This window comes from Manis pentadactyla, chromosome 6 (assembly GCF_030020395.1).
Source record: "Manis pentadactyla isolate mManPen7 chromosome 6, mManPen7.hap1, whole genome shotgun sequence".
Lineage (NCBI taxonomy): Eukaryota > Metazoa > Chordata > Mammalia > Pholidota > Manidae > Manis > Manis pentadactyla.
The window spans coordinates 20,436,170-20,706,650 of NC_080024.1; the positions used below are offsets into that span (position 1 = coordinate 20,436,170).

Genomic DNA, 270,481 nt, shown 5'->3' on the forward strand with positions numbered 1-270,481 from the left:
TTATAAAATTTGCTAAAGACTAAAAATCTACAGAAAAAGCATATTGGGGATGATTAGACAAAATTAGAGTTATTGGAAACAGTAATCATTAAATAAAACTGGAAAAGCTAAATCTTCACAAGATAAAGTTTATTAATCACTAAAATTTGATACCAGAGTCAACTCATCTTGACAAAATTTAAATATGACAGATTCAACCTGTGGAAACTGGGTTGTTAGAAAAGCTGACAGAGACAATCACAATGGTGAAAGCTATAATCGGGAAAATATAATATTCTCAAGAAATCTGATGGAATAATCAGAGCTTCAGAGTAATATTTAAGTTGGAATCAATTTCAATAAGTCATTTCAGTTACAATGAGTAAAAATGAAAAAAAATCAACTTTTCTGTATAGAAAATAATCAAAGAATCAAAGTGGCTTAGTGGAATAAGCTCCAGAAAATATTTTCTTGATGTAAACTGATCATGTTTATATAATTCTTAAAATACTTTACAGAGGATCAAATTATCTACCGCAGCATAAGGTGGTTTCAAAACAAACTGTACGAGCTTGCCTTGGGCTCCTTTTCTACAAGTTCTGCCCTTGATTTTTTCATCTCTTCTTTTTTTCTGTCTTCTAGAGACTTTGATGTATCATTACAGAACTGCTCAACTATGAATCAATTAATCTTTTCTTTGAAGCATTTCTTTCTCCCTCCCATTTCTCAACAATTCAAAACCTCTTTAGTCTTCAAGCCCTTGACTTCATCAGGCAAGTTGGTCCCTCCTTCCTTCCTTTCATCCCTATCATGAATCACACATGGTCTGTGCTGACATTTGCATATTTCTAAAACTCATTAGCATCTTAAAGAGAGCAACCAGCCTTCCTTGCAGGTGCCTTTACCACCTTCCTTTGAAGTCTATTCTGACCTTTCTGGCTCCCTGCGTCTTCTCTCTCTCCTCAGTTAAAGTTTTGATTCCCCAAAGCACGTTTAGTATAGTTGTGGATGGGACCAGTCTGATTCTTGGTTGGGGGAATCCTACGAACCCTTGGTGAGGAGCTCCAATTACTAAGCATCTCACTCATCCTGCTGCCATTTCCAAGTTGGCAATATGCCCTGACTTGGTAATCATATTTAGGATTGTGTGCCATCTATCTTCCATCATATACCCCAATTCCAGACTCTGTATTCCTGTCTTCTTACTTTCTGCCTGAGTTTCTGTTTTGATAGCATGGTTGGTACTCCTTTCTTAGACTCCATAGTCAACTTTTTAAGTGCCTGGAGTCCTATCCTTGACCTAGAGCTTCCTATTCTGGGGCTTTCTGATATATGTCAGCTGCCTGCCTGATTGACCTCTGAGTATTGCCTGCTCTAGACTACTGATTTCGAAGCTCTTCTTATCTACTGAAACATGTATCCCTTATTTCATGTTGAGCCTTTCAGGCACTCACCACTTGACTATAATCCTCTCCCATCCCCACAATTTTCTCCAGGTAAGTTGTAGGTCAGGTTATGCTTTTTTCAATTCCTGGACACCGACTCTACCCTTTAGTATCTACTCAATTCTAGGAAGGTAGCCCAAATCTCAAGTTAATCATTCATTCCAAATTCCCATTTTCTCAAAATATTTAACATGTTTAAGTACCTAGATTAACATTTTATTATATCATTCTATACCCCCTTTTGGATTACCTCTTAAGGATAATTCTCTTTTGAGAAAGACTTTTTTTGATGTTTTGTTTGCTCTACAATGCTCTTAAATATTCTTAAAATAACAAATATTTTACCTATTACCTCTGTTTATCCAAAGATTTAATATCATCATTGTTCCTATAACTGAAAGGTTATTGATTGATTTGTTGAAATTTTGTTATGTGCCAAAGCACATTGGCAACAAAGATAAATAGGATATAGTCCTTGGCCTTAGGAAGCTCACAGATGACACAATTACAATACAATATGATAAAAGTTCCACCAGATGGGATATGCAAGGAGCTCTGAGAGCACAGAGGTAGGCTTGACTCACCTGCCTTGGAATAAGAGGATCAAGGTCTGGTTGCATCACAATTTATTTGAGCTGGTTCCTGAAAGATGAGTAAGAGTTTGCCATAGAGAGCAAGAATATACCAGGCAGAAGAAACAGGAAGTAGAAAGATTCTCAGGCATGCTAGAGCATGGCCTATTCCACTGAGGAAGCATGAGTAATTTGGGTGGCCCCACTGTAAACTCTGTTGATGGGGGAGGGGCAGGAAATGTGGCTGGAGAGACAGGTTGGGACTGCTGGGGAAAGATCTTACCTGATATGCTAAGGAGTTGGGACCTGGTTCTATTGGTGATAAGGACCTATCCCTGAGAGTTGAGCAATTCTGCAACTGCCTTATGGGGTAATCCAGCCCTTTTTGCCTGCCAAAAAATGTATTTACAACATTTTAAGAAATCAGCCAGACTTCTATGGTCTGGAAGTTTGTAATGCTGGTATGATTCTCCCAAAAGTCAAGTACCATTCTAGATATTATCTGTATAAATATATTTTCTCACATTTTACATACAAATATCTTTCCTTACTTTCTGGATACCTTAGTATCATAGTGTCCTGATAACTAATATTTATTTACTTATATTTGAGTTTTATGGTAAATGTAGAAATTTTCTTATGGAAATAGTAATCTTCTGTGTGTGGTGTGTGTGTGCCTGTGTATGTGTGTGTGTTCATGTTTGTGTGCTAAAGAATGAGAGAGAGAAAGATTGGGATTGGGAGTTTCCTGATATGGAAATGTATGTTTTGTATTTTTCAAAGTTGTTTTGATCATGTATGGTTTTTTCTCTGTCTTACTGTTAGGATAAGCTCTCAAAATTTTCTGGTAAAAGACTTACAACTTTAATTTTATCACAGAATTCTATAAAAGGAATTATCTGTCAAGTATCCATGAACATATTTTCAAAACTCTTCCCTTTCGCAAATATTTTCAACAGCTGTGCTCTAGAGAAGCATGAAAGAGTACTCCTGAGAATAGTTGATCTTCTGCCTTGTTTGTACATGTAACTCTTAGTGAAATGCAAGAATATCAATCAATTATTTGTTCAACATTTATTTAACATTTATTATACACCAGGCACTCAGCTAGGAGCTGGGATGAGGTTTACAAAGATAAAGGGTGATCCCTCCTTACCGGTGCCATCTTGATACCTATTAGTCATTTCCTCCTCTGTCCTCCCAGCCTGAGGCTGCTGCATTTGTACGCGCTTGGCCATGCATTTTTCCTCAGAGGGTTATGTGTGGGCCACTGGAGTCCATTGCCAAGGCCACCCAGGGCAGAAAGTACATGGACATGGACATGTATGTCCTTTTGGGAGATTGTAGTTAATGACAGAGGGCAGAGGCTTCATCTAAAATTGCTTCTGTGCCTGGCTTCCCATTCTGTCTCTTGCTTCCTCTACTCCTTATCAGTTTCTCTTTAGAGCACTGGGGATAATTTATGACCTAAGACAACAGCCATGTGTATAAGTCAGGGTTCTCCAGAGAAAACAGAACCAAGAGGAGATACATGGATAGATGTATATATATGTATACACACACACATATATTTATGTATGTATATATACACACATACACAGACATTGGATTCTTTTTATTGACAATTCATAGTAGTTATGCACCATTAAGTTACTATTAAACTAAATGAGCAAATACTGATCCACTGTTCCTAGGGGAAATACAAGGTCAGGTTCTTGGAGTCCATGGTCACAATATTTTCATCAACTGATCAATACATAACCTTGGTTTATGTGTCTTTCTGTTTAAAAACACCTTATGTAGATATATATGTGATTCATTAATATTGAACTCATGGTCAACAGATCTATCACTTCTGCCTGAACGAAGCTGATCTAACACATGTATTTTCTCTGTAAGATGCGTCACAATCTTCTTGTGCTTATAAACACTAGGTAGCCCTTTAGCACTATGCTGGGAGAGAGGGAACATTTAAACAGCAAAATCAAGAGAGGCACAAAAAAGCAAAAGAAATAGCACTAAATAAACCACGAAAAGGAGACTTGCTTACAGCATGAGATCTGAAAGAAGGCAGAGATTTACCTGTTTGACCTTAGATGGGAACATGTGTGTCAGGTGACTCAAATTTTTCACTACTCCATGCATGTCCATGAAGGACTGCAAAAGTACCATGAAGTATCATTTTTGGGATTACTAATAAGTTTTCACAAGTAGGCAAATTATCATATACAAAATCTATAAATAATGAGAGTTGACTGCATATGTATCTATGTGTGTATATGTATGTTGCATATGTATGTGTTGTACATGTATGTGTTATGTATACATGCAATATACATATATACACAATACAAACATGCATGTGTGCATACACATGTACATACAAGCTTTAATCTTGAGGCACAATTTCTTTTCCAGGAAACCTGTTTTGCCCTTAAGGCTTTCAACTGATTGGATAAAGCCCACTCACATTATTGAAGGTAATCTCCTTTACTTAAAGTCAGCTAATTATAAAATATTATCCATATTTACAAAGGCATTCATAGCAACACCTAGATTAGTGTTTGATTAAATAACTGGGGTATAGCTTAGTCAAGGCGACACACAAAAGTAACTTTTACACCATGTAGGCAATTTAATCTGAGGTTAGTTTCTCCATTCTTAAAATATTTTTGGTCATGTGGTCTCTAGATTTCTCCACTGGCTGTTTGCAAGGTCTCTATTGCATCACCTACTAGAGATCATCATTCTCCTTCTTTTCTTTGCAAGCAGGATAAACACCATTTTGTTTCTTGGGATTAGGCCCCCAGAGCATCGTCCTCATTTCAAGAAATTTAGCCAAGTATTTTCTCATATGGCTGTAAGAAAAATAAAATCCATTTCCATCTTGTTTTATCTAGATGGGGGATCAGAAATAAAGGACAAATGGTAGATTTGAGATGCCTTTTGAAGAATGAATAGGATTGGAGGAGTCTGAGAGAGACTGAATGTGATCTAGGGGGAGGGTCCAATGGGAACAAAGCACAGGGATGAGACAGAGAATCTTCATGGAAGAAAAATTGTTCTGGGCTGGCTGGCCATTGCAATTCATGTCTCTGAGCTGAAAGAGATGGAGATGGAAAGGTGGTTCATACTGCAGATTCTTGAAAGAAACAATAAGTAATGAGGAGATGATTATATGAGAACAGCAAAATTAGGCATTGTGTTTTCATTTTCATTTCCACTTCCTCCTATCACCTATCCCCTTTCTCTTCTCCTTAAAGAACTCCCTTCATGTCCATCCTGAGCTTCTAGTAAAGTCTTTGAATGCTGGTTCTGACTATGGTGCCAGGTTGAAGGTCTGGAAACAGCAGGTGGAAAGGAAGAGACATGTAAAAAAATTGAAAAGGAGGATTTGGGACTGAACATTAGTAGGTCATTAAAGAGTATGATATTTACCCCATTTTCCACTTGCCACATGAGCGAAAAGACAGGGGAAACTCATAAGGCAGTATCACATACCAACCTGGCTGTCAGGGGAAGTGCAGCTGACATTAAAGGAAAAGCTTTGAAAATGTAAGAAACAGCCTCTTCCTCTCCATCCCAGAGAGTGACCCTGGAGAGAGCTGAGTGCATCCTGTATCCTATTCTCCAGGCTCAGAAATCACAAAGCACTGACTGAAAATGGCTGTTTCTTTTGTTCTCCCTCTTAGAGGTAAGGGACTTTGGGAGGCATTTATAGACAGTTAAAGTGCAAATGGATGTTGAGAAGTTCTCACTTTCCAGAAAAAAAAAAAATTTTCAAACAAGTTCCTCCAGGTGCATCCCAAATGGCATGTTGATTGACTTGGTTCAAAAAGAAATTAGGGATGTAAATGTGTTTGAGAAAATTATTATCCAAATCACAACATCCTCTTCAGACAGTTGTTTGAATACTGAAAAGAATGTTAAAAATCTTGCAGCAGAAGCCTTTGCCAAAGTATTAAATGATAAACTGGTATGAATTCTCTTCTTGCCCTCTGAGAAAAAGATCTTTGCTTTTGATATTAATTCAGATTTGTTTGCATGTATAATTCAGACACATTTGTAGGTGGCCTTCTGTCAAAATGTCATGAGATTTCATCTTTAGAATTACTAATACTTGGAGTGATGTAATGAGTATTCAAATTATTGGCCTACACAACTGTCACTAGTGTCTTAAAGCAAATGGGCTGCAGACAATGTTTCTCAAAGTGAATATGCTCAACCTGAAATGACATAATAAAAATATTTTTCATTTGTATATTAGTTAACCTTTTCAAAAAGTGTTTTACTGATTTTTCTTATGAAGACCTAATAATGAACACCTGAAGTTTCCCTTGATCAAAGATTTCTGCCTTCCTTATTAATTGGTCAATTCACTCCTTCTATAAATAAAGGCCAGTTTTTATTAGACCCTGGAGATAATGGCATTGAACAAGATAGTCAAGGATGCTATTTCTGCAGAATTTAAGTGCTACTCTGGGGAGTCAGACAATATGAACAAAAGAAGTGGATAAGAACATTTCAGAACCTGAGCTTCAGCTCCCCCTTCTACCATTAAATCTACCATTGATAATTAATTTCATTGATTGGTTCAAAAAGAATTTCTTTTTGAACAGGTACACAGTTGAACAGGTTGGGGTCAGAGGGCAAATCTTAGGAGCAAGCCAAGCAGTAACCCACTTAAATGAAAATTTCATTGATGATTAAATAACATCATCCATCCTTTTAAATTATTGCTGTTTATTTGATAGAGTTTCAGCAGTAATTTTGTAATATACATATGTGGAGGGAAGGAGGAAGAAAAAGAATGTGAAAACAATTGGGAACAAAAAATTTTTTTAAATCAAAAGATTTTTCTGATGTTGATCTTTATAAGTACTTAACAGATTGGCCTTTCCTGTGCTCACTCAAGAATGGTTAATGGATAATTCTAGAAAGATAATGCTGTTATTTTCCAGGGACTGAATAGCATGTATAAAAGCCCACAAGCAAAAAAAAAATTTGTATCGATTAGCAATGCATTTATTTGGTCAATGAACCAAAATTATATATTGCAAACCTTCCTGAGCAATGTCCTGTAACTAATAACTGTAGTTTTCAGTCCTCAACCAAGTGAAAAAAATCCATTTTCAGTTCTTAGTTGGATTGAGCATCTTCCTCCTTTCTCTGCCTCCCTGTCTCTCCCACTGTCACCTTCATTAGTTCAACAGTCTCTCAAGAACAAAAAGTTGAAAGCAGGAAGGAGGTCAGCATCAAAAGGGTAGGGTCATCTCTAGCTTTAACCTCTTACCCCATTTGGTGGGACCTTGTCTGCTCCTTTTCCAGGAACAAGACACTTCTTCCATTTTGGTAAAGGAATGAATGAATGTATGGCATCCCCAAAATTGAGATTCGGGTACACAGTTGAACAGGTTGGGGTCAGAGGGCAAATCTTAGGAGCAAGCCAAGCAGTAACCCACTTAAATGAAAAGCCTGCTATATATTCCTATATGCAAATATGACACAAAGCACACTCCTCTGGTCTGGTTTAGGTACTGATATAACTTTCTAGCTACAAGATGTGGGAGAGAGAGACTTAGCCTGAGAACTAATAATGGATTTTATTTTTCATTTGGCTGAGTTCTGAAAATCACAAAATTACAGTTATTAATAACAGGACAATATTTAGAAATGATTGCATTTTGCCACTTTAATAAAATTTCCAAGTATACACATTTCCTCCACTGTATCATCAAAATATTTAAATTTTACATTTAGGTCTGCATCCACCCCCTCTTTGGGAAGAACAGCAAATTCTACTTTGTAGAAAACAACAACACGACCTGTAGGCAGAACACTATACAGTTTAATAATTCTGTGACTTCTGGCAAGTTACTTTTAATCTCTGTATGTCTGAGGAGAGGAAATCCCAGGGCAAAATACCTCTAAAACTGAAATCAGTCAAAGGGAGAAATAAAGTTTAAAAACTGTTTATTGCTAACAAACTGCAGTCCAGGGCAGTTTCTCTTACCTGCTCCAGCAGAAGCAAAACCAGCCCTGCTCCTCACCTCTCAGGTACAGATAAGCCCTCAATTGCCCAGATAATTACCCATTGATGTGGAGATGAACTTCTCTCCACCCCTGATGATATGCAAATGCCCTAAAGCCAGGAGAGATATTCTGGAAATATTAAAATTTTACCCATAGGCCACCCCTCCAGAAATCTCACCTTACAATCTACTCATTCCCCCTCTTCTGCAATGGTCCCTGGGTAAGAAAACTGAAGCATTGTGACCAGACTAATAACATGCAATAGCAACAGCAATAAAAATAATGATAATCCTCAAGCCAGAGGATTCAGCTAGATTCAAAGTCTTATGCAGATTAAGTCCATAGCTCATCCATTCCATAGGCAGGCAGTAGCTGAGGGTTCAGAGCAATCATCATGCGGCAGCGGCAGCAGGGGGCACATTCAGGCCACAAGGACTGTAGGAGAAAATAACCTTAAGGGCAATAAAATACACGTTTTAATGACACCAGCATAGGCAAATTTTGTCCTTCAAGTAGGATGCATGCAAGAGAGTGGTGCTGTGATAAAACAGTGGCAGGAATGGGATCTCGTCCTGGTCTAGTATACCAGACTTTCACGCCCCTCCCTGTGGGAGTTACAGATGGGTCAATATATAGGTAGGGCTACGGGAGGTACATGCACTGGCCATAGAGATAAAACAGAACTTCCCCGCAAGGAGCTCTTACCTTCTGGATGTTTTGGGTATGCTACCATGATCTTTGGGGGCCACTCTGCTGTTACTCCAGGAATACACATGAGGCCAGCTTCCAGGCCTTTCCCTCAAGGTGCCAGAAGGGCCAGCCATTGCTGGGCCATGTGTCTGGCAGCAGGATGTTGCTCTGCTGGCCATATCCTGGCTTCCATAACTCTTCTTTGGTTTGGACGTACAATCGTATAGGAGAGGCAGCAAGGTGTGTGAGCATATCCACAGGGCTCAAAGCTCCTTTACGTAGCTTCTCGCTCAAATGCTGCCGCACTGTCCATAGGCGAACTGACCAGCCCCATAGACCACTGGTGTCCAACTTCAGGCCAGATTTCAACAAACTATTGTACCTCTCTATCATGCCTGCCCCTGTAGGATTATATGGTACGTGAAATTTCCACTTTATTTCTAATTGCTGTACTCATTCTTGTAACACATGTCCAGTAAAGTGGGTGCCTTGATCGCTCTCAATCAATTGCAGCCAGCCATAGGCTGCAAAGAGAAGCTCCAGGCCCCTCTTGGTGGTTTGCTGATCTGCACAACTTATAGGGCACTCCTTCCGTGCTCAGCTGACTTCTTCAAAGGTCAATGGCAAACCCCACCAATGAGCTACAGCCCACAGTGTCTTTTGCCCTGTGTGCAACAAACACTGATGTAGCCATTGGGCCACATCATAGGCAGGCTTCCCTTCTAGCCATCACACCTGGGCTAATGTGTCTACTTCACTATTCCCTGGAGATGCCAAAGGCAAATGGTCAGTCACATGATATATGGTAGGTGTCTGTGCCACACCACTCCGTGGCCTTTGGGTCCAGTCTCACACCCACCCTGTGATGGGAGATGTGGTTATTACCTTGGTTAGAGCTGTTCCAGTGATGGGCTCCATAGCCAGCAAGGTGTGGTACACAGCAGCCAGTTGCTTCTCTATCAAGGTGACCTGGACCTCTGCTCCTTTCCATAGTTGTGACAAGGCTCCAGCCAGCAGCAGGAGCAGCAGCAGCGGCAGCAGCAGTGGCCTTAGGCTCGGGTCACAGGCTGGGGTTGGTGCGGCTAGCAGCGGTGGTGGCACCTCCATGACCACACAAGTGTAGACACATGTCCCTTGGTGTGAGCGCCTCTTCTCCCCATCATTTCTAGGGGCGGCCCTCCCAAAAGTCGCACCCATTTTGACAGATTTCCAGGACAGAGGAATCCTGTTGACTAATGCCAGATGTGAGTCTGGGGAGAGGAAATCCCATGGCAAAATACCTCTAAAACCAGTCAAAGGGAGAAATAAAGTTTAAATCCATTTGTTGCTTACAAATTGCAGTCCAGGGCCAGTTCTCTTTCCTGCTCCAGCAGAAGCAAAACCAGCCCTCCCTCTCACCTCTCAGGTGCAGATAAGCCCTCGGTTGCCCAGGTAATTACCCACTGATATGGAGATGAACTTCTCTCCACCCCTGAGGATATGCAAATGCACTAAAGCCAGGCAAGATATTCTGGAAATATTACAATTTGACCCACACTTGGCCCACAGTTTTTCTCATCTGTTAAATGGTGGGCATTCTTAGATGATCTCTAAACTGTCTTTCAAGCTTAATTCTTCACCCACCATGAGCAATCAGTCAACATCAGTCTGGCATTGCTGGACTTCCAGATTCTGTTCCCATAGAAATTCACTTCCTTCTTGTCCTCTCTTACTAGGTATGCCAGTTGTCCACAGTGAATTACAGAACTACTCATACAGTGAGGAGGGAGGAGAAGACATTTTTTATCAATTAGTTGGCCTATTTCTGTGAACATATTATGTTTATATAATATTTTATTAAAATTATGTTTTATGGGACAACTGTAGAGAATGCTGGGGAAAATGCAAAGTTCACTTAAAATACTCTAAGCACACTTTGTTCACTGCCTCCACACATTTGTTACATGGAAAATTCTTTCTGGGCCTGTATTCCAGAGACATAAATCAATGCACAATTCTGAAATGATTAAAAAAAAAGAACAACTTGGAGCTAATTCTCAAGTAAAGAGATGCTTCCATTTTTCATGACTGCACTCATGCCTAGATGGTGTCACATAGAATTCCTTTCTGGCGATCCTTTCCTTGGGCCTAGTCTGCTACCATATTTCTTAGGCCTGCTCATCCTCTGTTTATAATCACTTCTCTCTTTTTACCTAAATTAAGACTGCTGACTTGTTATATGAATCTGCCTGTCTCTTCATTTTAAACAAATCTTTGTAGAGCTCTAAGTATTTTCTTAATTTTTGTTTTTAATTCACCTCTTTTTGGGTGTACAGTTGTATAAGTTCTGACAAATGCATAGTCATGTAACCAGCGCCACAATCAGGATACAGGACAGTGTGCCCTTACACCACAAATTTCCTTCAGCTGCCCTTTTGCATTCAAACCTTTCCCCTGGGTTTTTTCATTTTTCTTTTTAGCTATTCTAATACGAATATAGAGATGCACTTTTTTAACACAAGAACACCTTTTACATTATGAAACAAAATACTTATTCCACTTTAATTGTTTGTACCTGTATTAAGTTGCCAATATCTGGAGCAATCCCAGGGACCCTGAGTAGACATCTGAGTTACATCTGGTTGGCCAAGAGGACGTATAAAGGAAATAAAAATGAAATACATGCCAGAACAAAGACAGGCCCACACAATGAACTGTATATCTTGAACTTACATATAGGAAGCAAATGCATGCTTTTAGATCAGCTCTCTTGCCCCTGTAGCCTACTATTACATGTTGAGAAATGACTGAAGACTCCTCAGATCATGCTACAGCACGATCAGGGAATATTTAAAATAATAAAGAGACATTTCCTATATGATATGAGTTAAAATATAGGACCGCCAAATTTAATCTAAGACACATAACACCTTTAGTCTTAATTTTAATAAGAAACACATCTGAATCTTTTCTTGGAATTGTCTTCTTGCCCTCTACTAATGCCTGGAACTCCTAGTCCTTGAAAGGAGTGAACCTCAGATTTATAGTGTTCTAGGTGTATGTTAGAATAGCTGATATCCTCATCATGATTTTCTCCTCATAGCATCTCAAAATCTTACTGACTTCCTCAGTTACTAGATTAACCTGGTACTCAGGGTTTGCTCTGTCTTGAAGGTGCTTAGATAGCTGGACTGAAATCTGAGTTAGGTTTTCAAGGTAATTAAGAAAGAAAAAACTACATATAGTCAAAGTTACCATCAAAATTCGTTCAGGAAAATGCCAAGTTGGACACTACCACATCATCTCACAGCTAAACTCAGCTCAGCCAGTTTTTTCCTCCAACTTTGGAACAAGTTACTATTTTTTTCCCTTAAGCACCAGATGAAAGAGTTGGCTTCTGTTTTGGGACCATGTTGTAGGAAGACTATCTCCTGTGTCTGAGCACCAGTGCTCAGATTCCATACATCTGATTCTTGCACTATGAGAAGCTCAGAGGAACTGAGATGAACTGAGAACAAATTCACATCCCCCTATTTAACTCATGTCAGGCATACACTCGGCATATTGAGAGATGCCAGGTGGAAGTTCTGCTCCATCTTGTTATTTTCTGCCTTTCCCACTGCCCTTTGCCCACCTTCCCAGGGCATGTAGTTGAATTTCCACAAGATAAATGTTACAAACACTTGTAATGCTACTTTTCTGTACTGGCAGTGGAGTTGTTGGCCTTCTTCACAATGAAATGGAGAAAAAGTTGATGGATTTCTACATACCTTTTAATGTCCAGTGGCAAACTTGGCCAATCCTACTTCTGCCCCAGGCAGTGCCCCCTGCCAGTGGCAGGATTGATGAGCCTGCCCACTGAGCAGAGCAGCCATACCAAACACTGCTCTTGAACTAGTGAGAGACATTCTCTGCTGCTGCTTTTAGCCTGAAGCCTGGAGTTCCCCTCCTGAGGTCTATAAATACTCAGGCAGATCATACAGTTGGGCTCATTAAAATCTGGCTTTAGCAATGGTGGTAACAGAATATCATGTGTTATTACTTCCATTTTCATTTTCTGAAATGACTGTGGCATTACTCATTGGAGATGCATTAGACATTTTGGACATGTTTTTATGCAATTAACTGCAAAGAAGTAAAAATGCCAACAAAATTTCCAAAATATAGCAATGCAGATTTCCAAGTCTGATTTAATAATGCAACATAACCACTGTTTACATGTAATAAACAATGCATGTAGAAATAGGTAAAAACTTATAAATACACTTAATAAACTATTTTAAAAGCAGATAGATAAGAACTGAAAAATTGCTAGCACAGAGCCTTACATAGTAGGTATCCATTAAACGTTAATCTCTCTTGTTTTTGTTTATTTTTAACACGGTATTAGAAGATGGGCTTGTTAGAGGCCTATTCTTGGCAAAAGGAAGAGAAAAACATTTATGCAAGAAGAGTTAGTCCTAGGATCACCCATTTCATTGTTCATTTTGGGAAGGTAGTGTAACACAATAAAAATATTTTGAATGAGACAAACTTCGATTCAAATCCCAGCTAGCTGTGTGACCTCAGGCAAACTATTTAATTTTCTGAGCATCAGTTTCTTATTCTTGGAATAAGGGAATATTCTGAATATTCAGGGCAGTGGATAAGAAGACTGCCTTGCAGAATTGTTAACAGTTTAGGATGAGATTGTTGAATATTCAATTCTCTGAATTTGTTTAGTTTTGGTTTCAAGCAAGTTTCTGGCTGTAGTTTGCTAAGTGTATCTCTCTAGAGAGAGATTTGGTGGTGACAATGTGGGCTTCTGGACCTTCTCATTGTAAACCGGTGATTCTCCTTTACCTGACAACATTGCTTTATTGTACAGAAAGAATACACCATTTTTGCAGACATAGGTGTGCTGGCTACCAGTGTAATGAGACCTCATCCTAATTTATTATATCTCATTTCATGAAGGTGATTTTCCCAGAGATGGACCTGTTTTTTATGTGCAGGTGAAATTAAGTTTTCGAGCCTGTAAAGTTGAGGACTAGAAGCTGAAGGTTACACATTTAGCATGGTGAGGAATGTTCCCCAGTAAAACCTTCCAGACAGAAGGGTAAACCTCTTTCCAGACTACTATACTTCTGCATACCCACTAAAATTTGTATTTAATCATTGTTAATGTAATAGCTTTACATAATTAAAAAAAATACAAAGTAGTACTTGCCTTATAATGAAAAACTCCCAATTACTGCTACTCAGAGGCAACCACTTTCAACTCTTTAAGCTATTTCTTCTTGTCTTCATCTCCAGATTTCTAAATTTTATGCTGCTTGTACTGATTCCTTGATTTTTAAACTTCTAGACATTTTCTATTTATTTCATACTGTAGAAGAGGATTTTACTCTCCTGGACACACCAACCAATGCTCATCCCTGATCCTAACCCTATACACCCACACAGAGACCCTCTAAACAAGTTTTATTTAGAACAGTTGAATTATTATAATGGTTATATCAACATTATTCATAACTGAGACATTGTTCGTTTTATAATTACACATCTCTTGCACAACATTTGCTTTTTTCTAGAATTAACATTGAGGAAGGCTCACTCTATAATATCATGCTGTATGATGAGTATTCAAATCTCAGAAAATGACCTACCCTAAATATTCTATGGTACAAACTCTGAAGTCCTTTTAACTTGTTTTGTCAACCCCTTTCAAATGCCCATTTTGAAGTTTGTTAACTTAGACCTCCAAGGCCTACATTCTGACTCTCCTCTCTCAACTTGGAGATCCTACTGACTACAAGGCAATTCCTGGAAGAGACCTTGAGTTCTATGGCAGAAAAGCACACTGTTGAGCTGCGGGGCTGGGATTGCAGAGTTTCAGCCTCTGGTTGGTGAGCCTCCCTTTCTTTCTTCCTGCAACATGGTTCTTCTTAATGGCAAAAAACACTTATTTCTAAAGTCTGAGTTGGGGCCTTCATTTCCTCAACAGTTGCTGCTTCTCTGCTGCTTCTGTTACATTTTTCACAACTTCCTCTGAATATAAAACACATGAGGATTTTGCCATTTTCATTTCTTCTCGGAGACAGGCCTTTCAAGGCCTGGGTCCTGGTCTAACCAGGACTGGCTGCTCCGAGGCTGGTGGTAAAGCTGTTCTGGGATCCCTCTTCATCAGCCTCCACAGAAGGCTGTCACCTCTCTCCTGTTTGGGCCTCCCTCTTTCCTTCAGTGTGAAACTTTATCTTTCCTGACTTCCTCCTCTATTTTGAGGAAACACATCCTTCAGGAGATTCTTGGGAAAGGGTTCATGGTAGGTACTTTTATTTTATTTTGATGATCTTAAATACTTTTATCCTATTTTCATGGTAGAAATTACCTTTCCTTCAAACTTTGAACTCATTGTTCTGTTGTTTTCAGTTTCCAGTGTTGCAGATGGAAAGTCTGTTGCTATGCCGATTCTTCTTATTAATATTATTAAGAGCTTTATTGAAGGATGATTTTATACTGATTCTTGATCCTTTGTTAAAGATGAGGATTTTCTAATACTCCAGTGACATTTAAGATCTATCCTTGATCCCTGTTATTCATGAATTTGTTTCTATTCATGAATTTTCAGTGGGTCCCCTAAACTTAGAAATATATGTCTTTCAGTTCTGGAAAATATTCTTGTTTTATCCTTTGGTAATTCCCTATGTTCTGTTTTTCCACTTTGCTATTTCTGGAACTATTATTATTTAGATGCTGGACTCCCTGAATTGATACAATAAGTAATAATTTTCCCCAATTTTAATAACTCGGTTTTATTTTTACTCTCTGTTTTATTTTTCAGTGTTTCAATTAGAAAGGGTTCAGAACACACCATGCCAAAATGTGCTTTTTAATTAAAGGCACTAAAAAAAAGTAGGTTCGAGAGAGGCCCTCTGACCTCCTTGTTTCTCAAAACTCCCATGTGAAAGATGTTCTCCCTGAACCTGGAGGAGAAGACCAAAGAGCCTTATAACCAGAGACTGAGAGTGGAGGCTGAGAAGAGTCTATACAAATAAGCCTTGTTAAAATAACTCTTATTTTCCTTGAGCTTCCCTGTATATTTTAGTTACTTTTTTCACAGTAACTACTCTTTGTTCAAGCTAGTGTGTAAGCACTTAGGCCTAGCCACTTTTTAGGTGGTGGTGTTCACTTTCCCATGTAGCTTCCATGTTCATGCAAAAATAAAATTTGTATGCTTTACTCTTACTAATCTGCCTTTTGTCAACTTAATTCTCAGGCCCTATGGGAGATTCTAAGAGGCTAGAGGAAAAGTTTTGCCTCCCCTATGTGTTTATTTCTTCATACATCTAATTTTTTTTTCTTTTTTGGTAGCAAAACACCCTTTGCTTGTTTTATGGATGTTAGAGCTCCTTCTAGACTGTTACAGAACCTGTTCTTACTTTAAAAAAAAAAAAAAATTAGTTTAAATATTGTAGAGTTGCCTTCTGTTTTCTCCCTTATTTTTGCTTTCTTTGTGTTTCCTTTTTTGTTTGTTCCATTCTGCCTTTCATGTTAAAGCCTCCTTTTTCTGCCTGCTCATTTTTAAAGGAAATATTACTGGAAGCTCTGTTTCTGGACACAGTTTGACAATTTATGGATGTTGTTTTTGGGCAGCTGCACCTGGGGAGGTCTCTCCCTGTGCAGTAGGTAAAAACCTCGACCCCAGGCTGGGGAGGGCTCTTGACTCTGACTGAGAAAGACTACTTGGCCAGGTCAGACAAATGTAGATAAGGAAGGAATTCATTAAAGCAAGAGTAGCAGGGAAGGGCAGCAGCCTTGCAGGCAGCAGAGAACAAGGGAAGACCTGAGGGAGGAAAGGGAAGCCCATTGAACTGCTTCTTGGCATAGGGCAGATCTTTTGCCAGCTCCTAAAGCCAGGGTCACCTGGCATCCAGGGTCTGCTTGAATCTGCCCGGCATGGGAACTAAGGCCTGATGATCCCAGGGTTTGGGGGACCCACTGGATGGAGTGAAATTATGTTCTGAGAACTTCCCTAAGCAAATAAAGGAGATTTGGGGGCAGGCTACTAAAGAGCATGATCGTACAGCTGCAGTCCTGTCTGGGTCACCCAAGCGATGGGAACTTGTAAACCCAAATTAGAGATCTTAATAGCCCTTTCCTCCTTGTCTGAAGTAGAACAGAGAGAAAGAAGACTAGTGCTTAAGTCTAGAAAACTGAATGAAATAGCAAAATAACAAAGATACCACTGGAAGAGTACAGAGACAAAATGCAATAAGTTGAATAGTGAGAAGTCTTTATTTAAAGTGAAAAATACACACTTGAAGAAAAGGGAGTGTGGGCAACCTCAGAGGAAGCACACCTAAGGGCCTAGGATTCTTAAGGCTTTCAAGAAGGGGACAAAGGGCGGGGTGGGAGGTGGGGATGCTGTAGGCTTGACATGCGGTCTCATATCTCTCTCTGGTGAGAGACATTATGTCACCATCCACGGCCAGTCCTCTAGATAACTTTAGCACAAGGAATTGATTCATCCTGTTCTCCAAGATAGTGGTTACCCTCAAGCAGTGGGAACATACCATTTAAGCCTTCCCTGCCTAAAGATAGAGTCTGTTATTGTCTGATTACCATAAAATATGTTAGAAATCTTACCTCCGAATGCCCTGATTTTTAAAATGGAATCTTAGCCTTAAGGTGAAGTACCTCCTGTTCTTGCTATTTATATCTCAGCATTTTTAGGAAAATTAGTCATGACGCATGCCCCATGTCTCTGCCCTACGTCATTGGCACAGGGTGGTTGGATGTAGGGCCTGGCTCTCTCACTAGGACCTCCCAAAATAATTTCTGACGTCTTTTATTTTGGGTGGGTCAGTTTCCCCAAAAGAAAGTATCTGATTTCCTCCAACCTGATGATATAAAATCAGACTTAACCATTTTGGGAATCCAGCAAGGAAAAAGAGCTGGCAAAGGAAGTAGGGGCAGAGCTTAGCAGGTTTATCAGCCCCTAAAAGTTAATGGCTCTTTGTAGAAGGAGCCAGATCTTCTTCATTTTAGTATTCTTCGTAACATTGAGCTAGATGTCTTACATACTGTGACATGGGGATGTGTGGACAGTTTGACTGGGATATTTGTCATACTGTTATTTGCAGGCTTGATTTGAGTGGCTGATGCTCCATGTGTATCCCTTTAAAAACAGGATGGATGGCTTTCACCATCACTTTCACCAGTAGAGGAAGCCTGATCTTTGATCACAGTGAACACCTGCTGAGCCTCCAGCGATAAGATAGAAAATAAAGTAGTTAACATGTATGAAGTACTTAAAACAGTTCCTGGTACAGAAACTATTGTTAGATTCAGAAGTATCAATGATTTAAAATAAATTAATTAATTTAGCAAATATGTCTTTTGAGCCTGCAGTTTTGCTAAAGTGGTCCTTATTTAAACAATACTCTACCCTCAAGTAGCTTATATTCTGCAGATACACATAAAAAATTGAATAATTACATACATTAAACAATAGCATAAAAAATAATAAAATATGAACAACCAAGGAGGTAAAAGATCTGTTCACTGAAAATTATAAGACACTGATGAATGAATTGGGATAAAGCAAATAAATGGGAAGATACCCCATGTTTATGGGTTATGTTAAGTTCATTTTAATTAATATTATTAAATATTATTAAATGTTTATACTACCCAAAGCCATCTGTAGATTCAATGCAATCTCTAAAAATTCCAATGACATTTTTAGTCATTGGAAAAATAATCCTAAAATTTATATGGAATCACAAAAGACCCTGAATAGTCACAGCAATCTTGAGAAAGAAGAACAAAGCTGGAAGCATCATACTTCCTGATTTTAAACTTTATTACAAAGTTACAGTAGTAAAACAACATGGCACTGGCATAAAAATAAATGGTATTGGGAAAACTAGGTAACTGCTTGCAGAAAAATGAAATCAGAGCTCTGTATTATACCATTAACAAAAATTAACTTGAAATGGATCAAAGACTTAAATATAAGACCGGAAGCTGTAAAACTACTTGAAGGAAACAGGGGAAAAGTCCCTTGACATTGGCTTGGCAACAAGTCTTTGGATATGACCCCAAAAATATAAGCAACAGAAGCAAAAATAAACAAGTGGGACTATGCCAAACTAAAAGGGTTCAGAACAGCAGAAGAAACAATAAAAAAAAAGAGCAAAATTAAAAGGCAACTTAAGGAATAGCAGAACATATTTGCAAACCATCTATCTAATGAGGGGTTAATGCCCAAAATATATAATATATTCATACAAATGAATAGCCAAAAAAATCTAATTAAAAATGAGCAGAGGAAATGAATAGACAGTTTTTCAAAGAAGACATACAGGTAGCCAACAGACAGATGAAAAGATGCTCAAAGTCACTAATCATAAGGGAAATGCAAATCAAAACCACAGTGAGACATCACCACACATCTGTTACGATGGTTATGATTAAAAGGTAAGACATAAATGTTATCAAGGATGTGGAGAAAAGGAAACCCTTGTGCTCTGCTTGTGGGAAAATAAATTGGTGCAACCGCTATGGAAAACAGTCTGGAAGTTCCTCAGAAAATTAGAAGTATAACTACCATATGATCCATCAGCTCTCCTTCTAGGTCTGTATCTGAAGCAAATGGAATCACCATCTCAAAGAGATGTCTGCACCTGCAGTTTGTTGCAGCATTAGTCACAGTAGCCACGAAATGGAAACAATCTAAGTGTCCATAAATGGATGATGAATAAAGGAAATGTGATATATATGGAATACTTATTATTGGAATGGAATATCATTCACATGATGGAATATTATTCAGCCACAAAAAAGAGGTAAATCCTGCCATATGCAACACGGACGGTCCTTGAGGGCATTATGTTAAGTAACACAAGTCAGACAGAGAAAGACAAATACTGTATGTTCTCACTTACATGTGGAATCTAAAAAAGCTGAACTCAAGGCAATAGAGAATAGAATGTAGGTGCCAGGGCTGGGCGATGGGAGAAATGGGAGGATATTTGTTAAAGGGCGCAAACTTCTGGTATAAGATGAATACATTCTGGTGATTTAATATTCAGCATGGTGACTGTAATGAACAAGACTCTGTTACATCCTTGAAAGTTAAGAGTACGTCTTCAGTGTTCTTACCCCCCCACCGTCACCCCCACACACATGGTAGTTATGTGAGGGAACAGAAATAGTGACTAACCTTATGGTGGCAGTCATTTCACCATACATACATCAAGTCAACATGTCATTCACCTTAAACTTACATATTTTATGTATTAATAATATCTCAATAAATCTGGAAAAAACATAAATGAATAATTAGGGAAAAAAACACATCAGGATGAAACAGAGAATGAAAGAATGAATATCTATACAATTAGAATAGAGACCCGGAGAAGGCACCTTGCTCAGGTGTAGAGCAAATCCTCCATACAGGTGAAGAGAATACAGGGCTCCTTCCTCCCAGTGTGTAGGCTTTAACCTATACACGTCTGCTTGCATTTTTATTCTACTTCAGAGAGCTGCCGTGAAGTCCTTTAATTCATGTAACCTAAATATTTTCCCCAAGAGGTGGGTTCACTCAGATGTTTGTTTCCTCGTCGATAGACTTATACTGTTAGAGATGTGCTAACTTTTAAAGGTATGCCTTATTTTCGTAGAAGTAGGAAGCATGTACCACCCAGGATACTTTTGATAAGAATTTTAGCTGTTTTCTGTTGCCCTTAAGGAAACAAGGTGCCCAGAGAGCTTTAGCAATAGGAAGCTAAAATGATTAACATTATCCCACAAAAGGATTAGAAAGGGTAGAGGAAAGTGTCAGCACATGCCGTATAATCATGGAAACCTAGGTTAGACCTGGACTGTAAGCCTCTGAGGGGCAACTCTGAGACCTACTAATGCATTTCCACAATGGCTGCTGATCTTCAGTGCACTTTTATTCCTCGCTGAGATCAAGGGCAGCTTATGGTCTCAATAAGGATTCCAGGCTTAAAAACAAGCTGGTTTAAAAAAAAAAATTCTTACTGAAAGAAAGATCTTGCATAGCTATTGGCATCGTTACCGGTATATTGCTTCGCTTGTTGCTAATGTGCGCAGAGGTCGTGCACAAAGAAGCTGCTCCCCCACGTGGTGCCACTTGACTGCCTTCAGTTGCAGCAGAAAATCGGAATGATTTAAGCAAGTATGAATTCAACAAAAGTTTACTGAGCGCCTCCTTTGTGTCAGGCCCTGTGTAGGCCCTGGGACACGATGTGATTCCAGTATATCAGGGATGCTGATGTGTCTGCAATCCAGCAAGGGAGACAGACAGCGATGAAATAATCGCACACAAAAATGTGAACTACAACAATAATAAGTACTATCAAGGAGGTAAGCACTGTGGTAAGGATGTTCGATTAGACATTTTAAAGGAAGCAACAAGTAAAAAAGAGTGAGAAAATCATTCCAATTTTCTGTTGTGACTGAAGGCAGTCAAGTGGCACCGCGTGGGGGAGCAGCTTCTTTGTGCACGACCTCTGCGCACATTAGCAACAAGCAAAGCAATAAATATACAGCTATGAACTTGGAGTGGATAGCCAGGAAATATGTACTAGGCCTTTGGCCTGGGATGGGCCAGAGCATGGCAAGGAGTGTGAAAGAAGACGGGTCAAGAGAACTTGGAGGGTGATGGTATGAAGGTAGGTGTCAGACCACAGTAGGTTTTGTAGAATGAAAGGCATTCGAGGGCTTTAGAAAGGGATGTACATGACATCTTTACCCCTGTGCTCTGAAAAGATCATTGTGACTGCAATCTGGAGAATGATTTAGGAAGGCACAAGTGGATGATAGAGTGCCTTTCACTGATCCAACATTATTGAGAGCTGTTACATGAAAGCCACATTTAATTTATAAGAGAATAAAGCAGTGAGGGGTGTCAAGAAATTTAATCTGATATTCTTTCAGACCAGGGGATATTACAAACTTTCAGGACAAATGACTTTATAAAGTCTCCCAGAAGAGAAAAATCCACCATATCTCTTGAGAACAGATACTGACATATGACTTTATTATAGGGGAGCTCTTTTCAGTGTTTTAAAATGCTGTGTCTCTTATTGGATAACCTTCACAAAAACATAAAGAGGCAAGTTGGCGTCATAATTTCAGTTTTATAGATGCGAGGTTTAAGAACTTAGGTGCAGAGAGTAGACAGATCTTAGGTCATGAAAAACTTAGTAGCAGTGCTAATTGGTGACTTTCTTCCCATCCTCCCAGCTCTGAGTTGTCTAGCTGACTTTGCATTGACCAGAAATGTCCTGGAGCACTTAAAGTTGGATAGAAGTTAAGTATAATGTTTTAGACTTGTTGGCCATCTCCCTAAAGTTATCATAAGCATGAGGATACACCCTTGACCTCAATTTTTACTTTTCACTTACACATTATATGCATTTTTCCCACTTAATTACACCAATCCCTCTATGTTATTTATTAACCTTTAAAGGCAGGTTCATACCCAATAGTTTTATGAACTTATATGGAATTTGCTAAGTTCTCAGCCTCACTCCATCCATAAGGACCTTAATAAAAGCTCTGTGTCCAAGCTAGTGTAAGTGGTGGGGTTTTCACAGTGTTTATACACATTAATATCGTGAAAAATGATGTACATAAACTTTGGCTTTCTAATGTAAACTTTCTCTATTTCTTTTGCCTTTGGTGATAAAATATGAAATCTAAAATTTTTTAAAATAAATTTTAACAGTTATATTCTTCCCTAAAGTTAGATTTTAATTAATGTGTCTTGTTTGACCTAGATTTGTAACATTGACTCCCCACTTTCTAGAATTTCTAGGAAGCTTTTAATGTATATTATGTTCTAAAACACTTCCTATAGGATGTCAGTGGGAACACATTTTATTTTCTCCTCCCAATGTAGGCGTACTTCTGGCCTAGAATCTGAACTCAGCATTTTTCATTAGTCTTTTTAAGTTGCATTAGAGAAAGTAGTTTGAATAGTTTGATTATTCACCACAGTAGGTTGTTATCAGAGAAGAAAGTATTCATATCATAAAAAGATATTATAATACTGAAATTCGTCTTTGAATTCTGGCAAAGCATATAATGCTACATCTGGGTCATTCAGCTCTAATTACCTAGATAATTTAGGCATAAACTATTTGTTTTTAACTAAAACACTTTAGTAGGAGAGAAAAGTCTTGGGATTTACTGAAATTATGTGTTTTTACCTAAATCTCAATGCCATATCAGGCTGGTACATTTTCTGTAAGAGGTTTCTAATTTTACCCTATTTAGTCAAGGCATTTTGAATTCTTTGAATCCTGTAATTGGCTAAATAGCAGTCTGGAAGATTGAATTTAGTGGATAAAATTGGTAGATAACAGTTTAAGGAGGAACAGGGTATTAACATAAGTTTTAAATATCTTTCCCCAAAAAGCATAGTGGACTTCTCCTTACGAAGAGCTCAAGACTAATGCCTTGGTGTATACAATGATGGCACTAAGACTGTTTTAGAGAAAAATTCCACTTTGATTATAAGTACTCATGGTGGAATAAAAACCTATGAAAACGGAGGCCTCATAATGCTTATAAAGCAGGGGCATAATCTTTATTCAACATAATTATCTATTTACTTTTAAGGCTTAATAAGTGTTCACTTCTAAGCAATTACTAATTTATTTGGCATTTATTGAGCATGTACAAGCAAGTATAGTATAGAATGCACACAAAGAGAAAACATTTTAAGACAAAATTCTGCTAAGAATTCTATTATATGATTGGGCCTACACTGGGTTCCAGAGATTTAACTTAAGCATTCACATTGAGTCTTCCTGGTCTAATACTGTTAACTAAACTACACACTTTATTCAGATTGCCCTTATTTTTCCATGAATTTTGGGTTCTATAAAACCAGCAAAAATGGGTTCAACATAATTGAAGTTTGTCCAAAGAATGAAAGTCCATATTGATATAAACAAAATTGAGTAAAGGTTAAATGGTAGACAAGGGGCAACAGTACTTTACAGAGGAATTCCCTTTAATAAGAACTGAAGGAAAAGTAGGAAACAGAAATCACCATTATAACACCGCAGTAGTAATTGCTACAAGCAGGATCCACCAATGGGTGCTAAAGTTAGTAGCTGAGTGCATAAGAAGGAACAGAACATTTGTGTCCTCTCAAACTATCTCTTCCAAAGTTGTAACATTGCAGTAGAGAAACCTGGCAGATACCGCCTTGACCAAGAACTCCCGTTGACATCACCTGTAATAAGAGATATCGAAACCATATGACTTCTGATAGGAAGCCCTGAAAAGGGTTCATCACCTCTGCTATTGTTCTCAATAATGCAAACCTCATTCTGATCATAAGTAAGCAGAGATAAGCCAAAGTTGAGGCATATTCTACAAAATAACTAGTTCTCTACAAAATCAAAGTCATAAAGAAAGAGAAACAGGAATTGTAGAAGATTAGAGATGACTAGGGAGGCGTGAAAACTAAGGCGTTGTAGTATCCTGAACTGATTGAATCCTGGAATGAAAAAGGACTTTAATGGAAAAATGGGAGAAATCTGAATAAAGTCTGTAGTTTAATTAGGCAGTATTATGCCTTTGTTAATTTCCTGGTTTTGATAATTGTACTATGGTCGTTGCAACATTGGGGAAGCTGGATGAAGTATATATGGAAACACTGGACTATTTTTGCAGTTCTTCTGTAAGCCTAAAATAGTTTCAAACTAAAAAGTTGTGTTGTTTTCTTATCAAAGAAACAGTGACCATGGAAGCTAACACTATAAATGAGCCCAGTATTCACTGCTGAATGACTGTCTGAAGTGGGGAAGTCTAGATCTCTGAAACCTTCATCCCTCGTCTTCTAACTCCCATCTCCACCACTTGAAACACATTTGTTTTTAAAATACTGAATTTTAGAGATGTGGCAATCGCACAATGCAGCCGTCTTTAAAGATAATGGGATATTCTCTTGTTTTCCCTCTGTATCTCGATTTTCTTTGCATACAAACCAGTTTCAGCATTTTTCCTGGAGAAGAATGATGAGAATACCTTTAGAGAGGTATCATGTGAGAAATACCTAGTCTTAAGATCCCGAAGAGTGCTTGCTTTTTCAGGAAGTTCTAGTCCTCGAAGTGTTTTCTTTGTGAACAGCCAATGGTTTTTAATAAGTCTTTTTATGTGGGCATTGTTGTCTGCTAAGAAGAGTAGTAAGGCTTTTTTGTTGTTGTTCAAGCTTACAATATGCAGTACCTAATAGCGCTGCTCCTTTTGCTAGAATGTCTTATATAAGAACACGACACAGCAGTTCTCAAATCTCTTGTGTGTCATATGGATTAGCTGTGGTAGAAGAATGATAAGTTGGGGCCCTTATCTTTCACTTTATGGTTAGTAATTTTGCAATATTATGCTGTTCCATTACTATGTATCAGTATGTGTATGTTTCTGAATATACATACAACATACTCAATAATTAACATAAAAATAATATGGTATGATATAATTCAGAAAAAAGATGTTCAGCAACATGTATCCCAGAAAGAATTTTTTACTTAGGATTCATATTTTGTCAAATCTCAAAAATTCTTCATCTTCAGCTATGGATTATGTTTAGCAGTCAACAGCTTTTTGTTTGCATTTTTAACTTCTTTTGGACTCTAAGAACTATAAGAAAATTGCTTTTTTTTTAAGTCTTAGTGCAGTCTGCTGTTTTGCAGTGTGATTAATGAGAACACAATGTGTTTGGGGTACCTCATTTTTCTTTAATATTTTCTTTCATTCATAGTTTTCATTGTGACTCGATCAAAGATAATTTATCATGGATGTTTTTATATAGGGTTTTGGAGGTTTTTCTTCTGCTGAAATGCTGAAGGAGCAAAGTTGACATTTTGTTTGCAGTTCTTCTTCTCAGAATATGAAGATTCCAAACAGAGCCTTTTTCTTGAAATACTCAAGGTCTAAAAAAAATTAAATAACTATTCATTAATTGTTAGTCTTAAAAGTTATTTTATTTCATGTTATAAATACTAGTACAGTAAGCAATTCTTATATAAAACAATTATGGTATAATCTAATCTTTATCATTCTATTTTGTATTATTAATCTATAAATTATTGTTATAAAGTATTGTATTTGTATTAATTATATACTGCTGCATCAGAGTTGCCCCAAAACTGAGTGTCTGAGTGGTTAAAAAAGCAATAAACATTTATGGTCTTCAGTTCCTGTGTGTTAGAAACTTGATGTGTCTTATCATGGCAGTTCTGCCTCAGGGTCACTCTTGAGATTTCAATCCAGATATTGGTCGGGCTGCATTAATCTGAAACCTTGAGAGGGGCTGGAGAATCTGCTTCCAAGACAGTTCACACAAATAACTGCCAACATGGTGCTGGTTGTTACCTGGAGGCCTCATTTCCTCTCTACCTGTGCTTTGCCACAGGCTGCTTGAGTGTCCCCCCAGTATGGTGGCTGGCTTTCCCCAAACAGGTGGTTAGAGAGAGAGCAAGGTAGAAGGCTTAATGTCTTTTTTTGCACGGCTCTAGAAATCACACTGTGTGATTATTATTTACAGAGGTCAGTTTTATTCAGTATGAGAAGGTACTACCCAAAGGCATAAATACCAGAAGGTGAGACTTACTGGGCACCATCTTGGAGGCATGTTAATTCAGTAGTCGTTGTAGAAGTATCCAGCCTGTGCATTCTCTCTTAACATTCATATTACCTTTCCTTTCTTAATGACTTTGAGGTTCTTAATAATCGTTTTTGTACACTGAATCAACAGTCTTCAAAGCACACCATTGTAGCCCCAAGCTACTCTTGTTATAGTAAGTATACCTTTATATGTCAGTTGACACAGAATTTCAGTATGACAAGCACATAAACAAATTTTCATTACAAATTATATTCAGAAATTTTACTTATATTTGAAAGGAACAGTTAAGATCATAGTAACAAATCCAAACATGCCTTATTCACATTACCGACTATGAAATTCTGGTTAGGTATAATGGAGACAAAAATGATGGTGTACCCATAAATCACACAGGTTCAGGGACGTCTGAAATGGCATTCGCTTAAGAATTCAGCTTTTCATTTTACAGTGGCTGAGGCAATGATGAAGATTTTGGTCAAATAATGAGGCCAAAGCTAAACCAGCACAGTTCCACTACAAAAGGCCTTGGTGAATTCTGATAGGAAGTTCCGTTTCCTCTTCCCTAGGGGGCTAGTGCGAATTCATACGGGACTCTGGCTATCTTAGGGGGCCAATCTGGATTGGATGGAATCCCCTTTGCCTTTCGGTACAAACAGAATCCCTGTTTGTACTCAGTTTCACTAAATCTTTTGTGAACATTTCCATCAGTTTTTGTCTCTCAACCCTAAAACCTCATTGATTAAAATTTAGTCCAAAGTGTCGGAAGAGGAAGAGATGCCGTGTTTTCCATTCCATCATCTTTCTATTCTAATTCATCATGAACTAAAATTCAGCCCTCTTTTCACAACTATAAAACAAACAAAAATTTCGGTTATATTTCTGACACTAGTTGGGGAGCAGGCTTTAGGGAATCATTCTATACCATTAATTCTCAAATCCCTGTTCTTTCTGTGAAAGGGCCCAGAACACTTACATAACAATGAAGTTGAAAATGTACTCACATTGCCATTAAGTGTGCACATAAAGTGCAACTTCTTTATTTTCTCTAATAGGTTAGATCTTCCTTACAATATTTTAGTCCATTGGGTAACAGGAAAAAAAACAATTCTAAAATACTCTTTGTATTTTACCAAGTTACATAATCTCTTTATGATGGCTCAGTGTGTTTGGGATAAATCCTCAGCCTTCTTTATTTCTTCTCACTCCCTATGATCCTCCTCAAGATGATAGTGGGCTTTAATGAGGGCTGGTTTTATGATCTTGGAGCATCAGGGGCCAAGGTGATGGTGAGGTTTGGGAAATGAGAGGCTTACAAATTCACATTCATTCTGGATCCTCATTGATTTTTGCTAGAGTGACAGGTCTTACTGTTCTCAGGGCTTGTAACCCCTGAGATAGTTCTCTTTGATGGTCTGGGGCCTTGTGCTCGTACCCACCATTAGACTATTTGTCTAGTATTGAAGTTGCCCTACACTGCAGTCTCTGTTGTTCATCCTATACAGTTTAGAACAATTGCTTGAAACTTTCTCAGTTTTATAATCAGCAAAGTTTCTTCATAAGTAGGTACCATTTAAAAAAGTTATTGAAAGCAAATGCCTTTTTCCCTTCAAGTGTTTGTACAGTTTCAGAAACTTGTTAAAAATCAAGAGTTTAGAAAAACGTTTGAGGGGTTAGTTTTCAAATACCTAAAAGTTCTACAAATTTTTATTTTATATCAGTTCCTTTAAGTGGTGAACCCACGCTCATCACCAGGTTACTGGGACCCTGTATCAGTCAGGATTCCACCAGAGAAGCAGAGCCAGCAGGAGATAATATACGAAGAGATTCATCGCAAGACATTGACTTACATGAGGGCTAGCTAGGCAAGTCTGAAATCTGCAGCCCACGATGTCAGGAAAGGCAAGCAGGCTGGTTGAACACTGGGGCGGAAACTGCTGTCCACAAGCTGAATCTCTTTATCAAGCAAGCCTCAGTTCCATTCTTAAAGCCTTTCAACCATTGAATAAGGCTCACCTAGTTTATCTAGGATAATCTCTCTTACTTAAAATGAACTGATTATTGACTTTAATCATATCTACAAAAAGCTTCGTAGCAACACCCAGATTAGTTTTTGACTGAATAACTGGGACTTAGCTTAGCCAAGTGATACACTCACACTGAAAGGCCAGCACAGGACCCAAAGTGTTTGTCCCCGGAGTTTTGGTGTTGCTCGTGATCTAATTTTCTATCCTTCATCCCTTTAATCATAGACGTTCACCGTGCATGTTTACCTGATATTTTTGGGTATTTAAATGGATTGATTCTAACCAACAAAGAAAAGTGAGTATTGTCAACATATTTAAATGTAGGAAATGCATGTTCATATAAGTCATACATAATGATATTATTACTTTAAACCTTTGTTAATTCAGGCTTTATATTTAATTGGAATCTTCCAAAGACCAATCTTCTCTAAATTTAAAGTATAACCAAAAAAATCTTGACTTACGCTCATATAGTCTTTAAAATGTCATGCACAAGTCATTTACTGCTAATTTCCTTCTTCTGTGCTGAAACTGTAAGTTTTTTGAAACATTTTCTATGCATTTGTTCAGTATTACCATGAATGCATCATTTCTGTATTATCTACCTGTTTCTATTTTCAATGGCCCACTGCAGTGAAACTAACATTTGTTTTGCTTCACTGTATCATGTTAATGATGTCAAATCAAAGCCTTAATATGTATTGAAAAATAAGAAAAAGTTCAGTTATGAAATATTGTTGTAGAGAAATATTACTTTCTTAACTTGCAGAGGAATTTAACAATTCTTTTGGACTTGAGTTACAATAGCAGCTATGTAACGATCATCATTTTCATATCAGAATGAGAAGACATAGACAAGTTTATCAGTTCACTGTAAGATTGAGCATTTCTAACCACAGATGATCGCTTGACAGATGTTCACACGTGGTTATCCAGATGAAGCAGAATAGGCTTACTTTAATTTTTCAAAGAGTATCGTAAACATGAGAGCCCCAAAATGTTACACCTTCAGAGAGAATTCCTAGGCCCCTGAGAATATGTTCCAGATCCCCAAAGGAATCTGCATTTCTGCTCAGACTGCCTTGGGTATAGGAAAAATAGAAAGTGACAGTATTTCATATGTCCTGACATGTAATTGAATATTGCTTTGGGTTTGAAATAATTGCTGTGGAATTAATCTCATTAGCTTCCTTGATCGTCATTGTTCCGGAGGTTCCAAGTGATCAAGCTTTATTTTAGCCAGTAATAATAGTAAGTAAGTGTCAGGGGCTGGTGGCATGTTTACTCCCTAGAAGCTGCTACCAGCCCTCTGGAGTCTGGAGGTCAGGAGGCACCTAAGCTTCAGAGAGGGAGGCAAAACTACTCAGCCAGAGAAAAGGAGAGGAATTTAACTATCCTAGAATAGGAGAAGGAAGAACAGAGGGAAGAGAAGGAGGGTGAGAGCAGGGTTGGTAGAGGGGGGCAAATCGATGAGATCCGGAGGTCACACACTCTACAGGTTGTGACCCCAGTCCGGTGCAAGAAGGGCACTGAACTCACAGGATACGTTGTGTGGGTCTTTGTTTTTGTTTTCCTGTACACACCTCCAATGAGCTGAGTTTCTCTCTGGGTGGTTTAGGGTGTGAGCTCAAGTCACATGCATAGACAGGAACTGGGGGGCAGAGAGGCCTTAGCTAATATCTAGGTTGTTTACATCTGGTTTTTCCTTTAATTTGATTCTCCAACAAAGCTGTGGGCTATCACTCCACTTTCTAGATAGAGCATGTGAGCCTCAGAAATCAACCCAGCCAGGAAGAGGCAGAGTGGCCTCAGCTAAACTTCCCCTGTTCTTCTCCCAAAATGCTCTGCTTCCTTGTTAGTCAAAACAAGACTCCTTTAAGTAAATTTATTTAGTGCTCTCTTCCCTTAACAGTAAGTCAGTGCTTTCTTTTTTCAACATGATCTGACATTTCTCACATGGCCCCTAGTTTCGGGAATGAGGTTGCTATATCGAAGTGGCGTCTTGCCAATGACCCCCTGAAGCTGCAAAAGCAGCACATCAACAGAGCTCCCTTTCATGGACCTCTTGTGCTACACAAAATGCTTGTTGTTTGCTCTAAGCAGTGAACTTTCATTATTGAAGAAAGGCTGATGATTTGAGGGTCAAGCTCTAGGAGAGAATGGAGTTAGGTTTCCCATAGGGGCCTTAGTGGTAAGAAAGTTTGTGCAAGTTTCTTGGAGTTTAGAACAAATTTCATCTTTATTATAGCCTATCTATAGATCACAACCAGCTCTCAAAACAATTCCATGGTCCAGAGAGAAAGCCTAACTAGCAGCAGAATGGGCAAGGTTAGCCTTGTTGTGATCATTCAAATTGTTTTAGGTTGAGATATTTTCTCTTTGTTACATGTGTTTCTCCCTAGGAAGAAGTTATGCATTCAATAAAAAACAGTTATCTAATTTAGAATTGTTTTGAATTTGTGTGTGTTTAAAAATATACCGAAAATACATATCTATATGCAGAAGATCTATCTGTCCAGTTCTCTGTAGCAAGACTTCACTGATAGCATGGCCATATGCTTCATTTGTCACATGCTGTCATTAAGCACTCATTAAAATGTATATTTGGAGGGCCAGATGTTTCATTTTTATTATATACCATTTTCTTCACATTTACAATCCATGTGTGCTTATAAAACAGCTAAACTTTTGTGAATCTTTCTTTACATACTTACACATATGCTTTGTATCTCTGGCTATGTATGTGTAAAGAAGCACATATAAGTATATTCTATGTCTGTGTTAACATATGCCAAAAAAGATATTTTCAAGTATGGACCTGTCAATATATTCCTCCTTATTTAAAAAATATATTCTCTGGCATAGAAATAATTCTATGAGAATTAGTTACTCCCTTCCATTTCTTCCTGGTATTTTTCTTTTCCCTTTGTTCCAGAGTATCATGGGGGCCTGTTGAAAGGGAAGTGCTATTAATGGAAAGCATATAAAAGGGTCAGGAAGACAAAGACCATAATTGTCTGCAGATGCCAATTAGTACTTGAACCGTCAATCTTTTCAACTAAAATGTTTTATTATTGACTGGAAATCATTGACCAATCCCTTCTCCCTCAGTCCTATTCTTTCAAAATAATTTAGTAGTAATACACAGAAAATGCACAGAAAAATTGTTGCTCAAGATTGAGGGGACAGATAACTGAGTGACTTATTTTTCCTACTCTGAACATTTGAAATTTTACAATGCTAGGAATGATCATTTTGTAACTTATTCAAGAAAAATCAATTTTTCTAAGATAGTTGTATTTAAGAGAGTTCATACTGCCCCATAAATGTAGAAACTTTTAATATTTTTGATATTATTTAAGAAATTTATCCAGCAACAGGCCAGTCACCAAAGACTAAACACATGCAGAAATCAGTTTGTTGTATTTTTAAAGAAAGAAATGATACTAGATAAAAACATAGATCTGTATTTAAAGTGCCTTAGGTTCTGTGGAGGAAAAAGGAGTTGAAAAAGCAGAAAACAATGCTATTTTTCATTTTCATTTTTTATTCTAAACTGGACAATTGATTAAAACTTCCACTGTAAAGAGTGTGGGACTGATCTTTCTTAATACTATACCTCAAATATTTCCTTAAATTTTAATATATTGCCAGATTATTTCTTATATCTTATCCCTGTAAGATTACAACAACACATGTAGTGAAATTAATTAACTCAACAGACTTTACCAGTTTAACCAAGCAAATTATTACTCATCCTGGATGAGTGGGTGAGTAATTCTTTGCGGGATTGCAAATCACCCTGAAATTCCCAGAGTCACATGGCTCAATGGTGAGATGGTCAGATTATCAACCTGGTCTTGCTGACAACATCATGTTATTTGTGACGAGGCATTCTGTACCACTGTGTCTTCTCAGAGAGAAGCTGCCTTATAACTTAGCTTGGAGTAAGTCTTGTTTAAGCCCCCTGAAGTTATGTCTTCTGGTTTTGTGGATCAGATTTTTACCACTTGCTTCTTGACATAGTTCCTCTATCCACATCATCATTGGACGGTTTCAGTGCTGATAAAGCTCCTGAAAATCCTGATTCTGATACTTTCCTCACACCTACCTGCTTTGTAGCCTTGGCTATCACCACCTTACGTCGAAGTTGGTTCTTAGGTAATGAGGTATTAGCAATTGGTGCTTCATTATTTTAAGCCTTTAGTGGAGCCCCACCCTCCTCATAAAAGAAAGATGCTGTTATTTTTGCCATGAGTTAGCTTCCATTTCCCAATGTATTGCAGATTTACACTTGGGTTAAATGTACATACTTGCCAAATTTTCTTTCTGTGCTTGCTGTATGAGGGCCTACTGGAGATCAGACTGTGTGGACACAGAGATCTGGGTTCAAATCACTATTCTGACACTCACTAGGCATGTGACCCAGAAAAGCTACTTGACCTATGCTTCCTCATCTATTAAGCAGAGAATATAGTATTGACCTCCTAGCTTTATTATAAAGATTAGATCTTATATGTGATGAGCATCTCATAGCATCTTAATGTTTAAGTCAATTAATGGTGACAAAGCAAATAGTCATTGATGCTATGCACAAAAAGCAGTTTGGAGGTGAAGGAATAAAATTATGGATCTGGTTGCCATTAAGATCTTTAATCTCTTTCACTTCGTTATTAACTCAATTCCACATTTTTTTCCCCATCCAATACAGAGGTTTCAGATCTTCACCTGAATCTCTCATTCTACTAACATTTTTACCTTCCCTTGGCATCAAGTTTTATCTCACTCCATCTCTTTAGAAGAGTTGACAGGAACTTCATATTCTGAGCTGTCAATATGGCATCATCTGTCTTCAAACTTTATCTTCTAAAATTTTAAACCAGCTCTTTGATCTAGTCAGGCCAGAGTGGTCACCATCCTCCAGGGATATAGAATTAACCCTCAACTCAGTGTTCCAAAAGACATGGTCCCTGTCTTCAAGGGCCTCCGTGTGCATGGGGAGACTAAGAGGTTAATAAGGACTTGAGGATCTTTATGAAAAGAGATCTACACTAAAACAGGTGAGGGGGTGATTAATTTGGCTGGGAGTGGGGTTGTGGTGGATGGAAAGGCTGGAAAAGCTTCGGAGAGGAAGTAACCCTTGAGTCAGTCAGTTAACAATGAGCATGATTTCATTTTGGGTAAAAGGAACAGCACGATCAAAGCCTGAAGGTGAATAGTCCTCATCCGAGGCATCATAGCAAACGGCAGGAGGGGTGGCTGGGAGTGGAGAGACGCCTGATGAAGTTGGTAAGGGCCAGGCCAGGAAGTTCTCTGAAAAAGCAGCCTTCCTTTTCCTGAATTCCTGGTACAATTATTGTTTGTGCACTCATTTTGGCAACAATTTTTAATTTTTAATGGTTAGGTCTCTAGAGAACCAGGGAAAACCCTGAAGTTCTTTTCTGTCCTTCCCAGCTCTTCCCACCCAGTGCAGTTCATGGGACTGGATACAGCACTGCACAGAGATGGTAGGTATGGAGTTAGGGTTTGAGTTCCCTCTTTGCTGTTGCCAGAATCCATACTTTTAACTGAGTGAACTTAGGCAAGTTACATTATCTCTCTGAGTGTCACTTTCTCCTTCTGAAAATGGGGATAATGCCAATTTCTATATGGTGGGCCTCCTGCAATGACTTAACAAATGTTTGCTACTCAATTATTCAGTAAGGATTAATTCACCACCTCCTATAGGGCAAGACCTGTGTTAGATTCCTGTTACACAGTGATGAGTTAAACGATATTAGATTGTAGTCTAATATTTATTATCATTGATATATATCTTTAATAAATACTATTAAAACAAATTGATGTGTTTTAGCCAATGTGTGGTTGGACTGATTTCCTCTTGCCCTGGTCCCGAGTGTGCTACATGATGCCTGACTGCCAAGAGCTGCCACCTGCAATGCTTATGGGGCCTGCCAATTACACAGTTGTGTAACTGTGGCAGAGGCATCATTCTACTAGGTTCAGTAGGTAAAGTGACCCTGGGGGTGACCCTGGAAGAGACTAATCTATGGAGGATTGCCATGCATGATCGAAACTAAATCTGGGCAAGGCTCAGTCATGTTTGAGCTGGTTGAACTGTTCTCCAAAACTTGAGATCACTAGAGCTCAGGAAAACAGAACGCTGGAATCCTGGGACTAACTGATTTTTGAGCAAACTATTCTCCAAAGAGCTATATTTTTGTTTTTACTGTTGGTGAAGTGAGTGCACAAAAGCAGACACTGCCTAAATTCTGATAGACATGATGACTCCTTGCTCAATAAAGGAATGCATGTGTTGATTGCCAAGGAGTAGAGTAACCAGCAGCAGAGAAAGGGAACAGAGGCAGATATTATGGACTGAGACTTGGAAGTCACCTAAAAGAAAACCGGGTCTGCTGGAGATGTGCTGGAACAGCTAAGCTATGTGGCATTTCACCACAGTCCTGCCAAATAGAGGGATTTAACTTCTCATTACTAGTATAAGAATAAAATCTGTGTAAACTTAATGGTAAATGTATTCTTTCATGGATTTTGTGTTGTCCTAAGCTTGCCTCTATTTATTTGCTGTTCAGTTTAGTTTTTTGCTTTAAAAAAAATTTTCAGCAGCTGTGTGTCCTGGATGCAGGTTATTTCTGGTTGCTGAATTGTTCTGTCTTCCCAAAAGAGGAAATTCTGAGGTATCTGCCAATAGCACCCCAATCTACAATCATGAGTAGAGCACAAAGCTGCATCTTTCTCTGTGCAGAAAAAAAGAAAAATAATTCACTGTCTTTAATCTTCTTCCACATTCTGTCTTCCCTTTCCTTTTGATTGGCCCAATAATTCTTCAAGTTTAGCTGTGATCAGAGGTTGTGGTTCTTGATTTACATAAGCTATAGCTTCCAAAATTAAAAATAAGGCCTTTTTTACAATGGAACTTTAAAAGATGTTTTTAAAATAAAATTTTAAAAGAAATTTGAAAACCTTAGAGAAGATACTAGAAGCAAACATGATCAGTATAGATGCTGAGATACAGATATTCAAGTGGGGAAAAATTTGGAAGTCTAACTGTCTATGTAACCCAACTTAAACTACTTTGAATTATGTTTTGTAAAAGATTACCCCAGTCCTCAAGGAAATGTGTGTGATGTTTGGAGCTATGACACTGTGTGCCTTCAAGCATAAAAGGATATTTTCATATATTAAACACCTAATGTATAGTTTTGAAGTGACTTTGAAGAGATAGATCTCCTGGGAGGTCATAGGTTGTAATAAAAGACATCATCTTCATCAGAAAATTAGAAGTAATAGATGAAGGTCTGGGTAAGAGGACAGCCTGAGAGAGAATTTTTAACCAAAGTTAACCCAAACAATTTCATGATTACCTTGGATAAGTGATGAGCAGCTGCTGGAAGAAACCATTTGGTGCTTTCTGAGGTGACCTCTCACCTGCATCAGTCATGTGGTGAGCCAGTAGTTTTTAACCTGAAGTAACCTGACTGAATTAAAGTGATTGTGCCTGTAATGTCCCTTGATGTGCAGAGTCACCTCCCAAATCCCACCTTGTCTTCATAACTGAATGTTTATTTGTGAACCAAATCATTAGTCAGTTATAGACTGTGATAGATGGCAAAGAAGGAAGAAAGCAGGAGCTCACGTCATCCACAAAGCTTGAGAAAGCCCGAAGAATCTCAAGATACTGAATCCCAGCATTGGTAAAGAGGGGTATTATTCCAAGGCTGTCAACTGTCTGAAGAATACCTTGTCTTTAACCTTATCCAGAAAATAAAAACTAAAGGGCTAAATTCTAGATATTCAGGATTGACTGCCTCATGGGAATCGGGCATGGAGAGACTCATCTCAGTAGGGACAGAGCCAAAGTTGAGGTAATGGGCCTGTGTCGACTTGGCTCCGGTCAGCCCCAGGCTGGCTGCCATCGACACTGGATCGCTGGCCTGGAGAACAGGAAACTGTACCAACATTTGCTCTGGGTTTAAGGGAGAACTCAAACAGTGCTCTGACTGATTTCATGAGGAGTCTGCATCAGTCACAGAAAGGTGTGAGGACCAAATGGGGAGTTTCATTAGCCTTGGTACAAATAGTCTATTCAATATTCAATTAAATTCAGCGATTATTGAGCATTGATCATGTGTAAAATATTGTGATATAGAATAATCCATGCTCGCAAATTATTTACAATCCAGTGGTAAAATAAGACATGTAAAAATAACAATAAGGCCAAATGCAAATTCCTTGAGAGAAATATGAGCTATGCTGGATTCAAAGGCAGGAAAGAGGATATCCTATAGGGTATGTCTAAAAAGGCTCTATGGCAAATGTCAACATGGCGATAATTTAGAGAGGTAGGAGCTTAGAGAGGGAGGACTGTATCCCAGGTAGAGGACAGGCAAGTCAGGGGTCAGAAAGCAGAGGTATGTCTGCACATCGTAATATATAACAGTTTGGCAGTCAGTCAAGCATTTGTAATGGACTCTTGGAAAACTGGCCAGAGCCAGATTGTGGAGGCTTTGGACATCAGAGAGAACAGGTTGTCACTAAGGTGTTTAAGCAAAGTTACTCCTGGAAGTCTTTATGCCAGATTTCTCCATTTTATATACACTGTTGTCACAATTAAAGTCACAACTTAATTATGAAGTACCTTGAATAATTCTAGCATGCAGCCTTTTTCTCTTCCCCTGATTTACAATAGATTTCTTCTGCTGATAAAGACATTCAAGTGTTTTTAGAACTCTGTTATATCATAAACTCAGAAATTTCCTGGGTCAGCCTGTGTCTCCTATAGTCATAAAAGCCTGAAACAACATGATTTTCCTGTAATAGATGCATGAGTCCCTACCCCTAAAATGAGCGAATCCTTTCTATGTCATTTATGTTGCTTACAGCCTATCTTTTATTTTCTGCATTTTGCTCATCCTAGTAAACTGTGACAGATGGTAGGACTTAACCAACACAGGCAACTTCCCCCCAAGTCAAAGAATTCACCACAATTTTAGGCTAAAGATTGAGACTGTATATATCTAATGATGTGCTGGGTTTCAGAGCTTTTCAACTGAGTTCTGGCCTTACTGACTGAAAGCATCTTAATGACCCTATGTATTGTTAAGAGTCACTGGGCCCAAAGTCTGTAAAATGGCTGTCTGCTCCCTGCCTCTGCCAAAGCAGGCATTATGCAGCAAAGAAGGTAAGGGAATGCAGGACAAGTCCTACTGGCCTGGCAAGGGTCCCACCTAATTCCTCATGACGTGTCTAGTGTTGGTGACACCTTCTTGAAGGTGTGGATAGGCAGTTAATTTCATGGAGAGTAGGAGGTGTGGGTTCAGGTTTTTTTTTTTTTCTACAGTGAGGCATTATCTGAATGATACTCATTCTCTCTTTAGTTCAGACTTGATGCAACAAGCAGCAACTGGATGTTTTCTTAAAATAAGCAAAAGCCACCGAAAGAACCTGATCTGGGTTCTTGTTTGGGAGGAAGAGTTGGTTGAGGAGCGCTTCTCGGTCAAAGATTAACTCAAGGGAAAACCCAGCAGGAAGAGGAGAACTGTGGGTTTCTTACCCCAGCTTCTAGGAAAACTATGCCGTGAAAAGGCTTTGATGCACTGACACACAGCAAGTTGGACGGGGTACCAATTCTTTGAAGGGGTGGAAAAAAAGAAGAATTCACCTTGTTTGTGGTTTTGGAAGGATGGCTTCCCAGTTTCATCAGCTCCGGGTCCTGGTCTGGAAAAATTGGCTCGGTGTCAAAAGACAGCCGGTGAGTAAAAAAAGGGGAGGGGGGCAGGGGCTACCCTAACTGTAATACAACCCTTAAATGTGATGTTAATGAAAGGTTGAAAAGAGAAGGGAGTCTACAGTATTTTTCTAAAGCAGGAATAAGATATTTAGAAATCACCCCTCCATCTGTCTTATAGCTAGTGGTACAAGACTAAACATGCCCCCAAAACTGTTTTGATTTCAGTAAATTAAAAGAGTAAACCACGACATTGCCTTGGGCAAAGAAAAGGATGTGCCTTGTTACTGGTTGAACTGGAACTCGTGTTGAATTCTAGGTTTTAGGCCAAAATGCTTTCAGAACTTTTCTTAATGAATTTAGTTAAAAATGAGATAAAGAAAAGAGAAGTATCAGATGAAAGGTACAATCAATGGGGGGAAAACCTGAAAACCAAAAGCAAGAGAAAGCTCAGTTAAAAAGTAAGACATTGCAGGGAAATATTTTGAAGACTGTTGGTAGAGAAATGCTCCTAGAAATTTTAGTATCTAAAACTTGACTAGAAATGCCAAATGAGAGTCAATATATGTGTTGTGCTTCAAGAGTATTATTGAATCACTGAACTTCACTGCTACAGTCTGTCTACTCTGCTCATTGCAACATCTTTTTTTGTGCTCTTGCATTCGTGTTTGCTTTCTAAAATACTAAGCCAGCTATTAGATCCTCACCAGATAGGGTGCAGAGAGATTGAGAAAGGAATTGGCTTCTATGCATTGTCACATAATTAGAAGACTGTCTGAAAATCGGGGCCATCCAAGAAGGCCCTCAGTATGGTTCATTTTAGAGTGGCAATTCCCAGCCTTAAGTGAATAATACAAATATTATGCAACTAATACGTGTTACAGAAACCAACATTTTATCTATACACCTTACCTCACTCAAGGTTTGCCAGCTGTGCCTGACACCTTACTTAAGTGTTCTGATGTATATATTGAGAGATGTAAATATTCACTCACCTTTGTGAATTTGGTGGGTAGGATTTAAAATCATGAAGTGTTATGTAATAGAATGAGTGTGGGGTTTGAACATAAAATTTTAAATCATTATTAGTTTTATTTCATTGTTTTTTAATTGGAAACAACCCAAAAGTAATTATCTTGTGGTAGGTTCTGTATGGGATTCAACAGGCAAAGAATCTGCATAGGTGGATGTGGTCAGAAGACAAGAACTGTGTTCTTGGTTCTGCTGCTCAGTGGCTACATGACTTGAGGAGCACATCACAATTTCCTTGGACACTGGTTTTCCCATTTTTAAAATGGTCATGAGATCTACCTTATCTATCTCAAAGGGTGGTGAGAACCAAATGTGCTAATGTATTTCAAGGGCTTTAAAAATGGTGAAACACTTGGCGAATAGATGATGCAGGGATTTGGAGCAATGTGTGTGTCATATCTTATTCAAAGTAATGGTGAAAGGAATCCAGGAGCAGGGAGTATGGGAGAGGAAGAAATTTATATACAGTAAGGTTCCCAAGTGATGAAAACTCAGTTAAAAATAAAAACATAGAGGCACTGAAAACTTACATCTGTCATTGCTGATAAACTGAATGCAAAGGTTGTGCAGTTTCCTTACAACTCCATTTTACTAAAAAAAAAAAAAAGCATGAACCCTCAAGTGAATACATTTTTTCTTTGAGAAGTTTTATCTTTAGAAATTCTTTTTAAGTTCCTTCATCATCTGTAAAGTAGCTGGTATATCAATTTTCTCCTTTAGAATTTTCCTCCATTTTAGTCCATTTCTGCTGGACGTGGCATTTTTAAAGGAGATGAAAAGCATGATAAAATGTTCTCTCTCTATGAGACCTTGTAGTATTCTTAGTTAGCCAAAATCCCTAAAAAGCCCCGGTAATTTGCTTTTGCCTAGAGAAAGAATACATGAGCTGTTTAGTTCATTTTGGGACCTCAAATGATTCAGATCTCCAGGACCCTTTGAGAGAATGGGACTCAGGATGGATACATGTTGCAGGAAGTGAGATCAGGAAAAAAATTCAGAATTTGGGGCAATAAAAAAGGTCCACCTGATGTGTTAACCAACTAGAGCAACATAAGAGATCTTTAGAAAATGGTGATGCTAAAAAGAGAAGGAAAGAATTCTAAGTGGAGAGCAAGAGGGCAAAGAAAGGTGTATGGTCACCCTCGAACAACATGGGCTCGAAGCACCAGCCTTTGTGCAGCTGAAAATCCACATAAAACTTTTGACCTCCCCAAAACTTTACTAATAGCCTACCATTGACTGGAAGCTTTGTGAGTAACAGAAGCAGTCAATTAACACATATCCTTTATGTTATAGTGTTACATACTGCATTCATACAGTAGAGAAAAGGATTTTTTTCCAATTGTTACAAATATCCACAAATTTTTTCAGTTTATTTATTGAAAAAAAATTTGCATGTAAGTGGACCCTTGCAGTTCAAACCTGTGGTGTTCATGGGCCCTAATATTTCTCTCATAGTAGGTTTGCCCAGGGCCAGCCCTATCTCCTCCTATTGGGTAGAAGACTTGAGGACACATGTGGAAAGGAATGTGTGTGGTAATGTTACTTAAGGGGGAAGAATGAGAAAATCAAAAGGTTGGAAAGTTAGGATTAATTACCAGAAGGAGATGAAATGAAAAAATTGTAAATACAGAAAATATAGACAAATTAGAAGACAGAGAATGTAAAAAGATGTATATAAATTTACAAAGAGGACATAGTCTTTGTGTTGGGACTGGACTTTGTCACTCATCCAGCAATTATTTAAAATGCAAGGATTTTTATTTCTATCTTTGGATTATTTCTGAGTCCAAATATGCTTTGTAAAAAAAAAAACATATATAAATATATTTTATACGGAAAAAAGAAATTAAGTTGTGTGACACTGCAAATGTATCAGGATTACCAAGTGTTAAAAAATTGCCAGCATCACTACATGACATCCTCTTCCACTTGTTTCCAAGAGATTCTGTCAAAGCAAAGTGGCAGGAACAAGAGTCTATAAAGGAAAAGGTTAGGAATCTATTAATGGAGAAATAAATGCTATCCCAGAAAAAAACAACCAAAGTAAAACAAGTAAAGATATAGGAGAAATATTAGAGTGGGGATTACTTTGGAAATGTATTATAAACATGTAGCTAGAATAGAAAATGAGAAAAGAATTTCAAACAGTTATATAGTCTAAGAAATAGAATGATAATGGGATAAGCTCAGTGTTGATTTGACTGCAAAATAGAAAATACAGGATCTCTACTTTTTGAGGTGGTCTCCCTCAAAATTGTTCTTAAGAATAAATGTTTCTCTTTTTTTGTAAAATCAAATATCTGAATTTGGAATATTTGGGATTATCTAACTACCTTAATTTTACAGGGCCCCTGAGATCTCAAGGGGCTTGTCCAAGGTCACACTGTGAACTTAAGGACTTAAAGTCAGATTTTCTCTAAAATGGATTTCTCTTTCCAGTACCTCCTGCTGCTTCTCAATTGCTCCTGGCACGAATTTCCTTTCCCACCATTCTCTGATCCCTGCTCAGGGTTCAGTCATCAGTGAAGAGATCATATTTGCTAAGGAGGCCTTAGATATTGCTGATTTTTAATATTAGTGGTAATATAAATTTTCAATTATATTGCAGAAAATGAATTAAAAAGGGGTGTAAAAAATGTTAAGCACCAACAGGAGTGATAGATGTAGTCACTACCCTGCTGGGCTTGTAATTTAACTCTAAAAATAATGGAAAAATGAAGGTACATTTCACTGGAGATGGTTAACAGTGAGGAAACTCACCTAGTGAGATGCTAGATAGCGACAGGAAACGGAGTCCTGGGACAGCAAAGACTGCAGGATGAAAGAGTAGGTAGGGTGAGGCAGGAGTTTAATCTTTCATTGGCCAGGTGGGCTCTAAATAGACATCTCAAGGAGCCACCTCCAATCTCCATAGAAGTGGAATCTAATTCCAGACTTATGACCTGAAGAAGGAAAATGAACTTCAGCTGTTCATTTTCTGGTGTAACAGTGGCTGGGGGATCACACTGTAGCTCAGTTGATGATAGAACTAGTTTTTATATTATAGACATTCCCCCAACTCGCTAAACTTCAAACCATTTGGATCAAGTCTGACGCCTCCACTCCAGTCTCCACCTTGCTCATGTAATTCACCCTCACACTGGCTAGAGAAAGAGGAAACCTTAACTTCAGATTTTTGGAACAGGTGGGTCTATGCAAAAAATAATTTTTGGTTAAGACCATTTCAGATTAAACTTCAATCCCAGATTTAATTCTAAATTAGATTACAATGAACTAAGTAGTCAAATGTTGCAGGCCCTTTTACCTCTTCTCGATCTGTACCACTTATTCCCTTAAAACCTGTTAATTGTTCAAAACAATTTAGATATACCCATTCATTATGGTGCCTGGCATATAGCAGAAACACACACATTTTATTAGTTTAGTTGATCAATAAAAAGTAAATGAGATGAAGCTGTTTTAGAATGGGAGTCATAGAGTAATTAGCTTAAAATGTAATAAAAAGTGTTGTTTTCATATATATCACAGAAAATTTACCAATCTCCAAAATGTATTATTATAATCTGTAAGTATAGGTTTCAGAAAATTTCCTCTGTCCTAGTTTTTAGATGGGTCATTTATGTGGATGGCCATGTTAAATAGCAGAAAGCCCAGTTAACTGAGGACTCTGTCCTACTTTTTTTCTTATTTTGGGGGTAGAATTAAGATTGATCTGAAGATCTAAAATACCATACTCTTACTTCAGAATGTGAACCTTGGAATCCTCCCGTTACTGTCTAGTAACAGTCATCTTTGGCTTGTGGGGCAATGCAAAAAGGAAGGAGCAGAAGAGAAAGAGACAGTGTACTTATATATATGGAAGGTTGAGCAATTTTTATTTTCAAGTTTGTAATAAAAAGTTGTGGTTCTAGGCAATAGGTCAAACTTTAAATGACTTTCAGTGTTCTCATAGCCTGAACTAATAGAAGTATACATTGTGATCAAAGAGAACTAGTAATCTAGTCTGTAGTGGTTTAGGTACATAGCTCAATGGTTAACTGTGCATGAGCTGAAGCCAGGCTTCCTGGGGTCAGGTAGCAGCTCTGCCATTTAACGGCTTATGGAATGATGGCTTATTGTTCTCTTTAAGATTCGAATTTCCCATCTGCAAGAGGAAATGAGGTGATTGTATTAAGTGAGATAATGCATATTAAGTGTTTAACATAGCATCTTGCACATTCTAAGTAGTCAGTGAACATCAGCTATTATCATTTGGAGTACTGTATTGAATTCTGATACTAATTATAAGAAGACCACTTGACACATAATTCATTCTGGGGAAGATATTTTGAAATCACATTTAACAGGGAAATTCTTGAAGGAACTGTTGTTGGTACCCAGGAAGAGAGAGAACTTGTCTCTCTTCAAATACATGTAATATTCTCATGTGTAAGAGGCCAAAATAAGACAAATAATTGTTAATCATGGGAAGAAGATATACCACCTTGATATGAGGAGAAAAATCAGACAATATGAGTTTCAAATAATGAAGAAGTCTCATGAAATAATGAACTTCTAGTCACTAGAAGTATTCAAGTAGGGCCTGGATAACCATATGGCAGAGATGTTTTCCCTAACTCTTGAATGTACCAGTCATTCTGGATTTATTTCTTTTCCTGGAATATTCCATCTTCTTTACCATCTGTAGGTCTTCACCCATATGTTTTCCTCTGTTTGAAACATTCCCACTTCTTTCTCACACTCCATCCAATAAACATATCCTTTTTTCTGCTTGACCCTTTTTTATCTTTTAGTTTTTAGACTCAGCTTCCCTTGCTTTATTTTCCTGCCACACTCTTTATTTCCTATGTCCTAGCATTATCTTACATTTGGTTACAATTTTTAAAAATGTTTCCTTTCTTCAAAAGAGTAAAAAATTTAATTGCATTGTCTCAGTACCTGGAACACAGTAGAAGCTCAGTAATTTTTTTATTGTATTAATGCATGTATAAACCTTATATATATGATTATTGCGGTGTATATTAAACCCCAAGTTTCCCTAAGGCTCTCCAAGACTATGATTCCATGAAGGGGAATGGAGAATCTTCATCTTAAACATTTTACTTTTAATTTATTTTCAGAGTTAGGCAAAGGAATCCCAAGGCAATTTGGAAATTGTGCTGATACTCAGTATCTTTCATTTAGGTCACAACCAGTTTCAAACCATTGTAGTACAAGGGGCATGAACTCAAATGTCTGTAGGCGCAAGACAGGTGATGTGACTGAAAAATTTGCCAAGCATACGACAGTAAGGAAGTGACATTTAAGGTGAAGACTAGACAGCATGAATGTTCAATATAAAGACATCCAAATAGCAGTTGTTTCCTCCAGTTTTTAAATATTCAGGAACACTTATTAACTTAAAGTTCACCTGTACCTTATTTTCTTATTACTTTAAGTGAAAATGATAAGAAAGTAACAAAAATAGAACCAGGTGGACCAGCAGTAATTAGAATAAAGGATTCTGGCGAAGTAAAGGATTCTGATGAGGTAAATGGGTGTGAAAAACCTAAAGCTGAAATGTGCTTTGCCCAGATTTTTCAGAAAATTAGATTTCAGAGGTTTTTCAAAGATTTGAAACAACAGCTCTTAGCAAATGCTGAGACAAATGATACTAGGTAATTCGGTTTAGTTCATTGATGCTACAGATCAGTGTCAGTGAAAATTTTGGAGTAAATTTGGTTCACTCAAGGCATTTCTTGAGTTTTAAGCTTAGAATTCTGAGTGGACAACTTCAGTGATTTCAAGGTCACTGCACTGTGTCCTCTCATTCATCACTGATTCCCCAAACCTTACCATCTGCCTGCACAGGATAGAGTTCCTAGATCTGAAGCATGTTTGCTTTTGATCTCTTTTCTTAGCCCTTCCTCACTTTTCTTTTGCTGTCTTTTAAAAATAGGTTCTGAATTTAAAAAGTAATTATGTTGAAAATAATTTCTAAATTTTAAGTTTTGAAACAATTTCATATTTAAAGAAAAGTTGCAAGAACAGCACAAATGACTTCTTTTATAGAGCCAGTTCAGATTGGTGGCCCATTACCTTGAATACTTTAGTGTGCATATTTCATAAGCAAGGACATGAACATTCTCCTCTATGACTCCAAACCACCATGAAATCCTTAGACCCAGTGCGAGCTTCACCAGTAGTCCAGGAGTCCCGGCCATGTCTTTATAGCCAAAGGGTTCAGTTCAGAATCATGTTCTGCATCTAGTTTCCATTTCTGTAGTCTCCCTCTGTCTGTAACAGTTTGTCAATCATTCCTTGACTTTCATGACCCTGTCACCTTTTGAACATTCAAGACCAGTTGTTTTGTAGAATATCTGTTGTTTTCCTTATTTTGAGACATTCAACTTTGGCAGCAGTACCACAGAAGAGATGCTGTGCTTTTTGTACTGTGTCATAGCAGATGGCCCATAATGTGAATTTGTCCCCTTTTGTGGGGAAGTATTTGCAAACTGCACATATCCCATTTCTCATTAAACTTTTAATTATCTATTTTTTTTCATATGTAATATTTATATCTATATAGACTCATGGATTCCTGGTTTACTCAGTTAGATATGATCCTTCATTATCATAATGTCTTTTAATGTTGAAATTTGGCCAGTGGGTCAAGTCTGATACTGAAATTTGGCTGTGGGCTGGTACCTGTGTCCTACTGATGTGTCCCCATCATCCTCTGACATTTTCTGAGCAATATATCTATTAGCCTTCTATTTATTGATCTACCTATCTACTAATTTCTAACATTTATCTATCATCTTTTGATCTTATCTCTCTCTCTCTCTCTGTCTGCACATAGTCTACGTATATTCTGTAGCTGTGTCCAGTCTGGGGAATAGCGACATCCCAATAACAACAAGCACACCTAGCTATATTTCATGTCTATTTATACATTTTGTAATCCAAGAGTTTATACCCACATCTTTAATTCTAACCCAGCACTACAGAGTTCATTCTGGTTTCCTCCTTTTCCATTTTATACTTCCCTTGATGGACAGTGAGGAACCTGATTCCTCTTATGAGGGCTATCTTTATGTTTGGGCCACCCTCTCTGTATGAAGCCAGTTGCCTGCTCCTTGCCTTGCACAGACACTGGGGCTCTGACACCCCGTGTTTGGCTGTTGCACTGTGGGTGTCCCCCTCACCTTGCTGGGCCTCACCTGAGGCCTTCTGGGCACTGAAATTCTCAGAAAGGGTAGGGAGGAGAAAGAGAACAGAACAGGACATCCCAGTAGCAAATAAACCTGGAGAAATAAAGGGAGGCAAATGCCGTGGCCCACTAAGGAACTGTGAACTATTCAGTGCGCATGTGCCCTCAGATGTCAAGAATGCCATGGAGATGAAATGCAAGTGACATAGAGAGGCAAGTGTGAGGTAATTAAAATGTTAACAAAATTGTGAAACTCTTAAAAAAATGCTTTTCCAAAGTTTTCAAGTAGCCTTCATATACATGTGAGATCAGTCTATTAGCCGTCTCTCCAAATGAACAAACCAAAAAAGTCATAGCTTGTTGGTTTAGTATTTGGATCCTTGACACTGCATTTGTTTCTAGGCTTGGTATAATAGTTAGAATGGTGTTGAGAGCAGTCCTGCTGCTATGAAAATTTAGATTTTGTTTATGTCTTGCTTTTGTGATTAACTTGTCAACTTTAACATTCACGAGATCACAGTGTGGAGGACTTGGTGTTTGTTATCCTTCTAAAATGCAGTATGCAGAAATGTTCCCCAAACCTCTCTGACCTACAATCTCAGGGGAAATCTTGTGATAACAGATTGTGGGCTTGCTGTGTGTGGTTTTTACCTATAACACAGTCTAAATTGCCTTAAAGTACTCTGATATAGATTACATTTTGGTCTGAATTTAAATCATGTCCAAAATTAATTTCAGAATTTTCCAAGACACCCTCATGAAACCATCAAATTGGATCAACCAAAAGACGAGTTAAAGATATTCCATCACATATGCGCCTCATTTGAATGTGAATGTACGTTTGTGTTGGTACAGTTGATCTCAGTTGCTCCCTGAATTCTCATGAGGTTTCTACAGAAAATACATAGATGCTCCTGAAAGTAGCTATACAGGGCACTAAATTCTTAGATGAATCCTTTTTTTTTAAAGAATGACTATGGCCTCAAATGTAAAAACCAATAAATCAACAAACATTAAACTTTTTTAACCTTAATTCTTTATAGTCTGCATTTCAAATGAGTCACATAGAATTAAAATGGTACCTGGTATCCAGGATCTTTGAAGAATAGACTCTGATTTTCAAATATATCAGAGACTAGGCTAGAAAAATAACACATATGTCTAAAGTACTCATATTTTTCTAATACACTTTCTGTAATGTTAGGTTTTTTTTATTTGTTTCTCAGAGCAGTAAGATAACTTTTTTAAAAAGTCCACCTTAAGTATCTTGATATTTAGAAACTTGTACCCTGCTCTGCTTCCCAGCTGGGCATGTGACTCTGGATGCTAACCTTCTGCAACCCCAGACAATAAAAAAAGTTGGATCAGATCAAGGTTTCTTAGTGTCTTCTGTGCTCTGGATGTCTTTGGCAACCTGGCAAAGCCTTTGGTCCTTCTAAGAATAATGTTTTTTAAAATCAATAAAATAAATAAGAACACAAATAAAACCAGTGACATCAAAATTCAGTTATTAAGGCATTAAAAAGCAAATGTATCATATGGTAATGTGGGTTTGTTATAACCTTAAATAAGTAAATATGGTGAACTCATAGCTATCATGATTTTAATGTCATGATGGTGCGAATGACACTTTGAAATATCTGCAACAACGCTAATGTGATTTGAGAATATCTATGGTTTTTATTGGTAACAAAGTCACAAGCATTTCTAATAACTCTGTGGTCTGTGTCTGTATTCATCATTAGTTAGAAATGGCTAAATTTCAGTCACAAGCTAGAGCAAATAAAAATGTAATCTTTTTTCCTATCCAAGTTTTTATATGCCCTGAATTCTGTCCAGTAGATAATCTCAAAGGAAAATTTTCAGGTGAAAATATTCCAGGACTTTATAAACCATCCTTCTCATTAGGGAAGTGGTGTACATTTAGACCCGGTACATCAGCATCACCTACCTGGAGCTTGTTAAAAATGCAAATCTCTGGCCCACCCCAGGTCTGCTAAGCCCCATTGTATGTGTCTAGGAGATCCTTGGGTGACTGGGTACGCACCTCAGTGCTTGAGAAGCACTGCTTTAGGCTAGGCCGCTCTGCCAGTCTAGGTGAGCTACAATCGAACCAAGTACCTCAGCATTCCTTACATCTGCAGTCAGCTGCTTCATTTCTTAAAACTTGCCCTTAAAAAAAGGGAAGCAAACAAAAAACTAAAACAAAATAAAACTTGCCCTAAAACCCAAAGTCTAACAAGTTGGTGACCAGCCTACAAGAAAGGAGAGCAGTGCTGTTAAACATATGATGGAGATTTTCATAGAAAATTTAGGTTATAGGAGTTTTTTAAGAACCAATAATGAATGGGTCTAGGTTGTTTTGGACAATCAAAGAGCCCCAGGCAGAAACAAACTATCTGGCAGAAACACACTATCTCTGCAAAGCAGGGAAGGGATGGTAAGTGAATGACCAGGCGGAAACAGTGCCATGTTATTAAGTCACCGTTTGTTCTGTGTGTTTTGTTTTGAGCACTATAACTGTTTGCATACCACAATTGATGTCTTTGTGGATACATGTTTTTCACTGCTCTGAAACTATTTCATAGGTATGTAAAATATTAAGTAGTTAATGTCTTATGAATTGAATAATATCTATTTGGGGAGAAAAGTCACTCCTGAAGGGTCTTGCAGTGAAATTCTCAATGGAAATTTCAATGTAGTATACATTTATTGAGCATCTCTTTTGTACCAGTGGAAATTCAGGAATAGAAGCAAACACAAGATACTATTTATAGTGGTAAGGGGGGATTGCATAGGATTTTAAGTTCCTGTTTATTCCTTTACTCGTTGACTCAATTATTCATTCATTCATTTGTTCAACAGTATTTATTGAACCATTTTCCAATGTCACACACTAATCTTTATGGCTGAGCTTAGAATAGTAGGTAAAACAGGTCTAAATTGAAATTATGTTGGGCTATGTATGCTCTGTTTAGAGTTTTGAGGCCTTATCCAACAAGCAACTTGGAAATGAAAACATTTTTAAGGAGGAAAGTTACTAATCAGATTTGAATTTTGAGATCGTCATCCTCGGGCCCATCATAAAAGGTGACTGGAAAGGGAACTTCAGATGTCACTTTAAGGTTTTCAACCTGGAAAAATCATACTTGTATTCATCTTGAGGTCTCTTGTATTTTTAAAAATCTCTCATTCCTTTCTTATTAATATTTACAGGTAAATATCTAGCTTGTGATGGGCTTTTATTGTATGATGTACTTTGTGTTAGGTTTTTGTGTTCAGCAATATAATTAACATTTTCTCCTGTCATTATTTTGCAGCTTTGGACACTTGTCTTGATTTTATGGCCAGTCATTATCTTCATAATTTTGGCTATTACACGGACCAAATTTCCTCCAAAAGAAAAACCAACTTGTAAGTAAATGATATTTGTTTGTTTCCCTCACTTGGGACGCTAGTTAAAATTCACTTTGATACCACTTTTGTGTTTTATTCCAAAATTTATAATTTTAAGTACTCTTTCTCCTTTTGGAATTACTTGGATACTTAGTATGTTCTTTATCCAGTTATTTGAGTTACTTAGAAAGATGAACCTGTAATATTTAGCTAGAAAAATACAAAGCATGTAAGAGCCAGGATGTACCCTAATCTTTATAAAATTTTAATAAATCTCTAAATCTCACCATGGCTGTACAACACAGACAAGCAGTAAGCTCAAGCTAGATCATCCTCTACTCTGGTATTTTAACAGAAACCATAGATGGTATTTGATCAGCTGAGTGAATGAAATCCAGAGTACTAGAAAAGTCTCGTATCTCTCTTCTGGGCTGCTATTTGAGTGATGTGAATCGTCAACACACTTAGTTTAAGAGATTGTTTTCCATTTAGGGCTGTTTCAGTTACATTTAGTCCTTGCTAAGTTATAAAATGGACACAAGGCCCAACTCAGTTACTTTCTGTGGGATCCAGAGTGGAAATGCAGAAAAGACTCAGAAAAGTCCTCAAAACTGAGGACTTTTTTAAAAAGTCCCTAATAATTTGACCAGTGTTTTTGCTTTTGTTCTTAAACTCTGGAACCAGTTTCCTTAGTAGAGGACTGAAAGTCAAGTCATATGTTAAACGCTTCGCAAAGTAGCCATCTACTAAAAGGCTTCTTATAAATCAAACTTCTATAAATCAGATTGTATTTCAAGTAAATTATGGGAATTTACTTTATAAAAGAATACAATGCAGAGTAACTTATAAAGAGAATAATGAACTAGTGACCTTTAAAAATAAGCACCGTGTTTTTCAGTCCCCCAGTCCTACAAAGTAAGAGGAGAGCCATGGTAGAACCTTCTTGAATCATACACAATAGGATGTCTTGAAAGAAAATATGAGGTCAATAATTAAATTCTTTATATTTGAATAACACCTGACCACTTTAAAGGACTTTTGCACAAAAGCTGTTGCTGAGATTTTATTAGGTTGTCTATAAAAGCAGCATAATTTTGTTATCTTAATGCTGTGTGTATATTAGTTTTTTGTAGCAGATTAAGTCCATTTATACTGTTGGAATTTATGTATTCTTGTGATTCTTAAGTAGTATGAACTTCAGAAATAATGCATTCAGCACATAAGGACAAGTACACTTTGAACTATTCTGGTTTAAAATGTTAATTATCAATTTGCTAAGAAGGAGTTTATCAGCTCCTTTCAACAACTTATTTCCACCAATTTCTTATTTTTAAAGATTTTTCAATTATATAAAGTTTCTCTTATACATCTTCTCAGGGAGAAATATAAGATGTGTGAGTGAGTAATTTTTAATTGGTGCAACCTGACAGGATTTAGAGATTCGTGGTGAAAATTGAGAAGAGCTCTTATACTTCCACTAAATTAAGAAAAAAAACACTGGAAAAACCAAGTGACAAGTGCCTCATAGATCTAATAATCTCAAAGGCTCTGCAAAGACACGATATCCAAAAGGGGATGACTAGCCATTTTTTTAATTATGGACTTATTATCATACTATAATAATGATTAACTATGAGGCAGTTATGTTTGTGGGTAGGAGAGAACATTATAGGAACATTCAAACATTGAAAGTATTTTTGCTAATCCCTTAGACATTATAAGACTGTCTGAAAAAACTGTTGATTAGTTTTTATTAGAATTGGAAGGGACCCTCTCACTGTACAGGTGAGGACACTGGGATCCCAGGGAGATGGTAATTTGCCAAAATGAAATCATGTGGCACAGACGAGAAAGGTTTTGGAAACTATCTTTATCTGTTCTTTGCCCATGAGATTTGTATTGCATTTTACCCTCTTACACAAAGAGCCAAATACAAATTATGTCCAAGATTTCAACTCATCGTATAATCGTTAGAGTATAAAATGTAATTTTATAATTGGAGGTGCTATTCTATAGAGTTATTTAGATAATCTAAAACTAATATAGACACAGTTACTCTATTTTCTCTCTTGTGGTAGAGAGGGAATAATGCCGAAATGACAGTTTGGATTTAGGTTTTTTTTATTTTGCTTTTTAAAAATTTGTTGTTCTTTGTTTTTCACATCAGGTTTACCGAAAGATTTAATAATAAAAACAAAACTAATAATGATAAATATTTCTTGGTCTCACACTATGTGCCAGGCACTTAGTGAGGTAATAACAGCATTCTTCATTTCACAGTCAAAGAGAACAATGCACAGAGAGATTAAGTAACTTGACCAAGATTGCACAGTAAGTGGTGGTATCAGGATTTGAACACAGGCAGCCTGGTTCTAGAATCTGGTTCTAAGCTCATAAACTTACATTTCTTACATTTAGTAGTCAGTACTAATTCTTCATGCTGCAAAAGTAGACTGAAAATTGGAAGTTAGGAATATAAACACCTCTTCTCTTCTCTATCATGAAATCAACAAATATAGGAAGAAGTGTATTCGGATGCATGAATTAGAGTCATCCTAAATAGTAGTGTATGCAAGGGAGAATGCCGTCTCCGTCTAATTCTGCATGAGTCACTGTAGTTGTAGTATCACAGAGATCAGGTCCCGCTTAACAGAGTTAAAATTCTTTCTGGACTACAGTGACTTCTTCAGTGCCAGTTGAGCAATAGAGAAATGGAGATGAAACTCCAGACTACACCCCAGCTGAAACTCAGCTATGACAAGAACAGGAGTTGTCATTCCTGTGGGCACATCCTGCTCCCAGAATAGCTGGGCAGTTGTGTAGTTCGATAAGCCACTCGAAACAAATATAATTAGTGACTCAAAAGGACTCCCTGCATGGTCTTTTTGACCGACGGGCATTTGCAGAAGCTTGGCGTTTCAGTGAGTAAGGTAGCTGCTGCTGCAGTTTTTGCCTCAGAGACCACCAGTCCAGAGCAAAATGCTTGCTTTCAGCATTCTCAGCCTTCACTCGCTCCACAGACAGCTTAAGTAACTTGCCTCTGCAGATAATAAGGCCCTGGAAGGCAAGCTTCCAAAGGCCAGCAGGCAGGCCTGGATGCTTCTCATTCTCATGGAGAAGAAATGGGCTGAAGTGCCAAGTTTGAAATAGTTCCAACCTCTTGTAATCTCTACACGTGGTTGAGATTAGAAGTGGCTTGTCAAGAGGCAAACTTTAAAGCAAAGATACAATGCTTAGGAGCAAAGGCAAACAAAACAACGGCCCCCAACACCCAAATGCGTTTAGACTAAGCCGAGCTACAATGTACAGGGAGTTACTTTGTCTCCCTTTAACACATACATAGCTGCAACAGTTCAGGCAAGCAGTTCCTAATTACCACGGAAATGACTAGTTTTCAGGAACAGTAAAACCCTGCCATAACGAGATAAGCGAACTCCAAAAAAATACAGGCTTGCCAAACAGGGAGTTGTATTTTTATGAAGAGAGTGAAAAACAATATTTCTGAGTGGTCAAAAATATTACTAAGTGCCCAATGGAAATTATATTATATACAAGTATGCCCATACACTGAATTAAGTCCCTACCATTTCAAGGCTGTCACCTTCTGACACCCCTGTCTCCTCAAAAGATATGAAATTCAGAAGATACGAATTCAACTGAAAACAGGCTGGTAGAAGAGAGGAGCCAACTGCAAATTGAATTATGTCCAAATTTTCATTTTCACAGGGCTATACTGAATGCTACCCATTCAATAACTTTGGTAAATGCAAGACAGATAGTCTTTTGACCTCCAAAGCATACCTTTTGTCTTCATGGATGCAATAAATATAATAATAGGGGTGAACATTTATTGACCACTTGATCACGTCTCAGACACTGTACTTTGCATGTATTTCCTTACTTAATGCTCAGATCATCTCCTCGGACTGTGTAACAGCATTACCCCTATTTTGAAGATAGAAAAGCTGAGGCACAGAAATGTTAAGGAATTTACCAATATCCACAGGTTACTGTCTACTGGAGCCTGGATTTTAACCACAGTTTTTACCCGCATATACTGTGGTTTCATCCAGGTCATGAGGGCCAGTGGTGGCAACCCTAAGCCTGGCTCCTTTGAGTTCATGGCATCTCCTTTTCCTTCTTCATACCACCTGTTAGCACTATCACAGATCGAATGTGATTGTGAAAGTGAACTCAGTTGGATTTTCTACTTGTCAGCAACTCTAGGAAAAAAAGACGTGGGAAGGAAAATTTATATTATTGATTAATTGGTGGTTTGTGGGATCCATGAGTGGTGTTGTACCTACGGTACCTGGATTGTTGAAACTATTGGGTAGTTTTATGTTGAAAGTGTCTATGAGGTCTCTCGCTGGTGAGGGTTGTGAAAGTCAGATTAGCAAGGTGTTTTCTGGCCCTGCTCTTGCTGCTGACTTTTTGTGTGGTGTGTTTTCACAGAAGTGAAGGCAGGTGCGTATGGACAGGATCCCAGGGCACCACGCTCTCTGGCACACCCATAATTTCATAGTAGTAGTTGGAGGGCCCATGGTAAATGATTTCCTTTTCTATTTTGATTGGCTTAAAATTAATGCAGGTTTTGTTCTGAGAAGCTCAGAATCCTTCATCGTTCACCTTCTGCCAGGGATTTTCCCATCCAATTTCTCCATTCTCGTGTGTGCAGCAAGCCTAGGCAGCCTGTCAGGGTAGAACCATCTGAGTCATCACTGACCCCTCCCTTTCCTCTGCCTCCTGTGACCACTAGCCTCCAAGTCAGAATCCATCGTGTGACATGCATCCCGGAGTTACCCCTTTCTTTCCATCCTTTTTGCCACTCCTTGGTTCGAGATCTCGTTGTTTTATGCCTGTATTTCTTCAATAGCTCTTCTGTTGTTTCTCTTTAAGTGGAGCCTCTAATTCCTCCCATATTTCATCGTCAGATATTCCCCTGAAATACTGTTTGGGCCTGTGAAGTTTCAATTTTGCTTTGCCTGACTTTCAACACCTTCATAATCAGGATTCGTCCAACTTTCTGTTCTGCACATGAAGCCCTCACCTAAAGAGGCTGCGTCTGAATGTCTTCCACACGTACCAGGCTCAGTCCCACCTGGATGCACAGGCTCTGTTTCCTCCTCATTGTCTGTTAATAAAAGACACACTCACACCTAAGGCTTACTCTTTTATCCTCCCTGATCACTCAAAACTCCAATTATTTCTCCTTTATATCTCTCTTGTGGATATCTTAGCTCATAGTGGTCTTTGGGTGCTTTATGTTTTAATCTTGACTCACTCATTGGACAGGTAGTACATTAATAGCAGAAATCACATCATAACAACACCTTCATATCAGATACAACATGACTCCTAACCCAGGGAACAAAATAGGCATGCAGTATATTGGTCAGAATTTGACATCTCTTGAAAGCTTGATATGGGTGATTAGGTTACAAAATTCACCAGGGAAGGATAGTAAAAAAACTCAATATGAGTCTGAAATGGGTAAAGAACAAGAGATTAGCTTCTTTTTAGTTTGGTTCTTACTTCCTTGATAAAGGTAAATTTGACTGTGCCATCACAGATGTCTATAAAGCTAAAACTGGGAAAACAGACATAAATAAAGCTCCCTTACTCCTCTCCAGGTAGATCGACCTGGGAGTTTCCCTCATGCATACCTGAGAGTTCTTGTGGATGTGTATGAAAGATTTTTGTGTGGGAGAGATTTACAGTCTACTTCTTGCTTAACTTTCAGAAAATGTTGGAACAGGTTTTGAATTTCACAGCCAAAGTCCCATCCTTTACTTCTTCCCTCAGCAAATCAATAGTTAACATTTTTTTTTAAAACATCACTGATCCTTTAGATGTCAACGTGAAGATAATTCTGCAAAACTCAGAGGAACTGAGATTAAGATTAGATTGTGATTTTGTTATATTCTGCATAGAGTTTCAGGAAGCAAGCAGGGGCAAGGGAACCGTGAACCTGACCCCACCACACACATACCTACAGACACTACAGCTCCTGCTGGTAGTTGCTCATCTCCCCCAGCTCCTGACTTGAAATTCTGCCATTCTTTCATGCAGTGCATAATGGCACACCCTAATGCCAGATAATGTGACAAAGGATTTCTCAACTAATGCCCTCTTAGGCTTAGCAGAGTTGTATCAGAGAACTGGAAATACCTTGAACAAAACTTAATTTAACAAGTAGAAAAATAAAGAGTAAAGAATAACTGTTGATTGCACTGTGAAGGACTTTTTGTGTTTTGTTTCTGTCCATTCTGCCATCCCTACTTTTGATGATTTGCCTTACAAGCTTCCCAGAGGTGACAGCCTCACTGAAATTGGCTCTGGGAGCCACATGCATTCTCTTCTATTCCTTTTTCTCTTTCCTTCACTTCATAAAGAGCTGAGGGGCTCCTGTTACTCTCAGACACGGACCTCTAATATCCAAGTGCATATGTTAAGTAAACGTAAATAACCGATTCTTATAAAATTCTCAGAAGTATAGCAATGTCACTCACTGAAGCCCCCAGTATCAGTCAATATTTCTAATATGCCCTTGAAGCTAGGAGCCAGATTTAACAAAGCAATTTCAGCCAATTCCCCTTCACTTATCAGACAGGGCAGAACCCAGACAGGCTCACAGGAGAGGGTCTGGCTTCATGCTTGGCTGACTGTGTGTTTTCCCAAGTGACTGTTTTATTAAATCTCCTTAAGCATCACCTAATAAATCTGGCCTGTGAAACCTTAGTCATTTTATGCTACTCTCACTATTCAAGTTTTCTCATTCTCTTTGATTAGGTCACATTGTGTCCTTTACTTTGATAAATGAACCAGTGTATTTTTAGAGTGAAGCAGCCCTTACGGAAGAAATGCCACAGCATATAATATTTGCTGGTCTCAGGTCAGTTAGAATTTCACTGTGGATTAGAAATAGAATAACCTGTAATAATTTCACTGAAACTATTGAAAAACACTGAAAAAAATAAAATCCTTGTTTTGGTTATATATTTACATATAAAATTACTGTTATTGTGAGAGGCACTATTGTGGTTTAGAATACAGACTTCAAATTCAAACTGGATTTCAACACAAACCTTGGAAGTCTCTTGGATGCCCTGAGCCTCAGTTACTACATCTGTATATTGAGGCTAATAATAGCATCTACCTCGTAGAGTTGTTGGAGAATTAAGTGAGTTAATACTTATTAAATACTCAGATAAGTGCCTGGCACACAACAAGAGCCACATTAAGATAGTATATTGTTTTCTATATTTTATTACTTATAGTATTATGTTATGGTCTATATCTATGGAGTACAAAGCAATAATCATCGAGTATCGAGATAATTTAGTATCACATTATTTGAAAGATTAGAAAAATGAGGCTCAGAAAATTTAAGACTTGATAGAACTTTCACATTTAATCTTGCTACTATCATATTTAAATGGTACCTGCTATGTCTGTGATGATCAAAACATCTATAAGCATTCAAGTCTATAGGAAAGTAATAAGTGTATCAAAAACTATACTAAATAAATATGCAATGTGATAAATCCCATAGTGGAGGTAGGCCCAAGAACAGAAGGAGCAGAGCAGATAGAGTCCAGACAATTTTACCTGTATGGTGAAGCAAAATCAATGCAAAATTTGAAGGGTTATCAAAAAGCTCAGTAATCAAGATCAATCATATTTCAATGCAACATTCTAAAATATCAAAATTAATTTTAAAATTCTATGATGAACAAAGTATCAACATTTTAAATAAAGTCGAGATCAGTATTACTGGTTTTTCTTTTGCCTTGGGCTCAAATGTGGCTCACACAGCACTACCTGGGATATCAGAAAAGGCTTCACAAGGAAGTCCCATGTCTTAGCATGAGTCTTGAAGAATGAATAGCAGTTTGACAACTAGTGTCTTTACCATCCTAAGAAAGAGTGACAAGATGAGTGAAGAGATGGACATAACAGAGTTAGATGTGCCAGGAATATGGAGTCTGCTTTGTCTGAAAAAGGAGAACGTTGGTTGTGAATATTGGGAGATGAGGTAATTTGGTCAATACCAAAGTATTGGTCTTAATTAGAAGAGGACGAGAAGTCATTGGAACTTTTTAGTAAATGAATCTTTCTTGAACATATTTATATCTTTTTCTGACTATAAAAATACTTGCTAAATCATTCAAAGTTAAATAATGTGATACAGGTATGTGTATTGTAAAAAATGGAAGACCCTCAAAATTTTGCCTTTCAAAGTTAACCATTGTTAGCATTTCAGTGTATATTTCTCAGGCTTTTTTTCTATGCACATACCGAACACACACATGTACACATAACCAAAATACAACCATTGGGATGAGATAACCTTTAGGATGAGCTCCTACAGCAGCAGCAGATGTGGTTTACGAGGAGGTAGTGTCTGGATTGGGCATGTAGTTCTGGTTTTAACTCCTACTTCGGTTTTCTGTTCCTCGATCCCTTGAATGCTATGGGCTAATGTATCCGTAGACTTCTCTTATCACGGCTGGCTGTTTCCCCAGAATTTCTTTAACAGCTCCTCCTTCAATCTTTCACTTTGTTTCCAGACTTTTAGATCCAGATTTCTTGAAAGAGTAGAGAATGACTATTACATACTATATGGAGGTTTTCAATGCACAACTAGTTATAAATCTCTAATTTCATACTGCCCAAATGAGAGTAACACAATTGAGGACTAATCTGGGAAGTGGAAATACAGTCAACTAAATAGAAAACAGTATAGGAGTCACATGATATCACCAGTATTTTTCCTTCTTGTCTTTTCTATATGTTCATGGTTTACAACCAAATATACTCAACCATGCTACCTTGATCACAATTATCTAAACAGGCCTGTTGGAAGATGTAAATTCCAGGGTCTTACTCTAGGCTTTCTGAATTGGCCTATGGTGGTGGTGGTGGAAGAGGTGGTGGGAATGAATAGGTGAGGAGGCGCTGATGGTGGTAAATGGCTCAGTGTTGGAGACCAACCTGCTAACAGAACCTCCCCAGGTGACTCATCTGCAATGGAAAGTTTGAGCAGTTACCTTTCCTTTCTTGTCAATTTATCTTTACTTATTTTAAATCAGTTGCATTTTTTACTAGCTTACTTCCTATTGAAGCAACCCAGAGAATGAATTGAATTCTTTGAATAATCTCAGGGAAGATTTGCTTTCCCCTCAGTTACCGTGCAGCATTAAATGATTGCGAGCATCCCCTGCTTCATTTTAACACTGGATCTTTCACTGTAATCCTCAGGATGTCAGAAGTCTCCCTCCATTTTTCATGTCTTATGTTGAACATGACATTTTCAGGAATTGAGGAGCAGGCCTCTGCTTAGAGTACTGTCAGGTTGGTGATAAAGGAAGTGTTCATCGTTTCCTAAACTTTTCTGCACAGGTGCTTCTCCAAGATGATTTCATGGTTAAGTTACATGGCTAAGGGAACCAGTTCCACTTAAACACATGCTTCACACTCTAACATTGTGCTTCTAGTTTCATAACTATCAGGAGAATGAGAAAATCTCAGAAACCATTTCATTATTTTGAAATTGCTGCCCTATATGAAACCGGTGTAAAGGTGCTTCTGGATATTCAAATTCTCCAAGATATGCTTAGGGTTGTAAAGAATAGGTCGGCTCTCTGTCTTCAAGTTCCTTGTAATCTAATTGTGGGGCAGAGAAACACACAGAAAATGGCAGGCCATAATAGATTTTAAAAATACAAAGTTAATATAACTAAAGTAAAAGTGTTAAATATATCTCTTTGCACAGTGCTTTGCACATAATAGGACCTCAGATATTTATTGACTGATTAACATGACATGTATTAGCATGAGTACTTAGGGAAATGAGTATTACACAAGTGACATTGGTAATGAAAACTATTGGAAGTTTAAAAAAGGGAACAGTCATTCTGAATTAGTATAATCAAGAATTACTCCAGGACCTAAATTAAGCTTGGAATGTTAAAAAAAAATGAATATCTGAATATGCAACAAGAAGAGATGTGCCCTTCAAGAGTGAGAAAGTCAAAAACTGTCTGAGGATAGCTAGACTGGTTTGACCAAAGGAGAGTGTTTGCTCTTGAGAGCAGAGATCAAGTTAGGTGGGGTCCGGTATGTAGGGTTTTCCATACTAAACCTAGGAGTTTGGATTTTCTCTTGCAGTAATAGGAACATTGGAAGTAAGTGAGAGTTATTTAATTTTTCTTCTTCAACATTCGAAGATATCCTAAGGGGAGTATGAAAAGCTTTCCACCATGATGATTTATCTTCATAAAGATGTTTCCATCATAGGCTGTATAATCTATTGCTTTATACAAATTATGTCTTAAAAACATAGTGGTACCAACAGTAAATGTTTATTATCTTCCAGTTTCTATGGGTCAAAAATTTTGGAGTGGTTAACTGTGCAGTTCTGGCTTGGAGTATCTCATGAGGTTGCAGTCAAGATTTCGGCTAGGGCTGCCCTCAAATGACAGCTTGACTAGGGCTTTTTCTCAAGGTGGGCCGCTCAGATGGCTGGAGAGCTGGTACCAATTGCTGGTGAGAGGCCTCAGCTTCTGTAGGCTGTTTCAGCATCCTCATGACGTGGCAGCTGACTTCCCCAGACCAAGCAATCCAAGAAACACTTAGGTGGAAGCTGTCCTTCCTATGACCCAGCCTTGGAAGCCTCGGAGCATCATTTCCACCACATTCTGTTCGTTAGACACAAGTCACTAAGCCAGACCCATATTCAAGGGCAAGGAAATTAGTCTCCACCTTTTGAAGAAAAACGTGTCATAATTCTGTGGACCTATTTTTAAACTGCTGCATGTACTCACAAGAGCAAATGGTACAATAATAGTGTGCACTGAACTGCTTGAAATATTCAGCCCCATCGTGGCAGAGTCCTTTTCTGCTTGGGGCCATACTACTTTCCTAGCATCATGCACAGTGCCTACCCATGGAAACACCATGAAATACTTTTTGAACTATTGCTGTTTTATAGATGGAGATGTTTATTATCAGAGACTTTAGTGACAGATCTCACTAAGTGTTTGAAGCCAAGATTTAATTAGGTCTTACCTCCTAAATCCTCTTTCTCCTCACCATGCTACCTGTCAAGCAGAGCCAGCCACTCATCTCTTTTAGAAGCACTTAACCTTGCTGTTGATGTAGCTAACAGAACCACTTTCTGGACTATTGCCTGGCACTTGGTAGTCACCCAACAAGTATTTGTTGAACAAATGGACAAATTTGGTACAACAATACATGAAGCCTAGAGATAGGAATAAATCTGTTCAAATTTACTTACAAGTCAATGGAAACTGGGGAATACAGGCCAGAATGCCTGCCTCTTGTGCAGGTTATTATTTTGTCATATTACTGAAAGGACACTGTGTTTAAAGTGTGTAAGTTAGGTACTAACAATATAGAAGATGTGGATCTCCAGGGGTTTAAGAAGTTTATGATGATGCTCACACACAGGGATTCTAGGGAGAATGAACTTTATATCATTATGTCATTGTTTTGAATACAGTCTTTTTAAGGGTGAGAGTGGGATGGAGGAGGAGAAATGTGTGGTTTAACTGGAATTCTTCTCATATGAATACCATTATGCTTTGACATTTAAAACACAAAGGGAAACAAGTGAATTTGAGTACAGCATGGCATACCTAAGCTCTCATGCATCTGCCTATACAATTCTGACACTATTCTGGCAAAATTTTATACCAAAACTGAAGTTAATCTGCGTTGAAAACTTTACTTACCTTTACTGAATCCTGTTGGCTTTATTTAATTTTAAGATTGCATGCTAAGGAGAACTCTGAAAAACAGTAAAAAACAAAAACTCAGAACTTTGTTAAATGGATTACATTCATTTCAGAGGCATACCAAGGGCTGAAATTTAAGGTCTTCATTTTGTTGATTTGTCTTTAGTTTTATGTGGAAATTTGGCATTAAATATATAATCTGGAGGGTAAACGATAGGGACCAGTGAATTTTATGGGCAGGTTCTGTGTTGGAGTTACTATGAATTCTGTGTTAATATTAGGTTATGGAGCCAAACCTCCAGAACAATAAGCAGTCAGTTTTTCTGCAGTGTTAATGCAAAGAATATCAAAGTTCAGCTCAAATAAAACCTAAAGCAAATGAACAAGAGTGGGATTAGGTTAATCTCAAGCATTAGAAAGGTTGCTTAAGGTATTAGAGCCATGATTCTGATGCCTACTATTGTTACAATGATTTGGAGCTGTTCTACCTGAATGCTCAGCTATGCATTAAACAAACACTCATTTATTATAGCACTGTGTGGAATCTAAAGGAGAATAGATAAAAAGATCAATAATCAAGTTGTGGGGACAAAAGTTACCAGACCCGACTATAAAACTTATAATCAATTATATAATCAACTTTGATAGCAGAAACAAAGAACCACAGATGTATTAAGATTTTTTTTTAATGCAATCTCTGGAGGATAGAGAATTTAGCAAAGTTTAATATTGTGAGTTGGACATAAGCTGCATCCTGAAGAAGACTGATTGGGTAATTGGATTTCCATGAAGAAGAATGGGGAGCTTTTCAAGGGAAGGAAGAGAATGAACCAAATGCATGGTGGTGGGCATGTAAGATGAATGGTGTTATTTTGCCTCAGAGAACCTTCCCTGAACCTCTATACTAGATTAGTTTTCACCCCACACCACCCGTCCTTCATTATTATAATTTACTATATATGTATTTATTTGGTGTTTGGGGCCTGATCTCTCCTTCATGAGTCCTGTGCCTAAGCCTGTCTTTCCCACCAAGTAACAGCAGTGCCCAGACACTCAATAGAGAAATAAATGTCCCCTCCCAATTCCATTACATTTACTGAGAAATGAGTTTGAATGGGCAATATAAGACCAAGAGATCCATAGTCTCAAATACCAGGGTGACAGTATAAAAACGTCTTAATTGAAAAGTAGTAAAGAATGTCACATGGTAATAGGATTATGGTATGCTGTGTATATTATTCAGATAGGGTGAGAAGCTAGGTCAGGATAAGGAAGGCGGGAGCAAGAAAAAGAATTACACAGCTATTGAAATTATAAAAAGTGATGGACACTCTTCACTAATACAGTTTGAGAAATAGAAATGGAGAAGAATGAATGTCTTAAAGATGTTGGGAAGAGGGAGTCAGTGGGATATGGTGGAGATGGGATTTGGGGGGACAAAGGAACAGATGAAAATGAGAGCACTCTCCTGACTTTTATCTAGAAGTCTGAGAGACAGAACATCAGTAACTGTAACATCAATGGCCCCTTTGATATGATATTGTCTTTTAATTCTTATAAAAACCCCAAGAGATTCATTATTGTGATTTCCATTTTACAGATGAGAAAATCAACATGATTAGAGAGGCAGACCCATGGTCAGGGTCCTTTGGTGGGAGTACTTAATTCAAGCCCCAGTTTGAACCTGAGAAGTCATTTACCTTCTCTGAGTCTGTTTCTTCACCTGTAAAATGGGGATAATCAAAGTACCTTCATCATAGCATTTTGGGGGGAGCTAAATAAGATAACATATGTGATAAGGCAGCATATAAGAGAATTTATGATATCACAGAGAAGGATGCCTATAGTCTACAGATGCATGTAAGTGCTCAATAAAAAGTCACTATTATTAGTCACATTTTTCCTTTTGATATATTTCTATTCCCTTTCTTAGAAGATGGAACATGAAAGTCATGAAACCATAAGCAAGAAAATATTCTACAGTTTATAAGGAACTTATTTGAGCATAATTAGGGCTTGGAAAAAAAAAACAAAACAAAAACAAAACTTAACTTGAGCCAAGCTAGGAAGAATCCAGCCAAACTTGACTAAGATTGAACAGCTAGTAAGTGGAAAATCTAATGACATGAACCTAGGTCTTTGGTGTATTCATTATACATATCATGTTGATTATGGAGAAAAAAATTAAAGGCACAGGGATAGAACTGTGAAAATACTAGTTGTTTACCCTAAAGATACACTTGTTTTTTGCAGTCCGTGCCTTAAGACTCACTGATCTGTTGTTTGAGGAAAAAAGAAATCAGTGTTTTTTACCTTAGTTCTGTGGATCTAAATGATCCTAAGATTTGGGAAAGCATTTACATTATTCTTTGGTTTCTATACTTATGTACTAGATTATATATGTGAAATCATACCAGGAGAAACCCACTGGATAAAAATCTTCTTAATGCTAAATTAGTCCTGAAATCTTTAGCAGCACCACTGGTAACAGAAATTATTGCTCTTCGTGAGTCTGCACTTTAAAACTGAAGGCCATAAAGATGTTACATCAACTGTTTATAGTTGAGAAGCCAAGTACATTTTAATAGAACCAGCATTTGAAAGAATTCTGCTCACTCTAGTAGGCCCCAGAGAGCAATTGCACAGGAGAGGTAAATTGATGAGAAAATGTTTTCTAAGAGCAGAAATATTCAGACTTTTTGGCCCACACACTAATTTGTGAAAGGTGGCCCTTATTTTACTCTCATATCCTTGATAGTATTTGTTCCGATTTCTTGAATATAGGGATTCTTAATAGTTGTGGAGTAGTACCAGTCACATTTTTCCTCCTGATGTATTTCTATTCTCTTTCTTAGAAGATAGAACATGGCAATCATGAAACCATAAGCAAGAAAATCTTCTATAGTTTATAAGAAACTTATTTGAGCATAATTAGGGCTTGGAAAAAAAAACCAAAAATAACAAAAATAACAACAAAACTAAACTTGAGCCAAGCTAGGAAGAATCCAGCCAAACTAGAGTAGGTGTTAATTCACTTCAGGTAATATTCCTATTATGCCTCTGGGTTCCTTATTTATACAGTGGAGGTCTGAAGTTTTGGTACTTTGAGTTTTGAGCTTTGATTCTCTGAGTATTCAGGCCAAGATTTGATCCCTTTCTTTTTAAATTTGTCCAAATTCCTCAGCTCTTTCAATGTGCATGGCTCTGAGCAGATGTTCAATAAATATTTATTGGGTGGATGGATACATGAATGCTTTATGGGATGACTAAAACAGTGTGTCTTTGAAGTTTCCCCCCAATACCAGCTCCCTGTTTGCTACTAAAACTCACTGGAGGAGCTACTGTGTCACATCAACAGCATTACTAATGACAAATCAGCATCACAACTAGGAATTAACAAGCTTTTTTCCAAGAACAGGTGTTGCCATTTTCATTTCCTTTTCCTTAAAGAAATAAATTTCACCTCCTCCCATTTATTAAAAAGCCTAGTTTGGTTTGATGACAAATAACCCCAAACTCAGCCTCTGACAGTTTCATTTTCAAATCTCCCAGTCAAGTGATGATAAATGAATCTAATCCGGCTCTGTTCTAGCTTTTGAAATCTAATGGTTTTTCATGATGTTAGACTAACCAAATTGCAATAACTAAAGGAAAATAATTCAGGAAATGGGTTTGTTATAGGTGTTCAACAGATCTATCGCTAAGCCCTTTTTACCTTCCTTTTTTCCTAAACTGGCCATTTCACAATGTGGGGACCGGGTTTGCCACCTCCCAGGTCATCCAAAGAAGGAAAGTCATAGCTGTCCTTTCCCTTCACTGTCTCTTCTTTCGTTCACCAAGTCCTGTCAGTTCTTCCTTTCGCACGTCTCTTGGGGCTCTTCTCTGTCTCCATTTCCACTGCCACTGCCCTAATCAAGATCTTCATCCTGTCTTTCTGCTCTAACTACAGTAGCTTTTATCTGGTTTCCTTGCCCTGATCTAGCCCACTTCACTCCATCATTTATACTGAAGCCAGTTACTTTCCTAAACACAAATCTACTCACTCCATTTCCATGCTTAATATCTTTCTGACCTAGTATTCCTTTTGGAATAAATGTCCGACTCTGTCCATATGGCACCCCAGGTTAATTTTCTAAGACCTTTTATGATCATGCCCTGACTTAATTCTCTAGCACTTCTGACCATGAGGCCCTCCCCAGCACTCACAGCCATGTACTTGCACACTCCAGCCACTTTCAACGAACTAAAGGAAATGCTGGCATACAGATACAAGTAGGGTCCAGAACATTCAGTCATGTAAAATTCAGGAGGCTGTTTTGCAAGGATAATAAAATGACCTGGTGAGCCAACCGCCTTATATCTGAATTCAAGTTATTGCATTATCATGGGGTTTTTTTGTACTTCAGGCTCTTCAAGGGCTTTCTTACATTTATGCCTTTGCATACATTATTCTCTCCCTTCCCTGTCATTCTCTCAGCTAACTCCAAGTTGTCCTTCAAAACTTGTGGCAGGTACCACCTACTCTAACCTCCACCTGCCCACATTACCTTCTGCCACCAAATTGTGTCAGGAGTCCAAAGTCATACTTGAATAGCATACCCAGTGCATGACTGTAATGTCATGGCAAGCGTTGTGCCAGTTTCTAATTGTTCGGACACACGCTCATCTCTTTTATCTTCTCATATGCCTTACACATACATGTGTACATGCATGAGCTTGTATGCCCGTTAAGGGTAAGAATTTTATCTTTTATATCTAGATTTGCTCATAATGTGCAGCCCAGTGAGGAGCACAGAGAATAAATATGTGATCTGAATGGAAGCTAAATATCTGTGTTGGAACCATTTGAATAAATGTTTGTTACTTCATGCTTTCCAGTCTGTTAGGAATACCCTATGCCAATTTGACCATTCTTGATCATTAGGTTCCTCGTGGTAGGTAGTACTAATAATTATCTGATAATCTGAGATAAGTGAACTCCATGGGTTTCCTCTCCCACAATCTTGCTGGCAAACTGGTATATTTACAGTGAAAACAAGTCTCACAGTTTGCCATTCATAAAACCATTTATTGGCAAGCATGAACAAAAGAGGTCACACGAACCTGTTCATGAAACTCGATGAAGTCTCAGCCCTTTGTCCTTGCAGACACTCTAATAAAAACCTTGTTGGGAAGGTGCATTAGAGACATGTGCTGCAGTATGATTAGCATCAGTGGGGCTTAACCAAGAATCACCTGGCCAGTAGAACACAGGGCCGAATGGGACCCCTAGACTACACATGGACTCAGGAAGGCATTAGGATCCTGGGTGTGCTGATAGCTACATCTTGTTCATGCAAAAGTGGAGGTCCATTTACAGTATTTTTAGCCAAGCTACATTAACTTGAACACCATTAATTTCACTGATGAAAACTTAACTTCTCACATCCCTTATGCTTCCAAACACATCCAGTGCTGACTGAAGTAAAGGTAGGAGAAGCATCCTGCCTCAGGTCTTCCTGGAGTTTCTCACTAAGATTTAAGCATCCTTGGACTGTGTAGCCCTGATCTGGGAATATCAAAAGTTAACTAACAGCCTCTAGGTTTTAGATTAGAATTAACTTCAAAACTTAATGGATAAGTTAGTAGGTTAAAATCAATGAACACACTTAACCTACTGTATTCTGATGTGTTTTAAAATAAAGTATTGACTATATAACATCGATTAACTCTTAGATCCTTTGACCAGTTACTGGTTTTTGCCAGCCAGCTCCTGTAGATGGTGTACAGTAAGTGCCGCTGGCAGCAATGGATTCTGGCCAGAAGGACTGGCTAGCTGAGCATATATTCTTCTGTCATAACCTAAAATAGTTCCCATTCCTTACTCCCTCCATGTCCACCTTCAGCTGTGATTGCTCTCTCATTGTCCTATCTTCAATCCAGGGCTCCTGACTTCTTCCACCACCATTCTTACCTTTTATGTTCTATATTAAAATTATTCAATGTCCACACTTATATTTGGAGTCTGTCAATTACATACTATTACTTGATTCTTCAAGTCCTGTATGCTTAGTTGTGCAAGCTGATTGATGCTTTGTTAAACATTTTGGTCCTTCATTCTCCCTTCGTTTCTCCCCTCCCTGCAGTAACTCTAGTGCACTGTTACTTACACTATAAAGTGCTAAGATGCCTATAGACTGAATGAGTGACATGCCAAATTATAGAAGGGAGAACCTTATCCTTGTATACATAATGCTAGAATGAAGGAGAAAATTGTTACATTTAAAAAAAATAGTGATGTAGGCCAGGTCTTGTTGAAGTAAGTCCTACTGTAAAAGCCATCTAAGTATGGGAAATTAACATTTACTGTGACCATTGACATAGTCCTGGGACTATGGCAAAATTTTAACATACAATGTCTCATTTGATCTTCACAGTATCACTCAGATGTAGATATTGTCTCCATTTTGTCCCTGAAGAAAAGAGGAAGTAAAATCAATTGACTAAAGTCATACAGCAGTGACACTAGAGCCAGGCTTTTAGTCCAGGCCCCATCTAACATCATACGAATCCTCATTATAATTTATTGCCAAACATATAAAGAAATCTTGATCTGGGTCACTTAATTTCAGCTAATATACAGTAGTGAAAATCTAGCCCATCTCAAGTACAGGGAGTTCATTGTGACTGAGATTTGAATGTTATAGCATGAGCTTCTTAAACAGCCTCTAGACACTGTATCATTCACTCATTTATTTGTTCATCCAATGATATTTTTAGAGCTTGTACTCCAACTGTTCTATGACAGATCTATATATGGCATGACATACATATAAAATCTTGCCAGTAAAGCAAAGTTTTTTTTTATATCGAGGACATACAATAAAATGCACAAATCTTAGTGTATAGCTTGATGAATTTTGACATGCATACACTCATGTAACCATCACCCAGATCAAGACATCAAACATTGTCACTAATGTTTCCCCCTTCACATATTTCACCCATACTCCAACCTTTCCCCTTTTCCTCTACGGCAACCACCAGTCTGTTCTCTGTGTCTATGAATCTATTGCCAGTAAGGCAAACCGACCTTCAAGCTGAGTTGTGACTATCAATAGGCTCCTGGGGTCAAATGAGCACATTGATCTTTATGCAGTTGGGATAATAGTTATGAGAAGCTTCTGGCCAAGCCCCCTCTTTTGAGGGTTAAGGATTTTAATTCAGTCTTGGTAATTGAAAAGATTTCATCTTACAGCCATTTCAGGTCAGTAGAAAGCTGTCTTTGACCTTAGCATTTGTAGCTTCTACAGTTTTCCACCTTTAGTTTTAAAGAGTTGCAGGAAGACACATGCAACCATTTTTAAAATTTTGAAAAATAAGACAATAAAATCTTATGACTCATATTGCCGTTTGATAAATAAAGGGTCAGTGTACTCTTTTGGTGTCTAAAATAATGCTGTCTATAAACATAAGTGGTGATGTACATATAAATTACATATTGATATCTTGGGTGCATGTAGAAAATATTCTTATATTAAGAATATAATATCTAATATAACTCTTACAGTAAAAAAGATAAAAGGTGGAAAGAGAAACCCACAATGATAAATATAATAAGAAAGACCAAGCCATCCTCAAGATAGTTCCATTTAGAAATAATGGTTTAAGGGGAAAACAATCACAGCCGTTAAAGCTAAGGTATGCAGCCTGGCATACCACATACTTTTGTATTGGATTGAACACCCATTATAAGCCACTTGACTTGTTGTGTGAACTACTCTGCCTCAGTATACCCATCTGAACTATGGGTTTCAACCTAATCAACCCCAAGAAAGCACCATGATGGCAGAGTGTATAGAACTTCGAGTTAGCACAATCCAGGAAAACAGTGTAAAGAAGTGTACACATACCCAAAAGACAACTGACTGTGGTTGAGTTTTTCCTCTGTTCTTACAAATTCCTTCTAGTGGCCAGTATAAAGGGACTCTGACATACAATCTTTTAAGGTGCTCAAAGGCAGTTAGTGTTTTCAGACCATGGGACACTCCCAGCCTTCCTCCCTGAGTCCTGTGATGCATCCTAACCTCTCTGACACTTTGGTATTAAACCCTGGTGACTGCACTGGTCTTCTAAAGTCCTACTCAGGGACAGCCTCATTTCTCTATCAGCCTTTCACATTCCACTCTCCATTGCCACAGACACCTGTTCTCTGCGAGGTGACTCCACATGTTAATGATTAACAGGTGCTAATTCCTGTGGATATGTCAGATATCCAATGTCTCACACATCTCAAGTAACAATCTATTCTGGTTTAAAAGCACACATCTCTAGAGAGCCATTACCATATGGAAATGCCTATCATATTGCCAAGTTAGGGAAGAAGATTTAATTAGAGGCAGAGGGAGACGTCCATACTTCCAACAACTTTCAGATAACACAATATGAACAGAATGATAGGGAGGAAAGAATATGGGGTTTGAAATCACAAGTCCTAGTTTGAAGTTCCGACTTTGATTACTGACAAATGTCACTGAGCTTTTATTATCAAATCCATAAGGGGAAATGATGCTTGCTTCCCAAGGTCATGTGAATGAGGCTTAAAAGTGAAATTACTTGTGAAAGTACTTTTAAAGAGCATTAAGATACCTTATAGTTACATATGTTATTATTTTAGTAACTGAAAAAGACACCTCCTTGGGCCAACTCTTCAAGGAGCTATGACAGGTTATATGTATTCCAAGAACTGTAAGAGGACTGGCAGGTAGCAAGGGGCTTATGTGTGGAATGAACTCAGATGTTTATGTATCAGCCTCTTCAACTGCCTCTTCATAGATCTTCTTTCCCCTCAGTTCCACCTTAGGACCATCAGGCTGGAAGCAATGAGGAGAAAGAGGTCAGGTATTTGAATGGAAATACTGACTTCCAGGAGCCTATATTATCTGTGTGCACTGTGGTACAGATATAAAAATCTTAATACAAAATATAAACAAAACACATTTCATTTTAGTAGATGAGAGAGACATCCTGTTGTTGGAAGTTAGTAGAGGGTGGGGGCTGGTAGGAATCTATGCAATGCTAAGGTTTGGACTTTATCCTGAAGGTGGGAGGTTGCTCAGAAAAAGGGCATTAAATGTTTTTAGGCATGTTATGTATCTGCCTGTGGACTTGTAAAGAGAGACTCACACTTTTGTGTGAGGCTACACAATTTGTGTAACACTTTTTCGAAGGACAATTTCAATTGTCTTGTAGCAAAAAAGTACCTATACCTTTTCTTGTATTGTTTTTTGTGTTAGAACTTCTACTTTTGTATTAGGTCCTCTACTTATTTCATAGGGAACAAAACTCCATTCTGAATCTCTTCTTCCTGAAGACCCCATCTGTTCCTTGTCTCAGTTTACCCTCTTGTTTTCTCTTGGACTTTCCTAAAGACATATGTATGGTGTGCATATGTTTGTTTGTATGTAAACACACAAATATATATAAAATAGTACATATAGTAAAAAATATATATATATATATATAACTGAACTGTGTACTTCTAATTATTAGCTCTATGATGAATTACAATGTAAGTAGTGTGTGTCGGGGCATCCCAATATTTAAAAGTAATTCATATTTATTTGAGGGAGACTAAATAAAAATCCCCCCCACTCATTTTTGTTTTGTTCAAAAAGTTGAGGTAAGTAGACTAAAGAGAGCCAATTAAGATAAATTTTAACTTGAGCTTTTGAATACAAATATGTACAACATAAAATTTAGAGGGGTGATTGACAGTTTCCTTTTCCTGGCCAGAAATTGACACTATAAAACCAAGCTTAGTGTAGGAAGCAAAAATTTATGATAAACCAAACAATTCTCAACTTTGATTAACTAATTCTCAATTCTCAATCAGCTGGTAGGGGAATAGCCCAGCACTGGTCCAGAAAAGATAAAAAATAATAGAGTTCGGAGGGGGAAGGAAAGAAAGGCTTGACTTACAACTCCTTTGAAGGGTTGTCTGGTACCTCTTGTATGGTCTGTATGAGACCCCAGTTATGGCAGCGAGCAGGAGAATGGAGCACTGAGTGGAATATGGCCCTTGAGATGCAGTTTTGACTTCCCAAGAGAGCATCCCACCGAACATAGGAAGGAGTGGGTATACTTACGGCCACTGACTGGGCTCCCTTCAGGGTATCATTTACGCCTGCAGTGTTTTTCTTTTCTAATTTATTAAGTGTAAATAAGTACTGTTTCTCTTGTAAATAGCCTAGAGCAGTTGTTTTTTAGATTTATAAACAGATGTCTTTAAGGCATTTTGAAACTTAATTAGGAATATGTCTTAGTTCTATGATAAAAATCCTTGTAAACTTCTGAATCTCAATTGCATCCTACAAGAGGGGGTATCCACTTTCTATATTTTTTAAGGAATTAAAAGAAACACCACTAGAGGTTATAAATAATAGACCTCATTTTTCTGTAAACAAGCAGGGAAAATGACATGGGACTGAAGATATAAAACAGGCCTTCCTAATACATGCAGGATACTCTGAATGGCTATATATAACAGGAAAGAAAATTTTACCTAGCACAGTTGTTATAAGAACTAGAAACAATTTATGTCACGTAAAGGAATACATAGTAGGAATACAATAAGTTGTGGTCATCTGTTTATCCACTGAGGCATCTAGCCCCAACCAATACTCTGAATGGCTGTATATAACAGGAAAGAAAATCTCACCTAGCACAGTTGCTATAATAACTAGAAACAGTTTATGTCACATAAAGGAAAACATACTAGGAATATGGTAAGTTATGGTTATCCATTTATCCATTGGGGCATCCAGCCCCAACCATTGTTTTTGTTTTAATCCTATTGGTATATCTAACTTTTATTTCTTTCCATCTTTCTGTATTGCACCTGGTTTCATCAGCCTTTTTAAATGTTGAAGCCACTTGCCTGGCATTTAAAGTTTCTGTTAATTTTTCTAAATATTTTTTAGAGAAGTTGTTAAAGAGAAAAATTTTAAATAGTCTGGTTCTTATGGGAAATTGGTACATGTCTTGTTGCAATAAGCAAAAGCTAGTAACTCATTTTGTTGGCTTGAATGATACAAGACAGAAGCAACAGTGTGATCAGAAAAAGACAAAATTGAATTGGAAGAAATTAATGGGATTTACCCTGACTTAACTCTCCATTAAGCATTGTAAGCATTCAGTGGAGTTAGACCAATTTTGATATTTGAAAATTGGAGACCAGTTCGAGCTTTCAGATACCTACCATGTTTCATTTCTATTATTTACCAGTATTCTCCAGGATTGTCCGTGAGAATTTAATATTGACTATTTGTAAGGTTCTCTCATTTACACTTTGTTGTCTTTGAGACAGAAAGAAAGTGCTATGATTTTCACGTCCTAGTCCTTCAGTTTCACACATCACACAATTGGCCATACTTTTTTTTTTTAAAGAAGCCCATCGCTGTATGTACTGGAAAATTTTCTTGTGTATTACAACACAGATTTATGCTTCTTTCATCCTTTTGAGACACTGATCTGGGAAGAGAGGGTGGTGTGAGGAATGCAATTTTAGTATCTATTATCTCTGAAGACAAAGCACTTGAAGTCTTTTCACATCCTTCAGTTTTTCTTCATATCATTTGGCTAAGAGAACAAAAGCATCTGCTTGACTGAGACACAAAAAGGGCTGCCATGAAGTCCACTAAATATGCATGAAAAGGGACAAGAAGAAAGAAAGAAAAGACGTGCTACTCACTTAGTTATGTGCTGACTCACAACTGAGTTCATTTTTATTATTGGACTTATGGGAAGAACTTAATTTCATTGTTGCCCCAGGAAAGTCTAATCCTGGAAGGGCAGCTCCAAAAGAGGAAAAGAGGGGGAATTGCCTGGAGATTATTGCATCAATTAGATATAATTCTCAGGTATTAATGGCACAAAACAAAGATGGGGTGACCAAATTTTCTCCTGTCTCTCATTAGTCTCCCTAGGAGTAAGGAGTAATAGTTCTCTTGTCCCCCAACAGCATTTCCATGCTATGTACATAAAAGGTATTCAATGTCCATTAGTGGAATGATTGAATGAATGAGTAATGATACTGCATTGCTGATACAGACACACATATTGCAACAATACCTACCCAAGAAGCAACAGCAAATGACAAACTTACCAGCAAGATGGCCTAAGTAAGGACTATTAAAATTAAAAGGGATTTGAAGGCAACATTGCCCACAATTTAAAAGAGTAACAAGAATTCTATGATAGCATCCATGTGGTAAAGTCAGAGGAGTGTATTAGATTAATATTCTCTCAAACAGTCAAGGTGGACAGAGGCTAAGCACGCTGCTCTGTGATCTTGTGTTACTCTTGCCTGCACAGTCGCGGAGCCTGCTGGTCCAACTGTGGTGATGACAGCTGGAGGAGTCTGGGGGAACGAAAGGGCATCACTTCGCTTGTTTATTGTTTTAAAAATCTGAAGAAACTGCAGAATGAAACTGACTCACTAATAAAGCTGTAACACTTACCATTAATTGTGAGAATATTTTTAAAGAGCTGCCAGCTGGCTAATGGCTAAACTGTTTTTAAAATGTGAGGAGAGAGATCCTGGGAATTCACATTAGGTGTGAGCAAATGTTTCCTTTAGCAGATTAAAAAAAAAAGAAAAGTTAAGAAAACTGCCCAAGCAGCTCACTTGATATAGTTTTTATTAATCAGTTATGTCTTTCTGACCTGCTGAAATTAACTGAATATCTGCCGCTAGGAAAGTCAGTGATTGCTGCTTCATTGTGGTCTTCTCACAAGGCTCAGAATGAAGGTACGCCTTTAAATAAGTTGACGTATAACTTGATAGTAGATAAAAGATTAGACCCCGGGGTAGTTCCAAAAGCCAGTTGAGATAAGCAAATATGGAAAGTGAGAGCACGGCAATCAGCTTGAACAGAGAGATGACTTCTAGAAACCGAAAAACAATTTTAAAACATACTTAATAATTCAGAAGCCATGCAAGTAAATGGTACATATTTGCCAACAACAAGAAGTTTGGAGGATTATGAGAAACTCTTGGAGGACTTAATTAAGCTCAGTAATGGAGTAAACACAATAGCAGATGAGGCCCAATGGAGAGAAGATGGAGGTAATATATAATGAACAATTTGGAGTTGTGCATTTAATGAGTTCTGAATTAGCCATGCCTCTCAGGAGGAGAGATTCCCAGCCAGTATCATAATAAACGGGTCAAGGAGGACAGTGGGTAAAGAAATCCTAGGTCAATGAATTGCTTAAAATATTGTACAAAATACATGGAATTTATCAACCAAAGAGCATTGTTATAAAGGCTTATAGGTAAGACTACATTATAATGAGCTTTCTCTGGTACTTCAGTAACTAGAGCCTCCTAGCTAAAGTCTAATGTAATTCTAGTATACAGACGGTCCCTGATTTAAGAGAGTTTGACCTACAATGTTTTGACTTTATAATGGTGTGAAAGCGATACACATTAAATAGAAACCACACCTGGAGTTTTGAATTTGGATCTTTTTCTGGAACTGCTGACATGTGGTCCTATCATATCTTATGAGGCTGGGCTGCATGAGGGTAAACAATTGATAAACTTAAAAACATTTCATACCCACACAGCCACTCTGTTTATCACTTTCAGTAAAGTATTCAATAAATGACATGAGATATTCAATACTTTATTATAAAATAGGCTTTGTGTTAGATGATTTTTCCCAACTGTAGGCTAATGTAAGTGTTCTGGGCATATTTAAGGAAGGCTAGGCTAAGCTCTGATGTTCAGTAGGCTAGTGTATTAATTGCATTTTCAATTTGTGATGTTTTCAACTTAGAATGGCTTTATAAGGATATGTAACCCCATTGTGAGTCAAGGAAGATCTGTATTATCGTTAAAAAGAAAAATGTGAAGTATTTCAACATACTGGCAGGCATAAGAAACACAAACGTTCATATATCAACTTTATCAAACCTTAATATTCTTATGCCATATTTCTTTCAGAATTTTTTGCTGGTTTAAAAGAGATCGAGCATTAAGGTACCATTGAGGCCTCTGTGTATACCTCCCGAATCAGTTTCTCTCCGTTCCTTCCTGTCTCCCTCCTTCCTTCCTGAAGGACACCATTATCATTAATTCAGCATATAGCACTTCGGTGCTTGTTTCATATTTTTTACTCTATATTTATATATGTGACAATAATGCCAGAGTTCTTGTTCGCAGAGTCGAAGAATGAACTTCATGAATGAGCAAGGTAGGAGATTGACAGAGAAAGTTTTATTCAGGATAAAAGAAACTATGAAACTCCCAACAGGTGCAGGAGGGACAAGGCTGCCCCTTGGGGTCTTGGTGTCCAGGGTTTTATGCCTGTTGCAATGGGAGCTGTTCAGCCAGAATGCTAGTTATGTTTTTGGTTACCTGGTTACCCAGTTACCCTATTGTAAACTAATGTGCCTACAGTGACTAGCTCAGTAAGCTGCTCCATATCACTGGGTCCCAGTGTGGTGGGGGGCAGGAGGGTACATTGTTACATTGTTCCAACCTCAAGCATCCTGTTATTCTTCTATATTCTTGAAGCCTCAGTAAGACTTCATCCTTTTCCAGGGCCCACACTGTGCTCCAACTGGGCAGCTGTTATTCCCTGCTGCTTCCCTGTCTCAGCGGCATTACATACTATTATTTTGCAGGTTTTTCTTCGATTCTTTGACTTCTGGATTTTATGTAATTTTGTTTTTGTTGTTGAACAATTGTGTTTATTATTCCTGGTAGCTGGGGAAAGTGCACATCATGAGGAACTATGGAGTGTCTCAGTAAGAGGGTGTTAGAAAGAATGTGTTATAGGACTTGGAATTTGGGTGATAATTGAGAAGGTCCTAGGAAGCAGGGCTTTGTTCTGAATTGGGTGGTGTCAGGGACAACTGTATGACTGTCAGAGACAATTGTATGATCCTTTGCAGAAGAATGGCTTTAATAATTTCCTTGCTATATAGTAAATCAAGTGGTTCTTTTCTTCTTTTATTATGAACAGTACTGCCCTGAACCCTTATTTTATATGTCTCTTAATGTAACTATAGATGTTTTGTCCCAGTTTTATTGAGATATAATTGATGTACAACAATGTATTTTTTCAGGTATACAACATAATGATTTGTCTACATACTGTGAAATGATTGCAACAATAAGTTTAGTTATCATCCATCATCTCACACATGGTTATAATATTTTTTTTCTTGTGATGAGAACATTTAACATCGACTCCCTTAGCAACTTCCAAATATATAGTGCAGTATTGTTAACTATAGGCAACATGCTGTGCATGAAATCCCAGAACTTATGTGTATCTTATAAGTGGAAGTTTGGACCTTTGATTACAGGTTTTTAAGCTTTATATACAAGGTCCTCCACTCTAGCATCCTTTTGCATCATGCTTTTTAGGCTGAGCATTATGTTTTGCTCAACATTGTATTTTTTATGTTTATCTCTTGATTTGTGCAGTTTTAATGTATTCATTTTGACTGTGTGTTCCATGCATAGGTGTATCATAATGTGTTTATCCATGGTCTTTTGATGAACATGTAGGTTCTTTCTTCAGTTTCTTTCCAATAGTATTGTGATGGATATCCTGTTATATCTCTGTGTGCATATGTGTACACGTCTGTATTCCATATACTTGCAGCTATGCGTATTTTAAGCTTTGTTGAATGTGAACATATGCTTTCCACAGTGTTTTTGCTAATTTATTTTTTCCACACCAAGGGATGATTTCCCACTGCTGTATGTCCTCTCCAGCACTCGGTGTTGTCAGACTTTTGCCTGTCTGACAGGTGTAAAATGGAATCTCATGGTTTCAGTTTGTATTTTTCTGAAGTTTTTTTCTTTTCAGAACAAAAGGAACTTTTTTTCTTAGAAAAAATAGAAATACTAATTGCTATGTTAGTATTTTTTTGACACTACACCTTAGGAAAATGCCACTGGGGAATTTTTCTCTGCTTTATTTTCCTAATGAGACAGTAGCTTTGATGAAAACTGGTTCTTCATAGAGGAAGTGAGAAGGCAAGTAATATGTTGTGGGTTATAAAGCAAGCCAAAGGTCATTTAAATAGTCTCTTTCTGATTGGCAGAGGTCTTGGTAAGAGTATCTCTGGTTTAGGAGAAAGTCAAGTCTGACAAGAAGATGAGGTTGCTTCCTGTCAGCAGGCCTGCCTGAAAGAAAAGGTTGTGACATAAATTTTCCACTGGCAGGTTGTCACATGTGTCATTTGTAAACAGAATATGAATACCAAAGACCTAAATATTACACAAGCTGTTGAGGATGGGAGGATCCGGAAGTAAACCCATTTCTTCCCATGTGAATAGACCAGCTGTTGGATTGGAGAAGTTACTAAGCTTCTGTCTTTATGGGAACCTTTGTTTCCTGTACAATGATACCAGCAATATATTTCACTAGCCTTTATTTTACATTATAATATACAAAATCCTCTGTGATGATAACTGAGTCAGACTTCTGAATGCGAAAAATAATTATTAGTAACATGCCTCCATAGGGGTAATTACTGAATTCTTTTTTCCATATCATTACTCTTAATGGGTTACTGAGATCACCTTTTAATTTCCAAATACAATTTTCATCTTATATTAAGTGCTTAATACTTCAATATAGCTTATCCCCTTTTACAGAAGATTCTGTTACTTGTAATAGTGGTGATGGATGGGTAGTCCCAATTTATGTTTCCTGCATAAGTAAGGAAATGACTCAAGGTAGAGGGTCATGGTTGCATAATAAATCATTTTCAAAGGGAGGATGAGAAGCATGCTTTTTAACTCTTGTTCTGGTCCAGTACTTCATTCACTACGGTAATTCCAAAGATTTCTGCCAATATGTAGCTCCTGGCAACAGCTCCTAACTCAGCCCAGTCACCAGTAAGACAAAGATTTTGGATAGAAGTTGAAGGAAACAATTTTCCAACCAACCCCCGAACAACTTTACGTTTTTCATTGTGTTGCTCAGTGTTCTGTATACCATACTAAGATGATGGTGCCCCAACTTGGCAGTGACCCCTTTACAAAGTAGTGACAGGAAAATAGCACCTCATTTTCTCCCCAGCCCTTGCCTCCTACTAGCAAACACCTCGGTATGGGTCAGTGAGCTCCCCATTAAGGGATAGTGAGTCACTGTTACTGTTGCTCCTGTTCTGGGTGGGAGCAACTAGGACACACTGAAGTGTGGATCTTGGTGCCTGAGAGGTATGATTTCTTTGTGTACAGGAAAAGCTCTACCTCTCCCAATACATTTACTTATTTAAATTTTATTTTGTGGACACCATGAACTGGGTAAATGATCATTTCTTTAGTTCCTTAGGACATTCAGATTCAGATTTGCAGCCAACCTCCAAAAACACACATATCTTCGGCCCCTATTCTTATGCTGGCTTTATCCATTCCTATCCTTGTTTGCTCTCATTCTGATTTCCTCATTACCTCATTTTTTTCCCATTATAGAGTGTGTACTTTTATAAGCCTCCTAAATCCTTCCGGCATGAAATTCCCTTCTCCAAGCAATGTCTTGGACAAGTTTTGCTGAAGGACTCCCACAAATAGTGATATACAATTGTAATGGACTCCTACAGATAAATGCTGAGGTGCTCGCTGAATTACTGTATCTAAGCCAAGTTAGAGGGATGGCAGTGTACAGGCAAATTTTAGTACATTAAGATTTGAAGCAAGATATTTCCTTATGTAAAAGTCCCCTCCTGGGGAAAAAAAGATTCCAGTTTTAGGTCCCTTTTCATTTGGGAATATGTGAGATCATGGGTTAAGGCATTGCTTCCTGAAGTGTGCCCCATGGGACATTCATTCCCAGGATATTATTGGGCACTACCTTAAAAAACAGGGAGAAAGGGGAGAGAGGAAGGAAGAGAAGGAAAGGAACGAACGGAAGTGCAAGAAAGGAAGGGAGGGAGGGAGGGAGGAGAGAAAGAAAGGAAACATTATTTTGTACTCATATATATGGAATTAACCAAAGTTATTCAGGTTTTTTCCTGAAAAACTTCTCAGAGTCCTTAATATGCAAATATGTTCTGTCTTTCCCAGAATAGGGGATGGAATTTAGTATCCTAAACTCACTTGGCCCCAGAGTCTTGGTTGCAGAAATCCCGAGGCGGCCGCAGTCCTCACCTCCCCAGTCCCCAGCCTTACCCTGGAGGCCACAGTGATGAGACAGGAATTCACTCTTCCGTGGATCCCCCGGGTGCAGGCGGTACGAGTTAACTACTCGATGCCGAGGGCGTGCCAGGCGGTTCTGTTCGGTGCGGCACTTCCCTCCCCGATCGGAGCAGGAGTGCTGGTGCTGGAGGACGCACTCCGCCCGAGGACCCTCTCCCTGTGCTAGGTGCTGACTCGTGTGGCTGGGTCTGTGCAGTGCGGGGCGGGGGGGGGGGGGGCGGGGGCGGGAGGGAGGGAGGGGTGGGTCTCCAGGGAGGGGGGCCAACGATGGGCTCCGCAGAGAGGCTCAACTTCCCGGTACCAGGTCTTTTTGATGAAGCTAATCTAACCAGGAATACCAGCTTCATATGAACCCTACCCAGAACCCACGTAGGGCATTTCCTGGTTAGCCACATCTGAGGAGAATTAAGAGACTGGGTTTAATGGAAAGAATATCCTGCAGTGAAATGAGGATCTAGGGTTCATTTTTCTTTTAACTTTAATTTAGATTTAGGAAGAAATAAAACAGTTGTCAAGATTCTGTTCTCAAGTAGCCACGGCAAAGAGATTTTTAAAAATGCAGTTGAGAATCTTTGTGACTGAAAGACAAGATGCAGCAAAGCAGATGTTGGTTATTGTCAGGCTCACCTAGTAAGACAAACAGACCCGCTCACCCAAGATGAACCATAGAACTCAACATTCCTTGCTAAGGGAGAATATTTTGAATAGTGTTAGTGAGATTCTTATTTTTAAACTTCTCCAGATTTAGTTCATATGGGAATTTATTATCTGGCATGTTTGTCATTTTGCACTGTCTCCTAGCCTTGAATCAAACCATTTTGTTTATAGTTTAAATAAATCAGGCCTTAGCCTTTGGAACCCACCACCCAATAGGGTCTCCTTAACATTTAGAAAGGAGGGAGGCATGTTCTGTTCTAGAAACTCCATAAGGTGGGTTATGGAGCCCCTTGGGCTGACGATCAGTTCAAGTGTGCACCTCAGGATCAAAGCAGTAACATTCAGAGATAACAAGGTCCTGAGTCCAAACTGCCTCTTTCTCTTGTCGTAAAAAGTAATAATAGTAATAAGCCAAAGACATAAATAAGGCAGGAATCTTTCCCCTTCTCTTGCACCTGCAGTGTCATAGCCAGAGTCCCAAATTATCTCCACAGGGATGCTTTTTGCACCTTTCAAACCCTCTTGGCTGTGGTACTTGGAAGCAAGTCAGAAGGATGTGAGGGGTATGGGAAAGATCCCAGCAGGTAGGGCACCTTCTCAAATGACTCAAAGTTTTTCCTTGTTCTTTGTGGCTCTAGCTATTAAACACATGTAGATGCCAACCATTTGAATAGAGGACCTCCTTACCCACAGCTTTAAGGATTAGGCATCTTGCCTCACTGCCAGAGGCAGTCTACCTTTTTGCCAATGTATTTGAACTTGGAAAAGCACCTATACTATGAAGCAAGACTTGCCTGGGAAGAAGCTAGGAAGAATGTGTCATGGCTCACATCCACCGAGTGCAGTCATGAAGCACTACACCAGTTGGTACAGGTACATATTATGAATTATAGGGAGAGAAACACATCATGCACTACTCCTAACCATTTAATGGTTCAAGGCACTACAGAAATGGGAGACCAAGCTGCGCAGCAAAGCCCCAGCGACTGGGTGGTGAGTTAGGTGTTGCAAGGGCAGCCTGATGAGCAATGGTAACTCATGACTCTATGGGGCCTCTCCTCTTCAGTGTTCACAGAACCTTACACAAGCTTTATCTAATTAATCTTGTGCCCTGGGAGGTGGCAAGTCCCATTATCCTCAGTTTGATACATGTGAACGTAGAGACAAAGAGGGGTTATCTTACCCTTGCTGATTAAGTGAGTCAACAGTAAACCAGAAGTGGTGCCTGTTTTTGAAATTCTCAGTCTGTTCATTCCAAGGTATACTGAAACTTAGCCAACAAAATGTTTTCACTGTTGTCATATATTGTGTAGTTCTTGATCCATCTTTGGCATATTGTTTCTCATGTGACCTTGAGCAAATTGTTAGATCTTTGAGGTTACCTGCAAAATGGATATAACACTTGCCCTGACTATTATATAGGACTCTCATGGGGCTCGCGAAAAGATTTTTAATTCCTCTAAAAACTCTGAAGTTTTTTTAAACCAATGCTTACCTATTTTCAAATATTCATTTTTTAATATATAATGTCTCTGATAATTCAAGAAAAGCAGTGGCTATTGTATACATTTTATTTAATAAAAGTATGATGAGCTTTGAAACTAACTAGGCTTTCTCTTTCTCATACACACACACACAAATAACCTAGTTATATTTTTTAAATATGTAAATAAAAAATTTCTTTTTTAATGGAAGAATGAACCTTACTTAGCATCTTATTCAGTGCCAGGCACACAGTATCTGCTCAATAAATATTTATTGAATAGATGATGCATGGATTCACTTTGTGGATAATTAATACAGTGATTGATATGAATGTCATATATATTAGCCAGATTTTCGGAGAACTCAAGACCTAAAGAGCCTGTAGCAATAAATGTTACTGTTTTTATTGATCAATGTCAATTTATCCATTTACTAAGGCACCGGGATACAAGACAATATTCTCCATTGTACTTGCAATTCACTGGACTTACTTGATCCATTGTTACCCACTGAAGTTACTGTAATATGGGATAAAACTTGAAAGTTTGTCCTACAGATAATAAGGATGTGTCTTAGGTATATTATATCCTCAATTATGCAGTCTTCCTGTGACCCACAGGGGTTCATTGATTGATTGATTAATATAGTTAATAATTGCTTTCAGTATGTCAGGCATTGTGCTAAGAACTATGCAAGGATTTTTCTTTCAAATAGGTTATTCTTTATCTAGTTTCTCAGAAAATGAATTTTCATGAGCTAATGTCTCTCTGTGAAGACTCAGAGTCATATCAGTATTTAACTCTAGGCTAAGGACTCTTTGGGCCACAGAGGTAAAAAAAAAAAAGCCCTAATCCAGAGGAACTGGAGTCAGGAACAGCTAGTGTATTTGATTTTACCTGGTGAGGGGCAGGGGGGCAGGACATGTCCCCTTAGGGAGCAGCTCAGTCCTCAAAAGGCAGAGTTCATGTCAAAGAGAGCAGCGACGTACAGGCTCCTGACAAAGTGTTATGTAATAATTTGAAAGGCCAGGTTTTATGCCATTTATAATTTTAATTCCATCTTTAAAAATGCAATTGAGAACAAGATTGAGAAAAATGCTCAAAAACTACAAGAAGAATAAAAAGATTAATGAATTATTAAAAATTTACCTCTGAGATTCATTTCCTTTTCTGTATTTTCTTTATTCGTATCTGGTTATTTGGTTATTCGTAGGTGATGTGTCTGGGTGTGCTTGTCTTACTTTGCACTCTTGCCCTGGTAACAAATCCTTGTCACGGTGTTTCACAAGGACACTTATTTAATGGATCAGAAGGCCTGATGCTCATTCTGCCATTGTGACCCTGTAACCAAGAAGTTAAGAAAAACGAATCCCCAAATAAATAACTATATTTTAAGAAGTCAGAATTTCCTTCCAAGTCTTATCATTCTTCTCTTCACTGGGGTAAAGACCAAATTCTTTTCACCTGGAAACAGAAAAATGCCACCCAGGTTGGGTTCTGACCTGCTTTGAGTAAAACACAAAGAAACGCAGTGGAAGTTCTCCAATTCTACCATTACTGTAACGACTACAAATGTCACCAAGTTAGCCTCCAGCTACTTCTCGGCCTAATGGTGGCAAATGGCAGTGGCTGCGTTACCGAAAAGACTGTGACATTTCTTTCTTTAATAAAACAACCAATAGAAAATAGCACTTCCGTAGATGGTGCCGATGAGCAGCATTCTGCTGATTTTATTATGGAAATGAAAAATCCTTCTGTAGTGGCGATAAAAGGAGAGTGAGTAAGGGAGGATGGTGAGAAAAATGTGCATTTATGGCTGTATCAGTGAGTAAAGAGAAAGACGGGTAGGTGAGGGAAAGGGGGGGGGTGGCAGGAGGCGGAGAAAAGAAGAATTAGAAATTGAGTCAAAAGAGGAGGTGGTGATGGAAAGGCAAGAACAAAAGACTGAGTTACGGAGAAAAAAGGATATTAATGGATATTAAGTAAATTAGATGAGATGAGGGAAGAGAAAGAGAAGGATGAGGAAAAAAGTGAAGAAGGGGGTGGGGAGATGGATGAATTAGGTGAAGGGAATAAAGAGGTACAAACTTCCAATTATAAAATATATTAGTCACAGGGATGAAAGTACAGCATAGGGAGTGTAGTCAATAATATTGTAATTTCTTTGCATGTTGACAGATGGTAACTGCACTTATCGTGGTGAGCATTTAGCAGTGTATATAATTGTTGAATCACTGTATTGTACATCTGATTGTATTTCAACAATATTTCATTTAAAAGAAAAAAATGAATAAGGCAGGAGAGGGAGAGGGACAAATATAAGAATGGCTATCCTCCTGGGGGTCAGCAAACTACAGCCCATGGGCCAAATCCAGTCTAGTGTCTTTTTGTTGTTTCTAAAGTTTTATTGGAATGCAACCAGGCCCATTGTTGAACACATGATCTACGGCTGCCTTCATACTATAATGTCAGAGTTGAGTCATTGTGATGGAGATAGCATGATCCACCACTTAAATTACTTAGTATCTGCCTCTTCTGAAAAAGTTCGCAATCTAATAAAGTTGCTCGCACTCTTTAGTGTGCATCACAAGTACCTGGAGGGCTTGTTTTAAAGATTGCTGAGCCCCATCCCCAGAGTTTCTGATTAAGTAATCTGGGGTGGGATCTCAAATTTTCACTTCCAAAAAGTTCCCAGGTGGTGTTGATGTTGTGGGTCCAGGAACCACATTCTGAGAGCCACTGCTCTAATCTTTACTTTGTGTCACACTAATACTGTTCTGAATAAGGGCTTCTGTGCAGAAAAGGAAAGGAAAATCAAGCTTGAACCCCATTTTAGGTAAACATAGATGTAATATAGGTTATCACAATTCTTCATAAAGTATCTATTTTTTTTTAATCTGGATCTTTTTATCTTTTAAAGAATGTCTGTTCCATTCTTTAAAAAAATCAAACCTGAATTTGATTTAATTGAAAGCTTAGCTAATTGGTGGCTTGTCCCTAAAAATGTTTTGTAATTGGTTTGATTCAACTCCCTGAAGTAACATTGGGTTCTGTCAATGTTACTATTGGACTGTGCCAATAATGCTGACCATATCCATTTTATAAAAAGACCCTCTCTGGATGACAGCTCCAATGACCTCCTGCCTCTCTCTGGATTCCCTGAGAAACTAAACCACAAGTGACTCGGGATTTTGCTGACCTCATCACTCCCAGACTATGGTGGAGTCTTCTGGCTCCAATTTCTTTGTGAAATCCTGAGTTCTTCAATAGCTTTCTCTTGGAGATGGGCATGAATGGTGTCCTGGATAGGAGACTTTTGGGAATTATAATACCAAGGACTTTATCCTGCCTGAACACTCCATCTCCAAACCCTGAGATTTGTTTGTTTGTTTGTTTGTTTGTTACCTACAAGTGGTGCCACAAGTGGTGCATGGTTAAAATCTTCCTTATGTACATCCTTAAGCCTGTGCTCTGGCTATGAACATGGGCAACCAATTATTAGCCTTAATTGCATGCTCTGTGATAGCTGCCTGGAAGTTCTGTGAAAGATAGTGCAACATTTCTCTTTTTCCTGCATCTTAGCATTTGAGAATATAAAGAGAAACATAATTTTGGAACCTGAAAGTGCCAGCCAGAGACACCTTCAGAACAGAATGAATTCAACCCAGAATTAGAAGCTCTTTAAAATGGGTGAAGGCTTGATTGCACCATTGCTCTGAGTGGTTACTTCCTTGCACATAACCAAGGTGGCCAAAAGATTGAAAAAAAATTTTTTTTCCAACAAGAAGCTACAATAAAGTTTAACTCTATTTAATTCTGACTTTTTAGTTCTAGAGCATTTCCAGATTTTGTGAAAAGTTGGTAAGAAGGTATATTATGGATATTGACAAAAGATGAATGACATAAGTGTATGTCACATGCCCAGTATAGTACATGGGATACAGTAAATGCTTCACACATCAGTTACTTAATGAGTCTATGGTTCTTGGTTAAAAGGTGATGGCAAATAAATAATGCAGCCAGTCCACTCTCTGCGTGCCACGGTGTTACTGGAACTTGTGCATACTTAAACCAGTTTCTCATTTGCATGAACCCATTGTAACCAGTTAAATTCAGTTATCAAAAAACCTGAAGAAAGCATGAGCTGTCTGTACTTTGAACACTGTGGGAACTTCTTTTTAGAGAAATCCTGTCATGGATTTTCCTATAAAGTAAGCATTTCTACAGTAATCAGAGCAAAGAATGTTGTGGGTTTACATTCTTCCAAATTCCTAATAATTTGCAAAACTGTGATCAATGCCAGAGAAACTGAAATTGGATGTTATATGCCATGTCCGTCCATGTATTCTACCCATGACATCTTTTCCCATTTTTTCTTCTCTTCCTGTTGCAACTTGGCTTCTCCCAAGCTGCCGTTGTTTTCAGCACCGCCCGGGTCAGCCACACCATCACTTTGATAAGGGGTATAGAACTGAAGGGTCAGTCATCTGTTTCTGTGGCTCTTCTCTCTGCCTTCCATTCAACTGACGCACTGCGTGTCTTTGAGATGGAATAGGAATAAGTCCATTTGCAGGTCCATGCCCTGAGTGAGCAGCTACAGTGGGGATCCATGTAGCAGGGTGGATTGCCATTAATGGTGAAATTGCACTGCAGAATTGTAAAGATCTTGCTGTATGCAGTTCACTGTTGCAGAATTTTGTTATAGAAGGGTGATGTGAAAACCTAACAGGTGATTGGACAGCTACTCTCTAGCTTGTTCAAGGAATTGCCCTACAGTGAAAACATCAAAGGTTCACTGCACTTTCCACTTGGGGTTGATACTAGGAGAGACACTGGTCTTTCTGGTGTTAGAAAGAGGAGCTATTTAGAAAGTAGTAGTGAATAGTTCGGTGGACTTAAAATCTTTCCAATTTCTTCCAAATTTTCAAAACTTTAATTCATACCAGTATTATTTTAGATATTAGTTTCCCATGGCTGCTGTAACAAATTATGGCAAACTCAGTGGCTTAAAAACAACATGAGTTTATTGGAAAGGGTTGTGGGGATGGACAAATGTGGAGGGGATTAAGAGATACAACTTCCAGTTATAATAAAAGCCACTGAGATGTAAAGTACAGCATATGGAATACAGTCACTACTATTGTAATAACTTTGTATGGTGACAGATGGTAGCAACTTATGGTGGTGGTCATTTCATAAGGTATAATGTATATACATGTCCAGTCACTGTGTTATAAACCCAAAACCAACTGTATGTCAACTAAACATAAAAAAGTCTGCTTATTATTTTACAGTTCTGGAGGTCAGAAGTTTAAGATTTAGTCCTAGTGTGTTAAAAATTAAGGTGTCAGTGGGCTTCTGCAGGCTCCAGGAGAATCTGCGTCCTCACCTTTCATAGTTCCTAGAGGTCAACCTGCTTTCCTTGGCTCCTTCCTGCATCTTCAAAGTCAACAGTTTAGCATTTTCCAATCTCTCAGTTTTTTTTTCCCTCTTTACTTTTCTTCTGGACACCTTTCCTATTCCCCCTTTACTTTTATTTCTATTTTTCCTTTATGTAGATCTGAAATTAAGTTACATAGATCAAATTTCTATCATCCACTCTGTTGATATGTTAATGCACACTTAGCCATGTTGCTCTTACTATTTTTTTTTTTCATTTTACTTTTCCTCTTTCTTTTTGTAAAGGTAACAGACCTGTACTGACATTCTTTTTACCAGATTCATAAAGAAGTTAAGGTTTTGCTTTTTAGTCTTTGGAATTACCCTGATAGTTTCTAAATTTGCCTTTTTTGAAAGTTCATTGTCTCTGTATTCCCCAAAAGGGAGGAATCGAATGTTCTAACATTAACCTAATTGTGAAAAGATTTGTTCTTCACAGCTTGCCTGTTGTCTTGACTTGGGTGTATATCACTGTCATATTTTATAAAGCAAATATTAGAGCAAAGTTTACAAAACCCTTTACTGTTACGATTCTTGTTTTCAGTGACCTTAATATTGGGGAAAATCTACATACTCATTCACACCATTATTACTGGTTTTTAAATAGGAAAAAATATTGCATATATAAGATAATTAGTTTAGCTGGTATGTTAAATTTTGAGAACAAAAACCAAAAATATTTCCCAATATCTGGAAGATTGGCTGCATTTATAATGACTTTTATTACCCAAGGATAGATGTACATTGTGGGAAAAAATAGTTAAAATATAGTCATGTCAAAGTAAATCAAAATCATGTGAAATGTTTTCACCAAGGAGAAAAAAAAATCCCTCAAGATTTTAAAATATACTTCTATTTATATATTTTAAAGATTACGACTATTGTAGTCATACTGTTTACTGATCTACCATTTTTAATAGCAGTATACTATAAACATTTCTTTATTATTTGCCAATATTTTTATAGTCTGCATTGTGTTTGATCACACAAATACATTGTAGTTTATTTTAAAGCACTAGCAAACACTCTTGCAGCTATTTCCTTAGAAGAAATCCCAAGAAGAGAAACCCATGGAGCGACAGGCATTTTTCAGTCTTTTGGTATATAGGGGACCCAGACAATAATAATCCAGGAGGTCATTTCACAAAACAGTTACTGCACTTCTTCCTGTTCACATGCAAACATCGTAGTGATATAATCATTCTTTTTTTAAATTTCAGGTTACCTTGCACCTCGAAACCTTCCTAGTACTGGCTTCTTCCCGTTCCTGCAGACTCTGCTCTGTGACACAGACTCTAGATGCAAAGATACACCCTATGGGCCACAAGATTTGCTCCGCAGGAAAGGAATCGATGATGCATTATTTAAAGACAGGTAGGGTCACTTCCCAAGCATATTCAGTTGTTTTGAGAGATAGGATCTTGTTTCTTTAAGAGATACCTGGGAAGTCATTCTTGATTAAATATACAACTTTATTTTCTATATCTATAAATGTGGTGGTCTAATATGAATGAATAAGGTGAGTACAAGCTGGAATTAGCATGTTTATGTGGCACTGAGCATAATGTACTTTGGATGAATTACCCGAACTTCGATTTTAAGCTGGGGGGCGGAGGCAGTCTTCCTTGATTTCCTGGAAAGATTTTTTTTATTCCACCTCAAATTATCAGTGACACTTTGTCCTAAGACTTGGTCACAAGCATAAGATGTAGGGCAATGTCAGGGACATTATCTCCTGGAAGAATGACATATTCATAATACTCTGTGTGGTACTTCGAGCTATAACAGAAACCAGGAAATGAAAATAAAGAAATTAAGGGTCTGGAAATCAAAGTAATAAAGTTGAAAGTATACTTAATTGCACAACAACCACCACCTTTATGTGAGGTTAATGTGTATCCTATTTTATGGTGTGAGAAGCAGCTAAAGAATAAAAATAGTGAATCTGTTTAGTAACCTCAATTTTCTGTCCAGAGATTCTTTACCTAAGGAGACCCCCAGGGGCCCACTTGTCTGTAGAACTGGAAAAACTATTATAATCTGAATGGACCATGAGATAATTCTGGTAGAGATCTTTTTTTTTTTAAGTGTCTTTCAAGAAGAGATTATGTTTATCTATAATCAGAAATATTTGGTTCCAAAAATTTAATTTAAATTCCTTGGCATGTAGCAGCATTTCTCTCTTCACATCATCATGATTTTCATCAAATAAGATGGGTGATGCTTGAAGAGAGAGTAACTTCAACCTGTTTAGCATAAAATATAAGCGTGTCAAGAATTGCCATGGGATATGACTTTGACACATGTAATTGTGGGGTTGTTAATTCGCACTGTTGTTTCAATGAGTTAATGAGACTTGGTGTTTAAAACATTCTGATGTTCATTCATTCATTTTTTAAATTTATATAAGAAACAACAACTGAGAAATATCTATGTGCCAGGCACCATTCTAGGCACTGGGATACAGAGGTGAATCAAACAAATTCTCTACCCTTTTGTTACTTATATTGTAATGGAAGAGCAAGCAAAAAAATGAGCAATCAAGTAAATAGCATAATTACTGACAGTAATAACTATGCTAGCCAGAAAATAAAGCAGGCTAAGAAGTAAAGGTTGAAAGGTGGGAATTTAATAGGGTGGCAAGAGAAGGCCTCTGCTAGAAGGTGACTTTGGGGCAGGGCCTAAAGGACAGGGAGAAACCAGCAACCTCATGTGAACATCTAGAAGAGATATTTTCTGCCTAGAACACCTACTTCCTGGTGTTCCAGGCAGAAAAACAGCAAGTATTCATGAGGTGAGGACAAACATGACCATTTAGAGGAACAGAAAATCAGCTAATAGAGCTAGAACATAGTAAGGGATGATGCAAAGGGCAGGGGGCATGTTCAAAAGGAACACAGGAGGCAGAGCATGCAGGATCAAGGGTAGGAGAAGGGAAGGGAAGGGACTTGGGTTTTATTTTTAGTATAATGAGACATCATTGGAAAGTTTTAAGCAAAGAAATGAATGACATACTGTCTATGAAACTAGCATGTTCTTGGCATATACAAGCATTACTTCAACTAACACTAGTTGTATATTTCTGCCAGGAGACCCAAAGCTAATTAGAGCCTATGCCCTGCTGTGTAATCAGTGTAGAAGGAAGGTGGAAGTGTGGCATTCTTGGTTGTCCAGCTAGCTCACAGACGGTCTAGGTGTCCCTATGTGACTGGTGAATTAGGCATGATCTATGCCTATGTTCTAACACAGGAGGGAAAATATTAAACCGATAGTTGATGGTGCGATGAAGGGTACCAGAAGGGTGCTGAAGGAAGACACCTTCCATTCTTAAAGTAGAAAGACAGCACTCCGGTGGAGCAATCAGATCAATCTCCATGAAGAGGTTGTTTATGAGACAGAGATTTCATGAACCAGGCATTAGAGAATATATGGAAAAAATTAATGTCCATTATTTACAAATTGGATTACAGCTGCACCGAGGGCTCTCTACTCTATACTTTGTTTTCTCATGAAGAACTGAGTATCAGTGAGGGAAATAGTTAAAAGATATAAGAAGTATGTAAATATACCTTCCCCAAATAATATTTTCTATGTAATATAATAGAGAAGAAATCTCATGGAGTTGTCTTGAGATGCATCATGGGGTTGGTTTTGGAACTAGGATTAAAATCCAAGTTTATTTTGTCATCTGTTGATTGTTCTCTAAGACAGCTGACCATGTCTCCTGTTTTTCATTCCATCTAACCTCTCGGTAGTTTGTCTAGCTCAAGCAGTACATTGCTGTATATTCATTATTTTCTCTAAACTACCAAGTAATTGGGGCTTAATTTAGAAAATGATGTACAAGAATAAAATTGCATTAATGGTATTTCCCACCATGCTATTAACTTTTATGTTTTATATAGCTGTGCAGTGAAACTGGGGCTTGGTTACTGGATAAGGCATTCCATTAAATTGCTTCCCTTTAGTGAAGGAAGTTCGCCAGTATAGTAGCATCATCAAGAAACAACAGTTATCCTTGTCTGGTTTGTAAGTGAGAGGAAAAAAATGCCATCTTTGGCCTCATCAAAAGAGACCCACCATGTTTAGTCTAATAAAATGCTCTTCCAAAAGACATGATCACACTGCAGTCACTACCTGCTAGCTAGTCGCCAGGGTTTTGATGTGTTTTTGCATTGGCACCAGCCTTCTGTTATTAAATTCATACTTCTCTAGGCATTAGCTTCAAGATGAGGTGCTATAAACAAAAAAACAAAATACACTGCTATACTCAACATCAACTCTAAATGGCTGTCTGAAAAAAGAAACAATTACATTTGTGGCTTTCTTGCTCATTTGCATAACGGATGGCCCACCATCACCGAACTTGCCCTTGTGGCCCTTCCTCCCTGCACTGCCTCCAAGAATATATCAGCACAGTGGGGGCCCCTGGCAGTACCATTGCTCACGCAGTCGGTGAGTGGTGAAGATCACCCTCCAGAGCTCACAGGGTCATTATTTGGAAGAGTGATTCAGTGTTCCTGCAGATCCTGTGAGGGAATTGGCTCTAGGGATTTGCTCCCTTTCTCTGTCATGGTGACACTCATCTATGACCTGTGGTTTCCATATTCATACCTCTGCTCCTATTGATTGGCTCCTGCAGAACTTGAGACACAGCTAATAAGATTTACTCAGGATTGATTTTGAAGTGCCGAGGCTTTTGTTTAGTATTAACAAATTTTTCTTCAATAACTAAACATATTGGGAGTGTAAGGTAAGTGGAGGAAGAGTAGGTGTGGATCCCCACTGACTATAAAGGTGAGGTGAGATGTACGGGTCTCATATTGTGTTAATTTCAGAGTAATTTATAACCATGTTGTAATCATTTTAGTGCGTATTCATGTGAAAATAAAAGTTAAAACTTCATCTATCAAAAAACAAAGCAGAGGGATGTTTTAACTGCCATGCAGGCAAAATTGTTAATTCATTGAGCAAGAACGTGTCCAATGTGTTTCACATGCTGGAGACTCTGGGAGAGTCGCTGTAGATACAGAGATGAGCAAGACACATCCCATGCCCTGTGCAGACTTACAGTCTGGAGGGAGAGACAGAGGGACAAGGGAGCCAGTAAATTCCCATATAACATGGTAAAAGTGATGAACATTTCTTTAGGTCTCGCTGTGCCCAGAACATGAGACAACAAATGGTAAATAGTTTCACACATACCTTAAGACATTGTTTCTGCCAGAGGACTAGAGCTGTTACTGTTGGATATATTATTGGAGTGGAGAGAGGATTGGGTGGGGAGATGTCCAGAGAGTTCTTCCAGAGGCCTTTAAGGGTGTGATCATTCAAGACAGATAGGGTGGTAGCCAGCAGACTGGAGAAAGGTGTATTTGAGATGGGCCCTAGAGAAAGGATCCCAGAACTTAGAGAGGGAGAGAAATGGGTAGAGGCCCTTGCATAGTGAGCTTAGAGGAATAGGCAGATGGGCCTGCTACAGACTATGATGGAAACACTACAAATTCCCCTGTAGTGTTACCAAATTAATCAACCAGTTTTAGACTAGGTAGAACATAATAGTGTCATCGAAAGATACTGTGATGCTATCTCTTCCCCCATATTGTATATGTTTCTGATTCATATCTACCCCGTAAGACATTTCCTCTTCTGCCTATTAGAGTGCCTTTAAAAACTTTCCTTAATGTATTGGTTCAGATATATCTCTTCAAAGTTCCTCCTAAGAATATAAAAAGAAATCCTAGGACAGAACAACATATTAAGGTATTTCTAAATTTTAATACCTTACCTGATATGAATTACTGGATTGGTAACTGGGCCACCTAGCAGAGAGGTATGTTTGGAACATGGATAGATGGGGTTATATCTGAGGCATGGATGACCCCGAAAGAATGACTGTCAGAATGATATAAGAAAATGATGAAAAATTTCCTATGAATGAATTCTGCTTGGAGGTGGCCAGGAAGGACAACAGCATCAAATCACTGAGGGGCCTCAATGCCACTACAGTGTACTTACTGGTAGTTAAAAGTAAAAAATGAATGTCATCTGAAGCTAGGATCAGAACTAAGCCTAGAGCACATCTTAAATCTTCTTTCCAGGTGTCACTACATACCCCTTTAATTATTCTGGGGTAAAAGGGAAGAATTATAAAAAATCTAACAACCCTTAGAGGCAAAAAAAAAAAGAAGAAGAAGAATGTCAGAATTTTCTTTCTAGGATTTGCCATATGTGTCTTTTCTGGAAGCAGTTCCTTTTATAGACAGCATTTGCCACCAGTGCACATGGATACCACCTACACAGGTAGTCTTTCCATTCACAGGAAATACAAAGACATCCAGTGTAAGTGCATAAATTCAACCATTATGATGATACCTATAAATATGACATTTCACAAATGTAACTGTTGGTAGACATGTCTGAGAAGTTAAATCTACTCTAGGCCTAGTTTCACTCCCAGCATCTTAAACTTAACATTTTGAATCCAAGGTGTTTCCTTTATTGAATTCCATTCCAAAAAAGAGCCCTATAAATGTCACCCAGGCAGAATCTACCACTCCAGCATCCTAAAGGAGAGGCCCCTCGCCATGTCCATTGTACTGTTCGTGTGGCTGGGCCCTGTAAAAAGTAGTTAAATGATGTCATCAGCCACTTGGAAATTTGATTCAAGCTTTCTTGCCTAACCCAGTTGAATTTTTGTAGGCTTAGGTGAGCCTGTGCGTGGGATTCAGGATGCATCTAGGTTTGGCTTATTACATCTGTCCCAAAGATATCCAGTAGGAGAGTCTCTGAGACTTCCTCTGGGCTGTTGGAGTTCCTACGAACACTGCAGGGGAGAAGTTTTAAGTGTCCTGAGTTGCTCCTAGGGAATGAGAATGAAATGAGTCATCATGGAAGAAATCACCTATCTGTAACACCTAGTGAGGTCTTTCTCACTGTCAGCACCATTGCTGCTTGGAGCCAGATAATTCTTTGTTGAGCTGTACACTGTACACCGTAGGATTCTTAGCATGTGGCCCATACCCACTGGATGACAGTAGCACACTCCACCCTCCAGCTGTAACAACAAAAAGATACGTCTCCACTCAGTGCCAGGTGTTCTCTGGGGTTGGCGGTGGGGTGGAGGAGGCAAAAGTCCCCCAGTTGAGAACCACTGGGGTCTAGTGAAAGGATGAAGAAAAAAATGTTAAAGTAGCAAGAGGTTTGAGTCAGGGTTGTGATTCCAGGATCTGGCTCTGTGGGAAGCACAGATGATAACCAGCTCAGCAGCCCCACCCTGTGTTCCCGTGTCCCTTGTGCCTGTCCTTACTTGGCTATTGCCATTAACGAACTATAACCCTGGTTCCTTATTTGAGGATACCATTATATTATATGTAGTGGGAATTTAATAAGTGTTGGTGAGTTAATGAATGAACATGATAGATGCAGTGTCTGATTATACGTTTGTGTCTGTAGTGCTATCTATCTCTGGGTATTTCCCTTCTAAGGACTTTGCAGGACCAGATATGCAGCAATGGAGGGTAGGCCAGGCTATTTAAAAAAAAAAAAAAAAGAGAGATGCTTCCTTAGCTATCAGTTCTTTCAAGTGATTGTCTTTATCATCTAGTAGTCAATGCTTGCCAAGTACTAAACATTCTACCATCTGCCAGTGCACTGCACTGTAGACTTTTCTCAAGATTTTATAGTCTAAGAAGGAGAAATTGATCATTACTGCAAGTGGAAAATTCCTATTATAAGTAAACAAATAAAAAATTAAATAGGAACATGGAGAAAAGATTACAAAACCTTGGGTGCAGTGCTTGCAAAGTTCCAGATCTATGAATAATGGGAGGTGAATCCCTTGGTGTTCAGAGATCTTGAAGGTTCTAGTATTCTAAAGGGATTCTGTCTGGAGCCTGGATGTGTAAGTGTGAGACTTCGGTTCCATAATGATGTGAAGACTATGTCTTTGTACCACCCTCCTTTGTGGGTATTTTTACAGTTACTGTTGGTGGGTGTCTCTGATAACAGGCCCAGACAGGCACTGGTAAGCATACCCCTACCTTGTGAGTAGGTGTGTCATTCCTAATTTGCAGATGTGGAAGGTAATGACAGATCTTTTAAGAGAAGAGTTAGAGCAGGATTCTGAAGATGCCTGCTAAACCCAAAGCTCTTTTTGCCATTCTCCAGCAAGGCTGTCTCTGTTCATTTAATCAGCCGTCCAACCTTACGGTCCAGTAGTATGCTAGGTGTTTGGAATAAAAAGATGAATTAGATGTTGGTGCCTACTTCCAAAGATGTCATCACCTTAAGTGGAGAAGTGGCAGGAATAGGAAAGCAGACAGACATAATACAGTAGACCCTTGAACAACAAAGGGGTTAGAGGCCCTTCATATACTTTTGACTCCCCCAAAGCTTCACTATGAATAGCCTATCATTGACCAGTGCCTTACTGATAGCATAAGCAATTGATGCACATTTTGTATGTTATTTGTATTATATACCATATTCTTACAATAAAGTAAGCTAGAGAAAAGAACATTTTATTAATAAAATCATAAGAGAAAATATATCTACAGTACAGTACTCTTTCATTGAAAAAAATCTATGTTCAAGTGGACCTGCAAGGTTCAAACCTGTGTTGTTCAAAGGTCAACTGCACACTTAAAGTTGGTATAAAATATGTACAAAGTGCATAAATTGTGTGAAATAACAAACAGGGTCCTGTTTCTTTCCTGTCGTTCAAAAAATCATATAGTGCTCTGTGTATAAGCCTGGTCATACTGATTAGGAAGTTCAGAGATTACCACTAACTCAGTAAGACTGGCTACCTTCCTGCCCTTCTTTAGTCATTTATTAGGGAGTTAAAAGAATTATCTTAGGAAATAAGCTGTATTTCAGCTTACAGCCTTCATTCATCCTTCACCCACAGTTATTCTCGGCTGCACATTTATTTTGCGGTTTCCATTTTAAGAATTTAAAGACAATAGTTTTGTCACAATGGCAGTGGACACATGCCTTCACACTATGTGTTGTAAATGCAGGGTAAAATGGGAGCATTCGCAAGCAGATGGACATCACAGCACACGTGATATCCTGAGCCCTCACCCAGACAAAAAGGCCTGCCGAGGCCACAGCAAAGGAGATGGACCACCTCCCAAGTCCTGTAGCACAGACTGAGTGGGCTACCACGTCACCGTGGGTACTTCTTGAGGAAGGACACATCTGTGAGAAAAGAGGCCTCCGAGGTTCCTTGTCTGGAAGCAGCAGAATTTGCTGAGCAGCAGCCTGCTGGGAAGGGGATGAGTTTGCCTATCTTTGGTGTTTTAAGAATATTTGAAGGAGTAGCGTCAGGGCTCTTATCTGAACGTGGGGAGATAGGCAAGGTGTAGAGGAGCTGCGGCGTTGGCTTCTCCAAGCCCACGCTCTCCTCACCTCTGTCCTTGTTCTTTCCCCATCACTCCCACTTGTTATGCAGTCTGTTTTCTCCTGTTCTTTCTGTGCTTGTTTGATCGTTTTCATTCTCCTTTTGGTTTTTGTTGCTGTCCCTATTCCTTTAAATTTTTATGAAGGTAGTTTCCCCCTTTATTTTCAAAAAGTGTTGATATGCAGTAGTCTTCCTTGTAGTAGTTCATGTTGAACTAAAAAAATGTCAAGAAAAAGAAAAGTGAACTCAACTTTTCCAAACTTTTGAAAACTTCTGTTTGAGAGAAGGGAGAAGGTTCAGGTCAGTTCTTATTTTTATCTGAACAGTTTTCCCATCCAAAGAGTCAGCATAAGGAATGTAAAAAGGTTTAGGGGAATACAGTCATGGTCATGAATAATTCAAATACACATTAAAAATGCAGGACTTTTGTAGCAACCAGTACATTTTAAAGAGAATATTAGAAAAACACTAGAGAATGAAAACAAATATCACCTCTTCTTATCATTCTTATTAAAAGAACATACCAGAAAAAAGACACAGATTTTCTTTTTCCAACTATAAATCACCAAGTACCCTGGAACAGGATGCAAATCTTGTTTCTAAAAAGGAAGTCAAATTGAACCACAGTAATAAGGAGAACTTTTTGTTTTTCTATTACTATCTTTTTATTATCCATCCTTACATACCTTAAGTAAGCTTTTTAAAAAAACAACTACACAAAATTCACCAACTTTCAGGAATTCTGAAAAATATTCACATCAGCACTTGGACTGATTTCACTCTTGAAACATATGCGTTTATATTAAGCACTTACTTTTGGTAATAATCAAGTTTTCAAGAAAACATGATTATCTGCATTTTCCTAATAATTAGCTAAAAAAGGAAATGAATTGTTAAACAGAGGGTTACTAAATTGTGGGAAGTTCCAAGGTTTTCTTGGAAAAGCTACTGTGATCACATTGCACAGAGATTCCTGACACAACTTTGCTGTTCTTGCCACATTTGATACATTCGGGACAATTAAAAATATACTTTATATCGTTATTCCTTCAACACCCGGTGCCACCTGTAGTGACATCCACCACAGGGCCTGGCACAGACTAGATAGTCAATAAATTGTGCTCTTTTCTTTCTTCCTGAGTCTGACTTACAAGTATTCGTCTTTGACAGTCCTCAAAATGTCATCAATAATTTAACATAGAAAACTTGTTTTTCTTTCAAGGTTGACGAATAAGCTGACCTTTGTTTCAGTCCTTGAAGCACCTTTGGACTCTCTTCTATTTGAGATCCATCATCTTTTTAAAAGAAAAAGAAATCATAAATACTTTCAATATTTAGCTCCAATGTCTTTTAAAAATCATTTCCTTTCTATAAGATTAAAGTAAAAGTAACTATTTTAAACCTCATCTAGGGCATTTTCTCCAAAGAAAAATTTACCTTGTAGGAGACTTTATATATTCATTGGTGTATGGTTAGGTGAGGTCTTCTGTTAAAATCCTAGAAAGTAGATTAAAAATCTGAGAGTCCTTGGAGCCCTGAAACCTGCTATGTAATACCTTGCTGTGACTAACTGAAATGAATGTGGGTGAAGTTACAGAGTTCTTGCTTTTTCTTCTATAGTGAAACTCTGAGAAAGTCATCCAACCTGGAGAAGGACAGCAATTTATCACTCCAGAGCACCCAAGTTCCAGAAAGAAGGCACGTATCACCGGGTAAGCCGTTCTCCTCTGTCAAGTTTAGACCAGGCCCCTTGGAACACCCAGTGAGGTCTAATCTTTCAAAGCGTTACTCTTTTAACTTCTCAAACAAAGATGAAATGTCTAGAATATCCCGAAGAGATCTAAATCTTCCTTACTGCCTGAGTGTGATAGTACAATTATGCAAAGTTTTCGAGAATAATTGGAAATAAAGTTCTTGCTGAAATCTCTCTGGGATCAAAAGCCTAGGTACTAATACGAGATGGAGCATTGCACACTTCCCCAGAATCGACTGGGGACCCTTTCCTTATCTGCAATTGATCATGCTGGGGTGGGGAGAAAGCCCAGTAATAAAAATGATTGGATGGACTCTCAGAGATCCTTCATTTTACAGATTAGGAATATGAAGCCCAATAGGGTGAAGTGCCCTGTCTACAGTCATCCATCCAGCTCCAAGAGCTGCCATGCAGGGACTCTTCCAGCTATGCTCTTCCTCCTCCCACTCAACACCCAGCATCACAGACACTCAGTGTGATGTGTGCTTCCTTCATTCACTGCTAGGCTGGTGGCCCTGCAACTTCAGTGTATAGAAGACCCTGAGGCTGAGCTTCCTGAGCCTTAGCCAAGCGATGGCGATGCAGTGGTCTTGAGAAACGCCCATTAGAAGCCTTAGAATGAGAATAAACAATCAAAGCAGCAGGACTGTTTTACATTCATTCAGTCAATATTTATGGGGTGCTTGCTGTCCTGTAGGCACTGGTCTAAATCCTAGGGATATATTAGTGAACCAAACAAAGATTCCCATTTGTTGGAAGATGATTGATGCTCTGGAAAATAAAAAGTACCTTTAAAAATGACACGGAGTGTTTAAGATTCTGTGACATTAAATATAACATTCCATTACAAGTTGATGGACCAAATGAAGAAAATCCTGTGTTAATATAGTGGGAACATGGTGGTGAGTGGTTTTCAGGGGTTAATGCTCTGTCATGAATGGTCTGTGGGTGTTTGGCTGAGTAGGTTAAAGCACAGTGGAAATAAGATCATAGTGTTCTGGTCTAGTAAGCTTTGCTTTGCTCTGCAGACACCAGTTATGTTTCTCGCCCTGGCCAGTCATCTCACAGATGTATCGCCTTGGTCTGGAGGAATCAGTTGGAAGATTCTTCAACCCTGTAGGCATTTATAATAAAGCTTAGACCCTACTGATAATAGGTCACTGTGTTTTTGAATATTAAGATTCTTTGCTGTAAGGATAACAGAGTATTTCTGTCTGAACTTTATCAAAATTATCATACTGGCTTAATGAGTATCCATGCTATAGATATGAACATACTCTTCTAGCTGATGCTCCTAACCCAGAACATTCTGCCACATTATAAATAGTACTAGATGAGACCACTTTGAGAATTACTTAATTAGAGTATACCATAGTCCAGACTAATTGCTTCATCCCATTTATTTGATCTGAAATATCATTCAGAAACCACTTCAGGGAGGACAGAATTTATGATCCTAAGCAGATTTCTACCTCCCAGTTGAATAATTAAAAAGAAAACTGTTATCACCAGATGTGCGTTGGCAGGTCCTTTGAACAGATGTTGGATGTGATGGATCTGTGGAGCTCATGGAGGCACCTCGAATCCTCTAGGCCTGCACGGAAATGATTCAGTTTATTAGGCAATAATATTGGTGATGAAATTTAATGACATAAACTGGAATGAAAGCAAATGACATTTAAAACGATTGGAAAAAACCCAAGAATAGACCAAAACCATCACAATTTTATGTGAAAAGAAAAACGGATGGAATTTGCCCTTTTGCCAGTGTGAAACTTTTGTGAAAGATGCATATTTGAGCAACCTTCTTGCTGTGGGGTATTTGAGAGCACAAGTGGAATTTATGGATTCTTGTGTGGACCTGCCCATGTGTGTATTTATCTTTGGAATGCTAATCTGTTCTTTCCTCTATTGCAGCCACAGTATTTCCCAAGCCAAGTTCTAATTTAGAAGGTACTGGAATAGATACTTTCAATAGTAGTCAAGTTCTTGCCCGGATTCTTGGTTTGGAAAAGGTAATTTCACTCAATTTTGTAATGGACTGATAATAAAGAACTGTTGAACAAATGCTGCTTAGGTTGATAGAGGGATCTCCCAAATAGGAAGAAGTTTGGGCACCTTTCCCATTTGGAGTAATGTCTCAGGGAAATTATTTTCTTAGGAACTCTTTGATAGAAAGCTTAATTCTGAGACATTCTGAATTCATTAAGGTCTTGGATATTTATTTACTTCCCTGTTAAGTCCCTTAATTGAACACAAGATTTGCCTTTAGTAAGAGATAGGGTGGCATTATATGCGATCTTTAATTTTCTGAAACAGGGAATTAAAAAAAGCTATGTAAAAGTAAATGAAGCTACAACACTCATCACATTTGCTGCCTCATCCATACTGACAATGCCTTTGGAAAAATTATAGCTATGGAAAATACCTCCCACAATTGTAAATCCTTTTTACATAGCATACTTAGAGAGCTTACCTATGGATTTCCCTCTGTTTACTAGTCATCCACTTTTAAGATTCCAGATTGCAAGATAATAAACATAATTTCTATCAGAGGCATAAACTGGCTAAATGAGTGTGTGTGTGTGTGTGTGTGTGTGTGTGTGTGTGTGTGTGGTGTATACAGGGATTTTAAGAAATTGCTTTTGAATGCCTTTAGGCAGAACAGGTTCTTGTGTTAACTACAATTCTTACTTTTCCTTACCGTCTTTCATCCAAACAGATTCATGCACTGAAGATACTTGGCTGGCCCCTCTAGGCATTTGAGCCCTGCTTTATGTGTTCTTTAGAAATTAAGAAAAGATCATTTTCAGTATTTTGCAATAGAGAGGACTTCTCCCTCTCTCTGTCATACACACAAGCATCTTAAATAATATATCCATGTTTTATGCAGTAGACATTTCTTCCATCTGAATCATGGAGACACATCTCCAACTTTTATTTATATTCCAGCAACCATAACCACTTCTGCTTAATATGTATCTATTAGTTACCCTTGAATTTACATCCTATATAACTGAGGCATCTCAAAAAACTGGTAAATATGCCAAAAGATAATACAAATAAAGATGCCAGGGAAAAGCACCATACCCATCAAGGCAATTTTGTCAGTGCTGGCTGAGATACAGGACTTTCCCATTCAGTCCAGTCTAGACAGTGAAAGTCTGGTTTTAATAAAAATTAATATTTGCAGTTCCTAAACCACCCTGTCTAGCATGGGGAAGCCCCCAATATGCCCAGTTAATTCCAATTTAAGGCCTCCCCAAATCAGGCCAGTGTGTAAACTAGAGAAAGTTATTTTGTTCCATTCTATTTCTTCCATGTTGGTTCCTAAAAAGTCTTGCATCAGATCAATTACATTCTTTAATATCTAGAGTAGCAATGCTATTCTCAAAAATACTGCATCATTATATTGAAACTTCCAAGTTCTCTTTCCCATATAGAATGAAATTTCAGAATTTTGTGAGGCAGCACAGAGTCACATACCCAGTGGGAAAAAGTAAAAAATGAAATTTCTATGTCTGGATACAGAATTTTAGAGAAGTTAGAGCTGGGAAGGGATTTAAAAGTTAGGATGACATATTGAAGCCTGTGTCAGCAGTCTCTGATTTCTCTTCCTTTCTATTTATACTGCTTTCTGCAACCCCTACAATAATGAGTAGAGAAATTCATGTTGGGGTGAGTGTGTGTATAATGTTAAGAAAGAGATATAAATGACTAGAAGACCCAGCTCTGAAGAGTATTTCCTACAATAAGTGGATTCTGCTCCATTACATTTAGAAATGGAGTCACTGGGAGGCATAGTGTAATTTTCTGATGTAAACTTAAGGGGAGGATGAGGTTAACTGACCTTCACCTAATGAGACTAAAAAATTAATTATTAGGATGGACCCATTAAATGTTACAACTAAATATAATTTGGCTCTGTGAACACTTAAACAACTTAATAATGGTAAATGTAATCAATATTACAGTGAAAATAGTGGTGCATCTGTGACTGGTCTGTACTGTGAACTATATGGGGGACTTAACAATGATTCCATTATGAAAGTGCTTTCCAATTAATTGCTTTTGGTAATTACATACTTTTATGTATTTTCATAAGTGTGTTTTCACTCTTTCTTCTTATGCTTAATTCTTAAATGAAATAATTTCTATGAATGAAACATAATCTATGTCTGTCCACTCCTCTAAAAAGCACTATTGGTTGAGAATCGACTCAAACTCCTCCTCTTTGTAAGTCTCCAAAGATGGAGACCAGTTTCCCAGGAAGTGTCACAAAGAGTTAGGACACCCAAATCTGTTGCTAAATGTCCAGGAAAAACTAAGATTTTTAAGCCTGTAGATTTTAATCAGAAAAAATCTGGTGCATTTAGGTTCTCTGGTCAGAAACAGGAAATGAGTTTAATTAAATCATATATAAGTCATTTAAATCATAACAATGACAAGAAGTAATCAACATTCCCACATTCTCTTGGTGACTTTTCATAGAGCAACCTTATGTATTTTAGTGTTATCTTAATAGTTGGTGAAATACAGGACCTTAAAATGGCTGTTGTGGAGACAGGTCAGTTTCCTTGAAGACTAGGATATTTTAATATTTATCTCTCTATCCCGCTCTTTCATACACGACTTTAGCGGTTAAAGCAAAATGGAACGTCAGAAGATATACGAAGAGAACTGTGTGAGAGCTATCCCAAATATATTGCTAATTATGCCTTCTCCTGGACCACTCTGGGGAAAAATGTTTTTAACAAATTTTGCCTGTCCAACATGACCCTTTTAGAGTCTTCTCTCCAAGAATTAACAAACCAATTCTCTCAGGTGAGTGTGAATATTTTAATATGATCAAGTTCTCATAAAAAATAGAAAGACCTATATTGTCTCCATTCTTGTATCTGCAAAGTGGTTCAGCATGAGTCTAAAAGCAACTCCATAGCCCACATGGATGGGAAATGCGGGCTGGAGTATTTGCTCAGCTTTGGCATAGAGGCATCACACAGATTCACACACAATATCTAATGCCCAGTAATGTGTTCTTTCCATTTAAGTGTGCTGGCTTGAAATGATTTCAATGTTGAACCAAAATTATTGCATTATGGTTGATGTAGACATATCTTTGTAGATAAAATATGGCTTCGCTTTATGGTGAATGAAGATTGACTGCTTTCTATGAGATATTTAGGTGAGATTACTTAATGTAACGTAAATGTAATAAACTATTGGAGCAGTATAAATCTCAGAAGTTAGGATAATGGGTAATGTTTTTAATTTTGCTCACTAACGTCCAACCTAATTTGAAAAGCTTATTTTTGATAAAACAATATATCCCCTTGTCCAAAATATTATACATTAGAACCGAGAACTTCATACTGTGATGTGCTAATGACCATTTTATATACAAGTCTTAAATTATGATGTGAAAATAAGATGCCTATAATCTACATTTAATGAAAGACTATACAGTGAAAGATTACTCAGAATTCTTTTGAATTTTGTAAACAAATAAATGAAGCATGTCCTTTCTAATACTTTCCCCTTGATTCTCTGAATTTTATTGTATTTTTTATTAAGTAAAAAATGCTTAAATTACCTTCAGTAACCTGAGTTTTCCAAATCCAGATTAAAGACACTGTGATAAGAACGCCAATCCAAATTAGAGCATTTGCTTTCATTTCTTAACAAACTCAGCAGTCATATATAGTAGAACGTGCAGTTAAGAATACATTGTTCAAAATCATTCTCAGCATGCAAAGAACTTGAAGTATGACAGAACAAAAGCCTGACTTAACTAGCATGCGCGAACTTATTATAAAAATGCTTTGAATGGGAATACAATGAAGAAAATATTTTATTTCTAAGGGTACTACTAGCTGAGTCCTTGATCTAGAGCAAGGGCAAAGGTCATGGCTTTTGCTAATCTGTTGCTTATAGTATAAGATGTGATTATCACATAGGTTCATTTACTATTTAAATCATTTATTATAACTCAAGTTCCTGGTTTACAACAGAACTTTTGAAATATTTTATTCCGTTAAGTATGTATAATTGTCATAGTAAATATTTTCATATATATGAATTATATATACATTTATATATGCATCAGATATCTGCAGCTCCTAAACCAGGTCCTAGGGAAAAACAAAAATATTACTCAGAAGCTGATTTTAAGAAATTAATTTTAATTTCGAAAAATACAATTTAGTATATTTTGTATAATTCAGTTAACCAGATTTTAAATATGCCCATTTCTGGATGTATAGGAAATAATCCAATTATGTTAAAGAACATTAGAAACATTTATAGGTTTTCCTAATAAAGATGACTTCAAACTGAAGGCAAATCTGAAAGTGAAAGCTAGATTTGTAATGCTTTCAAAGACAGTAAGCCTGTGATTACAAATGTTGAAGCCTCATTTTGCCCTGTTTGTGGTTTTATTTCTCAAGATGTCGCATGATCCCAACACCCAGAAGACAGTGTTTCAGGAGGTGGTCAAGGTGCTCTCTTTCCTCTCACAAGTGCAAGAACAGAAAGCTGTGTGGCAGCTTCTCTCTAGTCTTCCAAATATGTTCCAGAATGACACAACACTAAGTAATCTATTTGATGTTCTTCAAAATGCAAACAGGTAAGAAAATGTAAGGAATTAAGTGGAATGATACTGTTTACAAAGTAGTCTTTTTACCAGTGATTCCTGTGAGGATCACTGGTAGGTGGGTAATTTAAATACTGAACAAATTATCCTTCAGCAACTTATTGCAGATTTTAGCACTGACAGTGAGGGCTTATCAGTGAAGATAAGCAAAAAAAGAAACACACACAATGGTCATCAGTGCTATCAAAGCATATATGAGAAAGGGAGAAAGAACACCAGTCTTCACAACTGTATTGTCAGTGGGTATCCCAGAACATTTTATTTTTACTGAAGAGCCCTTTATACACCATTTGTCTTTTAAAGTTAAATCTTCTTTACTATTGTTATTAAACTGAGAGTGTCTTTGAAAGCTATAATTGCCTCACAAATGACTATTTTTTCACCAAATTATGGTCTCATTGGCTTATCTTACCCTTTGCTGATCAAGTAATAGGGACAAATGAACCCATAATAACTTTCGTCATTTCCTCCAGCAACTTTTTTGTTTAAGGTGTAAGTTGTTATATAACCCAATCACCAAAAACAGTTATATAGTGTTAAGGTTATGACAGAAAGTAGCAAAAATGAGTCATCTCAAGAAAACAAGATGTGCATCTGAAAAAATATACATCATTTTCACCATTTATGAGGAAGAAGCTGTGCTGAGATATGAATCACAAAAGCTATTTTTAAAAATTATCTTTACTTACAAGGCAACTTAGATAACTACCGATTTTATGTGACGAAGAGTAGGAAAGAAAATCTATGAAGTAAAAAAAAAATATTTTGATCAATGTTTCAAAGGATTTCAGAGAGACCCAGGTATCATTATTTTAAGTTATGTTTTGTTAGAAAAAGATGAATTCAGTCAACTGACATTTCGTTAATGACATTAATAACCATGCTGACAGTTTTAATGAGATTTCCAAGTGTTCAGTCTCTGAAGGGTTAATTTGGGACAACAGATTAGGTGAGTCAGGTAGAGGGCCAACTTGGACGAAGGTTGGCAGAGATCTACAACCTGAGACCATTTAACTGATCACAGTCACCAAGGTTCAGAAGCAACCCAAAGTCTGAGAGCCAGGAGATTCTTGGGGGCGAATATAAAAATTCCTGAGTTATCAACTGTTATGTACCATACTCAGAGCAGAGGTGAAAAGAATTATTTGCCAAACACACAACTGGAGTAACAAGTTAACAATGCCCGTGGGATCTGTGCAGAAATGTTCTGTCCTCCTCCACCTGCTATTCTGGGGCAAAGTTTCTGTGCCACAGGCAAGATCTAGAATAGAAAAAACATAAACTGAAATCAGACAGAACCAGATCTACTATTTATTTATTACTCTGCTTATTACTAACTGGATAACCTTGTTGAAGTTATTTAACTGTCGGAACTTTAGTTTTCCCATCTGCAAAGCAGGGCAAATAAAACTGACTTCATAAAATATTAGAGAAGCAAATAAAATAATGTGCATGTATATAATACATTTATACATATATTAGTGTATGCTTAGATTTGCATACACACGTATCTGTCTGTACACCCTAGTATTATACTAGAAAATAGAGGACACTCAAAATTTAGCTCTGTAAATATAGAGCTGTAGCTAGGGAGCTAAAATTAAAATGGCCTTAATCTAAATATTAAAATTCCAAAAATATTGTAGAATACCGTGAAAGTGTATGCATATATTGTATGCATACCAGAGTGAGCCTTTAGTTGACTAAGATACATAGGAGAAATGATGAGCTAATTTATACTCTGCTTAACTTGACAATGTTAACAGATTGTTAACAAAGCCTTTTGTTCTAGTTAGTACTTACAGAAATTAAAGCAGTGCCTCAGCCTTGATTGTGGCATAAATCACATATTTGTGAAATTCAGACATCCTGGTAAAATGCCACCTTTTCTTTTTTTTAATGTGTTAATGACAATAAAAAGAAAGAAGAGTCATTATTAAAATAACTAATTGCTTTTTGGAATAGGGAATGAACTCAAGCATAAGTGAATTTGCCAGTTGTCCATCCCCAGTGCAGACTGCCCATCTCATTAACATAAGAATGCTGGGACAACAGTGCCCGTCAGTCTAGATATTAATTCTGATCCACCCCTGGAGCAGTGCCTGTGGACCACTTAGAGGACAGAATACAGCCCTTAATTAGGGCAAGCTCCATTTCTTTTTAAAAAACATTAGTAAAAGATAAATATTTATCAAATACTTATGTAATAATAACTCCTGAAACTGATTCCTTTATTTGGACTTGCTTTTAATGAAAATAATTTCCAATATTTAGTTTTTCCCTTTAGTTATCCAAAAGAAAGATCCTTTCATTGCAATTTGCTACTCCTCACCACTGATTCTTAAGTCTTAACAGAAACAACTAAAATGAACTTTACTCCTTTAGCTAAGGCCATTGAGTCCCAAGGCTTAAAGAATCCTGGAAATGTGATGTGCTCTGTCTGCTTCAAGACCATTTTTGGGGGGATTTTGTGCCTGAACAAACAAATTAAATAACAAAAGCAGCATCTTGTCTTCTATGTTATAAGAATAATTTTCTATACTGTAGCCATTTTCTCCTTGAATAACCTTTTGTTTCTGTCTGCAAACCTTGAAATGCAATCTGGTTTAATTGTTTCTTAACTCGTTAGTGCGCTGCTGGTTGTGCAGAAGGTTTATCCACGTGTCACAACTAATGAAGGTTTCAGAACTCTCCATAAATCTGTTAAACATCTGCTGTACACTCTGGACTCTGCAGCTCAAGGTACTCCATTTCCATTTTACCATATTAAACTATGTGTCAAAAAGCCTATTAGAAATACAAAACGGAGTGCAACCGAAGTAATCATTTGCGAGTGATATTATTCTTAGGTGTGGGCATATGCTGTGGCTAAATCTGGATCTCTAGCTAATTAAAGAAAAAAAAAGGAAGAAATGGCTGGAAAGAGCTGTGACTTTCCAGGATTTTTTTGTAGGTGGCAATGGTCTCTCTTAGCTTGTAAAAAACTGTTTATACTTGGTATGGAAATTAGTATCTGGAAATTGATTTCAAATTTCCTCAATGAATAGATTTCTCCACTACTTTTGGAAACAAAAGTCTACACTGCATTGCAGTATTTTTGCCCTCATTTTTAAATTTTGGCTTTTTAATCAGGATGAATCTTTCATTGGTAAAAATACACCCCTTAATCAGCCATCTAGAAAATGCATGATAGACAGCAGAGCAGAAACAGTCCAGGTAACTATGCTGCCATCCAGTAGAAGAAGCTATAGCACATTGCTAGAGTCAGAAAATGTCACCTTTGCCTATGTAGAAGCATTATAAACCACACACATGGAAGTAGACAGATAGCTGCCTGCTGACACAGAGACAGAGCATAGAGACAGAGACTTAGAGCTATAAGAAACAGATCCCTACTGTGAAGTACCAAGTAAAATGTTTGGTTAGCATTTCCCTGTCCAGAATGAGTTTAGCATTACGTTTTCTCAATTGAATTTGTCAGCTTTTAAGTATCTAAACTTTACCTTCAGATTACAAAGTATCCTGAAAGTATTAGGTCACAAGCTGATTGTTCATTACAAGGTCTTAAACTATTAGTTTTCATATGAAGAGTAGGCTTGGGTAGGCTTTGAAGAATTCTCTTTGGAGGGTGTAACATGCTTTTGGATATCCATTTCTGTTAGGCTAGAACATTTTTTATATTTACAATTACAGAATTAATGACTAACTTGCAAGATTGAGTGTTACATTTGATGGTCTTGCTACACATTAGAAAAAAAGGGCTTACTCTTTAAAAAATGTTCAGGCCAGATATCCAGACAGTGCACTAACAAACACTAATTATTTCCTCTGTATTTTTTTATTTGCATTTTAAAGACTTGACAACTTCAAGTTTCTCTTTACCATTCTTTTCCTTTTCATCTTCAGACTCACACCTTGTAATTATATATAGTGAAGGGGAAAAGTTTAAAAAGTTTTACACTTAATAAAAGCTTATTGGTGCCTCAGAAGCCAGAGAAGTAAACAGTACTTATTAACTGAGGCATCAAAACAAATGGTGAATAAAAAACCCGGTTTTCAATATTTCACAATAGCCATGTCTCATGTCTATGAATGCGCTAATGTTCAGCCTGTATTAAAACATACTGGGTGGTTAAGATGACGAGGAAATGTGTTGTTATTTGTAAAATTCAACACGTTTAAATTTGTTTTTTAATTTCTTGTCACTTCATCCATCTGAGAACCAGTGAGGGAGCATTAATGTCAATTCCTAAAAGTCATTAATCCCAAGTCCCTAGTGGCTTGAGCAGAAATTATGTGGCATTTGAAAATCCTTCCAAGTATTTCTGGAAACCCTTCAGGGAACTCAAACTTGTCATCTAAGACTGCACCAGTGAACCTAGCTCAACAGCAAAGGGGTCTCTAGACCTAAGAACAGGAACCTGCCATGTTGCCCAGGCCACCAACCCAGGCTTCATCTTCATGGGGTTTAGCAGTGTTTGTGAAATTCACACAGTTTCTCCCTTGGCTTTACACCGGGTTTAAGCTGGAGTGGGTGGTATCTCATACCATGGCTCGGGCCCTCTCTAATGTATGACATGGTTCAAATAGCTTTGAAGGTCACCTGCCACTCTTTCCAAGAATGAAAATAAGAGGTAGTATTTCTTGTGTCAGTGCTGTTTTATTATCTTACATCTCTTTTTTCATCAAAATAACTCTATGATATACAGTTGTTATCTCATTTTAAAGACAATGAAAGTGAAGCGTAGGGAGGATGAACACTTTGCCTTATGTTATACATCCAGCAAGTGGCCAAATTGAGATTATTAGAACCTGGATCTGTCTATCCCCAAAGCCAGTTAGTTCCCTTGAGCCCTTTGCAAGATGCCTTTACTCACATTTACTGTCTGGGACATATACACACTCATTTGTGGGATGTCTCACAGGGACATGCAAGAACCCACCACCGCTAGACCTCAAAACTGCTCCCACTTTCAGCCGTTGGTAGAGTTTGACTCATCATGCAGATTCTGTCCCACATGTTACATTTTTCTACAGCCATTCCCCGATTCCTCTCTGCACTCTGATTTCTGCAAACTTCTCCCATCCCCATGTCTATTTTTGATTCAACATCAATTATGAACATACTTTAAGGTTTCTTTAGGAGACTGCTCAGCGACCATGAAAATATGAAGGTGCTCATGAGCACTTGGGAAGAAGGATGTCTCCTAACTTCCCATCTTAAGGGATCTAATTCTCCATTCTGGGCCAGTGAGGATCCCTTCTCACAGTTAATATACTTTAGTATTTCCCTTTATAAACACTGTTTTGAGAGCAGAAATTACCTTTGTGACTCATTGAAGTTTGCTGCTTTGCAAAGTAGTAAATTACATGAAATTACTTCTTTAAATAGAAAGCAATCCTTACTAGTGAAAAGAGGTTATCTGTGCACTAGATTTCTATGTCTATGGGCACCATTTTAAAGTACCCTACAAATAAAAAAGTAAAATATCCCTTTTTAAAGTTCTGTAACATTTTCCAGTTCATTAAAGCCTACTTAGTACAGCGTTTCTTCTGAGATACTCTATAGTCCAGAGGGAAAAGTGGTCAGAGAGAAAAAATCCCTACTTAATGTCAGGGTGAAGTCTATCACTGATATATACAAAATTAATCTCTAATCATTACTCATTTTAATAGCTTAAGGGGGAAGAGAAACTCCATAGCCATATAATAAATAAATGCCAATGAACTTGCTCAATGTCATGTAGAGTTCAAAGTGAGCAAGATCTGATTTTGGAAAAATGGTTTTATATATATTTACATTGCAAAAGCATGAATCTCAACAGCTTCTATCCTTGGTTATTCCATATGTGCATGACAGTAAATAAGAGGTATTAGCATTATTAATTAGATTTATTTATTCTGGGCATCTTCATCCTTGGTTCTTCAGCTCACGTGCATTGCTATCATTAGAGCAGTAATACTCAGCTGCACCTTAAGCAGAGCACAAACTCCATGCTGCTGAACAGGAAAACTCAAAAGCCACTCTGCCAGTTACTAGGGATGGTACAAACATTACTCAAACACAGCTGATAGAGAGACAAAGAGGTCTTTCATTCCTTGATAGTTTTTTTCACACACATTCTAATCTAAATAAACTAAACAATCAGCACCAGAAAAGTGTGGATGATTGAACAGATTTTAGGAGGCTTTAGGACACAGTAACTAGCGACAATGGGAGAACTAGTAGAGCCAGTAATAAAATATCCTATTGTAAGTGTTAAAATTGACCACAGTGAAATATACTGGATTATTTATAAGTAATATGTAGTGTCTTAAGACTGAAATAAGTGATACCGTTTCCCTAAAGGGGTTCAATGAAAGCTTTGAATTTATGATATTTTTATTTATGCAGTAGTCACTTAAAGAATCTTCATTTTCAATTTTTCATGTGAATGGTGTTGTACCGTTACTCTTTAATGGTACAACGTTATGTGGCAAGCTCAGTCAGTGACCTACTTAACTTACAAGGGCAATTCACCACATTGAATTAGATCTTCACGTATGGTTTTTATGAAACCCAGCTTAGTGACTGCCTTCCACATTCCAAACCTTTATATCATTTGAGACCACTCAGAATCATTGTTAACATTAGCCAATTTGCATTCACAGTTGCATTCAATTGAAATCAGTAGCTGCTTTTTGTAAGATGGAAAAATATAGATTAGTGCTGGCAGATGTTTCCGAAGGCTGTATTCTTGACAATCGAGGCAGAAATAAATACAGTGACCCATAAGACTGAAATTGGCCTCATTTGATTAACAAATCATGTCGCAATCAATCTGAAATACAGTGTTCAAGAGTTATTTCTGCATATGGGTCTTAAGATAAAATAATGTAATGGTATGACTACGGAGAAGGAATTTGTTAGAAATGCATGTGCTTGACCATTGGAGTTATTCTGATTAGCAGGCATCTATTTCCTATAAATATCCCAAATGTTTCCCACAAAAAGAGCATAGACATCTTTTGTAAAATACTCTGGAGAAAAATTCTGCAGATTTTTCTGCATTTTCTCTTCATTGGTTTGACCTGGGATGTTTTTGTCAAGAAAAATCAGTGCTTTAAGCAAACATGTTAAATGCTCACCTGTATAAATGGTCTTACTTTAGGTGGCTCCGATAACACAGCTCATGTGTGGAGTGACGAAGATGGACAGTCATTATCCCCAAGTAGCTTGGCTGCACAGTAAGTCTTTGTTAAAAACTATTCATAAACATAATTCTTTTATCAGTGTGTAAGACTGTGGAACAGAAAAACCAACTATTGCCTGTCTAAAGAAAGGGACATAGTTGAAGTATAGTATAGTTGAAACATTTTTGTTATTATTCAGTGATACTTTTGGATAATGCAACATGAAGATCTCTTTTTTCAGTTCTACATTTGTACAACCAGATCCACTGTGTCTGTCTGGATGGGTTACCTTGTATCTATGAGGAGAATCTAGCTAGAGGTCCAATTTCCAGCTTTTAAAGGTCTTTCATCAGGAAAGATGTATGAGTTTCCAGGTTTTCACATTACTACTTATTTCAGCTTTTAATAATCAAAATATTTATTTTGCCCAATCAAAGTCATGCAAAAATTTGTTTGCTTAAGTAGTGTTCAGATAGGCAAAGCTGTTTACACGTAATTTAATTTTGTACTCTTACTGGGGCATATAAATATGTCATTCCAAGAATAGGCAGTAGAAATGAACAGCAGCAGCTTTGGCTTTTAAACACCGTTAATGTAAGCAGTTCCCCCGAAGGAACTGTAATAATTATGGCAGAAATGCAAGCAGTTACCTGTAGAGGAAGTAAATTCCTATAATTCAAAGCAAATTTAGAGACTAGGTAGCCTGATATGTAATGGTTGTTTTGGCCTGATAAATCATACAATTGGAATATTTTGGCTTTAGTCCCAAAGGATACATTTTTGTGCTAGTAGAAATTTGTGCAAATAAAAACAAATAGTAGGACTTATTTTTAACCATTTGTATTTTTCTAAAACAGAATCTCTGCAGTTACTTATGGGCTTTCTATTATGTAATGAGAAGTTCTGCAACCCAGGGTAACTTCTAGGCAAACTCCTTTCATAAACAAACAAACGCCTCCTGTGCCCGCTCCCACCTTTCTTCTCCTGTCAGGTGGCTGCGAGCAGATGTTCCTCCCAAAAGGACCGAGCAACCTGGAGCAGCTGTCCCCTAGCTAAGATGCCAAGTTCCAAATAGCTGGGTCTTCTAAACACTTTCTCTATTTAGCCATCAAAAATAGTGTTTTAAAAACCTTTGAATTGAGACAACTGGATACTTACTGCTGAAACCAGGTATCTTTATCAGAACCTTGAGGCATCTGTAGCATTGATGATGCTAACACTTCAGACCTGCGAATTCCACAGCAATTGGAATTGTCTAGTTGCTGACAGCTAGCTGAGAGTTTACTAGGAAGAATTCAGTACTTTTAAAATGACTCTTGTTGAGATTGATGAAGTTAAGGGATTTCTTATCTGTGGACTTCCTTTCCATTCCCATTTTAAGGTAGAGTGGCAATACTGGCATAAAAAGTTTTTTGGTACAGAATTGGCTAAAGAAAGCTTTTCCTCATAGCTCTCCTCCCTGCTCATTATTTTTGTTCTAAGGTTATTATTTTTGTTGTGTGTGTGTGTAAGTGCACTCATTCGTGCACGTATTCATAAGCTCATCTTTTATTGCAAACATTCTTTGCAAATAGGATTATATATAAGGGACACATATATTGAGTGGCTTAAAGGAATAATTGGATGTTTATACCAAAACAGTGGTACATAGATATGGCATCTCTGTTTTTGGAGTATATTAAATCCAATCTCAAAAATCTTGTCAGTCAAGTGTTCTTTGTGAAACTTAAGAGGATGGCTGAGATGATTATTTCAGAGTCACTTCTAGCCCAACATTCTTCTATTTTTAAATTTGAAAGTTCACTAGGAGTAACTCCCATCTACAAGTTTAGGCCAATATTTTGCAAGTGGGCACTTCACCAGGAGGGAAACAGCTCTATGCTGCAATCACCATGACAGAGAGGAAGACAAACACAAAAGAAAAAAAGGCAATATTGGCAAGAGAGTCTCTGGCTGAGGAAATGCCTAAGCAAACACAGGAGGGCTTGGGAATGGTAGCTTGCTTTTTTTTTTTTAATATGAAGGCTATATATGGTATTTAAGATTTTTTGTTTTAAGTTCTTCAAGGATCCAGTGGTATTAACCTACATCTAAACACTCTGAGACTTCTTAATGTTAATGTTAATGTTAATGCAGACATTTTCCTGTGTGTTTACTAGCTATGCCAGAATAAGCTTTTTCCCATTAGCATTTGGATATAATCTAAGTTCAACATCTAATAGCACTAGTTAATTTGTTTATTGTGCAGTTTAATTCAAAGTAGATGATCACCAAATCAGCCACTGACATTTATTCTATCTCTGCTGTACATAAAATTCAATGGTAGATGCTAAGGGAAGAAGTTACAAACCAGAGATGCAACCTCACAGCTGAAGTGACAGGGCATGAATAACCCACATATATTTACTCACTCACACATATATGCCTCAAAAGTCTTAGGCTGTGTGTTCATATGCCAATTTGAAAGGAAACCAGAAGCTGGCTAATTTGGAAACACTGGATTCATTATTTAAAGAAAAAAAAAGAACTTATATTATTCAGTTAGATCCCACTAATTTTGTTAAATCACAATTCAGTGAATTTAAATTTATTTAGAGAATGTTACAGGAAAAGGGATTTAGTGGGTCATCCAGCTTCCTACCTCTCATTTGATAGGAGAAGAAACTGAGTCTCAGAGCAGGATTGCCTGATTTTGAGAAAAAAAGAAAAGAAAACATGCTAGACTCATGGGTTGTACTTCATTGAAGAATTATTCACCATTTATCTAAATTCAAATTTAACTAGGTAGCCTGTATCTCATTGGGCAATCCTAGTCCAGGGATTTTTTTTTCAATTGTGCCTGGAAATGATCTTAAGATCATTTATGATTGGATAAAATTAAATATAAAGATAATGCCCAGGGAAAAGATAAATGCTCAGAGAATCCAGAACCAGTGTGTGGTTGGGTTGGACGAGGAAAGACATGCTATTTCACACTGTTTTTATGCCCAAGTCAACTGGTGCCAAGCAATCAGGGACTTTAAAGATCACAGCAAAATAGCTTTACTTTATTTTTATGTGACCTAATTTATATATTCTTTTCTAATTGTATAGGCTTCTAATATTGGAAAACTTTGAAGATGCCCTCCTAAATATATCAGCAGATAGTCCATATACTCCTTACTTGGCATGTGTAAGAAATGTCACTGACAATTTGGTCAGGGGATCACAAGGTAATATGCTTCTCAATAGTCATATTGCAGCTCATGGCTTCTAACTTTGTTGGATTAAAAAAAGAATGAAAATTTAAAGATCTTAATTTCCATATGCATTAGTTTCAGTTTGGTGGTTTGATATATGAACAGATCATGCTTACATTATTGCTTCTGTTCCTGCTTCAGTATCACCTGGTCTCCTGGACAGACTCTAATGTATAATGGCCGTATAGCAGATAATGGGATCATGACCACTTGGACAAACTTTCCAAGTATTCAAAGTCACTAGGAGCTCATATAACCCTTCATGACATTTTCTATGTCCTTTAAATCTTAGTTGTCAAAAAATAAGAAAGAAAAATAATACAGACTTCCAAAAGCAGATGTAAATTACATAAATAAAGGAATGTTTGTGGTGGACTGTTTTTACTTCCCACTCTTACATAATTTATTTTTAATTTTCTTCCTACAAGATTGAACCATCTAGATTGCATTTAATCAGATTATTCTTTTCCTTTTTTAAAAAAGAAAGTGTCTGTTTTCTCATATCTTACAGGGGAACACATTCACTTTCTTACACCAAAATTGTTTTTTAAGACTTGGTGACTAGCAAATAGCACAACAAATATTTAAGTGTGGTCTATGTTTACCAGGCTTGAATTAATCTAGGTTGGAAGGATATATTTGTGTCACAGTGATTATACAACCTATGCTCCCCTAAACACTTCAGCTTAGTAGCATATCCCAAAGTCAGAAATAAAACCATGTTCAGTTCACAAAGGGCAGAAATTTTGTCACACTTTTGCTAGAAATATTCTTGTCTCTAAGCAGAGTATTTATGAATATTTTTAAAATAATGAACTCTGTAGTCTCCATGGTTCAAGGAAAGGTCAAATTTTCACTTGTCTTACATTTAGATAGAACTAGGATATTATCTTAGAAACCACTTAGTAATAAATTAGGATAAAAGTGTCTTTCAAATGGGCTTCCTAAATGACCTTGCAGTTCACATCAGGTAACTCTTCTCTCCTCCTTTACAGAAAATTTAAGACTCCTGCAGTCCACAATTTCATTTAAAAAATCTTTTCTTCAAAATGGTTCCTATGAGGATTACTTCCCTCCAGTTGCTGAAGTCCTGAAATCAAAAGTAAGCCATGAAAGAAAAATTAATAAAAAACTTCAACACGTCCTGTGATACTCTGGCAAGATATATTTTTAGCTTAAGTTTTAAGTCTGTATCTTCATAAATACTGGTCCGAGTTTGATTCTAGATGAATGCTAAAAAAAAGAGTAACAAAAGCATTCTGGTGCTATATAATGTATTTGTTTTTCATTAGTGGATCTCTCTGTAGGAAATAGCCCATAAGAGCCTAATTATAGAATGTATGTGCATAAGGGAATGGCTAATAATATAGCTATCTCATTAAGCTGCATTCTTAAAAAAAAATTCATAATATGATTTCTAATTTAGATGTCCTTAGTTTTTAATATTATAAAAAGTTGATTTCAAAAGCTGATGTTTGATATTTCACAGTGTACAAAAATCTCAGCAGTTGACTCATTTTTATTATCATCAATAGCAGAAACTAATGCAAGATAGTGAAGATATTGAAGGAAAGCAACAGAAAAAAAAACCCTTAAGTTTGAATTGGTTTATGTTTGTCTATTATTCTTTGTTTAGCTCATGCTTGTGGTATATAGGTTATCATGAAATTCACTTCATTTCTTAAATAATCCTATTAAAATGTGAAAGCAGTTTTCCTAATAACAACAGCAATTTAATTGAATTTATGTAGCCATGGATAAAGTAAAATTAGAACTGTTTTTTTTAGGACAAGCAAGATGATTTGTTATATAGTCAGCATGGTCTAATTAAGCAGACAGCCAAAACATATGTCCATGTATATTACAAATATGGTAGTTAGATTACCTGCATTTTAGTCCTCGTCTTCTACACTAATCAGTTTCTAATGTACTTAATTTAACACTGTCTTAACCTATTTGTGCAAATGAGAAGGAATTTATGCATTCATTAAAAAATTTCTACTTATTTTTCGAGAACAAATTTAAATGTCACTTCTAAAATATTTGAGTGTCTCCCTTCTACCTGTTTCCCAGCAGGAATAATGACTTTGTGCACGTTTATTTATCCACTCATTCATTCTATCCATCATCTCTGCTCCCAAACACTAATCTCTGTTTACAAGACATAGTCTCTAATCCCAGAGTCATTATATCAATCCAATGGAGGAGAGGAAAAGCAGACCAATAATTATAACACAGTGAGATAAGTGTTGTGGCATGTGGATAGACAGGATTCTGTGTATGGAGAAGGGACGTCCCAGATTGCAGGGACTGGAGGTGGAGAGAAGAAATTTAGTGGGGGAGATAATATTTACTCTGAGTCTTGCAGGCTGCGTAGGGATTAGGTTGCAGACCTACATTCCAGACATAGACACCTGCATATGTAAGACGACGGAGGTGTGAAGCTGAACCGACAGATTTGGGTTACCTGGAGTCATGTGTCCAACTAGAGCAGATGGTGCCCATGAGAACGGCAGGAGAGGGGCTGCAGAAGGATGGGGACCCACATCCCGAAGGGCTTTTTGTGCTTAGTCAAGGACTTTGAATCTGATCAAAAGTTGTGAATTTGAAGAACGTGGAATTTGCATTTCACAAAGAGCTCTGTGGGAGAATTAACATAGAATATATTGGAAGAAAGCCAAGTAGGTGATTTTTGCAGTAACCTAAGAAAAATGTGTGGTTCTGAACTGTCAGCGGCAGAGAATAGGGGGAAGGGGCAGTCCAAGAGGTTGTAGGAGTTTGCGTTGATGCAGCATAGCAGCCAGTGAGGTGTGAGGCATAAGGCAGAGGAGTCTCTAATTAGACTGAGATTTCTGGCTTTTGGAGCTTAATACTTAGCATTATTGTTTGGTATGTATGTATAATGTTTCCCTCATTAGAACATAAACTCTGGTGAAATTATGCCTTCTGCATGTCTAAAGTCTCACATGCAGCATATAGTAGGAGCTTAAGACTTGACTCATGAATGTGTGAACAAAGAGGGTGGTAGAGTCCTGGCGATGTAACTGCGTTCCTGGCAATTACTGTAGTTCTCAACTTGCAAAGTAACCCGGCAGCATACAATACATTCTCAGTCATTTCCACCAGTGGAGTGGAGATAGGGCTAAGAATAGTTTAAAACAGCATCCACATTGTGAATATACTGCTCTCCTTGAGGGTTACATTATGAAAGAAGTTCTGGAAACCACAGAAGTGGAAATAAATCATAATCCTGTCCCTTGAGTAGAAAATCTATTGTCATTTATAGCAGGCATGGCTGCCATTTGCAACTGACAGAATCCAGTCCTCCCAAGACTACAGTGAGCTCCATGAGAATCATCGCTGTCTGCCCCTGTACTGTTCTATCCTCAGCACCTGGCATAGAGTCTGACACTTGGGAACTATTCAGAACATATCATGGAAAGAATGAAGACAAACTCCTAGAATTTTACAAGAGACGCTTTTACTTCCCTGTGTTGCCCTGTCTGGCAATGGGTATTTTGAATGTGACAGTCAGTCAGGACCACCCACTCCAAAACTTAATTCATATATTTCTAAGAAGGTTTAGACCCTCCAACTGCCGAAAGTCTGTCATTCATGGGTGACTTTTCCCTCTGTTCCCACCCCTTTTGGCACTAACATCCTTTCTTCTTGAGCTTTTGTGTTGTCTTCCTTCATTGTCTATTTTCTCCCTTATTCTTTCCAGTCTCTCTGGGGGGGAGGATAACTTCCTGACTGGGGAACTACCCATAAAGTGGATATTCCCCATATTAGGTAAAAATATGATATGCACAGTATTTTTATTGTAACACTTTTAAATGTTTAAGCAGTCCCCCTTCCCCTGCATTTAACAGCCAGGAAGCATTGCTGTTTTACTGTTTTTATGCCTATGGTATTTTGAGATCTATACCATCCTATCACTTACAATTCTGATTCAAATGCATTTGGGCACCACAGCTGCTAGGGAATTCAGTCACAGCTGGACATGAAGTTAGTTGCGGGTCCTCGTTCTCATTCAGACCTGAGCCCTTACTCACTCTGCAGACCAGGGTCGAGAAGAGAGATGGCCCTACACGAGGCTCTGACAAGCCTGCAATCTAGACTCAGCATATACCTTTGAAGAGAGAATTGTAACTCCCTGAATTTATGTTGATTTCTAATAATCAGTGAAGCTTCTGAAGGTTAAATGTATGTATTGCTTCTAGAAAAAATAGTAAATAATGACAAATATTAGTGACCATCATGTTGTTCCTTGGTGAATGTGCCCCACAGAGCATTCTACATTACTGACCCTCATTTGAATTCTTATTTCAGAGAAACAATTCTACTGACGTAGCATGGCTAGGTTTCCAATTTCTCTTTCTGTGACTTTTATCAATCGAATATTGCACTATATGGACTTATATTGGTTTCTCATACATGTATGCCCAGTGTCTACTGAGTAAAAACTATTCAACTTTACTGCACCCTCAAAAGCTCAATTAAAGCAAATATACTGGGCTACCAGTATTTATCCTTTTATTTAAGAAGTCACCAAAATAAAAGTCACTTTTATTTTGTGGCAGGAAAGCTTGGCTCCATTCATTAGAAGCTTAATAATACCTAGTATTTGAAAAAATCAAAGGAAAAAATAGAGTGGTTAGTTACTGCTGATTTAACAACTGAATCTTTACATAATGGAAAATTTCTCATTGCAACAAGATTAGTAAGCAGAATTTTGATATGAGACCATTTTAGATAGTTCAAAGCCAGAAGTCAATTAGAATATCAAATGCAGTGGAAAATAGACCAATGATATTTACTATCTAAGATGATCAGAGTTTAATATCTACTGCCTGAATGCAGTTACTATACACTTCTCATCAGAGACACATTGTACCTTTTCCCCTTGACATATGGATAGAAATATTCCTAAACATTTGCCTATATCATAAAATACCTCATTTCTGTCAAACTGCAACTCTGATTGGAAACTGCACTGCAGTGAATGACACATGTATTTGCTTCTTTAAATGTTACTCCAAGTTATTTATTTTTCTTAAAATTATTATTGACACAGAACTTTTAAGCACTTACACAGAATGAAAGCACCGAGTTTCCTTCAATAAGAAAGAGGATGAAAGATAAGGTCACTAACAGTGCAGATCAGATATTTCTGAAACACCAGCTGATTTCCCATCCATATTTTAAATGCAGCCTTATTAAAATGCATATGACTTTCATCCTGCAGCTTAAAAAAAGCTTTAATTCTTGTCAATTAATTTTTTCAAGTTTTGGTAAAGTACATATAACATGAAATTTGCTACCTTAACCATTTTTTACTGTACAGTTCAGTTGCATTAAATGCATCCACAATGTCGTGCGACTAGTCTCCCAATTCTTTCAGTCTTGCAAAACTGAAACCCTCTTACTAGAAATTTGACTATTCTAGTTACCTGTATTATACCTACAAGTATAATCATCCAGTATTTGCCTTCTTCTGACTGGTTTATTTCACTTAGCACAGCATCCTCACAGTTCATCTGTATTGTAGTGTGTGTCAGAATTTATTTCCTTTTTAAGGCTGAATAATATTCCATTGCATGTATGTAACATATTGTCTTTCTCCATTCACCTATCAATGGACACTTGGGTTGCTTCCACCTCTTGATTATTGTGAATAGAGCTGCACAAATATGTGTTTGAAACCCAGCTTTCAATACTTCTGGATATACATACAGAAGTGGAATTGCTGGAGCATAATCTATTTTTAATTTTTTGAGAAACTACCATACTGTTTTCCATAGTGACATTTTACACTCCCACCAGCATCAGTTTACATTCCCACCAGCAGTGCACAAGTGTTCTAACTTCTCTATATTTTCCCAGTACTTATTATCTTCTGTTTTGTTTTTTTTTTTCACAATAGCCATCCTAATGGAAGAAAGCGCTTTTTGAAGTTCCAAACCAAACCTGCTTTGTCCTCTGCTCTGACATATGATTTATAATATGAACTAAAATATAAAATTAAGTATTTGTTGTTTAAACAGTATGAACTTTATCTTTTTAACTTGTGAATCTATAAGATATGAGTACAGCTGGGAAATACAGGTCTATATAGTACATGTTTTATAATATCCTTAAAGGAACAATAAACTCAAATGACAGGAAATAGTGCTTTGCGGTGAAACTGTCATCAAATGCCAACTAACTAAACACATGCAAAATGTTTTTTTGAAGTAAATCAATTTTGGTTGCTTACTATCAATTACTGAATATTTAGGATAATGTACTTACCTATTTTCCACTCTTTCTCCTTTCCGAAAAGCTATCTCAACTTCGAAACCTGACCAAACTTCTTTGTGAATCTGAAACTTTCAATTCAATAGAGAAAATGTGCCAGCTCTCTAACATGAACTTTGAGAACCTGTGTGAAGAGAGTGCGTTTCATGTGCAACTCCTTGAGGCAGCCGAGCTCGGCACTGAAATAGCAACCACCTTGCTGTATAGTGACAACATCATATCTAAAAAACTGAGGGATTTGCTGACTGGAGATCCAAGCAGAATTAATTTAAATATGGATCGGTAAGTTTTTGCATTGTCTTCCTCCTTGGTGAAATCCCTTCTGAAATGATCATTGATATGCCTCTTTCAATGTCTTCCCATCTGTTTTGTTCCAGGTTTCTTGAAAAGGCGTTGCAAATGAATTACATGGAAAATATCACACGGTTAATGCCAATCATAGAAGCTGTGCTGCATGTCAATAACAGTGAAGACACTTCTGAAAAACCAGGTGTTTCTCCATCCATATTTTAAATGCTGCCTTACTAGAATGCACATCATTGTCATGCTGCAGTTTAAGAAAGTTTCTTTTGAAGTTCCCAATCATACTTACTTTGTATCTGCCCTTATATAGAGAAATCTGAACCTTTCAAATATACTTGTCTAAAATAAACACACAGAAAGCCAGCAGAGAATGAAATAGGGAATTGATTTCACAGCAGAAAGATCTTCAAAAACTTAACTAGTTAGACCTTTTATTTCTCTGATATATTAAAGTGCCTTAGATAGTTGCAAGAGGTAGGATGAAATTTATTTAGTTCCATTTGAATAATCTGATTTAATAAATAAAAAAGATGCTCTGCTGTCTACGGAAATCTCAGTTCAGAACCTCCTCTTAGTATTCTGAGCATGATGCATCCTGCAATATGTTTCTTCTTTGCATAATACCTCGATCTGGAAAAGAGAGGCATTCAGAATTTTGGACAGTAGGCAGCCATAAAATTGGAAGGGCTGTAAGTCCAAAAGTATAGAAGGTATATTTGCGTTAGGGATACTTCATAAAGAAATCAAAAGGCACTTGCAAAATGGAGATCACAATCTGCAAAAGAGAGTCAAAATATCATTTGCTGTGCATTAAATGACCCAGATGTGAAATAATTATAATCACTGTCCTCAGAGTTTGAAGTTAAACACATCCTATTTAAAAGTGAGGTAGTGATTGTGAAAACCCTTTATAAACTAGTGTGTACATGGTGTGTGTGGGGTCACGGGGAAGACAAATATGGGCTCTGTGGCATCTTACTACACTGATGGACAGTGACTGCAATGGGGTACGGGTGGGACTCAATAAATAAGGGTGAATGTAGTAACCACATTGTTTTTCTTATGAAACCTTCGTAAGAGTGTATATCAACGATAACTTAATAAAATAAGTAAGTAAATAAATAAATAAACTAGTGTGCTAGGTGAAGTTAAGGAAAAATGTGCCATAGCATTATGTTATGGATTAAGCAAACCTTGTCCTAACTTAACAATAGTATATGATCCAAGGTTAAAAAGCATTTTGAATTTGTGTGATATTTTAAATAAAATGGGAAGATATATATTTAGTGCATTACGTGATCAAAGTCTGTGAGGAAACCATATTTTCTTTGCATTGTAGACATCGAAGGAAAATTTATAACCCAGAGCAATCTGTTACCTTGGGTTAATGATATCATAATAGGAGCAAGTCGAAATCAGATAGAAATAGATCCTGAAGATGCAAAGTTTGGCAAAACAGAGAGACATCTGCTCCTGACACAAGGCATACATGTTGAATATATGTTTCCATCTAGAAGGTTTCTCTATGTTAGTACAACTAAAAAGAATTACATTGCAACCAACAAGGGCTTTTTTTTTTCTTTTTTCTTGAAGGTCAGTTAATAGAAATGTTTAAAAATGTTGAAGAGCTGAAAGAGGAACTGAGGAGAACAGCAGGAATGTCCAATAGGAGTATTGACAAGTTGCTGGCCATTCCTATCCCTGATAACAGGGCTGAGGTGAGGTGTAATGTATCTGTCCTTCCATCCAGGTTTTCAAAGTTTCAACAGCATTTAGCATTTCTTAAGAACCTAAAGAAGACACTGAGGAGTTCATGCAAATGATAAAATGAGGCTTATTTCTTAGTGAAGAGAGAAGAAAAATCCTGAAGCAAGAATATTATCACTGCTTGTTCCTTTCTCTCCAGTTTCCCTTCTCCTTCCTCTTGTTTCCCTCATCCTCTCCTTTTCCTTAACCCCTGGATGGTTTTCTTAAATAGGTGGTGCCATCAACAGTCCTCCATATTCATGATCACAATCACATTATCACATTGTTATGATGATATAAAAGTCATATTAAGGGAAAAAAACAGAGAGACCATTTACAATTTGTTGAAGTTAAAATAAAAATGAATATGCATTTTTACTTTTTTAAAAGTCCCAAGAAAAGACACAGTGTATTAAATAAATAAGAGCAAGGAACTCTGGGTATGTTTGTGGGACAGTAAACATTTTTTGATGTGAAAATGAATGTCATTTCCTCATAGTCTGATAATAGGGTTTTCCACTTGAAATGTCTTATTTTTTTTATCCCTTTTCCAAGTTCATTGTCTGGAAGTGTCATAGAAATTTTCTAAAAGAGCTGCAGAGCTTAAGCCTCATCCATTCAAAATTTATGTGTGATAGAGTGTGTCATTTCAAAGTACACCCCAGATAGGCTTCAATGTTGGATTAAGTTTTTAAAAAGCCTTTAAGGCTGCCTTTGGAAAATATTTATGTTCACTTGTGCCATGTTAATTGGTTGCCCCATACAAAAATTTAAACTGCTTTGTCTTCACTTTTTTTTCCTCTTATTTTAGCAAATAATATTCATTCACCTTTTCCCTTTGATCTCACCTTTTGCTCATTTGATCCTAAGATCTAATTTCAGCAATCATATGTTTGGCTTCTGAAGAACAGGTTAATTGTAGGAAATAAAAACATATTAATGGAGAGCATGCTTTCTTATTACTTTCAAAAGGACAGAGAAAAGTTTCAGAAAGCTAGGATTTCACAAACTTTTTTCTTTATTTCAACTCAATGGCAATAGAGATGCTATCTCACTTCTCATATTCACACCTCACTTTTCACACAGCATTACCGGCCAGGATGGTTGATTCACACTATTGTGTGATTTTTTCTTTGCCTTTCATCTCTGGATCACAGAGGTTATTGTACAAGATTTTAACTTTGAATGATTATAAAAATGAAATGCAATTTGAATAAACTAAGGACCATTTTAAAGGAAACAGGAGTCTTAAACCAGTATTTTTCCCAGACTTACTCCAAATCAATTTTCTTTCTTGGTACCATCATCACCCAGTTGTTCAAGCAAGAAATCAGAGTCTCCTCTTTCGTCTCTTCTGCCCATCTTATTTCTTAAGCTTTCCAGTAAACTATGGACTATAGTTTTAATGATAATAATTGGTACTTTAAATAAAAAATTACTTGATTTTGAGGATAATTTGTTAATTTAAATACAGTCTAATGGTATAAGAAAAACCTCTCAAAATGGACAGATGGCTCTCAAAGGATTCACAGCTAAAGTATTTTTCTTCCTCCAATTTACAGATTATTTCTCATGTGTTCTGGTTGCATTCTTGTGATGCTAATATGACCTATCCCCAAATGGAAGATGCTCTGAAGGAATTCTGCAGCCTGCCTCTTCCAGAAAGATCCCGTCAGTCTTACCTCATGGGACTCACCCTTCTGCACTACTTAGATGTTTACAACTTCACATACAAGGCAAGTTGCTGTTGATGAAGTATTTTTATATTAATAGTTTAGTATAAAAATGTTTGATTACACATGTATGCCCTCTGATACTATAAGGAATGAGAACCATATATACAGCTCTTGGAATTACAGCTTTATTTTAGAGCTAAATGAGACCTTAGAGATCATATATTGCAAATTTGCACATTTTATAGGTGAGGAAATTAATATTATTGCCTTATTAACTCTCAGTTTGTGTATCCAAGACCAGGTATTAAATTTAATATATACTATAATAAAGTATGAAATACAAATGTTACAATTTTTTACACTGAATGAGCATTAATATGGTAGGATAAAAAAGATTAGAATAAAGGTTTTTTTTTAAGTAAAATAAAAATGTTTTTATTGGTGTTTACAAATGTTTGTGTGTGTTTCTTTATCAATTTAGAAAAAGGATGCCATTACTTTTGCAAAACCAATGGTCATTGTCAGGGGCCAGAAAAGTTAGTGCCGATTCCATCTTATTATAAGTACATGCTTTATAAGTACTTGTTTAATAAAAAAACTGAAGAAAAAAGTAAGCATAGGAAAATTAAACACCCATGTTTGTGCAAATATATACTAAGCCCAAAAATGTTTACATTATGCAAAACACTGAAAAAAAATGTTTTTCTCTTAAAAGTAAGAAAAACCAGTAGCAACATGGCTGACTTTTGCTGTTGAGACATTATAGCAGAGGGGATGAGATGTTTTAGGACTCGTTATAAGTGATCCTGTTCTGGGTTATCACTTTCCCACACCTATGTTTCTGCTATGGCCTCTTAACTGGCCTTCCTGCCTCCACACTTGGACCCCTGCCAACTTGCACCATCATCTTTAAGCAGCAAGAGTGATTTTCTTCCTCCAATTTACAACTTAAGTCACTTATATGACTCCTCTGCTTAACAACATCCAGTGGCTCCTCATTTTATTCAAATAAACCCCCAAGTCCTATAGGGGCTCCATAACATGCACAACCCTCCCATCTCTAAAATCCCATTTCCTGTTTGGTTACTCCTTGGGCCCATAGCTGCTGCATGGCACTGCTCCAGGAGGCACCCTTGATGTGATCTGGAGGGCAATTTGCCTTTTCCTAACTTTGACCTCAGTAAAGCCTACCCTGAGCACCCTATTTAAAATGCAGCCTACCTTTTCTACAGCACTTGCAAACCTCTTTTACTTGATCTATTTGTTTACTATTGCACTTTCAGAATACTATATATTTTATTTAATATTCATTTTTGTTGTTTATTTTCTATCTATCTCATTAGGATATAAGCTCCGTAAAGGGCCTCTCTGTTCACTGAAACATTTCAAATGCCAAGAACAGTGCCTGGCCCATAAAAAAACTCAGCAAATACCCTTTAAGTAGTTGAATAGTTAGTTTACATAAACTGTAACTGAAATGCATATGAAGTAAAATTATTAATTTTGCTCACACAAAATTTTAATCCTTATTTTATAATGCCTCTGCAGAAGAGATATCAAGCCCAGTATTTCTTGTTGAGTCCAGTAATTAAATATGTGCATTGTCTGACAAGCAGATCATTCCTAATTCTTTTAGTCATTTCAAGCAAAAATAGTGAAATTTTTCTCATCATTTGTCAATTTATTTCACATCAATGTAGGAATACCTAGAATTTTGGCAGAACTGGAAGAAAGATTTTGGTTCTGCTTTAGAAAAATCTGAGTACAGTTAGTAGCTGTGCTAGTGAGGAAGCTGTCTTCATGATGTCCCTCCAACTGAAACTCGTGTTCATAATGATGGTCTTTGATTTCACTGGACACGCTAAGAGCCCTCCCTCCTCGTAGAGCTCACACACCCTCCACTTTCTACCTCTGACCTTCTCCTCTTTTCTCCTCTTAAGGTTTAGTGCCGCCTTAGAAAGACTTCCTTTGATTTCTTAGCCAAACTCTCCCTGCCTCCTCATGTTCTCCAGCCTTTTGTTAATGACCAGTTTGGTATCTGTCCCTCTTAATAAACCAAGGCTCTCTGAGTAGAGGGGTGGTGCCAATTTGTGCACCGCTCTATGCCCATCACCTCATCTAGCGCTGGGAACATAGCAGACACTCAATGTTTGGTGAATAATGTTTGGTGAATAAATGAAAATACTTGAAAATTTTTAAGTAGTTTCAGTTCCTTCTTGCAGCAAAAATGCATTGTACATTATGATTAAGGCTGATAAATCACATGAGCCATCTGACCGAGCTTTTCTGATTTCGAGGAGCACATTCTATGAATTTTGAGCAATAGTATGCATGAAGAATTATGTAATTGACATTTGCCTCTCTGAACTTTAAAATCATTTATTTTTGACAACTTTATTGAGATATGATTTATATACTGTAGAATGCACTCATTTTAATTGCTCCATTCAGTGAATTTTAGTAACTATATAGAATTGTGCAACTATTACCACAGTCTAATTTTGTAACATTTCTGCCTACCCCAAAAGAAACTCCATGTCCATATGCAATCACTTCTCATTCTGACCTGTCACCCAGGAAGCCTCTCATCTATTTTCTGTCTCTATAGATTTGCATTTTTTAGATATTTTATGTAAATTAATCATACAGTATGTAGTCTTAGTATCAGCTTTTTCATTTAGTGTAATATTTTTGAGTTTCTTACATGTTATAACATGTGTCTGTATTTAATTTATTTTATACTCCAGTTTAAGGATATACATTTTATTTATCCATTCATTTGGATTGTTCCACTTTTTTAGTCCTTATGAGAAATGCTGCCATGAACATTCATATGTAATCTTTGGGTGGACATATATTTTCATTTCTCTTGGGTAAATACCTAGGAATGGAATTGCTGGGTTATATGGTAAATTGATGTTTAATGGTTTAATAAACTTCCAAAATGTATTCCAAAGTGGCTGCACCTTTTAAGATTCTCATCAACATGTGGGAGGGCTCTGGCTTCTCCACATGATTCATTTATTTTTATTCTGTTCCCTTTAGGTCTTTTTCCCTAGGAAAGATCAAAAGCCAGTAGAAAAGATGATAGAAGTCTTCATAAGGCTAAAAGAGATTCTCAATCAGATGGCTTCCAGCACACATCCGCTGCTAGACAAAATGAGGTCCTTGAAACAAATGCATCTGCCCAAAGGTGTTCCATTTACACAGGTAGAAAAATCACCCAGTAATGTTCTTGTTGGAAAATTCCTTTCGTTATGTTAACTTGTATTTGGCATCAGTTATAATACATTCAACTACAAATACAGTACATGGGAAAAAATCGCCTATAGGGAAACTTCTACTCTGGCAAAAGTTTTTGCCACTTAAATTGAAGTTTTAGCATCTGCATTTCTATTTGGGATACATATTGTGAAGATATTATGGTAAATATAAGGATACTCTAAGCATTGTCAGATTTTCTTCTATATTATTTTTTAGTCACATTTATAGCTCATAAAATGTTAATAAATCATGAATTTTTATCTCATAGGCAATATACAGAAACAACCGGATGAACACACCCCAAGGATCATTTAGTACCATCTCTCAGGCGTTGTGTTCCCAAGGAATCACCACTGAGTATCTAACTGCTTTGTTGCCCTCTTCTCAGAAGCAAAGAGGCAACACCACCAAGGATTTTTTGACTTCCAAATTGAGTAAAGAGCAAATTGCTTCAAAATACGGAATTCCCATACATACCAGTGAGTACTTCAAAATCAGCATAGCCAAAAACAACATTGTCTACTAGATCTTGGCCTTTTATAGTAAATGAACTACTAATTTTCTCCGATAATAAAAATAGAAAACAGTTGTACAGCACTTCCCACACATCAAGCACGTTATGTATATCAATCCATTCACTCTCCACAACGACCCTCTGAGGTGGGCACTACTATATCTCCATTTTAGTAAGAGGAAATGAGGCACAAAGAGACTAAGGAACCTGGCCATGGTCATCCAACAGGAAGGACCAGAACTGGGAGCTGAATCCAGGTAGTCTGCCTCAAAGCCTAGCCCCTTAACCATGACACTTAAGAATCTGTCAGTCACAGCTACACCTGCCTTGCTGGTGAATAATACAAAAACTTGCCTCAAATCTCAGGTCAGTACTTTTTCTTAACTTTCTAGAATTAGAAATCTTTATCACATATAGAAGAGTTCTGTGAATATAACAGAACTGTAAATATTTAGTGGCACATTATTTAAGCTAAAGAGGTTCCAGAGAACGTCTACACTATTGTCCCAACCTATGTGACAGCCAAGTAGTTTGAATCGTCCCCCCCCAAAAAATATGGTTAGTGACACATCAAAGCCATTTACTTGACCTATAAAATTTGAGATGCAAAATACCATCAGCTGAGCTCTTCCAAATAATACATGGATGTTTAGTAGAGCAATTGGACTGAATCATTTATTCATCTATTTATTCATTCAACAAACATTTATTGAACAGATAGTATGTATCTGGTACTATCCTCATAGCAGAGTTGTGTATATTTTTTAAAATTAAGTACTGGTGTGGTGGAGCTGGTGGAAGAAATTTTGAAATGTAGTTTTCAATCTTTCTAACTCCTCTGGCAAAATTCCATCACTTATTGTGGGTTTGCTTATTGGGTTAAACTTTCACCTCTAAAAATGATTTGTGACTATGCTTTCTTACTTTGATACCAGATACTGCCCATATGTTAATAATAAAAGGAAGTATAAGGCATGTATTTTTGTCTATATAATCTGTGTCAATTTACCATGAGGAAGTAGATTTTAAATACATATACTAAATGGTTTTATTACACTTTTTCCTTCCAGCACCATTTTGCTTCTCCCTTTATAAAGACATCGTCAACATGCCTGCTGGGCCTATTATTTGGGCTTTCTTGAAACCTATGTTGTTGGGAAGGATTTTGTACACACCATACACCCCTGTCACAAAGGCAATAATGGAAAAGGTTTGATCATTATAATTCTGAGTTTCTATCTTAAGTATGGAGATGAATTTCCAATTTCCTCTTGCTGATTCAGATTTCTTTTATCTTACCTACTATTACCTTGACTTTCTGAAACTCTTAATAATTCTCAACTTCTGCCCTATATATGTGTAAACAGTGTTGATCGGGTGGTAGCCCTTAAGAGACCTTTTTGAACTATAGGAAAAACACTCATGGGCCACATCTGTTTTTGTTTTTTTGTCTTTCAGTCTAATGTAACTCTAAGGCAGTTGGCAGAATTAAGAGAAAAATGTCAAGAGTGGATGGATAAGTCACCACTTTTCATGAATTCCTTCCACCTGCTAAAACAAACAATTCCAATGCTCCAGGTAAGAGAAAGTTCTGTCATTCCCCTTTTGAGGAATTAATAATTCTTCAAGATTTAAACTCATTATGGGGATGGGCAGATGTAACTTATAATCCGTATTCAACAGACTTAAATTGCCTCTCCTCCAGAGAGCAGGTCTGAGACAGGGTAACAAATGTGACTCACAATCATAATCATCCTTACCTCTTGTAGTGTGGCTTCTCTGCCTGTAATACAGAGATAAGCCATCTTACAAGTCGATCTTAAGACACGGCTAGTGATATAAATTGTTTTACAATTTGCTTTGCTTTTTAGTGATGCTCTGATTCTGATTTCCCATGATACACAAGTTAATTCCTAGTAGATAGTTAGATTTAAAAGGCTTGTGTTATCATGGTGTATAGCTGTGTGTTAGCTGTCAGTCCCCAATGCTGCCAGCTACTCTTAGACCCCTCAGCAGCTATGGATTTAGTGAATTAATTCTAATATATATGTGCTCTATTAATACATATTATTCTTAATCATTTCTCTCCATGATAACCAAACTGATGATACTGGTAAGGACCAAACAGCAAGTGGTACTGATTGTCCTCTAAATGGACAACCAACTTAAGCCTGATCACATAAAAAACTAGGCCATGAATTTACACATAGGTAAACAATTCTCTAATCAATTTGAATTCTCTCCCTTCAGCTTTCCCCTTCACCCCTATTAATTAATTGTTTTTAAGGGAATTTAGCCCTAGTGTTATTATCTATTAACTGGGGATAATAATAATACTCACCTTGCTGTGTTTTGAAAACTAAGTGAGAAAATCAAGGTAAACTCTGTTAGACAGTGCCTGGTACATACTGAGATCTCAGTGAGTATTACCTAGTAGTATTTCTACAGTGGTAGAAGTTATGTCTCCCAATTTAACAGACAGCTATAAAAGCCTTTCTATTTTATATATTTTTTTAATCTTCATTCTTTTTATTCTTCTTAACCTTTCCGTGGATATAGAGTAATTTAAAGTTTTATCCTGTTTATTTTTCCATGTTTACATATCTTTCATTTATTTCAATAGCAAATAATATAATAATAATCTATATCCCACTGTTCTGGTTAGTCACTCATCCCTGCTTTACAGAAAAGTAACTTGAAGCTGGGAAGGCTGAGTGCATGCAGAAAGCTTCACAGCTAGGAAGGAATAGAGCTAGGAAGCAAATCAGTTGTGATGTCAGATTCCATGAAGACACCACAGATTTCAAAAGTTGTTTTTGGTTGTTTAAGCTGAACAGAATTTGCCTGTGAACCACCAAAATTGTGTATAGTGTATGTTAAAAACAAATGATGCAATTTGAAAAAAAGGACTGTTGAACTGAGTATAATTCCCTAATGTTGATAATTACGGTAGCATCTGGCCACTTCAGCATGCCAACCAATTTCTCTGCAGACAAGTAGAAGCCTAGACTTTCAAGTCATCCCCAGTCACATACCTTCTCTTTCCTTCTCAAGGATTTGTAAGTGAGCCTTTGTAGGATGGGGCATTGGTAATGCCCAGTGGTGGTTACTTCATTTCACTGCAGGTGTTATTAGAGAGACAGTGATTAAACATGTTTTCTTCTTGTATTGAAACTGATTCCCTACTGTTCTTTGTTAGAATACTCTGAGGAACCCTTTTGTGCAAGTTTTTATAAAATTCTCCGTGGGGCTTGATGCTGTTGAACTATTGAAACAGATGGATGAACTTGGTGAGTCCACATTCACAAAACTTCCATTCACTAGTCATGTTGGCGATGTAAAAAACATTGCCCCATATGAGAACTTCATTACTATTCTTCTATATTTGGCTTCTATCTTGTTATTCTAAGAAAAGTAAAATCCTGGATATTTGCAGCTTTCTACAATCATAGGTAGGTTGGTAGGTTGCTAGAAGAAAAGGAGACCTTTGTTTTTTTGGTAACTTGATGAAAAACCAAGTCCTTGGGACAAAGGGAGCGAAATGGTTTATTTCTGGCTACATTTAACATTTTATCTCCACTGGCCTCAATATCACTTTGACTAACCCAGACCTGGAAGAGGCACAGAGTTAGCAAAAACAAAACAAAGGCAATGCAGTGACTCAGAAGAAAACAAACCTAAATCAGTATTCAAGGTTGGATCCTCCTCTCATGGTCATTTAAAAGGAACAGGCCAAAGAGGATCAAAGGAAGCTGTCTGAACTGATGTATTCCCTCTGCCACAAACCCACCTTCAACCTAAGGGATGCAAGACCTCTAATTCAGTCTGTGTGATTCACTGTTGCTATGCAACCCTGGGCATGAGGAAAGGATTGAGAGCGTCAGAATTTGGCAGCAGTGGAGCAAATGCCCCTCCTCCTCCCTGAGGCTGCTGGGACACAAATGACTGAGGCTGTTAACCCAGCGGGGAGAAATTCTGCCTACATTTGTATTGTGTGTGATTGTATGCACTTTATGATAGTGGACTAAGTTTAGGAATGGCATTAATGGATTTATTTCTAAAATCTCTAAGTATAATTGAGTAACCATTTGATCAAAATATCAGGAATATACTATAAAGTTCTTATATAAATTTTATCATTCCTAACTTTAAATATAGCAAGTGAGTTTTAGAATTTAGAATAAGACTAAAACGAATTTTATAGCAGTGAGATGATGTTTATATCATTGTATAGGTAACTTAGTGTCTAAGAGGTTGTATATTTTGAATCTGGGGGGCACTGACCTCCATAGCTCTTCTTTGATTCTGTTTGCCAGCATTTCTGAAGAATCCTTGGGGTTGTGTTATTTCCAGTGCCTGCAGGAGGCCACCGTTCAACCACAGTTTTACCCCTCCCCACTAACATCTATATCAAGCCTATCATTTCACTTTAAATTCTAATGAGAAATACATTTAAGCACTTCCCTCTTTGAGAAATTAAGTCTTATATTGGACTATGGAAGAGGCATGTTTGGGGTCTGTGAGGAGAGATTTATGCTATGTACAGTGTTTTTGGTACTCATAATGATCAAATCAGTGAAAATTTAATTGGCCAAGTGATTTATTAATTTGCAATTTCCTATTTACCCTTTGTTGAAGTTGATTTCCTTAAAAGGAATCATAAAATTGAAGAGCAATAAAATCCTCTTTCTTCCAGAGTAATTGCCTGAAATATAATGTTGGTCATTTTTCTAGATTAACACAAATATTAAGAGAAATAACTCACAAAAGATTTAAAATTGAACAATATTAGAAAGTTGTAACTATGTGGCATAGATTCTCACAGTCTTCTCAAAAACGATTCTGTAGCACAACTTACTGAATGATATACTTCATTTGTTCCACAAACGCTACATAGGCTTTCCTTTAAGTCCTTACATTCACATTCTCTGAGCCAAGTAAGCATTTGTGCTTTTTTGAAAGTTTCATCTCTAGTTTACAATTTTCCTCCTAACTACATGTAGATAGACTTTAAAACAAATTATTCACCTTTAGTCACTGGTTAATTGAATTGTTGCAGAATATGCCTGTTTTTGAATGCAAATTTTCTTAATTTTCATCTTTAATTGATGTATAGTATATTGACAAACAGATTTATTTTAGGTTCAGATGTACAACATAATGATTAGGCAATTGCATACATTAGGAAATGCTCACCATGATTAAGTATAGTTACCAGCTGTCACCATACAGAGTTATTACAATATTATTGACTATATTCCTTATGCTGTATTTTCCAACAAGAATATATTTTCAAATTAGTTCATGTCATTCTTTGAACTTGGGTTTACTGTATCTAACTAGCTCAACCTTCTTCTCAATGAATATTTACAAAACTGGACACATTTTCCTAGATGTATGGTACTAGCTATTTTTAGAGTAAATTCTATAACTTCATATTATTTATCATGTAGTTTAATGTTTAGTATTTACAAAAAAAATCAATATTTTGTCTCATTACTACTAAAAACAACATTATAATATGCTTTTTGTCTGTCTCTTTTCTTCCTTAGATATTCTAAGGCTTAAATTAGAGAACGGCATTGACCTCATAGATCATCTTAATGTACTATCTTCCCTGACAGTAAATATTTCCTCCTGTATCTTATATGACCGTATTAAGGCAGCAGAAAGCATAGATGAAATGGAAAGAGAGGCTAAAAGGCTCTACAGAAGGAACGAACTCTTTGGAAGTAAGTGACATTCTGCTAGACTTTGAGCTTCTCTTTGTACTAAAATTGGCCAAATTCTTCCATCACCTCTTTCCTCCAGAATCCAGAAAAGTAGTCTCGGTTGAAGGAGTGGGGGTCAATATCCCCTCTGATGTCCTTAGAAATGAAAACCTTTCATGTAGGCCATCAACTACATTGTCTGAAGAACCTTCAAGATATGTGTAGTTTTGTTGGTATGGTTAAAATCAAGCCTGAAAAGGGTTACATAGTTACAGAGTGAAGTTGTGTATAAGCTCATAATCAGTCAAGGTTATTCATTTGTGTGTGTGTGTGTGTGTGTGTGTGTGTGTGTGTCTTTTTTAATTTCAGTAAGAGGCTTAGAGTGTTATATTTAGTCTGGCCTCTTAGTCTGTGATTATATTCTCAAACTCTTTGAATCTCTGAGGTGGTCACTTCCAATGAGCCATCTTTTCTGTAAATTAGGAGTTAAACTGACCGTCACATTACTAACTCAATTGCCCTAAGTGTACCCTCCAAACAATGAATAATGTCAACCATAAAATAACCTTTCCACTGTTGTTGCCATTTTATTTTTAGGTGTTATTTTTAAAGTTCCTTCTAATGGAAGCCAGAATGGAGGTTATGACTCTGAAAATGTCTCTCTTCCTCCCATCATAAAATATACCATCCGCATGAATCTCAAGACCTCCCAGACCACGAGAAACATCAGAATGAAGATTTGGGCCCCAGGGCCTCACAATTCTCCATCACACAACCAGATCTATGGCAGAGCTTTTGTTTACTTACAAGATAGTATTGAAAGAGCGATTGTTGAACTGCAGACTGGGAGAAACTCCCAGGAAATAGCAGTCCAGGTCCAAGCAATTCCTTACCCCTGCTACATGAAAGACAAGTAAGTCTGCGCTGGTCCAGCCTTTTTTCATAGTCAGCCTTTTTTGAGGATTCATTTCTACTTATTTATTTACATGTGTCAAGTGGAAGGGATAATGTTCACCAAACCTTTGTCAAATGCTTGTTTCCAGGAAAGGGTCCATGCTCTTGGGCACAGCTCCACTGCAGCTGTTCATTACTGCTGAAATGATGATGATGTTCTTGCCAATGATCCACGTTTTCCATGTAACCCTCACCTTTCTGAGGACTTTGGCCCCTGAATTAGGAAAGTTGGACTCACAACTTGAGTGCTTTGCTGCATGATTTTGATGTGAAGCCCTTTCTATTGGTCTTACCAACTCTAGGCAAATGAGGGGATTAAACAAGACCATCTTAAAAGCTCTTCCAGCTCTCAGATTTAATTAAAAATCTGTGAGGGCATGGTCAGTTTTAAGGAAAAATATTTTGAGCAAACATATCATTGATCAATTCTCAAAGATAAATGTTGTGCTATCTGAAACTATTTTGTGTACCATTGGTCCACTTGCTAAGAATCTTTATTTAGAATGGCTTGCTAAGAGACCAAAAAAATGTAAAGATCATGCTTTCAGACCATTGAATTTGAATGGTCAAGAAATCTGCCAGTCGGGTAGCCCTGAATGGCTTCTCCACTCTGACCAGAGGAAAAAAAAAATAAGTGTGGAGGGTGAACTTTTTCAAGTTCATCCTCCTACACAAAAGCTTGAGGCTGAATATGACTCCGAAGAAATTGCACTTGCTATTCAGCCCTATTATTGCAGCTTATACACAATTCAGATGGTTCTGGATTTTTTTTTCTTTTTTTCTTTCAATTATGCTTCTGTCTCCTTGGGCTTCTTTAAGAACTACAAGGAATATGAGGATATGTAACCCTTTGTGCAGCAGTGATACTGGGAGATAGGCCAGGATTTTGTCAGTGGGTTATCAAGGTTAGCTGTGTATTATAGAGACCAGTTCGGACTTGCAGCCTGAACTGTGTGTGTGACCTGCAGTGGCTTGCATGAATAGTAAAGACCTGTGGGTTCAGTTAAATGAAAATTCTTATCTATTTTCCTACTCACTTTTTTCCCCTTGTAAATTTGGTACCTAGGATGGTGGGTACCCAGATGTTTCTTTTAAGATAAAAGTAACTGTATTCTTCATTCTTTATGGAAGTATGATCATATTGCCTTACATATACTTATAAATTCTTTGTTGCATACAAAGTTCTATCACATATTACTTCATTTTTTTTCCACCAACAACCTCATAAGGTAAGTGGGAGGAAGTATTATCAACCGTACTTTCCAGATGAAAAACTGACATCCAGAAAGGTTATCTAACTGGTCCACAGTTGTACTGCTGGTAGCTCACTGGTCCTTTGATTATGAGACCAACATTTTCTCCTTTATACTTTACAAATTCACAATCACTTGGAAGAAACATACAGGGGATTTTTTTTTAATGATGAGGGCCTTTGCCTGTTTTTAGAGACAGAAACTGCATCAAGACTGGACCTAAATCAAAATAAAACTAATTCAACAAATATTCATTAAGTGCCTACCCCATGCCAGACAGTTTCCCAGGAATTGAAAAAAATTGGATTTGGCCTCAAACCAAAGTCCTCCCCCACCAAAACACCCCTTCCATCTCTGGTGGTGATACCCTTCAGGTGATAATGAATGATGATGATGTCATATTCCATTAATGTTTGTATTTTTCATGGGGACCTTGAAGATAATTCTGAAACCTTATAGAAGAAAAAGGAAATGGCCTTGGAACCTTTCTCAAGCGAAAGCTTCAGTGGAGCCTAAGATGTAAAACAGATCAATTTATAGTTCCTCTTACTGAAAATTACTCATTTGCTTTTAACCCATGGAAAGGTGGCTAATGTCAGAGCCATGGTTCTGCAAGTGTGGTCCCTGGACCAGGAGTATGAGCATCACCTGGGACCCCAACCCAGAACTAATAAGTCAGAAACCTTTAGGTGGGGCTCAAAAACACATGCTTCAGTAAGCCTTTCAGGTAATTCAGATGCATGTTCGAACGTTGAGAGACACTGAATTTGAACTTTCCTGTCCATCATGGGCAAGCCACTCAGCAATATATTTGGTGCCTGATGAGGTCATCCAGTGACACAGTATGATAATAGAAAAGACATTTCTGTACTGTTTATGAAACATCTTCCTGGAGCATTGTGGAATCCAAGTCCTTTGTTTGCATTTTAAATTGAATGCTTTGAGTTTTATTTTATTTTTTCTTAGAAAATTTAGTTTAATAATAACTTTGAGCTTCCAAAGAGCAGATAAATATAGTAATTTGGACAACATAGATTTTAGCTAGATAAACCAATAATCATCTAATTTTAAATCTACCGTTTAGATAAGAATTAGTTTAGACAGAAGGGTTCTGAGCTTTGCAATTATATCCATATAATAATCATTTGCCTGGACAGGAACCTACTCAAACACGCTGTAAACAATATGGCAATTTTATCTAATAATCCAGAGCTGTTTTTTACTCTTGCAGCACAACAGCAAAGAAAATCACAGACTACTCTTAAGTTAGCTTCATAAGTAAATGGAGTAATGTTAATGATTATTTTCAATTTTAAAATAAGTATAATTTCATTGAAAGAGGAAATGTGTTCTTTGAATATTACAATCTGCAAGTTGTAAAATCCAGTGACATTCATTTTGGTCACTGGATTTTTGTTTTCTTTTTTTTTTTTACAGCTTCCTAACCAGTGTCTCTTATTCTCTTCCAATTGTACTCATGGTTGCTTGGGTTGTATTTATAGCTGCATTTGTAAAAAAGCTTGTTTATGAAAAAGACCTCCGGCTTCATGAGGTATGTGGAGAATTTCTTCTTTTTATGAATAAGCCATATCTGAACAAAATTAATTACTGTGATTTACATCATGCCTATATAAACTCAGAAAGCCTAACCCATACCTTTTGAATTAGATTGAAAAATATGCGTTGTAAAGGCAGCTGATACAGCAATATTTTGTTTTCTCAAAAAGTTACATAGAAGTCATTTTATAAGTGGTTCTGAAAAATAAAATTGGATTAATTATAAATGGCATTTGAGTCAATTTATGGTCCTAAGAGTAATTTTGCCCAAGAAGTTACCTATAGGGCTTAGATCTGGCAGGGGAAGTTTAAATAATAACAGTAATAAATAGTAAGGCAAGAAAATTGTTGACCTAAATGGTAACTAAATAAGTCCAAATGAAGAAAGAGAGATAGAAATAGACACAGAGATAAACACAGACAGAGACATACGGATTGTTTCAGAGGCAAATACTCTTGCTGGTACATCTTTTCTCCTTCAGTTCTTCTCTATCTCCCACCATGACTTGTGATTTACAGAGAATAAGGCTTTCATATTATGTGTTGATTCAGTTAGTAATATAACGATGGAAGACAGGATCTGGGAGGTAAAGCATGATCTCCTCTTGAACATGTTCTTCATCATTATCCCCAAATCCAAAATATCTTACTTTTTAGAATTTATGTAAAAGCATTGTGGGATTTTGGGGTTGTACTGGAATAGATATATTCTTTTATCATCCTGTAGTGATTCCATTCTTACGACTTATTCATGGAGTAAAAAGAAAGAAACATTTCAAAACTGGGGCACAATAATTATTGCAAGACCCGGCTGACAATCTGAAATAATGAGGTTGTGATAATCTGTTGGTCCACTTGTACTTTTCAGACTTATATCCCAGGCAATTGATTATTTCTTCTTACAAGGTACAAATTACTGCTTCATGTTTTTGTCAGCTCAGCATCAGGCTTCCAAGGTGGTCTTAGAGTTTAAATTTATACTTCTTACCTTTTCTATTTGAATTCTGGTTGATCCTCACAGCTGCATTTTTATATTTGTTAAAATTTGGTAAACCGCTCATCCACTGGTTTGAGCCCTGTTGTATTCAGGACTGTTGCAATGGTTTCTTAATTCCAATTTAGAAACTTGAACCCCTGCCCTGGACCATAATTGTAATTGCAAGCTCCTACCTTATATTTCTCATTCAGGTGCCTGGTACTCAGAAGTAAAACTGCACCGAGTAAAGGAAAACTTTGACCTAGTAAACTGATAGAACTGAGTTCTTTTCTACTTTAATATAAATATCTACCTTAAAAATATAATTTGTGGTAGAAACACACAGTAAATAAAAGTAGATGTGTGTGTGTGTATAGATCCATACATATGTATATATATTATTTGTGTATAATACAAATATATGCATATAAGTATATAAAATACACACATGCTATATTGTTTTGTGCTTTAAGATGATGCCTCTGAATGCATCTATGGATATCACCAAAAAACATCAAAGCACTATGAAGAGTCCTTTCTCAGCTGAAGACATGAAAGACCTGTTTTTAACAGTGAACCCATTTCTGTTGGGGAGCTTTGTATCTTCAATTTTCAGGCATGTACTTAAGAAATTTAACCACCTGATCTTGGGGGTCAAAGTCCAAGTGGATGATCACTGACCATGGAATCAGAGAATCAGGCTTTGAGTTTTCCAGTTCATATGCACTTGGGCCCAGTTCCCTAAACCTAATGCTACCCTCTAGACATCATTTAGCACTGTTACAGAGGGTAGCGCTCTTTCTGCCAGAACAGAGGAGTCATTCAATTATCCATATTTTGTCAATTCTAAGATGACTAACTTTTTTTTCTTCACATTTGAAAGTTTCTGAACTAGGGATGCATTTAATAGGGCATCATAATTTGTTTGGCAGTGGTTTTACTTTCTTGGTAGCAGGTAATATACTGGCACCTCTTAAAATCAGCAGCGTCCTTAAATTCAAATGAACATCATTTATGAGACGAATATTGATGGAAATGGAAGCAGGTGTGAAATGAGTAGAATATTCCCAATCCCTCCTACTCAGCTCGGCCTCCCTCTGTTGCTTACAGTCTTAGACTAACTTCCTCCTTTTTAATGACGAGAAAGCTGAGCTCAGACAGTAACAGGTAACTTGCTGGAAACTATGGAGTTAGTTAATGGCAGATCAGGGTCTAGAATTCAAGTGTCTTGATTTCTAGTCAGTCCTTTTCCATATCATAACCTTCCCTCTCACAATCTTATTTTAGCTGCATAGACTCTTAAGGACTTTCGAAGATGATGGATAATCTTTGGGGTTACCAGAGACTCAAAATCACTTTTTAACACCATCTCTTTAATATTTACTAAGGTCTAAAACTGCCCACTCCCAGCTTCCTTCTCATTCCAGTTAAATCAAAAAAGTTTGAAAAAAAAAAACAACACCTTTTTCTTCTGTAATTGTTCTTGAATCTGGAAAAGAAAACCCAGTTAGCTGCTGTTTCATTTAAGCTATTAATCCTTGACCTTATTATGGCATGACTACAATTAATTTCTTTAACTTCTTAAAGAAATTAGGATAAATAATGCACAATAAGTTTATAGATGAAATTAAGCCTGTAGTTTAAGAAAATGCTATTTTGAAATGCCTCTCAATTGGATTTTGGTCTGCATTCTCTGCTTTTAAAAATTAAAATATCAAAGCTTTACAAAGCTGACTTTATAGCAGAGAAGAACACTTTTCATGTTATTTTCTTGGTTTATGGGTTAGTTTCATCTATTTAATCTAATGTAAGATATTAATGGGGATTTCAATGCTTGTATTCAGTTGGAGACAAAATTTTAGAGTTGTTCTCTTTCAGTTCAAACAGGTAACCTGAAATATCTGTGGTCTACAGCAATGTTACCAAGAATTAAGCAAGGGTTTTTAGTTCTTTGGTGCTTCACTTTAGAGAGTTTTTGTGCCTTCTTGATATCCACTATCCATCCCACTAGTGGCAATTTGAAACATTCCAAGTAATGATCACAATATCCTTCATATCTTACTAAAAAAAATATTTATCTACTGTTAAGAAAATTTTTAAACTGAAGTAGAAATGTTGCTACTCCTTATAAATTAGTGGTTGGCATTCTTGTTAAGTTGAATGAAGACATTTCTGTCAAGTAAATATATAAATATTTATGATTTCTTTTCCTGACAGCATTAATATCAATCCCTGTGCATAAGCTTCTCTTGAATGTGGCAACACATTTATCCAACATCTTACAGAATCTCTTTCTTTTCATTGTTTTCTGCCATAAACTGGGACAGACTTTGACCACTGTGCAGAGGGTTATCACACATTGATGATCTGCTCTCAGCAGGTTTGGGAGGCTTGAGACATGTGACTGATTACTGAGGTGTCACCTGACACCTGTCACTCTGGAGAGGAGCTAACAACATCCAGGAAAGTACAGCCAGCCATTCTCTGTGGGCCACCATCCATCAGCAAGTTTGCTTTTGTTTGTTATAATGAGGTTGACAGTGAATCTGGATTTATGGGTGACTTACATGCTCTCACTGCTCTTTTTCTTTATGAATAACAGCTGTTCTCACAGCATTAAATACTGAAATTTCATGGTAGAATATTAAGTAGTGAATACTTTTGGAAACACCCAACTTGTTTCAATACCATTCAAAACCAATGATCAGTCTCCAACTTTCACCAACTCTTGGGAATAGAAATCTCATCTTGAGTCTTGAAAGTTTCAAAAATACAATGATAAACAGCTTCAATACTGGTCTTCAGGATTGCCAAATTACCTTTTAACAAGGCTGTGGATGGCGAATTTTCTAGATAGATGAGAATGTTTTATACTGCAGCTATCAATTGTCAGGAAAGGAAAACATATTTATACACATAAAGTCAGCTTCATTTCATGTCCTTGATAGTGTCCTAGGAACTTTATATCCACCTTGTGAAATATATTGACACTGTCTCCTGTGGATATGTATTGCTACTGGGAAGGACGTATATTTTGTATAGGCCACATGTAATTAGGTGGTGTATGTCAGCTTTGGAGTATACCTTACCATTAAATTATATTGAAATAGGCATAAACTCAGCCAAAACCTCAAATACAAATAGCAGGAAAGGCAAATAAAAAGAGTGAACATATGATCATACTTGAATAGGTGAATATCTCTGAAATGCCATCATCAAACATGACACAGTAATTTTCTCAGATGGATTGAGGTACAGGGAAAGCTGCAATAAGATCTGTGAGGTCTTTTACACACCTAAGTGTAATTTTGTTTTCAGTGATAGATATGTGGCAATTGGAGGAAACCTTCCATAGTGAATCTTTGCCCTGTGCTGATTTTTTTTACTTTGACCCACACTTCCATTCCTCTGGAAACACAGGTTGAGTCTTTACTGAAAAGGGTGATAGGGCCTGGGAGGAGAGAAGCAGTAGGAGGAGAAAAGGATGAGGGAGAGGCAAAGTGAAGAGGAAGAGTCACTGGCTTTTTCTCAGTGGTGATTAGCTCGAGGCCCACAGTTTAGACTGTTGGCAGACAGGTAGCAGTTGCCATGGTAATAACAGGAGCAGCAGAGTTATCAAAATGTGGTAAGTTGCAAAGACAGAAAGTAACATTCACTATTTTGCTGGTAGGGAAAAAGATTTGGCTCATTCTCTATGTGTTTTTTTCTTAGACAAATTAGGTTCAGAGGGGGAGGGCATTGAAAAGCCTTGATTTTACAAAAACTACCCAGTTATGAAGCTGTTATGAAGAGCATTTCTTTTGCTCTTAATGGAATATTGGATTTGTAAGCTTAACGTTAATCATTACTTGTTAAAACTAGAAACCAGGATATCCAAGTTCTTCCTTAGGACACTATATCACCAAATTCAAGACAACAGAAGTCCAGGAGACTTTAAATCTTTCCTAATCGTTTTGCATTAAAGAGCAAACACACCATGCCTGTCTGCTTTTGTAATGGTGGAATACCCTGGCCTCTAGAGATATCACTGAGTTATGAAAGACAGTCATTTGAGAGAAAGGGAAAGATAATCTCAGATACATGATTTCATTTTGGGTGCATGAACATCTTTTTGGAAAACAAAGATGACAACCCTGACCTCGATTGCCAGTGATTTTAAAGATGAGGAACCTGTGGCAAAAGGCAGAAATTCTCCCTTCAAAGTTTCCAAGTTTTAAATTCTTAGGAGTCAGGTCTATTCTGTTTCTCTCCGGAACAAGAATACTGATTGTGTCATTCATTAAGGTTTGGTTAAAAGAGAAAAAAAAGTGGAGTTTTATTATCTCCTTCCTTACATTGAATTTGAAATAAACCATGGTTTTTCACCAGCTTGAAATATTCATGCCTGTGCAAATGTCAAATTCATGTTGTAAAATTCTGCAGGGGCTACCATAAATTTTGATGATCAATTCTAACTAGTTTAGTCTGGAGACATCAGTTAGATACCAGCTATAAAATAGAATTGAAAAAAAAAAAAGAAAAAGCACCTCACTGTCCAAATCATTCATTATACAGGGGTACTCTGAAGGCATGTAAACTAAGATGAGCTGGTATAAATGGTTATACCAGCATGGGCAAATACTTGACTTACAAAAGTCAGTAGGAAGCCTAGTTCCATATATATGAAGTCTTACAGCATTTGCGCATATAGTACAGGAATAATTGTTACTTAAGAGTATATCAGCATAAGAAGCAGCTAACCCTTCTTCCTTTTTACAGTACATGAAGATGATGGGTGTGAACTCCTGCAGCCACTTTTTTGCCTGGCTTATAGAAAGTGTTGGATTTTTGCTGGTTACCATCATCATCCTTATCATTATACTCAAGTTTGGCAATATTCTTCCTAAAACAAACGGGTTCATTTTGTTCCTGTATTTTTCGGACTACAGCTTCTCAGTTATTGCCATGAGTTATCTCATCAGTGTCTTTTTCAACAACACCAACATTGCAGCTCTGATTGGAAGCCTCATCTACGTTATTGCCTTTTTTCCATTTATTGTTCTGGTTACAGTTGACGATGAGTTGAGCTATATAGTAAAAGTATTCATGGTGAGTTAACTGTCACAGCTGAATGGCTAGTATGTTAGAAGAATGGACCCTATGATGTTTGCAAACTCAAACTGAAATTATATTCATCCAAATTTAAAAGTTCAATGATTACAAAATAAGCTTAACTGTCCTAAGGATCATTTCTCCTACATTGTTGTATACCATATAAGCATAAGACTGTTAAAAGGAAACTTCCCCCACAGTTTCTAAAACCTTAATATGTGATGCTGTTAAGAAATGGTTTCTGAATAAAGAACAGTTAAAATGTAATATATTACATTTTAAAAATTGTCGAGAATTCTAACTTCTCTCTGGTCCAATTCCTTAACTGTCTTAGAGCCTCTGTTACTGGAATTATTCTCATGTGAATAATTCTCATGGTCTTCATGACATGCAATATTACTTACAGGCATAAAGATAAATGCACTAAGAGCATATAATCAGTTTTGAGTTCTTGTCCACCTTTTCCATTCAAAGGTACTATATCACTTTTAAGAATTTTAATGAGAGCATTAAGATGACTGACTTTGAAATTTGGAAAGCAAAGTAAGTCTCATCATTGACAAAGTCATATTAAAACTTTACTGTGTATGGAAATAGGAAGTGATAAATAACTTTCATTTACCAGTGACTTACTTTGGATTTAAACAACATTGACATTTTTAATTTGTTGCATTAAAAGTATTCAATCAATTGATATTTTAGTATATATTCATTCAAATACTTATGCTACATGAAATCAATTTATGAAGTAGAAGTAACAATGGCCCTGAACATTTCATTTGATTTTAGTCTTAACATTGCAGTACCCTATAATTATCTAAAATTGCTGAATGCCTCATAAATTTAGATATATATTTGGGACTTTCAACAAATATTTCCCAAGTTATAATTTTCCCTGATTTTTGTTTCCTATTTTCTCTCCTCTTCTTTCAGAGTTGTGGTGTGCTAGTGAGCACTGTATTTTTAAATATGCTTTGAGAGTTTGTGTCAACTTTACCTACGTCCAAAGTTTTCAGTATGTTTTAATCCTTCTGGGTGAAATGTATGAAATCTACAAGAACTACTATCATGGCTGTTTGTTCTCTTTGCAGAGCCTGCTGTCCCCAACAGCATTTAGTTATGCAAGTCAGTACATCGCCAGATATGAGGAGCAGGGCATTGGTAGGTTCACTGTCTTTAACACGGGATTTTAGCTTTCACAACTGCTAATTGTCTCACAGAGGAATAAATATATGGGTTCACTTTTTTAGGTCTTCAGTGGGAAAATATGTACAGTTCCCCAGTTCATGGTGACACCACCTCGTTTGGTTGGCTCTGCTGTCTAATCCTAGCTGACACTTTCATTTATTTCCTTATTGCTTGGTACATCAGGAACGTCTTCCCAGGTATGAACGTGCTTATTACAGATACATGCTTTTTAGGGTTGTCATCATTATAAATCAAATTACAAATGTTTTCTAATATCTGATTTGCCATATATAGTCTCAAAAACAAACAACAAAAGAGGCCTTAAATCCCAAAACTCTACAGCATTTTCCAGGATGAGATGTGGCACTGGTGATTTCCTTCTCTGCTGTTCCTTTAAACGTGGGGTGAATAGGAAGCATGGAATATGGAATCCAGTCTTCAAATAGGTTTATAAAATATTATAAGGCAAAAACCAAATCTCCTAATTCTAAGGGTAATTATCCAAATTCTAATGTAAAAAGACTAGTTGGGTTCCCTCTCCTAAGTCTCAAGTGGTTATCACTTCTAACAAGCTTGAGATTTTCCACCAAGCCTTATTTATATTTGTACATTTTTCTATGCTCTGAATAAATAAAAGAGTATTATTCCATTTCTTTATAAAATTTTTATGAAAGGCAAAAATGTAGAAATATGAGCAAATCCATGATGGTTGGTGACTTGCAGTGGAAGCAGAGATTATTTATACATGGGCATGAAAAAATTGGTTGGAGTTATAGTATTGTTCTAATATGTGGATTGTGTGGATGATTGCACTACTTTACGTATATATTAAAAATTATCTGACTGCACTTAACAGTGGGTAAGTTTTATGATATATAATTAGTACCTCAATGAAGCTATTTAAAAAAAGAATAAAAGAAAGCCTATCTTTTTTACTTTGTAAACTGAGACTGCTCTTTAGTTTTATGTAGTATCAAAAACTTGAAAATACTTCCTGAACCATGTATAGTATTCTGTTATCTTCTTGTGCTTAATCTTAACAACCAAACAATAGTTACTTTTCCTAACACATTTTTATTACAGGTACATATGGTATGGCAGCTCCGTGGTATTTTCCAATCCTTCCTTCCTATTGGAAGGAGCGAATGGGATGTGCAGACTTGAAGCATGAGAAAGGCAACGGCCTTATGTTTACTAATATCATGATGCAGAACACCAACCCATCTGCCAGTAAGACAAGTAGGTCCACAACAAGCACTGGAAGTGATATACAATTTACATGACTAGTGATTTTAATTACGCTTTTCTAAATGGCAAAACTATCATCCTTTTAGTCATGCATAAATATGTCTACACATATGTGTTTGGACTCTTTTGGAGATTAAACTGTGGCTGTTTCTGGGCTCATTAGCTCAGCTGGTCAGCATATGGTACTAATTAGGCCAAGACAGCAGGTCCCTTTGTGATCCAGTTAGATTCACACAGAGAAAAGTTTTGTTCCTTGGCCACAGTCTACACCTCTAACTCCAGCCGTCTGTCACTCATCATAAGGAGTTACCAAGTAACAGGTATGGATAATTTACTATAACCCATCGACAACACTGGATAGAGAGTTTAAAGCTCAGGTCTGACTGACATTGGGTGAATAGTGTCATCTTTTTGAGGTAGGGCGACCCATACTTGAGGTCATTTTGTGATGCCAGAGGGAGATTTAGATAGTGATTAATGAACTGGATCTTATAAACCACAGATCTGAGCTAGCTTTGTCACTGTAAAATCATATCTTGTAGACATTTATTACATAAGTTGTCCAATAAAGGACCAAGACTTAGACTTGTCTTTTGAATGTTTGAGATCTTTTCAATAAAGGAAAATTCATTATTATCATATTGTATCCTAAGACTACTCTTTTCTGATAGAGAAGGGTGATATGATTATAGAATCATACAGAATGTGGTTTCCCACTCTCATTCATTTGCTAACCAAGTGAGAGGGAGGCTGAAGTCTATAATAGATCATTTGTTTCCAGAACTATTTTTCACTTAAAGGGTTATATTGTTATAGTCTTCAATTTTTAATTAAGAGTAAATCTAACTCTAGCTGCAGTTTCCTTATTTGTGAGCTTACAACTCTTCTCTTGATTTCTCTCCAGGTCCTGAATACATGTTTCCCTCCAACATTGAGCCTGAACCCAAAGATCTTACAGTTGGGGTTGCCCTGCATGGGGTCACAAAGATCTATGGCTCAAAAATTGCTGTTGATAACCTCAACCTGAACTTTTATGAAGGGCATATTACCTCATTGCTGGGACCCAATGGAGCTGGGAAAACCACTACAATGTATGTTACTTTCCAACATGTGTTGTCATGAAAGTTTATTACTTAATATTTCCCTACCACTGTCATAAAAAGTAAAGGTATTACATCTCCTGAATGGATTTAGATAGCTGAACTTGTATACTGTAGAATGGAGTCTAAATCAGAGGTCACAAACCATGAGCCCAAAGGCCAGATCAGGCCCACCAGACAGGTTCATTTGGTCCACTGTACTGGTTTATTTTGGCTCAGTACTTCTTAAAACTCCTAATTTAGTGGCAATATTTTTAAATGGCAGAATTTTCTAATAATAATAAATATTCTTGACATCTCATAGGTAATAGGATATCTGGCAACATCAAGTCCACAGTCTATCGTAGGGACAATTGGTCAGGATTTATTAGTGACTATTCTCTGAAAGGGAGCACCTACTTTCTGGTTCACTCCTTGTTCCCACCAATCTGTACTGCCTCATATGCCCAGTATGTTTCATTCATTTTCATTTCTATTCTGGCCCATGTGTAAGTGTCAGTTTACACACCTCTGGTATGAACACACTAAGCCCCAGCCACTCCATTGCCAGGAACCCTTGCTTTGATTCATAAAGAAACAGAAGAATTACCAGTTATCAGATACCAGTCAAAAAGGCCAGGAGTAGTACATGGGCTGTTCTTTGTCACTCTTCACTTAACTAGCATTTTCCTGTGTCCAAATGGACAAGAGATTTAAATGTTTTTAAAGTGACATTCTTTTGAATTTTTTTGTGACTCACCTCCACTTGTCAGTTGGCTGGTGGTCAGCTCTAAGATGCTGTTGGTGCTCTCGCCCTTATTTGAGGACAGCTGTCAGTTGCTGGGTATCTTTTTTAGTATCATCATGATATCATCATGCTCAATGACTGCCAAAGCATATTCAGATTAATTTTTTTCTTTTTAGTAAATAAAAGGGGACAAAAGAAGGTCATGAAATGAGTGAACATGCAGCCTCTCTCATTTATATGACCTGTTTAATTTCAGAGTTGGCTTTCTGGTGAGAATAAAGTGCTTAAACAGCAAGATTTCTAATCGGCATTAAGAGTCCAATGAACAAAAGGGACAGAGAAGGCTTTTGAATGTTAGCTGAGAAACTCACCATTTTATTCTTCTGAATATAAAGAATGAAGTATATTATTTGTATTTCAGTGTTTTTTATGGTAAAGAATTACAAATTATGTCAATTCCCTATTTACTCCACAATAGTCATTTAATAGTCTATTATGTGCAAGGCACTAATTAGGTGCTGAGAGATAGTGGTGAGAAAGTAGGACCTTTCCCCAACCTCATGGAGCTTGCATTTTATTGAAAAAGATGGATATTAAATAATGGCCCAATTTGCTAACCACCTGGAAGGTGAAGAATTATCTAATAAGATAGGGAATACTGTAGTCATGATGCAGAAAATGGACTGAAGATGACCAGGGTTGTGGGAAACAGTCAGGGGCCTGGGGCAGTCGGTAGGCCAGTGGGGTTGGTGGCTGGGAAAATGCAGAGATTTGGGGGGAGCTAGGAAACTAAGACAGAGGAGCATGCAAAAACAACTCCTGGATTCCATCCAGGCTTGTGCAACCAGTATATAGATTTGTTATATGTTGAAAGAGGTAATATTAGTAAGGGCACAGATTTGAAGTCAAAAGATCATGAGTAAGTTTTAAACACATCACATCTGAGGATTCTGTAAGGCTTCTCATGGAGAAGTGGCATTGTCTCTTTAATGTATCTAGAGCAAGGCTGGAACTGAGTCATGAAGTCTGGGCTAGAGATACGAAACTGCCCAATGTCAGGGAAGTTTGCTCAAGGACAGAGTGACCTGCTTTTAAAGAGTGCAGTGTTACTGTCATTATTGCCACCACCATCTCACCATCATCACTGTGCAGTGTTAATGCAACACTTATAAGTTATTAAAAACTTGCAAGTAATATTTATTTTTATTCCTGTTTAATACCATTTTATTTCATAGTTTTACCATGCCTAATGGGACACACTGTAAAATTTTTTGCTAACAGTTGAGATATTTTTAACCCTAAAACAAGCTTAAATTCTTGATTCACAACTAATTTATCACGTGTTCCTTTCCAGCTCCATGTTGACGGGGCTGTTTGGGGCCTCAACAGGTACCATCTTTGTTTATGGAAAAGATATCAAAACTGACCTGCACACAGTACGGAAGAGTATGGGTGTCTGCATGCAGCACGACGTCCTGTTCAGTTACCTCACTACCAAGGAGCACCTTCTCTTATATGGCTCCATCAAGGTTCCTCACTGGACTAAAAAGCAGCTGCACGAGGAAGTAAAAAGGTCCGTTATGGCAGGAATGAGAACATGCATTGGTAATTCCTCTCAAGGACTGCAGGCTGTGGTCACGGCACCAGTAGAATATATCTTCTCACAAAACTATTGGTTTTGAGTTTTTCTACCAAAAATAACTGGTATTGTATACATTTCCTGTGATTATCTTCCTCTGCCATTTACTATGTTGGAACTGTTGACCTCTCGTCTCTGGCTCCCACATTGTGCCAAATCCTGTTTCTAATCTCCGTGGCTATTTATACAGGACTCCTCCTAACTGGACTCCTGGCTTCTTCTCTCCTTATACAGTCTATTCTTCAAAGAGAAGCCACAATGACCTTTTGACCTTTTTAAACTAGAGATCAGACAGATCAGATATGTCACCCATGGAGACATTCTAATGCCTTTCCGTCACACTCAGTGTGAAACTGGTAATGTCATCACCAAGGCCCAGCAGCCCTGCGTGATCTGCCCCCAGTCTCACTGCTGATTTTATTTCCTTCCAATTGTCCCATTCACTCTATTCTAGGCACATTAGCCCCAGTGCACACTGAATTAAGGTAGGTCTGTTCCAGCGGCAGGGTCTCTCACTTACTGTTCCCTCTACTTGGGGTAGCCTTCCCCAGAAAGTCAACGGACTTACCTCTCCACTTCTGGTCTCTGCTCAAATGTCACCTTCTCCAAGGGGACCACCATACATGAAATAGATGGCTAAAATGGCATGCCGCAGGCACTCCTTATCTAATGTAGTGTGGTTTAGTTATTTTTTATTGCATCTTATCACCACCTGCCAGATATAAACTTACTTGTATGTTTATCATCTGAATTTCCTCTTCAACCTTCTTGATACATACACATGCCAGAACATAATCTCCTTATGGGCAGGAACATTATCTACTCACTGCTTTTCCCCTGCACCTAAAATATGGTCTGGCACAATAGGCAGACTCTGTACGTATTTGTCAAGTGACTAAGATAATGAGCCATATATTTGGTTATGCTGTTTCTGAGTATTACTTTTGTACCTCCAACTGGATGATAAATAGTGGAAAACTATATCATGAATCCTCACAGTTTCTTGTACCTAGCTGAGCACATGGTTGCTTAGTGAACACCTATCATTCAGGGTGCTTCTTGTGTTTTTCCAATATATGAATATTCTATCTGTAAAAAACTAACCACCATTCCTATTGTTGAAGGACTTTAAAAGAAACTGGATTGTATAGCCATCGTCATAAGAGAGTTGGAACTCTGTCAGGAGGAATGAAGAGGAAGTTATCCATATCCATAGCTCTTATTGGTGGATCGAGGGTGGTAATTTTGGATGAACCATCCACTGGAGTTGACCCATGTTCTCGCCGAAGTATATGGGATGTTATATCCAAGAACAAAACGGGTATGAGCACCTTCTTACAATGTTTTCACCCAACTGTTGTAGTTTTGCCCTCTGGGGTGCACACAAGCAAGGTCAAGGCTTTTTGGCTTATATTATTATAAAAAAAAAAAGTCTCAGATGGGCTCTCTATTTTCCCAACCTCTGTCTTCTCTCAGCTAAATTTATGGGTCAATTAGTTAATATCTCTGTAGTGCCCACTGTGAGTGGAGCACTTAACTGGCCTTTTTGAGAGCATGAAATCCCATGTAAGTTCCAAATTCTGCCTAGAGGAGCTTAGAATCTAATTAGAGATACCGAACATACACAAACGAAAATAAACTGAAAACAGACTAAATAAGTGCTAACAGGATGTGAAACAAAGGAGCAATCAGAGTGGAGTGGATTAATCAGAGAGGAATATTCAAAAAGTCTAAAATTACTGCTTCTTCATAGTGAAGCAAGGAGAGAGAGAGAGAGAGAGTGGAAATGAAGATGAAGGAACAAACTGGCAGGTGGGGAGGACCTCGCGGTGCCCACGCTGTAAAGGGTGAACAGTTAGCCTCACAGCATAACACTCACTTGCTGCCGGCTTACGTCTCGCGTCTTACCAGTTGCTGGCTCCAGCCTTTTGGGAAGTCCAGCTACTCTAGTCTCTGCTTATTCTTGAGTTCCCTGTGTTCTCCAAATACATCTTCTTTCTTGCCTAAAAAAAATCATGAGCTAAATAAGGAGGGAGCAAATGGAAATAAACAAACACCCCGCCCATGTCGGAATGCCCCTTCTGAACTTCTCTCTGCTCATTTTGGCAGCTCTTCCCGGCCAGATTTTCAGGTAGCTCATCAAGCCTGACTTCTCCTCGAGCACAGGATTCACTTGTGCTGACTCCGCGTATCTTGGGACCCGTACCTTCGGTTTTCATTCTCAGTTGTTCTCCTCTGCTTTTTCAAGCCAGAACAATCATCCTGTCAACGCACCACTTGGACGAGGCCGAGGTGCTGAGTGACCGCATCGCCTTCCTGGAGCAGGGGGGGCTGCGCTGCTGCGGGTCCCCGTTTTACCTCAAGGAGGCATTTGGGGATGGCTATCACCTCACCCTCACCAAGAAGAAGGTGTGTAGGAGACAAAATATGCCTCATTATGGGGTCATGAATTAATTTTAGTTGAATTTATGGAGGCAGAATCCCTCCAGCTGCTAAGACTCATTATTAATGTGTTAGGTTCATGTTCCTCAAACTTGAGTATCAGATCACCTGGACGTCTTGGTCAAACCCAGGTTTCTGGCCTCACCTCACGACAGTTGCAAAGGCCCTGAGGAGGGGCGGGCTGCACCCGGAGCACTCTGACAGGGAGAGACTGCGGGAGTAGAGCCAGCGAGACGGGGGGTGGTTGGTGATGGGGTTGGCGAGGGGGCAGGGCAAGGTGCAAGAGGGGAGCCAGCCGAATAGTGACATGTAGACAGCTGTACGGGACCCCAGGTGGGCCACAGAGCCCCCAGGGAGGTGATGTGCGATCTGACTCAAGTCTTTGGCGGCCTCTGCTGAGGGCCCCTGGGCGCTACAGGGTGGAGACGAGCGAGTATTTAACTTCCGATTTGTCCCCAGAGTCCAAATCTAAAAGCAAGTGCAGTATGTGACACGATGGCCGTGACAGCCATGATCCAGTCCCACCTCCCTGAAGCCTACCTCAAGGAGGACATCGGGGGCGAACTCGTTTATGTGCTCCCCCCGTTCAGCACCAAGGTGTCAGGGGCCTATCTGTCGCTGCTGAGAGCGCTGGACTACGGCCTGAGTGACCTCAGCATCGGCTGCTACGGCATTTCAGATACCACTGTGGAAGAGGTACGTCTGGATGTTCCCTTTTTTCTTAAAGCTGATATAACTTGCTGTTCCCTTAAAATGAATATGTACAGCTTTATATTAAAAAAAATATTTTAAAATATGCATTTCACAAAATTTGAAAAATCTTAAAATTATCTCAATACACTTCTTATAGAAGACTGACTTCTGAGAACTAACATGTTGCTCCACTTAGAGAACATGTATCTTTTACATACAAAAGTGTTCATGGAAAGGCACTCCCCAAAATATTCACTTAAAGTCACTTATTTGTCTCAATTAATATGATAAAAATTCAAAATCAAAATGAGCTTAGAAACTAGGAAAGACGTGTTTTATGTCACTGAAGTGTGCTGGCTTCTCTTTCTAGGTCTTTCTGAACTTGACCAAAGAGTCACAGAAAAATAGTGATATGAGTCTTGAACACTTGACACAAAAGAAAAATGGAAATTCTAGTACCAACGGCATCTCAACTCCCGATGATTTATCTGTGAGCAGCAGCAATTTCACGGACAGAGATGGTATGAATCTAATGTGCATATTTTACTTAATTTCAATAAATGGCGTAAATAAGAAAGTCACAGGATAGATTTTAATTTTTTTAATTCAGCTTTAAAATTTCTTTCTAAATTCAGAAACACTAAAGAAATATAAGCTTTCTTGTTTTAATATATGTAATATTTATTAAACCATATTGAATTCTCTATCTCAAAAATATTACAAAGCATGTGAAAGAACTTCCTTGTCAGGGTGGTGATGACATGCCTTCTGCCCATCAGAAGTCGTTTCCAAGATGTAACATACCACAATTTCAGATTTGCGTTCAGCAAGTTAAGTCCTTGTAATTGGTGCCGTCCAACAATGGACAAAGGTACCATGTGAGGTCCTTCTCTTGCTGTTATTAGACATGTTCAAGTTGAGGTAATAGTCATCAAAAAAAGTTAAAAAGAATAAAAGAGTCATCACGCTTAATGGGACCTCATTGGAAAACATCTCTAACCTTCCTCCTTTGCTGAACAATTCAGATGTTGAGAAAATTAAGGCTCTGGTCAAATGCTTTGGGGGAGGGTCTCAGAATTGATGAAGTTGGACTTGATGGCTATGAACCTATAATTACTAGTATTTCCCCCAATTCCACACACAAGAGATGTTTGAGAAATCATGTTTCTTCACATGACTAAGAAATTGGGCTCCTTTCAAAATACCTTTTATCCTCTTTTATTTTATTTCTGTCTGTTAATTTATACCTCTGGAAACACTGTTTATTTAAGGAAGCATATAGTAAAATGATATATAAATTATGGAGTAGTCTCTTCAACAGTGTGCTTAACTTGGGAAAAATCTCCAGGAACAGAATTTTAAAATTAAATATTTGCCTGACTCTAAAACTCAGGAAAGATCATCTCTGTTGTTTGTATAATTCTGGAACTTAGGAGTTTCATTTGTCCTCTACCATATTCCTCATTTATTATCTTTTGGGAAATATAATTGTTGAGTCCATGGAAGTGAGGACTTTGATGATAAAGTGGTCATCTGCTTCAGGAAGTAAATGTTACGTATTTGCATCTGCATTTGTCTCATAATTTGAAACTATTCTTCAGTCAAAATGTTCCCTTCATTGACATTATCTTTTAGGAAACACATTTGCTCCATTTGGTACACCTGTAAGTTATCCACATGTAATTTTTCAAGAAACAGAAAAGCATACTAATTAACTTAAAATATTCAGCTCCATCTCCAATTCCCCTTTGCAGAGATATGAGTTTGCATTTAAACTTGTTCATTCTGTTTAATTGGAATTCATTTTAAATTAAGCAGCTTTGTATTTTTCCTTATCAGCTAAATGAAGATGATGATTTTTGCGCTGTATAATTTGTGATGGAGAATTAAAAATATCCACAGAGTTGGTGAATACTGTCATCTTATCACATGTAAAGAAGGGCTTGGCAACAGGCATTTGGAAAGAATGTTATATTTGAACATATTTTTAGAGGGGGCTGCTGAAATTACCAGTTGTAAGAGCACTATGAGGGAGCCACAGTTTATGGCCCCCACAGCTGTTCTTACTCTCAGAAGCCCTGAAGTTTTTCTTAGCACCTGAAGAGCAGTTTTTAGGGTGGGGCAGGGTAGACATTTTTACCAGTGAGTTCTTTTTTTGTGACTCCATTGGCAAAAATGGAGTTTTGATACACCATGTAATTAGTCCAAATTTCAAAAGAGAAGTAATGAATAAGTGTTTAAATTAGAATCATACTTTGGAGGAGAACATTTTCCTTTTCCCACATTTGAGGTGAATTCATTGGACTCACACTTAGACTTAGAATCACTGTTACCACAAAAGGAATGAGTTTTTAGACTAGCCTGATGTTTTGGTTTCTCTTATCTTATTTGAATTCAGTCTCTTCAAAGAAGCTATTTCTTGAGTATTGGTATTTAATAACATATCCTAAGTCTGCATTGAGACTTTGGGGATTAGGGACAATATTCATTTATAAAATTCTAAATATCTCACTTTGACATTTAAAATTACTAAGTATATGATGAATAATATTTTATGTATAGTGACTTATAATTGTCAAAGCATTTTCCCTTATAGCTTTATGAGATGCAGAGGCTCAGGCCCAAATCAATGTAGGGCTGAACCTCAAATCCAAATCTTCAGAAAACAAGTTTTTCCTACTACATCGCATTATATCACCCATCCATAGTTTTTGAAGTGACATTATCACTTGATTTATCTGGATTTCCCAGAACCATCTCAAATGTCTTTTTCTCCATCAGACAAAATCCTGACGAGAGGAGAGAGGTTGGCTGGTGTGGGGCTGCTTCTGAAGAAGATACTGGCTATCCTCATAAAGAGGTTCCATCACACACGCCGCAACTGGAAAGGCCTCGTGGCGCAGGTCATCCTCCCCATCGTCTTTGTGACCACTGCCATGGGCCTTGGCACACTGAGGGATTCCAGCAACAGTTATCCGGAGATCCAGATCTCCCCATCTCTTTATGGTACCTCTGAACAGACAACCTTCTATGCGTAAGTTTCTCTCCTTTAACTGAAAGACACTGCTATCATGCCTCCTGGGTGCTGCTGATCCCAAGTGAATGCCAGGGAATGCTGGGGAATAAAGAGCTTAAGAGCCACAGTACCTGATTCTGCCAAAGGAATGGGCAGTTTGATTTATTGTGACATGACAAGCCTGTCCCCGACAAATAGCTTTTTAGGAGTTTTTGTGCTTGTCTAAAAATAAAGCTATAGTAGATCTTTATTTTAATGGCTAGATTTTAATCAAGATAGCCAGGTTAGGTGTCACTTCCCAATTGGTTGTAACATGCAGCAAATAACTTTGTATTGGTCTCACAAATATTGAATGGTAGTGTTGGAATTCTGTATAATATAATGCTATATCCATAGTAGGTGATCATTAAATGCATGAGACAATTAGGAGAATAACACGACAGACAAATAGTCAAATTTTTCATAAGCGTGAGTTTAATATGGGAGACTAAAAGAACATCATGTATTTGTCTCCTTTAATATTACAGGAATTCGGACCCAAGCACAGAAGCCCTGGCCTCCGCCATGTGGGCCTTTCCTGGCATTGACAACATGTGTTTGAACACCAATGACTCGTAAGTGGTTCTTGTCCTTGTTCTTTTTTTTTTCCCAACATTCTGGTTAAGGTGTGTGCGTGTATGTGTGCATATAGGGATGAGTGCTGGAGGAGGGCAGCACTCCGATAGAAATCTGTGTTCAGCAGATTTTATATATATCCTTTAGTTCATCCTGTGGCTGTGCTATAGTGTAATCCTGAGCATTAGGGGCTACATAATTTGTAAAGCCCTTTTGGGTACATATTTTCACTTAACAATCACAACAGCCCTATTAATTATTAACCTCATTTTTAAGATGAAGAGACTGCATCTCGTATGAACTAAGATACTTGTCTAAAGAAATCTAGGTACTATGTTGTTACAAGCTAAAGCTAAAATATGTCTTCTGACTCCAATTCTCATGTTTTTGCACTTCGTATTATTGCTTTTTCAGACTTCCAAGATAGTACACAGCAGGTGTAAACTTGACATTGATGCATTACTTTTCTAAAGTATCCCCTTTCTGTCAGAGGAGAGGATAAAAAGAGCAAAGAAGAGAGAGATCAAAAGGTCTCATCCTGCTACATTAAGGCAACTCCATGGGCTTTGTTTAATCAATAGTGTTCTCCCTCAATCCTGCATAAAATATCAGATTACTTGAAAATGGTAGTGCAATGGATATTCAAGTTACGAAAAACTAATACACTGTACCTAGAACTATACACTTGAATTTAACACCAAATATTTCCTTATACCCTCATACATAAACATGAGAACACACATATACCTCTCTTGAATATCATTTTTACTTGCAGAAAGTGTTTAAGCATAGACAGCCTGGAAAAATGGACCACAAATGGAGAACCTATCACTAATTTTGGTGTTTGCTCCTGCTCAGAGGATATCCAGGTAAGATGGAATTCAGTTTCAGTAAAGTAGGGAAAAAAAGGTATAAATATCAAAACTTGGAAGATCTATCTAGGTTACCCAAAATTCAATATAATTTCATTTTGTGGAAGCTAGTAGCTCAGAAATGTGAATCTGGACAGCTCAAAAATATTGCCTTTGAACTTCGGGTCGCTATTGTAAATCCATCGCAGGACAAATTTCCGAGTAGGTAATTCTAAGACAGACTTTGAGGAAATCAACTGAAAATGAATCTTTGGTCTCAATTCAGTTCTAACCAGAAAGCTCTATGTTTCACATGACATAATTGTCATATTTGAAAACACAGTGAGAGGCTACTTTTGTAGTCAGCTGGGAAGTCAGTGATGTGTAAGTACAGAACAGAACTCCATATGTCTCTAAGCAACACCTCCAGCATGCAAGGAAAATCCATGTCCTGAAAGGAACAGAAAAGATTGTGCAACCGTCACTTACCCTGTTTGTATTCCACAAATACACACCTTAGTTTTCCAGGCCTATCAAGTCAATATACTTTTAAGAAAACCAAATTCACTGGGGAAATTAAATATTGTTGAAGAAAAGAAGTCACTATTAAGTTTCTGAGAGTTGCTATGCTGTCAACTTACTTCCCCATAGGGGAGGAATCTAGCAATATTCTCTTCAAAGTGTCATAAGATTATATCCTGAACTTTCTTGGTACAGTATTTTTGAATGAAAATCTTTTCCGTAAATGCAACCTATTTTTGTGGTCCCATGCAAGAAAGCCACTAACAATAAAAGCTGGGATCCAACAATCATCTTTTGGAATCCTTGCATATTTTACTACTAGTCTTACCCAATGTTCAAGGATTTTTCTAAACCCTCAACTAATCTAATTTCTGAAACTCTTCATGTATTTTCTTTAGTTCACAACTAAAAGCCAACTAGCTTACTATTTAAAATTAGAGTCTAGATAAACTTTACTAATTAAACAGTGGATACAAAAATTTCTATCTTACATTCTGCTGACGGGAATCTGCATTTGTGTAAACAGTTTTGAAAGTGTTTGACAGTATCTACTAATGCTGAAGATGTACATAGCCTGTGGGAGCAGCAATTCTGTTCCTATTATATACCCATCAGAAATGTGAATAGTTTCACCAAGAGACACATACTAACTAGAATATTCATACAAAACTATTTGTAATAGCCACCCAAATCCCCACCAACAGTAGTGTGAATAAATCAGTGTAATATATTTTTACAATGGAATTCTATATACAACAAAATGGGAATGATTGATCTGCAACTGCACATCATATGGAAGATTCTCACAAACAAATGATGGGTGAAAAAAGCCAAATACGAGAGAGCACATAAGATACAATTCCATGTATATGAAATACAAAAACAGGCAAAGCTATCCTGTGCCCATTACTTCGGGAGTGGTAGTGACTGGAAGGAAGCTGGACGAGGGGCCTTCTGGGTACTGGCATTGTTGTTTCCTGATGTGGTTGCTGGCTACATCAGTGTGTTGAGTTTGTCAATATCAAATTATAAGCATATGCTTATAATATATGTGCTTCTCTGCATGTAGGATTTAATAGAAAATTAAAGCTAAAAAATTGACACTGTGTACATAAGGGTATCTCCCTTTAATTATTTGTGAAACTACTGGCATTATAGAATGGTTTTTCTAGTCAATACAGTTTTTGTAAGACAAAATTCAGCATTCATTTTCTAGAGCAACCTGCAACGTTATGCTCTTGGTGCACACGTGTTGTGCTAGCCTTGGGCTCAGGGGCATTGGGTGAAGGGATGGGAGGAAAAACTGGAAAAGTGCTAGGCTTTTCCTAAACTAAACTTCATATGACAGTGAAGTATGGGAAGCATCAATGAAAAGTTAAGTGGTCAGGAAACGCAGAAAGTTTATATGCATAAAAAACGAGTGGTTGAAATGAAGCTCTGTGATTGGGTAATAGTCAGGTAACAGTGCACATAATCTTGACAAGCGTATCATGGTAATGTAAGAAGCTGACAATCTGGACAGCTGGCTGAAGGACATACAGGGCCTCTGATTATCTTTGCAACTTGTGTGTTATATATTATACTATACTGTAATATAATATATATAGTATATGCAACTTTGCAACAAATATATATTGAAATTCAGCATTTTATATATATGTATATGTATATATATATACACCCTTTTTATTTTGGAATAATTTCAGATCTATATATATGGAATATATATATATGTAATAATTTTAGATGTATATATAAAGATTAAATTAGATCAAATTAGATCTAGATTTAGACATACATAAAATTGAGCTCTGACACCTATATTTTATACCTTTAAATTAGTATAACACACACTTTCACACGCTACCATCAGTCCCTGAGAGCTTATGTCTGTTACTCTTATCTTTTCAACTTGGGGCAAAGATTTTTTTTCTTCCCTGTGTATTTTGAGTCATCTTAATATTTAATGTTATTCTCTAAACATATCACGCCTGTCAGTACAGTGAAAGAAAAATCACACATTAGTTTACTTGTGTTTTTTTGGCTTCAAAAACACATGTATTTGCTTTATATAAATAATAAATGTTTGCTCTAATTTCTTGGCATAGGCAAGATGCCTTCCTTTCCAAAGATCTTTAGAGTCAGAGGACAGTCTTAACAGACTCTACCAGTTGCAGTCATAGACAAATCATGAGAATGAAGTTCCTAGACATTGTCCATTTGATTTGCCCAACGTTAGCCAGAAAGAACTTAATTTTTAACTTTATTTTTTAGGAATGTCCTAAGTTTAACTATTCTCCACCTCATAGAAGAACTTACTCTTCGCAAGTAATTTACAACCTCACTGGGCAACATTTGGAAAATTATCTTATATCAACTGCTAATGAGTTTACGCAAAAAAGGTAAAAATACTCTGCTTATAACATATTTAATTTAGCATATCTTTGCTTTCTGCTTTTAATGGTAGCTGCCTTCTGAAGTTGAAATAACAGAAGCAAATTTCTATTGATAATTTTCATGGTTAAATTCTCTTTTATCTAAAGAGCTATTTACATTGAAACATAAGTCATGACTTTAAAAAAATGATCATTTGAGGAAATTGAAAAAGGATGGGTTTTTTTAGTTCTTAAAAGTATATTGTTAAATTTGTATGTTTTTTTTTCTTGGGTTATGCCAACTTGGAGAGTTTTAAGGCATGGCTTTTTGTGACAAGTGGCTTTAGTTTTAATATGAGTATCTCAAAACTTAAAAGTATGATGTCTTCATGTGGATAAAGTGTGTCCATGTGTAGCATGGCCACAGGCTTGTACCTATGCCTTCTAAGCACTTGCCATGGATGTGACGTCAGTAGGCCTTGCATTTGAAACAGCATGGATGGGTCTGGAGGACACTGTGTTAAGTGAAATAAGCCAGACACAGAAGACAAATACTGCATGAACTCACTATATGTGGAAGCTAAAACAGTTAAACTCATAGAAGCAGAGTAGAATGCTGGTTACCAGGGCCTGGGGGAAGGTGGAAATGGGGAGAATGCTGGCCAAGGGGCACAAAGTTTCAGTTATGCAAGATGAATAGATTCTGGAGATCCAATCTACAGCAATGTGACTGTAGTTCACAGTACTGTATTGTATATTTGAGATTTGCTAAGAGAGTAGGTTTTAAGAGTTTTCAACACACACACACAGAGAAAATGGTAACTATGTGAAGTGATGGATATTTTAATTAGCTTGATTGTGGCAATTATTTCACAGGTATATGTATGTTAAGATATCAAACTGTACACCTTAAATATATACAGTTTTTATTTGTCAATTATACCTAAATATGACTGGAGGGGAGTTTTTAGGCTTCCATTAGCTCCTATTTTCTCTTTTCCTGTCTCTTTGCTTTTATTCCTCAATGTACATAAATGACTAACATGCACTGTAAAATAGTGATTACAAATAAGCAAAAAAGAAGAAAAAATTGTCTTTTGCTATCCAGATATAACCACTATTGATTGTATATGCTTCCAGAAATTTCCTAGTCAGTGATTTATGTAAATATTTTCAATGAAATGGGATTTATTATAAACAAATTGCTCTAAAACCTGCTTTTTTAAAAAAGTGAACAATATGCTGTAGTGTTCTTTATGTGTCAAAAATATAGCTCTTTAGCATCACATTTAGGATGATAGTCACAAGAAGATTGTTCTAGAGTGACTGCACCATTATATTTTTAACCCAACTCTAGTTTGGGACATTTAAACTAATCTGTTCTTAAAATTATTACTTGGATTTTTAAAATCCCTATTTCATTTTTTAAGAGAAAATGAACCCACAGGTTTTATACACACAACTCACCCTCAAACATCCAGGAAGAAAAAATGTATAGCATCAAGGGAAAAGCTAAGGGAATTATGTTTGGCAAACTGAAGAAATTGAGCCATTTGAAAAAAGATAAGAACTGATGGTATATCACCTTAGTATTAAATTACCTAAAAAATAGATACGTAAGTGTTAAAATATTAAGATTTTTGAGATGGTACATGATCCAGTTAAGTTGGAGGCATTGGTTAAATATGTCATTTTTAGAGTGATTACTCCACATTTGCAACTGTCTAGAAGGATTTTTTGAATTCTAGTTATAATGTTCACTTTAGATTAAAATATGATAAAAAGAGTCAATAAAAATGTAAAGTATTTGTCAGGCAGTATTTGTTTCATACTATAAACGTGTTACTAATGGAAAAAAAGTTGAGCTCCCAATTAAACATTTTTAGATCTACTTATGAATACTGTCTCCATTAAAACAAACATAAATGTTATTATTTTATGTAGATATGGAGGTTGGAGTTTTGGGCTGCCTTTGACTAACGACCTTCGTTTTGATATAACAGGAGTTCCTGCCAACAGAACACTTGCCAAGGTAGATTTCGGTCTTTCTTCTAGGATGTCATACAAATGAGAAAGTGAACTTGAAATGTTTAAGTGTTTTCATGAGGTAAAAACAAAACATGGGTACAATCAGTTTGAAAAGCATTTTGGCATACTGCATACCCCATAGCACAGTCGTTCCAGTCCTATGGATTTACTCTAGGGAAACATGTATACATAAGGACCAGGATACATATACAAAAATGTGCATAGTACTTTTTCTCATAGAAGCAAAAACACCCATCTACAGTAGACCAAATAAATAGTTACATATTCATTCAGCTGAACTTTCAGCAATGGAAATGAATTCAACTCCATACAACAAGAAGGCAAAAGCTCCCAAACATTATTAATAAGCCAATAATGAAAAGGAATACATAACTGTAATTGCATTTACTATAAACTTTGACAGTAGGCAAAACTCAACCATATTGTCTAGGGGAGAGAAAGAGCATTGTGATTTGGAAGGACACAGAGGGTCAGGTAGAAGATAGTTTGTATGCTATCAATTTTTGTTTCTCAACCTGAATGGTGGTTCAGTGGGTGTTCTCCCTTTATAATTTCTTGTTAAGTTATATGTTGATGTTCTGTGCCTTTTTTTCTTATGTATGTGCTGTATATGTTTAGCCTTTCTTCTTAAAGAACATGGGAACTTAATAGAATTTCATGGAGATAAATAGTCCTGTTGACTTAAATTTCTTCTAGACTGTACTTAAGCTTTGAAAAAGGTGAGAATCACAGAATCACACATGTAAGATTACCCATAAGATCAACAGTGGTCTTAGCAATTTAAAACTGTCCTTCACGTGTTTCTCATTTGGTACTAAGAGTTACATACAGACTTGAGGGAGGTGAAGAAACTAATGTTCATTTAGTGAGGAGTTTAAGCCCAGCTCTAGTATCACTTGTAATACAGCTACCTAATTGTATCCTCACAACATCCCAAGAGAGGTGTTATTGGGCCTATTATAGCTGATATTCACAAGTTTATACAGAAAGTAAATAGTAGTGCTAGAAATTTGAGCGACCCTTCTTGTGTCTTTCCCCCTCTCTCCATACACAGAATAAATATTCCTGCATAGACAAAAGCATTCTAATATCAAATAATTTCTCTCTAAATCAGATGTGATTTAAAATTATCAACTGGTTTTTTTGAACTGAGGCATCCCAGCAGTTTAAGTTCCCATTTGTGGCATGGAAGGCAAAGTAACTTCCTTGTGGGCTAACTAGGCAAAGAAAGTGGGTGAATTTCAAGGTTGTCAACCCTGTTTCTAAGGATACAATGCTTGCATATGTATTTAATTTCTTTCTACAGCATGGCCTATATGCCACTTGTTTTTATTATTAGTATTGTGGATGCCTTAAATCTAGTCCCAGAGTCACTATAGACCAGCCACAGAGATGGAGATAATGATGCCTCCAGCTTACTTCAAGCTTTGCCTATAGAGAAGATCTGGAACAACTAATAACTTGGTGCTATCAAACAGAAAAACAGTTTTTCTTAACTCCGCCTTTTTCTAGTTGGAAATGTAGAGGTCTGTGGTCAACAACTCAGAAATTGTTCATTATCTTCCAAGATGAAGTAAATTATTGGGAAATAACTTATTTTTAAAATTCATTTTAAATATAAATTCTGTAGGCTGTCAGATGTAAAGACAGCCTAATGTATTTGAATACAATATATTGCCTTCTTTTGGAATTTATAGGTATGGTATGATCCAGAAGGCTATCACTCCCTTCCAGCTTACCTCAACAGCTTGAATAATTTTCTTCTGCGGGTCAACATGTCCCAGTATGATGCTGCCCGACACGGTAAAGTCTCTTACACAGAAGCTTCTTACTTTGCAACTTTTGCTAGTCTGCATGTAAAAATGCATTAAATCCCGTTTCCTCCCAATGTTGGGCATTTTATGGTACCTAAGTCACAGATCTTTAAAAGGAGTTTGAAAGTAGTAACTACCAGCAGATGGAACATTCTAGATAATTCCCTTAACATCAGTTTAATTTAGTTTCCTCATTTATCAAGTAAGGATAACAATGCTAACTTCACATTTATTTCTGTTCTCACACCTCTGGCTATATCTCATAGGAAAATATTTTAGAACTATTTACTAGGACATAGGTTAAAGCATTACATAGGTTAAAGAATTACATAGGTTAAAGAATTACAAATAATGTTGACAAATATTGTTCATAAACATGAACATGAAGACAAAACTTTTAAACTAAAAAGTTCTACACCTGACCAAAAAACTGTTACCATTATGAGCACTTAGCATATGATACGTGCTTTATATGAAATATTGCTAATCTGTACAAGCACCCTCTCAGGGTAAGTATTATCATTCCCTATTATTTCTCTGGGGCTCAGAAGTGAGATTTGAAACCAAGGTGTTAACCCAGGTCCATCTGAGTCCTGCCTCTTCATTTTTCTAATACTTGTCTGGACTCAGCCAAGTCTACTTGAGTTAGATTTCCCAAGAATCCTCCACATAGTTTTAAAAATAGGGTTTGGATTTTGAAAGAGACTGATTTATGTTTTCTAATTCACTGGCTGTTCATCAAACCATTTTGTCATTTTAAGGCTTGCTCGGATTACTTTGTCATATTGATCCTAAAATAATAATAATAAAAGATGTAGAAAATCTGAGTAACATACTTGCTGTTTGAGACTGAGTCTCCAGCCTAATAAATGGGTTAACAAATAGACTAGTAAAATAGGATAAAAGACACAACATATCTTTTTAAAATGTAAAAGTCTACCTTAATTCATCTCCCTGTTGTTGGGCATAGTGGTGTGTGTTGGATGTTCTGGTATTTATAGAAACAAAGTAGAGTCAAATACTCATTCTAGCAACAGAATTTTTCAGTCTCCATTTCAGAGAAAACAGTATTTTGTCCCAACTGCTTGACATTTTCCTAGCAGGAAGAACAATGAAGAAAATAACAAAATTGATAGATAGTCCTTAGATCTAGAGCATCAATAGAGGCTTAGTCAAAGGTAGTCAGTTCAATTAAATGGTGGCTAAAGCCAGGTGGGTTTAGGGTAACCTGGTTTAAGATACTATTGAGCACTTGATTTGGGGGAGGGTGTCTTTATTTAGAGCAAAAGATGTGTGTTGCTGGGACAGATAACAAAAGAATAGAACTTGAAGGATGAGTAGGGAAAAGGGAGCAAAGGTAGGTAGGTGAGAACAAGAAGCCAATCTGCTTTTGAAGGGTCAGCTTTTGAAACATGTATTCAGGTTTCATTATCAGTGTTCTTTACCAAGACCAAAGCAATTTGAATCACTCGGATCCCAGCAGGCTCGGTGTGGCTCCCACCACTGTATTTTTTTCACTGACATCTTTTTTTTTTAATTGAAGTGTAGTTGATATGCAATCTTGGTTAGTTTCACGTATACAACACAGTTCACCACTGTGTTCTTAAGTTACAGCGAGTATAAGGAATTAAGAATACTGGGACATAAACTTTATATTGACCCTAAAAGAAAATTTATTTTTTAAATTTAAAAATAATTCTCCTACCATCCCCACCTCCTCACTACATTAGCGGTTTTAAGGCATCTTTGTTGGGTTCTACATGAATTGGGAGTTTGCATTGGCTGTAAAATTGATTTTGTTTGAATTTTAACATGCTAATAAAATTCCTTAATTAGCTTTCCTTTGCGAGGTCAATATCTTATTTTCATGTGGTTCCCTCTAGTGGTTAATTTAATATGAAAATTCTTTCTTCCCCAAAGGATAGAGGTTTGCTTGTTTTCCCTAACAAATATTATACAATTAGGCTGTTTTCCAAAAATATTGACACTTTGTTCCCTCCACGCAAGTGTTTATTTTTACCCTTTATTGAGTTAGTAGCAGTGGTCAATGGGAAGCATCTCATTTTAGGTGTACAACTGTAGAGACAACCAAAGATGTGTTATTCTTAATGTATATTGTATGTAGGGGAAATCGTTGAAATTTTAAGATTCAGCTAGACTTAATAAACATGAATTGACTAATCACTGTACTCAAGACATTATTATGCTGTATGAACTGACAGAGAAGATTTTGATACAGATCCCTAATCCTGATACATTTACTTGATCTTCTGGCTAAAGATATGTATAAAACAATTGATTCAGTAGAATTTTCCATAATGGAGTAAATGTATTTGCAAGGATTTCTCTGATGAAATAGAGTGTTTTTGATTCTTGAATACAAAGCAGAAATAAACGTGTTTTCCCCTTGCCTGTAATATAATATAGAAACAAGGTTTAAGAAAGACCCCAAGGAACATTGAATCTCAGTAAAAAGAGAGACCATTAATTTATGCAAAAGATAAGAAAAGTACATTCCCTAATTATGTGATTCAAATTATAGGTCAAACTATTGTTAGCTTCTATGTTTTACTTAATTTTTTTCTTTAACATATAGCAATTGCAGAATTCAACCTCTAAGTATGTCATATTCTACTTAATAAAAATTATAAATTTAAGTTAATGGAGAGAATATAAATTTAGAATAATCTATATTTGGGTGCTGTGAAAGGGCCTTAATATCCTAATACAATGAACATATAGTATGTGAGCAGTGAGTGAGAAAGTTCTCACTCAGCTTACGACTCCATAGGAACAAGTTTTTGAGGGATATCCGCACTGCCATCCCCTACCATTCTTGTCCCTTCCTTCATATTGTGGTCCTTTGGGGAACTGTTGCCTACCCACTTATCTCTAGCTAACTAACATCCGCTAAGGGAAGGGAGAAAAAAAAAACTCGCTTCTAACTCAGAAAGTGTAACTAACTCTGGGAGATGCCAGTGCTTCAGGATTGTATAGAGTTAAGTGACTGCTTTTTGTAGCCAGCTAGTTTCCCTGAATCCTCCCAGATGTTTATGTCTCAGTAAAAATCCCTCAGGGGTGGCTGAAACTCCCAAGCCCTACCTACTCTGGTAGAACAATAGGCATCTTAGAAGTAGTAAAGAAGACAGAGGGATCTACAGTATTTCCCCACCACAGCCAATAACACAATAAAAAGGGGTGGCAGGCAGAGAAAGACAAATACCATATGATTTCACTTATTTGTAGAAACACAAATATATAAACAAAGCAAAATAGAAGGAACAAAATATCAGTAGACTCATAGACACTGAGAAGTGACTAGTGGTTACCAAGGGGGATGGAGGGTTTGGGGCATGTGGTGATGCGGGGATAAAAGGGCACAATAATTTGCAATCACAATGTAAGTCGATCATGGGGACTCCTGAACCACTGTGATGTACATTTGAAACCAACAGAAGACTGTATCTTAACAGTACTTTAAATAAAAGGGGGTGGGGGTGGTGAGTGTCCATTCTTTGGAGATCCTCATGTAACTCATCTCTTCTGAGTTGCTTCTTCAAATGTCACACATTTTTGAAGTGCTGCTGAAATACAAACATATATGTGGCCAGGTGGAGAAAAGAAAATGGAAAGCAATTATTTAAATGTAATGGAGGGGATAATGCTAATAAGAAATATAAATTCTTTCCCCTTCCTCTAACATTCCACACAAAAAAAAGTAAAAAGTGTGGGTTTTTTTTCTTTTCATGTGAATGCTACCCATTGTATGGCATTGTATGGTGAGATTAAGGGGAAACTCATCTTCCTTTAAAAGAGTATCCCCAAAGTAAACTTTTTAGATCACAGCATAATGAAGACACTATTGTGCATTATTCATCTAAAAATTTTTTTATTAATAATAAATAAGGTATTTTTTATTAATACCTGCTAATAAAAAGACTGTGCTTCTTTAAGGCATCATCATGTATAGTCATCCTTACCCAGGAGTGCAGGACCAAGAACAAGCTACGTAAGTAGATGTACTAGACATGACTACTTTCTCAGTGGCATAGTCAAGCCTCTGTATAAAGTACTGTAACTGGAAATTACAGTTGCTTCTGAATGAATGTAAATCTAGAAGACCTAGTAATACAAGTCACTGATTGGGATGAAAGGGAATTTCTGAAAGGGGGTTCAGTGGGGTTACCAAGTGGAATTTGTTGACTATAGACTCACAAAATCTGCTTTTGTAAGTCTAGTGCATGAGTGCGTCATCATTTCAATTTCCCTGCATAGAATCTAAGTACTGTTTCTATGCTCAAGAACTATATATTCCTCACATACATCCCGTAACCCTGGGAGACCAAGGTTTTTCTATCAAACATCCCTAGTCAACTCAGATGCACTGGAACTACATTTATTCCAGGGTCACAGCTGAGTCATGTACAAGATATTATCTGGCTTCCTTGCAAGAAGATTTATGTGTGTCACAGCCAACTCTTACACTGTTTTGTTGATGGCTTTAGTCATGAATCTTTCTGAAAGGATGAGAGTTCCAGAAACTCATGTATGCTTTCCTCTCCCTATTGCTCACTATAGAATGAGCAGCTTAATCGATATTTTAGTGGCGCTCTCCATCCTGATGGGCTACTCTATCACCACTGCCAGCTTTGTCACCTATGTTGTAAGGGAACATCAAACCAAAGCAAAGCAGCTGCAGCACATTTCAGGTGTCGGGGTAACATGCTACTGGGTAACAAACTTCATTTATGACATGGTGAGTAACTTGTGTCATTGACAATACAAGATTGATTTGTGTAGAAGACATCAGTTTTATTGTCAAGGTTTTTTTACTGTAGTTTGTTCAGATTATTACCACAAAGTCAGAAAGTTAAGAAACAAATTACTCATCCATTGGTTACAAGACAGAGAAATAAGCCTGTCCTCGTCTCTGTGGTCTGAGGACCACTTGTATCAGATTCCCCAGGATGCTTGTTGAAAAAACAGATTCCTGGGCCCCACTTCAGACCTCTTAGATCTATATCTTGGGAGTGGAGCCTGGGGAATATTGATTTTTAACAAAATCCCCCAAGTTATTTTATGCACACTGAAGCTTAAGAACCATCACAGTGGAGATATTGAAGTTTAGCAGAATAGCCTTGCCCAATGGTGCCGAATAATCAAGTTATAAAAATGTAATCAACTAATAGTGAAAACTTCAAAGTAGCCCTTGCTGAGTAACACATTAGAGAAGATTATTAGGGACAATAAAGGATGAATTTCACTGATAGCTCTCTCATTTGCATAAAATGGTTCCAAGGCTCAGATGGTTTTTCTTAACTCCAAACGTGGCAGTATTGGCCAAAAGCCCAGGATGTGGTCTGCATTTGCCTGGTGGTTATGGTGAAATTATCTGAGTTGCTGTAAAGATCATTGGCTTGAAGGGTTGAAGAGTAATTAACTGCATATCCATTTTGTTAATGTATCCAGTGAGGTCTGAAATGTGTTTGTTGTAGAAGTCAGATCTAAAAGAATGGTAATGACTCCACTGGACTTAATAGGAGCTTTAATGTTATGAAAGCTGAAAGTACACACTTCTGTGAAGGGCTGCTTCTACTGAGATTCTGCGGTCATGTATCTGGTGCTCATGCCAATTTAGGGCATTTTTCCCTCAAATTAAATTACTATCTCTTTCATTGTACACGTCTTGCTACAAACTGCTCAGCATTTAAGATATTTACTTGTCAGTGAAACACTGATTTCTTTGTTTCACATACCTGTGATTCCAAGAATGTGTAGAACCCGATGCCCTGCTGTTTTGTACAAAGTGCCTCACACAGATAACCAAGCCTTAGAAATCAACCATCTGAGAGAGTTCGAGCATTCTAAATGAAATCAATATTTTGAAGACTGAGTCTAATACCAAGATACCTGGCCACCTTATCTTTCTCACTGAACTGTCCCAGAATGATCCCAAATCTCAAAGCCTGGAGGCAAAACACCAGGGACTCCGTGTATATCTATAAAGGTGGAGACTGGCTTGACCTCATATTGCAGGAGACAAATTCTAGAGTGAGATCAATGTTAAATAAGTTGAATGTTACAAGCAACAAGAACATAAATAAAAATTCATTCGTTCAAACATTTTAGGCCAACTTGTTACACTTTTAAACTAGATGGGCTATTGATTAAAAAAAATACTTGCCATATATTCAACATTGTTTTACATGTTCCCATAGGCCATCTACCTGGTGCCTGTAGCATTTTCAGTTGGTGTCATTGCAATTTTCAAGTTACCTGCCTTCTGCAGTGAGAACAATCTAGGCGCGGTATCTCTCCTACTTCTGCTGTTTGGGTAAGCTGCAGGGAAAGAAGAGTTAACAGAATTAAATACTCCCAGGCAAAAACAGGACCTAAATCTCATTAGCTAATTTACAATTGTCTTGGGGTTTCATTAGCCATGAGTGATGACTAACAATACATTACATTTACTAGTCTGTGGTTGTAAAGTACAATACTTCTGAAAATGGATGTCGTCATTAACAGTAACACCTACAATTACTGAGCACTTATTGGATAACAAGTGTCATGTATAACAATTTACATATGTAATTTAATATACATAAAAATGAGGGCTTTAGACCAATCAGAAAAATGTGTATGGATTTATGTATTGACAAATTATGAATATATATAGAAATACCTTATATGTGTTTTATTTATATTTGTTATAAATGTCTAAAGATTATTTTTACACACACAATATTCCTTCTGTATTAGGGTAATATAGGTTGATAGAACCAATGTTCAGCACAGCAATTTTCTCTGCCCTGAATGCATGGACTGTATCCATCTGGTTAGCAATTATGGCTGATGAAGGATCTCTCTGTCTCTAGTTCTATTTCATTACCCCAAAGGTTGCTTAAGTACTTGCTCAAAAAAGGGCATCCATCTCTAAGCATGCCCTGTCTCCTTAGCTAGCCTACAGTAATGTCCTTATTTTTCCTCGACTTTAAAGTATAGGATTTATATTGATGAAAACTCCTGTTTCAGAGCAAAAACAAAACCTCTTGCCTGGGTGGGGTGGGGTAACACCATCTCTAGGAGGATTAATTTGCAGTTGTAGTGATGCAGGATTACTCAAGCTTCCTTAAAAGAAGCTTCTTACTGTCGTTTAAAAAATACCCTTTGGATTTTTTGTATGTGTCAAAAAGAAGAATAAAAGAGAAAGCTAGCTACAAAGCTTGGCAACTCCTCCCTAATGTTTATTTTCACTTTGAAATCCTATCTAAGTATTTATTTAGTAAAAGAAAATACATAAGGCATAATTTTAATTCTCAGTATTATTAATACACAGATATGCCACATTTTCTTGGATGTACTTGCTGGCTGGGCTCTTCCATGAAACAGGAATGGCTTTCATCACTTACGTCTGCATCAACCTCTTTTTTGGCATCAATTCCATTGTTTCCTTGTCGGTGGTATACTTTCTTTCCAAGGAGAAGCCCAACGACCCGGTAAAATCCTTTATTCGTCTGTTAACCTTCAGTGAACTACCAAATGCTTCAACATGTCCAAAGGAGAAAGATTTTCTGTAGTTTGCATTTTCTAAATAGAAAAGAGGAATTTCATTTGATTCTGTTAAATTTAGTAGAGGAGAAACTATAGCCTTTTAAAATTCTTTTTAGGTTCTATCTAGCTTAAAGCCTGTGACTGTATTTACCCAGTGTCAAAACTATTGCATTTGATAGGGCTTGAGTCGGACGATGGAGGAAAAATCAGATGTATTGTATGACAGTGTAAAAACCATGCAACCAATTGGTCAGCTAAACTTTTGGTCACTAACAAATTGTTATGGTGTGGTAGGGACAAGGACAGTGGCTTAGTTATAGGACTACAGGTTAAGATTCATGTGAACATTCATACAGAAAAAAGCTAATTCATTCCCTTTCAGTCGTGTATTGGAGCCTAATTTCATTGTAAGCATCACTTTCCTTTCAGAGCTGACAATTATGATTAGTGAGAAGGGAAGCACGAACAGTACCAGGCAATTGAATGGAAAAGAATAGAGAGGAAATGAAGTGGCCTAGGAATAGACAAGCACACTCCAGGAGGAAGAAGAAAATTTATGAGGTGCAAGTGGTTGGCCCCAAGTGTGAATAATGGGAAAATGAGCCATTTGCTCCTCATTGAGATAGGCTATCTTTCCTTCCATCTGATTTCACCATTTTAGTCCCTCTTCAAGTAGGAATTACTTTAGGGTCTGAAATGTTACTGCACCAATACCTCCTTTACTCAGTCACCTCCTGATACCCTGTAGCAGACCCCTGCACCCTGGCTTTCCCTACATTCCTAGGATCTAGAGCAGGTCTAGAAGTGATTCTGCCTTCAGGGCTTGGCCTGATGTCTTAGATCATCACGAGAAAAACATAATCCTTTTCTGCTTGTATTTTATTAATATATCTCCATCATTTGGTTGTTAGTAAATATTTATATGTAAGTTTGGCATACATGTGAAATAATTGCCACTCTAGATAAGCTTCTCAGGTTTCAATATTCATCCACATCCAGCTTTAAATTTTTGTTAAGGTGTTGGAAGTCTAACACTGAGCTTAATTTGTGTTTCTCATTTCAGACTTTAGAACTCATTTCTGAAACCCTCAAGCGCATTTTCCTGATTTTCCCACAATTCTGTTTTGGCTACGGTATGATCGAACTTTCTCAACAGCAGTCAGTCCTAGACTTCTTAAAAGCATACGGAGTGGAATACCCAAATGAAACCTTTGAGATGAATAAACTAGGTGCGATGTTTGTGGCTTTGGTTGTTCAGGGCACCATGTTCTTTCTCTTGCGACTGTTGATCAATGATTGGCTAATAAAGAAACTCAGGTAAGTACAATGAAAATATAATGTTTGACATCCATGATGGAACACAAGTCAAAATATTCATGGAGGGGTCAATAGTTTAAGCTTTTTCATTACTTATGTAGAAATGTGTTGCTCAAAATTTAACAAATTGTAGCTCAATTCACCTTCATTTCAAGTAGTAAATAGTTATCAAACCTTACTTTGTGTCTGAAAATACTGCTGTAGAGTGAGAAAGTAAAATTAAATAAGCATAACTGTTAACCTTAAAGAGATTAACACTCAATGGTGGAGAGAAAATATGTACATAAATAAAAGAAGTAGGGTTTGAATTGAGTTTGAAAAGATAGAAAGTAGAAATGGGGAAAGAGGATTGAGTATGTAACATATTATCATCAATGGATTTGGGAAAAGAAGACAAAGTAAAGTAAGAGCAGAATCATAAATGAAAAAAATATACTTACCATTGACCCAGCAATTCCATTTCTAGGAACTTTTCCTACCAGTATGAAGACATATATGCAGAATTATGTATGTGTAACGTTATTCATCATAACAATCATTTCCAATAATGATAAAATGAAAATAACCCAAATGTCCTTCATTTAAGGACTGGTTAAATAAATCATACAGATACATTCATAAATGGAACTCTATTAACCATTAGAAAGAATGATATAGTTCTTCAAATAATATTTTGGATTACTTCTAATATTTATTAAGTGAAAACTGCAAGGTTCAGAACTATGTGTAAATTCATCATAACAATCATTTCCAATAATTGAGTTAGAAAAGAAATATATATTACATTTACACATGTATATGCATACACTATCTCTAATTATGGGTGCCTCTGCTGAAGATAACTTGAAGACTTTTCACTATATATTCTCAGTATCATTTTAATTTTAATACATGATATGTGTGTATCACCTATCCAAAATTAATAATAATAATAATAATAGGAATGACAAGCACAAAGATAGAGAAAAAAATTGGGGCACATGTGAGAAATGAGTAACATAGTTTGATTAGAATAATCAAATTAGTTGATTAGATAAATGTAATGAAACAGTAAGAGCTAAAGTGTGATTGAGAAATTATGGAGTTTTGAATGCTGGGTTAAAGAGGTATGGTTTGGATTCTATTCAACAAACAAATAGTAGTCCATTAAAATCTTTTAAACAGAAAGCAACATTATCAAATGGTGCTTTAGGAGGTGTGATTTGGGGAAAATGGTGCAGATTGGAATGAAAAAGTTGGTGACACTGAAGCAGTGTCATGTTCCTGGAGAGAATGAAAGCTGTGATGGTGATAGAAACAGACAGGAAATGATGGGTGACGGGGTGTTAAGGCATTTCCTGTGCTGAGGGACTGATTGCATGAGTAGATTTTGGGAATGGGAATGATTCAGAGAAAACTGATTACAGATCAGCGTTGTAATCTCCAGGGTTATCATTAAAAGAAACAGGGACATTGGGAGGATGATCTGAGTTGATTTGTTGAGATTTCAAGTTTGCTTTACTTTGCTCTGCTTTGGTATTCGTTAGGCAAGGTACTGAGGTGGGTTTGAGACAGAGAGTTTTCAGGCCTGATAACCTCAATGTTATATCCAAGGTAAGACGTTCACAGTGAAAAGAATATAGACTAATATCCATATAATTGGTGATAAAAAGAAAAATAGAGGGGATTTTAAGAAAAGGTAATCATTGATCATGGGCTTGAAAATGTTGGTTCTTACAAACGACTCTTCTCTTTGTTAGGAAGTAACTTTCTAACGCAAGCTCATTTCCTTGTTACTGAAATTAGGATTATTGACTGTAACAGTGGATCTGTAAGCCTTTGATGGAAAGCAAAAGCTGTTTGCCAAACATTGTAGTGAATAGGAATATAGTGAATAGCATCCATACTAATTTTTAAGTTATTTGAGTAGTATGCTGCATAACAAATGTAAAACAAACCTAGTGCGTGATAAAATACTTTTAGTGAAGTGTGATTCCATGAACACATGTCAGAATTGAGTGGTGCATTTCAAAATTATTGATGCAAAATCATTGGATCCATTTTTTAGACTCTTCTTCAGGAAATTTTGTTCTTCACCTGCAATGGAGACAATGGATGAAGATGAAGATGTGCAAGCTGAGAGATTAAGAGTTGAAAATGGTGAAGATGAATTTGACTTGGTCCAACTCCATCATCTCACAAAGACCTACCAACTTATCCACAAAAAGATTATAGCTGTAAACAACATCAGCATTGGGATACCCGCTGGGGAGGTAGGGAACAGTATTTTATCTCTAACTGCCCTTTTTATTGGCATGGTAAATGACAAATAAAAATCTTTATGTTTCCTTAATGTTTTTTCTAGAAATATGAAAGTCATCCACTGAGTATTTTGATGGATTCTATATCTAAAATTTACACATGTCCATGTGTTACTTACCCCATAAGCCTTCCCTCCTGGCAGGGAGGATTGGCCCCACACTAGGTCCTGACTTCTTTCTAAGCCACTGTCCTCCTGGGGGTGGGCTTTCCATTAAGAAGCCTTCGTGCAGGGTGCTCTCTTGAACTTCTGGTTTCCCAGCCTCCTCGAAAGACAGCACAAGGAAAATTTGGTTAGACGTGAGGTCCTAAGACTGCATCCATATTTATTCTTGCCATTTTCATAGAAGCAATTTTAAAGCAGTTTTGAAAGGAGAAAGAGAAGGTGCGCATTTCCCTTAGTTTTACAAACAGAAATGCAAACTAAATGCATCAAATCTACTCAACAACATAAAGTATTATTTCAGTAGCTTATTCAGTGAAGTTGTGGTTTTGTGTGAATCATGTGAAATATGTTAAGTATAATTACTTTGTCAGGTTAGTATATGTTACTTGTGGGGTGTTTTATCATGGCACATAGAGGTGTGCTATAATATATGGAAAACAAATGCTGTGTGTATATACAAATGTTCACATGGTTTAAGGAAAAAAATGTAAGTACTCATTTGTTTTATTTATTAATTGAATTGTAATTGATATGCAGTATTAGTTTCAGGTGTATAACATAGTGATTAGATACTTTTAAAAATTAAGAGATGATTCTCCAAATAAGTCTAGTTACCTGCTGTCACCACACAAATTTATTGCAATATTATTGACTATATCCCCTCTACTGTGCATTACATCCCCATGACTGATTTATTTCCTAACTGAAAATTTGAACCTCTTAATCCCCTTCACCTGTTTTTCCCTTTCCTCTCTCCTCCTGCTCTCGTAACAAGTTTACTTTGTCTGTGATTCTGTTTCTGTTCTGTTTTGTTTGCTCATTTGTTTTATTTTTTAGATTCCACATGTAAGTGAAATCATATGGTATTTGTCTTTCTCTGTCTGATTTATTTCATTTAGTATACTACCCTCTAGACCCATCCATGTCAGCACAAGTAGCACGATTTCATTCTTTTTATGACTAAGGAATATTCCATTGTATATGTATACCACATCTTATTTACCTGCTCATCTAGCAGTGGGCACTTAGGTTGCTTCCATATCTTGGCTTTTGTAAATAATGTGGCAGTAAACAAAGGGGTGCATATATCTTTTCAGTACCCATTTGTTTTAAAAGAGAAAGTTTTAACAAATGCCAACAGCACTACAATATCCATGAATAACTCCAGTGACTTATTTTTCCTGGTAGTTTACTTCATCAAGGGAAAAGGATGAAAAAGATACTGTTGCAACATGTCTTTGATTTAGATTAAGGTTTACTTCCTTTTTTCTCCCCAAAACCAGTGCTTTGGTCTTCTTGGGGTGAATGGAGCAGGAAAGACCACTATTTTCAAGATGCTGACTGGAGATGTAATTCCTTCAAGTGGAAATATTCTGATCAGAAATAAGACTGGGTATGAAAAAACAATTGCTTCAACTTATCAATGACAAATTAAATGACAAAATATATGAAATGATCTCTATGTTATTTTTGGTAGTATTATTAAATCCTTAGGGAAAAAACAGGTATTCAAGTAAGTGGAAATTTTTAAACCTTTATGTGTGACTATGATGGAATTATTTACCTCTTTTTATCAGAATCACCAATCACTATAATCGAGATAGAGCTACCTTCCCAACATTCGGGTACCAAGAGAGGCGTAGCTTTTGAGACTCACCTGTGTCTCCGGTCCTCCCGATTCAGGTATCTGGGCCACGCTGAGTCACACAGCTCGTTAGTGGGCTACTGCCCCCAGGAAGACGCCTTAGATGACCTGGTGTCTGTGGAAGAACATCTGTATTTCTATGCCAGAATACATGGAGTTCCAGAAAAAGATATTAAAGAAGTGAGTAGAAGCATGAAAAACTAGTTCACAGGAATGTCATTGTTTCTGAAGCCCACCTACCCTCAAGACCAAGCCGGCATCTAGAGAACAAGGGCATTTTCCTCCTGATAGTAACAATAGATGCAGTTGAGCTTAATTGTGTGATCATATACACCTCCATGAACTCAGCTTTAGAAGCTCCTGACCCGTGTTTGTTCTGTTACCTTTTAAGAAGGATCACACTTGCCTTGGGCTCTGGTGGAGCCTTGGTTAGTGATTAGTGAGCATTGGTTGTTAAGTCTTGAAACATGGAATTACCTGCCAAATGCCCGAGTAACATAGAGTAGCTTCCATTTTGTTTTTTTAAATACAGTTTTGTACTTCACTATAATTATTTGCCTTTTTAATGGAATGGCTAGCCCTTTGGGCACTTCCTCTGTTTTGGAAACCCCAGGGACCCCAGGAAGTCTTCCTAGGATTCTGCTATTGCCAGGGCTATTTAACTACAGAAATAGCCTCAAAGACACAAAATTCCTAAATTAATACACTGAAATTCTGATACTGGGTCAGTTTTAAATAGACTTAAAGTCTTTGTGACAGCTTACCCCTCAGTAAGAAGAAAGATGAAAGAGTGACAACAGTAAATGAGAAACCTGCCTTAGGAAGGCTGAATTCAGTTCTAGCTCTTCCCAACTTTACAAGGAAATCCTGTGTTAATGCAGCAGAAAGAACAATCTGCATTTGTAGACACACATACCTTTGGTGGGGGGAATCCCATTTGCAAATGAGCTTCCACAGAATTGCTGTTTTCTATTTAAATGATTATTAATTTTTAAGTGGTCCTTTGAAAGTAAAAATAAAATTTGTGTTGTGTTTAAATATTTGAATTTTTTTCAGGTATGTATTTCTTTACTGTAAAACTTTTCACAAGCAACTTTTTTCCATTTAGCTCCTTTGAGGTTTTGGCAGGGGAAGATCAACCTAAATCCTCTTTTCCACCCACAGACTGTTGATAAACTCCTTAGGAGGCTCCACCTGATGCCCTACAAGGACAGAGCAACCTCTCTTTGCAGTTATGGAACCAAAAGAAAATTATCAACTGCACTGGCCTTGATAGGAAAGCCTTCCATTCTACTGCTGGTAAGAGAATCTTTGTGCAAAAGGCTACTACATAATGAGAACCACATATCTAATTGTGTGTGTAACATTTCATTATCATTATTGCAATAAACATTTATTGAAGTCTCACTATGTATTGGTTATTTTGCAAAATAATTTACATATACTATCTCATTAAAGGAATTTGTATCACCAAGTAATTTGTTGCCACAACAATATACCCTCAACAATGTTTTTTTCTGAGCTATGGCTCAGTCAGTTTCAGAGGAAACAGTTGGCCTGGGAATAAGAACTAGCTGAAACAAATTCAGGATATACAGATGAGTAAGGACATTATGGAATATGGTAGAATTTGGTTCCCAAATATTGAAGAACTCGGTTCTATTAATCAATGATAAGGTGAACTAGCATATTTTCCAACTTCCACTTAAAAGGCAAAATATATTTTAGGATAATGTATTGTGCTAAAATTTCATTTCCTTATTACTTAAACATATGAGTTACCTAGCTTGGGATACGATTGACAACATCCCATTCTTTTTTGTTTGAAATTTTTGGAGGCAAGAAATGCATTCCACATACATATTTTGGTTAAGAGCTGGAAAATTAAATTGATCACCTGAAAATAAAAATTATACATGGGATAACATAGTATTCTGCTCCTCAGGCTAAACATTGTACAAGGTGTTTATTTCAAATGAATAAGCTCACCTTTATTTTAGAAGATCCCCTTCATTCAAGAACCTCCAAACTCCAAAAAGTCTATATGCAGTAGAAAGCCAGTTATAAATCATCACATTATTCCAGAGATTAAGTCATGCAGAGGATCAAATCATTTAAACTTCCCAGATAAAGTGCTGTCCAGCCTGTCTCTCTGAAATACCAGATGCTTAAAATGCATTATATCCCTCACAATTGATGCTTATCATGGAATTCTATTGTGTAAGTGTCCCTTAAATTGAACAAAACAATTTTTATGCATCCCTGTGAGATTATTGATGCAAAGTACTTTAAAATGTTAAAAGTGCTATGCAAATATTATGTATTAGTGAGCTGAACTGAAATACAGGCTATGAAAGAAAGATATTTTCTTCTATTTGCATTTGCTATGTATGCTATCATCTCCAAAAATAAGAGCAGTGACAATCCTTTACAGTTTCTCCAAATTAACACTCATTCCTTTCTTTAAGCTTCAGTTTAATCCATTACCACAAAAACAAGCCTCAGGTGATCCTATGTATGTACTTTCTACCACACGTAGATGTTTTTGATATTTACCTAATCTTGATCCATAATTTGTTTTTTTGAACATGTCAGGCTCCATTATTGCTTGTTTAAATTATCCATTGCTACATTTGTAATTTTATGTCTGGACAGCTTTTCAGAATATCATTTATTTTAAAATATAGCTTATTTCTTTCTACTTAGCAATTTCTGCAAATCATATTTTTATTTCCCCAAAGAGTATTAAATTTCAATTACTAACGTAAAATTAAAACTACACTTCAAACATATTAACTGAAATATCAAATTGTGTTCTCTGCTTCACATAGCAAATTATTACTGTGGTAAAAAAATTACCACAATTACTGCCTTCAGGAGCAAGTAGCAATTTTGTTGATGTAGCTTTAAATATATATGTGACAGTGTAGTATTAAAACGCAGAAACTCTGCTTTGTGAGTAATTGAGGCAGGATTTTTTCCTAAGAAATATGAGACAAGTATAAAGTAACAGGGTGTCAACTTCACTGAGACACTTTTTAAAACAGATTGACAATTTTAAATGACTAATTTTGAGCTTTTTGACAGCAGCAGAAAGAAGCCTATTAAGTATAAAACAAGTTAGTCACAGAACTTCACAAAGTGCTTTCTGTTCTAGGCAAGTGAGACACACTGATTCATGTAAAGAACCTCATCAAAATTTAATTAATTTGATAAATTTTTCTTGTAACTTTCTATTAAGGATGAGCCAAGCTCTGGGATGGATCCTAAGTCAAAACGGCATCTCTGGAAGATTATTTCAGAGGAAGTACAGAACAAATGTTCCGTCATCCTCACATCTCACAGGTAAACGAGTGCAAGAACTTTTAAGTCCAAAGACACAATGTTAGGATGATAGATGGGAAAAGGTAATCCTGCATTCTATATGTTGATAATGAATACACACAACTGGATGAAAGTGTTTGATATTTATGGTCATAGGAACAAGTAAGGTTGGTGCCGTCATGAGAATCCAGCTAATGTGTAGGTGGCACAGGGCCTAATCAATTTCAAAAAACAAATTTTTCATGACTTAGGACCTACTGGACTCAACTATGACTCCCTATTTCCTATCATGTAAAGTTCAGCATCCTTAGGTTTAGTATCAAGGCCTTTTATTAAATGGCCTTATCAAAATTTCCAGTATTTTTTCCTCTCCTCTCAGTGAGTCTGAATGACTCATGGTTCCAGATACCCTCACTGCTGTTTCCTCTTGACAAGTCCTTTCTTTGGCTGTGCTTTCTATCTGAAGTGGTCTTTTCACAAGGTCTTTCCAAGTTCTAATTTTACTGGTCCTTTAAGAACCAGCTTCCAGGCCTCCTTCAGGAGGTAGACCCTTCCAATCGGTGAAGTAAAAAAGCTACTGAAGCATTTAATCTGTCTTTCTTATAAAGTTGGTCTTGTATTAAGTTCATTCTCTCATTGTAATCATCATGTAGTAGAAAAAGTACTAGATTTGTTTATAATCAAGAGGCTTGTTGATGTCTGAGCTTTGCCTCAGCACATTGTATGTTCTAAAATGAGTATTTAATTTCCATTAACTGTTACCTGACATGGACACGGTGATATCTGAGATCTCCTTCGGTGATCGTAGTCCTCTGAAATGAGAGATGATATAATCAAGTACAGGTCAACTACTTATAAATACAAAAACAAAAGCCAGCTGAATGTGGAGGATGAGGCAAAATGAAAACAGCTCTGAATTATTTTAGAAATATTCCTTAGGAAATGTAGGTCTCCAGACAAAGCTTGAAAGAGCTTGAAGGAAATCCTGTGTTTTAGAGAGGCCATTCCCGGTGAGAGAAACGGTCTCAAGTTTGAGAAGAAATAGTAATAAACCCTATGTGAGAACATCTGTTTTATATTTTTAAATAGTTTTTGTTCTTGAAGGGAAAATACATTGTAAGGAACTAAAACAGTATTTTTGAATGCCATGATGAAACAGTTAAGCTTATATTCACGAACTTAAACCAGATTTTGTATGCCCAGAATTCTGATGTGCTTCTGTTGTCTTTCAGCATGGAAGAATGTGAAGCTCTCTGTACCAGGTTGGCTATTATGGTGAATGGAAGGTTCCAGTGTATTGGATCTTTGCAGCATATAAAGAGCAGGTGAAAAACAAATGCACTGTTTAATATATGGTAGAGGGTATGTATCTAACGGCATTCTACTCGCCTTCAAGGATTATCTCAGCAGCCTGTCCTGCAATGAGTAGGAAAATTAGACTGAAGACACTAATCACTGATTTACCTTAAAGTTAAATTACCTTACTAAGGGTTGAATGTCTTTTTAGTTAATAAAGCTGAGAAGTTTAAAAAAATATCCACAACCAAAATACTCTCTGGGAGCAGTTTTCAAGAGTTTACTCAATAGCAAATTAGACTTGACAAATACATGGAGACATAGATTTTTATCTAGCATTTTCATTTGCCACTTGCATAGGCTTTCAATAAGTTATTTAATATTTTCACCATATTCAAAACCTTTCAACCAGGAATAAATGGGTGAAATGTGTAAGTAATAAATATCATATTATCAAATTAGAATTAAATTAATATTTTGTATTTGCTAGAATGCGTATGCATGTATACATACCCATGTCAATCTCAAAACTTCAGAATCTTACTTTATACCTTTATCTGTACAACTTGGCTTTTTATAAGATAGTTTTAACCAAGATGAGAAAAAAAGGATGAAAGGGGCCTTATATGTTGTTCTCAGAGAGTCTATTGTGACTTTTTACAAATTCTATTCTTGGCATAAGCAGTCAACTAGCATATTACTTATTTATTTTTAAAACCCAATGATTTTAATCTTCACCGCTGAGACAAAATCTATAGTGACTTGCCTCTCAAGACTGTGTTTGCTTTAAATGAGAAAGTATTTAACCCCAGAAATTGACATCTATTGCCAATTCATAGATGTCAAAGAAAGCCAAGGATTTTATGCCTTCTTTCTAACACAGCTTTTGTCCAAAGAGACTGACTCTGTATAGTGGTAGAACTAAATAAAAAATCATGGCAATCTACTATTTCCATTTTGCAACATGCTCTGAACTTTTATGGCAAAATTACAGTCGGTATATAAGAAAAGGGGCTCTAATGATCAGCTTGGGTCCTGTTTCATTATCTAGAATTCCAGGGGAGCTATTTCAGCAAAATGTAGCTCATATTGTGTCTTGCACTTTTTCTTTCTAGGTTTGGACGAGGATTTACTGTCAAGGTTCACTTGAAGAATACTAAAGTGAGCATGGAGGCCTTGACAAGGTTCATGCAGCTGCACTTTCCAAAAACATATTTAAAAGTAAGAGATCATCCTGCCTTTTGATCTGGATTGGTTTTGTGTCATAATCTATTATCATAGTAGATGTTTGTCATTTTCAAGTTGACCATAGCTTTATTATTAATCTTAGTATATTATTTAGTTCAAGGTGCATGAGGTACTCTAAAACACACACAGCATGAACAAATAGAACCTTCCAATTAATTGTACATTTTTAGTAACTATTTAAAAGTAACAAGGTCCTTGTACATAACTTTTTTTCTTCCACATAAAGGCTTTATGACCACACTACGTTAATGTTCAAGTTGTATACATAACTAGTTAACAAGTTATGTATTTCAGAGAACTGAGGGATAACAGATATTATATTACCAAGGGTATTTCTTCTTAGAAAAAAATGAGCTCCAGAGTTTCATGATGTCACAACTAGAAGAGATTATCTTCTCCTTTGCTCCCCTCATTTGAAAGATAAGTCCACAAATGTTTGAGAAGAACTTCTTGGACATCAAGTTCCTAAGTCCCACACTAGTTGAAAAATTGTTCAATTAATTTCACTGAACTCACACAGATAAATGTGTATATATCTCACATTGTACATAAAATAAATGCACTTGACAAAAAAAGTTATCATCATAACATCTTTGATGTACAGGTAATTTGTACAAGATGATTATAGCAACTGGTTGTTTTTAAAGGAAATCAGTTGTGGAATGATGAAAAAAAAAAATTGGAAGAAGGGCTGAGGTCCAGTTCTGCCTGTGTGATTTCCAGCAAGACATTTAAAGTCTCTGAGCCTCATTTTTTCTCATTTTTAAAATAACAAGCATGACATCTACTTCACAAGATTGGTGCAAGAAATAAATGATAAAATATCCACAAAGATACTTCATAAACTATAAGGCACCATATTGATGTGAAGTGATTGTAGAGAGCAAAATTGAGTGCATTTGAAAAACAAGTTTACAAAATACCTTTGTCTCAACCTCCCAAACCTTGGCTAAATTCTCCAAGGAACAATAGCTTTTATGATTCTTATCAAAGCCTATATTCTATCATGTAAATTAAAACCAAATTTAAAAATTAAAGGACCCTTTTCTTGCACAAATCAGTTAGTCATAGTGCTTTTTTCTCCCCCAGTGAATTTCTGGGTTAACACCTGTGTTTCTTCACTGAGAAATGCGATTACATTCACCCAGGTGTGTTCCTCATGGAAACAGGACTACACGTGGCTAAGAAAATGATGCTAAAAGTCTTATTTCTTCCTCAACAGACCGTTCTATACACTTGTATGGTGGTTTTTAGATCTCTAGAAGGGAAACAGCAAGAATAACAATTTGGGAGTAAAAATAAGTAAGAGAGCCTGAATGCAAAGACAGGTGTGATGCAAACACAAGTTGGTGAAAGGGGGAAGGCAGTAAGCAAAGAGTGAGAAGAGGGGTTTGCAGCAATGAAGTCTTGACTACCAGGTTAGAATGCACAGCCTTGATCTGATCCAAATAGGTTGCAGGGGTAGATTCTGGAGCAAGAAAACATCCCGAACAAAGGATGTTTAGGAGAGATTAGCGTGGCTGCTTTGTGCCAGAATACATGACCATACATAGTTTCTAGGCTTCCGAAGAGGCGTTGGCAGTAACTCATATGCAAAGTGATGAGCATCAGGTTAATAATATTGATTGTGAAAATCAAGAGGAAAGGTTAAATTTGAAAGTTATTTTAGAGGAAAAGTAAATAGGATATGGTAACTGATTAAATATGCAGAAAAACAAGATACAAGATACTCCAAGGGATTAAGAATAGATTACTAAGCAGACATTAATATTATAGACTAAATAAAGAAATTGAATTTTAGAATGAGTTGAGAAAAGATGTGGCATTATTTGAACGAGGGTTTTCCTAACAATGCTTTTGAAATCTAGCCTCTTTACCCAATATAAATTGAACAGCTAATCCCTAGCCTTTTAGGATAATTGTGACATTAAAAAAAATGAAATTTCTGAAAGTGATCTGTGAATATCTTATGTAAGATGAGCATAATCTGACAACTGAAATATCATTCCACAATTTTTTTTTCTAGGCAAGCCTATAATGACTCTATAAGTGCACAAAAATGCAAAATGCTTTGAAATTTTCATCAACTTTTTTATTTGTTTTCTCTTTGACACTCATAAAACTCTTCATCTCATCTTTGCGAGTTGTTAGTTTCAAAACATAGCCATTATTTACAGTGTAGCATCATTTTCAGTGGAATGAAATTCAATAATTTCCTTAGCTCTTGGTCAAGTTATGTCTAATCAAGTCAATATTATCTAACTTTGTAAAATATTTTTTTTCCTTTGGTTCCCTTAGGATCAGCATCTCAGCATGCTGGAGTATCATGTACCAGTTACAGCAGGAGGAGTAGCAAACATTTTTGATCTGTTGGAAGCCAACAAGACTGCTTTAAATATCACGAATTTCTTAGTGAGTCAGACCACTCTGGAAGAGGTAAGCTGGATACCATCATCCACGTGCACAAAGTCACATTAATTATAACACATTCTGGTTATTTCTTTTAAATAGTATTCACTTTGTTTTTAATTGAAGCAATATCTGATCTTGCACCTGAAAAAGTTGATATATTTTTAACTGCATTTTGGGATGTTGGGGGAAAAATGTCAGAAGTAATACTTCATTTTTACTGGAGAAAAGAATTTTTTCCTTTTTACATGACATCTATATCCATTAGGTTATGTGAATTTGTAAAGCAGCAAAATATTATTTTCTGTAAAATAGCTGTCAACTCTCCTTGCTTTCTCCCTTAGTAGGTTTCTTAAGTCACATTTCTATTAGTTGGCTTCCTAGATTAAAGTAGGATGAGGGCTTCTAGAGAGGATTTGGTGCCAGACCCTTAGACCTACTAGATTCAGGTAACTAAAGGGCAAGTACAGAATTTTTTTGTTCCGCTCATATCTTCTGTCTTAATTGCATTTATGTTCAACACTAGAGGCTTCATAGGTCATCCTTTATCACCTTTGCATTATGTTAATTTTGTACACCTCAACCAACCTGATGTACAGAACACCATTGGAATGGGTCTGAAAGTTAGGCCTTCTGGGCCTCCGGGTCAATAGATGGCGCTGCATTTTATGGACAGTTCATTATGGGAGCTTTAGGCAATAAGCTTTGCTGACACAGAAAGCTTAGCCTCTGAATTGTAACCAACCATCAACACCGTGTCTGGCACAAATAGACTCTCAGTAATTTCTAGGTGAATCTGGTGAATCTATGATTAATAGACTTAATGGTTTTAAACAAAGTAGTAAAGGTCTGTCTGTTAAATAATTCACTTACTGAACATGATGTTAATGTGGGATTTTGGTACTAATTTTATTTTATTGCATTAGCTCTTCTAGTGGAATTTTCTCTCATCATACAAGCATTTGATAAGGGCTTGGGTTGGACTCCTGGATATACTTGCTGGAGATATCAGTGTAGATCATGTAGATTCAATTATAACTTTAGATTTATGTTATGATTATAATTTTAGTTATAGAAATGGGTACTATTTTCAAACCCTAGCAAAATTTGAATATCTAAAAGAAGGTCTAGGAATACATGTGTGGGCTTGCCCTGTAAAATCTTATTTTCTTATTTGCTCTCTCGTGTGTTTGTGTATGCACAAGTGTGTGTATGCATGTGTGTGAATTAACTTTATTTCTTCCTTTGGTTTGCCAAGCACTAATGGCTTTATTTCCTTTGGAAATTCAGGTTTTCATCAACTTTGCTAAAGACCAAAAGTCCTATGAAACTGCTGATACCAGTAGTCAAGGTTCTACTATAAGTGTTGACTCACAGGAAGACCAGATGGACTCTGAGTACCTCTAATAAACTCAATCTCAACAAATGGTCAATGGCTTCATTTTGAGGAAGAGCCACAGCAGATACCATTTCCTCAAAATATCTTTAAGTATTGTACTGCATGGAAAGTCACAATTGTATAAGACTAGCAAGTACCTATAAATGGGAAGTTTTCTAAGGTCAGTGAATATTGTTGCTGCTGAAAGAAATCCCTCTGTGCTCAACATTGTGAGCATGTGCGTGTATATGATGGTGATTTTTCTGCAAAGGTGAAGATGAATGTCTTAATTTATTCCTTTCAATAAAAAGACAGCTTAAAAGGCATGGTTATTAGTAGTTGAAAGGCAAGAGTAGAAAAGTAAGGTAGTTTGGGGTCAGAAGAATTGGGAGAGCACACACAATAATTTATTTCCAGAAAATAACAGAATGAACATCATCACGAATACATGAATCAACTGTGATGTGTAAAGTGCTAAGGGCCAGATTAACACTGTCAGTAAGCAGTGGGCACAATGTCTTTTCAGCACCTTTGAATACATGGGGACATAGTAAACCCAAAAGAGTACCTTCCTGCAAAAATGCCATAGAAGGGCAGTTTACCCTGGTGGTAAACCAAAGATTTTTTCCTGCTATGCCTTGACAATAGTAAGTCACAGGGTAGAGCAAAAAGTTCCTTGTTGTTTGGGGGAAAGTGAGTGTGTCAGATGGGCAGATACAAATCCTGAAAACTGATAGGGAATTCATGTGCTGCTGGCAGGCAACATTATTTTAAGCTTTTACAGAAACCTTAATATTCTGGGTCTCTCTGCAGGAAACATTCATGTGGAGAGAAATGAATATGAATTTAGTTTTCAGCTAATCACCTGGCTGACACAGAGTGATGTATATGGCTATTGGATAGACTTCATAATAATGCCAAATTATATGGCCCTTGGGGAAGGTACTTTATGTAAACTTTGGGTGTGTGTGTGTGTGTGTGTGTCTGTCTGTGTGTCTGTGTGTCTGTGTGTTTGCCAGCTTTGGCATAATTGTTACTGTTTCAAAAATGAATAAACTCAGAGTTTAGAAAAACAATTCATGAAGTCATGTCATTCATTAGGAAAGAGTCAGGAACCTAAAATTGGAGTCATGCAGGCTACGAGCTCCCATATGATCTGGTCTCTGCTTATCTTTCCACCTTCATTTCTGTCTTTCTTTTCTTCCTCTTTAGGGTCCAGCCATGCCGTCTTTTCAGGTTTCCCAAAGCATCCACCTCCTTCCCGTCTCCAGACCTTTGCATATGCTGTTCCCCCTAACGGAAATCCTCTTCCCCGAGTCTTTGTGCCTGGGAAAGAATCTTCAGAAATGTTACTTTCTCAGAGAGACTCTCCTTTCTTACTTTCTCAGTTTAAATCTATCCCCCCATTCTAATACTCTACTTTATCATGCCTCCTATTTTTCTGTCACAACATGCATCCTAATTTGTAGTACATCCAGACTAAAAATAAATATCTTAACAGATGGCAACAGACTCTCTTTTAGGATAGAAAATAACTTTGTTGAGTATAACACATACCTTTTGGAGTTGAAGGTGTAAGTGAGATTGTGGATGTCTTCAGACACCCAAATGACAGCAGAGACAATCAGGCTCTAGGAAAGAATAAAAGGATTTGTTTATTGTTCATTGTGTTACTGTGGTGCCAGTTGGTTGGTTGTTTCTGAGCAATGGCAGGAAGTGAGGCAAAGAGAAAGAGAGAAGAGAAGTGAAAGAAGGGGGAACCAGTGAAATGATAGGAAAGCTGAGTATTGAAGAGAGATGGAAGTCCAGTGAACATGCGGAGTGATTGAAAGGACGTTTAAAACCATGCATAACCAGATACTTTTACACATTCATTTGCTGTGCAGTCATGCTGTGGACTGCCTTTGTCACCTCTAAAAAGTCAGCCACACTTACAAGTTTTTCTACCTGAAATTGAGGAAAGGATGCGTTGATGTCTTCTTTGAAAGAGGTGCAGAACTGTGGAGACCAGCTCCACAAACCAGCTGAACCTGAGAGGAATGGATGGGAGATTAAGGAAAACACAGAGAAAGACAAAGGACACAGAAACCAAAGTTGGGATCAGGAGGTCCACTGACCACTGGTGGCAGACAAGCGACACAATTTTATTTCTGAGCGCAGCTTATATACACAGGTTCATAATGATGTCACTTCCAGGCCAAGCTCACATCCAGTGTCTTCACTTCCGGTTCTGGGTAAACCTCCAGTGACATCACTTCCAGTTCTGATGTTGTCAGTTCCCATGACATCACTGCCAGTGATAGCACCTCCAAATCCACTGATTTCACTTCTGGCCCCCCACACAGAACAGAACAGCTTTACCACAGAGGAGAAACCTAAAGGCAGAGGAGACCATAAGACAGAGAGGCCAGATATTGCTGAGTGTAGCTTTGGACCCCCACAGGGCATAGCTCTAGAGGAGTCCCGCCAATCTTATTACCCCTCAGTAGACAGGAAAGCCCCAGCTGGTCTCAGGACTGTAGTAATTCCACTTATAGTTGAGTTTTCATTTAGTATGTCTCTCCCTAACTAGACAGGAATGTCTATGAGGATGGAAGATCTACTTTGATCTTTCTGGCTTTCCTCCCAGTACCCATACATACATGGTAAATATTTGTGGCACTCCAGAAATATTTGTTGGTTAAATGGATGAATAAATAAATGAGTAAGAAACAAAAGAGAAGCTGGCATGGTTGGTATGGAAACCAAGCATTCTTCTTCAGTTTAAATCTCTGAAATGCAATGAACTTTCCCATGAGGTAACTTATTCATAGAGAAGAAGGAAAGACGATGCTTTATCCCATATTACAGGTATTACAGAGTATCCACCAGCACAGGAGGATTGTGATATCCTCACTGGAATCAAAGTTCTAATGCTGTCATTTTGTATATTTCTGCACAATTATTTCTTCTTTGTCTTCTTGTCTGTAAGTTCCATGGCACATTTTTACATATAAGTAAGGAACATACATGAGAAACTATTTGAACCCACATCCCTTTGGATTTTTCTGCAATAGAGAAGATGTTTTGAGAACTCCCAGTTCTCAGAGGACTGCCTGCACTCTGGATAACATGCACAGAATCTGCTTTTTTATATGTTACTTGAATTGCCTTTGAGGAATGTGGCACACTCTTCACTATGAAAACCTGATTTTCATAATATTAAAACATTCTATGCACAATCAAAAGAATAGAAAAATGATATGTACAACTACCTTCTCCAAATAAGCTCTCTGCCTAAATGATCCATTCTTCTCCTCAGAGATAACAATCCTTTACACAAACAGCAAATGCCCTCCTAGGTGAGTGTGGAGAGGATGGAGCTGGCTTGCATCCTCTAACCCCCATGGGACCCTGGGAAACTGCTTGCTTCATGAAAGTAAGATTCTCAACAAAGTTTTTAAATATAATAACAGCAAGCTTAAGGGAATGATACTATTTCTTTCAGCATCATTTGTTACAAAGTTATCCTATCACTCCCTTGCTTATAAACCCAGTTTTCTAAAATCTGTACAATGAAATGCAAAATCCTTTACAGAGCCTCAAAATATTTTATAATCCAGCCCCCAGCATTTCTACTCGTCTTCTCCACGTGGTCTATGCTCTGACTTCAATGAATTTCTTGCTATTTACAATTATGTCATATCTTTTCTCCTCTTTGCTCAAAATACTCTTTCTTAGAAAAACCTCTTCTATGTCCTAACATAGCTTCTACCTAGAACCTTCTCCATCTTCATCAGCACCCTTCTTCTGTCTCTTCTAAGGAAACCTTCCCAGATAGCCTCAAGCAGCGTTCACAATTCTGTCCTCTGTTACAAAGCATTTTGTGCATGCCTCTGCAAAAGCATGTCCATGTTGCATTATAAATCATCTCTGCATCTCTCTTCCCACTACACACTAAGGTCCTTTAAGAGTAGTGAACTATTTTCCTTCATTATCGTATCTCTCATATCCAACACAGTATTATGGCTCAATAAATCTTTGAAGGACCAAAGAAGTGTATTTCAATTAAGAAATAACTGTAATTTTTGCTTTAATTTTTTGCAGTTGTGTTTGTTTTAGTTTCAGAAGACTAGCTATGAACATTTAAAGTTAACTGCTGGGGAAAGATGTGTAGATGACCAACATTTTACATTAAAATGTTCTGCATAAAGGACACTTCATTAAATGTCAAGCAATGAATATAATATTATTTTATTAACAGTATTGCTTAAGATGGCATTTGCCCAGGGGTATTAAAATAAAAATACTATTTAAAATCAAATACTTTCAGTGAGATGGAGTGATGCTTAGTTATGCTCATTGCCCAAGTGGAGAAACTAAGGTAAAAAATACAGTTAAAATAACAGCACCTACCACTTATAATTCGTTATGTGTGAAACACTGGATCAAGTGTGCCAATATTATATTCTTACTTAATTTTTACAGCACACTTTCAATTTATTAGCCCCTTTTTATTGACTAGGACACTGAAGGTTGGGAAAAAGTCATTATCTAGTCTAGAATTATACAGCAAAAAAGTAAATTTGACTTCAGGGACTGTATTCTGACATCGAAAAAAAAGGATTTGAGTATGTTGACTTAGATACATAAATTCACTAGTAATTTAGGGGTGAGCTATGTTTATATCTATGTTGATGTCAAGAGAACCATCTGGTGGCCCTAATTTTACTGCTCCCTTGACTGTGCAGCACAGATCTTTGGCACAAAGGAGAAAGGTACCCTTACTATCCTCTTTCCCCAAAAACCCTCGGAAAAGCCCTTCCTTTCCATCCTGGCCCCTCTGAAATTCCTCACAAAGAAATCCAACTGTGTCAACTAGACACACAAAGATTTACTAATTATTCATGTTTATTTTAACTCAGATGAGTTTGCTTAGTATTTACTGCCATTGTTTTCAATAGAGCAGATAATTTTGTTATTTTCTTTATTTAACTTCTTTTCCCATTTTATATATCTATTTCCATTTTTATGTTTTACTATTCCATTTGAAACAGGAACAAAAACTCCCAGTGTGAGACAGCACTGTGAAATAGTATATGCCCTAAACAAGTTATGTCCAAAGTGGCTCTTTCAACACCTCAAAACAGATTTTCAGTTCTTCTTATGTGGAGTCCATTGAGAAGTCTCTAGTCAAAGGGGAAAAAGTCCCTCATTTAAACTATTGCTCTTGGAACTTGGTAGAGTTTCAGGTCAAAATTCTTCTCAAAAACAAAATCTCCCATAACCAACCCAAAAGAAATATTTAATACTACCAGAGAAGTTTCCTTTCCTTTTCTAAAACAGTTCACTCTTAAATGAACATACTAATTCATCAAATATTATTGCACTAAAAATTTGGAAGCACGATGTGCCAACCAACGCATATCACAGTTTAAGAATAAGATAAACAGGAAGCTCTACCAAAGGAAAACCTCAGATACAAACACAGAAAAATTCTGAAACTTTCTATCAGATGTTTTGATGAGATGCACAAACACACATTAAGCTAGGAAATTTTCTTTTTTATATTAACCTGCTTTAAGAACTTTTCTGATACCTTCTTAGGAAGAGCTACAGCAGTATTCTGCCACTAGAGAGGTCTTCCCCAAATCCTTCCCTCACAATGCAATGAAAGGATGTGTCTTGTTATCAAATGATGCATCTTTATTAAAGAGAGAGCTTATAGCCTGTCTTGATAAGCGTGACCTTTCTAGCATTTCAAGATCCCACCAAGAATAGGAAATCTATAACATCACATATGTGTGTAAAGTATATTATCTCTTGAGTACTGAGAGTTAAGCAAGTTCTTTTTAATTATTAGTATTCTTTTGGAAATCTAAAGAGAGAAAATAGACTGGCAATATAGTGGGCACTCTTAGGCTGACCCCCAGTTATCCTCACATCTTGTTCTCATGTCCTTTAGTGACTAGTTCCCTTAATGAGTGTGAGTAGGACCTGTGACTTGTTTCTGACCAGTAGAAGAAAGCAAAGACAATTACATTACACAAGATATTAAAATCTTTCTTGCCTGGAGCCTCTGTCCCCTGCCGGCTCTGATGAAGCAAGAGATCATGCTGGAGAGGCACACTTGGCAGGGAATTGGTGGCAGCCTCTGGCCAGCAAGTAACAAGGAACCAAAGATGGCCTCCCCCTGACAGCCAACAAGACACGGAGGGTTCCCCCCCACACACACACCCAGGCCAACAGTCTGCAAGGAAAGGAATGCTGCTGATAATCACCTGGGTTTGGGAACAGACTCTTCCCTAGCTGAGCACGCAGATGAGAATCTGGCCTGGGCCAACCCTTGATTGCAGCCTTGTTTGATGACATTTTTCCCTCCAATAATTCTTCCCAAAGTATTGTAACCCTGCTCATTACTCCCTTAAGTATACAATTAACAATCCTATTCACGCTGGTCTTCAAGGTGAGCTTTCTTCCCCTCTCTCTGCTTAAATATTAACCCTTTGGCTCCTAAGCCATCGTTAGAAGTCACAGAAGGTTCATCCTTTACATCTACCTGTATTTATCAGCCATTGATGGACTAGTCTCAATTTAATAATAGCTAACACTTATAAGTATATAATCACATTGTTTACAAAGCGACTGTGTATGTATAAAATCATTTAAACCTCACAGCAACCCTGTGAAGTGTTATTGCCAGCAGAGGAGGAAATAGGATCAAAGGGATTAAATAACTCAATTAAAAAAGCAAACACAATGTATTAAATTATAGTAGCTAGTTATACTTCTTGTCTGCCTTAGATTATTTCTCAGTTTCTCTTTTCTGATTTCTGTGGTTCTCTTGATCTTTTTCCAGGTTGTCTCCATGCAGCAGTCTATGATGGTGGCCCCACACCATCTCAGCAGTTAGGGCAGGTGCATCACCCAGGATGGCCCAAAGGACCTTATTTCTCTTCAACACATACATTAGAGAGTAACAATGTTACTAGTCAAATTTAGTTAATCATTCTTGAATTAATATTTAAATTTTGGAGGGAGAGCTATTTCCTTTTCTTAGCATTGCTGAACTGGGGGGAAATGAGTGTAGGGTTTCCTGTTGCCATCCTGTCCCCTACCTTAGAAAGAGCTTGCATACTTAATAAAGTCAGAGACAAGCAGAACTGACAAATAGAGTAATAGACCAAGTGCTGGTGACATTTATTTAACCACAGAATCCATCCAAGCTTGAGGGGCCACTGTGGCGGAAGTCAAGGCAATCTAGGCAACTAACTGCAGCAGAATAAGGTAATAGCTGTGGGGATGGTAAGCGAGGGTCAGATTCTGGATATATCTTGAAGGCAAAGTTGACCAGACTTGACAGATCAGTGAGGAATGGGTAAATAAAAAAGAGAGTCAAGAATGAATCTGAGCATTTTGACCTGAGCAACTAGATAAATGGAATTGTCATTTATCTGAGAATGGGGAAACCAGACAGGTAATGCAGGTTTAGGAGGGAAAATCAAGAGCTGGGTTTAAGGTACATTAGTTTTGAGATGCTTATTAGACATTTTAGAGGAAATGTTGAGCAAGCTGATTGATCTATATATTTAGAGTTCAGTAAAGGGTCCATATTGGAGGAAATAATATGGATGTTGCCGGGATATAGATGGAAATTCAAGCCGCAAGTCTAATGGAATTACTCAGGGAGATGAATGTACCTAAAGCAGGGAAATGATCTAAAGAGAGCATCCCAGGCATTGCACTATTTTTGAGGTAGAGAAGTATCCAGAAATAATATATAACATGGAAGCCAAGAAATGGAAGTGTGTCTAAGAGGAGGGTATGGCTGCCTTTGTCTAGGCAGCTATTCAATGGATTAAAATAAGAACTGAAAATTGACCATTGGGTTTGAAATATTCATGAGTGACCTTCACAAGAGAAGTTTCTGTGTTGTGGAATGATAGGGAATAAAGCCTCAAGAAGTGAAGTACACAGATTTTTTAAGAACATAAGGGAAAGGGGAGCAGAGAAATAGAGGTTGGTGGGAGGGAAATTACTGATTGTATCAGATTTCACATATCATCTAGAAATCAAACTTGAAAGTGCCAAGTTTGCCAGGGGTCGTGTCCTCTGCCTCTGACAGTCTCTTGGGTAGACAATGTCCCCAGTCCCATGGGTACTACTTCCCTGGTTAGGACTAATGACTGAATCCTGAGCTGATGTGATTTGTGATCTGGTCTTGGCCAGTTCAGAGTCAGGTTGTGCTTCCTGGCGGACTTCTCACCCTTGGGTGCTCGTTACAACTTCCGTTTCTCCGATGGGCATAGCAATTCACCTTCAGCTCGGAGGTCACCGGGCCCTGCCCGGTAGACTCCATGGTAGGGTCACTGCCCTCAAGTCAGTAACCATGCCACACTCAGCTGCAGGTGGCTGCCCTGAGACCGTGTCTGCTTTACTGAACCACCCTGTGCAGGCTATTTACTTTGACATGGCACATCTCGGAGTGATAAACAGCAGCTCACCTTCCACACTAAGCTGATTTAATAAATATTTAGCACACAGAGATTCACAAACTCCTTTGTCAAAGCCCAGAGAGCAGAAACTCAGCATTATATTCACCCCTGTCCCCTCTTACCTTCTCTCTGTCCCTTCTCCTGCCCTTAATTCCCTAGGATAGAAAACAGGGAAGCTTTCTCTACATCTGCCCTTCCTTCTACAATGAACGGCAAATTTTAAGACAGCAGATGTATTTTCCTTATGTTATAAGAAAATTCTGCAATCTTGAACTCATTACCTAGTTTGCCAGGCTAGATTGTTAATCTACTAAGTGGTATGGAGGGAAGAAATTCAAAGAAATTTAGCAAATCTATTTTAAAAATAATAACTGCATAGTAACAGAGTTACTGTGTGGCTATACACTCCTATTTTGTTTATCATAAACTGAATAGTATCTTGTTCTTTTCCTTAACATTCTTTCTGGAACTTTTCCAATCCCCTAATTTCCCTCCCTGTATCCTCCCCAAGCCCCCAGTAGGGAGATGTCTTTGGCTACAGGGGAAAGGCACATCATAAGCAGAAAAGCATGAGAAAAAGCTTCAGAGGAAAGGGGCTATGGCAGGTCTATCCAGGCAGGTGTTTCCCATGCAGAATAACATGTGTTACCTTTCACCACACCTCGGGCGCAGAACCGTACCTTAACAGCATAAAGGGGACATACCTCCCATGGGTGTTCTTACATTAAAGTCCAGAACACTGATGAATGAAATCTGAGTGACAGATTACTGATTTACAATGAGAACTATAACTGAACATTCTTATCCCCCAGCCAATGCATTTTTCTCTCCCCTCAAGCATGCTATGTAGAAGTGAAACTTTAATCAGAAGGTTGCTTGCTGAGCAGAGACTCGGAGCAGGTTGAGTTAATTATATGATGCTAAGATTTAATGTCATCAAGCTTCTCGAGCCTGAAACATCCATCTCCATAGCAGGATAAACCTTCAAAAGCCACAGCCTTGATTCTGGATCCTTTCTTCCCTTATCAGAGCTGAGTGAGCCCTGAGCTCTGCCATCCTTTGCCTCTGAGAAGCTCTTTTCAATGCTTGTAGAGTCAACCAACTCCTTTTTGCTGGGCCCTTATTCTTTACACATGATTATATATTACTTCCAGTCAAGATAGAGTTGTTTAGATGTAATGATTTTCTATTTTCATTACTGATTGTGAAGCTTAACTGAGAGAAATATTCCCAAACCTCCCTCACAATAAGATCACTTAGGACCTTTTGTTAAAACAAACAAAAATACAGCTTTCTAGGCCCTTCCCCTGGAAATTCTGATTCAGTAGGTCAGTGACTGGGCAACAGTTTGTATTATTAACTACCACAGGGTTGATTTTTGTCTTCACTGTTTTAGAGAACAATCTAATTTACCTTATTTCTATGTTCTTGAGTGGGCTCCTTATTATGGCCAATACCCACCAACAACATGCACACTAATTATATCTACGCTTCTATAAGCAGCTCATAAAATTGATCACATCAAATCTGAGGGGCAGTATAAAACAAGGATTTAGCGAATTGTTTCTCAAACTTAAGTGCATATGAATGGCTTAGAAACTCATTAACATGCTGATGTTGTTGAGCAGGTCTGGGATGGGGGCCAGGATTCTGCGTTGTGAGGATGCCACTTGCTGGTGCTCCTCAGACACATTCAGTGACTAGAGGTTGTCTTTTTAACTGATTGCCGTGGTTCAACTCCCAGTTTTCAAGTTCATCACTGCATTTGGAGGCTCACTTGCAGTTGCCCTAGCTGGGTAACCTGGGACATTTTATTTAGCCTCTCTATAACTCAGTTTCCTTGTTTTAAAAATGGAGATAATGTTAATATATACCTCACAGGATTGTTATGAGGGTGTTAAAGGGACTTTAGTAAGTTATGCATGAGTGATAGCTCTCATTCACATCTTGGTTCCGTGACTTGGTGTCAGCTATCAAGACCAGTAATGAAAGCAGATATCAAGATATTTTTTATAGTGTGTCTTCTAAAAGCAAAATTTTCTATGGATGACATGGTAACTATTTTCACTTAACACAACAGTCTTATAATGAACTTCCTGCATTTTGCTGTTTCCAAGAATCCCCTTAACTGCATTTCATTAAGACCATTCCCCTTAAAGTATAAACAGAAAGGAGTCACAACAGAAGACCTCTAGTTGACAAAATCATTTCCATCTTGGTCTGAACCCAATTGTTACAAAATTTTTCCTTTGCTTCATCTCTTCAGATTAAATTCTCATAAGAGAAGATCAAAAGTATATCTTTTTGTTTTCAAAAAGATATTTTCCCTAAATTAAGATTATAAACCTGCTCTATTTAATACAGTTACAACTCAGTGAGTAAATGGATGGATGGATGGATGAATGGATGGATGGATAAATGAAGGAATAAATGTAACAATTCCTAAAAATTCTATTTCAGCTGTCCTCTCAAGAATATCAAAGAGTGAGCTTCGCACATAATATTTTTCAAACACTGAAGACAATGATTCTTGGCATATCTTCTCCATTATAGTCTCTCTATCTCAGTGATTCTCAATTTGAGCTGCCTGTCAAAATTACCTGGGGAAATTATACTGATTCCAGAAATCCACCCTTCCATGGAAAATCTTATATAATTGGACAAGAGGTGGTGTGGCCATTGCTGTGCTTTAGAAGGTCTCCAGGTGTTTCTAATATACAGCCAAAATTGAAACCAATGGTTTTATCTTCTGTGAAAAAATGATACCTCACTGAAAAAGTTCAAAAACTATATGCAGCTCCTCTGAATCTTATTAAATTCATATCAGTCTTTGGTTCCATAGACAGAATTATAAGTTATATTGCCTCAGTGTAGGTCCCAGGTACTAATGCCCCTTGAAAACTTGTGTTACAATCATGCCACTAAATTAGAATTGGAAAGAAGAGCCTTTTGAGACATCAAATAATGAATTTAAATGATGTGAAAATCAAGTTTTGCCCTAGTCTTTTTTATTTTAAAACTTATATTTAAAAACTAAAGCGGCTTTCTAAAATATGGATATGCACCAACTGCCATATACAAGAGAAAGACGCAGCTGAGCCTGTTTGGGGTCATTATTTTCCAAAAGAATGTCTTGCCAGCACTACGCTATGTCAGACTATCATGATGAACATTCTTTAGCTTTTTGAGCCAGGTAGCTCTACAAGCCTTATAGGTACTGAAACAGCTTCTAAAGTATTTGTCCCATCTGCTTTTATAGTTGTTGCTCTATTCTTTCTAGTTTTCTTAAAATATAGCACAGAATATGAATCATGTTGAGCTGTTCTTAAAGAGGAAACTTTGTCTCAGCATCACATGTGAATCATTTTAAATCCTACCTAACAATCCAATTAAAGCATTAAGGCATTATGTTATGTATCAGTGAATAAGAACTACCACAGAGAAATGAGTTTTCTTAGCAAATTGATTGTTTTCAGAAAAATGGTGACAGCAGTATATTTCTATCCCTGTAGATTTTAGTACTAGGAAAGGAGTTAGTTCAGTACACTATTTTATAATATATTTATATATATTTGTGTATATATAATCAGCAAATTATACTTTTGGATAATTTTTCAATTTTTTAAATTGAAATGCCTTTTAATAAAAGCAAGTGTAAAAATATAATATTTATTTTAATATTTGTAATGCTTCATTAAAATAATTCACATAATTAGTTGGGTTAAGATTTAATGAAGGTAAAAACATGCTTCAAAGTTAAAAGCTATAAAGAATTAAGCAGCAGGTATTGATAAAATACTTCCTTTCATTCCTCATTCTCATTGTTTTATTCCATTAATGTTTAAGTAAATTTGAAATTACTGAATTAACATATTTTACAGTGTCCCTGGAAACTTAAAGTATTACAGGTAAGATTAAAGTGATTTTTGACACCTCTCCCTCATCTCCCCAAAGATAGCCACTCATAACTAGTTTAGTGTGTTTCACTCCAGAACTTTTTAGACTTCTAGATAAACTTACAAATGTGCATTCATATGTACATGCCAATAGAAAATAGGCTGGCTCTAAGTCCAAGCTCTGTTGGACCCATCTTTCTTCTAAAAACAGAATAATGGTAGATAAATATAAAAGGTAAAACAAAACTACAACCGGAATAAAAAACGAGATGAACAGGTTTGTGGACCAGAAACAGAGCTAAAATAAGAGCCAGTTTGCTGAAACTCAGGGTTCAACAGCAGGCAGTGGTGGCACTGAATTCAGCACCTGTGGAACAAAGGGGACTAAAATTACCCCAAATGAGAGGAGGGGACTGTGACTCAGTTACATAAGCATCCTCAGTGAATCCCTCTTCTTTAAATAAAAATAATGACTTACCTTAGCATATGCAGAAAATCATATACAGAGAGTAAACATAAGACAATTTGCAAATTACCTCCTGTGAAAGTGGAGAGGGAGCATGTGGGAAAGGTCACATGAGTATATTACACTCTTCCTCATCCATTTATTTTCCTCCCTCTGTTTACTCCTCTTTTCCTACAACCTTTCAAGCATGGCAGTGGGATCAGTCCACCCAGTGCAGACAAAGTTGGGGTAAAATGTCTGTTGGAAATTTAAAAATAATAATAGAACCAATTTAAAGACACTGTGTTTTACTCTCACCTGGCTCCAGCAATTCCAAATAAGGTCAGTGATGAGATACTCCTACCCAAAAACATCTTTTATCAGTGTAAGTTCTAAAATTTCATGTGGTAACTACTGAGTTTTAATAATAAATATATGTAAGCTTTAAATTAGAAGCTTAAGAAAGTTATTTACCTTTAGATAAACATCATATTCTACATGGAGGAAAATGTATAAAGCTCCTGGTTTTAAGTTCAGGACAATTCAAAATCCTTCCAGCTTGCATGGGTGCAATTTCTCCCTCCAAGTCTTCTGGAATACAGATTCCTGCATTTAAACAGTAGGTTCTAAATAAACAATGTTAGTACTGTGATTGTAAAGATGATGAAGGAGCCCTTGTTACTTCAATTCTACCATTCTGTATAGACACTTTGACTTTTCTTTATGTTCAGAATTTTTTGACTGTACAGACACTTTAAAGCTGCTAGAATTTACCCAGGAGAAAGACATGGTGAGTATTGAGATAGTTGGAATTTATTGTGAAATGAGATTTTAACAAATCTCTGCTCTGCCAAACTTTTCCTTATTTTTAAGATTTTTTTTATCTGTGCAATTGTTACTTTGAATGAAATATTTGAAATTAGAATTAATCAAAAATGTTCTTCAATTGACTATGAGTTAATAGGTTAAACAATCTGGCTACACTTGCTAATGAACTTAAAAAAAGAATCTATTTTGATGAAGCCATTGACAAATTTGCAGAAGGTAAGGCTTGAACATGGAAACTGTAATGTTATTACTCAATTAGCAACAGATCAGTATTATTTTTATGTTATGTATTTTATGTTATTTCTCCCCCTTTTCTAACAAAGTGAATTAAGAACATTTAAAAGTATCAATCCATTCCTTTTTCCTTTTGTTGAACATAATCTTTACTTCATTCTCTAAGTTTATTTAATTTTTAATTATTTACTGACATGACTATATGTGAAATTCATTAAAAGATAAATCTTCACTATTTTCATTGCTTTTTTGGCTACTCAGTTTTATTTCATGATGACTATTAAGATAATTTTATCAGATAGAGGGGATAGATATTAACAAAAATATCCGCTCTTAAAATCAAATATGCTAAGTAAGCCCTGCTCATCTACAGAAAATCTCCTAATTCCTGAAGCTGAAAGCTACAGAGGTTATTGATGTAACAACAATTGTTGTTTTGAAATTGAGAATGAGGGAGGTTAATACTCTCAGCATTATTTATATCAGAAAAGAATTAACTTATCCTAATGAATTGTCAATTGATGGAACTAGAATTAGCCCAGAGGTCATAAATATATACTTCAAAAATCAGATTCTGCACAAAGATGTGTTTTTCTACATCACTGGCCCTCCACTTTTGCATAATAGCAATTGGCTGGTGCTGGCTTGTAGTGCATGTTTTTGGGGAGAACAAGGCCCATCACTTCCACATTGTAGATATAAGGATTCCCCCCACTAACTGTATTCATTCCATTCTGTACCCACCCATGAAGACATTTGAAAATGTGGCCCTACAAAACTTCTCCAACAAGGGTATCCTCCTCTTGTCTACCTTCTTTTCAACTTTTAACTAATTATTGCTGATTACATATGAACATTCATTCATTTATTCTTTTAACAAATATCTGTTGAACACCTACTATATTCTGGGCTGTGGGGTTACAGCAATTAACAGGATAAAATTTTTGCCTCTGTGGAGTTTACAATGGAGATTGAAGAGGGGCAAGGGACAGAAAAAAACAGAAAACAAATATGTAAGTGCTCTATTTCAGATAGTGAAAAGAGTGGCCAAGAGAGTAGAACAAGATGTTCTTGCTGCAGTATCCCCTAGTTCTGGTGGAGGATTAATGTAGTATAATTCAGTTACATGCACGTTGGAGACATTATTGATGTTGAAAATTTGAGAAGACAGGGTTTCCCTATTTGCAGGAAAGGGGAATTGGTTGCTTCATTTGCTTGCAATTATAAACTCTAAATATAAATGGGAGAAAGTTGTCTGCTTAGTTGAGGAAACAATTCTTCTTCAGTTTGTGAAAGTGCTTTGTAGGGAGGAAAAACATGCCTCCTGGTTTGCATAGGACAGCTCTGGTTTATATCTGTGGACCCAGTTTAGTTATTCATGCTTCCAAATACTCTCCAAATTGCATAATAAGTTATATAGCCAATCATTTATTGGAGGATTATATAAAATATTAAATAAATTATGTCAAAACTTTTTACAGTTAAATGGTTACACTGTTTATTTAGAGGGCAATAAAATATGCTACAGTTTAAATATTAATTATTTTAAATACCGTTAATCAAATGGATCCTAATTTTGAAAGGCAAATACTTTCAGGAATTATGTATTTTCCAGTAGCTTTTCTGGTCTTGCTCATTACATCATTGGTCATTTCCTTTGATAGGAACTAGGCAGAAAGAAGACTTGAGGATGATAAAAAAGAACTTGTTGCTAGAAAAAGGTTATTAATACTAGAATGTATGGATAAACAAGAAATAGAATTTCTTTCCATGGGATTTTTAATCATTGGATGGATTGCATCAGTTGATGTTATAAATATACTGAGGCTATATTACATGCTGAAGGGTGTGCCATGGAGATGGAATGATAACTAGTTTGAATATGGGACTTGAGGGGAGATTTCTGAGAACTTATAGGAACTGTAAACAGGAAGTCGGGGAGCCAACTTGTTTCCAGTCCACTTACCTACTTGATTACTTTCTTTAAGCAACTTAAGATAGTTAAACTACATCTTTAGCAACCAAAGTGGAAAGAGAATAGGTCCTCAAATAGCTGTTTCCATAACCAAGATCCAAACCCATCTGGCAATTCCATCCTATCAGCAAGTCCATACCCACGGCTCCCCACCCAGATTCCAGTGTCTCTAAATAGTTGGAACAAAATCTCTCATTGAACCAAAATCTAGCTTCAAAACAAGCTCATTTTGCAGAAAGAACAGCTTGTAGCCTATTATATCTCCAAATAGACGATATAATAGAGAGGTCACATGGCATTCTTCAGGAACAAACAGTTTACTTCAATTTCTTTGAAAGAAAAGTTTGTGCAGAGGATACTTTCTCCCTGGATCAATATTGTGTGCTTTAATTTCTTCAAACAGAACATTCACTAAGACTTTCGAAAGCAAAGAAGAAATATCACAGGTAATTTCTAAGTGGTTGCATTCCAGGTGTAAATACGCTAACTAAAACAGCAAGCTCCTCTTCCCATCATGCGAATGACCATGGAAATACAGGAAAGTGGGAAATAATGAACTAGAACAAAGAAGTTAAAAGCAATTAAGTTCTCTGAGTTGGATGTGATTTTCATAACTGTGTTTAAGGCTCATCACAGATGTTCTAGTTTTTTATTCAAAATGAATCAGTGTACATGTTAGTTTTCTAACCACGTGGGGTATTTGTATCCTTATCCTCATCTTCAGCATTATCACTGCTGTCATTACCACGGTGGGACAAAACCACTGCTGCTTCCCAGTACCATCCATCTTCGTTGAAAAGAAAGACTTCCTCAAAAACACTTTTTATTAATTTTATTTTATTCTATATTTATTTCCATCTTCCTCCTCCTCCTCCTCCTGCTCTTCTTCAGCCTCTTTTTGTAAGCTACAAAACCTAAATGGCATAATGATTTTAATTTTTAAATACATATTTGCTGTAAATGAGTAGCTTTACAAAAGAGTTTATCCTCGGTAGTTTTTACTCAATTTGTTTAATAATTCTTTTCAAAGAAAGATCCCATTATTTAATATATTTTTAGAATCTAATTAATTTTCACCAATTTTGGAAGATCTAAAATGTTTCTGAATTAAAAGAAATATAAACCATGGTCAAATGTCTCAGAAATCATCATCTGACTGTAAAATAGACATAATGGAAGAAAATCTGGACTTAATTATATAAAGTTTATATGTAAACCACATATATATATTTTTAATTCAATTAAATATGAACACATAATTACTTTAAATTTAACTATAAATATATAAATTATATACATAAAATATTTGTAATTATATATATGTATAAAATTAAAAAATGTATATATATGTACACACACACATACATGGAAGATTGCTAGTTTTTTCTTTACAGAACTAATAGATTCAAAATTAAACATAACCTTACCATTGCCATCCAGCAATCAGGCTCCTTGGTATTTACCCAAAGGAGCTGAAAACTTATGTCCACACAAAAAACTGCACACAGATGTTTTAGTAGCTTTATTCATAATTGCCAAAACATGGAGGCAACCAAGATGCGCTTCAGTAAGTGAATGGAGAGATAAACTACAGTACATCCAGACAATGGAATATTATTCACCGCTAAAAAAAACATACTGTCAAGCCATGAAAAGACATGGGAGAAACTTAAATGTGTATTACTAAGTGAAACAAGCCAATCTGAAATACTGCATGATTCTAACTATGGGACCTTCTGGAAAAGGCAAAACTGTGGAGACAGTAAAAAGGTCAGTGGTTGCTGGAGAGGGGAGGGAAGAGATGAAGAGGCAGAGCACAGAGGATTTTTAGGGCAGTGCAATAGTCTGTATGATACTATAATAATGGATATATGGTCATTATACTTTTGTCCAAACTCATGGCATGTGCACCATCAAGAGTGAACCCTACGGCAAAGCACAGGTTTTGCGTGATTATGAATTGTTAATGTAGGTTCATCCTTGGTAAAGCATGTACCACTCTGGTGAGTGGTATTGGCAGTAGAAGAGGTTGTGCATCTAAGCGGGCAGGGCATATATGATGAATCTGTGTGCCTCCTTTCAATTTTTTGTAAACCTAAAACTGCTCTAAAAAGATAAAATCTTCTTTAAAAAAAAAAAAAGAACCAACAGAGAATTGCTTATAATACTTTCGACGCTTCAAGGTGGGAAGAATAAAGGCCTTACTTGGAAATGGTGAGGCATTAACACTATGTAGCAAACTTTTCCAAGAATCATAGGGACTGATGTTATGCTGAGACATGATGAAGGAGTTATACAGATAAAGAGGCAATGGAACATTATTCCAAGTGAAACTAAGAAGCACAGCTGAAATGCTATGGCTAAGTACTATTTGCTTCTTGCTATAAAGCTGATGTCTTAATTTAATTTTATATAGCCTTACTGACAATACATACTAATTCCTTATTAAATCAAAGACCCTGTATGTCCAATTTTCATTTTCTTTCCTTCCATTTATTTTAATTTAAACCAGAAGAGAGGAGATGACTGGGAAATAAATACAGTTGGAAATACACCTACAGAGGTCCATAATAAAATCTCTGAATGATCTTAATCATCATGTTAATTACCATCAGTTTAATTCTCATTGTTTTTGTGTCCACAGTAGGGGGAGCTTTAGAGGGCTTGGGCAGGAACGGGTGGAAGCCCATGAGCCGTGACTTGAGGGAGCATGAGCCAGAATCCCCAACCAACATGCTTTATGGTTCAGTTTCATGGAAAGTCCCAGTTAAATTCTAAATATCATCTCTGGAAGATATACACCCTAAGTCACCATCTGCCATTAACACGTTAGGCCAGATTAATTTACTAGATTAGCACAAATAATGGAGGCCAGAAGAAAGAACTAGAGCAGAGTTCAAAGCACTGGCAGCCCTCTATCCTGATCCAGCCCTCCATGAACTTGGCTCCCAAGGGTGTAGTGTGGGGTCAGCAAAATATTTTAAATTTTAATTATTTGCCAACTTTAAAAAAAGTAATTTCCTTTTGAAATCTAAATTTCTGGCTTCTCTTGAAAAGCCACATCAGGCACCACAGTCTCTCCCACCCCCCTCATGCCCCCCATTGCCAAGTGGAAATAGCCTACAGAAGCTCAGTGGCACCGCATGCTTAGGATGAGAGATGCGCCACATTAGTTGGTCCCAGTTGCCACCGCCTTGGGGTTTCTCCTAACCCTGAAGCTCGTGTCACATACCTTCACGAGGCCTTTTCTGACCATCAGATAGAAGAACTCCTCCTCCCCTAAACCTGGTGGCTCTACCCCCTGTTACCTCTTTTATTTTGTTGATGATACTTACCATTCTCTGAAACAACCTTACTTGCCCACTTGCTGACTTGTTTATTCTCTGACTTCACTTACACTCCAGAATCGAAGTTCCCACCTAGCAGATATCGCCGTATCCATAGTGCCTTCAACACTGACTGATACCGACAGACAACCAGTGAATATTTGTTGGATAAGTAAACAAATTTAGTATGGGCTGCATTGTTGTTTCTTAAAGAGCAGAGACATTATCTAAGGGTTCTGAAGTACGAGCTACATTCTAAGAAAAGGAAATGCCAACAGAACTTTGGGTCTTTTGGTATCTGGTCACTGGCTGGGTGTATGTAAAAACAATGGGAAATACACTAATGGTAATTAGCATGATGATTAGGACCACTCAGTTATATTTCCATTTGCATTCATTTCAGTCATTGTCTCTCCTCTGGTTTAAATTAAAATAAATGGAGGGAAATAAAAGTCTAACCTAATTGATTATTAAGGTGTGTATTGTTTGGAGGAAGGAGGTCAATAAAGATTCTCTGTATAAGGCAATATTTAAGCTGAAACCTGAAGGGTATGTACGTCATCTCTGTGGTGTTTTTTTTTCTTTTTACCTTTTCTGAGTCCATTAGCATCATTGGAGAATCTCGCAAAAACAGTTTTCAGATTTCACAGTTCTTCCTTAAATCCATAAAAAGACAACAGAGAAGACTGGAAGTTGAGGGCAAAACCTATGCTTCGTTCACTGCTATGTCCCCACATTCCATCCAAGTGCACACTAGGTGTTCAGTAAATATTTACTGACTTTCCAACTGACAGGAGGAATAATCAGGTGCTGGGTTCTTAATGGCTGCCGCTGGTTCAGATACTCCACATGCTGAAGCACAGTTAGGCTGCAGTGAAATGACTACTGGTTTTGCTGCATTGTGTCTTAAGGGAAAGCCATTTGTTACCTAGAAAAATAATAATTTTTTTAAAGACCTTTGAAATAGGCTGTTGGAATACATCCAGCTCCAGCAATCTGAATGTGATGCCAATCCTGTTTTCCTGTTAGGTTCCATGCACAGTTTTAAAAGCATGTGAAAAGGTTCTGTGTCCTGCCACAAAGCAAATCCAGACAGAATTAAACATAAATATTCATTAGAACTTCCCTCCACCTCCCCTTAAAAACACTCTATTGAAATGGAGATTTTGACTTTTAGGATAATGAAGAATATAAAAAGCCTTTATTCCTGAAAAATTAATAGATTAATGAAATGGTATTTCCCTATTTTCATTAGGATGAGTTTTTGATTTTTTAAAAAGAAATTTCAATGCTCTGTGCTTGTTTTTGTCATAAAACCACCTTATCTTTCCAGGGATAGACTAGGTTCTTAATAATACGCTCACATTTCTGTATTCTCTATTAACTCCTAATTAAATGCAACCAGAATTATATGCATCTTGGTGCTTAGTGGAAACTTTGAAAGTCTTTGTGTTTGGTTAAAATACAGCAGACCTTAGATTCTGCTCCTTTAGTTGGGGACATTACAGAAGTCATCTTAAGTCCCCTTTGCCACCCTCAGAGCTGTTTTTTGTCAAAAGAGGGAAACAATCAAGGAGCTCATGGTGAGGGTTCATAAATCCCTGCTTACACAGTGTTGTTGAGCAAATTTTGCATGAAAGCTTACAGGAGAGGGCCTGTATTCACTTCAGGTAAAACTAGAAAATACGAGAAGAGAAATAGGCTTTCAAAACATTCCAGAACAGAAACATTCGGAAGAAAGCTACGTCTTTGTCTTGCTGTTTTGTTTTTGTCGTTTGATCCTTTTTAGTTGCCTCTTTTTTCCTGACTGGAATTGTTCCACCCCTGGAAAATCTAGAGGCCTCCCCAGTGAATCAAGCCCAATGAAGAGAGCTGATTTACTGTTGCCCTCTGTCTCTCAAACTGTGTCTGTAAAATCCAGCTTCAGCTTAAACAAAGCAGGTGCCCTGGTGTTTTCAGTTCTCCATCTGCTGTGGAGTATAATCATGCATTGACGTCTGTTTAATCTGATTGGTTTCCATTGTGCCTTTGTCTATCATAAGGGCGTTGTCCCTCAATTATTTGACTAGTCAGTTGGTCTTTGTCACATCCCATTGAAAGAGTGTGATTTGGTTTCTCAATTCATCATATCCTATTGTTTTTTATTACTTGGAACAGTAATATCACAGTAAGGTTGTTTTTCTTGTTTTGCATTTAAAGAAGACATCTAAAATTTACTTGAAAGAAATTGAAGAGTTTTAATTAGAATTAATCTGTGAATCTCTCATAAAAAACATCTGTGGTGTATTGATACAAATTCCTTTGCAAAAACAAACAAAAGTTTATTTTAAATAAAATTATACTTAATTCTTAGTAATGTTATTTTACAGAAACAGTGATAAAATGTGATATAAACTATTGGTAGAAAAGTGTTGTCCTCCCAACTGGCATATTTGTCCCTCTTACCACTTCTTTCTTTCTGGCCCAAATGATATTTGATTACAGACTCTCAAAATGCCACATACAGTTTTCTTAAGTTTCCTTGCAGTTAGGCTACGGGCATATGACCCAAACTAGCAGAAGAGACCTAGAGGAGAGTCTGCTAGGAAACTTCTGGAAAAATGTTTCCTTTCAATTACAGAAAAGACATGTGGAAGGAAACTGTGCATTTGTTAATGACAGATGTTGTCATTTCTCCCTCTGATACCTGAACTACAACTGTCCAAGAGGTTGAAGTAAACCTAACTTCCAAGACAATACTCTGAGGATGGAGAGCTGAAATCTAGAAAGATCTGAATCCTTCATAATATTACTGACCTATTGAACCAGTCCTTCATTAGTGGTTCTTTGATGGTGAGATGATTATATTATTTTTGTAAAGCTATTTAAGTTAGATATTCTGTTACTTGTTGCCAAAAGAATACAAGAAAATATACCACATTACCTGGTAGGAAATTGATTATAATGCAGTGCAGAGCTATATGTATTCCAGATAATATTTACCTAGAATTTGAAATTATATGTACTTGAATGGTGTCTACTATGTTCTCTTACTGATGCGAAAGCAAACCTCCCCAATAACATTTTTTTTCAATTTTTTTCCCTAAAAATTACAAAATAGATTTCCGAATCTAATGACATTTTCCCCATTATATATGACATTAATCATTTGGTTAGAGCTCTTTTTAGAGTGGTTTTGTTTATTTATTTACTTTGGTTTTGTTATTTTTCCTTTGGTATGGGGTCCGGGGAGAGTTTCCGCAGCCGAACAGAGCTCAGAATTAAAATATGCTGCCATCTGGGAATGTTTTTTAAAAAATTAAGATGTCTGTTGTGTAGGCACACATCCAGCATTGTAAACCACAAATTGCCAATGATAAGCAGTTTTAGAAGCGTGCCCTAATGGTGCAGTTTGATTCAAATTCACAAAGAGAAGAAGTCTTCCCTTATTTTCCTCACAACCTTTAACATGTTTCTGAGAAGCCTCCTCTCCTAAGTCAATACCAACAAAACAAGTGGGTAATTTATACGCCTCTCACAATTCTCACCTACTGAATTCAGAATAAGGGAATTACCTGATTTCTGGCAGCAAGGTCAGCGCAGAGTTCTAACCTACCAAGGATAATTTGGATGAAGAGACCGGCTTTCCGGAGAAAGTAAACAGGCAGTCCACTTTGGCTGATAGCCTAGATAAATTCAGTGTATGAGTGGAGTCATAAAAACAGGGTAAGGATTAATGGAGAGAAGGAAACATGAATTTCACATTAAAAAGATTAGGGAAATCCCAACCTTTTTATAAAATATCTGTGAGCCTATAAAGATGATTTATAATACTTCAAATGCTTTAGATATGCTTTGGCTAATGCTTCTGGGAGGCTCAGAAAACATAATCCAATTTACCAGTGGTGTACAAAAGAGACACACTTTAAAAGAATTACTATTTTAAACTATAGCCTTCATGGAACTATTGGCATCTAACCACAACATAAGGATTAACCGAAATTGTTTAACTGCTGTTTTTAAAATGTGATATTTAAAACGAACTGTGTGAAAGAAAGAATTGTTCCAACTAATGCACACAACTTACCTTGGCTGAGTCACCATCTAGAGGGAAAATAGAAACAAACTGCAAATCACGGGGCAATATCACCTCTTAATTAAACTTTTTGAGTCAACCCGTTGCTATTCTCTGGGAAAACAAAGCTGTAGCTATAACATATGTTTTCGAAGCATGTCCTTCCTTTAAGGCACGTGGTTTTTTTTCAAAACTCACTAGAAGATCAGAAGCATTTTAGGTCAAGATAATTTCAGGACCAAACTAGAAGACTATGGGAGATGTATTTACCTGTCTTATTTTTTGGGGCAGTCTTATTTATCTCTAAACCAGTACAAGAACAGATTTCTTGGGGAATTTTTACATTGTGAATTATGCCTTAAAAAGAAGTAGGCTCCAGAAATTTGACTAACGTCTGCTTTACTTAGGCTCCAACATCAGCCTATGAATATTTCTCTGCTGCAGGCTATTCTGATTGTTTATTCCATTCTGACAGCCAGTTTTAAGATTTCTGTATTAAAGTAGCCTTGAGCCAGAGTCAAGAAATTCTGTCCTAGCCCCATTATTGGTATGATGAACTATTCAGCATTGCACCTAATACAGACTTTAATAAACAGCTTCTGAAAGCTAGAAATCTACCCATAGCTGCAACTCATTTTCATGACTGATTTATTCAGACATACTGCTTCCCAACCAAAAAATCTTGGCAAGTAATCAAGTGATGTTGATCAGTGTAAAGAAAACTAGTATTTCTGGGCTCCTACCATCCTCTGACAATAGAAAATAAACACAGATTTTGAAAGAGGCATATCATGTTCCTGTTAAAGTTACCGTAAAAGCTCAACTCTATTAATTAGCTAGCTCAAGGTGGTAGTCTGTTGTTGAGGGAAGACTGTAAGATAAAATAAGTTAAAAATAAAAAACAACATCTAGTCAATCTTTCTAGTTATTTTTCCATCACATAATGATATCTGTCTGGCCCAATGATTGACCAGTATTAGATCAGGCTCCACAATGAGATTTTTTTTTTTCTTTCCTTACTCTTTATTTATCCTAAATTACAAAGTGCTCACCCAAATTATATAGGTCAAAATTAGGGTGACAGTTATCTCAATCGCAGGTTGTACCTGTTGTCCAAGTGTAACTATTAATAGTATCTCTTACTCTCAACTGTCTACCTTGAACACAAATTACATATTCATCCTAGCCGTCAGGTGAGGCCCCAAATGTTAGGTGGCTCTGTTCGGTTAGTTTTGAATATCTGGATCAAACACAGACATTATTGTTTTAGATTTCTGACTGAAAAATATTTTGTGTTTTCCTTGAGAGACTAAGTCAGTGAGCACATCATAGGCAAAAGCTGAAGGTTCAAATGCTTTAATACAACAAATAACAGCAAATGGATCCTTAATTTGTTCTTTGGTTGTTTTCTGATTCAAAGAGTATTTCTTCCTATTCTGTTGCAGCATTTGGATATAGTACTTAAATGTGACAATAGGCTGACGTGGAAGAGATTGATTTTAGTCCCCCAATATATGTGTTCCTTTTTATCTGTGTTCCCTTTTCCCCTTAGTAATAACCCTTGAATTTTAGCTGGGCAAGGCCATCAGAAGAAGAACGACACTTCCCAGCATCTCTCGTTGCTGGGTAAGGCATGTGACTAAGTTCTCATCCGGGGGATGTAAGCAGAAACGGCACAAGCAACTTTCTGGAAGAAGAATTAAGGGAAGAGAACGAATACTTGTAAACTCTTTCCTCCTTTCCTTTGAGCAATTTAACCCCTCTACACGATGCCACTCAAATATCATGATATTACATTAGCATGTGGCAGGGTTTAGCAAACTTTTTCTTAAAGACCCAGATGATTGATACTTCAGACTTTTAGGGCTACATAGTCTCTGTCTCAACTACTCAACTCTGCCCTTGTAGCTCAAAAGCAGATGTAGACAGTATGTATATGAATGGGTGTAGCTATGTTCCAATAAAACTTTATTTACACAGTGGCCAGCCAACAGCCATGGTTTGCTAGCACCTTTCCTAGGCCAGTGTTCTCAAGCTTGCTGCATGTTAGAATTAACTGAGAATATTTTTTTTTTTTTGTAGATAATTATTTTTTATTGAAGGGTAGTTGACACACAGTATTACATTAGTTTCAGGTGTACAACACAGTGATTCAGCATTTATATACATGATAATTCTAGGTACCAGCTATCACCATAAAAAGTTGTTACAATATTTTGATTATATTCCTTATGCTATACATTACATCCTGGTTACATATTTATTTTACAATTGGAAGTGCGTACTTTCTTTTTTTTTTTTTTGTGAGGGCATCTCTCATATTTATTGATCAAATGGTTGTTAAAAACAATAAAATTCTGTATAGGGGAGTCAATGCTCAATGCACAATCATTAATCCACCCCAAGCCTAATTTTCATCAGTCTCCAATCTTCTGAAGCATAATGAACAAGTTCTTACATGGAGAACAAATTCTTACATAATGAATAAGTTACATGGTGAGCAGTACAAGGGCAGTCATCACAGAAACTTTCGGTTTTGCTCATGCATTATGAACTATAAAGAGTCAGTTCAAATATGAATACTCATTTGATTTTTATACTTGATTTATATGTGGATACCACATTTCTCTCTTTATTATTATTATTTTTAATAAAATGCTGAAGTGGTAGGTAGATACAAGATAAAGGTAGAAAACATAGTTGAGTGTTGTAAGAGAGCAAATGTAGATGATCAGGTGTGTGCCTGTAGACTATGTGTTAATCCAAGCTAGACAAGGGCAATAAAACATTCACGGATGCAGAAGATTTCTCTCAGAACAGGGGGTGTGAGGTTCTAAGCCTCACCTCTGTTGATCCCCAATTTCTCACCTGATGGCCCCCCTGCGACTGTGCCTGTCTTAGGTTGTTCCTCCCTTGAGGAATCTTACCCGTCTCTGGCTAACCAGTCATCTTCCGGGGCCATACAGGGAAATGTAAAGTTGGTAAGTGAGAGAGAAGTAATATTCTTTGAAAAGGTTAGCTTTTTACTTCTTTGCATATTTATGCCCTGTGGCTTCTATGCCCAGCATTTGTCTTGAGGTGTCTTTACCACTTGGAAGAATTATGATACTCGGTAAATTTGATATGAGGCACGAATTCTATTTAAGGGTTGTAATTAGGAAGGAAGAAGAAAAGCTATAGAAGTAGCAGGCGGAAGAAAACATGGGAAGATTGATTATTTCTTTGACATATCTTCTTGTAGAGTAACTTCAGCATATATAGGTTTTAAGCTACTACTTAAATTGCGCACACACATTAACATAATAGGAGTATAGTTACATAACCAAAGCATACCTGTAATTACCAGCCATCTCTAGTGAAACCAAGAAAACCAGTTAGGCACCTTAGGCATTTGTGAAAACTTATCTATGATATGGTGGATATTGTCCAACTGAACTTGAACAGTCTGAGAGAAATCAGACAAATTAAAACAACCCATTCCTGGGGACTGTTCACATCCCATATGTTCTTTTAACAGTAAATAGTCTGTAGTTGTAAGATTTTGGAATGCTACAATTTACACTTCTCCTAATTCTTGGTTGAGTTCCAACAGTATAGATCCAGTCAAATTTGTTGTTTTACTGTATGCACAGGCCAGCTTAGATATCTCCTTCCTCATTCCCATGGCAAGTCCAGGAACTGGTGGGATGAGTGCATCTACAGTTGTAGCAGTGCGTGGATCTTTGTTGGGGTTTTTTGATGATCATCTTCTGGCATGAGTCTTCCAGAGAGTGCTGATGTTGGAAGTTCTTTTTCATATCGTATCTTAGTTGATTTTTGGGGTAGCCAAATTAGGCTTTGATCGTCTGTATAAACACAAACAGGCCCTTTGCCTACACTTTTATATGCCCTTTATACCCTTGTGTAGAACTCGTTGGAGGTTACCACACAGAAACTGCCCTTTTTTTTTTTTTTTCTATCACTAATCTGCACTTACATGACGAATATTATGTTTACTAGGCTCTCCCCTATAAACCCCTTTACAGTCACTGTCCATCAGCATAGCAAAATGTTGTAGAATCACTACTTGCCTTCTCTGTGTTGTACAGCCCTCCCTTTTCTCCTACCCCCCCATGCATGTTAATCTTAATACCCCCCTACTTCTCCCCCCCTTATCCCTCCCTACCCACCCATCCTCCCCAGTCCCTTTCCCTTTGGTACCTGTTAGTCCATTCTTGAGTTCTGTGATTCTGCTGCTGTTTTGTTCCTTCAGTTTTTCCTTTGTTCTTATATTCCACAGATAAGTGAAATCATTTGGTATTTCTCTTTCTCCGCTTGGCTTGTTTCACTGAGCATAATACCCTCCAGCTCCATTCATGTTGCTGCAAATGGTAGGATTTGCCCTTTTCTTATGGCTGAGTAGTATTCCATTGTGTATATGTACCACTTCTTCTTTATCCATTCATCTATCGATGGACATTTAGGTTGCTTCCATATCTTGGCTATTGTTAATAGCGCTGCGATAAACATAGGGGTGCATTGGTCTTTCTCAAACTTGATTGCTGCATTCTTAGGGTAAATTCCTAGGAGTGCAATTCCTGGGTCAATGGTAAGTCTGTTTTCAGCATTTTGATGTACCTCCATACTGTTTTCCACAATGGTTGAACTAATTTACATTCCCACCAGCAGTGTAGGAGGATTCCCCTTTCTCCACAGCCTCGCCAACATTTGTTGTTGTTTGTCTTTTGGATGGCAGCCATCCTTGCTGGTGTGAGGTGATACCTCATTGTAGTTTTAATTTGCATTTCTCTGATAATTAGCGATGTGGAGCATCTTTTCATGTGTCTGTTGGTCATCTGTATTTCTTTTTTGGAGAACTGTCTGTTCAGTTCCTCTGCCCATTTTTTAATTGGGTTATTTGTTTTTTGTTTGTTGAGGCATGTGAGCTCTTTATATATTCTGGACGTCAAGCCTTTATTGGATGTGTCATTTTCAAATATATTCTCCCATACTGTAGGGATCCTTCTTGTTCTATTGATGGTGTCTTTTGCTGTACAGAAGCTTTTCAGCTTAATATAGTCCCACTTACTCATTTTTGCTGTTGTTTTCCTTGCCCGGGGAGATATGTTCAAGAAGAGGTCACTCATGTTTATGTCTAAGAGGTTTGTGCCTATGTTTTCTTCCAAGAGTTTAATGGTTTCATGGCTTACATTCAGGTCTTTGATCCATTTTGAGTTTACTTTTGTATATGGGGTTAGACAATGGTCCAGTTTCATTCTCCTACATGTAGCTGTCCAGTTTTGCCAGCACCACCTGTTGAAGAGACTGTCATTTCGCCATTGTATGTCCATGGCTCCTTTATCAAATATTAATTGACCATATATGTCTGGGTTAATGTCTGGATTCTCTAGTCTGTTCCATTGGTCTGTGGCTCTGCTCTTGTGCCAGTACCAAATTGTCTTGATTACTATGGCTTTATAGTAGAGCTTGAAGATGGGGAGTGAGATCCCCCCCACTTTATTCTTCTTTCTCAGGATTGCTTTGGCTATTCGGGGTGTTTGGTGTTTCCATATGAATTTTTGAATTATTTGTTCCAGTTCATTGAAGAATGTTGCTGGTAGTTTCATAGGGATTGCATGAAATCTGTATATTGCTTTGGGCAGGATGGCCATTTTGACAATATTAATTCTTCCTAGCCATGAGCATGGAATGAGTTTCCATCTGTTAGTGTCCCCTTTAATTTCTCTTAACTTGTAGTTTTCAGAGTATAAGTCTTTCACTTCTTTGGTTAGGTTTATTCCTAGGTATTTTATTCTTTTTGATGCAATTGTGAATGGAGTTGTTTTCCTGATTTCTCTTTTTGTTGGTTCATTGTTAGTGTATAGGAAAGCCACAGACTTCTGTGTGTTAATTTTGTATCCTGCAACTTTGCTGTATTCCGATATCAGTTCTAGTAGTATTGGGGTGGAGTCTTTAAGGTTTTTTTATGTACAGTACCATGTCATCTGCAAATAGTGACAGTTTAACTTCTTCTTTACCAGTCTGGATTCCTTGTATTTTTTTGTTTTGTCTGATTGCCGTGGCTAGGACCTCCAGTACTATGTTAAATAACAGTGGGGAGAGTGGGCATCCCTGTCTTGTTCCCGATCTCAGAGGAAATGCTTTCAGCTTCTCACTGTTCAATATAATGTTGGCTGTGGGTTTATCATAGATGGCCTTTATTATGTTGAGGTACTTGCCCTCTATTCCCATTTTGCTGAGAGTTTTTATCATGAATGGATGTTGAACTTTGTCAAATGCTTTTTCAGCATCTATGGAGATGATCATGTGGTTTTTGCCTTTCTTTTTGTTGATGTGGTGGATGATGTTGATGGACTTTCGAATGTTGTACCATCCTTGCATCCCTGGGATGAATCCCACTTGGTCATGGTGTATGATCCTTTTGATGTATTTTTGAATTCGGTTTGCTAATATTTTGTTGAGTATTTTTGCATGTACGTTCATCAGGGATATTGGTCTGTAGTTTTCTTTTTTGGTGGGGTCTTTGCCTGGTCTTGGTATTAGGGTGATGTTAGCTTCATAGAATGAGTTTGGGAGTATCCCTTCCTCCTCTATTTTTTGGAAAACTTTAAGGAGAATGGGTATTATGTCTTCCCTGTATGTCTGAAAAAATTCCAAGGTAAATCCATCTGGCCCGGGGGTTTTGTTCTTGAGTAGTTTTTTGATTACCGCTTCAATTTCGTTGCTGTTAATTGGTCTGTTTAGATTTTCTGTTTCTTTCTGGGGCGGTCTTGGAAGGTTGTATTTTTCTAGGAAGTTGTCCATTTCTCCTAGTTTTCCCAGCTTGTTAGCATATAGGTTTTCATAGTATTCTCTAATAATTCTTTGTATTTCTGTGGGGTCCGTCATGATTTTTCCTCTCTCATTTCGGATACTGTTGATTTGGGTTGACTCTCTTTTCCTCTTAATAAGTCTGGCTAGAGGCTTATCTATTTTGTTTATTTTCTCAAAGAACCAGCTCTTGGTTTCATTGATTTTTTCTATTGTTTTATTCTTCTCAATTTTATTTATTTCTTCTCTGATCTTTATTATGTCCCTCATTCTGCTGACCTTAGGCCTCATTAGTTCTTCTTTTTCCAATTTCAATAATTGTGACATTAGACCATTCATTTGGGATTGTTCTTCCTTTTTTAAATATGCTTGGATTGCTATATACTTTCCTCTTAAGACTGCTTTTGCTGTGTCCCACAGAAGTTGGGGCTTAGTGTTGTTGTTATCATTTGTTTCCTTATGTTGCTGGATCTCCATTTTGATTTGGTCATTGATCCATTGATTATTTAGGAGCGTGTTAAGCCTCCATGTGTTTGTGAGCCTTTTTGCTTTCTTTGTGCAGTTTATTTCTAGTTTTATGCCTTCGTGGTCTGAAAGTTGGTTGGTAGGATTTCAATCTTTTGGAATTTACTGAGGCTCTTTTTGTGGCCTAGTATGTGGTCTATTCTGGAGAATGTTCCATGTGCACTTGAGAAGAATGTGTATCCTGTTGCTTTTAGATGTAGAGTTCTATAGATGTCTATTAGGTCCATCTGCTCTACTGTGTTGTTCAGTGCTTCCGTGTCCTTACTTATTTTCTGCCCGGTGGATCTTTCCATTGGGGTGAGTGGTGTGTTGAAGTCTCCTAGAATGAATGCATTGCAGTCTATTTGCCCCTTTAGTTCTGTTAGTATTTGTTTTACATATGCTGGTGCTCCTGTGTTGGGTGCATATGTATTTAGAATGGTTATATCCTCTTGTTGGACTGAGCCCTTTATCATTATGTAGTGTCCTTCTTTATCTCTTGTTACTTTCTTTGTTTTGAAGTCTATTTTGTCTGATATTAGTACTGCAACCCCTGCTTTCTTCTCGCTGTTGTTTGCTTGAAATATGTTTTTCCATCCCTTGACTTTTAGTCTGCACATGTCTTTGGGTTTGAGGTGAGTTTCTTGTAAGCAGCATATAGATGGGTCTTGCTTTTTTATCCATTCTATTACTCTGTGTCTTTTGATTGTTGCATTCAGTCCATTAACATTTAGGGTGACTATTGAAAGATATGTACTTATTGCCATTGCAGGCTTTAAATTCGTGGTTACCAAAGGTTCAAGTTTAGCCTCTTTAGTGTCTTACTGCCTAACTTATCTCACTTATTGAGCTGTTATATACACTGTCTGGAGATTCTTTTCTTCTCTCCCTTCTTATTCCTCCTCCTCCATTCTTCATATGTTGGGTGTTTTGTTCTGTGCTCTTTCTAGGAGTGCTCCCATCTAGAGCAGTCCCCCTAAAATACCCTGTAGAGGTGGTTTGTGGAAAGCAAATTCCCTCAGCTTTTTTTTGTCTGGGAATTGTTTAATCCCACCATCATATTTAAATGATAGTCGTGCTGGATACAGTATCCTTGGTTCAAGGCCCTTCTGTTTCATTGCATTTAATACATCATGCCATTCACTTCTGGCCTGTAGGGTTTCTGTCGAGAAGTCTGATGTTAGCCTGATGGATTTTCCTTTATAGGTGACCTTTTTCTCTCTAGCTGCCTTTAACACTCTTTCCTTGTCCTTGATCTTTGCCATTTTAATTATTATGTGTCTTGGTGTTGTCCTCCTTGGATCCTTTCTGTTGGGGGTTCTGTGTATTTCCGTGGTATGTTCGATTATTTCCTCCCCCAGTTTGGGGAAGTTTTCAGCAATTATTTCTTCCACAATACTTTCAATCCCTTTTCCTCTCTCTTCTTCTTCTGGTACCCCTATAATACAGGTATTGTTCCTTTTGGATTGGTCACACAGTTCTCTTAATATTGTTTCATTCCTGGAGATCCTTTTATCTCTCTCTATGTCAGCTTCTATGCGTTCCTGTTCTCTGGTTTCTATTCCATCAATGGCTTCTTGCATCCTATCCGTTCTGCTTATGAACCCTTCCAGAGTTCGTTTCATTTCTGTAATCTCCTTTCCGGCATCTGTGATCTCCCTCTGGACTTCATCCCATATCTCTTGCGTATTTCTCTGCATCTCTGTCAGCATGTTTATGATTTTTATTTTGAATTCTTTTTCAGGAAGACTGGTTAGTTCTGTCTCCTTATCTGGTGTCTCTGTGATCTTTGTCTGCCTGTAGTTTTGCCTTTTCACGGTGATAGGAATAGTTTGCAGAGCTGGAACGAGTGATGGCTGGAAGAACTTCCCTTCTTGTTGGTTTGTGGCCCTCCTCTCCTGGGAGAACAGCGGCCTCTAGTGGCTTGTGCTGCGCAGCTGCGCGCAGACAGGGCTTCTGATTCCTGCCCAGCTGCTATGGAGTTAATCTCCGCTGTTGCTGTGGGCATGGCCTGGCTCGGGCAGCTGCTCCAAAGTGGTGGAGTCGCATTGAAGGGGGAGCTGCCAGGGGGCTATTTATCTCCTTAAGGGGCCTCCAGTGCTCCCTGCTGCCCAGGGGATTAGGGTGCCCAGAGATCCCCAGATTCCCTACCTCTGGATTAAGTGTCCCACCCTGCCCCTTTAAGACTTCCAAAAAGCACCCGCCAAAGCAAAACAATGACCACAAAAAAAAATTTTTTCAATTTAAAAAACAAATAAATAAATAAAAAATGACTGCTCGTTTTTCTTTATTCTCTGGCGCCAGCCTCAGGCATCTGCTCACCGGTCTTGCTGCCCTGTTTCCCTAGTATTGGGGTCTCTATTCCTTTAAGACTTCCAAAAAGTGCTCGCCAAAACAAAACAGAAAAAAAAAAAAAAATGTCCGCTCGCTTTTCTTACATCCTCCGGCGCCAGGCCTCCGGTACCTGCTCACTGTTCTTGCTGCCATGTTTCCCTAGTATCCAGGGCCCCGCGCATGCACTGTGTCTGTGCTCTGGCCCGGATGGCTGGGGCTGGGTGTTCAGCAGTCCTGTGCTCCGTCTCCCTCCCACTCTGCCTGCTCTTCTCCCACCGGGAGCTGGGGGGAGGGGCGCTCGGGTCCCGCGGGGCCGGGGTTTGTATCTTACCCCCTTTGTGAGGAGCTGGGTTCTCGCAGGTGTGGATGTGGTCTGGATGTTGTCCTGTGTCCTCTGGTCTTTATTCTAAGAAGAGTTGTCTTTGTTATATTTTCATAGATATATGTGGTTTTGGGAGGAGATTTCCACTGCTCTACTGACGCCACCATCTTTGCTCCCTAACTGGGAAAATTTTAATGACACCAATATCCAGGGCCTACTCTCCAAGTTCCTGATGTAATCATTCTGTGGTACAACCCAAGTATTTGCTGAAAAGTTTCACTGTAATTCCTGTGTGACCCCAGGATGCAATACTTTGTCTTTCCACTATTACTGATGTTGGGCATTTCTTCAGAAGAAACAGTTAAATGTCCATAAAGGTTTCTTTTTAATTTTTATGTGTTTTTAATACCCCTATCTGCCCTTTTTCTGAGAAGATTTATGACAGCATGTTTTGTTTAGTTTTAGACTTTCAGGGCCTAAAGCTCTGGAAGCTAACACGATCATTTGGCAATAAACTTCAGAAGATGCAATTAAATCATGACCTGTAACAAACTGTGTCTTAATTGTGAGTTAATTGGACATTTTTAAAGAAATATAGCATAGGGAACAAATACCTGGCTAAACCTTTAGAAAACTGGAATTTATAGCTATTATCTAAGTTCTACAAATCTGTTAACAAGGGGAAAAAAATAGATGACCAGTTATTTTCAGTTTGGGACCTATCGTCTTTTAAATGTGATTCTAATGCATCGCTTTTTGTTACTGTTGATCTTAACTCTGCAAAGAGCTTAAAAATCCAAATTAATGTAACAATGTTACATCATAATGAAAAAAGTTGTTTCTTGTGTAATTCCAGTAATATGTTAGCATATATACCTACCGTAAACATTTAAGAGGTGGTATGTCTCAAGCATTAAAGAAACCCGATGAAAAAGTGAAAGGCCATAAAACAGTAACAATTCTTTGCTGTAGTACATCATAAGTCCATTTTCCAGATAAGAAAAGTTGACCCCTTGAAGTGCCATCATTCTTTAATCAGTTTTGAGATAATCCTTTGAAGTTTCTTGCATAATTTCTGTTCTCTGGAAGAGAACTGTATATTTTTGATGACTCAGGACCATTATGGGCTTGGGTTATCACAGTGGGCTAGGACACAGTTTCAAAACCTTAGAGAAATGAGTAAGAGTGAGGATTCTGGGGCAAGATCACCAGGTTTGAAACTTTATCTTCCCACTTACCCAGTCATATAAGCTGGATTTGAGATCTTCCTCAATTTGAAGTGGAATTACATCCCAATAAACCCATTTTAGGTCAAAAATACTTTTTAGCTGAAAATGCACTAAATATATCTAACAGACTGAACATAACAGCTTAGCCTAGCCTACCTGAAACATGTTCAGAACAATTATGTTATCCTGCAGTTAGGCAAAATCATTTGGCACAAAGCCTGTTTTGTGATAAAAAGTATTAACTATCTCATGCCATTTGTTGAATACTGTACTAAAAGCAAAAAAACAGAATGGTGTGGGTACAGAATGGCTGCAAGTGTATTTGTCTTTTGTTTATTCTTGCAATCACGTGGCTGACCAGGGCCTATCACCCAGCATCATGAGAAAGATGGTACTGCATATGGTTAGCCTGGGAAAATATCAAAATTCAAAATTTGAAGTGTGGTTTCTACTGAGTGCATTGCTTTCACACAATTGTAAAGGTGAAATGAGAATATTAACAAAATGAGAATAAAATACTACTTCACCGAGTTGATGTGAGGAAGAAATGAGTTCATACATATAAAGGTCTTTGAAGAGTGCCTGGCACATAGGAAGTGCCCTATAAATATAAGTTAATTATTATTCCTGAGGTGTTTATTTGTTCACAAGATAACCCCATACTTTTGATTTTGCTTTTCTTTACAGACATTTTATTTCTGCATTTTTTTTTTGAGGGCATCTCTCATATTTATTGATCAAATAGTTGTTAACAACAATAAAATTCTGTATAGGGGACTCAATGCACAATCATTAATCAACCCCAAGCCTAATTCTCAACAGTCTCCAATCTTCTAAAGTATAATGAACAAGTTCTTACATGGTGAACAAATTCTTACATAGTGAATAAGTTCTTACATGGTGAACAGTGCAGGGGCAGTCATCACAGAAACTTTTGGTTTTGATCACGCATTATGAACCATAAACAATCAGGTCAAATATGAATATTCATTTGATTTTTATACTTGATTTATATGTGGATCCCAAATTTCTCCCTTTATTATTATTATTATTTTTTTAAATAAAATGCTGAAGTGGTAGGTAGATACAAGATACAGGTAGAAAACTTAGTTTAGTGTTGTAAGAGAGCAAACGTAGATGATCAGGTGTGTGCCTGTAGACTATGTGTTAATCCAAGCTAGACAAGGGCAATAAAACATCCACGTATGCAGAAGATTTCTCTCAAAACGGGGGGAGAGGTTCTAAGCCTCACCTCTGTTGATCCCCAATTTCTCACCTGATGGCCCCCCTGCGACTGTGCCTGTCTTAGGTTGTTCCTCCCTTGAGGAATCTTACCCGTCTCTGGCTAACCAGTCATCTTCCGGGGCCATACAGGGAGATGTAAAGTTGGTAAGTGAGAGAGAAGCCATGTTGTTTGAAAAGGTTAGCTTTTTACTTATATGCAGATTTATGCCCTGTGGCTTCTATGCCCAGCATTTGTCTTGAGGTATCTTTACCACTTGGAAGAATTATGATACTTGGTAAATTCGATATGAGGCACGAATTCTATTTAAGGGTTGTAATTAGGAAGGAAGAAGAAAAGCTATAGAGGTAGCAGACAGAAGAAAACATGGGGAGATTGATTATTTCTTTGACATATCTTCTTGTAGAGTAATTTAAGCATGTATAGGTTTTAAACTACTAATTAAATTGCGCACACACATTAACATAATAGGAGTATAGTTACATAACCAAAGCAGATCTATAATTACCAGCCATCTCCAGTGAGGCCAAGAAAACCAGTTAGGCATCCTAGGCATTTGTGAAAATTTGTCTATGATATGATGGATATTGTCCAACTGTACTTGAACAGTCTGAGAGAAATCAGAGAAATTAAAACAGCCCATTCCTGGGAATTGTTCACATCCCATATGTTCTTTTAACAGTAGATAGTCTGTAGTTGTAAGATTTTGGAGTGCTACAACTTGCACTTCTCCTAATTCTTGGTTGAGTTCCAACAGTGTAGATCCAGTCAAATTTGTTGTTTTACTGTATGCACAGGCCAGCTTAGATATCTCCTTCTTCATTCCAATGGCAAGTCCAGGAACTGGTGGGATGAATGCAGCTACAACTGTATTTCTGCATTTTTAAACTTGGGGATGTTGAAGTCATGTACAGGGCATTAAAAGGCCACGGCTCTAGGCCAACCATTTAGAGCAGGTGGGACAGGCAAGGGGAAGAAGTTAACCATCTACACCATCTAGCACTGGACCTGCCACTAGGGGGAGATAAGTGCCCTCAGATGGCGAGTGCTGACAGCAGAGGTTCCACAGTGACAAACATTTGGTCAAGATTTGGGCACCCCCTCAATTCTTCAGATGTGGACTGTACATTCAGCAAGAGTGCTTCACAATGAAGTATCAGGGCATCCTAAGATGAGAAAATCTGACTTTTGGCTTGGATGAGGGACACTTAGTAATTCAGCAGACAGGAAATTTGCCCTGCTCACTGAACAGCGCTTCAGGGGCTGTGGGTAATCTCTAGGAAGCAGAATCCCAACCCAGGAGGGATTTAGACATCAGGTAACACTCTGAAAACAAGGAGCGAGCTAGACTGAAGCCCAGTTGGAAGAATAAGGAGATTTGGGGAGCTCAGGAGTGAGAGGATTCCCAGTTGTTAGAACAGAAACAAAAACTTCAGGAGCGGATCAACACCAAAGATAACTCAATGCTGTGACTCTAGAAAGTGGTTCTTTCACATTTAGGATTCTGTGGATCTTGGGAACTAAGAATGAAGATGAGCCTGTACAGAAAGACTAGCTGGCCCCAGGGTTTTGTGTGGTGGATTAGAGCATGGACAAGGAGAGGGAGAGAGATGCTCAGGTTTGGAAGCTATTCAGGCTTAATAGCTGAATTACTTCTCACTGCTGTCAGTGAACTTACCTCTAACAGCATTTTCTGTCCCTGTGCCATCAATCTACTAAGCCAATTAGAATTCATTATCAGCTAAAATAGCACAAACTGCCTTTATTCTAATTGTATATAAAATAAGAGAGAATAAGCCCTGTGAGTCAAGCCTGGAATGGCCCTCTTATGAATAGGTAAACAGACTTTAACATGTAGACTTTCTACTACTATTTTGGCTGCTCTAACATCTTTTCCATTTTCTTTAGCATTGTATCACACGTTTGGCAGTCAAACTGTCATCAAAAGAAGTGAAATATTGACATTTCAACCAATTCCCAGCTTTCTATTCAACAATCTCACAAAAACCCATTCCTCCTCCCCCCAGCCCCCTTTCCAATGGTGGCACTCTTTCCCTTTCTAGGAGAAACCCAAAGGTTTGGACGGCTGCCTCTGGTGTGTGGGTCCCCCTAACAGAGCTTCCTTACAGCATTAAGGATCATCTCCTCAATTCCCAGCTCTGCCATGGAGTTTCCCTTCTGCAAGGCTAATGACAGCCTGAAATCTGTGTACCCAGTAAGTTTATGAGACCACAATGATAGACTAAATATGTCCACAAATTCTTTGCTGTTCTCCCACTGAGGGGCATAGGCTAATTCCTCTCCTCTTAAATCCATGCTGGTCTTAGAAACTTATCTGATAAAATGTATATTGCAGAAGTTATATTTAAACATTTCTAGGTAAAGACATAAGAAGTAAGTTTTGCACTCAATCTTGGTGTTCCTAGCTTTTATGTAAAAATGCTAACCTCCTGAGGCCACCCTTCTGGAACTCCATGGGAAGACCATGTGGTCAGGCCCTGAGACTGCATGGCTAGCTGTCCAACCTGCAGCCATTTGGTATCCCTGCAGAGTTCCTGCCCAATTTGAAGATTTCTGGGCACAATTCTGTGGTTATTACTCTATGGCTTAAGTTTAGGAGGTGGTTGCTAGCCAGCAATAATCAGAACTGTCACTCTTCCCTAGCACCAGACAGCAGAGATTCATAGAATAAGAAAACCTCTTTTCCTTTGTGTTTATTAAAGTATAATTGATATACAATCTTATGAAGGTTTCACATGAACAACATTGTGATTTCAACATTCACCCATACTATCAAGTCCTCACTCTCCCCATTGCAGCCACTGTCTATCAGCATAATAAGATGCTATAGAGTCATTACTTGAGTTCTCCATGTTGTACTGCCTTCCCCATGACCTACCTATATTTTGATTGCAAATTATAGTGCCCCTTAATTCCCTTCTCCCTCCCCACACACCCTTCCCAACCCCTTTCCTTTGCTGCTGTTTTGTTTGGTACTTGTCTTTCTCAGCTTGGCTTATTTCACTGAGCATAATACCCTCTAGCTCCAACCATGGTGTTGCAAATGGTAATATTTCTTTTCTTTTTATGGCTGAATAATATTCCGTTGTGTATATGCACCACGTCTTCTTTATCAGTTTATCTGCTGATGGACACTTGAGTTGCTCCCATATCTTGGCTATTGTGAATAGTTAAGCAGTAAACATAGGGGTGCATGTATCTTTTTGAATGTGGGATCTTGTTTTCTTTGAGTAAATTCCTAGGAGTGGAATTCCTGGGTCAAATGGTATTTCTACTTTTAGTTTTTGAGTCATCTCTTTATTGCTTTCCACATGGTTGAACTAATTTACATTCCCACCAGCAATGTAGGGGGATTCCCCTTTCTCCACATCCTCACCAGCATTTTTTGTTTCTTGTCTTTTGGATGTTGGCCATCCTAACTGGTCTGAGGTGACATCTCATTGTGGTTTTAATTTGCATTTCCCTGATTAGCGATGTGGGCCATCTTTTCATGTGCCTGTTAGCCATAGGAATTTATTCTTTGTGTAACTGTTCAGATCCTCCACCCATTTTTTTAGTTGGGTTATTTGTTTTATGGGTGTTGAGGTGTGTGAGTTCTTTATACATATTGGGTGTTTACCCTTTAAAGATGAGTCATTTATGAATATATTCTCCCATTCTATAGGATTCCCTTTTGTTCTGCTGATGGTGTCCTTTGCTGTACAGAAGCTTTTAAGTTTGATATAGTCCCACTTATTCATTTTGAGGAGATGTATTCAGGAAAAAAGTGCATCATGTTAATTTTCAAGAGATTTTTGCCTATGTTTTCTTCTATGCGTTTTATGGTTACAGGACTTATATTCAGCTCTTTGATCCATTTCAATTTTTCTTTTGTGTATGGGGTTAAACAATAATCCAGTTTCACTCTCTTACATATAGCTGTCCAGTTTTGCCAACACCAGTTGTTGAAGAGGCTGTCTTTTCCCCATTGTATGTCCATGGCTCCTTTATCATATATTAATTGGCCATATATATGTGTGTTTATATCTGGGCTCTCTATTCTGTTGTATTGACCTATGGGTCTGTTCTTGTGCTCATACAAAATGATTTTGATTACTGTGGCTTTGTAGTAGAGCTTGAAGTTAGGGAGCATAATCCCCCAGCTTTGTTATTTTTTCTCAGGATTGCTTTGGCTATTCGGGGTCTTGTGGAATTCATACAGAATTTTAGGACTATTTATTCTAGCTTGTTGAAGAAAGCTGTTGGCATTTTGATAGAAATTGCATTGAATCTGTAGATTTCTTTAGGCAGGATGGCCATTTTGACAATATTAATTCTTCCTATCCATGAGCATGAGATGTATTTCCATTTATTGGTGTCTTCTTTAATTTTAATTTCTCTCACAAGTGTCTTGTAGTTTTCAGAGTATAGGTCTTTCACCTCCCTGGTTAGGTTTATTCCTAGGTGTTATATTCTTTTTGATGCAATTGTAAATCAAGTTGTTTTCCTGATTTCTCTTTCTGCTAATTCATTCTCAGTATACAGGAATACAAAATTCTGTGTATTAATTGTGTATCCTTCAGCTTTGCTGAATTCAGTTATTATTTCTAGTAGTTTTTTGATGGAGTCTTTAGGGTTTTCTATGTATAATATCATGTCATTTGCAAACAGTGACAGTTTAACTTCTTCCTTACCAATTTGGATGCCTTTTATCACTTTGTGTTGTCTAATTGCTGTGGCTAGGACCTCCAGTACTATGTTGAATAAATGTGGTGAGAGTGGGCATCTTTGTCTTGTTCCCGATCTTAGAGGAAAAGCTTTCAGCTTTTTGCTGTTACTACGATGTTGGCTGTGGGTTTGTCATATATGGCCTTTATTATGTTGAGTTTCTTACCCTTTATACCCATTTTGTTGAGAGCTTTTATCATGAATGGATGTTGAATTTTGTGAAATGAAAGCCTCTTTTCCTTTTACTGACCTATCATATCACTTTGGTCTTGTAAAAAGACTACTGCACTACATATTTAGCCAAATGCAATTTTACTTACCAAAAGATTAGGGTAATTTCAGAAGAGAAGTATAATATACATAGCAAAAGTCATACATGAATACTAAAAGGGAGGGAAGCTACCTAAGATCAGATCCTGCCAAAGGAGTTGATGTCATTTCTCCACATTTAATTTCATACCCATGCCCTCAGGTAACATTCCCTCCTCCAAAAGTCTTTACCTATAAGTCATAGGCCTGAAGTTTTACCCACCTCCAAAGAACACTCCACTTCTCTTTGAATACATCCCTCTCCTCCCCTAAAATAAACACCCCCATGTCTGATGCTTAAAATGGAGCAGCAGGGCCAGGGTTTGCTAAAATGTCCAGTGAAGTGGGTGGATACCCACAGAACAGGTAAGGGAGAAAGAGGTCTCAGCTGTTGGTAATGCTGAAGCAGGAGCCTCCTTGCTGGAATTTTTTTTCAATATTTGTATTGCTATATGCTGTAGTTGAGCTGATCCCCATAATTAAAGAACATTCAAGTGAAACACATCCAAGAAAAGCCATTAATTTGGGGGAATAGGACATTCTAAACCAAGAATCACAAATCGAGGCATTTGGACTTCGGGCAGATAAGGTAAGTGAGTGAAGTGGACTTGGTGCAGTTATTGGACAAAGGTGGGGATTATGGCCAAGTAGAATGGGCTTGTATGTCAAGCCTTTGCAAAGGGCACAACAATTGCTCTTTTGCAGGAATACAGGCAGTGCTGTCACCACTCTTTCTCCCTTTCTCTCATTTCTTCAGAGATCTGGATTTACATGTAAGATGTCCAATTTTTTAAAACACTGAAGAAGTCAAACAAAACATATGTCTATCCACTGAATCTGGGACACATGATGAAAATCATTTTAAGAAATTAATTTCTCAATTATCAAGACACCTCTCCCTTCACCTTTCCTGGAGCTGCATGGTTGTATTTAGTAACATTCAGGCCATTGCTGTGCTGTGGGGGGAGGGTCAACCTGAATAATTAATTACACTAGCCTTTGATTTTTTTTCTTCTTTTTCTCAAAGAATGACTCTTGGATATGATTACTCCCTAAACGTTAGCCATCTCCCTCTATATGGTGGAGAGTGGAGTGTTTGCCAGATCTTTTCTCCATAAAAGTGCTAAAGACTGAGAGATGAGACCTTCACTACTGATACATTAATTCTGAAACTCTATCATCTTCCATCCTTTCTTAAGCAATACTCTGTTTACCAGGTTGTTATTGGTCTCTATATTGTATTTCTGCTGCAAACAAAGCCTGGTTAACCAGGCTTTTCAAATTGGGATTTTAAACAGAAAGCAACTGATGAGCATCTCACGGGAAATGATATTTGATTTACATTGGGATGACGCATGTTCTGAGATGCCAATATTTGAGAAAATTCCCTATTCTAGTCTAGAAAGGACTTTGAGTCTTTGGATTACAACCATATGGAAGGGCACGTCAACAACAATGTATAACTATATTCCCTATCAATTGCCATGTCAGTGTGCATCCAGTTGATAGATAGCCCAGTGCCGGCGGCCCTCAGGCTCTTGAATCACTTGAACAGCTCTGATTCCCCCATCTAGCTCTGCTTAACACTTCGAGAGTGGGTGAGAGGTTTGACCCAGTTGGAAGCTGATACAGGCTTTGTGGTCCTAGACAAGCTTTTACAATTTAAGGGCCCTCCATAAGAAAACTAACACAGAATTAACAAAATAAACTTATGTCCAAAATGCTCAAAAAAGTGAACATTACACTCACCTGATATTTCTTTTTAAATCAGAATTTAGGGAAGAAGGACAATCGTTCAATCCCTCCCAAGCACCAAAACCCGGAAAATGAGCCAGGGATTTTTGGTGGCTGGTCCCCCAGAAGTAGTGACTGGTTGCATTAGGATTTAATAAAGTCCACACATTGTGATTGCATTAGGATTTAATAAAGTCTAACAGTTTTGAGATACAGAAAGAAATGGCCTCATTGCAGTTGTTCAGAGACTTGTGCTCTAATCATTTTAAAGATGTTTCAGTGAAACAAATAGACATTACTGACACCTAACTTGGATGACATAATGGTACTGTCTTTGTTATATATAAACTGATATATTAAAGAACTGAGAAATTTCAGTTAAAAAATAATGGGCTATGAAACAAAAGGTATGAAGAATAATAAAGTTAATAAAAATTACTCCAACAAAAAGAAAATTAAAGCAACACCAAAACAATCAGATCATACTCAAAGCATTAAGTTCTGTTTTGTGGCCCACACAAGTGAGGTGGCCCTAGAACTCGAACATCATTGACCTTACAATAAATTTACCCCCATTTAGAAGTGTCATCCAATCTGTTACACAAGATTCCTTAAGATCATTCTAGCACAGGCAGGGTTCTGACCCTTTTTCACAATTTTCCTCTATGTAAAATATATGGCTTTGGTAAGATCCAACTACAACTTCCGTTTGTCTTACTTGGGAAGAAAAAGGTACACATTTCTCCTTCATCTATAAGACTTGCATATAAAGAGAGTAAGCAAGAGAGTCCCTAACAAAGGTACTTTAAAATGAAGGTTCTTATGCTCCCTTGGGGCAAATATTCAGCACATAGTTCAGAAAAGAGACTCCTTGTGTGAGAATAGTTGAATACCTGTTAATTTTAAGAAGGAAGAATGGTCTTAATGTCAGTGACAAGGTTCTCGTACTTCAGTTGGAGATTTTCACAAGGATCTTATTAAGCCTTTTCCTTCTGACCTCTAGATTTACTTTCCTCTTTACTTCTCTCACAGTGTTCTACTTCATTCTACCACCTGAGCTGTCCGTCATCTCCAGGAGAGCTTCTATCTATATTTGTATTCCTTTTGTGGTGAGGTAGAATATGCCTTCTTCAACTATCTCAATGTCTAGATGTGACCATTTTTACTGGATCTTTGCTACCTTCAGTGCAAATCCTCCCAGGTTTGTTTTATTTTTCAGTTTCTCTTCTTTAAAAAAAAATTTGTTTTTATGCCACTTATTGCCTCAATGCTTTTATTTCTCTGACTCAAGTTCACTTTATATTATTTTTTCCTGTAATCAGTACTCTCCATGCTATTTCTGATTCTCTTTGCATGCTCTTTCCCTCTTATCACTGACATTGGCCTTCAAGCTTTACCTTTTATGCTTTCTTTTATGGTTCTTTCTTCCAGTAGTTCTAATTCTTAATACAGTGGGAAGAGATATTTACATGCCCTTTAGAAAATTTGGTCACTTAGGCAGTAATAGACTGACTTGCTCAAAGGGACCCTGCTTTCTAGCCACTTTACCCTGTCTTTTCAGGATGTTGTCATCACTTTTAAGCATCCTTTTGGTCAACGAAGTTCTATTTTGAGACGGACAGAAAAAACATTTTGGAGGTTTTTGAGAGCTTCTCATGACCATGAAACTATTTTAAAAGGCACATCAATTGAAACTAGGCCAAACCAAATAGCCAGCTTCCAAGGAAGAGGATCCACTGGAGCTAGGTAGCCCTCAGGTAAGCTCACTCAGACTACACTCCTAGGAGCATACATTTGCCTGGCTACCAATTCACTTCTCTATACCCATCATCATTCCTTCTAATGAAGAGGGAATGAAGATCCTCTTTTAGTGTTATAGAAGTAAACTGTTCACCACATGTTTTTCTTTTCCATTCTCCACCCAGATTATTCATAGCATATTTTCTATCTGGGATCCCTACCAGACATCAGAGACAAAATTGTGTATAAAATGAAAAATAAGCTCTTACTTGGAAAGTATTTTTAAGGAATACTGTGGTGGTTGGTGCTATTCTCACTGGCAGTGGCAGGGAGGTGGCTGTGGAGCAGAAGTAGTGTGTTTGGTGGTATGAGATCTTTAATCTGCTAAAGAAAGCATGACTGAGTTGTATCACTGGCAAATACTCAGTTACACAAACTAACTTATATATTGAGTAGTCTGTGGTGTGAGAAGTTGTGATATTTTTTTTCTACTTCACTTCGATTTTTGCAATTTGGCCAGTAGTGAATTTGGTATACTTTCAGGGAAGACAATTGGTATGCTTATGGTGACTGTTTGAATTGTAATTCATCTTATGCACACATCCAATTTCTTCTCACAGGAAGGGTTCAGAAAAGTTCCCAACCTACCAAAGCAAAGCCTGGCTTGAGAAAATATGCATACTTTTGTGTTTTTCAAATGTTTTCTTAGTAAAATGCAGGAAAATGGAAAGTTCAGCCATTCTGTCACCGTCATGTTTCTTCAAGCTGAAATGATGTTAGAATAAAGGATTTTTAAAAAGTCTTTGCCCGTAATTAAAATAATTTCTCCCAAATTTTCAAATATTGTCTCAACCTTTAAGTAAAATTAAATAATGCTAAGGAGGATAACTCTTCTCCTAGAAAGACATACTGAGTTGCCATAAAAGTGAACTAGAGTCTAGACCAACTTAGATTTCTGAGGTATTGTAAAGATTTGGTGTGAACCAGTCAGAGATTATGTCAGGAAACTGTGAGGAATGAACTGCAATTTATTGTTAACTGAGAAAATGGGATTCAGGTCACCACAATATACTACGGATTGATTCAGAGGTTGGCCCTCTGTGTAGTTCTGAGTGACTACAGCAAAGTGCGGTAGAAAAATAAGAAAAAGAAAAGAACACCAATAGGAGGTTTGTAGAGAGATATAGACCAGAGAGAGGAAGAAAGAAAGAAGAGCATGAGAAAGGAGAAGCTATCGTGGTAATCCCAGGTGAAACTACAGTATCATGAACTGATTTAGGTTTTTAGGACCAAACTGTACCTGTGAGAGTTGTTCTCAAACTTCTCTGATCACTTACCTTGTAACTAGCTATTACTGCAGGCAGGAAAAGGAGTTTTGACTTGTCAAATCCACAGTCTCTGAACCCCAGGCATAGGTGGAAGGAGAATGACATCCAAACACAGGGCATTGATTGGGCATCCCTCACTGGGCATCGACTGGGCATGCAACACTGGACATCGACCATAGATGTGAATGGAATAGAGGATGACAAGACAGTTTCCTGATTCGCTACCCAGGAATACCACAAAGTGCTTCCACCAAGGTTTTTCCAGCACCCACAATGACCACAAGCAATTCTGCGCCTCCCCCCGCTCCCCACAGGCGAAAAAATAGCTTGGAAATCAATGTCTTAACACTACGGAGCTGAGTTTAAATCAATGTCCTTAAAAACATAAATAATAACATGAATAATCCATTTCTGCAATATTCCAGAATGGTGAAGAGAGGCAATTATACCAAATTAAAGAAACACTTAAAAGCTATTAGAACTGAGCCAGAATGAAAATGTGAAGTTGAAGTCTAGACTTCTTTGCAGCAATTCTGCTTTTATTTTCCCTCACGGTGACATCCCATAACCCCAAAACATACTAGCTGTATGTGCTGTCTATTTCCACAATGGAAACCTCTTATTCTTTCTAAGGTATAACTGGCTGACAATCTATTAAAGCATCCACCCTAGAGATATTTTCAATACACTAAGAATCAAATCAGTAACCCAAGGAAGGGTCATCAATATATGCGCGGACTGTTTTTACTCTTTGATCAAAGCAGCCTTAACAAAACATGGAATTCTTTCTCACTGAGAGTAGATGAGGCCATGGAATCTTTCTCAACATCAGCATTCCAATTCAAAAAAGTGAACAAGCAGCATAAAAACTTATTTATAATTCAGGATCTATGTGATAAAACTCTAATGGTTTCATTTTAAGTATCAGTCAAGGTAAAATAATCAGTGAAGATTAAATATCAGTCAAAATGTGTGAATGTAGAAAAAATATGAACTGGATAGAAGAATGAAAGGACTGGGACTGAGGGATGGTAGTCCACATAGTTATGAGTCTAGACCTGCTATTAGATTCCTACTATTAGATGTGATATTGAAGGAAAATGTTAGAAAAATCCATAGTTAATGATACAACTCATTGTTAGAGTCTCATAAACCTAAATAGTGGGTGACTACATAATGTAAAGAGGTCATATTCATGATCATAGGTATAGATTTTTGAGCAAAGATTGAAGCATCGTTTGAAACCTCTTATTTAGAGTTTTGTTGTAGTTTTTATGGGATGGATGGCTATTATTTTCTGCACACTTGATATATAGTTTGTGCTTTTCAAGAAACGAAGTACAAATTACATATCCAAATTATCATACAGCGTTCAAAGTAGCGGCACCAACAGGATATACATTTATTCCAGGGGTGTTGCCATTGCTTAAAACACTTTTCAAACTCCTCTAAATTGCTTTCAGAGCCTGAAGATAATTTCGTTGACTATCCTCATTTCTTGCAAATCTTCTTCTTTTTTTATTTTTATTTATTTATATATTTTTATTTTGGTATCATTAATCTACAATTACATGAAGAACATTATGTTTACTAGGCTCCCCCCTTCACCAAGTCCTCCACACATACCCCTTCACAGTCACTGTCCTTCAGTGTAGTAAGATGCTGTAAAATCACTACTCGTCTTCTCTGTGTTGCACAGCCCTCCCCATGCCCCCCACCACACTATACATGCTAATCGTAATGCCCCCTTTCTTCTTCCCTGCCCTTATCCCTCCCTTCCCACCCATCCTCCCCAGTCCCTTTCCCTTTGGTAACTGTTAGTCCATTCTTGGGTTCTGTGATCCTGCTGCTGTTTTGTTCCTTCAGTTTTTTCTTACGTTCTTATATTCCACATATGAGTGAAATCATTTGGTACTTGTCTTTCTCGGCCTGGCTTATTTCACTGAGCATAATAACCTCTAGCTCCATCCATGTTGTTGCAAATGGGAGGATCTGCTTTTTTCTTATGGCTGAGTAATATTCCATTGTGTATATGTACCACCTCTTCTTTACCCATTCATCTCCTGATGGACATTTAGGTTGCTTCCATATCTTGGCTATTGTAAATAGTCCAGCAATAAACATAGGGGTGCATCTGTCTTTTTCAAACTGGAGTGCTGCATTCTTAGGGTAAATTCCTAGAAGTGGAATTCCTGGGTCAAATGGTATTTCTATTTTGAGCATTTTGAGGAACCTCCATACTGCTTTCCATAATGGTCGAACTAATTTGCATTCCCACCAGCAGTATAGGAGGGTTCCCCTTTCTCCACAACCTCGCCAACATTTGTTGTTGTTTGTCTTTTGGATTGTAGCCATCCTTACTGGTATGAGGTGATATCTCATTGTGGTTTTAATTTGCATTTCTCTGATGACAAGCGATGTGGAGCATCTTTTCATGTGTCTGTTGGCCATCTGAATTTCTTCTTTAGAGAACTGTCTATTTAGCTCCTCTGCCCATTTTTTAATTGGATTATTTGCTTTTTGTTTGTTGAGGTGTGTGAGCTCTTTATATATTTTGGATGTCAACTCTTTATCAGATCTGTCATTTATGAATATATTCTCCCATACTGTAGGATATGTTTTTGTTCTATTGATGGTGTCCTTTGCTGTACAGAAGCTTCTCAGCTTGATATAGTCGTACCTGTTCATTTTTGCTTTTGTTTCCCTTGCCTGGGGAGATATGTTCAAGAAGAGGTCACTCATGTTTATATCCATGAGATTTTTGCCTATGTTTTTTTCTAAGAGTTTTATGGTTTCATGACTTACGTTCAAGTCTTTGATCCATTTCAAATTTACTTTTTTGTATGGGGTTAAACAGTGATCCAGTTTCATTCTCTTACATGTAGCTGTCCAGTTTTCCCAACAGCAGCTGTTGAAGAGGCTGTCATTTCCCCATTGTACGTCCATGGCTCCTTTATTGAATATTAATTGACCATATATGTTTGGGTTAATGTTTGGAGTCTCTATTCTGTTCCACTGGTCTGTGGCTCTGTTCTTGTGCCAGTACCAAATTGTCTTGATTACTGTGGCTTTGTAGTAGAGCTTGAAGTTGGGGAGTGAGATCCCCCCCACTTTATTTTTCCTTCTCAGGATTGCTTTAGCTATTCAGGGTCTTTGGTGTTTCCATATGAATTTTTGAACTATTTGTTCCAGTTCAATGAAGAATGCTGTTGGTAATTTCATAGGGATTGCATTGAATCTGTATATTGTTTTGGGAAGGATGGCCATTTTGACAATATTAATTCTTCCTAACCAGGAGCATGGGATAAGTTTCCATTCATTAGTGACCTCTTTAATTTCTCTTAAGAGTGTCTTATAGTTTTCAGGGTATAGGTCTTTCACTTCCTTGGTTAGGTTTATTCCTAGGTGTTTTATTCTTTTTGATGCTATTGTGAATGGAATTGTTTTCCCGATTTATATTTCTAGTAGTTCATTGTTAGTGTATAGGAAAGCCACAGATTTCTGTGTGTTAATTTTGTATCCTGCAACTTTGCTGAATTCAGATATTAGTTCTAGTAGTTTTGGAGTGGAGTCTTTAGGGTTTTTTTTATGTACAATATCATGTCATCTGCAAATAGTGACAGTTTAACTTCTTCTTTACCAATCTGTATTCCTTGTATTTCTTTGTTTTGTCTAATTGCTGTGGCTAGGACCTCCAGTGCTATGGTGAATAATAGTGGGGAGAGTGGGCATCCCTGTCTTGTTCCCAATCTCAGAGGAAAAGCTTTCAGCTTCTCGCTGTTCAGTATGATGTTGGCTGTTTGTTTATCATATATGGCCTTTATTATGTTAAGGCACTAGCCCTCTATACCCATTTTATTGAGAGTTTTTATCATGAATGGATGTTGAATTTTGTCGAATGCTTTTTCAGCATCTGTGGAGATGATCGTGTGGTTTTTGTCTTTCTTTTTGTTAGTGTGGTGGATGATGTTGATGGATTTTCGAATGTTGTACCATCCTTGCATCCCTGGGATGATTCCCACTTGGACATGGCGTATGATCCTTTTGATGTATTTTTGAATTTGGTTTGCTTTTATTTTGTTGAGTATTTTTGTATCTACGTTCATCAGGGATATTGGTCTGTAGTTTTCTTTTTTGGTGGGGTCTTTGCCTGGTTTTGGTATTAGGGTGATGTTGGCTTCATAGAATGAGTTTGGGAATATTCCCTTCTCTTCTATTTTTTTGGAAAACTTTGAGGAGAATGGGTATTATGCCTTCTCTGTATGTCTGATAAAATTCCGAGGTAAATCCATCTGGCCCGGGGGTTTTGTTCTTGGGTAGTTTTTTGATTACTGGTTCAATTTCATTGCTGGTAATTGGTCTGTTTAGATTTTCTGTTTCTTTCTGGGTCAGTCTTGGAAGGTTGTATTTTTCTAGGAAGTTGTCCATTTCTCCTAGGTTTTCCAGCTTGTTAGCGTATAGGTTTTCATAGTATCCTCTAATAATTCTTGGTATTCCTGTGGGGTCCGTCATGATGTTTCCTTTCTCGTTTCTGATTCTGTTGATGTGTGTTGATTCTCTTTTTCTCTTAATAAGTCTGGCTACAGGTTTATCTATTTTGTTTATTCTCTTGAAGAACCAGCTCTTGGTTTCATTGATTTTTGCTATTGTTTTATTCTTCTCAATTTTATTTATTTCTTCTCTGATCTTTATTATGTCCCTCATTCTGCTGACCTTAGGCCTCATTTGTTCTTCTTTTTCCAATTTCGATAATTGTGACATTAGACTATTCATTTGGGATTGTTCTTCCTTCTTTAAATATGCTTGGATTGCTATATACTTTCCTCTTAAGACTGCTTTCACTGCATCCCACAGTAGTTGGGGCTTTGTGTTGTTGTTGTCATTTGTTTCCATATATTGCTGGATCTCCATTTTAATTTGGTCGTTGATCTATTGATTATTTAGGAGCATGTTGTTAAGCCTCCATGTGTTTGTGAGCCTTTTTGCTTTCTTTGTACAATTTATTTCTAGTTTTATACCTTTGTGGTCTGAAAAGTTGGTTGGTAGGATTTCAATCTTTTGGAATTTACTGAGGCTCTTTTTGTGGCCTAGTATGTGGTCTATTCTGGAGAATGTTTCATGTGCACTTGAGAAAAATGTGTATCCTGTTGCTTTTGGATGTAGAGTTCTGTAGATGTCTATTAGGTCCATCTGTTCTAGTGTGTTGTTCAGTGCCTCTGTGTCCTTACTTATTTTCTGTCTGGTGGATCTGTCCTTTGGAGTGAGTGGTGTGTTAAAGTCTCCCAAAATGAATGCATTGCGTTATATTTCCTCCTTTAATTCTGTTAGTATTTGTTTCACATATATTGGTGCTCCTGTATTGGGTGCATATATGTTTATAATGGTTATATCCTCTTGTTGGACTGAACCCTTTCTCATTATATAATGTCCTTCTTTATCTCTTGTTACTTTCTTTGTTTTGAAGTCTATTTTGTCTGATTCTAGTATTGCAACACCTGCTTTTTTCTCACTGTTGTTTGCATGAAATATCTTTTTCCATCCCTCGACTTTTAGTCTGTGCATGTCTTTGGGTTTGAGGTGAGTCTCTTGTAAGCAGCATATGGATGGATCTTGCTTTTTTATCCATTCTATTACTCTGTGTCTTTTGATTGGTGCACTCAGTCCATTTACATTTAGGGTGATTATTGAAAGATATGTACTTATTGCCATTGCAGGCTGTAAATTCGTGGTTACCAAAGGTTCAAGGTTAGCTTCTTTACTATCTTACTGTCTAACTTAACTCGCTTATTGAGCTACTATTAACACTGTCTGATGATTCCTTATTTCTCTCCCTTCTTATTCCTATTCCTCCATTCTTCATATGTTGGGTGTTTTGTTCTGTGCTCTTTTAGGAGTGTTCCCATCTAGAGCAGTCCCTCTAAGATACCGTGTAGAGGTGGTTTGTGTGAGGCAAATTCCCTCAACTTTTGATTGTGTGGAAATTGTTCAGTCCCTCCTTCATATCTAAATGGTAATCATGCTGGATACAGTATCCTTGGTTCAAGGCCCTTCTGTTTCATTGCATTAAATATATCATGCCATTCTCTTCTGGCCTGTAAGGTTTCTTTTGAGAAGTCTGATGATAGCCTGATGGGTTTTCCTTTGTAGGTGACCTTTTTTTTCTCTCTGGCTGCCTTTAATACTCTGTCCTTGTCTTTGATCTTTGCCTTGGTGTTGTCTTGGTGTTGCCCTCCTTGGGTCGCTTGTCATGGGAGTTCTGGGTGCTTCTGTGGTCTGTTTGATTATTTCCTCCCCTAGTTTGGGGAAGTTTTCAGCAATTATTTCTTCAAAGACACTTTCTATCCCTTTTTCTCTTTTTCTCTCTCTTCTTCTGGTACTCCTATGATGTGAATATTGTTCCTTTTGGATTGGTCACACAGTTCTCTTAATATTGTTTCATTTCTGGAGATCCTTTTATCTCTCTCTGCATCAGCTTCTCTGCATTCCTGTTCTCTGATTTCTAGTTCATTAATGGTCTCTTGCATCTCTTCCATTCTGCTGTGAAGTCCTTCCAGAGATTGTTTTATTTCTGTATTCTCCCTCCTTAGTCCTTGCATATTTCTCTGCAAGTCCATCAGCATGGTTATGACTTTTGTTTTGAATTCCTTTTCAGGGAGATTGGTTAAATCTATCTCCCCAGATTCCTTCTCAGGGAAGGATGTCTGGGTTAGTCTGGTCTGGATCAAATTGTTTTTCCTTTTCATGTTGATAGATGCAGTGGTATGCTGTTGACTCATCTTGTCAGCTGGGAAAACCAAGACCCTTTCTACTTGCTCCTGGCCTTCCTTTACTGTGACAACAGCGACCCCTAGCGGCTTATGTTGGGCAGTTGCATGTAGACTGAGTCTCTGTTTCTTGCCTGGCCACTATCGAGGAAGCTCCCTTGCCATGGGCATGGTCAGCCTCAGGCTGCTTCTCTGCTATGGTGGGCTGCGCCGGACGGGGAATGGGCGGGGGGCTATTTATTGCCATGAGGGCATCTCAGAGCTGCTGCCCAGGGGGTTAGTGCGCCCGGAGTTCCCTGTGATTCCCAGCTGCTGGGCTAAGTGTCCCGGGACGCTTCTTTCCAGCTGTGGGTTCCCTGTCCCTTTGAGACTTTTAAAAAGCACTCGCTTTTCTTTGTCCCAGGGCCGCCGGCTGCGGGGACCTGCTCGCAGGTTTTTACTGTCCCATTTCTCTAGTTTCCCATGCTCCTCGCACTGTGTGTCTGCACTCTGGGTGCAGATGGCTAAGGCTGGGTGTTTAGCAGTCCTGGGCTCCGTCTCCCTCCCCGCTCAGACTCCTCTCCTCCCGCTGGGGGCTGGGGGTGGGGCGCTCGGGTCCCACTGGACCGGGGCTTGTATCTTACCCACTTTGCGAGGCGCTGGGTTCTCACAGGTGTGGATGTGGTCTGGCTGTTGTCCTGTGTCTTCTGTTCTCTCTTTTAGGAAGAGTTGTTATTTGTTGTATTTTCAAAAATATATGTGGTTTTGGGAGGAGATTCCCACTGTCCTACTTACGCTGCCATCTTGGCTCCGCCCCTCCTCCCAAATCTTCATCTTTTGACAGGGGATTTCATTTTTGTAGAAATTGCCAAAAGTCAAGACTAGTAAATAAAGTAGTTGGTTAAATTGAATTACTTTTCAAGGTTTCAAAAATAAGGTGAGCTAAAGTTATGAACCTAGTTTTCTCATATAGTTCATAAACCGTTTTAGAAGGCAATTACAAAAGGGAAATTTGAAGTCCACGTTTAGTCTCCTCCTTTGTAAAATGAGTGCATACCAGTAGCTGATCTCCAAATGCCCTTCCAGCTTTATGATTCTATGACTCAGTAATTTATTTAAATACCTTGAAAGATTTGGTACTAATGAAAAGAAAAACCCAAATCTCAATGTGAATTATCAAAACCCTTTTCACCTTATAAAAGATATGTTAAAAGAACATATTTGATATTATTAATGATCATTGGGATTCATTTTCCTCTGCTGTAAAAATAAGGAAGGGTCTTGGATAGATGACTCTCCCGATGTACAATGAAATACTATTGTATTACTTATCTAAAATTTCATGACAAATTACTCCAACATTTCATGCCTTACAACATTTATTACTTCACAGTTCCTATGAGTCAGGAATCTGGGTGATTTTTATCAGTGCCCTCTGCTTCGGGATGCCTCTCAGGCTACCATCTAGGTGCCATCTGGGCTGCAGTCTTCCTGAGGATCAACTGGGGAAACATTTTTCTCCAAGTTCACTCACATGATTATCGGCACAATTCAATTCCTCACGGGCCTTAGTCCTTGCTGGCCATTGTTTGAAAGCTGCTGTTGGTGCCTTTCCACATGGGCTTCTTCATAAGGCATCCTGTGACAGGGCGACTTTCTTTATCAAAACAAGCAAGCAACAAGAGCCAGAGAAAGAGAAAGTACAAGCAAGATAGAAGTCATAGCCTCTGTACCCTAATCTCCAAAGGGACAGCCCATCACTTGCTACATACTGTCCTCTAGAAGTGAGTAATTAGACCCAGCCCATACTCAAGGGGAAGGGATTACACAAGGGAGAGAATACCAGAGGTTGGGGTGGCAGGGAGCCATTCTACATGTCACTTGCCACTATGTTCCCTCTGGGCCTCAACAATTCTCATCCCTTCTACCCTCCAGATTTACTATCTATCCTTTTCCAACCTGCTCCACGCCCTAAAAGACTGAACCTTGGGAACTATATCGTGGTCAGCAAATATTTTCTATAAAGAGCCAGATAGTATATATATATATTTAAACCTAGAGGGCCATATAGCCTCTGTTGCAACTAGTAAACTCCATTGTTATTGCATGAAAGCATCCACTGATAATATGTAAACAAACAAACAAGATTGCAATAAATCCTTATTTATAAACACAGGCAATATTAGGCCCACAGACCAGTTTGCTGACCCCTGCACCACATTAACTAGACTCTTCTGGCTTCCAGTTAGATTCAGCGCATAGACTAACACTGCATCACAATGCCAACGTCATTCACCTCACTTCCTCTCATCCCATAGGCATTTGATCATTGCCTATCATCACAAGAAGGGTGAGTATAGTACAATAAGATATTTTGAGAGAGAGGCCACATTCACATAAGTTTAATAGTATATTGTTATAATTATTCTAATTTTAGCTTTTGTTAATCTCTTACTGTGCCTAATTTTTAAATGAAACTTCATCATAGGTATGTATGCATAGGAAAAAAACATGGTTTATACAGGGTTCAGTACTACCTGTGGTTTCTGGCATCCACTGGGGGTCTTGGGGGATACCCCATGGATAAGGGGGAACTACTGTATGTAAAATCTGTCTAAACTCACTCAAATGCTTCCATGCATGTTTCTTAGTTACTATCCCTATAAATTAAAATCATAAAAATTAATACAGTGGCTGATACTTGGCTGAATGAGTAATTATTGTTTTAATAAATCATATCAAATGTATAAACCCTAGAAAAACCAATAGAAATGTGGAATTGATATAGAAATAGCACTTTTAGTGGGTAATTAAAACATGTAAATCTTTTTTACGACTTTAAAATTCTGTCTTCATTAATAAGGTGGCCCTTGAGCCATGATTTGACATTGAATGCAGAGTATTAGACGATGAATGAAAACTGGCTCACTATAAGCTACCAAAGGTCACCAAGAGAGAAGTGGATTCCTTTCCATAAGCCACACTTTTTTAGGTCATGGCCTTCCTTTTAAGCCTCTAATTTCTCTATACTAGCTTCTCTTCTTGTCTCTGATGATAACACTGTCCAGGAGTTATACACTTATACAGGACAAAGAGTTTCTCTTACATCTCCAGAAATGGCTGTTTCTGTGTGTCTGAAACCACAAAACTGTACACCACATTCAGCCGCAGGCCTTTACCGTTACTCTATCACCTTGGTCGACACTATCCAAAGTTCCTGTCACTTGGGCTGCTACATCTCCCAGCTCTGCAATTCCTCGGGCTCAACTACAAACTAGGACAGTAGAAGTCTTAAGGTGTCATTAGTCCTGCTTACCAAATATTTTATTTTTCTTCCTCTAAGGTATATTGTAGTATTGTTTGTTCTCATCCTCCTTGAAGCTATTTGTGGCCTTAGACTTGCTTTGAGTGGAAAATAAGCAAAAGCGATGTATATTACCCTGAACAGGAGCTTTAAAAGCCAATGCAATTCATCACACTCTCTGTTCACTGTAACTTGCAGTGTTCCAGGTAGTGGTTTCTTGTTCAACTTGGGACCTGGAGTCAGGAAAATGTGGAGCAGAGCCCGCAGCCATCTTGCAATAAACATATAATGTGAGCCAGAAATAAGCTCAGTGGTTAAGTCATTGAGATTTTCAGGGTTGGTTTTTTTTTTTTAAACTTTGGAATAACCTAGGCTATGCTGATTGACACGTGTTGGTAGTTTCACCGCTTCTCTCACTGATATTCTCTAACCCTCCCAAAGGAAGGATGTCATTGTCTCTGTCTTTGAACCTATACCTTACATTTTAAAAGAAGACTGTTTTTTCTTTCTGCATGTACATATTCTAGTTTTCTGTCTCTCTGGTTCAGTGGTTTAATATAATATCAGTCATAATTACCTGTCTTTCTTTGATCAGATTAATACAGATCCACCTATTACTTCTCTATTGAAAGGAATGGAAACCCAATTCACCAGCTCAGCTTGGTAGGAAGCAGCCAAGCCTTCTTCTAAGTCCACTCCTTCAACTACCACTTTGAATCTGTTATATCAGTAATATATTTGGATGCCCATATTCAGTCAACATTACTTACTAACCTTGATAGAATGTGGCCTATTAAGAGTATATTTTTCAGCCCATAGAGCTGATGTGAGTTTGTGAGTTCACAGTTTCAGTCTCACCTAAAACTGCAGGTAGGCATTTTGCATTCTGCAAATGAGCCTGTTGATAGGCAACAAATGCCATAGCATACCACATTTGTTTTAGATTTTTTAAAACGATAGATAACATGTTTCTGAAGGCTTTGGCATAAAAGTTATCTGTGACCTTTCCTAGCTCTACCTTTGGCAATTATTTCTCAACTTCCCCAAGAAAATTGATATAAAACAGAGTTCCCAATCTCATCAAGATCCCCTAATGTGCCTTAAAGCAATAATATGTGACATATTCTTTCTTTGGAAACTTAAATGTAAATGATATATCATTATCCAAAAGATTATCTTCTCAATCTGACAGATATTACCTTTATAAAATCTTATATGACCTAGATAAGTTTTAATAAAAATAGTAAATTTTCCCATGTAGGAAGGAACAAGTATGTAATTATTTGGTTAATCCATTTGAAATTGCCAATGTTTGACAGTTTTTGACCTATGAAAATGGCAATTTCACATGATTCAACCTAATAATTTTATACATATTATGTTGTTTCATTTTCCTTTATGCACATGATGAAAATGTACAGAAAGAAATTGTCATTTTCTCCCTCAAACTCTGCTCCTATTTCTGTATTCCTTATCTTGATGAATGCACCATTGACTACCCAGTTGTCCAAGTAAACCTGGAAGTTATAATTAAGTCTTTCATCTTCCTTTCCTTTTCCATCCAATTGGTAATGAACTCTATTTTTCCTTAAAATATCCTACAGTTTCATGCAGGCGCCACTGCTACTGTGGCTGCTTGACTCTGTAATCTGTTATAGATGGGGTTCTCCAAGAAGCAGACTGAGATAGGCATTATATGCAAGAGACTTATTAGGAAGTATTCTTGAGGTTGCAACCTGTCAAAGGGAAGAAAAGGAAGCATCTTTGAAGGTAGAGTTTTCTGTTTGGAGAACCAAGACCTCCAAACTCAAAAATCCCAGAGTTGGGAAATAGAAGACCCTCCCCAAATAGATCTCTGGTGAAGATGGCAGGTAGGCCACTTCTGCTTCTAACTCCATGACCAAAGTATTTCAACTACAGGAAGACGGCACCCTATAATGGTTATTGATTTAAACCAAGATTTCTCAACCTTGCCACTACTGATATTTTGACCTGGATAATTCTTTGTTGAGGGGGGCTGTCTTGTGCAATATAAGGTGTTTGCAGTGTCCCTAGCCTCCACCCACAAGATGCCAGCAGCAATCCCCCTAGTTGTGACAACTGGAAATGTCTTTAGACTTTTGCCAAATGTCCCCTGAGAGCAAAATTGCCCCTAGTTGAGCAGCACTGGTGAAAATATATACTGAAGGATGGCATTCCTTCACTGCAAGGTGTTGCCTCTGAGCTGGCATTTCAGCTGTGTTGTCAGCTTTCTGGGTGGTGCAGAATGTGATGTGCCCAGTGGGTGCATTGGCCATACACTCACTTCCATTCTTTCTTTGTCATCAAATGGGTCCCTTAGTGTAACACGATGTGTGTAGGATGTCACCTGAATGGAGCAAACACTCTGCAAACCCTCAGGACAGAGGTGCTGACTGAGGTGACGTGAACAAGGTTGACCAATACTAAGATATCTGACTCCTCCTGTCAAAAACAACATAGCAACAAGAAAACGGCTGCTTATTGCAGGGTGAAGGAGAGCTGATGTAATCGACTTGCTACCAAAGAGCTGCCTGTTCTCCTCGAGGGATGGTGCCATACTGAAGCACTCAGTATTAATTTCTGCTGCTGTAAAATAGGACACTTGGTAGCCGCAGAAGCTACATCAGTCTTGGTAAGTAAGACTCCATGCTATTGGGTCCATGTAAAGCTTCCAACCTTGCTATCATGGCTACTCATGCATATGCCCATTGTGACATATGAATGTTATATGCCAATTTTGACCTATCAATGAGCGTAGATTAAGAAGAGACTGGCTGATATCAACCAGATGAGGTTTTGGTCTACCTGATTATTTAATGTTTAAGTCACCTCACAGTGAATGCTTTCTGAGTGCATTACATATGATACAAATATTTTCACACTCTGTGCCTACTTGTGCAGATTTACTCACATGTCTCTACCCCAGATCTTCCAGGTCCCTGTCCAGTTAGCCAAGCCATTTGCTAGTATTCATGAACTTGTTCTAGCTTCAGGGCATGTCTTCTCTCACACAAAGTAGTGACTAGGTGCACCATCCAAAGGTCTTCTCCTTAGGAGCATCGGCTTTGCTATTTTCTTTCAAGGGCATCCCAAGCAGGACTCTGGTGTAGCTGCTATCCATATCAGCTTGCACCCACATGCCAACCCAACCCATCTGTGAACCAAGATTGGAATTTTTTCTCCTCCATCAGCTGGTCATAAGAGAAACAATATACTGTCTTAGGCATGAACTGAGAAAGAGATGCTGATGAATTTGTGCTGGATGATAAATGGGTCTAGGCTTGTACCATTTGCATGTGCTATCCAGTCTTGCTCATGCTTAATCTCTGCTTTGAAACTGCTCACCTCCCCAGGCACTGTCATACATCTAAACCAATATTACATCCCAAAGAAATGGCAGAGACTAGTGTGACCCTATGAGACTAAAGGACACAAGTGTGATGTTCCCCTTCGTATCTCCAAATAGTTCACCAGTCTCTGGCCCCTGCAGAAACTAGACAGATTCTGAAGGAAGATGATGCTCTACTACAAGCTCAAGCAAATAACATCCCTAATTGTGGCTTCTGTGTCAAATGTGGAAACTTCACCATAGTATAGTAACATAGCCACTGGGAAACATTATGCCTCCAATGGGTTGTACCACCTCCATCTTACCATAAACTTCCGGACTTTATCACATACACAGTGTCTCATCTCATGATGGGCAGTCCTGGCTCCATGACCCCTTAGTGTCACATGGTCGGGCCTTTAATCTCCACAAGGGCCTCGTAGCATGCCAGGTAGTATTTTTGACAAGTGTGTAATTTCTCAACTGCGTATGTTACAGTTTTGTTTCAGCACCCTGCAAATCTATGGTGTGTTTCTTCCACTGGGACTTGACATAAATATCATAGAACATTTCTTTCTGCCACTGACACCACTACTACAATAGGGAACCAAGGTTGTAGGGCCAAGAGGTAAAGCTGCTATCACCACTGCCTAGACATGCTGAAAAGCCATTTCCTACCCTGAACTGGTAGCCTTTCCTGTCACCTGTCATATGGGTTGGAGAAGTATTCTTAAATGTGGACTCTTCTGGAAAAAAAAAAAAACCTACCAGGCATTGTGTTGCCTTCTTTGGAAGGAAGTTCAAAATGCAATAATTTGTCCTTTCTTGCCCCATATGTTGGATCCTCTTTCAAATTTACTGTTGTGTGGATCCTGAATCTTTAGAGATTTGTTTCCCACATCTGGAGTGTTTGTGTCTTACAAAGTCATAATGACATAATGTTATCTATAGAGACAGTGTGATGTTCTGTGGGCTGTTCAGCCAGTCCAGGTCTCTTCTGGCTATATTATAACAGAGAACAGAAGTGTTCCTATGGCCCCAGGACAAGACAGTAAATGAGCACTTGTCTGTTCTAAGTGAATGAAAAGTTTTCTAATCCTCTTTTTGACAGGGGTGGGAAAAAATGCATTGCCAACCCATTGGAGGCATAATGTTTCCCAGTGGCTATGTTACTATATTGTAGTGAAGGTCCCACATTTGACACAGAAGCCACAATTAGGGATGCTATTTGCTTGAGCTTGTAGCAGACCATCATCTTCCTTCAGAATCTGTCTTGTTTCTGCAGGGGCCAGAGATTGGTGAACTATATGGAGATACGAAGGGGAACATCACACTTGTGTCCTTTGTCTCATAGGGTCACACTAGTCTCTGCCATTTCTTTGGGATGTGATATTGGTTTAGATGTATGACAGTGCCTGGGGAGCTGAGCAGTTTCAGAGCAGTCTAACCCTTGAGACTTTTTAATTCTTTCTTCCACAGTCTTCTTTTGAAATTCTAGTATTTAATACCTCACTTATTGTGGGTTACCACTTTTGCCATGCTTCTAGGAAAAATACACCAGACCCTCTGGTCTTTTCCAAGTATTAAAGCCTACACATTGAAGAGCCCTCACAAATGAGTAAGTGTTACATTTTGCCCCTTTTAATCCAGTACTCTCAGAATTCAGTCCCATGTTTTATACTGTCCAACTTCTGCCAGTATATTTTGGCTAAGTTGCATTACAATCTGTGGGTTGCATTAGTTTTTACTTGCTACAAAACAAGTTACTATTAATTTAGTGGTTTAAAACAATACCCCCTTTTTTTTAAACTCACAGTTCCATGAGTCAAAACTCAGCACTGTGTAGTGAGGTCCTTTACTCATTAAGCATAAAGCTAAACAGATTTTCAATGATCTCATATTTGTTTCAACAAATATTAAAAGAATACCCCCAAAGATAAACATTAAGATAATAATACTGGTTATTTTGGGGGTAGTGGGTTGTATAGTTTTTACTTTGAAATTAAATTGCATTTTCAAATTTTAAGAAATAACCAGGAAACATTTCCATAAAAGTCAAGACCAATCACAGCATCACCCATTTTCCTGCCCAAAATTCTTTTCGATAGCAGAAAATACATCTTTAAAAGACTATTTCATTCATGATGCTAGAAAACAAGGGTGCCATTAGTGTAACAGAATGTCCCCAGTGATAGAAAGCAGATGGGATTGTATTAACAGAGATATAAGGTTAAAAGATAATATACACAAGAAGAAATGACTGAAGGGATAAGAGAGTCCAGAGATGTTCTGAGCTCAAAGTGAACAAGAAATGAAAAGCTTGAGAAGGCACCGAAACATCATCAGGGAATTCATTAGTTGTGTTTGGAATAGCAGTGGAGAGCATGGGTATTGTTCTCCAGGCAACCCTCTGATAACTGCTTTCTAAACCTGGTAAACTGTCTGGCTAGAAGGTCTCTCCTGGCATGAGCACTGGAGTTAGAGAGAAAAGCAAGCCGACTCAGTTCTCTACAGACCTCTGTAAGAACAGCAGGACTAACAAAAGAGCAAGAGAGGATCTGACTCCTCCCTAGACAGAGTTAAAGCATCGGTATTATTTTTTAAAGTGGAAACGCTCATATAGGAGGCACACGAAGTGGGTGCTAGCATTGGATGCCCTGTTCACAGGATCTCGGGGAGGAATGAGGAGCCAGGTGCCCCCATGCCAAACCCTCCCCACGTACCCTGCCTGGCTCCAGATGCTGCCCCTCCCGCTATGACTAGAGGCAAGCTTCTGTGAATAGAACCTACAGTCACCAAGAGAGAAATAAGAACTTTCAAATATTGACAAAAAGAAAAAACAAGATCACCCAATACTTTGGGGAAAACTATGAAATAGAGGTTCTAAACTCAACAGAAAACTCACATCAAAGGAAACAGTTAATAGAGAAAACAAGACTAAGCAACTGGTCAAAGAACAAGTGGAGATTCTAGGAATGAAAACATGATCCCTACAATAAAACATTCAAGATAGGCTGCTGGAAACAACTGAAAATTGACAAATTTAAGCACATCAACAAAGCTCAGAAGATTCTTGGAGAAGGTAGCTCAGGAGAAGAGGCAGAAAGTACAACACAGAGTTCCTACTGGAGAATGCATTCCCATGTCCCCACCAGCATTCCAGAAAAAGCAGAGGAATCAAAGGGGAGGAAATTAAATTTAAGAGCAGGAAGAGGAAGAGGAAAGGAAGAAGAGGAAAAGGAAGGAGAGAAGGAAGGGACGTGGAGGGAAAGGTAATTTACCAGAGCCGAAAGGCACCATGTGCCTGAGGTCTAGGCTAAAAAGGCTTACATATAGATGCAACCTACAAATAGGTCAGAGCCCTTAGAAAAGAGAAAAAATATCTAAAGTCTTTCAGAAAAGAAAAAACAAAAAAGCAAACATGTAATTATGAAGGGTGAAAATCAAGTTAGTGTCAGACTCAGGGCCCCCGCCATTTCACATCCTCAGAGAGAACAACTCCTTCCGTGTTCCTGAGGGGCCAGTCATACAGATGGCAAAATAAATGGTGCTTCCCGCAGTTGTACAGTGTGACATCCTGGCCAGACTCGTCAACGCCAACAGCAGAAGCTAGAAAATGGTGGGGCAACCATTTTAAAGTTCTAAGAGAAAATTAGCTCAATTCTAAAATTCCATAACCATCGATTTAGTATGAGAGCAACATAAAGACATTTTCAGACATATCCCACTCGAAAAGGTCAGCACCTGTAACTCCTTTCTGAAAGAATTCCTAGAGATGAACTCCAGTAGGAGAAAAAAAAAATCCAATTAATAGAAGTAAGCAAAGATATCTGTATTGTTGATGTACAATAATTAACAAAAGCTGACTTGTCCATGGGAAATGATAAGAAAGGATGTGTGCTGTAAATGAAAGCAAACTATATCATCTTGTTCAGAAGGAGGCCAAATAGTGAAGAAATGGGTTGGGCTTCTAGTGAGAGAGACATCCAACTCACAGAGGGATCTGTTCTTCTCATAACAACCTTAAAGGAAAGAAACTGCTAGGTATTGGCCCAGAGGCTCTATGACATGTAGGAGTGTGGTCTCTACAATTCTCTCGGCCATGCTTGCAGGCACAGCATCTTGTGGTTGCCGGGAGGCCTGCTGCAGCCTCTGAAGGTGCAGCTAAGCTGGTAGTAACAAGTGGCAGGGTGGATGGCGAGTGCATTCTGTCCCTCATTAAGGAAGAGATTTCTAGGATGTCGTATTGGTCACAACTCATGTCAAATGACCACCCCCAGATAGAAAGGAACCTGGAAAAGGAGTATTTACCTTTTACCACCCCTACATGGAAGAAGTCAAGGAGGAGGGATTTGGGAATGACAGTGGCTCATCCAACCAGGGAACCAGAGTATCTGCACAGAGGCTGAAGATGCTGATTCACTGTGCATGTTGGTAGTGAAGTGCAAGCTGGAGATAGACCACCCTAGAATATGCTACTTTAACAGAAGCATTATTTTGAGATGACTGTAATGAAAAATCAACAAATACAGGAGTTCTCTGCCCTCCCCTTGTCTGCCTAAAAGTAGGACATTAATTCCCCCTGTCCTGCACCAGGATGAGGAGAGGGACCCTCATCACCAGAGATGGAGAGCCAGCACCAAGATGAGACTGCATGAACAAAGTCTACGAAAATAACCCTTGTTCTTGTTTTCCATTAGTCCGTCCATACATGTCCTGGTCATCTCTCCACAATTTATCATCCTTAAAGCCAAAAACTTCTTTCCTTTGTTAAGAAGGTTATATAAGTCTGACTACTTCTTTGGGTGTCACTGCTTTCCTTGAACTGCCATGCATGTGAAAATATTAATACATTTTTTTCTTTTCTCCTATTAATCTTTCGTCAGTTAAATTTACAGACCCTCAGCACTGAATCAAAGAGTATAGAGGATAAGTTTTTCCTACAACAGAAAAGTTTAAATTCAAATATGTGTATACACATCAAGGGAACTTCAAACGTAAACATATGGAAAAGAATCTTATTAGCAAAAAGATGCCAGATACATCCCCCTAACCCCTAAAAAAGGGACTAAATAGTTTGCTCTGCCATTTGGAGTTGAGTATGAGATGACAAAGGTACAAGAATGAGAAGGTCCCTGAACAATTTCCTCATATGGGTAGAGTCAGTTATCTGCAGGCCTCTTGTTACACTGAATGCCATACACAGAGCTGATTTGTTCAGATTTTGAGAAACAAGAGGACAAGGAAGGAAAAAGGGAAGAAATTAGAAGTGCAGATCTCTCAGTGCTTTCAACATTCATCACATAAATATTTTCTTGTTTAAACAGGTGAACTCCAAATATGTGAGCAACAGAGACCCATCTGTAAATAGATTCACATGCACCCTTCATGGATGTGTGTTTTTAGTTTAAAAATATATACATGAACTAGATGTCAAATGGTGTTTTATTACTAATAAAGCTTAATTTCTTCTTTATTTTTAGGATGCAAAATAAACGTAAACATCTTTTATTCTTGTTCTTTTTTAAATTCACCTCACTCTAGAGACCAGTGTTCTTAACACCAAACTGGGAAACAACTTTAAATTCCATTTGAAAAAACAGACTTGCCTGAGACAAAAGCCCAGGCATAGTATAACGTGCCCCATCTATTCCAAGGAGGTGTTCTGATCCCAGGAATAAAAAGGCATTAAGATGGGAAGGCTGCCTGAAAACAAGAGTGTTTGGGGATTTCTCTGTACTGTGAAGGTTCACCCTGGTGATTGTGAATGGAATTCACATCATTTTAAGCAGGCAGAGGAGCTGCTGAATCATCTTGACTATTGGCTCGCAAACCAGCCACAACCAACAGGGGGGCAAAAGGTCAAAAACTGTTGAAATTTCTAGTTATAAAAATTCAAAATTGAATTTAAAATATTGAATTGTAGTGAATTAAAAGTGCAGAAATATTATTCTCTGTTCCTGTGACAAAATAATTCACAGGCAAAAATTATTGAGATCTATTTACAGTACTAATATTTTTCAAGAAAGAGTCCTTTTTTTTTTTACATGTAAGATAAAGGCCTTTTTAATTTTCTTTTTATGATATTATCACTTGAGTTTACCAATTCGGTAGCACAAAACAATCATATAAACTTTACTTGGAGCGTATTTAAATAATGTCAAAATCTAATAAAATTAATGGCCCAATTCTTTGCAATTGTTCCAAGATATTTCTTTTCTTAAACCAAAATTGTGAGTAAAAATATCATTTCTTTTTAAATGATTTCACATAATAAAAACATGAAGTCTAGATTAAATTGATCTTTTTACTACTGTTCATTCTGCTTTATTCCCTTTATGAAATTGATGTTTCATGTTCAATTGTTTAATTTCAACTGAAACTGGTAGACCAAAGCAACTTAGGCAAATAGTAATAAAATTATGTTACTCTAGTACAGTTTGATATTTGTCAAAGCACTTCCTGTTTATTGAATTTTGTCTCGCAACAAATCTAGTTATTATTATTTCCTGTTTGATATATGAGGAAAATGAGGCACTAAAAGGTTACATAACTTGTTTTTAGTTACATCATTTGATTAGTGATAGAGCTAAAGCTGGCACCAAGTGTTTCTGGTCTGTTTTGGAGTTCTTTTCTTCTCTGACTAGTCCATGTGTCCTGATATTTTCATGGAACTGAGCCAAAAGTGTACCCTCACCAGCTAAACTCTAAGCTCTTCAGTACCAGGTTCAAAGAGATTGTCAGTTCTTGGAACACTTCTAAATTCCACAAGAGACTGTGAAAACTATAATGAAACTGGCCATCTAGTCTTTGGGGGAATGATGAAGTTATAATCTTTCAAGATTATAACTATTTAACAACTGGGAATCAGATACATGCAACATGTGGTGATATTGGGTAAATGAAAGTTTTCAACCAGAATTTCTTGCCTGACCTTGATAGTGATATGCATATGAGGGCCTGTTTGCACATCAATGTGGTGTTTATGCCAGTCTGGGGCAAGGGGTGAAGAGGATGCACCCATTCTCTCCTCCCCTCCTTTCCTGATATGTCATTGGTCAGGCGCCCACCAGTCACCAGGAACCCACCCACGGAGCCCCTCTCAGAGGAAGGGGCGGAGGAAAGCAGGGTGCAGCCAGCCAGAGGGACTGAGCCTGGGGAGCAAAGCCAAGCAAGAGCACACTGAGAGAGAGACTGAGCCTTGAGAAATAAAAACCCTTTCCCCAACCTCTCACCCTTGTTTTACTTTGGGCTCACTAGGTTCATAGACAACTTGCCCCCTGTGGGGAACCTCCTTCCTCCCAGAACCACAGATGACTACAAGGTTAAGTCCAAGAAACAACCTCATGAAGTGGCAGGCTAGAAATTGATGGTTAACCCAGTCTCCATGGATGGATTTTTTTTAGAAAATGGGGGTGTTCCTGGAACAAGATCAGAGGTCTGAGACACATGGAAACAGGCTAATTCAGGGCATTTTCTGTCCTTCAGCCACTGAAATAGGAGTATGTTCCAAGTACCCATCAAGTGAAAACTACATGATACAGAACACTTTAATGCAACTAATGCTAAGGACTGGAAAGGAAGATTCAGGGATTAAAATTAAAATTTCCATGTAAGGCATTAGAATTATTCAAGGTTTCAGGGCCTCAAATGTCTCCTGAAGCCTCAAACTGGGAATGTGGATATCCAGGAATACAGGGATTTGTCAGAGCCACCCTGCAGATTCTGACTCTACAATTACAGAAGACAAGGCCTCTACCCATGTACCAGGACTAGAGAGACTGTGCCAAGGTGTATTTCAGCAAGATGCTCTGGGACAAAGTCAGAAAGATAATCTAGACTGCTGTGGTGGTTACAGGGGCAATTCACAGCAAGAGTTTTCAGAAGAAGCTCAGCTAAGAGACAAGCAAGATGGGAAAGAAATTTGCCAAAATGTCACTATTGGTGAAGATAATTTAGAAAGAGGAAGAAAGGGAGAGATTTGGCTGCTTTCAGGTTACAAGTAAACCAAAAAGGGCTTTTGCATAGGCAAGTACCAGTTCAGACTTGGGAGACTAGTTACCTGTGAAGATTCAACCCTCTAGGTTCCATCCAATTCCCCACAGGAAGAATTCCTAAAGAGAGGAAAACCCAGTCCCTCACAGAAGGATGCACAGAAGGGTCAGGCCCACACTGGACTTCACCCACTAATGTCCAGGTGGTACAAGCCACCTCTTCATGGATGGGACAGGTGTGGTCATCTGAATATCACACACAGGAAGGAGAGACACCTTGAAGTAGCAAATACCTGTGAGGCAGGCTCTGTCCTGGTCCTCTGGAAACTGAGACCAGGAAATAAGGCAGAAAGGTATTCCAGTTGGTTAGGTATTCATGAACCTGGTTAGACTTATTTATCTTCCTAGCCTCCTTTCCCCTGTCTGGAGGCAGGGAGCCTGAGGGCAGGGCTGATGAAAGCCCAGTATAGCCCTCAGAGACAATGGAGTGGGGCTGGAAGAAGCAAGCCCAGAGTCAAGTGTCCAGGATTTGGAGGTAACTGAGGATGCAGATGGGGCTTCACATCTACTGTCCCCAGCAACTTTTTGTCCCTGGATTCCTGTAATGAATCAATAAAAACATACAGATTATCCACTTCTACAAGAACTGCATAATTCTCTATACTGCAGTGTGGGCTAAGGCAGGAAGGTGCCCTAGGAGAAGAGGTGAAAACACTTCATGTACCCATATCCCCACCCATCCTAGCAGGAGTGGCTGAGTCCAAGGGTTTGAGAAACACTTAATAAATCTTGTGTTTTTCTTCCATTCATACAACTTAAAGGGATAGAGTTTACATAAATGATTTGTCAGGCTAGGAATATTTTCTTAGGGGAAGACTAATTGTGTGGAAAAAAAGCACTCTTTAAAGAGATACTCCTACCATGCTCCCAGGAAGCTTCTTTTTGGTACCCAAGAGTCATGAAGATGGAAGCTAATTTACAAATGGAGGGGAGGGGAAGGCATAGGTGATGGGAGTGCTAAGCTTCCAGAAAGAAAAGTATCACATATTTAGTTGCCCAACCTAACAGCTTTGGAGAAAAGAGAAATTTCTAAGGGGGTCTTATTAAATCTTGGCTAAGTGACATGGAGTAAAATTCCTCCATTTCTGCTGTGAAATTACTTGTAAATCTTATATTTCTTATTAATGCCTTCATTATTAATGCCTTATCTGTTTTGTTTTTTTTGTGGGAGAAGCTCAGAAGAATAAGTTGTCTGCCAGATACTTGAGTTACCTCAGGAGAAATAACATGTTTCAGAAATATAGCCATTGATCCTGGTTTCATCAGATGTTTATAGGATGCCTTGTAGTTTAAAAATGTTCTCATAAAATCATTTTCTGTAAATAGAGCAGTATCATACTTTCCATTTTGTGGATGAGAAACTGGGCTTCACAGAGAATAAGTAGCATGCCAAGTGAAAAGTAATTTGAACTTTTTTTTGGATAAGGTATCTGCACATTTTTTTAAAAAGGACTTTAATTTTGAGAACTGTTGTAGGTTTACAGAAAAACTGAGAGGAAGGTACAGAGATGTCCCATATACTCCTTATCCCCACATGTGCATAGCCTCCCTGTGGGGAAAATGAAACTTTCTGATGAGGATTCCTGCCTGGCCTTAGTACATACACTGTTTTCATATCTATAGGATGTTTTACCAGGGGCAGAGCAGCTGGTCAGTCATGGGATTGCCAGTCCAGAGTAGGGTTGGAGAGGAAAAACCATTCTCTCCTCCCCTCCATTCCTAGTATGTAATTAGTCAGGCACCTGCCAGTCACCAGGGACCCACCCACAGAGTTGCTCCTGGTGTGGGAGGTGGGCAGAGAGAGTGTGGCTGGATAGAAAGCTTGGGAGTGGGGAGTTTGGGGAGCTGTGCGAGAGGGTGTCCCCAAGTGGTGCCAGAGAGAGCTGCCAGTGTGAGCCAAGAGAAACTGAGCAGTGAGAATAAACCCTTTAATTCCCAACTCCTTGCCCTTGCCTTACTTCGGTCTTACTGAGTTCAGGGAGAACTTGCCCTTGGTGGGGAATCCCCTCCTCCTGGAGCCACACTCCCCCATTATCGGTATTTCTCACCAGAATGATACATTTGTTACAACTGATAAACTTACATTGATAAACCATAATTAACTAAAATCCATAGGAACCACTGATTTTTTTACCACCTCCATAGTGTTGTTTTTCCCAGAATGTTATATAATTGGAATCATACAGTATGTAGCCTTTTCAGATTGGCTTTTTTTACTTAGTAATCAGCATTGAAGGTTCCTCCTTGTATTTTCATGGCTTTGAGCTTTGATTCTTGTCAATTACTCATAGTTGCTAAATAAAGGGTCTCAGTGGTCTTCTGGGAAATGTTTAACTAGTTCATTGGGAAGGAGATGGGGGGGAAGACTAGGATTTGTTTCCATTGTGTAAATACTTTTCACCTGTGGCCAATTTCAAACTACCAATGGTGATTGACAAATGCAGAGTTGGGAAAAGACACACACAATCAGAAGAGCAGGTAAACATCTGCTCCAGCACACCACTGGGTGTTTGATAATAAGGATACAATAGGCAATCTCAGGGACACCCAAGAACAGAAACAAATACAGCTAGGACTCCTGTAAGCCATTTGATGAGGAATCTTGTACCCCTTTTTGCTTTGCTTTGGACAGCTGATCTTAATCATGCATGCCTCTGGTAAGTTTATGTTTCTAAAGTAAGACTTTCAGAGTCCAAAACAAGAAAGGGAAGTAGTGTGCAGTCATTTACAATGACATCTTCATCTTCATAGAGACTGAGTAGGGACACGTTTTTACTGTTCATGGAGTACAGAAGTCGGAAGTATCAATGCTCTCCTGGGTAACTCAGTGATGGTCCATGGGGAGCATATGGGAAAATACAGCTCAGAAACATGCAACAAGAGTAACTAAAATTCACAGCAGACTATTTCTCTTTTCTAAGTTCTGAAACAATCACAGCCATGGTGAAAATTCTTTTGGAATCTCCTAAGGATGAACAATTTCCCTATTAAAATGATGCTGTGAGGAAAAACCAGAAATAAGATTGACTATCTTGGAAACTTCCATTGATGGTGATTATGAGAATTAATACCTTGTATCTAACACACTTTGTGACAAATAGTAGGCCCTTGATAAATATTTTAAATTAAAATTTTTTCAAATATTAGCATCTGATATAAAATTTATTTCATATAGGATAGGATTTTAATGTGGTCACTTAAAATATAATTGAATCTCACATATAACTTGAAACAAAGAGCTTTGTCTTTCTAATGTCCATCTTCCCACATCTTTTGAGGATTATTAATTTATCTAGCCAATAAAGAGTACACAGTACATAAGGCTAGCTACCACAAAGACATTCCTAGAATACAGGCCGTTTTAGGAGTTCATAGATTAAAGTGAGCTTTCAAATTAAGACCAAAAACAAGATCATAAAATACATTAAAAAAAAATAAGCTCAAATAAATCCCAAAGCCATGTTTTAGTCACTTTATTTTCTGTCTTTAGAAGAAAATATCTGGTGGTCATACTTTTTTTAATTGTCAGTTTTCCTCCCTTCCTTATGAGGACAATAAACATAATTCTTGTAAAACACTTAGCACAGGTGCCTGTCCTCTCATTCATCTGTAGATCTTCTGTTTAACACCATAGCAGGTCACTATTGTCAACAACCAAAACCCAACCTTTCTGTGGCTTTCCACACTGTAGATCATGTGACTGATAGTGAGTCCCAAACAGGCCATTTGTTTTATTTGTTGAGAATTAGGTTGCTACCAGTAGGACTAACCCCTCCAGCATCTCTGGGTGCCATGAGTAACTCCCTCTTTGTCACTTCCCCTTGTTGGGGTTCATGCAAAGACCTCTATCAAAGCATATGTTTCACAAAATGATGTCTGTTCTCCTCAAGATCTGCCCTCAACTCTCTTCATTGCTTCTAGACCAGTGACTGGGGCCAGGTCTGGGAATGAATCAAATGGGGGATTACTATCTCTCTTTTTTTTTTTAGGAAGCAGGTAAATTTAGGTCTTCAAGACATGGTTATTATATGTCAGCAAGAACCAGAAAGGGAGGCATGATCTGAATTTTGAGCATGATTTTGGGGCTTGGGGGTGAGATGGGGATAGGATATAAACTTAATAGGGAAAAAGTTTACTGATAGGGAACACCCTTATTTGACTTAGAATATAACATCTTGACAAAGATGTCTGGAGTCAGTCCCCATATGCTGCTGGAATGAGTCCTTGGACCTTGGAGATAGGGTGGTCTATAGTGGAGAGGCCAGCCTGCTGAGCAGGAGTTTGGGGATGGAGTACTGATGCTCAAAGAAATTGGTTTATTACTTAAGCCCAGAGAGTCCCCCAGCCAAATCTGTTACCTGGAAGGTCCTGGGCAGGCACTCTTCACTAAAACTATAAGGACGCACTAGTAATGGGGGTACTGGCATCACTGAAAAACTGAGTGATAATGGTATCTGTAGGCTGGGGTTGACAGTACAGGGGACTCCTGTGAAACCAAGTTTCTTAGTGATAATGTAGATGAAAAGATTCTGGAATGGCAGAGGCCAGGTGGCATCATTTAACTATTAGAGGTAAGGATGACAAAATTATTATGACAGGCACAGGCCATAATGGTAACCAAGGAAACTTGACCCACAGGAGATCTGTGGTGATGGATAATTTCCAAGATATGCCTTGGAGCTAAATAAATGGACAACCAATAATGGTTATTGTTTGATTTGGATAAGCAAAAACAATCCAGAGCTGGAAAATAAATGGTGGATGTCAGCTGTTGCTATGGCAACTTTTGATCATTCACCTGGTGCCTGGATATGAGCCAGTTTTCAGACCTGGGATTCATGGATTGAGATGGAGGAGGTCAGGTTCCCTTCAAAAAGAGCCATGTGCAAAGCCATAGCAAGTATATAAAATAAATATTTCACTAAACCTTCTCCAAAAGAACCTCAGGCCTGTTACCTACTTAACTGTCCACTGAAAGGGTAATTAATACCCAGATCTTTCAAGGGCTGCTGTAAATAAGGTCAAAGATGACACTGATACTGAGGGACACAAAATGTCATCATGGCCCCTGTCAGAGCGGGGATGTATGGAAGCCAAGTGATATGTGGGTGTCCTGTCCCAAGTCTACTGAATCTTAGGATCCCCAGGTGATTGATGATTTCCCTGTTATAAATGCAAAGTGGGATATTCTTCGCAGCTAGCAGAAACCTCACATTGGTTCATTGACCTGTTAAGTAAGAGTCATGATGTTTGGAAAGGCCATATTGAAGTCTCTGAACTATCCCTGCAACCAGCCTAAAACAGTAAATAAAAAGCAAGGTATGTCTCAGTTGGAATGGCAAAGAATTGTGCCATCTTCAAAGTCCTAAAAGATGGACTCCACTGTATTCTCATTTAATTCACTGGTATGGCCCCTACAAAAATCAGGTTGATCACAGTCACTAATAGTGGACTACCATAAAAACTCACTAGGTGGGAGAATTATTCACAGCTGCTGGGGCATATGTGGTATTGCCAGTAGAAAAAATTTAAAAGCAGCTATTGACTTAGAAAATTAAATTTTTTATATGTTGTCTGGAAAGAGGATCAAAAGCACTTTGCATTCACCTAGGTGGAGAGCAGAGCACACGCCCCTTGCCCCAGGTCTTTATTAACTTTCCTACTCTCTGTTGCAAGAGAGCCCAAAGGGACACTGTAGAACATCATGCAGGTCCACCAGGTGAGGTGACATCGTATTAATCAAGCCAGAGAACAGGAAGTGGCAAATGCTCTGGATGCTCTGGTAAGTCGTATGGCATTGGAAATTAGATAAACCCTAGAACAATTTATGGTACATCAGTGATATTTTGACGGTCCAATGTTTTAAGAAATGCCAGGACATTCCTTCAATGTTAAAGGACAAGTTATTATACCTCCTATCATAAAGTAAGATGCATGGCACTTTATTCCTCTTTGGCTTTGGGAGATTCCTATTAGTTGGGTTAGCTAAATCAGGTTCCTTGATTCATGGCGGCAAAATTCAGAGACATGTTCTACTCAGTTTTTCAGAGGCTGCCCAGCAGGACTGAGTCCCATGTCACAATGGTAACTTACTCATTAACATGAAATATTTTATTGACTTTTCTCCTTACCCTTCTCTCTACACCATGCCCCACAATGCTTCTGAGGATCACCTCCTAAATAAATTACACCCAAATCCTTGCTTGGGATTTGTAACCAGATTAACCTAAACTAAGACAGTTCATAAGGGAAGAAATAAGAATAGTAGTTAACAAAGTTTTGCAGAAATCCAGACAAGAGCTGGTAGTGATTCAGTAGTGGTGGTGGCATTGGAGGTAATTGGGTGTGGTGATTGGATATGGATAGGTTAATTCAGGATGTGTTTTGAAGTTAGGGTGTGAAATTGGATGTATGATACGAAGTAGAGAGGGAGTCCAGAATATTTCCAAAATTTTGCCAGGATTAAATAGAATGATCAAATTTCTTTCAAGTGAGATGGAAAAGATGTCAGGAAAAACAGGGTTTTGGGGGAAGACGCAGAGGCCAGTTTTGTTTAGGTTAACTTTGAGGTATCTACTAAATACTCAAGAGAGGCTTGCAAGTAAGCACTTTGAAACATGAGTCTAGAGTTCAGGAGGAAGGTAGATAAATACCAGAAGAGATACAATGGGAGTCACTAGTATACAGATGATATTCCAAGCAGTGAGATCACCAGGAGAGTGGATATGGAGAGAAAGAGAAGAGGACCAAGGCCTGGGCACTGGATCCCGCCAATGTTAAAAGACTAGAGAAAAGAGAAGGAACAGACAAAGGAGATTGAAAAGAAGCTGTCAGTAAAATGAGAAGAAAACCCAGGAAATAGGATGTCCAGGAGGCCAATGGAGCTATATATGTATATATATCAAGAAAGAGAGAGCAATCAGCTGTATCAAATGCAGCTGGTAAGACAGCTCAAATAAAACATCATTTATGAGTGCATTTAGCCATGGGAAGATCAGTCCAAGTCTGAAGAAGAGTTTTTGGTGTCCCAAACATCTCATGAATCCAAATAGTTCCTTAGGCTACGTGAGCATTTTTGGGACTGAATACAATCCTGTCTTTCCTGAGAAGATAGGGAGGGTATATAAGAAGGAAGGATGTTTAAAACCAATGTTGACTACTTTGCAATTTTGCTTAGGGTCAGCCAGGTCATTGGCCGTAAAACACTGGAAATGGTATGAATAGCAGATGAGCAAACTCACCTTGGTGCCCTGGGAGGAAAACACAGTCACACTAGAATCCATTGGCAGTCAAGCCAGATTCATTTACTGAATGTTTTGTGATATATTTTTGCTGTCAAATAAATGGGATGGTAGTTTCTACTGAACAACAGTAACTAAAATTTCCAATCAAAGAGTATTTTGGCTTATTATAATCGAGGGGAGGCCCCTGGATGCCCTGGAAACTGATGTCTGGATTCAGGACGGTGCAGCCACCTGGTAATAATGTTCAAGTCATCTGGAGATAAGCTTAATTGTTCAGTGAGAACCCAGGAAGGATAATGCCAGAAAGCCTTATGCACAAAAAGTAACTGACTTCCAGAAAGTAGTGGGGAAAATAAGTCCATGTAATCATTTCATCCATTGTCTATTTGGTAAAAAGTTGTTTGTCTAGTTTTAACTTTGGTACAAATAATGGACTTCTTAAAATCTTATAATATTTGAATTTGGTCCAGGAACTCTTTTTAGCATATTTCATCAGTGCTCAGTGTCAACTGATGATAGAAAATGCTGCTTATTTGATAATTCTTAATCCATCATTCTTTTCTTGGTAATAGTCATTCTTAGAATAAAAATATTATCTACCTATGGGATCATTAAGAGGATTGTGTATCTTAATCTAGCTGAATCACTTAGAATATTACTTGGGAAAGAGCTTCTGCTGTGTGTATGCTGTTACCTCTTATTTACAGGTAAAGATTCTACCTTTGCATCATCTACCTTTATATGGATTTCTGTTATATGTGACTGTGACAACTGTAAATGATAGAACTTATCAAATAATTGTGAGAGTGAATCCTTCTGATTTTAAAGTGTATGAATGTACAGGAAATGATGATCCTAAAATCTTCAGAAACCCTACAAAGTCTGGACACAAAAGTGTTAACCATTCATCTTCCAAAGACCTGAATCAGACCTCAGAGTTTTAAGAACTGAGACTAAGGTAAGCAACGGACATATTCTAAATGAATATTTACAGTAATTGCACACTTCTAAGAAATCTAAGATAACATTTCCCTCTGCCAATCCCACCTCCATCTCAGATTCAGCAAGTCTTGCTTTTAGCCCACAGAAGCCACAGTTCATTGTCCCAGCCTGAATTTCTTTGTAAGGAGGCTGCACTGGTAATATGAGCCCTGAGATCCTTGTAGAAACTGGGAACTTCTGTGGTTAGGTACAACCATTTTTCAAGCTCTTAACATCTCCCTGGAAAGTAGTGAAGAGGTGGAATGCAGGTTGGCTACTTCCAGAACCCCTAATCACCAGTCTTTCTAGGACCTTCTTTCAGTTTTGTCATGTCTGTTTCCTGACTTTAGAGCCTCAGAGCCCATGTCTTCTCCTGGACTACCTTCTTTTATAAAACAAAATTGTCCTACCTCTGCAACACAGGTCCCCATTCAATTGAAAGCGTAGCTGGGACTGAAATGTGTGAGGAGGAGAAAAAATAGTGCTTGTACTTTTGATGCATCTACAGCAGTCTAAAAAAGGACAAAGTAGTATCTCAAATAATTACTCCAGCACATAGTCATAACACAGGCATGCCATCTCTTGCCTCCATCCTTCACTCAGGATGCTTTCTCTACCTAGAAAATGCCTCTTTCCCTTCTTCCTTACATGGCTAACTCCTACTCACTCTTCATGCCTTAGTTTAAACACTGTGCCTTGATTCATTATTCCAAAAATCAACGTTTATTAAAAATCTCAAGAATATAAGCACACTTTCATACATGATGGTCACTAGCATAGCTTAAAGTGAGAACAGGGTGGTTTCAGACAACCTGTGTACAAGGCCAGGTTTGTCTTCAAGGGCTCTTATTTCCCCCCATCTTCTCTACTGAAGGACACTCACCTCTTCTGGAGCTGCAGGTCCCTGATCCTCTCCTTCACCCTTTCCTAAAGTCTTAGCAACAGAAACGGATCTATAATAACTCATTTGCATTCTAGTGCAAATATAAATTGATGTATCAAGTCCCAGGGCATTTGCAGGTTAAACCTAGTTCTCTTGTGCAATGAAAGGTTTTGTCTCCAAGCAAAGTGAAGTTAAGCTGTAGGGAGGATTTTACTTATTTCAGAACAGTACTAAGACTTTGGGCCTGCCCTAACCTCTCCCTGTCAGCAAAATAACACTAAATATATTCCCTAGGGTTACACTGAAAACCAAATGAGATAATGTATTTGAAAGTGTCCATGAACTATAAAGCACTATACAAATGTTAGTGCTATTATTAGTAAGCTTTACGGATTTGGTATTTATTGGCATTCAAGGCAAATCAGAAGATTCCTTATTCATAATTCCCAGATTGAGCTAAATTGCTGTATTCTTTCCTGCATTCAGTAGCGGTTGTAATTCCATGTAGATTTACAGATAGGTTCTGAATATTTTCATAAAGCAAGAACGTTTTTTCCTTTGAGAATGAAATGATAACGTGTCTGGCTGTGGTTTTTTAAAAAAAATCTTTTTTAATTTTCTCTTTTGCCTCAATGGGAATCTTCCAAGCCTTCCTTACTTTTGACCCAGAAGAGCACTTTATTTCCCTAAAGACTTTAAATATATATTTTTTTCTGCTTGACCCAAGAGCTGAACTTTAATATTTGTTAAAATAACTCATTTCTTCATTTTTAGTAAAAATGATTAGATGTTCTCTTACCTCTTAATTAGAGAAAATATTTTACTTATTTCTTACAAGTGAATTACACAGATCTATAGAGCCTATTCTTAAAAAAAAAAAAAAATACTTTTTCTGCCAAACAAGATGATGCCGGGGTTCTTGTTTGCGGAGCTGAAGAATGAGCTTCACAAACACTCAAGGTAGGAGAGCGAGGTACAGGCTTTTATTTAGAGATAAAGTGAAAGGACAGAGCTCCCGGCTCACGCCAGGAGGGGACAAGAGACTCCGTTGGTGAGTTGTCTAGGGGGTTTTATAGGCAGTTGAAGATTTTTTAGAGAATATGAAAAAACTTAGGGGTGGGGACTTGTTAAGTGTTCCCTGAATATCAAAAATTAACTTAACTGTAAGGAATTTCCTGCCTTGATTTCTCTCTGGGACACCAGCACCTGGGTCCGGGAGCATATCAAAAGGCTGCCTGCCCAGCCCCCAAGGTGGGCTGAGGTATTGTCTACTTGTTAAAGAATCTTACCTCTTGAACTTCCTGGGTGTTAAAATGCAATCTTATCTTTAAGATGGAATTCTTCCTGCCTTTTACCATGCCGTCTACAGCTGGGTCTGCATGCTAAGTTAGTTGCTCAGTTTGCAAAATCACTTTGTCAGATCTGAAGGAGGAAAGACAGCACATAGGCCTGGGCCTTTTAGCATGCTAAAGTGAATCTTACACATGGTTACAAATGATTAGCATAATAAAACATGTGCTACTCTTCTTTATCTGGGGAACATTAACTGATTTCACTGATGATTCTAGAGCTCAATGTTTAACATAGAGTTTTAGTAGGGGGTTTCCTTGCATGTAGTTACATTGCTCTGACTGCAAATATCTCACCCTGCCCCCTCCAGAGGCCCTCACCCTACTCTGACTACATCTATGGTCCCTGTCTCAATATCTGACTTGATTGTTTATAGTTCATGATGCGTGATCAAAACCGAAAGTTTCTGTGATGACTGCCCTTGGACTGTTCACCATGTAAGAACTTATTCACTATGTAAGAACTTGTTCACCATGTAAGAACTTGTTCGTTATGCTTCAGAAGATTGGAGACTGTTGAGAATTAGGCTTGGGGTTGATTAATGATTGTGCATTGAGTCCCCTATACAGAATTTTATTGTTGTTAACCATTTGATCAATAAATATGAGAGATGCCCTCTCAAAAAAAAAAAAGATTATTGTCTAACCAATGTCAAAAGTTTGTTTAAAGATTGATTTTTGTTTAAGTAGCCTTAGTTAAAAGGAAAAAATCACAGACCCTTATTGGAGTCACTTCAACTTAGGGCTCCCATAAACCAGGATTTAATACCTAACCTAACAGTTTCAGCCCTGTCAGGTATGTAACCTTTAACCAGCCAGACTTGAAATTGTTGAAGTTAATCTTTGGGAGACCCTTTCCAGTTAGCAGGGCAACTTCGCCTAAACAATGCATTCTTTTTAAATGAATTCCTTTCTTTTTTACATTCTCTTTGCATTTAAAACCTTTCTTGTAGTGCACTGGAGCTTCTTTCTACTTGCTAGATGGGAGGCTGCCAATTCATCAATTGTTTAATGAAACTAATTAGATCTTCAAATCTACTTCGTTGAATTTTATATTTTAATATCTTTGTGAATCTGTTTTTCTCTGAAGCCAGAAAATAGTTTCAGATATCAAGCAGTGAATTTTGCCAGGAAAAGAGAAAAACAAATTGGTTAGTTTATTTTCTGTTAAGGTGATATGTGTAAGGTTGTGTATGGCTGTGCATGTGGTTAGGTCAGACGTAATGCCCTCTCAATGAAAATCTATTGAACCACTGAACTTTCCTTACACTGATGCTCTCAAGCACAATAAGCAAACAAACAAATGAATCCATCCATCCATCCTCCAACTCAACTACCTAGATCATGGAGTCATTTAGGTGCTACATCATTCAGAGTGTCAGAAAAGCCTATTTCAATGCATTTAGGCTCTCAGAGTGTTGCCCATATTTTTCTTTATTTTCATTCATTTATTCATTCAGTCATTCACCCAACAAATATTTCTGGTCACCTATGTGCTAAGCACCCATTTAGGTGAACAAGTGACTGATGCAGGGATTCCGATGAGTAAGAGAGAGATCTCCTGCTTTCGTGGTGATTATGATGAAGAAGGATGACTTAACATGACTGTGCCATAGGGCTGCATAATGCTTGGTGTTTTGCCCCCTCTTTTATAAGCCCCAGAGCATTTAGCAAAGTAGTGAGCAGAGACAAAGCCTTAGTAAACACAGATGAAGTTCAATTATACTGCTCTTGATTTCAAAGCCCCCTATTTTCCCTTTTTTTTCAAGTAGGCAAATCATTCAAAGAACTTGGCATTTAAAAAAATCAACTTTCATCTCAGGATGCAATGAAACCTAGATCCATACAGGAACACGGGGATTTGGGCAGATGAAGGATATTCCTGTCTGGAAGATGTAAGAACTAATGCCATAATTGATTTAACTGGATTCTAGGGATGATTAAGTGGTCATAGATCATTGGGAAATAGAAGAAGATTAACTAGAGAATGTGTTCTTTGCTATAGAGTAATAAGCTGGGAGTTTATAACTTTTGACAATTTCTCAATCCATTTTGCATTTTTATTAAACCTCTGTTATTGGAGTACAGGTTACCAGACTTTAGATGTAGCCTGCTATTCATTGCAAAACACAGCCTTCAAGTAAATGCTAATATGTGTTCTAAAGGTTAATGTTGCCAGTGTCAGATTTTTTTAGGAAACAGTTTAAAAAGCTTGACATTTGCTGAGTAGCCCCTGAGAAAGTTCCTTTTATTAAAAGTGTTCCTACTCCTGGAGCTAGCAGGAGTTGGTCTTATTCAACAAACACTTAGTGCCTATTATGTACTAGGCATGCTGGTTTCAGGGGAAAAGGAGTCCCTGACTTTGAGATAGTAGAGATACAGGGATTAAATAAAACAAACACCAACCTCCACCCACTCCTGTGGGGAAACAGCACCACAGGACAGGTGCCCTGAGAGTATAAAGAAATAGTACCATGTCTACTAGTGGACCCTGGGAGCTCAGAAGGCTTTCCTGGAGGAAGTGACAGATCACCTGGGTTTACAGATCTGTGTACGATTTAAGAAGTGACATTTCTAACATCTATCACCACCATTTATTAACTGTCCACTGTTTCTTGTTGAATTTAAATTGTGTAAACTGTCATTTAAGGACCAATATCATCTTAACTGAAACTTGAATATTCAAATTATAAGAGTTCTAACTGGAGTGGGTATGTAATTATACTAAAAACTATGTTTAATTCACCCAATCAGTGAACTGGTTGGAAAGACTGCATTTGTCAAATTACATTCCAGAACAAAAGTATCTGGGACTACCTTTAATGATAAAGTATATACAGGTATGGGTGTTGAAAGGTTTCTTAGGCTTGAGAGCCATTCTGTTACATGAAGTTTTGGGAAAGTGTTGTTAGACTGATGAAACAAGGAGGCCGTTAGACTGAGGTGGCTCTAATGCCGTTTTGGACTATGTAAACAAACCATAATCTAGCCTTGTAAATGCCTCATGGTGACAAAATAAAAACATTAAGGATAACCAATCACAAACAGCCAACTAAGCTTTAAGCTATAGCAGATCAAGTAATTCCCTTTCTTTGCTTCCACACCTTCTCTAGATCAGTCTTTCCCCTGGCTTATGTTGGCAAAGTCCCCGCCTCTACTAACTTCTGGTTTGGCCCTGCAGATTGGAACTCATTCTTGCTCAAATAAACTCTTACAGTTTTTAATATGCCTCAGTTTGTCTTTTAACAGTTTGGAGGCAAAGAAAGGCATTGCCTAGCTAAGCCTCACAGAGATTTTAAATGTTTCTCAATCCAGGAGTTTTTTTTTAATTTTTATTTTTTATTAAGGTATGATTGATATACACTCTTATGAAGGATTTACATGAAAAAACAATGTGGTTACTACATTTACCCATATTATCAAGTCCCCACCCATACCTCAATGCAGTCACTGTCCATTAGTGCAGCAAGTTGCCAGAGATCCACTATGTCCCTTCTCTGTGCTACACTACTCTCCCCATGATCCCCCACACCATGTGTACTAAACATAATACCCCTCAATCCCCTTCTCCCTCCCTCCCCACCCACCCTCCCACACCCCTCCCCTTTGGTAACCACTAGTTCTTTCTTGGAGTCTCTGAATCTGATGCCATTTTATTCCTTCAGTTTTGCTTCATTGTTATACTCCACAAATGAGGGAAATCATTTGGCATTTGTCTTTCTCCACCTGGCTTATTTCACTGAGCATAATATCCTCCAGCTCCATCCATGTTGTTGCAAATGGTAGGATTTCTTTCTTTCTTACGGCTGAATAGTATTCCATTGTGTATATGTACCACATCTTCTTTATCCATTCATCTACAGATGGACACTTAGGTTGCTCCCATATCTTGGCTATTGTAAAAAGTGCTGCGATAAACATAGGGGTGCATATGTCTTTTTTAATCTGAGAAGTTGTATTCTTTGGGTATATTCCAAGGAGTGGGATTCCGGGTTCAAATGGTATTTCTATTTTTAGTTTTTTGAGGAACCTCCATATTGCTTTCCACAATGGTTGAACTAGCTTACATTCCCACCAAAGGTGTAGGAGGGTTCACCTTCTCCACATCCTCCCCAGCATTTGTTGTTCTTATTCTTTTCAATGCTGGCCATCCTTCCAGTAGCTTTTAAATGAAAAACAGAAAGTGTCAGACCCTGATACTGTCTTAAGTATATAAAAGATAAGACTGAGCCTAAACTCCTTAGGCTAACAGCCTTTATAAACTAAAACAAATATATAAATAAAAAGTAAAATAAACACATTTGCAAGTTAAATATAAATCAAGGTATAAAACTAATGCAATTTAAGTTAAACACATTAACTTAATAGGATACATGCTACTATTTTCATAAAAACTAAACAAATAGAAAGATTTGAGACATGGACTCAGTCAGATTTTTTCCTTATGTACACATTTTTTTAACCTCAGTAATATTAATGCAGACAAAGCTTGTTCACATTAGTATTATGTAACTGGGGGGAAAATAAGTTCCTAGCCCAGGGCAAATTACCTTTGAAGCCCAAATCAGTCAAAGGAAGAAATAAAATGGGAGGAACCCATTTATTGCCTACAAGCAGTGGTCCACTTCTACTCACCCGTGTCTCTGGCAACCTGGCTGCAAAAAAAGGGGCCCCACCCATCCTCTCCAGTCCAACCACGCCCTCCTCCCTGATGTAATCACCTATTGATACGGAGATGGACTACTTCTCTCCACCCCTTGGAAACATCTCTTGATATGGAGATGCACTAAGGCCAGGCAAGAGATTCTGGAAATATTGCAATTTTACTGACATATGAATAATTAATAATTCAACAAATTCAAGAATTTGCTTGCTAGTTGAAGATAATCCAACCTTATACTTAATCAAAATTTTGCCAGGAGCAACCCTTAAATGTCACTTTATTGAAATTTACATTAAATAGTTACATCAATCTAGTTACCAGGGAGAAAAAGAAGAAAATCATTAACGTGTCCCCAACTCTATTTACTGCATACAAAGAGGGAATTGCTAAGTGCTTTGTGTACAGAGGAAGGTGGGTTGAATTTGAGAAAACTGTCCATGAATTCTTTTATCATTTTTTTTTTTTGTAGATAATTATTTTTTATTGAAGGGTAGTTGACACACAGTATTACACTACATTAGGTTCAGATGTACAACATGGTGATTCAACATTTATATACATGATAATTCTAGGTACCAGCTATCACCATACCAAGTTGTTACAATATTTTGACTATA

General features: G+C 37.6%; 1 protein-coding gene and 1 long non-coding RNA gene across 2 annotated transcripts; both read left to right on the forward strand.

The window, feature by feature from the left end:
- Positions 1–37,714: 37,714 nt before the first annotated feature.
- ABCA12 (ATP binding cassette subfamily A member 12) lies at positions 37,715–188,857 on the forward strand. The gene is made up of 53 exons (XM_036916360.2): positions 37,715–38,153; positions 49,677–49,770; positions 88,523–88,676; positions 98,329–98,420; positions 100,379–100,476; positions 103,100–103,285; positions 104,908–105,086; positions 107,743–107,855; positions 112,265–112,340; positions 115,380–115,498; positions 116,521–116,627; positions 121,851–122,107; positions 122,203–122,315; positions 123,722–123,846; positions 125,437–125,610; positions 128,596–128,760; positions 129,083–129,293; positions 130,399–130,538; positions 130,787–130,906; positions 132,528–132,618; positions 134,881–135,060; positions 135,637–135,952; positions 138,684–138,798; positions 144,538–144,867; positions 145,962–146,031; positions 146,121–146,255; positions 147,142–147,297; positions 148,211–148,397; positions 150,488–150,706; positions 151,897–152,093; positions 153,021–153,181; positions 153,674–153,910; positions 154,278–154,428; positions 156,689–156,941; positions 157,451–157,537; positions 158,314–158,407; positions 161,186–161,313; positions 163,231–163,318; positions 165,033–165,138; positions 169,104–169,158; positions 169,728–169,905; positions 171,368–171,483; positions 172,486–172,645; positions 173,764–174,017; positions 176,065–176,269; positions 177,765–177,874; positions 178,165–178,306; positions 179,291–179,425; positions 181,368–181,471; positions 182,683–182,775; positions 183,862–183,967; positions 186,293–186,430; positions 187,694–188,857. Exons 1-53 carry the CDS (start codon positions 38,085–38,087, stop codon positions 187,808–187,810), a joined length of 7,806 nt encoding a protein of 2,601 aa, XP_036772255.2. The 5' UTR covers positions 37,715–38,084; the 3' UTR covers positions 187,811–188,857.
- Positions 165,145–166,986, forward strand: LOC130684049 (uncharacterized). The gene is made up of 2 exons (XR_008998177.1): positions 165,145–165,448; positions 165,483–166,986. It is a non-coding gene; the product is annotated as an uncharacterized LOC130684049 (long non-coding RNA).
- Positions 188,858–270,481: the final 81,624 nt, after the last annotated feature.

What these genes read in the sequence shown, in the direction of transcription:
- ABCA12 (XM_036916360.2), top strand. Translation starts at nt 38,085, where the DNA reads ATGGCTTCCCAGTTTCATCAGCTCCGGGTCCTGGTCTGGAAAAATTGG. An exon ending in ATATAGTAAAAGTATTCATG is followed by an intron (nt 144,868 to 145,961) that starts GTGAGTTAACTG and finishes TTCTCTTTGCAG; the next exon opens with AGCCTGCTGTCCCCAACAGC. An exon ending in CCTGCTCAGAGGATATCCAG is followed by an intron (nt 158,408 to 161,185) that starts GTAAGATGGAAT and finishes TTTATTTTTTAG; the next exon opens with GAATGTCCTAAGTTTAACTA.